This window comes from Pinus tabuliformis, chromosome 5_2 (genome assembly GCF_031772625.1).
Source record: "Pinus tabuliformis cultivar Carrire ecotype Pingquan chromosome 5_2, CPIR1, whole genome shotgun sequence".
Classification (NCBI taxonomy): Eukaryota; Viridiplantae; Streptophyta; class Pinopsida; order Pinales; family Pinaceae; genus Pinus; species Pinus tabuliformis.
Window position 1 is genome coordinate 402,778,403 of NC_142306.1, and position 288,358 is coordinate 403,066,760.

At 38.8% G+C, this 288,358-nt stretch overlaps 2 protein-coding genes and 1 pseudogene across 2 annotated transcripts; 1 reads left to right on the top strand and 2 right to left on the bottom strand.

Moving 5' to 3' along the window:
* Positions 1–10,191: 10,191 nt before the first annotated feature.
* On the bottom strand, positions 10,192–238,184 carry CHR24 (chromatin remodeling 24). The gene is made up of 21 exons (XM_089436427.1): positions 237,770–238,184; positions 235,473–236,614; positions 205,037–205,167; positions 204,732–204,786; positions 169,106–169,243; positions 168,411–168,518; positions 168,160–168,215; positions 167,969–168,059; positions 107,671–107,808; positions 107,433–107,510; positions 106,805–107,044; positions 106,609–106,680; positions 105,301–105,381; positions 105,065–105,183; positions 62,245–62,356; positions 61,986–62,054; positions 61,761–61,855; positions 11,711–11,854; positions 11,494–11,565; positions 11,166–11,295; positions 10,192–10,926 (listed from the first exon to the last, which is right to left on the bottom strand). The coding sequence occupies exons 1-21, from the start codon at positions 238,020–238,022 to the stop codon at positions 10,597–10,599; spliced, it is 3,654 nt and encodes a 1,217-aa protein (XP_089292553.1). The 5' UTR covers positions 238,023–238,184; the 3' UTR covers positions 10,192–10,596.
* Positions 238,185–247,852: 9,668 nt separating this feature from the next.
* LOC149159226 (protein STABILIZED1 pseudogene) lies at positions 247,853–249,411 on the bottom strand (annotated as a pseudogene).
* A 6,735-nt stretch (positions 249,412–256,146) lies between these two features.
* On the top strand, positions 256,147–262,193 carry LOC149159227 (uncharacterized). Its single transcript, XM_089434233.1, has 5 exons — positions 256,147–256,682; positions 257,393–257,553; positions 257,744–258,850; positions 258,961–261,566; positions 262,158–262,193. The coding sequence occupies exons 1-5, from the start codon at positions 256,147–256,149 to the stop codon at positions 262,191–262,193; spliced, it is 4,446 nt and encodes a 1,481-aa protein (XP_089290359.1).
* Positions 262,194–288,358: the final 26,165 nt, after the last annotated feature.

Genomic DNA, 288,358 nt, shown 5'->3' on the forward strand with positions numbered 1-288,358 from the left:
AAACATAACTCAGTGATAAACAACGCTACACCTTTGTACACTCGTACTATTTACAATCACATTGTTACAACATATTATGACAACGGATTAACCAACATTAATTATATTGTTGTATCTCAAGTTTTCTACAAGTTCAGAACTTATAACATTTAGTGCTCAACGTCTACAATACGCCAAGGCAATCATACTTCTACAGGTGTATTATTCACCCTCAATAATACTTAGGCATTCAGTGATACACATAGACACATCATTGTCACAGATATTTGTCTTTATTTCTCATCGATCTTGCATAGTTACTCCTCTGCATATTGGACAGAACCTGCACAGCCACTCAATGCACGATCCTCCACAAACTTGTGATATTTGTGCTTTGAGATATATAGGTGTCATCGTCATTCTGTCTTGTCTCTCATAAGGCGATATGTGTGTCAAACCCTCAAATTCACTGACTCCAGCGTACTCCAACGCATTGGCGTGATTTTACTCTCTAATCTTTGTCTCGATATTGCTCAATTCAAATGCAAAGAAACTACAGTCTTGTTAAAGCACTCTCAGATTAGCCAGCAGAATAGCTCCCTAGCATCAAAGCTTTGTTTTTGTTCATCGCATTTACATAGGGATACAACAGGCAGCAAAAAAAATAAAAGGTGAAACACGGTATGACATTCTTCCTTTGGCTGTACTTATGATTGCTCCAGAACATATGTAATTACGCCAGTAGCATAATCAACGATTTGCCTTTTCTCATATCAACAATGCGCTAGAACGGAGTCTTGATCTTGCTTTTAATAATCATATTGCATGCTGGACTTGTGACTTTCAATCAACAGATTGATCACACCAAGAGAAAAAAAAACTTTCTTCGACTCCCAACTACGCATCAGTCGATCTAGAACCACACAATTTTTCACTTCGTCATATTTGGCTCTCGATCTCATTGTTTATATAGTTATGAGGCGGTCCATTCCATAAGAGGGTCAACCTGATTCTCCAGATTAAAAAACCAAATATTACGCTCATCAAACCTACCACTCATCTCACGTGTACAGGTGTGCTTATCGCCAAATCCTTAATTGAGCCAGCTTGCGAGGATACATTCATTAGTCTTGGTCTGATATACGATAATGGGTCCCTTCGTCAATGGTGTAGGCCTTTCTAATAGCTCGACAGACATGGTCCACTGTCAAACTTGGCACTGATTCAGGGTTCTAAAAAAAAATTACTTTTCTTAATAAAAAGTATGGTGGGCGTGACCAAATCCATGCCCATGTTATTTGGTTGATCAAAAAGCACTCCCTTTTTTTTATTATTATTTATTTTTATTATATATATATATATATACTTGTTTTTCAAGGGTAATAGCAAAACCCAAATTAAGTCCATATGAACCAGAGGGATTTTTCATTGGTTCTTTAGGAGAGTCAGCCATGGATCCATATCATAAGTGTCGAAACCTTGTGCTCAATATTTAAATTGAAAATGATAATCCAAACAACTCTCACTTGAGTGAGTTTCAACTAACAATGTTAATATTTATTGATAGAGAAATAGCCCATGCATTGGGGTGCTCTGAATTTGAGTAAGCATATCTTCACAACAGAGAGGAACCACCTAGCATGCAAACTACTGTTAGAATCGGCATGATGAGGAGAAACAAATGAATATGGTCATGCGATCAAAATCATTGTCCTTTACATCCATTTTTCTCAACAATTATGAGTCATCCAGGGCTTCCTTATGCTTCTTGTCTACTGGAGTTTCCTATTGATGTAATTCATGATGTATATTAAAAGTGTTCAAGAACCGATGTTGAATCAATGACAACAACATTCAAAAGTTTCAACCATTTCTCCATATGCATAGATAGGATTTTGCAATCTGCATATTTTGTGAAATTAAAATTTCATTGCATGTTTGCTAAAGTTTTACACCTAGACAATAATGTAGGAGGCATAGATCAACCATGTCAAATGATATACTCATATAAAATGTTTTAAAACTCAGACTCAGGCTCGAAACCAGTCGAGGGTCAACTTCGACTCGAACTCCAACTTGGTATCAACTCAGACTAGTTGATTCCAATGACTCGTTCTTTGTAAAAAGAACATTAAATATTTAATTTTTACTGAAAAACCATATTTTTAAACATTTTCATTCATGTTTCCAAACTCAAAGCATTAGCATAATAGAGAAAAGACAACACCTGATCAAAGTATGCTCATGAATATATTTATTATATCAAAATGGCACCCTGTGCATTGTCTAATACATGTAGTATATAGAGATTAGAACAAAAACACAACCAATGTTGTTCCAAAAACCAACTCCTCGATGAAAAATTTTGCTCCAAAAACCAACTCCTCAATGGCAAAGGATGCTCCAAAAACTAACTCCTCAATGTTGCTCCAAAGATCACCCAAGAACCTCCTCAATGCTGCTCCAAAAACCAACTCCAACTACTCGCAAATTCCTCACAAATGCAATGATATATTTGTGAGGAAATATGAGGGGGTTGGGTCACCTTGATAGGCATGGGAGAGGGGTAGAGGGGTTATGAAATAGTTTAAACAAAAAATAATGATTTCAAGTCTGCCCAGCCTGCCTTTTTTTCCTATCGTCGAGACTGATCGGTTTAAGTCAAGATCGATTGGTTTGGTCGGTTCGTTACTAAACAGACCGAGTTGGTGACTAACTCAGTCAGTTCGGTAACGGATCAGACACCAAAACGGATAATTGACCTAGTCGGTCCAGGCAGGGGTATGGCTCGGTCAACCAGGATGATTTCCAGTCAGACCAACCTAGTTTTAAAACCATGTGCATATTAGATGATATATTCAATATCACTTGCCTCATTGCAGGTAATAATAATTTCACAATTTTGATATAGATTGGAATATGAGGGAATCTACTAGAACCCTCATTCACCCCAATATCTATCAATATTAATGGACGATGCCAGAGGTGCTTGTTCTTGGCCATATAGAACCTTCTTAATTCTACAAACAAGATTCTCCTTCTTGGAACCTAAAACACTTGCACTAGGTCCATGTAGATCTCTTCCTTGAAATCCCCATTGAGGAAGGAACTCTTCACATCCATCTAATGGACCTTCCAACAAACTTGTGATGTCATGGCTCAATCTAATTGGATTGTGCTCATCTTTAATGTACGAGAAAATACCTTATAGTCATTGACCTCATGTTAAGGGAACCCTTTTGCAAACATTTGTGCCATGTACTTGTCAAGTGCACCATATTCCTTGTACTTGACGTTGTACACACATTTGTAGATAATAGGTTTCTTCCTTGGTGGAAGAGTTGTGAGAACCTAAGCTCGATTTTTCACCAAACTCTTCCAAGTCTCCCTTTTGTCGCCTCAAAAATATATGTCTCATATACTTCATGTACGTTGGCCATTGGAGAAAACTTAACCATATTAGGCATATTTCTCTTATTCCTTGATTATTGTCCCTTGATGACTTCATATGTCAAAACATCTCCAATGGTGTTGCGCCACAACATTGATATTTTATAGGGATCTTCCCCATCAAAGTTGTCACTGTGATTTTGTACAGGTCCCAGTATCATCAAAATCAAATCCCAAAAACTACTCATGCTCAAAACTCCCCCCACTTTCAAACGAAGCTCCCTTAAGCTCAATACCTAAATCCTTAACAACAAGTGTTGTGCTAGGATTTTGATCTCTGTAGAAGTCTAGAAATGTACAACATCCTCGTCAACTATAACATCTCTAATAAGCTCAATTAATTGGTGTTAACACCAACCAATCTATAGGCTTTATGACTTTCATTGTACGTTATGGTCATGAGTTTCTTTCTTGAGTCCAACTTGATTCTCTTCTCATCTAGAATCCAAGCATAAGCAATAGAACCAATAACCTCAAGAAGAATGACTCTAGCCTTCCTCCCAAACCTTGCCTCCTCTAGAGTCTTATCCTTCATCACCATCATATGACATCTATTCAATGGGTATATTGTTGTGAACATTGTCTCAACCCAAAATATGTTTGGAACATGCTTTTTTGCAGCATACACCTCTCTACCTCTATGATCGTGCAATTTCACCTCTCAACCATTCCACTATGGAGCATAGGGTGTAGTGAATTGTCTTTTAATCCCGTGTTTAGCACAAATTTTATTGAATTCTTTGGAACAATATTCCCCACCATTATTAATCCTAAGCGTGGTAATATGACAAACTGACTATTTTTCTACTAGGACTTGAAATTTTTGAAATGTGTTAAACACAAATTTCAAATTCAAAAAATACATTAACATCTTCCTACTATAGTCTTCAATAAATCAAAGGAAATACCTCACACCAATGGTGAATGGCATTTTCATTGATCCACAAACACCTACATGAACCAATTGAAGGAATATTTTTGTTCACCAAACTTTTCCTTCTTCAAATGGATTTGTCTTGCTTCTCTACCTATAAATCTCTACACACATCCTAAATCTATTGTTGAATATCAAGAAGTCCATTTACTAGATTCTCTTGACCCAACTAGGAGAGGTAAGTCAAGGTGTCCATATCACTAATGCTAAATTATAGTGATGTTTAATGCACTATTCGTTGTCAATGCATGTTCCTTGAGCTATACAATATCATCGAATTTGAGCATATAATCCCCCACACCAAAAGCAATAGTCCTCTTGTTTGCCTAGTCAACTATATAGCATTTATGATTTGTCAAAATTAGCATCAAAATGAAGCTAGTGCCTCATAATCTAACTCATTGAAAGTAGATTAAGCCCCATGCATGGTACATAATACACATTGAGGAAAATCAACATTTTCTACCGTGAAAATTTGCACATTCCCTTTGCCAAATATTGTGTACTTTGTCCTACCATCAAAAATCACTAATTCCTTAAGGAACAAGCAATGTGCTCTAGGGACTAGTCATGTGTGTTCATGAAGAATTTCAATGCACTTGAATCAAAGCACTAGATAGATGACCTATGTTGATCAGCTTACTTCTTGGCAAGGATGCAGAGAAGGTTGATTCCTTCTCCTCTATATGCTTTGTGACATGGGCCTTTAGCGAGGCCTTCCCTTCTTCATATTGCCTACCTTTGCCCTTAGCATTATCTACAATGCTTGTTATGAGCTCTATCTCATTATTGTTACCAAACTATTACTTCCAACTATCTTGCTATAAGAACGTAAGCTTCAAGTTAACATTTGCATAGGTTATGTTTAGGGTCTCAATAAACATGGTAAGGATTTTAGCTTGAATGTCATGTCCTCTTCCATCCTCTTACTGATGGTGAACCATTGTTCTTTCATATCCTTGAACTTGAGCAATGTTCCTCTAAATGTGCACTTTCATCCACTGTAGTCAAAACTATATTCTTTGTGAAGATGGCTTTGCCTTCATCCACTGTCTCGTGCAACCCTTTCAAATTCATCCAAATCTCTACTAAAGTTTTCTATGTATAGATCTCATGAAGTATCATAAGTGACTTAAGTAGCATTACTAATTTTTGTCTCACTTATCAAACTTGTCTTGGTCTTTACCCATAACTTGTAGTCATATATCATGACCTAGGACAATAACAATCAAGCACCTATACTAAAAAATGACCAGCATATATTGCTTCCACATATTGTAGTTCTTAACAGAGAACCTCTAACTACATGTCAACACAATGTTGGGTAAAAAATCCATTAATACAATTTAAAAATACAAAAAAAAATATTCTAAAACATAGAAAAATGGGTTCTTCCCCCCTTCAATTTCCAATCCTAGAGTACAAAAGCTTGGATACTTGTTCTAAATTATTGTATCAACCACATATCACTAAAAAGCATATATATTTCAAGAATGTTGTCTTCAAAGAAGAAAGTATGTTGGCTATGCTTCCTTTTATTAGAAAAAATCATTATTTTGGTCTTTGCTAATATTGACTTGCATCCCCACTGCTCTACGAAAATGTTAAAGGGCATATAAGTGCATTTGCAATCTATGGGCCAATTTAGAAATCAATACAATATCATCAGCATATAAAAGAAGCTTTATCACAAACTCCCCCAACCGAACACCATCTCCACCTTGCAGATTTAGCCACTCTTCCAATTTATCAATATATAGACCAAAAAGAGTGAAGGATAGAGGGCAACCTTGCTTCACTCCAATGTCACTTCTAAAACTTTCTCAAATACCTGCTGAGGTTCTAAATTTGACTTTCACTTCTTCATAAAGTCTATGGACAGCGGCTCTATAATGCACAGGAATTTCAAGTTCTTCCATTCTACGCCACAACTTATCCCTAGGAACTGTGTCAAATGCCTATTTGAAGTCAACAAAGCAGCGAAACACTTCTTCTTTGTCCTCCCAAACCTTTTCAACAATGTGTCTCAACGTGATGCCATGATCCACTATAGAATGTTTCGGCGTAAAACCCACTTGTCCTCTTTCCCTCTTTTCTTTTACTTCTGTCCACTTGCTAATTTTGTCTTCCTATTTTTTGCTCTTTTTCACTTCTCAAGTGCACTTTGGATTATATTTGTTAACTCATGGCTGCTGAAGCATTTGAAACCAGTTTTCTCTTTCTGAATTAATCTCACTAACATTGTCTTGAAGATAGTACCATTTTCTTGTGTTGGAAGAATTTTGCCAGTTGATAGTGATTGTCGAGAGCATTAGGTTTGCCTCTTATGTTGTCTTTCTTCTAACCATGATAACCTTATAAAAATTGGGTTATGGTTTGATTTTAAGTCCAAAATATGCTCTCCAATACTAACTTCATTTATCTTTTCTATTAAGCTTTGTGAACACATCACATAGTCAATGACACTTGCCCCATTGTATGTGTTGCAAGTGAAGTTCCTAGACCTTTTCCATCTATCTAGACCATTGCAAATAATTAGGTTGAAAGCCCCACACAGTGTAAGCAACTCATCTTCAAAATGATTGCTAACTTTTTCATCTTCTAAACACCTCACCCATTAGAGATTCTCCTCTTCAATGAGCCAAATAGGATTGTTATCCTCTTTGCAACAAAAAGATGCTAGCTTGATTATTTGTTGTTGTAGCATTGAAATCTCCCACTAAAAGAACCTCTCCCTGCTGAGAGTACATGACAATATCTTGTTTTAAAGCTGCATATGGATCCTTGTTGTCAAGCCCCTTATTTTTGTAAGTTTTTGAGACTTGAGGGGCAAAATAGCATGCTGCAATTCTTATGTGATTCTCATTCTCTAATATTTTCAACCACAAATGTTGTTTATTTGCATCTTCTTTAATTAACTAAATGTGACGACCTCCTTTTTCTTTCACTAAAACTAGTATTTCCCCATACCCTTTGCCATTTTCTGCTACCTTATTCCAAACTGCCAACTTCAAATAACCATCAAACACAAGAGTTTTGCAACCATCATGCTCATGAGTTTCCGTGAGACAAATTATGTCTCTATTTTCCGCAATAGGCTCTAACATAGGTCCCCTCCTCCAAGGGTAACCTCTACAATTCCAACAAACTAAACTTAGGTAGACCTGGGTAGGATTTCACTGCTATGGAGTTTGGCACATAAGACTCAAATTTGAGTCTTCACCCCTTTTTGTCCATGTTGCTCTTGTTGTTTTCGTCTTTATTATTGAATTCTCTGTTTTTTCTTTACTGTCAGCTTGTTGCCCTAATTTGCCTAAAGGCCCAAACACTGCAATAACGACTTTCCCATTGTACAACCATGCCCTTTTCCCTTCATTTCTTCTTGTTCTAATTTTCTCCACTTCATCCCTTCTCTCCCTCTGTTGATTTTTGGTTAAATCTTCATCGAGGAAGAAGTATGAGCCTTTCAAGAGTTTCTTTTTGCCCAAACGCTGTCATTTTTCTTGTACGCTTGCCTCTTCACATATCCTCCCAACCCTTCTTGCTTGGCAAATTTGCCCTTTCCAATGTAGTTTCTCTTTCAGAGAGTCTCTTGTCAAATTGAGAGTACTTTCATTCTTCCCATAATCCTTATTCCCCTGATAATAAAGTTTGTTTTTTCTGTCTTGTCTTTCTTTTTGTTCTATTTCCTACGATCTGCGACCACTTGCATCTTCTTCTTCCTCTGTCCTTATGTAACCATTAGCGTCTTCAGCTCTAACTTTGATTTCTTTTGAACTATCTTTCCCACTATTCATTTTTGCCTTCTCTTTGGAATGTCTATTCACTTAGATACATGTGTATCTACCTAAGTTTGTTTAGAAATTATCACATCTCTATTTATTGTTATCACTTCTTTCATGTTTTGTCATTCTTGTTTCCCCGTCTCTAGAGCCACTTGTAACATTGTTACCTATTCTTTTAAAATTCTATTACCTTCCATTGGACATTGGTTTGCAACTGTGATCTCTGAAATTTTGCGATTTCTTTCTTGTTCTAGAGGTGTAGATGTGGGACTATAAATGATTGATTATTCTTTATTTTTGTCTCTCTTATTTATTTTCTTTTTCTTTTTCTTCATCTTGATCAATGTTTTTCTCATTTCTAAGGGGGACGACCCTACGCCTTAAAATGCCTTCATATTACTTTGCGTTTACCCAAATCCACCTTCCTGTTTTGTTTGTTGAAGCAATTTTGACTTTACCCAAATGATTTGTTTCCACAAACCTGAAATTTCCTTGCTCTTTACACCTTGGCTCTTCCATGTTCTGAACGTTTACTTAATTAAGAGTTCACTGCCTCACTGCTCTATGCTCACAAAACCCTATTCATGCTGCCTGTCCCTTGTGCTCACAAAACCCTGTCCTCTGCTTGCCCACCTGTTAACACTGCCTGTTCATGCTGCCTTTACCTGTAGACAGTAAAATGCCAAACCTGATACCTTTTCCCTGCACTGCTCTCTAAAATTCGATTCTGTTCAAGCCGCTGCCTGAAATCCATATCCAAGAGTGAATCTAAAATTCTAAGAAATACAAATTCTTATAGACGGCAAGGGAGTCTCCAAATTGTATACGTTAACGGCCAAACGGTTTATGCAGATTCAAGTGCAGTTATTTGAAGGCTATAGCCCCGGAATCCGAGCCCAGAGTGTTTGAGAGCAGAGGCCGACGTTGGTGATCAATCTTCGTTGAAATTGAATATAAATCTACTAAAATTTTCACGCCAAAACGTTCGAAGAACGGTATAACTATCGTATTCAAACGACTATAATGCAAATATTTGATAAATCTGCCGGAAAAAAGCTTTATCCTTACCGCTTTCTTCCCTGAGGGCTTTCAGGAGATTCCCGTGAAATCCAAAATCCGCACAAAAAGGAAATTTTCATTTACTAAAAGCTTCCGAGGTCGAAACTCAGTCCCTGCTGACTGAATTCAGATCCTCGATCATAGATCCAACGCAAAGCCCTTCCCCACCACAAATAATGGCTGCGGGTGGAGAACTAGATGGGTGGGGGAAAGGAGAAGCGTCTAGAAGCGTTGTCCGTTAACCCACGCAGGGGTGTCTGCGCAAATCCACGTGCACCGACCCAGTGGAAAATGTTTCCGATATATTCCTTCACTTGTATAAAATTGACATTCTTATCCTTTCATTTTAATATCATTTTATAGCTGTTGTTAAGTTATATGGTATTCAGTTTGAATGCAGCTCTCATTTAAAAATGCAAACCACTCCATTCACAAACAATCAATCTTCCTCCCTTTTTACCAAGCAAGGTTGTGCCTTACGATTTTCAAGCTAGGCTGCCCCTACATCAAGGCTAGCCCTAATTTTGGATTTTGGATGGAAAAAAATTTGCAAGGCTAGCCCTGATTTTGGATGAAAAAATTATTTGCCCACTACAACATGTTATTAAGATTAATATTCTATGAGATTTGGTCGAGCCTAAACACCTTATGGAACAGTTTTTGCTACAGGTGACACTGACCCTCGACCTAAAATTCAAAATAAAATTTGAAGAACTAAACCCCACACAAATCAACTGTTCTCGATCTCATTGTTTATATAGTTCAATGCTAAACCTCACGGGTACGAATCAAATTTTAATGCTAAACCTCTCCACTTTGGCATATTCTCTGAACATATACTCTGCATATAATGCTCACACAAAATTATATATAGGTTATGGCATAGAAAAGTTAAAAACATATCCATTTCAGTCAATACTTTCAAAACAATTATAAAGCTGCTTTCTTCCATATGGACTGTTTATAACTGTGAAAACTGGGAAAGCGTTTTAACTGTTACATCCTTTATATCCTTTAATTGAGATGGTGAACAATAGTCCTCTGCAGAAGCACTAATATTAGAAAGCCAACAAAACTACCAGCCAAAATCAGGATTTTATGCCCGAAAATTTTGGCTGGCTTCAATATAAATTTCAAAGAGTCAATATAAAGGGAAGCAGAATTCAAGAAATTCTTTTCAACATCGTCTCCAAATTGCAATATATAGGAAACTTCCATTACAAAGAATTGTTATATGGAATGTGTAAATGTCATTCCAGCGTCAACACAACACAAACAATAACTGATTACCTTAGAAGTAACCTCCTTGGCGGCTTTGCTAAACAGTTGACTCACATAAATCGTATCTATGAGTTCCCTAAAGCTGAAAAGTTATCAGCATCCCATTTTCTATTCGTGGGTACCCTGAACAGATAATCTACCAAGCTTCTTAGACATGTCATCGATGTTAATGACATTGCAACTTTTGGAACAACTCTCCTTCCTTTCTTTTTCTGAATTATCTATAGAAGAGGCTACATTCCCCATTTTCTTACCTTCTGATTCAGGGCTTATAACACAAACCTTATCATCAGAAATGACTGAAACAGGTGAACTCTCAGGGACAACAATTACACGACTCCTAGAAGAAATGTTTTCCAAGTTCTTCAGTTGATTTGTTAAATCTTTCATCTTCCTCTTGAGATTCTCCCCTTTGTCTGGTAGCTTAGAAACCACAGCCTGATCATTTTTCCATGCATTAAATACCATCAGAGATTGCATCCAAAAAATAACATTCGACACCCACAAAATAGTACAAGGTTCCCCTGAAACAAGTACTCAAACCCCAACCACAAGAAAGAATAAAGTATGCAACTGAACCACAAATACATTTCAAGCACATGTAAAGGACATTAGTGCACTGCCAACATTAGTTCAATCACTTCAATATAATTCAATAGGCCACACCACAACATTACCTCATCTGCAAGAATTTGTGAGAGACGTCGGATATTCTCCTTGATGGCATTTTCCTTACCATCATCACCTGCTGCAGGAGTTTCACGCATAACAGGTTTAAGGTCTTTTGGCCTGAAGGCATACTCACTTCTGCATGGAGAACATCATCTAAGTCAACACACATGCTAGATTTACGTAACACTACTAATTTCTAAACCATTGAATTGTAGTTTGTATCCAACCTAAACCTACAATCAACTCTAGATTTGGCTGTCCACTAACCACTAATACATTTTTACACCATTATGCTTTGCATTTTTCTGTTAAACAACTTCATGTCTACTATACCCGTTTACAATATCATCCCGTGATGATTTTGCTGTAGGATATCTTGAGATAGGCTCTATATATTGTTTTCTCCTGCTTCCATACAGATGAAAAACGACCAGTGAGTCACATATGCACATCAAAAGAAAATACCATCCATACGAAAAACTAATAAAGCAGACAATATAATAAATATAGAGTGATTATTAAAACAAAATCCAGTTAGCAATGGCTTAACCTTGGGTCCCACTTCGACATGTCATTATCTTCAGGTGGCGGAGATTGCACTGATTCTGTCTTAGAATATAGCAAACTATGATGACTAACCCCAGCAATCCCTTGGCCTTCTAGGAACTCAATATGTTGCTTCAACAAAGCATCACTGTGATTATAGCAGATTCAACAGTAAAAAGAGTGCACTTTTTATTGAGAAAAAAATACATGAGCTTTTGTCATCATATTGTCAATGAAAAGTTCCGACAAAGAGCATATGCTCCTGCTCCTTATTAAGGAAAAAAACATCTAATCATAATGACAATTAAAAGCTCCAAGCATAGGCATATATTTGTGCAGTTTTCCTGCCTACTGTAATTAAATTAAAAGAAAACCCTTGGAACCATTCTCTTCCAAAGAATATATTGTTCGTTTATTATGAGGCCACAAAAATATAATATAGCACATCCTTAACCAAAATCATAGAATTTGAGGGAATTAATGAACAATAGATATAACATAAGTCACCAGGTTCAAAATTGAAATTCAGTTCAAAACCAAAACATGTCAAGAACATGCACAGTATCAAAAAACAATTATCTGAAACAGTCTAATCGAAAACTCATCAGTGATCTACATCTGGCAAAGTCCTGCTGCTGCAGGGAATAGTTCAATGCTAGCATCCCAGGAATATATTTATTATTGTCAGCTGCAAAAAGTCACCCTACTAACAGATCATAATTTCCAATTTCAACATATCCATCTGATTGGTATTTGATATAATATGTCAATATCACAATAAACATTTCATCCTTGGCTTTTATTTCATCTTAATTTAAATGGATCATGAAATCTAATTGTCACCCCTCACATTGTATGAGGACAACCCCTTGTGATTTTCATAACAAAACATGATTTATAGGATATCACCACAGATTACCTGACAAATACAGGAGCATTATTATGGATGCATATACTTTCCCTGGCACTTCCCTTAAAGCTTGTCTGACCACAGCCAATCGTGGGTGTGCAGTCTCTAGAGGAACGTATGTTGCTAAGTACACTTGTTTGTTTGTACCCCTAGGGCACATCACCATGGTGGGATTATTTCTGATGATTTATTATTATTATGCCATGGTTAGATGATGTGTTGTCTTCTTGTTTAGCATCATCTTGTCTTGCATGGAAACTTTTATCTAGCATATGTGATCTTTGTGAAGGTATTTGAGGGTCTTGCTTAGCACTGCTCATACATTTGGATTGACCCATAGCATATTCATGGAGTGATACCCATCTCTCCACACCCATCAACTAAGGGTTTCCCTAAGTTTTATTGGTTAATTATTTCTGTTGTATGTGCTGGCTTGGTGACTTACTTATTGGTATATTCACTATGGTTCATCCTTATTATCATTTCTCGCTAGACATATTTTTATCATGATCTAGTATATATCTCCTGATGGTGTGAACTCCCTTGAGGATATTGGCTATATGATGGTGATGTGGCATCCTTTGGTTGAATTGTTTCTTGAGGAAGTAGAACCCTCCCCTTAGTTGGCATCTCTAAAAGCATGGAGACCTTTGGCATAACTTTTATAAACACCCCTCCAAACCCCAAACCCAACCAGAGTTAGAAGGAGGTGGTTACTCTATAGACCCGGCTCCTAAGGTATAGTTATGTGAACAAGAACTAAAAATTTGACTTTTTTCGACTTGTTCAGAATTTCAAATAAACAACATCATTGTGTTCGTCTCATCGACATGATTCCAAGGATATAAATTTCGCCTCAATCCGACATATGGATCAAAAGTTATGGCCCTTTAAAGTTTTATCATAACCACCCTACCACATTGTCGTGACCTCCACGTGGCAGCGTCACAGAGGCCCACGTGGCAAGGGGTGGGGCCGTACACCACCATGGTGGACTCACATAGCACCGAACATGCCCACATGGTAGGCACAAACTCGAAGGAAGGTCAGGATCAACCCTTTCCCCGTGACGTGTTTGTTTAAGAAGCGAGCCTGACCCCCGACCTCTGACATAGTTCGAGGTCAGCCCACAATCTCCCAGTGTTGTAGTGCAATGGGTTGAGGTGATTCCCACCCCCGACCACGCCAACCTGCGGGTGCAGAGAGTCAAGTCGTCCTGCCAAAGATCGAGTGGAAAAGTCTGTCGAAGGTCGAGCCTTCGAGGATGACCTCCCGACCTCTGACCTATTGAACAAAATTTGAATTTTTCAACAGTTGCAATGTTTTAACAAAGCCTGAATTTTTCTAACTTTGCAAGCTTTTCAAACACTGCTTCCAACACCTAATGGTCAATAAATTCATAATGAATTTATGAACAAACTTAAGAAAAAATAAATCAGAGGCATGATAGCAAATTAACAACATTTTCAAGTGCATTTCTTCACAAAATTATAGAAAGTTGTGACATCTCATTAACAGAGTAGAAAACTTATTTTCTTGATTCATGCACAACATAATGCAACCACAGGGAATGGAATCGAGACTTCCTTCCCTTCAATTAAGAATGTACCCAATAACATGCAATGAATATGCCAATATTTATACACAAACTAAACATGAAATCAACACAAGATTACAAATCATTTCTAGATTATCCATTAACATTGAGCACTCATTCCTACCAATGCAGCCAAGATGTTGGTGTAAAACCATGCATTCAATGCATTCAAACAGGGTGTTAGTGTAAAACCATGCATCCATGCTTTCGCATTTCGCATTTCCATATAGCGTACAATGTATACACAGTAAACATGCACAATACTGTAATTAAACAAAATCATTTCTTTGCAATAAGAAGGGTTTCCATGCTAGTTATTGCATGAACAAAATCATTATATCCACATGTTGTTCCAACACCTTTTACACTGACAACAACCCATTGGTCAATCACATATACAATGAAATCATAATCATGCCACCAACAAACATCATTTCATACCAACAATGAAAATAGGCATATATATGTATAAATCTCGATTTATTGAGAACAAGAGAGATACTTATCTCAAAACTAATGGGCAACTAAGTCTGGGACTCTAACTCTCCACCCAACCATAGACAACTGTAGCCAAGTCTCACTTGTAGCTGTCACCCTTGAGGCAGATTCTAGAGGTTGATGGATCTTTTGCTTCAAGGATTAAACACATCCATCAGCTAAAACAAGGACTCCAAAGATTCACCCATCTCCACCCACCAATTGAATTGAAACCAACAAATACACAAACATTCTAGAGACCAATTGTCTCCACCCTTCCAAACTCAACATTGTGGTTCCACCCAATGCATGGATTCCAAAACCAACAGTAAAATCAACATATAGCAAAGAAACATCCAAAAATCCTCCAAGAATTTTTCAAGATCAATTCCTCCATCCCAACCCTTAGGAACTTCCTAAGAAACTCCATCTCCACCCTCCAAGGCAACGGGGACTTGAGAGGCAATCAATTTCCCACCTGGAGATTTCTTCCTGCACCTTTGCCATCTGAAAACTCCATTCCTTTTTGTTGTTCATCCTCTCTTGGTATTCAAATTTCTCTCTTTTCCTTTGCCATCTCCTATACTCTTCTTTTACCAACAAACCCCCACACACTTTATCCTTCCTTTTTCCTCCTTGCTTATACTTTTCTTTTTTCTCTTATAGTTCCAATCTTTTTCCAACAAATCATTTTTTCTCTTCTTGATTGTTCAAAATCCCTTGACCTTTGAAATTCCTCATTTGAATTTTTTGTACATTAATATTATTTCCAACAAGTAATCACCCCATCCCTCTAGAATCAGTGTCCCATTACTCAACCCATTTTTATTTTTCTTACAAATTTTACATGGCATACATAAATGTAACTACTTGGGGTTGTCACAAACCCCTCCCCGTTGGGGGAACACTGTCCTCAGTGTTCTTACTCCATATGCAACACCAAAACATGCTTTAAATCACACACACATTGTTTATTGGAGCTTTATATACCCAGCCCTATACAGTATTTACAATTTATATATCTTTGCTTCAACCAATAAACAAAAAAGGATATGTTTCCCTCATTGAATCAGCCATTTCCCAAGTGGCTTCCTCAAGCCCAAAGTGCCTCCACTATGCTTTAATTTGCTCTATTGCTCGATTCTGAAGCGTGAGGCTCCTCTAGTCTACAATGCATAGTTGTTCTGGCTAGAATTCTCCCTCTAGTTCCACCTATAGCACAAACCAATCAATCACATGATTAGAATCATGTACATATCTTTTAAGCAAAGAAACTTAGAAAATATCACAGATTTTAATTGATGGAGGTAAGGCCAACGTATAGGCCATTGGCCCTATCCTTTCAAGTGTCTGAAGAAGTCCACAAAATCGTAGTGCCAACTTGGCACATGAACCAATCCTCAAGGAGTTTTTCTTGGGTTTAATTCTCAAGTGAACATGTTCTCCAATTTGGAATTCCTTACTCACCCTATGTTGATCTGCATAGCTACCTTTGCATGTCCTTTGCTACCTTTAAATTATGCTTAATGATTTGCATTTGATGCTCCATCTCTTTTAGCATATCAAGCCCAATAAGGACCATGTTCACAAGATCACTCCAGCTGATAGGAGTATTACAACTCCTTCCATATAATGTCTCAAATGGGCTCATCTTTAAAGATTCCTTGTACCCATTGTTGTATGCAAATTCTACAAGTCGAAAGTGTTCTTCCCACTTCTTTTCTTGATGCATCACATACACCCTCAACATGTCTTCCAGGATTATATATGTCCCCTCTGTTTGCCCATCTGTTTATGGATGATAAGTTGTACAGAAAGTCAATTATGTCCTCAATACTGCAAACAATTCATTCCAAAACATGGAAGTGAACTTGGCATTTCTATCTGAAATCATTTTCTAGAGAAATCCATGCAATCTCACAATCTCCTTTATGAAAATTTGAGCCACTTCACTTGCTAAGTTAGTAGATTTAACTGCTACAAAGTGAGCTACCTTGCTCACCTTGTCAATCACCACCATAATTGCATCATGTTGTTTTGAGATTCTTAGCAAATTCATGATGATGTTCCTTGGAAGAATTCAATGTTGGTTCACCCTACTGAAGAATGTAACTAGTGTTGGTCTTCATAATTGAATTTGAGTCATGATGTAATGTATTTGTCAAAAGAAAGAAAAAGGAATATTATTATTATAGAAATTGACTCATTAAAGCATGGGCTTCATGCTTGGGTCAATGGTTTATAGATCAAAGCCTCCATTGCAGAGTTCTAGGGTTTATGTCAAGTGTCCTTGTCCATATCATAATGTAATAGACCCTTCTTAGGCTTCATCTATGAAGAAATATTTTTTTTAATGTAAATTGGGTCATCTAGGCCTGCTCCACCAAGTCAGCTTAACTGAGGGGCAAAAACTCCTATATAAAGGCAACAACTCGACCTCATTTGGAGCACTCAACCATCAAGTTTTATCTGCAACTTCTGGGGCCAGTAAAAGTGTGAAATTCAAGGGATAAGAAGGAAAAGGATAGGGGATGAGAAGGAGGTCTCTATCAAGCACAAGAAGTCGAAATTCTCTCTCTCTCTCACGTGTCAAGTTGCTAAGCTGCTAGAGGGGCCGAAACTGTAGTGCTGAAGTTGGGCCAAAATTTGTAGTTTCTAGGCATTGAAACTACAGTGCTGAAGTTGGACTGAAATACTGAGTTAGTAGGGGCCAAAATTCTAGGTTGTTGTTGGGTTGTAGCTACTAAATAAGAAGAGAATATTGAAGGTTGTTGAATTATATTGGAAGGCTGATTTGGTGGATGATGAAGATCTTTTGGTCTAGGGACTTGGTCTATCTCAACTTGAATTTGCTAGTGGAAGAGTTTGACTGGGTTTTCCCCTATAGAGGGGTTTTAGCCCTGGCAGAGTGCATGCATCTGGTGTCTTTGATCTTCGTGTTTTGCTTTTGATAATTTCTTGATGAAACAAAGATAAAAGAAGAACGTAAGAAAGGTAATAAGAACTCAAAGTTATCACAAGTAATTATCAACATAATAAAACATTTTTGCCTTTCTGATTTTCTAACACATCTCCCTTCTAAATGTCTTTGTTGTTTATTGTTGGAATTGTCAATGCAAGCTTTCCTCCTTCATTAAGAATTGGTCGACATCTACTTTATCAAGTTTTGCTCAATAATCTACGAAAAAGGCATTTGTTTTAAACGACATAAAACCAAAACTCTACAATAAATGTGAGAAATTTATTTATGCTTTCATAGTTTATGTATTTGATTTTTTCAAAACATATAGTCCCTCATTTCCCTGACTATTAAGCATTCCAAATGAGGAAGATGGTACCTCGCCAACACCCTATGGATTTTCACCCTCTTTCCTAGTTTTCCAAATAGAGAATGGTAGTAACTAAAAAGGAAAATGTTGGAAAAAGTTACTATGTTCGGTCTTCAATAATGTACTTGAGTCATTATGTAATGTACTTGTCAAAAGAATAAAGAAAAGAATTCTTACTATTATTATTGTAGCTTATTAAAGCATGGGTTTCATCCTTGGGTCACCATGGTTTAGGTCAAAGTCCCCATTGAGGACTTCTAGGATTTATTTTGGGTCTATAGAATTATTGTACATTTAAGGGGACCCTTCTTGGGCTTTTGAATCATGTAAATCGGTTAAATATTGAATCAAAGATGAATTATGTAACCTCCACACCATGTCGACCTAAGAGAAGATCAAGCCGGCCTAAGGACCCATTCTACACCACAAGAAGCCTATAAAAAGAAGGACTATGAATTCATTTGGAGTATCACTTCTCATCTTCTCATCTACTGAGCAGAAGTGCGAATATCTTGTTGTTCGGCAAAAGTGCAAAGTGGATAGCTAGGAAAGTCTGTTGTCAGAAAGTCAGAGTGAATGTAAGTTTGGGGGAGTCTATGGAGAAGAGAAAAATCGAAATTTTGGTGGGGGTATCACTCTGTTTCGTGCTATGGATTGGGAGAATGAAGTCTTCCAAGTTGGACTGTCGCCGAAAATTGTTGGTTGCTGCAAGTTGCTGCATAGTCGAAGTTGCTAGGAAGAGGTCAATCTTCTAAAGGCTGACTTGGTGTGGAGGAAATGTTTGGTCAAGGTCTAGGGTGTAGAGTCTCGAAGAATAATATTGAAAGGAAGAATTACTTTGAGAGGGTTTCCCCTCGAGGGGGGTTTTGCACTGGCATGTGCCTATATCTTGTGTCCATTATTTTATGTGATGTTGCTTTTGGTAATTGCTTGATGAACTAAAGAAAGAAGATATAAAGAATTGTAATAATAAGAAACATCACAAGTAATTATCAAGACCGAGAAAATATTTACTGCCTTTCTGATTTTCCAACATGGTATCAAAGCTTTGGTGAAGAAAGAAGAAAAGGGCAGATCCATTCATAGGCACTATCTCAGGGAAGGAGACTATCATATTCAAGGAAGATGTCTAACTCTATCAAGGGGGAGATCAAGCTTGAAGGATCATATAACTTCAGATCCTGGAAGAAGAGGATTGACCTAATCCTCAAGAAGAACAAGGTGTTAGACTTGGTTAAAGAAAATGTAAAGAAGCCTACAGAAAAAGCGAATGATGTCGACAAAGTGAAATTCAGGGATCTAGAATTGATGGCTATGGCTCTGATGGTAGAAGGGATAAAAGACAATCTTGTCCCATTCATAGCTAACATCGATCATGCTCAAGAGATGTATGAAGCCTTGTCGAAGCTATTCACTATTAAGAACATTGGTCAAGTAGCAAGTTTGAAGAATGAGTTGAGGACTACAAAGATGACTAAAGAAGATATTGTGGAAACCTTCTTTGTGAATATAGCTAGACTCAAGGATGATCTCTTGGCCATTAATGAGATTGTTCCGGAAAAGATAAGTATTTATCTCATGTCTTTTCAATTTCGGCTCATGTATTCATTTAGTTTTGATTATGTTAAATACTAATCACCATTCTCCCTCTATTGTCTTGATTAGGGAAAATATCTGCAAGAAGGAGGATCTCTCAAGACAAGGTTAGTCAAGAAACAAAGGTATGCTTTGAATTCATTGATTGAAAAGATTATTCATTTGATGATATATTACTACCACTATTGAATCCTAGTGATTCTTGCTTGGGTGATTCATCTCTTGATAAATTTACCCACCCCACTCTTATCTGATTTTAGTATAACCCTGGACAAGGTCTAGAAAAACCTAATCGAAAGGTATGCTGTTGTGAATGTTTGAAACCCTAAACTAATTAGGGATATTGTGAAATGTTAGTTGAAGTCATTATTGATGATTTCATAATTGGGATTTTGGTATGATTGTAAAATCCAAACTTGTTAAGATGGAATGATAAGATCTAAAATCCTGAAACCTTTGAAGTTTTGGTAATATGGGGTTTGCTATGTTTCTACATTAGAACCCTAGCTCAATGGGGTTTGGTGGAATGTGTGTTCTACATTGGAACCCTAGATCATTAGGGTTTGGTGGAATGTGTGAGCAAGACCCTTATATTGTCTTAGAATTGATTTACTTGGTATGTGTGTGTTGTTTGATCAAACCCTAGTATAATCAATATGTTTGTGTGTCCAAGTCTTATTGATATTTGTGAAGTTGGGTTTGACTACCTCATGATATGAAATGTATTTGAATGGTGATGAAATCTAGGCATATAGAGATATGTCCATTTGGTTGAAACCCTAGCTTGGTTTAGGTCAAAAGTATTAATGTTATTGGACATATGATATGCTTATGTATGGTTATGAATTCCTAGATATGTGTGTTGACCTAGTCATTGATGGTCATGAGTCTTAGGATTTAATGAAGTACTTGTCTAAGACTCTAAGTTGTTGATGTTTGGAAATCTAGGGTGTTATAGTTAAACCCTAGTGAAGTTAAAAGTTGTTTAGTATGTGTGATATAACAATCTAAAATCTATTAGATGATTGTTGAAAAATGAAAATCTAGGGTTTGGCAGTTAAACCCTAGTAGTGACATTATCTAATGTGAAATATAACACTCTGAGATTTATGCATGTAATGATTATGGAGATTGGAAATCTAAGGTTTTGGAATTAAACCTTAGTCAAAGTAAAATCTCTAGAATATGATGATTTGAGATTTGTATAAGACTGTTGAATTTGTGAAAATGGAATTCTAGGGTTTTGGAGTCGAACCTTAGTCGAAGTAGAAATCTCTGATGAATGTTGACTATATGATAATTTGAGATTTGTGAAGAAATTGTTGAAATTTGAATTTGTTTGGTTGAGTATGATGATTGCTCGGAAATCTAGGGTTTGCAACTAACCTTAGTAGTAATTGGTCATGTTAGTGACTGATTGATGGTTGATTGAAAATCTAGGGGTTTGGAACTAACCCTAGTGGAAGCTAATTAGGTTAATCACTAAGCTGTGATTGACTTTGATTGATTCTTTTGTATGAAATCTAGGATTTGTATGAATCCCTAGTGAGAAGTCTAACACATGTATTTTGGAAGGTTGTTAGATGATTTGTAGATCCATATTTGTGTGAATGGTTTCTAGGGTTTGCTATATCTTGTAGTAAGGTATGTCATACCTTTGGAAGACACATTGAAACCCTAGATGGAATGAATGATCATATGAAGGAATCTAGGGTGTATAAAGTCCCTAGCAAGATGTTGAAGAGTATATGTCTCTTGTCTGTAATTAAGTTTGGGTATTTGATATGTATAATGATGAAATGCTTCCGTGATTCTGATATGGCTAGCGTCATGCTTCTTTAGATTTGGTTGTACTTGCTATCTAAGTTGTGCAGGTACACAATCTTCAACTTGGTGAAGATGCTCGATGTGACAAGCAAGTTGTGTAGGTACACAATCTTCAACTTGGTGAAGATGCTCGATGTGACAAGCAAGTTGTGCTAGTACACAATCTTCAACTTGATGAAGATGCTCGATGTGACAAGCATGATGAGGATGATAATAACTCTAATGAAATGGTTGGAAGCATAGTTTTAAAACTCCGACTCCGCTGAGGATCGACTTCGACTCCGACTCCGCCAAGGATCGACTCCGACTCCAACTCCGCTGAGGATCGACTCCGACTCCGACTCCGCCGAGGATCGACTCCGACTCCGACTCCGCCGAGGATCTTGGCTCAATTTCAATGACTCGGTCAAATCAGTATGACTCATCCAAAGTACTTCATGGCTTCCCAAGAGAAGATTTATCCAATCCTGCACTTGCCCTGTACCATTCACCCCTAGTAAAATCAACATGACCTAGCCAAAATCCTTTATGGCTTCTCAGTTGAATGTATCCATCTCCTCTAGTCAAATCAACCTGACTCAACCAAAGTCTTTCATGGCTTCTCAAGAGATGGCCTTCCGATCCTGCAAAGACATCAACACTCCCTCTCAAAGAGGGAGACATTCTACATCACGCCAAGCTTATCTCTGAAGTATACAAGCTTCGCTCTAGATAGAGGCTTGGTGAGAATGTATGCAATTTGCTTGCCTATGGAGATGTATTGGAGCTTCATTGCTCCCTTCCGCACCATGTTGCAGATCAAGTGACTTGATCAAAAGACCAGCGAGAAGCTTTTAAAGCCACATTACTTTACGACTTGTGACACGGGTTGCGATATACTTCGCCTTTGTTATATTGAGTGCAATAGAAATTTTCTTCCTACTAAACCAAGATAACATAGTTGTTCCCAAGATGAAGTAGCACCCTGAGGTACTCTTTTTGTCCTCTGCACTCCTGGCCCAATATGAATCAATATATCCCTGCAGCCTCACTTCACCAACTAAAACATATCTCAAACCATATCCAAATGTACTCGTAAGTTCCTCAACACATGCGTTGTCGCAACCCAATGTATTTGCCTTGGCTCATGTTCGAAAATGTAATTAAGTTCGATCTTCATAATTGTCATTGTATATGTGTCATTATATATTATTGTAAAAGTCAAAGAAGAAAAAGAATTATTATTTTTCAAGCATGGGCTTCATGCTCAAGTCAAATTGTTATTTAGGTCAACCATATTCTTTATGCTTCTAGGGTTCTTTGAGTCAAAAGAATATTTGTTATTATTGGAAATGTAACTAGTTTTAGTCTTCATATTTATCTTTATAGTTGTATCCATTTATATTTCATGTAAATGAAGAAAAAGAATTATATTTAAGCATGTGTTTCATGCTCATCTTCATGCTCCTAAGGTTCAATGAGCCAAAAAGAGTCTTTGTCATATGTATAAGACCCATTTGGGAAATTGTAACAAGAAAGAAAAATTATTTTTGAGTCTAGAGAGTCATTTTGTCCTCCAAGACCAGGTTGGCCCTACCAAGGATTAGTCGCCCTAGGAGAGGCATACTCAACCTCTTCGAAAGCATATATATAGGAAGGTCGACTCACTTGGTGACACTACACAGGTTCAATCTGAAACAAGAATATGAAGCAAGAAAAGTCAAACAAAAGAAATAAAATCTGATTTTTATGCTTGGATTCTCTCACACATGCAAGATTATGGTTTCTGAAAATTGTAGGAGGCCAAGAATTGCAAGTACGAGTTGCAGATCTAAAATAGAGGGCCAAAACTCTAATTTGACCAAAAATTTTGAAGTTTGACATTCGTTGACCTTAGTAACTTAAGCTTGTTTGAGAAAGGAATTATTGGAGAGCTCACTTGATGCTTGGAAGGAATCTTAACTTTGGTCTTTGTGTCTTGGAGGTCTCATTTTGATCTGATTCTATAAGAAGAGGAATGTTTAGAATTTCCCCAATTGTGGGGTTTTGCCCTAGCGTGGAGCTTATATCTAGTGTTCTTTATGTTTTTATGATCTTCATGTATTGATAATTGTTTAATGAAGAATTTAAACTAAATAACAAAAGCCATCAAATATCACAAGTAATTATCAAGTAAGGCAAATCAACATTAATCTACAAATACCTTGATTTTGCAACAATTATAAGTCAAACTATTGTACTAGAGTCAAGTCCTATTTGGACTTTTGAAAACAAATGGAAAAATAATTTTATTTGAGTCAAAATTATGAACTTTGTCCCGACAAGACCAAGTCAGCCCCACCTAGACAAGTCGACCCTGGCAAGGACCCATTCGACCTCCTAGATGTGTATAAATAAAAGACAGTTCAACCTCATTTGGAGACAAAGCAAGCAAGTCATTTGATTCTTCAAATCAAATGACTTCATTTTGTAAGGAAGGCAATAAGCTCGATGGGTCAACAAACTTTCAAGCATGGAAGAAGAGAATAGATTTGGTACTCATAGAAAATGAAGTCACTGCCAATGTTCTAGGCAAAATTGCAGAACCAAGGAAGGATAAAACTCAAGAATGAGCCAAGTACAATAAAGGAGAAGTTAGGGCTCAAAGGATTCTCATTGAATCTATCAAGGATCATCTCATTCACTTTGCTGCAAATTTGGGCACATCTAAAGCAATCTATGACAAGTCAGTAAAACAATATTTTGTTAGTACAACAAGTCAAAATATATCTCTGAGGAATAGACTTTACAAAACAAGGTTATCAAGGGATGAAGACTTGGCATCATATCTTATAAAGGTCTCACAATTGAAGGATCAATTACAAGGGCTTGGAGAAGTTGTTTTTTATTACGAATTAACTACTTGTATACTCAATGCTTTACCTTTAGAATGAAGTAGTTTTGTGACAAGCATTTATTCAAGAAAGGACACTCCGAACTTCAATGAGTTGTGATCTTTGTGTATTCTAGAAGAGACAAGACTAAAAACAAAAGATGGCATTGAACCCAATGAAAAGTCTCAAGCTTTAGTTTCTAGATCAAAGAAGAAAGGAAAGTTTGGAAGGTTTGAACCTCGTCAAAAGAACAACAATGACAGCAACAATCAAAAGAGGTTGTCCCAAGGATCCTCAGAACAAGAAGAACAATAAGAGGAAGGAAAGGAGTGGAGCTCACATTGTTGAAGAAAATGAAGAACCTAAAAAGAAGTCAAAAGATGAAGATCCTAAGGATCTCTATTATTGAAGAACTCCACTGCTACCAGGTTTACTTGTAGTTTTTTTCTTAGAAGATGGCAGTTAGAATAAGCATAAGCAATTTCATTTGTAGAAGAGTCTTCGATTTTGCAAATCATGGCATCATGAAAAAGAAGCATACAACATTGGAAGGATTAGAGTTTGCACAGTCAGTTGTATCTTATTGAGAGCAATCATCTAGCAAGGCAAGGATAGAAGGATTTGGACCATCTAGCACTTCACAATACATACTGCTACTTTTTGACGTCATGATGTTTTAGATACAATCTTAGAAAGGATCACAAGGATCCCTGACAGTAATATAAATATGAGAAGGTTCTTCACTATGTGGAAGAATCATTATAACATGGCAAGAGTAGGTTCTACCAGAAGATTATGGAAGCAAGTATCAAAGAAGCTTGCAAGTATGAAGATAGTCAAGTTGTAGCAAGAAGGTATAATTGAAGCATTTCTCATCTTAAGAAAGGAGTCTCAACTTCAAGGAAAGAAGCAGCGCATTCAAAACAAAGTCAATTAGATGGCTACATGAAAGGAAGAGGTATGCATATCTTTAGAAAAGGGCTCTTCATTAGAAAGTAGAATTTGTGTCTTCAAAAATATTGTAGGAAGAATTGGTTGCAGAAGTGTGCTTGGAAGCATGAACATGGTATGTCATGGTTAAGTTTGGATAAGAAAATACTCTTTCATAGATGTATGATAGATGAGCATGGTACTGATCAACATCCAATATGGTCTCTTCAAAAACATAAGAAAAGGGAGTTGTAAAGACTCTAATGGATATGATACTGAAGCTTGTTGATTGGTTCATTCCATGAACACAATGATTGATGATTAATGTTTGAAAGAGTGTGAAGCAAGATTCTAGTAAGAAGATGGACCATGCAAAGGGATGTTGATCTCAGAGGGAGCAAGTAGCAAAACTTGACATCTTGACAAGAGGCTATCATGACTTGGTAACTCTGATATTGATGATTTGTTTGAGATATGATTTGGCTACCTATAAGAACATGTTGCAAAAGTACAGACTGGAAAGATAGCAGTTGAGATAATATATCTACAACTATTTGGTTTAAACTCAATTCAAGAGCACATGGATTGAGTGGAAAGCATTGGTAGTGGCTTAGAAGTATATATGGCAGAAATGTGTACACCATGAAGGCAGAAAAGGTAGCATGTCACGAGATAGCCTGTTGGTCATGTTGGATCTAATGATATTCACTTTCCTAGATGGACAGAGGGAGCTATGATTAGCTCTACATTGATTGGTTTGACAAGATACCTTTGATGACAAAGATACTATAAATGATGGTTGATGGAAAGTGATATAAAAGGCTAATGGAAAGAACCATGTCACAAAGATAGATAGAGAAAGAGTTTGGCTCCATAACATCTAGGAAGGTCGAAGCTCAAGTAAGATGTGATTATGCAAGAAAAAGGAGCCCTTGGAGATACTACTAAGATCTTCACGAAAGAACAAGTAGTTGATGAATGAGACAAAGATGAAGCTTATGGTTGTGTCTCCCTAGTTGAGAGGGAGCTAGGATCTACTCCCTGTTTGAAAAGGGAATGAGGATTACCTCCCTATTTGAGAGGGAGTGATGTGGGGCACCGTATTTTCCATGTGTCATGCACTAGAGCAGGACTAACAGTCGTAAGTCTATTGAAGGCACTAGGAGGGAGAATGGAGGATTGGATAAGCATCTAGAACTAGTACTCCTTGTAGAGTGAGAAGCCAAGATAGGAAGTAGTCCCTTGAACCGATGCTCTTTGAGGATCTGATAGGGTATCACGATAAGAGTAGTGGAAGAGCACTGATATTCTTTGGGGATTGGGAATCCAAGATAAGAATAGTCCTGGAAGGACATACCTGGTGACCATTCGAATGGGATAGGTGCCTTGAGAGGTTGTGGTGTTGTTGTCCATATGTATGCCTCCCAACATTGTGCTCTAATCTTGTAGAGAGTTAGAGCTTGTCAAATTCAAGGCCTTGCTATATTGCAGTTTGACAATGTTGGTCATGACGTTGATGTTTGATGATGGCTTATCAATCCAACTCTTATGAGAATATTTCAATTTGAGAGTATCCTTGTACCAATTATGTAATTATGAATACCTCCCTAGTTAAAAGGGAGTGTTGGAAAATGTAACTAGGTCTAGTCTTCATAATTTTCATTGTATATGTGTCATTGTCTATTTCTTGTCATGTGGGTTTCATGCTCTAATCAAATTGTTATTAAGGTCAAGCATGTTCTTCATGCTTCTAGGGTTCTTTGAGTCAAAAGAATATTTTTTATATGTCAAACTATTGTAATGGAGTGAAGTCCTAATTGGACTTTTGAAAAGAAGTGGAAAATGAATTTTATTTGAGTCAAAATAATGAATTTTGTCCCCATAAGACCAAGTCGACCCTGGAAGGGACCCATTCAACCTCCTAGATGTGTATAAATAGAGGACAGTTTGACCTTATTTGGAGGCAAGCAAGCAAGTTCGATTCTTGTGCCAAGAAATAAGAGAAAAAACAATGAAATACAAGAAAGGAAGAATTGAAGTCAAAGGAGAGAGTGAAGGTCAAAAGAGAGAAATTTGCCCTAATTTATGTCACACATGCGAAATTGCAAAAGTTGTAGGGGCCGAAAATTGCGTTGCATGGGCCTAAATTTTGAAGTTCGAGCAAGTTTGGAAGAATTTGACTATTGTTGACTTGAGTTGACAATGACTCATTGAAAGAGCTTGGAAGGAGGGCTTACTTGGGTCTTGTGGGAGGTCTTGGTCTTGGATTTTGGTCTTGGATTTCTCGCTTTGATTTTATTCTATAAGAAGAGAAGAATTTACTGGGTTTTCCCCTTGGAGGGGATTTTCCCAGGCTTGGAGCCTACATCTTGTGTTCATTGTCCTTTTGTGATCTTCATGGTTTATGGTTTTGGTAATTGTTTGATGAAAAGAACATGATAAAAAAGTAATAAGAAGCCAACATATCTTCACAAGAAATTAATAAGTAAAGAGAAATCTCAATAAATGTTGCCCTATTGATTTCTCAACAACTCAGCCATATATTGGCTCAAGGTGTTCACTGCAAAGTAAATGTCTAACCTAGTGTTAACCATGTACATCAAGGATCCAATCAATTGTCTGTACATTGTGGGATCCACCAAATATGAATTTGAAACAAAATCACTCAGCTTCTTCAAATTGGTCACCATGAGTGTAGCCATGGACTTGCATGCCATCATACTGAATTTCGTCAAAATCTAGACAACGTACTTCCCCTGTCTGACGAAGATCTAATCTGGTCTCTACCACACCTCCAATCCCAAGAAATAGTGCATCAGGCCAAGATCCTTCATCTCAAACTTCAAGGCCAACTCCCTCTGACACTGAATAAGATCCATCTGTGGTTAATCCAAGCTACTCCCTTTGTCATGTAAGCAGGTCCTTCTAGCACCGCTGCTCCCTTTGTCACTGAAGCATACTGTTTTGTCTAACATGGTCCTTCATATAAGGCATACAACTCCTAGAAACCTCCTGTAATTGAGCATTTGACAATCTCAACACGTGACATCCTTTTGGAAGGCTACTCCTTCCATTCTGCTTAACTATCTGCTCCGTCAAAACTAGAAGTTCTTACAAACATCTGGCACAGTTCTTGACATCTTGACAATCGGTATAATTTTCTTCTTTGAATACTGACCATCCGGCAACTAGAGTAAAAAAAATCTCCTTGAAGTCCACTCCCTCTTTCTAGGAAAGCCCTCTTGTCACAAGCCTTGCTTTGTACTTCTCGATGCTACTTCTATTGTGTATAAATATAAGGCGAATGAGAATCATTTAACACATCCAAGAAGCATCTTTCATAGTCTACACATCAAGAAAGCCAGCTCGAGTGTGGGTAGCGAGAGTACAGGGACACGAGTCCAGGAACGCGCAAGTGCAGGAATGCGAGTGCAGGAACGCGAGTGCAGGAACGCGTGAGGGCAGGAACGCGTAAGTGCAAGAATGCGTGAGTGCAGGAATGCGAGTGCAGGAACGCATGAGTGCAAGAAGGCGGGTGCAAGAACGCTCGAGTGCAGGAACGCGTGAGTCCAGGAATGCGTGAGTGCAAGAACATGATTGCAGGAACACGAGTACAGGAATGCGCGAGTGCATGAACAAGCTAGGTATGCATTGTATTGATGTGTTAAGGTTGAATTGATGCTACTGGATGACATCCTAGGAGAGGATAGTTTAGAAGTTTGCTAGCAGCCATGTGGAAGGGTTTCCTAGATGTTCGATGCGCTAACTAGGAGCAGATGTTACAGCGAGGATTGGTCACTCGTGGACTGTTGGAGGGCAGCGTGAGAGTGGACCAAGTGTGGACGTGATTGGGCACTTATGGTCTATTGGAGGACAGCGAGATAGTGTCCAAGTTGGAGCTCAGTGAGCAACACCTTGATGGACAAAGGTAGTTGCGAGAGAGGCAGTTGTTGAACTCAAGGGTCTGATCAACCAAAAGCAGTTTGCGAAGCCTGAGACGTGTGTGTGGAGAAGGAGATCTATGGCAAATGATGGGCAGTCCTCCTAGCCCGTGTTCATTGTAGGAGATGGACATCTTACAGTGATAGGTGGCAGCCCTATGTGCCCTCTGTTGGTCTTCATCGTTGCAGCACAGGAAGACCATAGTGGGCTAAAGTCCTTAAGTAGCTGAGGAGCAACAATGGGTAGATTAATAGTTGTTCACAAGTGGAGCTGTGAACAACTTGACAGGAGTCGCGATGTGTTGTGCCCTTGATAGACTAAGGCACAACTAGTAAGCAGATTGCTAGCCAAGGTTCAGTGACCAAATGGACTTGGATCGTTGATAGAGGCAGTGTTGCAGATCGGGGGCCAAAGGACCAGGCAGGTACTGGGTACGACTGAGAGGAGCTGAGAGAGTCGACTACATCAACCAAATGGTCAAGAGTATCTTGTTGAGGGTAGATTGGTTGTCGATGTACTAACACCAAGCCCCAGTTTCGTATCTTGTACTAATGGATGTAAGAGGGCCATTATCCCTAGTACGGGAGCCCGAGACTATTGTATTAAATGTTGTTTAATATAACAAAGTTAAGTTGAAAATTGTAAAAAGTTATCCATATTCTATGCATGTGTGATTCACTGTTGTTTATATTCCGCTATTGAAAGTAGTTATGTTGAGATTCTTAGTTTTGTAGCGTTAGAGATTTCAAGACTCTATCCTAGATCGAAGATCGTGGAAATTCAACATGGAATCAAAGCGTATCTGAGCTACTTTGAGGGACAGTGAATCAGAGTGTGCACAGCAAAGCAACTCAAAGGGAGTTATGGGTGTCTAGATCATGGAGCAAAGGGTTCAGCTAAAGACATAGAGATGTGGTCTCGATAGACTACATGATGAGATGGGTTGGGAATTCTGGTGGATCGATGGTGAACCTGGTGCACTTCAGTATGTTGTGTGGCAGTTTGTAGATCGTGGACTTCCTATGTCTTGTCATGGATGGTTGGGACAGCTCAAGGGTTTCTTTGGCATGGACGAGATCAGGTTGATCGAGATGGCTTCATGTGATGGACTTCAAATTAACAAGCTAGAGTCTTCATCGAATTGTGATGTTGCATATCCGAGATTGGTGGGATTTGCACGAGTGGTATTTGATCCAAGAGGATGAGTGCTTGCAGGACTGAGCCAGTGGAGATCGTATAGGCTCAGAGGAAGCATTCCTATGGAGGTTTGGTATCTTCACGTTCGGATATGATGAGGCAGAGGCACTATCGAGATTGTCGGATTCATTCCACAGGGTATGTTGCAGTGATGGATGCTAGATGGGCTAGTGTCGTCGTCTGATAATGATGGTTACTTCCTAGTCTTGGAAGTACCCCCCTCGCTAAGAGGGAGCGTTGATTTTTATGTACCTTGGGAGGTACTCCAAGCCCTAGTGTTTGAGGGTTGGAGGTCAAAGCGCCACAAGTAGGCTTGTGGGCTTAGAACCCAAGCCTGGGATTTTGCACCCAATCGTGTTTGGGGTAATTCTGGAAGCAGATTTCTACATGTGATGGCATGAGACGATAGAGGGCGGAAAGGAGAATCCAGCAATTCAAGAATCATCCAATTCCGAGGTGTAGAAGTGGAGAAACGAATTTTTGAAGTTGACAAGTAATTATGGGTTTTCAAGTCTTGTCGGCTTGAAGTAAAATTTGGCCAATAGATGTGTCTCTTCATTAATTGGTGGAGCTCTTTCTATTATGTATAAATATGAGGTGGAGGAGAGTCATTTAACACATCCAAGAAGCATCTTTCATAGTCTTCACATCAAGAAACCCAGCTCGAGTGTGGGTAGCACGAGTGTAAGAACGTGAGTACAGGAACAAGCTAGTGCAGGAACGCGCAAGTGCACGAACGCGCGAGTGTAGGAACACAAGTGCTGGAACGCGAGTGCAAGAACGCACGAGTGCAGGAACGCACGAGTACAGGAACGCGAGTGCAGGAACGCGTGATTACAGGAATGCGAGGGCAAGAACGTGAGTGCAGGAAGGCGAGTAGAGGAATGCGAGTGCAAGAACGCGCGAGTGCAAGAACGCGCGAGTGCAGGGACGCGAGTGCAGGGACGCGAGTGCAGGAACGCGAGTGCAGGAATACGAGTGCAAGAACGTGAGTGCAAGAATGCGCGAGTGCAAGAATGCACAAGTGCAAGAATGCAAGAGTGCAGGGATGCATGAGTGCAGGGACGCACAAGGGCAGGAACGCGTGAGGGCAGGAACGCATCAGGGCAGGAACTCGTGATTGCAGGAATGCGTGTGTAGGAAGGCGAGTGCACGAATGCGAGTGCAGGAACACGTGAGTGCACTAAAACATAAGTCCAGGAACACATGAGTGTAGGAACACGAGTGCAGGAACGCACGAGTCCAGGAACGCGTGTACAGGAACGCGCAAGTGCAGGAACAAGCTAGGTATGCATTGTATTGATGTGTTAAGGTTGAATTGATGCTAGTGGATGATGTCCTAGGAGAGGACAATTTGGAAGTTTGTTAGCAGCCATGTGGAAGGGTTTCCTAAACGTTGGATGCCCTAACTAGAAGCAGATGTTACAACGAGGATTGGTCACTCGTGGACTATTCGAGGGCAGCGTGAGAGTGGACCAAGTGTGAACGTGATTGGGCACTTATGGTCTCTTGGAGGACAACGAGATAATGTCCAAGATGGAGCCCGGTGAGCAACACCTTGATGGACAAAGCTAGTTGCGAGAGAGCTAGTTGTTGAACTCAAGCGTCTGATCAACCAAGATCAGTTTGTGGAGCCCAAGACGTGTGTGTAGAAGGTCATCTACAACAGATGATGGGCAGTCCTCCTATGCCTTATTCATTGTAGGAGTTGGTCATCTTGCAATGATAAGTGGCAGTCCTCCGTGCCCTATGTTGGTCTTCATCGGTGCAGCACAGGAATACCATAGTGGGCTGAAGTCCCTCAGTAGCTAAGGCACAGCAATGAACAGATCGAGAGTTGTTCACAAGTGGAGCTGTGAACAACTTGATAGGAGTCTTGATGTGTTGTGCCCTTGATGAACTAAGGCACAACTAGTGAGCAGATTGATAGTCGAGGTTCAGTGACCAAATGGACTTGGATTGTTGATAGAGGCAGTGTTGCGGATCGGGGGCCGAAGGAACGGGCAAGTAATACCTAATTACGGGCAAGTAATACCTAATTATACCTAAGGAACGGGCAAGTAATACCTAATTAAATACCTAATTATCGTAAATAGAATGAATACACATTTAGTAAGAAATATAGTGAAAATGTTGAGTTTATTCATAGGTTTATCAACTCGTATACAACCCAAAATGTATATTAAATAAACTAAATACATAAACTTTATTATTAAACCCGATATGTCATAAAAATAAAATAATATTTAAAATCATTATGGCTATATACTATTTAGTAAATCAAAACACCAACTGTCATAGTTAAAAGTGATTCCACCCTATGTTGTAATGTCATCTGATTCAATTAAATGCAAGAAGCATGATGAGGCAACCACCATTTAACAGAAAATAATATTCTTTTATAAAGATGTTGAACGAATGCATAGAGGTGAAGGGACCTCTACTATTTAAGGAAGGAAGAAGGGTTTCGAAGGGGGGAAAAATCTTTTGCCTTTTAGGGGAAAGCACAATTGAGAGGAGGAAAATTTGTAACAAGAGATTACAGACAGTAAGGACTGAGCCTTGTTTGTTCTGAAGTTTTTGGGCACGGGGGAACAGTTTGCATCAATTGAGAAGCATTCTGGACTGAGTACCTAGGTTGTACCCAGTTTGGCTGGGAGGTTTTGGTCTTTTGGTAACGGGAGCGAGAGCGGGAACAATTCTGAAGCATCTTCATCCACAAGAACCCAGGTAGGTACTCCACATCAAATTAAATAATTTTGATATATGAATTTTGGTTAAACTTTAAAGCAGGTTTCATGTAGATTTCATATTCTGTTTAGAGTAAATAGCTGGTTAAATTATTTAGAGCATTACAATCTGGTATCAGAGCTAAGTTTTGCCAACTCTCGGACCTATAGGCTTTGCACATGGTATATACAACATCTGTTTCAACTATGCAGTATACATATTACTCACACTCTGTCATTTGTCCTGTGCCAATGTTTTGAATTAGTTTCATCTACGTAACAAATTAATTTAGATTTTATGAATAGGATTTAAGGGTGTTCATCTGAATATAAACTGGTATGCCTTGCTGGTTATAACTATAACCTTGTTTTGTTTTATCTGCGCTACCAGAATTACTTGGAATCCTTGCAACTATTTTATAGGACCCAAAATCGACATCTAAGTATAAAATGGCCGTGAGAGTAGAAATATAAACATCGTTGTTTATAGGAATCAAACCCTCAAGACTTAGTGATTCTCACTCTCTCTGCAGCTCTCTACTATACTTTCCTTCTCAATTCAAGAAAAACACCGTGAAAATCCTCTCTGTAATAAGCTTCATTCTATCATCTATGCCATCTATTTTGTCAGTGGAAATATAATGAATCTGTTGGTTGATCATGTCACATCGTGGCATCTTGCCAGAATCCAAGTTAGGAAGTGTAAATAATTTCTTTTTCGCCCAAAGTAGCTACCCAAGAAGATATATTCTTGGCAAACTTTATCATCATCCCTTCATAATCGGGGCTCTTTACTGAATGATACTCAAGTTATTCTCAAAACCCTCAAAAACTTCTAGAGCAATCCGCTAGGTCTCTTTTAGAGTATGTGTGACTGCAAGCTCCAAGTTCAAAGGTTGCACACTCTATCGAGTCTAATCCGCTAGGTCTCCTCATGGTTCAGGTCTGTGGGCATCATTTCCCTCACAGGATAAAATGTACAGACCATTCATCCCATTTTATCAGCCCTCAAAGACAACACCAGAAGATCCACTGTGAATGCCAATGAAAATAAGCTTGAGAATAATTTTATGCGGGCACAGAAGAGGGATGTAAGCGTTTAGGTGAGCTTCAAAAGGAAGTCTATTTAAATGTGATATTACGTATTTAAAACAATGTATATACCAGATTTAAATTAAAATGATGCTATGTTTAATAACCACTCGATAATTTCTATATGCATCCATGTTGGTCTGACACTTGTATGGTATTGGGTTATTATACGACAAATTGCGATGTCATAAATGACGGATGGCAAGGTACCAAGTTCTATATATGTGGTCAAATATCTAAGCAAATTTCCCTTCTGGGTACCGTGATTACTATCTCTTATTCATTTGTGGAAATATTTTAACCTAACTTATTACGCCTTTAACATTCATGGAATATTGATAGGGAGTTTAGAAACATGACGCGAGGACTAAATTATAATTTTAATGACGGTGGTTTTCAAATCAATCAAAACAACGATGGGTAAACAGTGCATGAAAATACAAGTGTCTCGAGGTTTGAAACAACAACCATTTTGTGTCAGTGTTTTGATGACTACCCAGCAGCGGCAGTGCCAAGCAGGCATGCGTTCACAGGCGGATGGATGACAGACGGTTTTGCCATGCTAATTTTTATACGTTCATATTATGGCCACTTGAGAAAATCTTGTGGTGTCCTCTATGCACAATATAATGTGGTAATGACAATATAAAACCTTAGTATAAGTATTTTAAGTTTGGAGTTTTCGTTCATCATGGCCCACATGACAAAGTCGTGTGGCATTCTCCATGGACAATATAACGTGGAAAGGGCAGTATAAAGCGCTGTAATTTAATTATTTTAAATTTTGGTAGAGTAAAAGTTTGAGTTGTGTGAGTTAGTTATACAATATAAGTGTTTTATATTAAATTAAATTAATTAAAAACCATTCAGTTATATTTAATTATTATATTGAATTTCGATAAAAATAAATAAATAAATAAATATATATATATATATATATATATATATATTAAAAAGAACGCTAAAGTTTAATGAGGTTATAAATTCTATAGTTATAATTTTACGAAAATTTTAAAGGTTATAAATTTTGAAAACATAATATTTGAGATTATGTTTATTTATTTTTTTAAAAATGCATTATTACATATTAGGATAGAATATCCTACATTAGGACAAGGAGGTCGGGAGACCACCCTCCTTGACCTCGATACCAGTAAGACCTGCCTAGCAAGTAAAAATAACAAAAAAAACTATACCCGTTTGTAAATTTGAAATTGCAAAACTATATGTTAAATCTGAAAGTATACCTCAATTTTTTACAATTTTATTATGTATACAGGAAACACTACGATGGTAAGGACATATCAGCGACGACGACGTGATAGGGCAGCATCACTGTCATTAATTCCACCACTATCGTCATCACCATCTCCATCGCCACCACCATTGAGACCATCATCAACACCAATCGCTCCAGCACCGAAGTTGACCGAGATAATGCACTCATTAGAAGCCTTATTAGAAACATTAAAAGGGGAAACAATGGCTAAGACCAAAGAAGAATCTCAACCCTTAGCAACCAATTCAACAGAACCAAAAAATTTTGAGTGTAAAAGATCAAAGGAAGATATTTCTAGGGAGCTACAGAAAATTAATCTCCCAGAATTTTTAGGAGGACGAGCTGGAGAACATGTCGAGGCATGGTTAGAAGGAATGAACAGAGGTTTTAAATTAAGATAGTACTCTTTTTCTTCAAAAACAAAAATTATTGTATTTCAATTAAAGGAAAGTGCCTTGATTTGGTGGGGAAATCTGGAAAAACAACTACACCTCACAACGGATAATGTCCCTTGGGAATTGTTCAAGGAAAGATTCTGTGCTAAGTATTTACCTCCATATTTTCAAGAACAACAAGCCGGAGCCTTTCATACATTAATTCAAGGTAATAAATCAGTGGAAGAATATGAAATAAGGTTTATGGAGCTTGTGAAATACATTCACTACTTAGATTCTGATGAACGTCAAGCTGAACGCTTCATATTTGGGTTAAATCCTCGCATCAGGGCCTTGGTTAGGATGTGGAAACCATCATCAGTAGCCGAGGCAGTAGAATGTGGCCGCTATGCAGAAGATCATCTAGGAACCAAAAACGATGTCGGGCCAATGGAACCTCTACAATCAAGGTTTTCAGAAAAGACTCCCCGAAATTTCTTCAGGGGAGGTAGCTCAAGACCACCTTATGGTAATAGATTTACGCCAAGAAATGTAGGAACAAGAGCTCCCATGGCAGTTAATACTATAGCCATTGAATCATCAAACACAAGTCCATGGAAATCTCGTGGAACTGCTAATAGAAGAAGAAATTCGAGAGGAAGCAACATGAGAGGGTGAAGCCCTTTATCTAGAAATTCACATTATGATTCAAGAGGACCGACCAAGGTTAATTGTTGGGGATGTGGAGGATCGCATTTTCAACGTGATTGTCTAGAAGCTTCATCTAGTATATTGCATGGGACAGGAAAGAAACCAATAACAAATACCCAAGGCAATCATAGAATCCATGCATTAGTCAACAACAATCAAGCAGCACACCAGTCCACTGTAATGGAAACCTCAGGTATTATTAATGGTATAAAATTCAAAATCTTATTTGATACTAGTGCCACAGATAGTTTCATTTCGTCATATGCATTAAATAAATGTGGGTTGACAACTCGCAAGCAAAATGATTTCAGACAAGTAGAAATGGCCTCAGGAGAACTCCAATCCATAGACTTAAGTGTGGATCAATTCAAAATTGATCTGGGAGTCTGTACGACTAAATTGAAAGTTTATGTTACAACCCTAGGAACTTATGATCTAGTCATAGGTATGGATTGATTAGAAGCTCATCAAGTTTGGGTAGACTGTTATGGGAAAAGAATTCTCGACATAAATGATGAAGGAGAGGTGATCTAAATTCAAGATATCAATAGAAAAGTATCTTTATGCTACATATCAGCAATGAAAATGAAGCGTTGCTTAAGGAAAGGTTGTCAGGCATATGTAATTCAAGAAATCAATAAAGAAAAAAAATCATCTTTAGAACAATATCCGGTGTGTTATATACCTAAGGGGGATAATATGGGGTACAAAGGGAGGTACCCAAGGGAATAATGCAATAATGGGATGGGCCATAGTAATAAATAAGGTGGTTTACCCGTATCATGTAAGGGACCACAAGTAGTTAGTAATAATGTAATGGGCCCATGGTATTATATAGATGGTATTGAGGGAACCATGGTAATGACCCATAGTATTGTATGTATGAGGCCTATATAGAGAAAGGAGAGCACTCCATAAGCCATATGCATGTTCATACAATATTCCTTGACGTCCCTCATTGTGGAGTCTCTAGCCTCTATATAGGCCTCATACATACAATACCATGGTTCCTTCAATACCACCTATCTAATACCATGGGCCCATTATATTATTACTAACTACTTGTGGTCCCTTACATGATACGGATTAACCACCTTATTTATTACTATGGCCCATCCCATTATTACATTATTTCCTTGGGTACCTCCCTTTGTACCCCATATTATCCCCCTTAAGTATATAACACAGTGTTAAACGAATTTCCATATGTATTTCTAAAGGAACTACCAAGATTACCCCCCGAAAGAGAGCTAGATTTCACAATAGAAATGAAAACCGGTACTCAACCAATCTCTAAAACACCTTATAGAATGACAGCTCTGGAACTTCAAGAGTTACAAATTCAATTGAATAAACTATTGGATATAGGACATATTCGACCCAGTATATCACTTTGGGGTGCTCCTATAATTTTTGTCAAGAATAAAGATGGATCCTAAAGATTATGCATAGATTATCGAGACTTGAATCGAGCTACAGTAAGAATCGATATCCTATGCCTCGAATTGATGACCTATTCGATCAAATGAAAAGAGTTGTTGTCTTTTCAAAAATTGATCTTCGATCACGCTATCATTAGCTAAAGATTTCTGAAAGCGATATTTCTAAGACTACATTCTGAACACGCTTTGGGCATTATGAATTTACTGTGGTACCATTTGGATTAACTAATGCACCAGCAGTATTCATGAACCTTATGAACAGTGTTTTCCACAAATATCTTAATCAATTTGTACAAGTCCTTTTAGACGATATTCTCATCTACTCTAAGAATGACAAAGAGCATGAAGACCATTTACGGATAGTATTATCCTGCCTTAGAAAACACCAGTTATATGGAAAGTTATTCAAGTGTTCGTTTTTTCAAGAAAAGATTCATTACTTAGGTCATATCATATCAGGTGAAGGGATCTCAGTAGACTCTGAGAAGATAAAAGCAATCATGGAATGGCCAATACCAAAAAATGCACGTGAAATACAAAGCTTTATGGGTTTAGTCGGTTACTACCGAAGATTTGTGGAAGGATTCTCCAAAATTGCATAGCTGATTACAACTCTTCAACATAAAGGTGTTAAGTATGAATGGAATGAGAAATATAATAAAGCATTCTCTGAACTCAAAAGACTACTGACTAGTGCACCAATCTTAAGAGTCCCTGATATGGACAAAGATTTTATGGTATGTATTGATGCATCCAAACAAGGCTTAGGTGCAATATTAATGCAGGATAGAGGAGTAATAGCGTATATTTCAAGAAAATTAAAGCCTCATGAAGAACTCTACGCTACTCACGATTTAGAGTTAGTCGTTGTAGTACTAGCTTTAAAAATTTGGAAACACTATCTAGTAGGGCGAAGTTTTACGCTTAAAAGCAACCATCAAAGTCTACAATATTTGTTCACCCAAAGAGACTTGAATGCTAGACAAAGACGATGGAGTGAATTCCTAAGTGAATATGACTTTGGAATATCATATATTAAAGGAAAAGAAAATGTAGTGGCAGATGCTTTAAGCAGAAGACCCCGAATATTCTCCCTCATACCTATCAAAGTAGACTTAAGGCAACGAGTACTAGAACATCTCATAAAAGATAGCTGGTATTTAAAAGTAAGATCTAGTCTTGATAGTAAAAAGCCAAAAGAATCTAAGTTTGAAGGATATGAACTAGAAGATGATGGAATCTTACGATTTCATGGAAGGATGTATATTCTTGATAATAGGGATCTTCGAGACACCATCCTTAAGGAAGCCCACAGAGCAGTATATTGTGCTCATCCTGGAGTAAAAAAAATATATATTGATACCAAGAAACTCTTCTTCTGGTCGAGCATGATGTTTGGAATGTCAACAAGTAAAAACTGAACATTGTCATCCAGCAGATCTCTTACAACCTCACGTCATTCCTATGACCAAATGGGAGATCATTTTTATGGATTTTATCACTGGGCTACCTCTTACTTCTCAAAGACAATGTTATTCTGGTGGTAGTGGATAAATTAACGAAAAGCGCCCATTTCATTCCCGTAAGAGATACTTACGAACTTGCTGACGTAGCTCGAGTATTCATAAATGAAATTATCAAATTTCATGGAATACCTAAGAAGATCATATCAGATAGAGATTCACGATTCACTTCAAGATTTTGGACTTGCAGGTAGTCAACCTTAGGAACTCAACTAAATTTGAGTACAGCTTATCATCCTGAAACTAATGGGCAAACAGAAAGGTTAAACCAAGTACTTGAAGATATGTTGAGGATGTATGTTATGGATCAGCAATCGCACTAGAAAAAAGTACTTATCCTTAGTCGAATTTGCATACAATAACAGTTACCACAGTTCAATCGGAATGCCTCCATTTGAAGCATTATACGGCAGACCTTGCAGAACATCGTTAAGTTGGGATCATTGTTTTAAGAAACGGTCGTTTCGATACCGAAACGGCCGGGTTGATCCGAGCCATTACCCTCTGCTGTGACCCGGCCCTTGGAACGGTTCGACTGGCCGAGTCAGCGATGACTCGACCGAGTCACTGAATGACTCGGCCGAGTCATGGCTGACTCGGCCAACTCGACCGTTTCCGTTATGACTCGGCCGAGTCACAAAAAAATGCCCAACATCATGTCAAACTGCAATTTAATAAAATTTTAATGGATTTTTAAATTGTTTTTTAGTTGGTTTGGACTCGAAGCAGTTATAAATTTTCATGATAATGTTAAATTCTTAAGGTAAAAGTGACATTCTCCTTAATCTTCATTTTCATCCTTTTACTTAAATTTTTAACATTACCATGAAATGACTCAGGATGTTTGAGAGTGGTTTCGGCCTCATTGGATTTCATATGGAGAAAGTAGAATTTTAGATTTCATTCAAAATCCAGCAGACTTATCAGTTTTTCAGGGTTTCAGGATTGGAGGATTGCAATGTTTCCATTGAATTTTGTCATGTATTAGGGTATGGATTCTGGAACTCATATTTAATCAAGAGCACCAATCCCTCTATGTACCTTGATGTTAGTGACATTGGTTGTCGAACTCCTCTGGGATTCGCTCCCAAACCAAGAGCTTCTCAAAATGTCGCTCCCGCTCCCGTTTTCGCTCTCGCTCCCCACTTTCGCTCCTGCTCCCAAGTAACACTGAGCCAGATGATGTTGGCAACTCTAGCAGTAGCCAGTAGTACTGGTCACAGAGTTTTGTTGTAGAGGCCATTTATAGCCTCCTTGGTTATGTGTTTTTGTTTTGATCTCTATATCATCATCGTGTATGTATTGGACAATGTACTGGGTGCCATTTTGATATAATGGATATATTCATGAGCCTACTTTGATCATATGTTGTCTTCTATCTATATTCTAATGCTGTGTGTTTGGAAACATGAATGAAAATCTTTAAAATTATGTGTTTTTATAAAAAATAAATATTTAATGTATTTTTTACAAGGACCGAGTCATTGAAATCGAGTCGACCGAGTCAATACCGAGTCGGAGTCGGAGTCGGAGTCAACCCTCGACGGAGTCGGAGTCGGAGTCGGAGTCGGAGTTTTAAAACATTGGTTGGGATAGGTTAAAAGATTGCGTGATAGTAGGGCCAAAATTAATTCAAGAAATGGAGGAGCAGGTAAAACAAATTAGACAACGGTTAAAAGAAGCACAGGATAGACAAAAGAGTTATGTTGATGCGCATAGAACTGATAGGAAATATGAAGTAGGGGATCAGGTTTTCATCCGCATCAAACCAAATAAAAGCACTATTCAATTTGGAAAAGGGACAAAGTTGTCACCCTAATTTATTGGACCATTTAAAGTCATGGAAAAAGTTGCACCTGTCGCTTATCGTTTTGCACTGCCACCTCACTTGCATAAAGCTCATAATGTATTTCATGTATCTGTATTAAGGCAATACATAGTCGACCAATCTCATAACCTTCAATGGCAAGAACTGCAAGTATCCGATGAAGGAATCATATCGGTTGAACCATTATGTATACTAAAACGTAGGGTTCGACAGCTCAAGAATCGTCTGATAGACCAAGTTAAGGTCCAGTGGACCAAGTATAGTCCTAGATCGGCTACTTGGGAAGATACGGAAATCATATGTCAAAAATCCCCCAACTTGTGTCAATTTTAAAGAACTTTAAACCGTATTTTGTATATATTTACTTTACTTTAAATCAGAAACTTAGAACCATTTTGGAATGATCACATACAAATGTGAATTTTTATGATATGTTGTCTGTTTAATTCCACTGGTACGTGGATACCAAGGCGGAATATGTTATTGATCTTACTAAATTATAGTTATCAAAGTAAAGTTTAATATTTGAGTGATTTTGCTTCTGATGGGAATTAAGATATTATAATTTTGTTTCATTTATGCATATCGATATGGTTGATGAGATAGAAATAAAAGAATGATTACATTTTAATATGAAAGCTAATAACATGAGTAGGATATGGCCAAGTATATTATATTGTAGTTAACATGTATGAATTATACATAAACTATTTATTTTGAATATATTGATGCATATTTTATAATGTATGGATAAGTGTTTATGTTACAGATAACACCGTTACCAACATGACCACGTGATGACAAAAACTTCAGAACAATTAAAGCTCAAAGAGATTCCATGATAGGGTGTTGACCCTGGTTCCACTAGGAGAGGTGGAGGTATTACCCACCGTTTATCCTCCAAAACCTGAAGTCATGGGAGGACTGTGCGAATCACGCTCCCCTAGACGTGTGATGATGACTGCCAGATGCTTACTAGGCAATCAGGTTGATATAATCGATGCTAAGACCCTTTAGAGTCTATGAATGGTTAGTCAGTATAGTTGATGCCATAACACACTCTAGTAGAAGACGGATAGGATGGAAGCGGAAGAGATTAGGAAGGATAGGATGATTCTAGAATAGCTTGGGAGTCTGGTCAAGGTCAGGCTTAACTATTAAAATTATAAACCTATCAACGTTCAAATCACAAATTTTAAAGTGTCCTCACAATTATAAATGAAAATTCAATCACAGAACACAATCCTTACATACCCTAAAAGAATTATCGATATACTCTATAAACCCTTAACTTCGGGACGAAGTTTTCTAAAGGAGGGGTGTATGTAACAACCTATCTCGAATCACGAGCAGCATAGCAATATTAGCATGCATGTGAGGTATGCATATGATAGCTACATATGCATGCATCATATACATTGCACTAGTATATATATCAACTATTCATGAAGAATGTCTAAATATAAGATAAATGAATTAATTATCAAAAGTGTTAATTAAATACCTAATTCTCGTAAATAAAATGAATATACATTTAGTAAGAAATATAGTGAAAATGTTGAGTTTATTCATATGTTTACCAACTCGTATATAACCCAAAATGTATATTAAATAAACTAAACCCATAGACTTTATTATAAAAATAAATTAGTATTTAAAAACATTATGGCTATATACTATTTAATAAATCAAAACACCAACCGTCATAGTTAAAAGTGATTCCACCTTATGTTGTAATGTCATTTGATTCAATTAAATGCAAGAAGCATGATGAGGCAACCACCGTTTAACAGAAAATAATATTCTTTTATAAAGACGGTGAATGAATGCGTAGAGGTGAAGGGACCTCTACTATTTCAGTAAGGAAGAAGGGTTTCAAAGGGGGGAAAAATCTTTTGGCTTTTAGGGGAAAGCACAGTTGAGAGGAGGAAAATTTGTAACAAGAGATTACAGACAGTAAGGACTGAGCCTTGTTTGTTCTGATGTTTTTGGGCATAGGGGAACAGTTTGCATCAATTGAGAAGCATTATGGATTGAGTACCTAGGTTGTACCTAGTTTGGCTGGGAGGTTTTGGTCTTTTGGTAACGGGAGTGAGAACAGGAACAATTTTGAAGCATCTTCATCCGTAGGAACCCAGGAAGGTACTCCACATCAAATTAAATAACTTTGATATATGAATTTTGGTTAAACTTTAAAACAGGTTTCATGTAGATTTCATATTCTATTTAGAGTAAATAGTTGGTTAAATTATTTAGAGCATTACACCAAGGGATATTTCATTGCCTGACAAGGGCATCCAGACCCTATCTAGTTTCTTCCAGTGCTCAAATCATATATGTCTAACCCTTTACATGTAGGGCGGCCTCAAACTTCACACCCACATTCTCCAACATCCTCCTAGATCAAATATCATTCAACATATTACTTCCTTCGTTAAGGTGCTCCCATCAGCTAGGGGCACCAAGAGACAAATTGATAACATCATTGCATCTAACTCTTGATCAGGGTGGCCCTGAGGAACCATCCCCGTGTTGATTTTTCATAGGGTCTTCTACATTGATAAGTATTTCTAACGATTTACATATTTTTAAAATTCGTATTCATTATTCCATCATTAAGCAATTACACAAAAGACATCAACAACATAATCATGAAGAGACAGCCACACAAAGAACACAAGGGTTTACCTGTTAGAAAATCAGAAAGGGAGAAATATTTTCTTACATTGATAATTACTTGTGATATTAGTATGCTTATTATATTTCTTATGTACTTCTTTTATCTTTGTGTCATCAAGCAATCATCAAAAGGCACAATATTAAGATCATGGACACCAAATGTAGGCAGAGAGCGAGGGATAAAACCCCCATATACAGGAAAACCCAGTCAAAAATTCTTCCTTCAGTAATTCAAAATGAGATTGACCAAGACCCTAGACCAATAGACCTTCCTCCTCCACCAAGTCAGCGTTTCAATAAGATACAACAACCTTCAATAGTCTCCTCTTGTTCAACAACCCTGAAATTTCGACCCCAGCTACTACAACTGCTGCAAAATTTCCGCCTCCTAGCTATTGCAGATTTTTGGCCCGCTGCAACACTTCTTGATCTTCACACGTGTGAGCTTAGAGAGAGAAATTTCGACTTCTAATGCTTGTGAGAGACCTCCTTCTCCTTTGCTATCATTTTCCTCCTTTTTCTTAGAAATTCTCATTTTTTCTGCTTCCTACAACTGCAGATCGAACTTATTGAGATGGTTGTCCAAATGAAGTTGAGTTGTTGCCTTTATATAGTGATTTTTCCCTTCAGTTTAGGTCGCCTTGTCCAGTTTGAGGTTGACTTGGTGCAGGAGGCCCAAAAGACCTAAAATACAATCAAATAAATTTCTTCTTTGACAAATAAATCCCAAGAAGGGTTTTTTACATTATGGCATGGTCAAGGACACTTGACATAAACCCTAGAAGCCTGGAATGGAGGCTTTGACATAAAAAAATTTAACCCATGCATTAATAAGTCAATTTTATTAATAATAAAATTTCTTTTTCTTTCTTTTGATAAATATATTACATCATGACTCAAGTACAATTATGAAAACCGACACTAGTTACATTTTTCAAAACTCCCTCTTAACTAGGGAGTTAGTCATAATTACCTATATATAAAGGTACATGAAAGATCTCCAAAATGAACTATAAAGAGTTTTGGCGCACTCAGTTCCTCATACTAGACACCTAACCAGGGTTATCTATCTAGGTGGGACTAAGATGGACTTAAGCTTTCAGCTAGTCTAGGTACCATCAGGCTTACTTGTTAACCATCAACCCAGGGATCTAGGTGTGTATCCAACGTCAAATCTCTATGACCAACGCCACCCTCCCTCTTTGGGATCCAGACATCAACACATAGACCAACCAGATGTCCTCCCAAGCATCTGCCATTAGATGCCTCAACTCTCCCTATCAAACTAGATATATCCATTTGTCCAAGCATGTTTCTAGAGTGTTCAACCTTTTTATGGAGAGATTTACCTGTACAAACACAAACCCCAATCAACAATAAACTTTCAAATATACATACAAGTAAACACAAACCTTCGGGGTCCTCATTCATTCGGATGTTGCTTATATCATCATCAAGTTAACCATATGCAAATTTTCGGAAGCTTTCTTCTCCTTTCAATTATATTGCAGATCTATTCATTCTTTGATTTCTTCTACAAGGTATCCATCATAATATGCCCTCCCTTTCAATTGGGGAGATGTACTCTTTTCTTCAAACCATGGTCCCTCTTAACTTAGGGAGATTAACTACTTTCTTCTTTTATAACATCAGAGAACCTTTTATGTCTTCATTCCTTCTTACAGTATCAAGGTCATCTACCTTCATCATGCTTATCATCTTCATCATCTTGAAGATTATGTACCTGCAAATCCTTCAATAGCGAGTACGACAAAATACAAATATAGATAAGTGTGAAGTTAACTATACCAAAAATCAAGTCATTATCATGGAAGCATTAAAATATTCAAACTTTAGACATCTAATACCTAAACCTAGTCAAGTTCGTAATCAGCAAGAGAAACATACTTCAACCTTCTGCTAAGATTATTGTTATAAACCCTAGATCATATTATTATGACTTAAAGCAACTCAATCAAGATATCAGACTCTTACTCTTGCAAACCCTAGATTCCACCTTTGTGACACAAAGCCTTTAGATATTAGCAATTTAATCAAATAATAATTCTACTATGCATGTTAGACTTTACTAGGGCTTGTTGCAAACCCTAGATTTTCATCATTAAAACTAAAACATATTAATAATATCATCAAGTCCTAGAATATCAATCTTTTACCATGGCAATGTTACAAACTCTACAATTCATGGACTAAAACATGAGCAACAACAAATAGGTCAGCATCCTCACATATACATATCTAGGATTTTATAATCATGCACTAGCATATAACAGCAATGTCTACTAGGTAAAGTCAAGACATGGACATTAGATATATATCACAATTTTGAAAAGACTAAGGTTTCAATCAGAGAGACGAACACACACCTAAGATTTCATCCCTAGAATTTTACTATAGACATCACAGGGGTTTTTCTCATAAACCCTATTTTACTAAACCCTAAAGGTCTAGGATTACAAAACATTAACAACGAACCTTAAAGAACTTTGTTTTCTATCAATATCAAAACACTAAACATCAAGAAAATAGGATTTCTAGACTTCATCATCAACCCTAAGTAGACTAGGGTTTCATAATCAATATTGACACACCCTTAGGTTAGGGTTTTATAGTGAACCTTTTGGGGTTCCATAAGAATGATGAAAATATAATGAGGGTAGATTCAATCTAATGATTAATCACCCAAACAAGAATCTTTATGATTCAAAAACCTAGACATAACGATGTTAGTAATGTAGAGCAAAATTTAAAAGAAAAATGATCATACCTTTTATATGAAGAGAACTTTGTAACAAATCTTATAGGCTAAGACATACCTTGAGTTGTTCCTTAACAAACCTTGTAGGATATCAATGCTTGAAGGGCTTTCTTTGCAGAAGAACTTCTTCCATGCTTCAACTCTGCCCTTTGAAGTCTCCTTCATAGCCTTTGAGTATTCAATAAGCTTTCCTAACAAAGAAAAATATAAAGAAAAGGTTATTAGCTTATAATACAAACATATTTTGATATGAGAGAGAAACCAAACGCAGAAGAAGAGACAAGGAATAAGATACTTATCTTTTGGTAAAATGGTGAAGGCTCCCTCTTAATCCAATCTTTGAGGGATACCTACAACTTATCAAATTCAAAATAAAGATGTCCTAATAGGACACGTTAGACCTACAAATTCTAGAAATCAAACATGAAGGAAAACAATTTTAAAGATAGAGAACTAAGAGACAAATGTGTGAGAGAGAGAGGACTTGGCAGTATAAGTCCTTGAATTTCGATTCTTCTTCAGTCTTGTTCTTCTTAAATGGAGCTTCATCAGTGATGTTGGCTTGATCCTTATCTCTCTTCTTATTCATTAAATTCTCAGGACAATGACTTTGGTAATGACCCATCTTGTGGCCATTGTAACATTCAACCTTGGATAGGTCTATTTTCTTCTTTGGTCCTTTGAACTTCTTTAGGTTCCCTTCTTCTGATGAGTAGAATAGGCATTTGACATGTTTTCTTGTTCATCCTCCTCCTTGTTGTTTACTAACAATATTCTGGCTTCTTCTTGACTACATGCATTCCACATTTGGACAAATGTTGGAGTATCCTTCCGTGTTAAGTCCTGATGCAAAAGCACTCCAAGATTTTGGTAGTCTTAGAAGAGCAGTAATGACAAGCTCTTTTTCTAGGACAACTTCATCTATTGCTTGGAGTTCATCTATGATTCTAGATATCCTTATAAAATATGATGAAACAGTATCATCATTTGTCATCTTAACAATTCTTAGATAATTCTTGAGGTTTGTTAATTGACCAATGTTCTTGATTGTCAATAACTTGGAGAGAGCCTCATACATTTCTTGAGCAGAAATTATAATGGATATGTATGGAATTAGGTTATCCTTACCTCCATCAACTATAAGGTTCATAGCCAAGATTTTGATTTCTCTAAACATTGTTTTCTTTGCATCACTTGATTCATCAATAGGTTTATTGCCTTTTCCTTGAACGAGATCCAAAACTTTTTTCTTTTCAAGAATGAGATCTATCCTCTTTTTCTAGGCCCTGTAGTTGGAGGAACCTCCTACTTTGTTTTCTCCCTTCATTGAGTTTGTCATAGCTCCTGTAGATAGTAGGTTTGTCTCTTTATATGATCCTTTTCCCACAATGACCTTTCTTTGATCTCCTTTTTCTTTAATAGATCTTCGACCTTCCTTTTCCCTTCTTCTTCACCTTCGCTCTGATACCATGTTAGAAAATCAAAAAGGTAAAAAGATTTTCTTACATTGATAATTACTTGTGATATTAGTGTGCTTATTATATTTCGTATGTTCTTTAATCTTTGTTTCATCAAGCAATCATCAAAAGGCATAATACGAAGATCATGGACACGAGATGTAGTCGGACAGCCAGAGCTAAAACCTCTATATAGGGGAAAACCCAATCAAGAACTCTTCCTTCAGTAATTCAAAAAAGAGGTGGACTAAGACCCTAGACCAACAGACCTTCCTCGTCCACCAAGTTAGTGTTTCAATAAGATACAGCAACCTTCAATAGTCTCCTCTTGTTCAGCAGCTTCAGCTCAGCAACAACATAGAATTTTCGACCCCAGCATCTACAACTGCTGCAAAATTTCGGCCTCACAGCTACTGCAGATTTTTGACCCCCTGAAACACTTCCAGATCTTCGCACATGTGAGCTGAGAGAGAGAAATTTTGACTTCTGATGCTTGTGAGAGACCTCCTTCTCCTTTGGTATTTGTTTCCTCTTCTTTCATAGAAATTCGCATTTTTTTGGCTTCTTGCAACTACAGATCGAACATTGTCCAAATGAAGTCAAGTTGTTGCCATTATATAGTGATGTTACCCCTCAGTTTAGGTTGACTTGGTGGGGGAGGCCTAAAAGACCTAAAATACAATAAAATAAATTTCTTCTTTGACAAATAAATCCCAAGAAGGGCTCTTTACATTATGACATGGACAAGGACACTTGACATAAACCCTAGAAACCTACAATGGAGGCTTTGACCTAAAAAATAACTGACCCAAGCATGAAACCCTTGCTTTAATAAGTCAATTTTATTAAATATAAAATTTCTTTTTCTTTCTTTTGATAAATAAATTACAACATGACACAAGTACAATTATGAAAACCGACACTAGTTACATTCTTCAACATTACCCTGGGAAAACCCACATGTGGGAAAAACCTAGCAATCTTTTCCCTACAGATATTCTTCACTTCAACAAGAGAGACGCCTAGACATCCTAGTCATGTATAAGGTCAAACTGACCAACAAATTAGACATGGTCAAACCTGGTCCATCAGCGTCCTAGTCAAGTCATTAGTCTGTCCAAGAAGTTCAGTCTGGTCTGGTCTGCTAGGGCAAAATGTCATGTAATTAATTAATTCGGACACGATCAAAGATCATGCCCCTTCTCGAAAAGGTGCCCAAGAGGCTTATTTAAGCCAAGGCCCTACTTGTAAAAACAATCATTCATTATTCATTCAAGTATTAACAAATATGTATATATAAATAAATAAATATATATATAGATATATATATATATATATATAGATATATATTTCTCTATCAATTGTTGGGCAGATCCCCTCCAGGTGGTATCAGCGCCGGTTTGGTTCTCCGACAAAGCACTGCACAGAAACGTCCACTCTACTATTAATTCCCTGCCCAACCGTTTCCACTCTGTTATCTATTCGCTCCCCTGTCTGTCTTGTCCACCGACCCTTCCGTCTTTGTCCCATGTTTCCCTTCCACTGTCAAGTGTTCTGATTCCAACCTGATGCTCCTGTGATCCATTCATTCATTCTCGTCGTCCATTCATTCCGTTGTCGCTCCTCACCATACTCCACCACGGTTGTCCAGCGCCCAATCCCCTCTCACCGTGTCCTCTCTGTACACATCGCTTGTCCGCTATTCATGTTTTCCTTGTCTGCTCTGCCCTTCTACTAACCTCACACTTTCCTATCTCAAATAACTCGTATAATTGCAAGTACATTATATAAACCTAGTGTTATATAAACCCATATAATTTCAGTGTTATATAATATAACAATAATATACTTATAATAATTATATAGTTGTTATATAGTTAAATATAATATATATATATAGATTTATATATTTTAAGTAATATATATATATATATAAAAATAAAAATAAAAAATAGAAAAAAGAATAATAATAAAATTACATAATATTTATATAAAAAATAGGGTGAGTTAAGGAAAAGGTTAAACTAGATAAATATACACCACCACAAACCTGTTCAATGTCGTCATATATGACAATCGTTGATTTTCGTAAAAAAATTGATTGATCTTGAGAATAAGGTCACCAGTACAACAAAGAGAACAGAAAGTCAGCTCGAACAAAACCATAAAGAATTTAAAAATGATCATGCAATCCTTTCAAATACGGTGAATCTAAATCATAATCAAGCAATGGTGATGTTGACCTGTATTTGTGACAAGTTGAAGATTACACTCGATCAAATACCCCAAAATAATGAAGGTACTCAGCATCTCAATTCCCCAGATTCGTCAGACGCACTTGAGAAAACCGAGTCTCCAAAAGCATCGTCCATACCCCATCAACAAAATAGTAACACGAATTCTCAAATATGCAGCTCTTGAATCAATTCTCAAGTATGCAGCTTGCAATCAATACCCTCTCTTTACTCCAAAAGTTGTGACATATCAACGAAGAGCAAAACCTGAACCCTCCAAATTTGACAGTAACGAGAACTGCAGTTTGCATGGTTTAATAAAGCAGCAAAATATTTCGAGATTTACGGTATTGACAATGATGATGAAAAGATCAGACATGCATCTATGTAAATGGAAGGAAAAGCATATAATTGGTATATGTGGTAGGAAAAGGCGACACTTGCTATTAGTTGCAAGATATTCAAAAATGCATTATTTAAAAGGTTTCAAGGCGTCAAGGGAAAAGAGTTATTCTCAGCACTCACCAGACTACAACAAAAAGGAGATGTGGACGAATACACTCGAGAATGGGAACCCTTGGCTACACGAGTACCTAGATTATCAGAAACTCGTCTCATTCAATCATACACCACGGGACTTAACCCCCATCTCCAACCTGAACTTGAGCTTCATGACATCACTTATATAGAAGTACCAAGACAGAAGGCAAAATTTGCTGAAAAGAAGCATCAAAAGATGCAGTGGCCAAAATTCGAAAGAGTATATTCAAGACAAAGATATTCCTAAACTACGAACACAGATAACACAAGATATGTTCCACCACATCTTCGTGAAGGAAAAAAAAACTAACTTGGAAATGCAAAGAATGAAAGAGGGCAAGTGCAAACATTGTGGAAAAAAATGGGACCCTAAACATAGGTGTGTTGAACGAAAAGAGACCAAGAACCTATATAAATGTCAAGCAACTAATGACTCAAACAGTGATGAATCGAATGTAGAAAAGATCGAAGATTCCCCAGAATTCTCTCCATAACTAGATAACGAGAATATTCTGCAAGTGTCATTACTGGCCATGACAGGTATATCACAACCCCAGACATTAAAGTTAAAAGGACATATCAAGAAGAGCAACGTAATGGTTCTGATCGATATCGGTAGCACCCACAACTTTTTGGCCTCAACTATGGCAAAAAGACTCAACATTTTCACATTCCCCATGCCCAACATGAAGGTTATGGTAGTTGATGGTAAGAAAATTGAAAAAGTAGGGAAATGCCATAAAGTCAAATTACATATTCAAGACTATAATCTATAATCTTCGTTCTACACCATACCATCAAGAGGAGTGGATGTGGTCCTAGGTATCCAATGGCTTCAAACCCTAAGTACTTACTCTGCATCCATCAAAAGCAATTTATAAAATTTAAATGGAAGGGAAAAAATACAAGTTATATGGGTTCCAGCCCCCTGAGAATCAAATTGTATCATCATTCGAGATGATGAAAATGATTCAAAAGGGAGCACCAGCTTATTTAGTACAGTTTCATCAATTAGAAATGTTAACTTCAAACCTGGTCAATGAAGAAGCACCACAAGTTCAAGAGCTAATTAAGAAGCACGAAAAGGTATTCCAAGATATTCCAATGAAGTTGTCGCCTAAAAGAGAAATCGATCATACAATCGAAGTCAAATCAAGATCAAATTCCATCAACATCAAGCCATATCGATATCCACATCATCAAAAAACCAAAATTGAAAGATTAGTCCAGGATCTTTTAAAATGTGACACTATCACAAAAAGTAAAAGTTTGTATGTTGCTCCAGTTGTATTGGTTCGAAAGAAAGATGGATCATTCAGGTTATGCGTCGATTATCGAGGACTAAACAAAGTAACAATTAAAAACAAATTTCCAATCTCTATCGATGAAATGTTGGATGAATTACATGGAGCTAAATACTTCTCAAAATTGGACTTAAGGTCATGGTATTCCCAAATCAAAATAAGATTCGAAGACGTAGAAAAAACCGTGTTTCGAACACATGAAGGTCATTACAAGTTTAAAGTAATTCCTTTCGGTTTAACAAATGCACCAACAACATTCCAAGCTACTATGAACGAGCTATTTCGTCCATATCTAAGGAAGTTTGTATTAGTGTTCTTTGATGACATTCTAATTTATACTAAAACATGGAAGGAGCACCCACAACATTTGGAGCAAGTTCTTACTGTATTAAAAGAGCATCAGTTCTACGCCAAGAAGTCCAAATGCACTTTTGGGAAGGAAGTAGAGTATCTCGGACATATAATATCCAAGGAAGGAGTAAAAGTAGATCCTAATAAGATCAAGGCTATAAGGCAATGGCCCAAACCAGTTAATATCTCCAAGCTAAGAGGGTTCTTAGGATTGAACGGGTATTATCGAGCACAGAACTCCTTTGGCAAAAACTCGTAGGGTTATACTTGGTTGTTGGCATATGTTACTAGGCCACTTTTTGTGTCTAAGGTTTGTATAAATAGTGGATCCAAAACTGTTTTGGAGCAAGCCCTAACAGAGGGTTGAAAATCATAGAAAGTGTTAAACCCTTACGCACATAACACACCTTTGGATAAGCATATTTTTTAAGATTCTGTGAGAGAAAGTCTAGGCCGAATAAGTCCTTCAACAGACCATCTTGAAATCAGTTTCGAAGGAGCGAAAATTTATCCCTTGATTGTCATGCAAATTTCCTGGACACACTTCAGGCCTGCTTCAAATTTGTCCATTATTTACAACCTCAAATTTATTGTAAGGTTAAATAGCAACCGAAATCTTCAATGAAACCCTTGCAAGAAATAAACATAACCATTAAGCCATAACAGGGATATCATGGTAAGATCCTGTGCCATTCGTAGTTCATAAAATGCCATGCGAAAATTAATGAATACTTCTATGTAAGGATAGGCCCTAATGCCAAGTCATGCAAATTTAGTCTCTGAGCTAACCAAGTGAAGATGCCATAGATCATAAGTGAAATTTGACCTCAAACTGTACCATACGAGTTGATCAAAATTATATGACTGATTTTGACGAGAAAGGATCCCACACAAAATTAGTGATCGATCTTACTCTTGTTTGGGCTTGACCTCACCTAGCTCTGGTACCATGTTAAATTTTGATTAACATGTTCTTGCTAAGGACAGCTACTTCAATATTTCATAGACATCAACCCATTTCCAATAGAAGCACATCGATTATTATCACATTGATATTAACTGAGGCAAGAACATAAATAAATGATACTGAGGACAAACCAAGTCAAGAGAACACATGAATATGGCACAAGCCAAGGAAAACCCCCAAGAAGGGGAAAACCCTTGATCAATTCTTCTTATTATTATGATCAAATGTTCAGTAGGGAATGAGAGAGAGTACACATAAAGTCAAATTGACTTGTGAATATGTTGAGTAAAACCATTATCCAGATGACAAGGAGATAACCCAATCAAGTCTACTTTCCTGAATGATGAAGCCACTTACCAGACTTCAATCCTGAATATCTATCCAACCTTCTTACTAGACTTCGATCTCTTAAATGAAGAAGAGGATGGCAAAAAACACTGTCCAAACTAATCCAAAACATACCTACATGCTTCACTGTCCAAGTCAGCTTATGGTCTCGGCTTAGTTAGGGCTAATCACCAGACATCATCAGCCTTGATCTACGGCTCAAGAATACTTCTAGCATCTGCGGCTACCTTTAGTGATGCTCCTCTTTATTTCGCTGGCAAGAAGGGCTACTCCCAACCCCTGTGCAGACTCACGGCCCTCCTCCAAACAGTGGTGAAGGGTTCGACCTTCAGTACAGGACAATGGCCTTATCTCACAAAAAAATACTTCAAAAACTAGACCCAAAACATGCCCATACAGTCCGCAAATCATCCTCTACTACTCGGCCCAGCTGTGAGGTTAATTCGGTATTCAAAAACGCTATAGAACTCGTCCTCTCCTCTTTGTCTAGGATGCTCCCAATCTACGACCAAACAAAGATGTGAGTTGCTCTTAGGATCATGACTATATGAGGGTGGAAGCACCCCTATTTATACAATTCGGTAGAGGATCAAGGGACGCGTCTATTGGATCTGTTGAGCCGACATAGAGATAAGGCCGACCTTGATAATATTTGTGTGAGAGAATAAATTCAAAAACCCACTTTTACTTATCCAAATTTGACGATCTTTAGATCGATTTTGGTCCTCTCGAAAAGAGGAATTTAATGTTGCAATTATCTTCCTCAAAGGAGTTGTCCAAAGTGGAATTTGGCCCTAGTTTCCAATTTTAATAAGGCTCCATTCTTGATTGGCAGCAAGAGCAATTATGGATCAAATATTGGTGTATCGAGCAACTGGTGCAAATATTTCATCATAGTCAACTTTTCCTTTTGAGAGAAACAACGAGCCATGAACCTTGCCTTGTATTTTTCAACACTTACATTAGCTCCATGTTTAATCTTGTAGATCCATTTTGAAGTGACCACGGACTTGTCCTTGGGTCTAGGCACCACTTCCCAAACACCATTCTTCAGGATTGAATCATACTCCTTAGCCATTGCATCTTTCCATACCCGGTGCTTTACAGCTTCTTCGAAAGTGCAAGGTTTAGTTTGAATAATAGTACTCATGGCAGCGAAGTATCCTTGATATTTGTTAAGCTTCCAACTTTCTCAAAATGTTCCTCTAAGCGCAGAATGTTTTTCTGCATCTGGAAGAGTATCCCTAAATCATAGTTGTTTTTTATATGAGGTAAAGGGATCACAAGGAGGTGGATCAAGAGGATCCATCGTGCCATCAACATCGAGCATAGGCTCTTCCATCAAAGTTTCTTCTTGTTTTTCAGTAGCATCATCATCCTTCCTTGAGATGGGGAGATCTTTGACATTCCCGAGGGCAGTGTCTTCATCAGAAGTAATATCTCTACTTACTTCTACCTCTCTTTGAACAAATACATAAATTCTATATGCCTTTAAATTTTCATTGTATCCAACAAATACACCTTTCTTCCCGGAAGTTTCCAACTTGTTCCTTTTCTCTTTAGGCACATGAAAATACACAGGACAGCCAAAGATTCTAAAATGAGAAACATCAAGTTTCTTACCAGTGAAGACTTCTTCGAGTGTCTTGAAATCCAAGGCTTGATGACAGCTCCTATTTTGAACATATACAACAGTGTTAGCAGCTTCTCCCCACAAGAATTTTGGTAGACCTTGATCATAGATCATGGCACGGGTGGCTTCCATAATAGTTTGATTCTTTCTTTCAACAACTCCATTTTGTTCTGGAGTATATGGAATAGTTGTCTTCCTCTTGAGTGCATCTAGCCAATAGCTCATCAAAACTAGGTATCCTAACATTATTGAGAATGGTGGTGACAGATGTTTCCCATCATCTTGTAACACCTCCAAGTACAATAAGAGTGAATTCCCTGACAACAATAACTTCTACAATAGATAACAAATCATTCTTGACTTGAGTTACTCTCATGAAATAGGATTGGACAGGCTCCCCTTTATCCATTTTGATATCTTTTAACTCGTTCTTGAGAAAAAGGATTTGATTTGCATTGTTGACTTTGAACATCCCAATCAACTTATCATACATTTCCTTAGATGTTCCCAAATCAGAAATATAGGCAACTAAAATCTTTTGAATGGAGTCAATTAAGGTTTTCTTAGCTTTGACCTCACCTTTTCTATACTTCATTTTAACAATAGCAGGTGCATTTGAAGGAGGTTCCGCCACTTTCCCTTGCACAATCCAATACTTCATGTTCCTCCAAGGTCATATCAAGTGTCATCTTCCAAGCATGATAGTCTAATTTGTCATTGAGCTTATACGTTGTCTTGAAGTAAAAGAGAAGCCATGGAGACTTGTCCCCAGTAGACCTTGTCCATCAATAGCAAGAATTCCAAAAGTGATTTCTTACTTTTTCCTTGGGTGTGTCTTCATCTTGGCGTTGATTCCATGTTAAGTTTTAACAATGGTATGTTCTATGCTTACAACAAATACTTCAATGTAATTTTATGAGCCCAATGACAATTTCCACTTTGATTTCAATAGCAATCACACTAACCATTAGATCAACATTGACAATAACTGTAGATAGAACATAAACAATAAAATGCATAAGACAAGCCAAGACAACAGAACACAAAGATTTAGTCTAATGCCAAGGTAAAATTCACAAGGTGAAAACCAAACTGTTCTTTTTCTTGTTGATAAATATCAAATGTTCAGACAGAGAGTCTAATAATGTACAATGATGATGAAGTCAAAGTCAAGCTTTTCAGTGTTAAACTGTCCACAAAAACCCAACCAAGAGTTGTCCAAAAGACGAGAAAAAATCCAATCAAATGCTGCTAAGTGTCACCTCTGAAATGCCTAAGGAGGTCTGAATTTCAGACTGTTGTGGGTCCCTAAAATTCGGTCAACTATTGCAAAGTTGACATACGGTCAACCCAGGTCAATAGAGAGGTATGAACTTGTGGAAAGATGCTCAGAATCTCAGTGTTTGTCCCCAGGACCTCGGTCAAAAAAGTCTCCCAAAACAGGCTTCCTCAACTCAGTCAAACAGTGAGAGAGAGTGCTCGGTCAATCAAAGTCAATGGAGAGAGAGAATGTTGATAAACAAAGAGAGAAACCCTTCACATGCGCATCAGAAAAATTGCCTTCTTCTGCCTCAAGTCCAAGTTGCTTTAGGAGAGATGTCGAGTTGTTGTGAATGTGTCAAATGGTGTGAACATATAGCCCTATTTATAGTGGTTGGAGTGGGGTGAAGAAACATGTCTTTTCATCCATGAGTTGGCATGAAAAGGAGTTGACATGAGCCAACCTGAAAATGAAGCATTTGGAGGAAGACAAACATTCTAGAATTTCTAATGATGAATGATGCCATCAAGAGCTCTTCAAGGGTGAAGTGTGTCATCAAGAGGAGCCTTCCAAATGAGGGAATTGATCCCCTAGTTGCCATCTTTAGCATTATTTTGTGACATTCATAGATGAGTATTCCAAGAGGACATAGATTTACTTCATGAAGGCCAAGTGTGAGGTCTTAAGTCAGTTTCAAGAGTTCAAAGCTCTTGTGGAGAACCAAAATGGAAAAAGGTTCAAGGTCCTGAGATCAACAATGGGGGTGATAATACCTCCCACAAGTTTAAGGATTTTGCAGGGAAGTAAGAATCAAGAAAGAGTTGGCACTACCTGATAATTCGCAGCAAAATGGAGTAGCAGAGAGGAAGAAAAAGACTATAGTCAAAGGCCCAGTGATGATAATGTCAACGAGATATCGCCGAATATCGGACATATCGTGATATTTTCGGCGAGCCGAAATATCGCCGAGAAAATATCGTGATATTTTGGAGCCCAAAAATATCGCGATATTTCCGATCTCAGCCAAATATCACGCGATGATATAAAATATTGTCGGGCAAGCTAGGCCACGGCTACAAAAAGGGAAATTTGCATATTTTTTCCTCATTTCCTTTTTTGAGTGTTGGAGAAAGAAGGGGAAGAGTTTTGTGGTGGTTGTCAAGGAGGGATTGAGGATCAAATAGCAATTATCACCACCAACTAAGATTTTTTTGTGGATCAAAGATTGAAGAACAATGAGACAAACTTCATTTCTTCCATTAACAGGTATGTTCTTAAAAACCCCGATGTTAATGATTTTTTCATAGATTTAGGGCTATGCTTGCTTGCCTCTTTGCCTACCAACATTTTGTTTCTTTGTTTTTTTTTCATTTGCTATGATTTTCATGCCCATGAGCCAATGCAAGGGTTTTCTCCATATTTGGACAGCAAGCTTCATTTTTTTTTCAACTTTCTTCTACACCATCTTATTGCCATTTTTCATTCACATTGCAAATAATGTAGTATTTTTTTTTAAATGAGGTGGTTATTACTTATTATTTTTTGTGTTGGGGGGTTTAATACCAATTTTTTGTTTTTTTTTGTGCCCTAGGTTTGAATCTACAAATGTCAAATACGCCAAAATCCTTGGACCCATTTTGGGAGTATGGGGAAACTGTTGGTGGGGCAAATCGGACATATCTATCATGTACATTGTGTGGGACCAAGATGTCAGGAGGGGTTACGCGATTTGAATACCATCTGGCTAGACTCCATGCACATGATGCAGATGTAATGCCTTGTATGGTTTCTAGTGCGGATGTTATACAAAAAGCTCTTGAATCAATTGTTGAACAAGACAAAAAGATAGCTACTAGTTTTATTTGTTTTGCTACATATAAGTTTATAACTCATGATGATGAGATACTTTTATATATGTGATGTTATTTTGTATTGGTTCTCCACATTTGAGTCCTTGATTGGACAATTATCAGGGATCAACAAGATTTGGTATCGCCTTTGATGTATCATTTTTGTTTGACATCATATATATATCAGTGCTTTCTTCATATTTATGTGCCAATCTAAGTCACTTGACACGGGGATTCGGGATTCATAGGATTCGGGATTCGTGGTGTCGGATTTGGACACGTTGACCCCCAAAACAGAACACGTAGAATTCGTTATATAGTATTTTATCTATTTCTTATGCTTGGCCCTCTTGCCACCACGAGAAATGTCTAATTTTTTAGTCTTGTTGGAAAATCAGGATCTTTGTCATTAATATCACCCTCTAAGCATTAATATCTAGAGGTATCTTTGTCATTACCTCTGTATCTATATAGGGATCTTTGTAATTAATATCACCCTTTAAGCATTAAAATAAGATAGAACAAGCATAACATGTCAAGTCAAGATTTTGTTTGAGTGATGCATGCATTTTTAGGAGGGTCATGATATAGGAGTTTGACAACCAATGTCACTAACATCAAAGTACATAGAGGGATTGGTGCTCTTGATTAAATACGAGTTCCATACCCTAATACATGACAAAATTCAATGGAAACATTGCAATCCCCCAATCCTAAAATCCTGAAAAACTGATAATTCTGCTGGATTTTGAATGAAATCTAAAATTCTACTTTTTCCATATGAAATCCAATGAGGCTGGAACCACTCTCAAACATCCTGAGTCATTTCATGGTAATGTTAAAAATTTATGTAAAAGTGACAAAGATTAAGGAGAATGTCACTTTTACTTTAAGAATTTAACATTACCATGAATAGCATATCAATACTAGGGCCTAGACTTGATCATTACGCTGCCAAAATGCTTTCCAAATGAAAATATGTGGCTGTAATGACCAAATGCGGCCTTTTCATACCCGCACAGGTCACTTTTGCCGCCTAACGAGTCCTGGAAAACAGGACACGCTGCCAAAATCGTGACACGCAGTCGAATTCGACGTGTCAAAATAGGACACGACATGTCATGGTTTTTGGACACGAATCTCGAGAGAATCGTGTCGGACACGATGGATTCGGGATTCATGGGCCCTATAGGATGAATCCGGTTTCATAGGTGCCAATGTGTTTAGTTCATATTGTTATAACTTTATATGTTTAAAAATCTAAAGAAAAAAAATGAATATATTATGCATTTTTTATGTTTGTCGATGTTTGTCAATATTTGCCGATATTTTTCCGATATTGTCGATAAGATGTTTTCTGGACCCTCGTCAATACCCATATTATCAACACTAGTCAAAGCAACCAAGGCCATAATCCATGATTAAAATTTTCCTATGTTCTTGTGGGTGGAGGCATGTAATACAATTCTATACTTGCAAAACAAAAGTCCTCACAAGGTAGTGAAGGGCATGACTCTTGAGGAGGCCCTTACAAGAGTGAAACTGGAGGTGAGCCACCTTCATATAATTGATTGTCTAGTGTATGTCCACATTCCTTCATAGGAGTAATAAACAAGAGCCCTCATTAGAGAGGGGCCTTTCTTCCTGGATACAGTAAGACTTCAAAGGCCTACATCATGGGGTAGAGAAAGATGGTAGTTAACAAGGACGTCAAATTTTAGGAGGGTGGGGCATTTAGGAGGTCACATCGGACAGATCCAACAATGGTAGAGGATCGGGAGCAAAAGGCAAGCAACAACAGTAGCAAGGACACAACCTTCAGATCAAGAGGACGAGTGACATGTTCCTTCATGCTCTGTCCGGAGGAGACCAAGATGGGATTAGCAGACATTGAGAGATGTTGAGGAGCATGTGGAGGTTCCTAACAGCACTTTTAGGGAGAGTAGACCACCAGTCAGATTTTCTAGTTATATGGCCTTGATGAGCAGCATCAAGGAGTCTGAGCTTTCTGCCTTTGAGGAGGCAGCAGACTAGCAGGTTTGGAGGGATGCCATGGTGGAAGGGTATAGTTCCATCATGAGAAACGATGTGTGGGAGATAGTAATGAGGCCTGAGGGGAAGTGCAGCAGGGAATTTTGGGAGCTATTCAAGGAGGGCGAGTTCAAGAAAGAGGAAGCCCGAGTTGCTGAAGAGAAGGGTCAAATTGTGGACGAGCCTTAAATATCCAAGGAGAAATATTTTTCAAGTACATAAGGGCCGTACGAGGCAAGTAAGGAGAGAGGTCTATTTGTTGTCCAGGTCCAATTTTTTTCAAGAGTGTCAATTTCTGAAGGCCAATTTCCTTGATGCCAATTTTTCTATGTATTCTATATGGGTCTAGGCCCAGATTTTCCTTTGATATTTAATATGAAAGAAGATTGTATTGGGTACAAATTTGCAGTTGTAGTGTGATTGATCTCTCCATTTTATTTCCAATGCATCTTATTTTTAAGTTAATATACCGTGTGTGTTTATTTTATCAGCAATTTCAGAAATATTTGAAATAAATATTTTCTGGATTTTAATAAAAGGTTGAACTAAATTAAATCAGATCTGTTATAAAAAATATAACAAAAAGAGGCACCAATAGAGGTCCAGGTTCTTGATCTCCTTCCAAAAGGGACACAAAGAATCAAGATTTCTGGACATTAATATCCCAAAAGACTCCTGAAAACAACTCCACCTAGCAAGCAATCAAGAATTGTTATGTCTGTTGCATAAAAGATCTGGGAAAAATGAGGCAATTGTAGTCTCAGTTTTTAAACCACAGAAACAAGTTGTTGACCTCTGCACTAACTCTTGTACCAATATTCTTGAAAAAACAAGAAAGCATGGCATGTTTTCTTTTAAAAAATATAGCGTCTCCTTTGTACCTACTAAAAAACATCATTCAATTCATACTGACTACATACTTTTCATAAAGCACTAGACAGAAGAAAGTGTCAGAAATTTTAAAAAAGCACCAATAAACACATACATTTCATGTTGACTGTCATGCTCCTCATGAAGTTGTTGCTGAGTCAGAGAAACATCAAAACCACTTTCTGGTATGCTAAAAAGTTCATGAAGCTCCTGCATTTACAGATATATTACATTCATAAGTTACACTCCCACAGATATGTAGTTGCTGACACACCATGACAAATCATAGCACGAAAATGTGTCAGCTAAAAAGGAAACAGGCACCCATTTCAGGAATCACCTGGTGACTAAAATACCGAGTTTGTTGTTTGTGTTCTGTTGCAGTTTTGAATAGGCCTCCCTTGAATACCTGATATAGATTATTAATTAACAACTAGCCCCTCTGAAAATAGCACCACAATTGAAAATGGCAAAAATCAAAGATCAAAAAATAAACACCCCATTTTTCTTAAATGATAATCACAAATCTGTGAAATAAAATAAAAATACCCAAAGTTCGATTTTAATTTATAAAAAATAAAATCAAAAAATTCTAGAACCTGTTTTCGATAAATCTTCTCTTCAATGGTGCCACAGGTAATTAAACGATAGACCAGCACATTTCTTAACTGCCCAATGCGATATGCACGATCAACACTTTGATTGTCGGTGCTGTAAGGACATCAAAGCTTTTTCTTTCACTAAATATTTAAATCAGTTCATAAATTCTAAAGAATCTGATGCTAAACCCTCACTAGCAAAAAAATGCATTATACAAGGTTCCTGGACTCTCTATGTCCATTAAAATTATTTTCATAAAAAATGGGCAATTATATTACTATTAAAACAAATTCAACACTGTACAATGCAAATTTTTGCTAGGCAATTATTAAAATAAATTCAACATTGTAGAAGATTTTCCTCCATATTTAAGGTTCAAAATCCTTTTCTTCTTCAGACAGCTTAGTGGATTTTTATGTATTTTAACATTGGTGTTTTTCTCTTTTTGTTATTGCCTATGTTTTTCTCCACTCGCAATTAGCAAAACTTGGTGAAATATGTTCCTATGAGAGTTATGCAATACATTTCATGATACCGATGAACTAATCTAGAATGTTGATGTAACTTGTGACAAGACAAGCTACTAGAGAAGATTGTGCAACAAGTGGTACAAAGGTTATGCACGTGACACACAAGACATAATACAAGTAGTTGATGCTCATTGTGATATAGAAGACCTGATGGATACGGAATTATGCCATGAATTTATCAAGGAAACAATGAATGAAGATGTGTCACAAGAAGAATCATAGAATGACAACAGTAGTAGAAAAAGAAAATGTGAAGAAGCAAAAGAACAACCAAATGGTCTTTCCAAGATGCTTGTCAAAACTTAGGAAGAGTTATCGATCAATAGAAATTAACATGGCTTGGGATATGACAAACAAAATAGCTTGCATATTCTGGATTACTCAAACCAATTCAATTTGTGAGCATGTGATTTCTTGAATATGTCTAGAATCTTGGTAATAAGTGCCAACTGTAGAAAAATCTTACAAAATCACAAACTTCTCATTCAATGATTTTGTCAAGCACTTAGCAATCGTTGATCTCTAACTTCAATAAAATTCCAAAGCAACTTCACATTTGACTTTGATTTTATAAGTAGAAATATTGTACTAAGTAACATTGCAGCAGAAATAACAGCAGTAGACAACATTAAATGCCACAACAAATTTTGGGGCAAGCCCAGGGAAAAACACCAACAGGAGAAAACCCAAAGAAAGAATTTTATTTCTATTTGAACAAAAGAAATTACAGCAGTAAAATAGTCAAACTTATCTCTCCTTGACCTGTCGAGACTCCGTGGAAACTGTGCCAGAGAACTGTACAGACTGCTAACAGCAGCATTAAATGATGTCCATTTTCCTTGGAAATTGTGCCAGACATTGACTGAAACTGTACAGCCTAGGACAGATCATTACAGTAGAGATAAACCTTGGAAAATGTGTCAGAAATCAATTCATTGATTTTTGTGCCCTCCTTATCCCTGTACAACTGGGCTGCAGGTTGTACAGAGTGGACAATGCTGTACTGTACAAACTATTGTACGGCTACCTAGGGTTGTGTTCACTCCTTGGAATGTGTGCCTTCCTTGCTAACCCTCTTTCTCTTTGCTCAATCACTCTCGAGTCTTGGCATTCAATTACTCATGAATGTACATTCTTTCTCTCACTCAATGTCTTTTTCTCTTTGTTGTCGCTGCGACAAACACCCTCCAAAATTTTCACTATGCTTGAATTTCAGAGCCTCCATGTGATCTTACGATCTGTTGTTCCAAATTGATTATAGTCATTTCATGATCGGTTCATATTTTCAAAGTATTTAAGTCTTCTCCCTGTGAGCCTTGTTGCACACATTTTGTCAAACTTCCAAGGAAGCAGTGGTACCATATTTTTCTTCAAAGATTGAGATCATCAACCATCAGATCATGAGTCATTGAAAACCCATTCTGCAAATTTGTAATGTAAATAATACTAGTAAGACCGTGTATGTATGTAACAACCTAGGTAAGCCTATTATTATGGTGATGAATTTCATACTAGGAGGTTTTTCGTCTCACTGATTGTTTCTAAACACAGATGACCGGCAGAGTTTTTCCCTCTAACCTAACCCCCAAAGCTAGCGTGGAATTTATCGTCAAAGTCTTACATGAGTTCTAGTGTTCTAGTTGAGTTTTCTATAAAAGTGATTTGGGAATAATTTAAGCTAATTGGCTAAATTATTTTATTACAAGTTACTTGGTTTACTATATAATGTTGTGTCGCGGAATTGGGTATGTATTTTGAGGGTTTATAATGAACGGGTATTCCCCTTTTTAGGGTTGAATTATGTAAAATCTTATGTAAAAAAATATTTTAGAGCACGATACCTCATACTTAGGCACCATGGCTAAAATATTTGAGGGTGAAAAAATAATTAATCCCCTCAAGTGTCAATTAATTAATTTTTCTAGCAAAAACAAAATTAATCCTAAGCAGGAAAATAATTAATTAAAGTCAAAAATTAAATTGCTAGAGAAATTAAATTCTCCAAGTGAAAATTTTCGCCGGTCTTAAAGATATTAATTTTTGGAGGTCCCCCACCAAGGGAGTATTGGAAATTTCATGAAAAATTGGACCCTCAGACCTTGGTGGTTAAGTCAAAATCATTTTTTTTAGAAAATTAGCTCAAAATAATATCTTTTACTATTAAAAAATGGTTTTAATGAGAAATTCAAAAATTCCTCAAAACTAATTATTTCAACAAAAGAGATTAAAAGTTGGTCAAAGATCTATGGACAGTCAAGATTATTTTGACAGGGATCAAGCCAACTAGACTTTATTTACCACTTGGAGGATTTATCTATAAATTAAAGGTCATTTCTGTCTCAAACCATATGATGTTTGGCTAATGTAACTTTGAAAATGTTGATGTAAAGTTATTGTCCCACTGAAAACGTTTTGATAATCATAATAAAAGTCTTTCGGGTGTAGTTCATCGTGTCTCTGTTCTACTCATTTGTGGTATGTCTTGGGTACGGGCATTCCTATATTGTGCTTTAAAATTTTACTAAATCCTTATTTCATTGTACATGATAGTGACATTCTAATGATAAATTTTGGGCCTATCTTAGGTGAGCTGATTCATTGTTGTTCCAATGGTTTATTCTTGAGAAATTATATAGTGTTTGCAGTTTCCCCGACCCTTGGGCACAAACTGTGGGCATAAGCCAACTATGTTCGGACTCTGAATATTTTATATGGTTTTCTAACTTTGTTAAGGTTGTGGTTTGGCATTTATTTTTCGAAATACATTTAGCCATTATCAAAATCTACAGTAAAAATTATTCTCAAAATTTCTCTAAGCCTTGTACACTTGTATATTTTGTAAATATAATTTGTATACTATATTTGTAAATTATTTTATTTTCTAACCCTTCTTTTGCAGCTAGGGTTTTTTGGGGTTTCAAGCTCTTCAATTTTTTGTATTTACTGGGGTTTTGGGTTATTTTAAATTTATTTGTGCAAGTGGGATCAAGGGAAAAAAGTTGGATTAGAGCTAGATCTATGCCCTTGAGAGTAAGAACTAGCCTCTATTTATTTTTTTTGCAGAAAATGAAGATCTAAAGCAAAAATAATTTTTAGAGAAAAGGTTTCCATTTTTTCAGGGCTCCTAGTCTGACATTCTCCTTTAGGTCAGTCGTCCAACCTCCTTGAGCCTTTGCATCAGCCTTGTTCTCCTTCCAAGGGCTAGCAATAGGCCTCTGAGGGCATCAGCCTCTTTGAAGCCTTTTCATGGTGTTTTTAAGGGCCTATTAGGCCCTGCCGTGAGGGCTAAAGGCCTCGACATCCTCCCTTCTCCTCCTCGGCCTCCCTTCCAACCTTCCTAGCCCTTCGTCCCTCCTCTCCTAGCCCCTTTTCCCCATCAGCCTGCCTTTTTCCTCTTGGTCGTGGCCTTTTAAGCCCTTTTAGGGCCTAGTTGTAAGCCCTACAGGCTTTGACTTTCTCTCTAAGCCCTAGACGACAACGTCTTAGGCATGTCGTGGGCCAATTAAGGCTTGGCCACAAGCCCTTCAAAGCCTTTTCCTTGCCTTGGCCCTCCTTTTCCTCCTCCTAGCCCCTTGCTCTTGCTCTCGACCTCCTCCTTGAGCCATCCGCTGCATCTTTAGGCCTCTCGACCTCCTCTTTAGCCCTCATAGCAGGCTGATTAGGCCTCTTTCCCTTAGCCGCTAGGCCTATTTGGCCTCTCATGTGTGCCTTTGCCTCTTCCTTGGCCTTCTAGCCTTCTTCATAGCCCTCTCTTGTCCTCAATTCGTCTCTGAAATTTTTTGAAGCTAATTGATTGGTGGGTTTTGCAAAGAAATTGGCAAAAACTTGTGCTTTCAGGTAGCATACTCATTGAAAAAAAATTGGAAAATTTGGGCCAATTTCTTCTAGACCTAGAGGCCAAGGGTTTGATCTCTAAACCCTTATTATTTCACTATTTGCTACAACTCTTTGAATACATTCATAACAGTGATTAAAATTTAATCTAAGTGCCCTAAAAATCACATATAAATTGCCTAAATGCTCTAAGAAATTCATGGTATAAATTTACTAGTCATTTTATCAGTTGGGCATTGTTTCCTGGGCATAGATCTAACTGATTTTTTGACTGAATATCTCTGCACAAAAAAGAGTGTTCAAATCTGATAATTACATCATAAAGGGCTAAAGAATACAAAATTTCAGTTTGATAAGCCTCTTTTGGCAATTGGGAGTTACTTGGCACATTTTGGCACACACTCTCACATTGGTGACTCATTGTTTTCACATTTTTCTTACTTCTGTCACAAGTGCATTAAGATCTGATATAACACTGAAAAATGCATCATAAGTAGGTTGGTTAGCTTATGTTTCCATTTGTCAATTCATTGGGTGTCTCATTGCTCATATTTGGTTTACATATGCTTGTCATTTTGGAGCAAAAGTGATTTTATTTCCTGTTGTCCTAAATCTATCTACATGTGGTTGTGCTAACTAGTTTTCTTGTTGCCTAAGCTTCAAAGCTTTGCACATAAAATCACTCTCTCTAAAGCACATTGATAATCTTGTTGCTTCTTTGAGAAATCATCATTGGGTATTGGTATCTAATTGTGTTTCATTGGTGAATGATACTTTCATTGTGACATTAAGATCTAAATGCTCTTTACTTGAAGTCTTTGGATTAGCATTGAAGCATCTTGTTTCTCTTAAGTGACAATCTAATTGGTGTTCTTTGCCTAAAGTTTTATAATCTAGCATCTTGTGATTATTGGCATTAAGTTGTTGATTTTTGGTAGCATCGGATGTGATCTAACTCCGAAATTTTGTGGAGGGACCAAAATTCATGAGATCTCCAAGACCCAAAAATCGTTTGGAGAAATTCCACCCAAATGACGAGTTATTAAAATAATATTTTTAATGGGGTTCCTATGTCTAAACTTAGGAAAATAAAAATATTAATGGGTATTAATAAAGATATCGGTGAGAAGCTTCTAAGAGACAAAGATCAAGTCTGTTTTAATCTTAGTCGTTGATTAGGGACTTAATCTCGGTCATTGATTTATCAAAAAGAAAAGTATAAGAGAAGACTTGAGAGTCATTGTTATGAAACCAGCTCAAGAAAAGATAGAAAAGATAGATCAACGCCTTAGAATTCAGCCTCTTCGAGGGGGCAACCTCCTTTACATTACATAAATGAACAATTCTTGGATGATACAAATGAAAAGACCTCCTTTCAATATATAGGAGTCTAAGGGGTCATAACATAATCAGAGCCAACATAACAATAATAATGTAAGGGCACAATAATAACAATAATGGGCTTCTATGGGGCACAATAGTAACAATATGGGCACTACATGGGTACATCAATATAATAAGTGGGTTGTACTAATAACAATAAGGGGTTACACTAGTAGTATAGGGGCCTAACATGCCCCTCTCCTTCAAAAAGCGTTGTCCTCAACGCTTGAGTAGTTCTTGATGCTTCTATATAAAATTCTTGTCCTCCCCATGTGGAATCTTCAGCGGGTAAGTTCTTCCACTTGATGAGATACTCTGAAATTGATTGATTTCGTAGCTGTCGGGTTCTTGTTTCTGTGACTGCTCCAGGTTCCAATATGATTTTTCCTTCCTCTTCAATTTCTGGCAATATTGTTTGAATTGGGATCTTTTGCAACTTTTGAATAAGTGGCCATACTTCTTCATCCTTCTTCCATTCATCCCTTGCTTTTTTTATCCAATCCAGTTGGATAATAGAAATAGCACAAAACAATGCTTCCACATCCTCATCCTTGAAGAGTCTTCCCATTCGGTAAGGATCGTCATTTTTTAAGTGCATGTAGTGTCGCCAACATTTCCTTCTCATAAGTAGCTTGCTTGAGATGTAGCAGTAAAAATACCCAATCACCTACATCAAAACATTTTTCACTACAATGTTGATCTACCTGTTGTTTCATTTGATTTTGCACCGAAGTGGCATTATCCTTTAAAAGTTAGAGAACTTGTTGTTGATGCTCGATGTGATATTTCACTGCTTGAACCTTTTTCTTCTTGATATGTCCTTCTATCTTTAGAGTTTGAGTGTTAATTTCTTCCAATCCTTTACAAGATATGGTCAGATTCATTTCTTTACGCTCGATGTGATCTTTCACTTCTTGAACATATTTCTTCTTGATATGTCCTTCTATCTTGATAGTTTGAGGAGTGGTAATTCCGACCAGTGAATTTACAAGATATGGCTGGATTCATTTCTTCTTTCTTGATGTGATCTTTCACTTCTTGCACCTTTTTCTTCTTGATATGTCCTTCTATCTTGAGAGTTTGAGGAGTGGTCATTCTTGCCAATAGTTTACAAGATATGTTCTGATTCATTTCTTCTTTCTCTAGGGTCGGGTCCTGGCATATGTTGAAATTTGGTACCGGAGGACAGGTGGTTCCCTTAGGCTTTGATCTTTGGCCTAGGGAAAAGTGTCCAAAAGAATTTAATTTTTCTCCTAAAGTGACTTTATAATTTTATAAAGTTAAATCTAATTTAAAAGTGACTTTAAGTGATAAAGTTATTCAGTCTAATTTTAAAGTGACTTTTATAAAGTCAATGAAAAATTAGAAAGGAAAAGTGACTTTGGAAATAAATGACTAAGTGGGTCTTTATTAAAGTGGGGTGAATTAAAAAATAGAAAGTGAGATTTAAATGAGCATTTAATCTCAACCATTGATCTAAATCTATTTCAGCCATTGGATTTAGAGATCACCCAAAAGTCACTTGGATCACCCAAAAGTCACTTGGAGTTATATTAAAGGAGGAAAAGGAGGAAAAGGTCATTCATTCTTTCATGAGCAGATTGGGAGAAGGAGAGCAAGAGAGCAAAAGAGATTTCTGAGCAGGAAGGAGAAGGAGACAGCAGCTTGGCACACATTCCAAGGCAGCAGTTGAGCAGATTTGTACAGCTAATTCAGCACATAGTGAAAGGCAGATTTTTGCACAAAAATCGAGGAGCAGTTTGCTGATTTTTCTGCACACAAAACGGAGGTCGTACAGCATTTATTGCTGTCCTGTTTGCTGTAATTTCCAGATTGCTGTGAGGCACGGGAAAGGAGATAAGTTGTAAATTTGCTTGCTGATTTTTGCTGAATAATTCTCACTGTAAAAAGACAAATTTCAGAAATAAAGAAGAGCTCTCAAACTGGTTTTCCCCAAGAGTTGTAGGGGGTTTTTCCAGGATCAAGTTGACCAAAAATATCAGTGTTTTAATGTGTTTTAATGGCTGTTTTTAATTGCTGATTTTTAATTCTGCAATTTCCAGCATTCTGAAAAATTTCCAGAATTTGTGTTTTCAGCAATATTTATTTTTTCAGTCTGTTAAATGTATGGTTATGGGAATGGGCATTTAACTACATGGGAGAAATAAGGAGAAACTGAAAACCGGGTGGAAAAACAGAAATTTTTACATGGTATCAGAGCTTGAGTGCTGAAGGGCAGTTTGGGACAGCAAAAGGAAAAATTGCAGTTGCTGATTTTTCACTCAGAAAATTCCAGCAAGCTGATTTTTTCATAAACAGCAGTTTTATCTTTACTACAACAGTGCTATTTTTCAGTTTTAGGACAGCAGGATGTCATTGGGATTGAGGGTGGAGGATAGGTTGGATGGGCATACAAATTACAGCGTTTGGAAGGAGAGAATGCAGAGTATCTTTGAGGAGGCAGAAGTCTGGGATATCATGGTGCATACCGCACAGAACCCTGTTGTTGTGCCCACTGTTGTTACTCAGTTGGCTGAGTATAAAAAGAAGAACAATAAGGGTAAGAGGCTGATTCTAGACGGAATCAAAGACCATTGCATTCCTCATGTGAGAGGAAAGAGCAATGCCCATGAGATGTGGACAGCATTGTCCAATCTCTACCAGAGTACCAGTGAGAACCGGAAGATGGTCCTGAAGGAGAAGCTAAAGAACATTAAGATGGGTAATGATAGTGCAGCTGGATATCTCACAAAGATTACTAATGTGAGAGATGAGTTGGCAGCGATTGGAGAGGCCATTCCACCCACTGAGTTGGTGCGGATTGCAGTGAATGGCCTCCCCCGTTCATGGTTGAACTTTGCTGATGGGGTTTGTGCACGTGAGACCCTTCCCACATGGGAGAGGTTTTGGGATGATTGTATTCAGACAGAGATCAGGAAAGGGCAACTTGGGGCAGCCAAGCCAGTTGAGCAGGATGAGGACGTAGCACTGGTGGCAGGAGGCAAGAAAGGCAAAGGGAAGAAGCAGGCTTCCACAAGCGGTGGTGGAGGCAAAGGCAAAGGTAAAGGTAAACAGGGGAACACACAGAAGGACTATTCCAAGGTGAAGTGTTGGAATTGTCAAAAGATGGGACACTATGCAGTTGTGTGTCCGGAGAAGAAGAAGAAGAAGGGGAAGAACCAGGACGTGGCAGCTTCAGCAGAGATTGAGGACTTTGTTGGTCGTTTTGACCGAGAGTTTGCGTTCACTACATGTGAGTCCTCTAGTGCAGGATCACCTGCCAAACAGGTTCAGAGGGAGCATGCTTTTCCCTCGATTAGCGGAGCATCTACAGGTATCTGGTATGTGGACAGTGGGGCTTCACGTCACATGACAGGAGTCCGTGAGTACTTCTCAGAGCTTTCAGAGAGTGGTATTGATATTGAGGTAGTACTCGGTGATGACAGAGTTGTTAGAGCAGTCGGGGTGGGGACAGTGACATTTCAGAGGGAGTCCAAACCTCCCTTGAAAGTGTCAGAGGTTCTTTATGTGCCAGGGATGAGGAAGAACCTCATATCCGTCTCAGCTTTGGAGGACAGAGGATATGAGGTACTGTTCAGGGGAGGACAAGTGTTGATGTATCCCAGGGGCGCTCCAGCTGATTCAGCTAGAGTGATAGGTGTATGCCATGCAAAGGTGTACAAGTTTGCATTTCAGCCCCTTTTGGCATTGAGCAGTAGTACCGACAGCAGAGCTAGCAATTCTGAGCTGTGTGAGATTTGGCACCGCAGGATGGGACATATGTATCATGGAGCCTTGAGGACATTGCGGGAGATCACTACAGGTGTGCCAGATTTCAGTACTGATCACTTTGATACTTGCAGAGGTTGTGCGATGGGCAAGTTTGCCAAATCCCCTTTTCCCAGCAGTGACAGCAGAGCGACGGGGATACTTGATTTGATTCATTCCGATGTGAGCGGTCGGATGTCTCATGTTTCCTTGAGTGGATATGAGTACTATGTTTTATTCATTGATGATCACTCCAGGAGGACCTGGATTTATTTTTTGAAGACCAAGAGTGAGGTCTTCAAGCGGTTTCAGGAGTTCAGAGCTCTTGTGGAGACTCAGACAGGTCGAAAGATCAAGTCCTTGAGGTCGGACAATGGAGGAGAGTACACCCTTGGAGAGTTTGTTGACTATTGTGCGGAGGCAAGCATTAGGAGGGAGTTCACTGTTCCTTACAACCCCCAGCAGAACGGGGTTGCGGAGAGGAAGAACAGATCCATCATAGAGGCTGCCAAAGCCATGATACATGATCAGGGGTTGCCATTGTTCTTGTGGGCAGAGGCCTGCAACACAGCTGTTTACTTGCAGAACAGGAGTCCGCATCGTGCTTTGGGGCACATGACTCCGGAGGAGGCTTTCTCTGGGAAGAAGCCTGATATTGGTCATCTTCACATCTTTGGATGCATTACATACTCCTATATACCCAAAGAGAAGAGGACCAAACTAGAGCCCACCGCAGAGAAGGGTATCTTTGTGGGCTACAGTGTGACCTCAAAGGCCTTTCGGATTTACATTCCTGCACAGAGGAGAGTTGTTGTCAGACGGGATGTGAAGTTCGAGGAGGACAGGGCCTTTAGGAGGTCACGGGAGTTAGAGTATCTGGATCAGCCAGACCCTCAGCAGCAGTTGAGTCAGTCGCAAGGATCCAGTGGGCAGGGATCAGGAGGATACGGAGGTACATCTATGAGGATGTCAGGTCCATCAGTGAGCAGTGGCTCATCGAGCCAGAGGGGTGGTGCTCCGGGCAGCATGCAAAGCAGTTCACAGAGCAGTTCACTAGGGAGTCCACTGATGGACAGTTCACACGGTACCTCAGCTTCTACAGGTTCAGGTGCAGGCAGGAGGACAGCAGACAGACAGTCAGGAGTTCAGGCTACTGATGATGATGAGGAGGAGGAGTTTCATTCTCCGGTGGAAGAAGTGCGCTCAGGGAAGAGGAAGCCCAAGTGGCTTCAGGACACCTTGAGAGATGCCACATCTGTTGCTGAGCCGAAGAGGCCGGTCAGAGAGAGTAGACCACCTGAGAGGTTTTGTAGTTATATGGCGATGGTTACCAGCATCCTTGACTCTGAGCCTTCTAGCTATGAGGAGGCAGCTAGCCAGCAGGTCTGGAGAGAGGCCATGCAGGAGGAGTATTCTTCTATCATGAAGAATGATGTTTGGGAGGTGGTGCCGAGGCCTGAGGGCAAATCCGTGGTTACTTCCAGATGGCTTTACAAGGTAAAGCATGCTGCAGATGGCAGCATTGAGAAATTCAAAGCGAGGTTTGTGGCTAGAGGGTTCTCCCAGGTAGAGGGAGTTGATTATGAGGAGACCTTCGCTCCCGTGGCTCGATATACTTCGATCCGCTCCATTATATCGATAGCAGCAGAGATGGGTTGGAAGATCCACCAGATGGATGTGAAGACCGCATTTCTCAATGGCTTCATACAGGAGGAGGTGTACATTGAGCAGCCACAGGGCTTTGAGGTGCATGGGAAGGAGTCCCATGTGTGCAGATTGAAGAAGGCCCTTTATGGCCTGAAGCAAGCTCCCAGAGCTTGGTACTCCAGGATAGATGCATACTTGCAGGGGATGGGTTTCACAAAGAGTGAGGCAGATCCGAACCTTTACTTTATTGTGATTGGTGAGGAGCCTCTCATTCTGGTGCTGTATGTGGATGACTTGATCATTACAGGTGCAGAGAGACTCATAGAGCACTGCAAGAGAGATCTTGCGGCGGAGTTTGAGATGAAGGACATCGGCTTGATGCATTACTTTTTGGGTTTGGAGGTGTGGCAGGAGGAGGGGCATTTCTTCCTGGGGCAGGGGAAGTATATTGTGGACATCCTTAGCAGATTCCACATGGAAGATTGTAGACCCATGTCGACACCGATGATCACCAACTGGAAGAAGCTTCATGCTTCGGATTCCGAGTTGGTGGATCCCACATTGTACAGGCAGCTGATTGGTTCCTTGATGTATTTGGTCAACACTAGACCAGATATCTGTTTTGCAGTCAACACGATGAGTCAGTTTATGTGTGAGCCTAGGAAGGTTCACTGGGTGGCTGCAAAACACATTTTGCGGTACTTGCAGGGGACAGTGGATTATGGTCTGGACTACAGGCAGGGAGATGGAGTGAGATTGGCAGGATACACTGATTCTGATTGGGCAGGTTGTGCTTCTGATAGGAAGAGCACTTCAGGGTGTTGTTTTGGGTTGGGTTCAGCAGTAGTGTCATGGTTCAGCCGGAAGCAGCAGTCAGTAGCACTGAGTTCAGCGGAAGCAGAGTATATGGCAGCCAGTCTAGCTAGTTGTGAGGCTATCTGGCTTCGCAAGATGTTGTTTGGCTTATTTGGTCAGCCGTTGAGAACTTCAGTGATTTACTGTGATAATCAGAGTTGCATTAAACTCACGGAGAATCCAGTATTTCATGACAGGTCAAAGCATATCGGGATCAGATATCATTTCATCAGAGACTATGTTCAGAAGGGAGCTGTGAAGCTTGAGTATATTTCCACTGATGAGCAGGTTGCAGATATCCTTACCAAAGCCTTACCACGGGGCAAGCATGTCTACTTCAGAGACAAAATGGGTGTGGTGAGGAACACCTTCCTCGGTAAGAGGGAGTGTTGAAATTTGGTACCGGAGGACAGGTGGTTCCCTTAGGCTTTGATCTTTGGCCTAGGGAAAAGTGTCCAAAAGAATTTAATTTTTCTCCTAAAGTGACTTTATAATTTTATAAAATTAAATCTAATTTAAAAGTGACTTTAAGTGATAAAGTTATTAAGTCTAATTTTAAAGTGACTTTTATAAAGTCAATGAAAAATTAGAAAGGAAAAGTGACTTTGGAAATAAATGACTAAGTGGGTCTTTATTAAAGTGGGGTGAATTAAAAAATAGAAAGTGAGATTTAAATGAGCATTTAATCTCAACCATTGATCTAAATCTATTTCAGCCATTGGATTTAGAGATCACCCAAAAGTCACTTGGATCACCCAAAAGTCACTTGGAGTTATATTAAAGGAGGAAAATGAGGAAAAGGTCATTCATTCTTTCATGAGCAGATTGGGAGAAGGAGAGCAAGAGAGCAAGAGAGATTTCTGAGCAGGAAGGAGAAGGAGACAGCAGCTTGGCACACATTCCAAGGCAGCAGTTGAGCAGATTTGTACAGCTAATTCAGCACATAGTGAAAGGCAGATTTTTGCACAAAAATCGAGGAGCAGTTTGCTGATTTTTCTGCACACAAAACGGAGGTCGTACAGCATTTATTGCTGTCCTGTTTGCTGTAATTTCCAGATTGCTGTGAGGCACGGGAAAGGAGATAAGTTGTAAATTTGCTTGCTGATTTTTGCTGAATAATTCTCACTGTAAAAAGACAAATTTCAGAAATAAAGAAGAGCTCTCAAACTGGTTTTCCCCAAGAGTTGTAGGGGGTTTTTCCAGGGTCAAGTTGACCAAAAATATCAGTGTTTTAATGTGTTTTAATGGCTGTTTTTAATTGCTGATTTTTAATTCTGCAATTTCCAGCATTCTGAAAAATTTCCAGAATTTGTGTTTTCAGCAATATTTATTTTTTCAGTCTGTTAAATGTATGGTTATGGGAATGGGCATTTAACTACATGGGAGAAATAAGGAGAAACTGAAAACCGGGGTGGGAAAACAGAAATTTTTACAGCATATATCCTCTTCTTTTGATGTTTCTTGATCATTTTCTCCCTCCTCTTCATACTCTGTAAAATAATTTCTTCTCAACACACTTATGACCTTTACTGCATTTTCTGTCACAATTGTAACAAAGCCCTTTTTCTTTTTTTTCTTCCAATTGTTGTGGTGTAACCCTTGTAGGTTGTGGAAGGCTAAAAGAAACAACACGTCCATCTTTAAAGTTGTGAGGGGTAGACTTCCTTGTTGCCATAATTTTACTTTCAAATATGTCACAAATCCCTTTTACTCTTTCCAATTGTTGTGGTGTTACTCTAAAGAAGGTGTTGCTCTTTGTATCCTCATAATGTGCTAGCATTTCCTCCGTGAGAATTGACCACGTAACAAGTTGTTTACGAGAACAAAGCCCTTTATACCATAAAAAATTATCCGGTTCTAAATATGAAGATGCAATACATACCTTTTGTAACAGTGGTACACCATGTAGATCAAAATATTGCTCCATCTGAAGTATCCAATTTACCGGATCCTTGCCATCAAACTTCCTCATCTTGCTTTTTCTTGATTTTAGGACCTCGATCTTGAAACGACTGTAACTCTGTACTTGCGGATATTTAAGTTTTGAAATTGCTACCTGTAGTAGCCCTCTGTGTCCTCTTTCCAATGCCACCAGTCTGATCCAAATTGGATTCTCCAAAAAAGAGTTATGCACAATCTCCCAAGATGACCTGATTATAGACCTTTCCAGAAGAGCGAACTTGTATGAAGTGCCACGTGTCAATTTTTCGACTTTTGGCTCTGAAAAAGATATACAAGAAACTACAGTCCGTCCTCTTTCTGTAACTTCTTACGAAATTTCAATCCAATGCTCAGAGAGAAAGTTATGACTATTTTTCCCAGGTCACCTGTTTGGAATGTAATTCAGGAGTCTGCAAAAAGACCAACTTCCTCAGATCATATCTCCGAAAATATAGCGTGAAAAGCTCTGAAATTCGGACCCACGGTTCAGAGCGATTTCTTCTCAAATGGGTTTTTTTTTGCAACTTCTGAAACGTCGCAGAAAAAAAGTTATAGCGAAAATGCCACGATGACTTGTTTGGAGCAGCGAAACCCTAGAATCTAAAGCTCTGATACCAAATGTTATGAAACTAGCTGAAGAAAGATAGAAAAGATAGATCAACGCCTTAGAATTCAGCCTCTTCGAGGGGGCAACCTCCTTTACATTACATAAATGAACAATTCTTGGATGATACAAATGAAAAGACCTCCTTTCTATATATAGGAGTCTAAGGGGTCATAACATAATCACAGCCGACATAACAATAATAATGTAAGGGCACAATAATAACAATAGTGGGCTTCTATGGGGCACAATAGTAACAATATGGGCACTACATGGGTACATCAATATAATAAGTGGGTTGTACTAATAACAATAAGGGGTTACACTAGTAGTATAGGGGCCTAACATTTGGAGACACAACGGGCAAATACTCAGTAACCCGAGGGAAATCGATTCTCAAGGAGAAGTTTGATTTCAGAGGGAGAGTAGCAGGGTGAAGGAAGAGGAGGGTATCAGCATCAGTCAGAGACTGAGGAAGAGGTGACGCAGAGCATCTGAGAGACAGCGCAGAGGGAAGATCAGTGAGACAGCGCAGCAGGAGACACAGTCCTCACACAGGTTGACGCAGAAGTGACGCAGAGGATGGTAGAGGGTCTCCAGGTTGTCAGAACTTCTCCAAGAGAAAGAAAAAAATTGTCTCAAGTGTTTCTCTCAGAAGTGTCTCAGTATTCTGTAGAATCTTTCTTTGTAAAAAGATTGTTGTTGAAGATTAATAAATAAACCCTCATTTGCTACACTAGTTTTCCTGCATTGGGTTTTTCCGAGGACTATTGTCCAAAAATAACTGTGTTGATGTGATTGATTCTTGTGCTTGTATATCACTGTTATTTTTCTCTATGCTATTATGTCATAACTGCAGTAGAATTTATTTTAATGTTTACTGAAGGGTTGTTGTAAATAACTTATTATGGAAAATAAGTAGGAGAAATAAATCAATTACTGCAGTAGAATTTCGTTAGAAATTTTCACATAAGTAATGTTGGCATAAGATCATCATTAGCATTAACGTGGTTGAAATATCTTTGAAGATTTTAAATTGTTTCAAGCTATGTTGCACGAGTTTCCAGTACATGGGTACTTTGGGTACGTGGGAACGAGTATCCGGTATGGCTAGAAGCTTTGCCGAAATTTACAGGAAGCATCAAGTTATGAGCGGCATAATATAATTTATTAAAATTTTAAATTTAAAACATTAAAAATATATATATATATATATATATATATATATATATTAAATAAAATGTAAAGATTAAATATATATACCAAATTGAATTTTTAAATGATTCAAGAGACAACCCTAAAAAGTTGAAACCGAAAGCCACCCAAATCATATTGATGTGCATACTAGAAAAAAGGCAAAAGACTAAAGTAGTACATAGTTCAAAATGCCCAAGAGCCAAAATATAGCAACAAAAATATAAATCTTAAGATGATCATAGAGTATGATCTTCAGCATCAAGGAGATCCATATAAGCTTGAGCCTCACTAGGGATTGGATCAACATCATCATCACATGCAACAATGTCATCTAAAGGTATGCCAACCAATCCTGCATTTGGTAAAGGATTGTCATCATCATCATCATCAATTTGGGCAGCGTCTTCAGCATTCACATTCCATCCTGCAACAGGTCCTTCTAAATATTCAAGTAGCTTCCTTGAACAAAGTCAAAGACTACTATGCACAGAAACAAGTATCTCTGCTCTCTTAGAGGTAAGTCTATTCCTCTTAACAAAGTGTATAAAGTTATAACTGGGCCAATTCCTTTCAACAGCTGAGGAACTAGCAACCTGGAATAGCAAACGTGAAGCAAGCTTTCGGAGCTCAAGGACTTGGCCTCCATACATTCTCCACCATCCAAGGGGTTTCTTCTCACTATAATGCGTGATGTCCCTCTTTGCATCTTGGGTGAATGCAGAAGGGCATAATGTACCAAAATCAATAAATTGCTCCTGTATCACACTTGCTCAATCAACAGTATACATCTTAGTTTAACATCCAAAAACCCTTGTTTTACCTCTACATCATAGGAAGAATTATTGGTCTTTCCATATACCATTTTGGATTAAGGGCATATGCAACCATGTGAAGGGAGGTATTGAGTTTAATCCATCTTTTCTCAATCAGCTTGTGGATTTCATGGAAAATCTCCAAAGAAAGGTTTCTTTGGCAAATGGTGTGCTTTATGTTGCCCACCATGGTATCAATACCTTCATATATTTGTCCAAGAGCAGGAGAATCTGAATCAGCATACCTAATCAACTTCACAATTGGAGCTGTGAAAGAGACAACGTATCTACAATCATCCCACCAATCATCATTAAGAAGCATTTCTTTTATCTTCTTTGCTTGAGGTGACTTAGACTCAGTCCATGCATTCCACTCTGAAGAAACAACAGTGGCTTGTAAAGATGCATAGACCTCAACCATGCACTCAAGAAAAATAAAGTATGTGGCATATCTTGTTTCTGCAGGTTTTAAAAAATGCTTCTTTGAATACATCCTGTAAATTGCCAAGGAAGCATGGTGGTTGCAGATGAACATTTGTGCCTCCCTCGCATCTGAAATGATTTTTGCAATCCATTGTATTTTACCAATGTCTTTTAAGAGATTGTTAAGGGCATGTACACAACAAGGAGCCCGAAAGATATGTCTATATCGACTTTGGATCATCAAATCCGCTGCTCCACAAATAGGTGTTGCATCTGTGATGACATGTACCACATTTGAAGGACCAACCTCATCAATTGCATCCTTCAACATTTCAAACATGAAAGTAGCATCTTTAGTTTTTCCATTACAATCGATTGCTTTTAAAAAATAAGGCCATGTTGGTGATGTGACAATAACATTCAACAAAGGTCTTTGTTAAATATCTTTCCAACCATCCATGACAATTGAACAACCTGATTGAACCCAAGATTGTTTGAGGTCTTCCATAAGTCCATGCATTCTTGTCATCCCTCTATCCAACAATGAAGTCTTCATTTTGTTGTAACCTGGGGTGCATATCCTATCCCTACAACTATGATTTTTCTCACCATTTCTTTATAGTATGGTGAACGAGTGGCATTAAATGAATTCCATTTTCCATAAAAAAACTGCTATGGCATCATCTACTTCATCCCTATGCAAGACATTGTACATTTTTTGAATGGATTCACTTACATTAGTCCTCCTAGTACTAGAACCCCCTTGAGTAGGCTCAATTTGGATGTGACTTTGTTCATTCATACATTGGGATGAATCTTCATGTCTACCTCTCTTATTAGGAGATATTGTGCTACTATCACATTCATTGTTTCCATTAGCTTTCATGTGAAGCTTAGTCATCTCCATTCTTTGTTCAAGGCTACAAGTGCAACCCTTCACTCCTAACCCAGGTATGCCCAAAAGATGATGCCATACTCTTGTATAGCTACCCTTAAATACATGATCACACAAAGTACATTGCCATTCCTCACAACCACCACTATTTTTTGCCTTGTTTTGTGTTATCTTTTTCATGAACTTCACTAAGGGCTTCTTGGAAATGTTGCTTGATTGAGTGTGGGTAGATATCATTGTCTCTGCATTTTGTTCTTCAGCTTGTGGGGCTTGTGGAGGTAGTGGGGGTCTCATCCTGCTTTCCCCACATTGACTACCCAACCCTCTATCCATGGTATCAATACTGAAAATTTACATCAAAAACAAAAAAGATTAGAAGTAGAACTTACTAGGAATTTAAAATTGTTAAAAACTTAAAAGATATTAAAAATAAAAAATTTAAAAGATATTAATTAAATTTGTAAAATGTATAATAAACAAAATTCATATTTTGAATTTTCTAATATAATAAATATTAAAATTTGAAAGAATTTTTTTAAAAACATTTTAAAATTATTTAATTTAAAAACATAATAAATAAAAATAAATAACTAACAACCGATAATCTAACATTAATTAAAATAAATAACAAAATATTTCTAGAATTTATAATTTAATTAAGTTCAAGATTATTGTAACTACTAACATTGTTAATGCCATCATGATTACTAAATTGAAATTCAGAATTGTATGGTATATACTATATTTCATACTAAACAAAATAGTAAACAGTAAACAATAAATTCTTGTTATGAGTTCTGCTACCAAACAAATTCCAAAAGAGCAGCAAATTAAAAATTTACTTAGACGAAAATATTTAAATAAGTAAACTGTAATAGTCTTTGACTTTCTTCATTCAGACACCTGCATTCAAGGTTTGTTTTATAAATATCACTGTATTGAAATTATAACTTCATTGTATTATTAATAAAAACTGCAAATTCTTTAATGCAACAATAAAATAGAACATACTTGATAAATCAAAATTGCAAATCATCTAATAAAATACAAAACCAAAAATTCCTTCCTTTTAAATTGATTTTTAAAAGTTTGAAGAGTAAATATAAAACTAAAAAAAAAAAACTAAAAACTTATCCAACTCAAGTTTTATTAACAATATTTGCCAAGTTATATCTGAAACAAATCATCGTACTGTTAGCCACCTGTCATATATTTAAATATTTTGCAAAGGCTCATTTTGAATTTAAAAATAAGTTATAACCCTGCCCTAAAAGTTTCATTTTCCATCATTGCAAAACTTTGTATATGGCGTTAAACTTAAAGATAAAAAAAAAAATGTATTCTTTAAAAACTATACATCAATGCTATGTAGAGAAGATTCTTTAAAATTGGCAACTAGGGCCAAACTCCATGTGGATCATATTATTTATGGCAGCTGATATTTTTATTGGATCCCTCTCATTGAGAGGTGTAGGATTGATCTAAAGATCATCCGATTCTGATAAGTATTTGTGAAGTTATGAATTTATTTATGTTATGGACAAATTGTTAAGTCGGCCAGCAACTTATGTAAGCTCAGAAGCCCAACAGTCATGTCTATTCAACCTCTACGTTTTAATATAAATAGAAGAGGACTTCAAGTCATTTCTTCACACATTTGGATCTCTTCCTCTCTCTACTTGTCTTTGGGTTTTAGTAGGAGAAGAGATCCTAAGGAAAAGCCGGAAAAGTCGGAACTGTCGGAAAAGTCGGAACTGCCAGAAAAGCCAGAAACGTCGGAACTGCCGGAAAAGCCAGAACTGCCAGAAACGCCGAAAAAGCTGGAACTGCCGGAAAATCCGGAACTACCAGAAACGCCGAAAACGTTGGAAAATCCGAAAAAGCCGGAAATGTCGAAAATGTCGGAACTGCCAAAAAAGCCGAAACCACTGGGAACTGTCGAAACAGCCGGAGCATCTATCTCCGAAGGAAGGCAGCATGATGTATGAAAAATGGGCAGCATAATAAGCAGCATGATGATATGAGCATGGGAAGCGTAATGATGCATGATGATATGAGTATGGGCAACATGACTATGAGATCATGGGCAGCATAATAAGTAGCATGATGATATGAGCATGGGCAACATAATGATGAATGAGATCATGAGCATGGGCAGCTTGATGATGAATAAGACCATGGAAGATGCAGCATGATGAGCAGCATGAAGATGAAAGCAGCTCAGTCACCAAGGTTCAACACCTGTGACAGTACAGCAAGGTGTCACACGGTAATGTGCAGCAAATAGATGAGATGCAGCACTATGGTAGGTGAACGAGTCACCTTAGAGAATCAATTGAAGCAATATGTCTTCAACTGATCTCATGCCGATATCAAAAGTCAAAGTGATTGACTTCTATTGTAAATGTACTATCTCTCTCACTTTCTCTGTTGAACTTTGAAGAAAACAAAAGAAGAATTGATCAAGGGTTTCCCCACATTGTGGGGTTTGTCCTGGCTAGTGTCACATCTTGTGTCCTCTTGCCTTGGCTTGTCTTCTGCGATTTATATTTATGTTCTATCTGCAGTTTACTTTATGCTGATGTGATTGCTAATGTGGAAAAGAAATTGAAATAAATTGCTCTAGCATAGAACATACCTAAAATTAACAATATATATTAAAAAAAACTTCTCCAACTCAAGTTTTATTAACAATATTTGCCAAGTTGTATCTGAAACAAATCATCGTACTGTTAGCCGCATGTCATATATTTAAATATTTTGCAAAGGCTCATTTTGAATTAAAAAATAAGTTATAACCCTGCCCTAAAAGTTTCATTTTCCATCATTGCAAAACTTTGTATATGGCATTAAACTTAAAGATAAAAAATGTATTCTTTAAAAACCATACATCAATGCTACGTAGAAAAGAAAACAGATAATATATGTAATATAAATCAAGAAAACAGATGTCATGATGTTTTTCTGTTAATAAGTAAACATATGTTTGTTGTATATAAACATATTCCTTACAATTGACCATGATGTTTTTCTATTAATGAGTCTGCAATATCGATGAATACTTCACACTTCGAAAAAATCCAAAACTCCGATACCAATAGAAAACGAATCTAATCACAGACAGAGAAGGAACCTCATAAATAGATTTCCACTAGTGGAAGCTTGATGTCGGCCTCACTTAGGAAAGGTATATGAAATAGTAAGCAGCGAACAAGAATTTTCTTTTGGAAATTAGCCCGTATCAAAAAGAGCAGCCAACTCAGGATTTTTTGGCAAGAACTAGGCGACTTGAAAAACTAAGAACTCAGAAAAAGCACAAAAAGAATGTATAGTGTAATGTAGATGTCAGAACTGAGAACTCAGAAGTCGGAATAGACAATACAATGTACAAGTAACAACACTCATCACATGATTAAATTTTAAATAGCTCGCCGACACACTGTCTTTAAAAATCTTTTCAGAAATCGATTCAACTTGTTATTAATCACAATGATAAATCATAAAACTAAAAATTTAAGCAATACATATTGCATCAACAGCGATGGAATACTGAGTACTCTGTGCATAAATGACAGGTACCTAGACAATGGCAACACTTGTGCCTATGAAGCACTTGCAACTACTAAACCTTCACTATCTCCCTCACCACATCGTTGTGTCCCTCACCCAGGTTGCATCCCTCACCCACTCTAAGTCTGAGAAATGATAAATCAGAATGATGGCTTGAGTTAATCTAGATGGTTGACTATATAGAGAAAATACCAGTGATTTGCTGCCAAACATTCGTGCCATTTTTTCCCGGGTTTTTCCTTGGGTTTTTTTGCAGGTTTTACCTCGGGTTTTGGGGAACGTGTGGTATGCATGGTACGGGAGCTCCAAGAGGCTCCCAAGCCACGCTCCTCACAGAAACCAATAACTGGAATGCCTATTTCTGAACCAGCAAGTACCCAAAACGCTCGAAAGTACCAAACAAAGCTCCCGCCAATTTTGGAACGTTTCGTACCAACTCCCAAGCTCCCAGTAGCATCGAAGCTTTAGGTATGTGCTCTCCAATGGCCGAGAACAGTACCCGTGCAACTTAGGCTTTAAGTAATTGTAGTTGAAGTGGATAAGTGCTCTAAATTGCTATCATTGGTTGACATCTCGTGTTGTTCTTATTGCTCTAACTGCCATTTTCATATTGCAAATAGACATCTATTGTAATCTCTCTATTTTGGTAAATCATTGAGCATCGTTGAAACATTCTTGGTGATAATATTGTCTCTCCATTTATCGTTATGTACTATTGTCATAGAAGTTTGTTGGCATTATGATACAGGTGTTGTCCTTGATGGCAACTCACTCAAATGACAGATCATGGTACAGCTAGTAAATAGCAAAGAATTAATGATCAGAGAGTTATACGTAGGTGTGATGTGACAAAGAAGCGTATACACGCAGGTTCACCATATACCAAGTTGCATATACGTACACACGCACGTTTACCGAAGGAAAGACGCGTACATGTTGGGAATCTAAGTTTTGGTCTGTGGTATTTGGTCCATGGTATTTGGTCCGAAGTTTTGACCCCAGGGATTGGGTCCAAGGTATTGGGTCTACATGGTTTTGGACCATGGTATTGAGAGAGGCCTAAACCTATCTAAGGAGAAGATCATTAGGCCAAGAGGTGCAAGTGTGCAAAGATTGAATATCTGATGAAGTGTGAGATCTAGTATGCTGCTTATGGGTTTATGATGCTTTGCTTGATCTGAACCAAGGATGCACCTATGCAGTTGATGGTGGATGATGGATTGGGATCATAAGGCTTGGAATGCATTATCATTATGTGGTTTGATCATGGATAAACTAGATTTGAATTATTGACGCATGTTTTATTGTATAAATGTTATGATCTGAGTATGACTGATGTTTGGAATAGCTGCAAAGTTATGAGTTAAATATTTGCAGATCTGTATGCGGGTTGGCTTTGGTAAAAGCGCGTATACACGTTGGTTTGGTTCATCATAGTATCATAGTAGCTTATACATTGTGATATATGATATTTGAAGTTGCAGTTGGATCTGGTTGTTGTTGCAGAGTTGTGTTCTGCTTTGTGTTCTAGTGACTGTGTTTTGTTGACAGGGTTTTAGTGATTCAGTGTTCAGTGATTCAGAAATGAATGATGCAAGTATAGTAGATGGTTGTATTGCAGTGGAGATTGATTTTGTGCTTCAATGTTGTTGATGGGTCTAGTATGAAAATTGGATGAAACGTGGCCTTCATATTATGGTGTTGTGATGAATCAATAAGGTTGTAGCCTTCAATAGGTTGGCACCTACGTACTAGTAAACGGATCGGCTAGTACAAGAGCTAGGGGGTTGTAGCTCCCTTCCAGTAGTAGCTGGAGAATGAGAGAAGGTTGTAGCCTTCTGCAGGTGGGTGTCTGCGTATTGGTATGAGTCTGCGCCAGTACAAGATTGTAAACAGGTTTTTCTTATCTTAAAGAAAACCGCAGCATGTGGCTTTGTGCTGCATTTGGTTTCCACCTTATATCATGGTGTTCATGTGTGCTTCTTATGTGTGATGATCTGTTCTGTTTTACTACACCTGTTTACTGTTCATATGGTTAATGAAGTTCTGATGCACTGATTAAAGATCAACATATAATGGATTAACTTAATCATAAGTTTACTCGATATACGCTAGTTGCATTAAATACAGTTGCGTGTACACGTGGGTTCCCTTGACTGAAGTAGCGTATATGAATCTAAGTATCGAAATGAAAAAGTTAGTAATTTGCTAATACTTGTTGGTATCACGATTGCCATTACACCAAAACCCGCAGGTGTTAGTAAACGAACGCATCGCCAGAGTTAACGGATCCTCGAGAGGCGGTTAGTCCATGTCACAAAACACGCGAGGAGCGTTGGATTATCCAATGCCCAACAATCTCCCCCCCAGTGCGAGCCGGGTGTGATTCGAACTCAAGACCTTTGGCTCTGATACCACTTGTTGGTATCACGATTGCCATTACACCAAAACCCGCAGGTGTTAGTAAACGGACGCATCGCCAGAGTTAACGGATCCTCGAGAGGCGGTTAGTCCATGTCACAAAACACGCGGGGAGCGCTGGATTATCCAATGCCCAACAATACTGATTACCCCCCCCCCAACTTAGTATTATTTCCAACAAAGTCAATCATAACTTAAATACTGAAACAATTAAACAATCTTAATCTAAGAAATCACTCATACTCCTTGCACAAGCATTCTAAGTCTAGTTGCATTAATAACGTACCTCCAAGCATAAGCTTGATTGATAGACATTTAGGGCTACCTTTTCTCAAATTTAGCTTGAGGAATTTCGCACCTTTCTAGTGGTTAACATGGTGACCTTTGAGTCGTCAGGGCCACAGTCTAAGTAGCGCTAGAGGAATCGGCTACTTGGAACACAAGGGGAGGTATCGTTAATCAAGCCTTTGCTTGCTTCCCTTGGCTTCCATCCCACAGCCTACTCTAAAGACTGGTTCCAAAACAATTAAGATGAAGGTCTCGCTTAGGATAGGCATATAACTAAAAGCAACCAAGATTCTTGCATCATACCTAGGTCTTAGGATTTGCATATAAGTTAGTGAAGCTTCTAAGCAGCAATTGTCCATCTGGTTACTTGGCCTCTAATTGATAATAAGCAAGAAGTTGACTCTGTAAGGCACTGGTCTCACATTTGAATTTAATCTAGTCCTTAAATCTTGCTAAATTTGACCAAGTAGCTAGGCCACTCAATCGTGTCTCCCGGACTTGTTGGTTTCCAACTTGTCCTTCACCTTCACATTTCCATAGGGAATACCCTCATAGCCTACGGTGTGAAAATTCTTAGATCTAGAAATGTCAAGAATCCTACTGCAACCAATTGAATCTACTTCACCTAGATTGTAAATTACATTACAAGCTTATTTCAAATTTCTTCTTGAAACATGAAGTAAATCACTGAAGCATCCTACACCAAATTAAATATGATTCTGAAACAAAGAAACTGAGCAAGGAAATACAATCACATAGGACACCATTATTTTTGGACAAAAGTCCCTAGAAAAGCCCAATGCCGGAAAACCGGTGCAGCAACTCGAAGGGTTTTATTATTATGTAGGAGAAAATTTGAGTACAATTCTAAGATGCTCAACTAGCAATCCGAAACAAAGAGAATACTGAACAAAAGACTGGTCAATAATTGATCCAGCTGAAATGGAGGCTCTTTGTCACCCTCTACGTGGCTTCTGCGTAGAAATGCATCACTCCCAGCAGTTTTTGTGTCACCCCTCCTGGGTATTATGTTGCCCCTCTTCTGAATCCTCTACTGGCTGAGAAAATCGAACTTCTGCCTTCCAGACTCACACAATGGCTCTCGGCAACTGATTTTTGACTTTCCTTAGCAGGAAACTCGACTTCCCCTCAAGGACTGTGTTTCCTCTGCGTGGGCCAGCGTCAGTCTTCCTTTGGACGTCTTTTTGTTCTCCCTTTGCCTCGTACTCTTCATTCCTTCTTTTGGATTCTCACTGCCCCTCTACTGCAAGAAATCTCCTCAATCAATTTTTCCTCCTAAGAACTTCTCACTTCAGAAAAATTGATTTCCTTGATCTCTCTGTGTGTTTTTCCAAAGACCCTCAAGCCCCTTCTTATATCTTCCAGTTGGACAACCAACGGCCTACATTAAATCATAATCAAAGGCTCAGATCGTTTTGGCTTGATCCGTGTCTTTTTCTAGAAGTTTCACCCATGATTAGATTAATACCCATTAGTATTTTAATTTTCCTAAGTTTAGACTTAGGAACCCCATTAAAAATATTAATTATTTTAATAAAATCACTCCTGGGTGGATTTTCCCAAAATGCTTTCTGGGTACTTTGGAATACATGTGCCCAAGCCTCCCTACAAAATTTGAGGCTTAGAGCACATTCGATGCTACCCCAAATCAACACTCCCTCTAGCGAGGAATGTGCTCTAGCAATATACTGTTGTTGCATACTCCTCTGACTCTGAAGCATCGTCCTATGCGTTGTTGATGTCTGACATGTTGTCCACCAACTACTGTGTTGTTACTGCTACTATATTGTTTCCTTTGACAGTACCACTGCCAATGCTACATCTGCACTACAGCTCCCTCTCAAATGTTGCATCTGTTATGTTGCTAGCACTGCCACTGCTTACAATGCAACTCAGTTACTGAGAGAAACAACTGAAAACACCCAAAGCTAGACAAGTATCTAGTGGATACACCTCAGTGCTGAAATCCTAACTCTTGGTAGTCCCACGCTATCCTCTAAAGCCACTGCGTTGTTGAAGCTCTGCATTGTGCCTCGACGCATTGTTGCCTCTCTGCTTTGCGCTGCTCCCATTCTGGCGCTACTAACTACTGCATCAATGAAATCAACATCCCATGGCACCAACAGAAAACTCCACCATCCCTCTACTATTGATCTTGGACTCTCGTAGCAAGGTGATGATCCAAGAGGTGGGCTCCTCAAGGATATTGCCCATCTATAGCTCTATTGAACTACAGTTCTATATCAGCCCACCTCCCTCCTAGAGGTATCTCGGTTGTCACAGCGAACTCCTCCTCATGTTCGATCTTTGCAGCTGCAACCTTAGGATCATGCTTCTCATCCTTGTCTTTTTTCTTCAAAGAACATTGGGATGCATAGTGGCCCATCTCGCTACATCTGGAACATTTCACTTTGGAGACGTCCTTCTTTCATCTATGTTGTCCCTTTGATGTAAGGGTTGTGTTATCCTCCTCCTCTACTTTGGGCTTCGACCCACTGTTGTTGTTACTTCCGTCAAGTTTTATCTTGATCAGGTCTCTCCTCAGCTCTTCTTGCTTCAGAGCTGCCCACATCTTGTCCTAATTTGGCAATGTTGCTCTGCCCAGGATACTCTAGACAAAGACTTTCCATTCATTCGAGACGGAATTTAGAGCCAGTCTCACTAACTCTGAACCCTGAGGTGTGTGCCTCGCAGTCGACAACTCATCACGAGTCTCTTTCAGTTTCATGAGGAATGGATCCACACGTTCTCCCTTTTTCATCTGAGCAAAACTTAGCTTCTGCTCTAAGTACATATTCGGTTACTCGGAAGATCCCTAATAGAATGTGGCCAAGGCATCCCACATCTCCTTAGCAGTCTCATCGCTATCAACGTGGCACACCACGTGATCCTTGACTCCATTTCGGATCATCCTCTTCACCTTCCCCATCTCGGTTTTGTACTTCTTCAGCCGATCTGCATTTGCAGGGACAGCTACCACACTATCAACATACGTCTTGAGGACATGCTCATCTAGAAGGAAGGACATTCTAGCCTTCCAGATGACATAGTTGGAAGCTCCATTGAACCTGTCCTGATCCCTCAAGCCACTGGTTGCCATATCCTCCCGAAATATGTCAAACAACTCCCTCTTTCTCCCTACTGCGTAGCTCCTAGGCTGACTTACACACTCCATGATGGAGCTGGTAAGTTTGCTTCTCCTCTGTTGCCCAGTAACTGAGAAATATTGATTTCCTCGGCAAGAAATCACTGAGCAAGTATTCCCTCACTACGCGATCGCTTCCTTCTGACGACTTTTCCGCCCATCACTCAGCGTGCAGAAAATTGTGTCCCTCTAGCTTTGCTTGGCTCTGCGTAGCTCCCTCTGCCTCGACAAATTCTCGATCCGACAGTCTTACCTCTCGGCGTCTCACTCAAAGAGAGATACCCACAAAAATAAAGCCCTCCTGACTTAAAACTGCAGAATCCCCCAGGGGATTCGAACTGATCCTTGTTGTAGCAAGTTGGCCCTTACTTTAGTGTTAGATCTGCTCTTCCTGTTTCACATCAACAGCTCTGATACCATGTGAAAATTCCTAGATCTAACAATATAGGAATCTGAATGCAACCAGCTGAATCTACTTCACCTAGATTGTAAATTACATTACAAGCTTATTTCAGATTTCTTCTTGAAACATTGAAGTAAATTACTAAAGCAGCGTACACATAGAAACATAGAAACTGAGCAATGAAATACAAACACATAGGACACCGTTATTTTTGGACAAACGTCCCCAGAAAAACCCAATGCGGGAAAACTAGTGCAGCAACTATGAGGGTTTTATTATTATGCAGGAGAAAATCTGAGTACAATTCTAAGATGTTCAACTAGCAATCTGATACAGAGAGAATATTGAACAAAAGACTAGTCAAATGATCTCACCCTTTCATTGGAGAATCAATGACTGATCTGGCTGAACTGGAGGCTCTGTGTCACCCTCTCCGTGGCTTCTGCACAGAACTGCGTCACTCCCGACAGTTTCTGTGTCACCCCTTCTAGGTACTATGTTGCCCCTCTTATGGATCCTTTGTTGACTGATAAAATTGAACCTCTGCCTTCCAGAATCACACCCAGATCCCAACAACTGAATTTCAACTTTCCTTAGCAGGAAAATCGACTTCCCCTCAAGAACTACGTTGCCTCTGCGTGGCCAGCGTCAGCGTTCCTCTGGATGTCTTTTTGTTCTCCCTCTGCCTCATACTCTCTGGAAATTCCTTCTTCCGGATTCTCACTGCCCCTCTACTACAAGAAATCTCCTCAATCAATTTTTCCTCCTGAGGACTTCTCACTTCAAAAAAACCAATTTCCTTGATCTCTCTGTGTGTTTTTCCAAATGACCCTCAAGCCCCTCCTTATATCTTCATGTTGAACAACCAACGACCTAGATTAAATCATAATCAAAGGCTCAGATCGTTTTGGCTTGATCTGTGTCTTTTTCTAGAAGTTTCACCCTTGATTAGATTTAACCCATTAATATTTTAATTTCGCTACGTTTAGACTTAGGAACCCCATTAAAAATATTAATTACTTTAATAAAATCCTTTCTGGGTGGAATCTCCCAAAACGCTTTCTGGGTTCTCTAGAATACATGTGTCGAAGCTTCCCTGCAAGATTTGAGGCTTGGAGCACATCCGATGCTACCCCAAACCAACATATTGTTAGGAGAAAGCTAGAATGGAGAGGTTGGGAATCAGTGTAACAGCACCCAACCTAACTCGTTGTCGTAGTCTCTGTACAATCTAAGCGATAACATTTTCTTGCGTCGTTGTCAAGGACAAATTTCTTGTTGTTGGGGTTTAACTACTATCTTCATAATCTTTTATCCATTGATTAGCTCGTCAAGCGACACATTTTCTAGTGCTATTGTCGGGGAACAATTTATTGGGCTTTGGCTTTGCGGCAATTATCATCACTCTTCTTAATCTAATAATCAGCTTCATCTTCCTTATCTCGCCAATGCCACAACATTTTCTGGCGTCGTTGCCAGGGAGGAGTTTATCTCATTCTCGGTGCTTCAACGATATTCTTCTTAATCATCTTCATCCATCTCATTATATCATTTTGTAATCTCCCTTATCCTGCCAATGCCACAACATTTTCTGATACCTTTTTTTCATCATTCTTCATCTTTTCATCATCTTATCTTTTTTCCTCTCACTAATCCTTTCATCTTGTTTATTTTCACCTTTAGCCCCTGGACATTTAGGTTGGTTTCTTATTTGGGTGGCTACTCCACTTATTCATCCATTCACAAAAGCTTATTCTAAAAGGAATCCTAGTAGCTTGGTTAACCCCGCTCCCGATCCTGAAAAGGTTCAAAGAGCCCGGTTAAACAAATTACATTTTAGAGAGCATTTTCTATTTCTCGAACAATAAGACCTCCCTAATATCCATTTGCTTTTCGTTAATCCTATAAATCAAGGCTTCATGGCTGATTATTACAAGCCTTGCAACTTCACCAACGTTCAGGGATGGCCACATGATCTGCCAAATGAATCTACTGTGAACAAGTTTCCGATCTTTCAAGGAAATAATGCCATCAATGTCTAATGTTATATAAAGAAATTCAACACTTTTGCTCAGATATGCTCATGTTGTTGCGTACAACCATGAGGATATTCGAATGAGATTGTTTGTTTTGTCATTGGAAGATAATGCAGTTGACTAGTTTCATGACAAAGCAGATAATGCCTTTAACTCATCAAAAGCCCTCACTGATGCATTCAAATATAAATTTGGGGATAAAAGAGAAGGAAAGTACTTAGCCAAAGAGTTTAATACTATTTAGAAGAGGTAAAATGAAACAATTGAGAAATTCAATCAAAGGTTTAATGGTCTCCTAAAGGATATGACTCAAGACTATAGGCCTCTGGACAAGACAGTGTTAGAATGATATCTGGAAGCCTTTAATGTTGACACTCACTATGAAATTAGACGTGCCAAGCCTGTTACTTTAACCACTGCCCAGAGTAAAGCTGAAGAATTAGAAAAGGATAAGAAAGTTTCAAGTATGTCAGAGATCCCAGGTTTTGAAAGAAATTAAGGAAGAAGAGCATGACTCAGATAAAGAATTAACTCGAATAATTAAGGAGATGAAAATTAAGCATGTTAGACAAATAAGTGACATTCAGTCTAGGATGATGCAGACGAAATATTTGCAACCTAGAGGCAACAACAATCTATGGCCAAAAAGAAATCCTCTTGTTGAGAAGAGACCTCCAGATCCCTTGCAATCTGCAAATATAGTCTCCTACTCCTTTTGCAAATCTTGTCAAAGTTTACATGGTGAAGAATCTTGGGTTGTCACGAAGAACATCTTAAGTAATAACTTTACAACCGCTGCAGATCAAATCAATAAGTTCAGAAAAGAATTTCATTTGCCTTTAAAGGATTGGATGGAAGTTATGTAAAACAGCCATAGTGTTGAAACTCTTAACTCGAGCAATGTCGAGAATGAGAGTGAGGATTGGGTTGAAGATCAATCTGCCCAAGACATAGAAGAAGTAGTTCTCGATATTTCAGTGACTAATTCAAATATTAATTTGGGGGAATGGATCAAACATGTGAAAGTATATATCCCTATCAATCAAATGATCAAAATTCTGATTCAAAATGCTATGGTCTCAGCAGATGTCAAAACTCCTCTAGAAGAGGTTTCTAAAGTTGAACACCAGGCTCTTCCACCTTCTGTTCCAAGTAATGATTGTGTCAAGAATGAGGAAGTTTCAGAGATGTCCTCTCCCAAGGACCCTTTAGGAGAACATGATGTAATGCAATCTAGCATGGGAAATTATCTTGTCCTTTTGAACCCTATAGATTTGCCAGAAGATAAAGTAGATTCTACGGAGCAGATATGGCACATGAGTTTTGATGGTACCTGCTCAAAGCCAGGCAAAGGGGTTAGAATTGTTTTAACCTCACCTTCAAGGCATGTGTTTAAATTTGCTTTCCAATTAGAATTCGAAGCAACTAACAATATAGCTGAATATGAAGCTTTATTGCTCAACCTTGAAATAGTTAGGGACCTCAAAATAAAATCATTAAGTGTGAAAGGAGACTCTAATCTTATCATCAAGCAGGTCAAGGGGATATTCTCATGTAAAAGTGATAGACTCAAGAAGTACAAAAACGTTGTGTGGGATACTATTTCAATCAATGGTATATTGTCACAAAAGTATATTTCAATCAAACCATACCTCAAATGTTGATGCAGATAATACCATTGTTGTATCTGAGGCTATTGATGTTGAAATTTGGTACTGAAGGACAGGTGGTTCCCTAAGGCTTTGATCTTTGGCCTAGGGAAAAGAGTCCAAAAATAATTTAATTTTTCTCCTAAAGTGACTTTATAATTTTTATAAAGTCAAATCTAATTTAAAAGTGACTTTAAGTGATAAAGTTACTAACGTCTAATTTTAATGTGACTTTATTAAAGTCAATGTAAAATTAGAAAGGAAAAGTGACTTTGGAAATAAATGACTAAGTGAGTCTTTATTTAAGTGGGGTGAATTAAAAAATAGAAAGTGAGATTTAAATGAGCATTTAATCTCAGCCCTAGATCTCAATCTATTTCAGCCATTGGATTTAGGGATCACCCAAAAGTCACTTACGGTTAATTATAGGAGGAACAGGTCATTCATTCTTTCATGAGCAGATTGAGAGAGAGAGAGAGAGCAAAAGAGAAAGGGAGATTTATGGATAGGGAGGAGAAGGAGGCAGTAGCTTGGCATACATTCCAAGGCAGCAGTTTAGCAAATCCATACAGCTGAGTGAGCACACAGTGAAAGGCAGATATTTGGCAGGATTTTCTAGAAATCCGTACAGCAGTTCATTTGTGGAGGCTGTACAGCAGTTGGGCACGATTTTCTAGGAAAACCGTACAACATTTGGGCACAAAAATCGAGGCTGTACAGCAAATTTGGCACGAAAATCAAGGAGGTCGTACAACATTTATTGTTGTTCTGTTTTGTTGTTGCTAGTTTTTCAGTTGGCTGAGGCACGGAAAACGAGATAAGTTGTAAAATTTGCTTGCTGATTTTTTTGCTGAATATTTCTCACTGTAAAAAGCATTTTCAAGAAATAAGAAAGAGCTCTCGAACTGGTTTTCCCCAAGAGTTGTAGGGGGTTTTTCCAGGGTCACCTTGACCAAAAATCACTGTGTTTAAATGTGTTGAATCGCTGTTTGTACCTACTGATTTTTTATTTCTACATTTTCCAGCATTCTGTAAAATTTCCAGAATTTGAGTTTTTAGCAAAATTTATTTTTCCAACTTGTTGAATGTATGGATATGGGAAAGGGCATTTAACTATATGGGAGAAATAAGGTGAAACTGAAAACCGGCATGGAAAATGAGAAATTTTTACAATTGATTCTCTTGTACATATGATCAAGACTTTATATAGGACTGAAGAAGTTCCCCAATTGTACAAATGTCAATGCCTTCTCCCTTTGCAACAAGTCAATCAAATTGCCCAAATATTAAACCTTAGTTTTGTATAGTAAGGTTCATGACTACTTCTTTTCAATAGCTCCCATAGGACAGAACAATTTCAGATGCTGATAACAATTGTTTAGAGCTTGAACCTTCTATGTTAATGCACATTTTCACTATGTTGCCTTAGACTAAGATCGAGGATGAATCACATATATATGCTTCAACCATAATGTTGTAGATGATATCTCTAGAGAAGGTCTACAAACATTACTTCAGTGAAGTGCCTTTTACAACGAGTCTGCCCTTAATAAATCAATTATATCTTTGCAATTTTGGCACTGCCAACCCTAGTGCACACCTTAACGTCTGAAGTAACACATGCCTGGTATAGCCTCTGAAAAACTTCAGATCAAGAGCTACAAAAGACTCGGATATACTCGTCAATGCCCTAAGATTAATCTCACCAATAAGTGTGAATATGATATACTAACCTCTAAATTAACCTTCTCGGAAATGCATGCATTAGACCTTGGAACACTTGTCAACAAACTTCAGTGGTGATCTTTACATGGTTCGAGGTTTAGATGAGCATCACATTAAATCAGCCTATTGTCGCACAAAGTGTCTAGGCACCACAACAACGCTCAGAGTAAGGGTTGTCAATCTAATCCTTACTCACAGCGTTTAGACTCTCCCCTAGACAAGTCATGGGGGGTAGTCCCCGAGGTGAATGAATGGGAATGGCCTGTGAAACACAAGCTCAAGGAGTCTTAAAGATGGACAACTTGACGAATGTAAATGATTCTTGGTTAACTCAGATGAATAGATTAAACACAAGACACAACCACAAGATAGAAATGATTATAGACCAGTGCATTTGTATTCAATTAACCATAGACTGAACAAAAACAAGATATCCCAAGCAATTAATAAATGTGGCAAAGCGACAATCATGAACAATTATGTGTGAATGCTCAAAACATTAACATGCAAGAAATAATTTTCATTAATAACTCAGATCTAGAATAATTTATCATTTTCCAATAGGCAATAAATTTTTAAAACATTAATCGCACTTGCTAATAGAGAAAACAATACCACAAAAATTAAATTTTTACATTTAACACCAATGACACCAAGGAACTTTAAATTTGAATTTTAAATTTTAATTATCCCTTAGGCAATTAATTTAATGTGGTAAAATGAAAATTTTTAATGTGACCAAAGTAAAACAAATCAAAAAGGGTTAATAAATTGAAATTTTAATGGGCCATAGGCCACATTAAGATTTAATGTGAAAGTGCAAATCCTCTTTTGATTTAATTCTTTTAGGGATTTTAAAGTCACATAAATGAAATTTTTTAATTTTTAGATTTTTAATGTTTTTTAAATTTTTTTATGTTTTAAGATTTTTTTAATTTATTAAAACAAAATAAAAAATAAAGATAAAAAGAAATCAAAACATAAAATCAAAGTCATGAATTATAATTGAAAAACTAAAACAAAAAAGAAACAAAACCAAAAATAAAAAAGGAAACGAGAACAAAATAAAATAAAAAATCGAATTATTAATAAAACTAAAACCTAACCCTAACCAATACACACACAAAAAAATAAAAAAGAGATTGTTGAATGTTTTGAATGTGTTGGTTGTGTAATGCAGGTCGACGGCGGAGGATAGATGGAGGAAGAGCTCGACGGCCTTTTTGCAAGTCCGCAGGAGCGAGATGAGGGCAACAACGGAAGGAAAGGCAGCACGCATATGGCAGCAGTGAGCCACGGGATGAGCAAGGGAGTTGCAGCGGGAATGGAGCTTGACAGGACTATGAGATGCCAAAGGGACGCATGGAAGGGTTTAGACGGACTGAGAGAGATGGCAGCAAGGGAGGCAGCAACTTGACAGGAGAAGGGCACACAGAAAATGAGGGCCACGGAAAGAGGGAGAGCTCGAGGAATGCAAGAGAAAATGAAGGTTGTGGGCTAGGAAGGGATGGAAAGAGAAACACGGGTCAAGAAGGTGGCAGCGTGATGAGGAAGTTGTGATGAGTTTTGCAGGCGACACGAGTAATGCAGCAAATAGGGGTACATTGATTTGCATAAACAAAATGCAGCAAGTCGAAAATGAGGGAGCAACAAAGAAAGACGGAGATCGAGTCAGAGTGACGAAAGGAATAAGGGGTCTATAAAAAAATTCGAAATTTGCAGAGAATCAAAAAACCAAGTCAGCAAATCGAAAAACTCAATCAACAGATAAATGGTAGCCAAAAAACCCTATAAAACATTTTCAGAAATTTTAATTACAATATTGAATCCACTTGTTTCAAAATTATCCCTGAAACCCTCATGAAAATTTCTAGATCAAAAATTTTACAACCCTTGGACTACAAAAATTTGAAGAATATCTCTACAAAATTATGTTGATAAACCCCAAAGATCCAAATCTTACCCTCCAGGGCCTAGATCTAGACTCTACACAAATTTCTTCCTCGGATCTATAGTTGCACGTCAACAATAAAACACCCAAATGGTATATACAATGATAAAAGTTAAAACCCAGAAAAACCCACATTAGAAAAATAATTACAAAATTTACAAATTGCGGGCTCTAATCAGCCAGATCTGTCATTATACTGCACAAAAAAAAAAACAAAAAAAATTAAAGGAGGTGCTAACTCAAAACCCTTTGTGCATCACCAAAAAAATATCTTATGATAAGCCTAGAGCTAATTTAGCTAGGTTCTTAAGGAAAAATAGATAAGGAGTTGGTTGATCCAACTTAAAACTTCCCCTAACACCCAAGGATCTAAAATCAAGATTTCCTTGCAAAACTCGATCCAGCCATTAAAAATAGGGCGAGAAAATAATAATAAAACTCAGACAAATAGAGATATCTGCTATTACGTTCAAATTTTAAATTACTATTTAAACCCTAGCGACTGAGCGAATGAGCAAAATACCTGTACTCAAATCACTCTTTAGAAGCTATCATCAATGGCTTTAGAAAAAATTATGCATGAAAACAACACATCTTACAGTGTTCCCATGAAGAGTAACACCAGTGGAATTTAACCCCAAAGTCTTTCTTTATTATCCAGAAAAAGATTACACAAGAGCTTCTTGCTAAGCACACGACTCAAAGGTCGAATAAATCAACTGACAAATGACTTCTTATTTAAAGATAAATCCTCCAACGGCTAGTTCGAGTGATCCTTGTCAAAGCAATCTCGACCATTGATCAAGATTAAAATTTCTTTTAATCTCATCCGTCAAAATATTTAATTCTTGAGGAAATTCGAATTTTTTAATTAAATATATTTTAATTAACTCAAAATTTAAATTTTTGAGTTAATTTCCCCAAAAAGCTGACTTTGACTTAAACCTCAGAGATCAAAGGTTTAAAATTTAACAAAACAATTAATTTACCTTAGTCTCAGGCCTTTTAAAATTTTATTTTTAAGGACCGACGAATTTTGTCTTTGGAGAATTTAAATTTACCTTGGACATAGAATCAATTAAATTTCTAGCTTATGATTTTAATTAATTTTTGGCCATAAAATTTAATTAATTAACTGAGGGGATAAATTATTTTTCCAACCCTCAAGACACTTTTTCATCATGATTTTCATATTGTTTACATCATAAGAGAGAAAACCCATTTGTAATAGACCCTCATAGACTACCCATTTCTACGACACAAATATAATCCAACAGACCAAGCAATTTGTAATAAAATAACCTAACCAAATAGTTAGGATTATTCCCAAATCACTTTTACATAGACCCGATCTAAAACACTAGGGCTCGCCTAAGATCCTAGCAACAAAATATATTCCAACTTTGGGGTAAGACTGGAGGAAAACTCTATCGACTATCCGGGAATGGATCAGTGAAACAAAAAACCTCCCATAATGGAAATCGTCACTACAAAAGTAGGTTTACCTAGGTCGTTACATACATGACATGGATCTGCTGAGATTATTTACATTATATACATGCAAAAAGGTTTACATAACTTCTTGGAAGTGAGGCTGATGATGATAGTTGGATGGCACGGACACATCGAACAAGTGCGATCCCTTTTGCTAAAAAAGGGGTGTACTGCTATGGGTCGTTGACACGTAGTGGTCAACACAGCCATAACACGATTTAAGATGAGTTCCTTTGATCACAAGGCCTCACAAAATTACTTGAGATCTTAGGGTCAAATAGGTATGTCCAACTAGGCAAGTTCAAACCCTATACATTCCTTGTTTCAATGAATAAGATCACAAAAGGGAGGCCACAGATCTTCAACAGATGCGCATTGTAATCTGGTTAAGGTTAAGCCCCTGAACTTTGGATTAGCCCCAATAATGATGAGATTATTCACAGCAAGTTCAGATTGATTCTTCAAACATTCACAACTTTTCTCACAAGATACAATGTCAAGTATCATTTTGCTCTAGATCAAGCATGTGACCTGATGTAAGATTAGAACAAATTCATGTCAAGGAAAGAAGGGTTGTACTAAGATTAGCCAACGAAAATGGCTTCAGAAATTTGTTGTAAATGTCTGTACAAAAGAACGAGTAGGCCAATCCCAAAGCTGCCCTAGTTCAGTCAACAAATCCACACAATGTTACGATCAACTGTTAAGGCTCAGATTTAATATGTTCAACAGATTTGTGCCCTACGAAGGGCCAAAAATGTCATACAAACATTGTCACGGTACAGATCACAAGTGCAAATTTAAGGATGTCTCAAATGAGAATGAAGACAGCTCCTGTGCACAGAATAAACCCTCGAACAATGCCTCAAAAGTGTCATAGCTCTTTGCCAAAGGAGGGTCGAGTAGGCCTCAGAAATCAGTGAATTAGTCCCACAATGTCTGCCACTTGGATCAGCTTCATTAAGAAGGTTGAATGGGCACAGTGTTGCAGAAAACATCCCAACAAAAACCATGATCAGAAGATAGAGAAATTAATCCCAAAAAACCCTTTCAATTTTCCACCTTCTCCTTAGATCTCCAAGACTACACAAGGCCACAGAGATAGATAAATAGATCAGACGTTGAAAATGCTTGCACTTTGAGGTGAATTTGAGCCTCCTTTTATAGTGCTGAGGGAGGGTTTACAAGTAGAGCCTACTTGATCAAGGAGGGAAAACATAAGATTTAAAATTTTAATTTTGGAGCCAAAAATCCCCATCAACTTTAGGACCAACTTTAATTTAAATTTTGATAAATTATCCTTGAAGAAATATGCCCCCTTTTTTACTTTGATTAGGATAGGATAAGCATATTTAATTTGATTTTCTTAAATAGACAAAAATTGCTTTAGCACCTCCTTTTGGGCTTCTTGACATAAAATGGGGTTTCAATATTTAAGAAGGCATATTTCCTCAACCATGAGGAATTAGGAGACATATCGCCTATCGTTAGAATCAGCATGACGAGGACCATCGAATGAAGGTGATCCTGAACACAAACACAATGACCTTTCCATCAAAAATGTTCATCAAATGCGCAGCGTCATGACAGTACCACATGGGCTTACTTTCTTTTGGGACTTCTTGTCTATTGGATCTTCCAGCTGATGCAAACTCAACAAATATTAGGAGCATTCAACAACCAGTGTTGGCATCAATGACAACACCATTTAACAATTAAATCATACCAAATGTTTATTACTTTCATGACAAAGCTAGAAACCATCACACCATGTCAAAGCAAGAAACACAGATGAAATGATAACACCACTAAAAAGTTTATGCATAAAGTACCATATATAAATGCACATGTCATATGAAGTGTAAGGCATAGGAACTGATATACCATAGTAGACTCATCTGAAAATACTCATGGATGATGTAAGGATTAATATAAATCTAATGGAAAATTTGAAGTAAACCATGAGAATCGACAAATATGACTAAGAGAGCTGATCCATGCAACATCATCTCACCATTGGTGAGAGTGGCCTAAAGTCGGTGCCTTTGATGGGGCAACTGTTAATTTTAGATAACAATGGTATCTTCTATGCTTTAGCACAATTTACTTCAACGTTTCTTATCAGCCTAATGACAATTTCCAATTATCATTAGTAGCAATCACATTAACTTATACACATTGATAGAATACGCAGATAGAACATAAAAACATATGCAGGAGAGAAGCCAAGACAAGAGGACACACGCTGTGGCGAACGCCAGGGACAAACCCCAATGTGGGGAAACCTAAGTTACCAAGATTCGGATATGGATACGCTAATTTTTTGAAAAGTCGGGATCAGGATATGGCAAGTACAAACAATATAACATATTTTATAATTTTTAAAAATTAAATTTATAGAAAATAAAATAAAAACATATATTAATTTTTAAATATACAGTTTTTATATATAATACTTACAAAAATATTTATTAAATGAATGATATCAAAATTAATATATTATTGATAAACATTAATTAAATTTATATAAAAATAAAATAAAAAAATTATAACTTCTATTTAAAATTCTAAAAATAAAACTTAAAAATTAAAAAAAATATAAATTAATGTATCATAATATTCAAACATTAATAATTATTATTATATTTAAATTAATGAGCAATAAAGTTACTTTATAGAACTAACTTCATAGAGAATATCCAAACGTCCATAGCATATAATCTTTCGTTAAAGTTTATAATATGGTCAATCAAGGAAAAATTAATGGACGCAAATATCCAAACGTCCATAGCTTATAATCTTTCGTGAAAGTTTATAATATTGTCAACCAAGGAAAAATTAATGAACGCTGGCAGCAAACTCGTTAATTATTAGCTCTGCTGATTTTTCCATTATAGCGTGATTCGTCCACTGACTTTTCATTCTGAAAGTTTGCGCTGACATGTAATTTGGAATTTTGTGTTGACGTCAAAGAGTTTTACACATACACAGTGGTTGGGCAGATTTGGGCAGATCCGAATCTGAATCCGTCCCTGATACAAGGATCCACGAATCTAGATAGAGAGTAGAGTACAAATATCATAAATACAAGCCCAAAACAGTTATTCTGAATCAACAATCAATCCAGCCCTAACCAGAAAGTCATCAGTGGTCAAAGCTGCCCCAAAACATCCTCCAAGTAGCTCGATCAACAGTAGAAGAATGTGGCCTACCAAGGGAGTCAAAGTCAACCGAAAACCTGCTTGGTCAACCCAATCAAAGTCTGTTGTAATTCTACGGTCAAAGCAGAAGTCAACGCAAGAGTAATGTCGGTCAAACAATCTCCAATCACCTCAAAATCTGTGCCAAAGAATGTGTCCTGCAGAAATCGAAATTTTGCCCACCAAACAAAAGTCAACACTAGTCAAATACTCCAAGTCAACACTAGACAACGCATGCCCCAATCCCTAAAATTTTCAACCTCCAAAACCAGTCCAGAAATATTCCTTCTTCCACACATGCGAAAGAGAGAGAGAGAGCCTCCAAGTTGTACAAACCAATCAAGAGAGGAGACAGAGGAAGATGTGATGAGATGAGTGATGTCCAAACGAGAGAAGGGTCACTTCTATTTATACACTTCGTTGAGGGTGAGGAGACACATCCATTGGGCTTCTTGAGCCTACATTTGACTGAAGCCGACCTTTGACAATTTGTCCATGAGAAAGAATAAATTCAAAATTCCATTTCTGCTTGTCAGAATGAGATGATCTTTATATCAAAATTGTACCTCTCAAAAAGAGGAATCCAATGCAGTAATCATCTCCACCATATGAGTTGTCCTAAGGTGTAAGTTGGCCCTAGTTTCCAATTTTAACAAAAACACTATCAATAAGTTATATTATAGTCCCTCAATAATATATTCATCAACATGATAAATGTAACATTTGAATAGTCACAAAGCTATGGATCCTTGCTTTTCCCATATAGAATGCTAAAGTGCCATGTACCGTCTATATACTATAGCACGCTTTCTGTTGTTGTCAAACGTACCCTCTATAAATTGTAGTGCCCATTCTATTGTTGTCCAATGCTATTATTTTGGATCTTTTACAAAGAAAAAGATATGTAACCATCTAACCCTCTATACAAACATTTTAATATTATCGTGGTCATATGTCAACTAATAAAGTGACCATATAACACTATAATTACACCGAAGGTGTTTCCTATATGGAGTTGTTTGGGCAAACATTGTTCATCCCAGCCAATCCGAACAGCCTATTTTTGTCCTCCTCAATCCCATGAAAATCTAACACGTGGAAAATTAGTCGTTGTTGGGTTCAAATGGGTGCACATGTTGTTTGAGGTTTTTTTCCGTGCTGGTATTGGGCAAGCCTAGGTCGAAGTCTATGACTCAGCCATCTTGCTTGCCTTCACGTCCCTGTGCACTAGATAACATAGGCCCATTTCATTGCTTTGTATCTCAAACAGAGAGTAGAGAACAGACACACGTTCTATACTACGAAGATGGCCGGCCCACACACCAGCCGTGGGAGTAGGTGGAGATGGTGATATTAAGGAAGCAGTCAATAGAAGTGTTAACTCTGACTGGACAAACAACTAGGGAAAATGGAAATATGTGTTGACCACGTTCATTTCATTGTTCTCATAAAGCATTGTCGTCCTCTAGCCGATGTAGGAGTTAATCGCAAACTAAATGTTGAGGGAATTCCTCCGTGATTTTCCAACGGTCACTGACTTACGAAGGATTCACATAGTGCCATCTAAATGAACCAGTGATAGATTTTTTCTTGTTGTTTAAGGCCACACCCATGCAGCACGCATAGTTGCCCTTTTTTTTCTTTCTTATCAACTAAGAATGCAAGGCAATGCCCGCTCGAGGTTTTGAGGGCTTGGGCTACAGTAAGATTGGGTCAAACTCTTGGAGACCAGGTGGCCCTCCAAAGGGGACAACAATGAGGTCAAGGTCACGCCTAAAAATGCAAATACGTACAATGGGAACCTTCTGGAGGGACTCTGGAAGGAGGAGAGGACTCCCCTGAAGCTCAATGTGAGCATGCAGACCTTCATTTTTTAGCTCTTTAATGAAAAAAAAATTGAAGCTCGAGCCGACCTTGAAGAGAAATTATGGGCTCTTTAAGCCAAACAGAACCCAGACGTATCACCTTGGCTTGAAAGGATTGTTGTGTCTCGGTCATAGTTAGGTTAAAATAACACTGCTTTTGCATTTTTCTACCAATAAAATACTTTTAAAGTTTCATCAGCTATCCCTTTAGAATCAATCCAATTGAACTATGCAAGCTAATAGTATTGTGCAAAATTGAAAACCTTTTATATAAGGTTGAGATTTTCAATCTCATCTCTTTGTTGTTTATCTTGGCCAATCCTTGAAATCTAAAAATGCTTGGATTCAATTTTTATCTGGTGCATTGATGGTAGTTTGATTGAACTAGGGTTTCTACAGTTTCCGAAAGCAAACTAAGTGTTTTGTCATTGGACAGATATTTTTGTGTTTCTCTATTTTATGACAGAAATATTTAATCCGATTAATTGTTGTGGACCAAGATAATCTGGCATCGGATGAACAATTTCAAGAGACTTGTGCCTGTCATTTCATTGGATTAAATGTCTATCAAGTTGGCCACAGAAACTTTGGTGGAAGGTCATATCGAAGGGCTTACAATCCTCTTTTTCTTGATTTTTCAGTTGACTTCTTGGTGTTGATTTGTTGACTATGCGCCCAAGAAAGTTCAACTCAACAACCCATTAACCAAAATCATTCCTTATTGTCTTAATGTATTTACCCTGAATAGGCAGCATAATTACACCAAAGGTGTCTCTCTGTGAGATTGGGCTTGACAGACACAACATCTTCTATTCCTTAGGTGCATCTATGCACCTTTAGGGCCAATTGCTAGTATATTATATATGTGTGTTATCTCTTACAACACGAAATTAGAGCAAACAATACAAAACCAATGAACATATGAAAACATTACAGAAAATTGAACAATGTAAAAGATACAATCACCAAAATCAATAGACGTGTAAACAAATACCAAAGGGGCAATTCAACAACACTTCATGGAATTTTGCTTATAGTATTCTCGATTTTCTGCCCACATTATTGGGGCTGGTCCTTTTTACTAGCATTTATATTTATATTTGAATGTCTTTCCTAAGTTTTGATTTTGAATTGAATTCTATAAGAATGTTTCACAAATTACCTTGGGTTCCAAGCAGGATCCACAATGACGACTCGATCAGCTCCAGTAAGTGTGATCCCTAGACCACCTACTTGTGATGTCAATAAAAATATAGGAATTTTGTTGTATGCTTGAAATTCCTGTTAAAAGAGCATTCAACAGTATATTGATAAAAATAATATCCTTCAAAAGAAAATCAATTCACTACGAATCTTTCCAAGTTGTCCATTTAGAGTTAAGCCAATCTGTATACACACATTTACAAATTTTTCTCTGTCAGATGCCTTTGTTGTGCCATCAATCCGCAGAAAATCATACCCCTTGCTTCTCACTTCCTCCTGTCCACATAAAATTTCAAAGATGAATCTAATAATTTTAGGAATTTGAATAAAGCAATCAAAGAAGTCACTTCTAACTACAAACCATGCAAAATTGATGCAATGAAACACAATGGCATTAGTTTATAATATAAAAAAATCCGTGAATAATGAACAGGAAGCCTACTACATATAGGCTACAAATCTCAAAGGCTACTCGAAGCTACGAAGTGTTGAATAGATTGAACAGAAATAAGAGGAAAGCAAAAGGAACATAGTAGAACTAGATTCACAACATAGATATTCTGTGAAAGTTTCAGGAGTCTCATATCTGTAGAAGTAGGTCTGATGCTTTAGAAAGTGAACAATAACTTTGAATGATTACGGGAATGTAATCAAACTTAACAATCTATGGCCTTCTCCATATATTCATATTTTTAAATTACTAGAAATTGGCTTCCAGTGCTTGATGAAGTTCAGAGTTCTCCCTCGTCCAAGTCAATGTACTTTTGATATTCAGGAGGGAAAGTAATTAGTATTTGGGTGTGGCTTGGATCATAGTTCACTATACACTGTATATGACATAAAACATGATGCAACCCCTCTAACTTTGTCAACATTACTTCTTACTATTGCAAGTTTAGAACACAAATCAAAATGTGTAGAACAAGTTGAGCATTTCATTATATCTTCAGATTAAAGTGAAATAGCTACCTAAAAATGATTAATATAAAGATGGACTCATAGAAAGGACACACAGAAGCAGTTAACCTGCATATCAGTACTTGTCTATATCCATAATTAACTGTTTTACACATCCTATTTAACCGTAACATCTGCCCCGAAGATTGAAACTATCAGAAGAATCGTACTAAAAATCTTCCAATGAAGTCCACAATGTATAAGTATGCATGCATAAGATCACCTAAATAACAAGGTTCTCATCAGGATTTCCTACAGCATTTTAATTCACATCAACCAAAATTATCTGAAGAAATGTGCAGGAAAGGGTTCTGCAATGTTGATTATGGATTAAAAAGACCACAAAACTGAACAAGTTTGGGCACTGTCCTGATATCTGAGAAGGCATGGTAGGATGACCTCTTAATAAACATTTCAGGCACGTACCAAAGCTTCTATAAAATCATCAATCATCACTATTAACATCAGTTATTGCTTCTGTTTATTCATATTATCAACTAGTTAAGACTCAATAGTCAATATCGCAAATCTGTACATTATACAAACCTGAATAATATTAAGCATTTTTCGAGTCTGAGAAAAGACTAGCACTCGATGGTCCTCCGCGATGAGCTTATCCTGCACATAAAACACACATATTACAGATTTCTTTCCAAATGAACAAAGCATTTGCGTACCTTTATTAGAGTATACAAGCTTCCATGCATAATGCATAACTCATGAGGTATAACATGCTACTAACCAGCAGTGCCATCAAGAAAACAATTTTGCAGGATGCATTTCCATGTTTCTTCTCTCCATTTTCCAGTTCAGACATGCTTGCTAAAGATGCAGCCATCTCTTCTGCAGCAGCGACTTCTGCGTGTATCTCTTCTTCCTCAGTAACACCTGCTCCCTTGATCATAGATTCCATTCCTTCTGCTATGTCATCAGCTGCTCTCTTTGTCAATAGTCCAGGATGGTCACATATCTTTTTCAATACCTGTTCCATAGTGTTCTCCCTTAGCATACCAATGCTAAATCAAAGCACCAAAATATTTCATGTACTAAGAGCATACTAATCAAAAGTTTAGCAGGGAAACAATTAAATAAACAAAAATTTCATGTCCAAATTAAAACCCAAAGAAAAAACAATGCAAACAAAAAATGTTCACCAGAGACTCAAAGAAGGATATTTATGAAAATAAAATATAAATTAAGGAAAATACCGTACTACACATTGAAAAATGAAAATACTAAATAAAAACAACAATATGCAAATGACATCCTAGTAGCCCAACCATAAAACCTTACTGCATCAAAATCAACTACAGGTTTCAAAAGATATGCTAGTGAATTCCAAAGTAAATTTGCATGATACTAGAACCCACCGTTAAAGCAGCCAGAGCTGAACCTTCAACTGACGAATGAGCCGTTTCACTATTAAGAAATGCTGTGTACAATTGTCGCTGCAGGGAAGCAAGTGACACATTTGAAATCCATTTGATTCGAGAAGATTAAAGGCAAACTGAAATACCCTCACAGAAAAATATTAACAGACCAATGATGTGGCCAATAAATGATAAAAAACCGTTAAAGGATGAGACCATGGAGAACAAATATTATTACCTGGCATGCTGTCAATTTCAGCCACACAATTATATCATCCTTTTTTGCTAGTTTTCGAAGAGAAGAATCCCCAGATTGTGGGAAGACTTCACTCTTGAGACGACGCAAAAAGTACGGCTGAATTCGTTCTCTCAATTCCTGATCATTTAACAGAGAAAAGAATGATTACTGAAAATTTTCAAGAACGATAATTTATTGATATCCCACAAGTAAATGCGGTCTAGAGATATATCCTGCCAATTTAACAAGAAGAACATTACAACAATATATTGCTCCTGGAATACATAAACCATAGAACTTTGTATAATTCTATCATGCACCATCATGTCAAACCCCAAGAACTATTTGTCCATGGCCAACACAAATACCAGGCTCAACATAACAGATTATTCAACTTTCATCGAAATTGACTTTAGCTCTATTTGGTCAGGTTAACGTCAATTTTTTCTCCAACAATGGATAGCCTAATGATCTGACTAAAATGAATTCATATAGTATGACAGAAAAGTCTCCTGGCATTCCCCAAGACGATTTACTATGAGACTACATAAACTGGCAAAAAATAAGTCAAGACATGAAAAATTAAATCCGACTCTTAGGTACTGTATCAATGTTATTTCCTAAGTAACATTTCTGCTAGCCATTATACTTTCATATTCAACTTGTTAGAGCTGTGATGAGTCGTGACCTAAGAAGTGAAATAAAAAGGTTTATCTGACTTTGATAAGACTGACGCAAAGAGATTCCAATGCACCACATCATCCTATTATTCTTCATTCCCAGTGTTGGGCAACTGCTACACTTGTTCTCAGCACAGAATCTATTGAGGAGATGCCCATCACCAGGTTTCTCCAGTACCTGACAGATTAATCAGCATTGGATGTTAGGCAATATACAGAAAGAGATTCCCATTCCCCCCCTCAGCACAGCACAATTAGGCCACCTTAGCCCACTCCACAAAGGACATGTCAAGCACAGAAACAGGACAGATGCGGGGGTGGGCAATGATGGCTCCTCTTTTCATTATGATGCTTTCCAAGGGGTAGCTCTTCCTCATCATCGATAGTCTTTGCATCTTTAAGGAGGGCCTCTTACGATGTAATATCCCGTTTCAGGGATATTCTCTAAAACCCTAGTAACTCCAACCAAATACATACAAATGAAATGATAACCGGGAAGCTCAAAATGATAGAAATAACAGTGGTGCAATATATAATAATATAAACATGGAATGTAGCAGATACTCAAGAAATGCAAAGAGAAATGCTAAGCCATTTTATTACACTGAGCAATAGAATGAGTACAGGAGGTGATCAGAAAGATGGCACCTCGACTTGCACAAGGCAAGTGAAGAAATATACTCAGAAAAGCAAAGGAATGGCCTCTCTGTAATCTGCGTCCCAGCTACTGGAGAACTGTCGTGCTACTACTACTATTGGAAATCAAATGAAGATTTGGGGTTGTTCCCCTCCTCAAAAAAGGCTGAAACTCTGGAATCGAACTCTACTCAAGAAACCCAGAAAAACCCAAAAAGCTTTTCTGAAATGGCCGACCCAAGAAAATCACCCCCTTGGGGTTCTGCGCAGTCCTTCAATGCTCTGCGCTGCCACTGAATGAAACTCTCCAGTAATCTGCTTGAAACCTCTGCCAAAACCCTCCAATATGCAAGGGTTGTTCCCCTGCTCAATCTCCCAACACAAATCCTACTACAAACCCTCAATCCAGAACTCCTGCCAGGAAGAACTATGTCATCCCTCTCAGTGTTGCGCAATCCTCCAAGATGCTCAATCCTCCTGCCAAATATGCTGATGAAACTACTGCAAAAATGCTGATGGAAATACCTTGCTCGAGCATGCACTCGAAGTCCCCCGGGGCTAAGGGTGAGATCTCCGAACGGAGACACTCAATGCACTAAATAGTGCTACAGACTAGCTAAACAGCCAGCATGCTCTAAGTGAAAGTGACTAGCTCAAATGCACATAATCGAATGCCAAAATGAGGAGGCTCCTCTCTCCTTTATAGCCTTTGCCTCTCTCAATCCCAAGGCCCACCTTCTCCAGCGTGATTTCTCTCTTGCCATGTGTTTCTTCCCTTCTGCGCAGTCCCTCCAAATGTCTATGTGGGCTCCATCTCTGCGTCCCCCTTTGGCCCCCTTGGCTCCCCTTTAAGTCACAACATTGTGCTACTAGGAAGTGACTTTTATTCTAAAAGTGAGTCATGTCCCCTTTCCCTCACTTTTTTATTCATAAATAACTATAGAAGGCAAAAATAAACAAAATCAAATATTCCAATTAGCCATGGCTAATTATCAATGTTCCACCAAGGTTCCGGGACAAGGGGGCGAGGGAGCGAGGGGGCGCGGGAGCGACCTATGCAAAAGCTCCCTACCATTTTTTAGGAAACATGGGGGAGCGTCAGGGTCTTAAAAATTTATAAATATAAAAAAAAAATTATTAATTGAGTCCACTATGACAATTTGGTTTGAATTGAAAAGCTGCAAAGCATGATCATTGATATGAATTCCTGGAGCAAGAAAGCAATGAATTTGAAAATTTACGCAATCCTTCTTAGAAGAAAACTTAAACAAAGAGAGAATTGTCCTTAGAAGAAAACTTAAACATAGAGAGAACTCAGAACTATAGTGGATTATGTATAATGATTTTGAGAAACTGGACTTCTAAGTTCTTGACATATTAGTTAGGCAGGCCGTAGATTTTCAACTGATAATATTAATATATGAATAGCCTATTTGACAATGCTTCCATAGGACTAGCCCATAGGTCTGATATACCTTCACAATTCTGTTTTAGATACTGCTAACCTAGAGAAAAAGTCTAAAAGAAATCATTTTTGGAACTTGGACTAAACGGAACCTGGATGCTTTTTCCACAGGTAAAGACCATCGGCCTAATATAGTAATAGGTTGACTGTCTATTGTTTATTTAGTTCCCAGGTAACCATTGCGACAACCATAACCTTGTGCCATAGATTTTTCCATCGGTAATCTCATGCAAAAAATGATAGACACGTAAGTAGAAGTTACTTTCTTCTTTTCATGTTGTTAGACTGCTTAGTTAGTTTCCATTTTACAGATCCTGCTGGTTTCTTTCTTTGAGCGAATGTATATTTTGAACCCTTTAAGTTCTCATGGGATCAAAATTAGATGTCAGGGCAGAATTTTGAGAAATCATATAGGAAAGTAGTTGGGTGGCTGGTGGAATATTAACATTCTGTATTTTAATCAGGTCTTATTATATCAACAATATTATATTTCAGTCAGGTCTCATCAACACAACGCATGGTAGTCAAGGAGGCAGTCTTTTAAGTTTTTACAAGTCGGATTTTTCACCCATACTTGTGGTTAATTGGTTCCTGGAAACAAAATAGTCAGATCCACTTTTCAGAACATGTGACAGTAGGCTCTTTTCCTAAACTACTATCACCATGAACAGGGAGAGCCCATATTGAACCGATTTAAGGTCTTGGTTTTCCTAGCTTGCACTTTCAACAAATTGTATTAATTCACTGACTTTTTTTAGGTAATTTACCTTTTGTATACAATTCCTAATACAATCAATAATGATACAGGCACTGTTTATTAAAGTCCGAACAGTGAAATCCAATGTTGTGAGTGGAGCGCTCAGTGAACTTGCAAAGGTTGTGAGTGTGTTGTTCATGGTTCAGGGTGCCGTTTTTATAACATGAAACAACGATTTTCCAAAACCCTAAACGTTAATTAACTCTTAATTAAAGATTAAGTTCAACGTTTAGTTAATTAAAATGATATTTAAAGCATTAAAGTTGTGCCACATCCCCCCTCGTCCCCCCACGTCCCCTCTCGTCCCCCCACGCCCCCCCATGTCCCCCACGTCCCCCTTTTCACAAACGCCCCCTCAGGGAAGGGAAACGTTTCCTGGCACGTCCCCCTGAGTTTCCTCCATTTTGGGAGCGTGGGGAAACGTCCCCTACTCATCCCCAAGTCCCCAGAGCGGGGGGAGCGAGGAAACTAGACCCCTAGGGGGCGGGGGAGTCCCCGTGGAACACTGCTAATTAGGAATACTACAGTCTCCACCGGCAAAATGTTGCTTGTCCTCAAGCAACTGAAGTGATGGATGCTGCAAGATTTTCTCTCTCCCAAGTGGCATCCTCATCCGGAAAATTCTTCCACCTCACCAAAAATTCCCGGACCGTCCTGCTCCGCAGTTGCCTCTCCCTAGTATCAATAATAGCCTCTAGTTGCAACACCAAATGCCCCTCATCATCCATGGGTGGTAGCTCATCTGTCACTATCACCTGATGCCCCAATGCCTTCTTCAGGCATGATACATGAAAAACGTTATGAATCTTGCTGCCTTGGGACAGCTCCAACTCATATGCAACCTGTCCAATCCTGCGTATCAGCCTGTATGGCCCATAAAAGCAGGGCTTGAGCTTCTCAACCCCCTTTTGCTTCAGTGACGACTGTCAGTATGGCTGTAATCGCAGGTAGACCATGTCCCCTACCTCAAACTATCTCTCCTCCCGACCCCTATCAGCATACAGCTTATGTTGGTTCTGCGTTGTAGCCATGCTATCCTTGAGACCTTGGAGGATATCCTGACTCTCTTGGATCCAAATCTTGGCTCTCAGAGCCTTGCTATCACCAAACATCATGTCAACAAATGATAAAGGATGATGCCCATACAAAGCATAGAATGGTGACATACCAATGGACATGTGATGTGTAGTGTTGTAGCAGTACTCCCCTAGATGCAGCCACTTCAGCCATGCTCTCTGCTGCCCACTGACATAGTTACACAAGTAGCCCTCCAGCCACTTGTTAACTATCTCTGTCTGTCTGTCTGTCTGTGGGTGATAACTGGTACTCGGTGTCAACTCCGTCCCCACTAGCCGAAAAAGCTCCTGCCAAAACCCGCCCATGAAACGGCTATCCCTGTCACTGACGATGGTCTTAGGAAGACCATGTAGCCTGAAGACCTCTCTGAAGAACAGCTCGGCCACCTATGCTGCTGTGTAGTGTGCAGATATGGCAAAAAAATGTGTGTACTTCGTCAGTCGGTCAACAACGACAAAGATACAATCCTTACCCTATACCATGGGCAACCCTGTGATGAAGTCCATCGAAACACTCTCCCATTTCCCCTCTGAAATGGGAAGAGGCTGCAATAAACCCGTGGGAGGGCTCATCTCCCCCTTGTTCCTCTGGCAAACGTCGCACTCCCGGATATGTTGGAGTACGTCCTCCTTGAGGCCCTTCCATGAGAACCTCTCTCTGATGGCCCTGTAGGTTTCGGTAAACCCTTGATGGCTGGCCAATGGTGAGTCATGTGATGCCTGGAGTATCTTCTTCTTGAGTTGAGATCCCACAGTCAAGAAGATCCGATCCTTGTAGTATATGATCTCATCGACCACCTTGTACCTGTCATCCGCCACCTGCCCATCCAAAACCTCACATGCAAACCTGTCCTTGGAGTTCTCTACTAAGAGTCGAGCTTTATAGTTTGTGTCCAAGCTCATAAGAGACAGCGTGGCTGGTCTACGTGAAAGAGCATCTGCTACCACGTTGTTCTTACCCTTGACGTACTCAATGTTAAAGTCATATGCTTGGATCTTGCTGATCCACTTTTGTTGCCTCTCTTGTCGCTGCTTCTGCTCCAAAACGAATATGAGGTTGTTGTGATCAGTCCTCACCCTAAACCTGTTACCCACTAAATACTGTCGGAACTTGGCCAATGCATGCATGATGGCCAGCATCTCCTTGTCATATATAGAATACAACCTCTCGTGCGGAAGGAGCTTCCGGCTCTCATAGGCTATAGGGTGACCTCCCTGCATCAATACTGCGTTGATCCCCTCTCCCGACGCGTCACACTCCAAAACAAATGGCTGCGTGAAATCTGGCAATGCAAGCACTGGGCAGCTGCTCATAACCTCCTTGAGCCTGTCAAAGGCTCGCTGCACTGTATCTGACCAACTGAAAGCCCCCTTCCTCGTCAAATCTGTCAGGGGTGCAGCAAGCTGTGAGAAACTCTTGACGAACTTCTGGTAGTAAGTACAAATGCCAATGAATCCCCGGAGTTCTGTCATATTTCTCAGCTCCAGCCACTCTCTAATGGCCCTGATCTTCTCCTCATGGACTCTCACTCCGTCCACCCCTATGATGTGCCCCAAATACAACATCTCCGTCAACCCAAACTCACACTTGGAGAGTTTGGCATAGAACTGCTGCTCCTGCAAGATACGCAACATTGTCTCAATGTGCTGGAGATGCTCCTCCCAAGTCCTGTTGTAAATGAGAATGTCATCAAAGAATACCAACACAAACTTCCTCAAGTGACTGCGGAAGATGTGATTCATGCAGGACTGAAATGTGGCGGGGGCGTTGGTTAGCCCAAAGGGCATCACCAAGAACTCAAAGTGCCCATAGTGACACCTGAAGGCGGTCTTGGGAATGTCCTGCTCCCTCACGCGAATCTGATGGTACCCAGATCTCAAATCAATCTTTGAGAAGAACCGTGCTCCTCTCAACTCATCCATCAACTTGTCGATCCTAGGTATGGGGTACCTGTTCTTCAGTGTCTTCCTGTTCAGGGCCCTGTAGTCAATTCACATTCTCAATGTGTCATCCTTCTTCTTCACCAACACCACAGAAGAAGTGAAAGGACTCGTGCTCGGTCGAATGTGCCCAAGAGCCAGCAACTCCTGGATAGCCCGCTCAATCTCATCCTGATAGGCCTTGGGGTGCCTATAGGGGGTGGTAATCACTGCCTGTATGCCTTCCTCAAGCTCAATGGTGTGCTCAAACCCCCGGTCCAGTGGCTGCCCTGGTGGAATCTCCCCAAACACTATGGCATACTGGTCAAGGATGGATTGTATCTCTGGATGTACCGTCTGCCCTGTAGTCCCTGCTTCTGATGCACACAGCTCCCTTGCCCACTCTATGTCTCCCTTCCGAAAGACTGCCTCCATCCGATGTGCCAAAACAGTCTGAAGCGTATATGTGTGTCGTCCACGTATCTTCTCATGCCTCCTTGTCTTCTCATCATCCCACTCCATCTCTAGGGTCTTCCAATCTGTCGTGACCTTCCCTAGAGTGATAAGCCACTGAACACCCAGTATCACATTGGTGTCTGGAATATCGACCACGAAAAAGTGGTCAGTCAATGTGTAGGTGCCCATCGTCACTAACAGCTCTGGAACATAACAAGCACACATCATGGTCTGATCTCCTGGGACCAAGACTGAAAACCCATCGAAGCTCTCTGTCTGTATACCTCTCCGATCAACCATTTGTGCATCGATGAAGTTGTGGGTTGCCCCACTGTCAACCAAAACTGATACTCGCGGCCACGTACTGTCCCTGTACCCATAGCGTCAAATACTTGGGAACTCCTCGCAATGCTACAAGGGCCCCTCAGGTAGGTGCAAAAGATGCACCAGCTACTACTAGCGGTGGAGGTGGCAAAGGTCCCTACACGGCATCACTATCTCCTGCCTCCACATCATCCTCATCATCCTCTTCCCCACTGCTCTCGGAGAAGATCTCAATAAAATGTGCTTTGCTAACAGCACATCTATGTCTTGGTGCCCACGGGTCCTGACAGGTGAAGCACAATCGCTTCTTCTTCAGCTCCCTCCTGGCATCATCGTCAATCTGTGCTCGTCCTGGATTCCCCTTTGGAGATGGAATCCTCACATACTTCCCCTTAGACTGGAAAGTCTGTCTCTGGGGGTAAGGTGTCAGGGTCCTGGGTAAGACATCCTATAAGTCCCGAATCCTGCTAATAGTGTCCTAGAGTGTGGCTGGTCTAGTGGATCGAACTAAACCTCGAAGTGGCTCTGCTGACCCCTCAAAATACATATAGATCCTCCGTGTCGTGGATAGATCTGGCACCATCACTGAGACCCTCAAGAAATCTACAATGTAGGTCTCTGGGCTCCCTGTCTGTTTGAGCCTCGTCAGCTCAACAAAATGCTGCTCTAGATCCCTCCAATCAAATCGCTCCACCAATCTCCTGGTGAACTCAACATATGTTGTCACTATGGAGTGTCTGAGTGTAACCATCCCATGAAACCACCAATCCTGAGCCTCACCATTCAAATGCAATGTTGCCACCTTGATGGCCTCTGTCTCCGACATCTGGTTAAGCTGGAAATAAATGTTCAGCTCCTCCAGCCAAGACTTTGCCGAACTGTTTGATGAACCATCAAACGTAGGCAAGTGGAATCTACTCGTTGCACGGTGGGTGTCACCATCATGGTAATGTCGGTACCCTCTATGATGGTCGTGGGGTCTACTATCCCGCTAGAGCTAAACAAAATCTCTGAATGAGAGAACCTCCCTGAACTCTTGCCTATAGGCCTGGTACTCTACAAAATAATCGCCCATATGACCGGGCTCTGCCTCCTACTGGGCTCCAGCCCCCGTGTTTGCTCCTAAGAAAGTGGGCATGGCAGAGCGTGTAGGGGCATGTGAGGCCACCTACAGAGTAGTATCACGCTACACTGGCAAATGGTGGGATGCACCCGATCCCTCACCAACCTGGAAAACCCGTGGGTTCTCACGCTGTCTAGCCTCTACTGCCGTGAATCTCTGCCCCATCACCTCAATCTGCCTCGACAGATCCTGCACCGATTTGAGGAGCATATCCGCAAATCTCTTCCTGTCCTCATCTGCCATCGGATCCTCTTGCTCTGCGTCCACCACAGGCTCCTTCTGTTCTGCGTCCACCACAAGCACCTCCTGTTTTGCGTCCACCACCGGAACACAGTCTCCCCCTCCGTAGGTGTTCTCTAACTTACGCCCAATGTCTCGGTATCTCCTACCTTTGTAACAACTGTAGGTCTTTCCCTCGGTGTCATAGATTGCTAGTTCCACAGGCTGAGCCAGATCTATGCTCTGATACCACTGTAATATCTCGTTTCAGGGATATTCTCTAAAACCCTAGTAACTCCAACCAAATACGTACAAATGAAATGATAAACGGGAAGCTCAAAATGATAAAAATAACATTGGTGCAATATATAATAATATAAACGTGCAGATACTCAAGAAATGCAGAGAGAAATGCTAAGCCATTTTATTATACTAAGCAATAGAATGAGTACAGGAGGTGATCAGAAAGATGACACCTCGACTTGCACAAGGCAAGTGAAGAAATATACTCAGAATAGCAAAGGAATGACCTCTCTCTAATCTACGTCCCAGCTGCTGGAGAACTGTTGTGTTGTTACTGCTGCTGGAAATCAAATGAGGATTTGGGGTTGTTCCCCTTCTCAGAACAGGTTGAAACTCTGGAATCGAACTCTACTCAAGAAACCCAGAAAAACCCAGAAAGCTTTTCTGAAATGGTCGACCCCTAAAAATCACCCCCTTGGGGTTCTGCACAGTCCCTCAATGCTCTGCGCTGCCACTGAATGAAACTCTCCAGTAATCTGCCTGAAACCTCTGCCAAAACCCTCCAATATGCAAGGGTTGATCCCTTGCTCAATCTCCCAGCACAAATCCTACTACAAACCCTCAATCTAGAACTCTTGCCAGGAAGAACTGTGTCATCCCTCTCAGTGCTGCGCAATCCTCCAAGATGCTCAATCCTCCTACCAAAAATGCTGATGAAACTACTGCAAAAATGCTGATGGAAATACTTTGCCCGAGCATGCACTCGAAGTCCCCCGGGGCTAAGGGTGAGATCTCCGAACGGAGACACTCAATGCACTAAACAGTGCTACAGACTAGCTAAACAGCCAGCATGCTCTAAGTCGAAGTGACTAGCTCAAATGCACATAATCCAATGCCAAAATGAGGAGGCTCCTCTCTCCTTTATAGCCTTTGCCTCTCTCAATCCCAAGGCCCACCTTCTCCAGCGTGATTCCTCTCTTGCCACGTGTTTCTTCCCTTCTACGCAATCCCTCCAAGTATCTGCGTGGGCTCCATCTCTGCGTCCCCCTTTGGCCCCCTTGGCTCCCCTTTAAGTCACAACACTATGCTACTAGCAAGTAACTTTTATTCTAAAAGTGAGTCATGTCCCCTTTCCCTCACTTTTTTATTCATAAATAACTATAGAAGGCAAAAATAAACAAAATCGAATATTCCAATTACCCATGGCTAATGAGGAATATTACATACGACAGCATTGTTTCTCAAGTGAACTCACTTGTGTTGTAATATTGACTACATTTCTAGGGTTTACCCATCTGGGTTGACACGACCCCACCCTCTTTGTCCTTCTCACTCTCAGAATGCACTCAAATTAAGGAAGGAAGGCAGTAGGGAAAATAGGTAATCATCTAGAACAAAGGGACAAGCAGAAGAGTCCCAAAACCAATATACTACGGAAGCATGGCCATAGTGACCCCATACACACAAAAATTAAAATATAAAAAGGTGATATAAAGATGGAAAATAAAGTTCAATTATTGTAATGTATATTTAATGCAAGATAACGATATAAAGAGGTGTCATAAAGATGGAAAATAAAGTAAATAATATTATAGATATTGCTGTAATGTAAACCAAAAAAAAAGCTAGGCAAACAATTCTCACCAAAAATAATGGAATTTGCTTCAGAAATATACGACACCCTTGCATGACAATTTAAGCACAATGATATAACACAATTATCAATATCTCAATGTTACATGAACCATGGCTGAGATTAGAATCACTTAAAGAATCTGGCACAGGTACAGCACTTGTCTACAAAATAGGTATCATGGATTTAGAACCCTAACCCTATATATTTTTACAAATATATATTTCAAATTTTAAATTTTATAATGTAAATTTAAAAATGAAGAAACAAAATTTCAAATTGAGATAATTCATAACATTATGAATTCTCAAATGATTCCATTTATTAATAGATATTATTGAATGTGGTCATGTGTCTAAAATTACCAACATTAGTTGAATTTCTGAAACTAGTGGTGATTTCAATAACTAAAGCTCTCATTATTACATATAATTCGTTCTTTCTTCCCAGTATGCAAACATTTGCACGATCAAGCAAAAAACCAGAGACATTTCAGAGAATTTGAGAGAGAGAGAGAGAGTTGTCAATTAACATTTTATAAATTTGTTCAATGTTTCACAAAAGCCTTTGACCAAAACAACCATTTATATCTCAAGCAAATATGTTTCAAGATGATCTATCCTTAAATAAAGGATTATGAGTAGCAAGGGTGGCTTGATAGATTTAAGTCAAGGGAAGTGATGTTACTCTAGGACTTTGACAAGGTTATGCAACATTCAACTTAATCAAAAGGAAATTTGAAAGAAATGACAGATCATGAGGGTCAAAGGTGGATTGATAGAACTAATTAGAGGGTTGTGATGTTAGGTCTAGGATTTTGACATGGTCATTCAAACAAATAAAATGGAATTTTGAAAGATTAAATACTCTTGGTCTTTGTGATGAATCCTATAATATAGTAAAATATTTGCTATCCAATGCTCAAGCTTTGTTATCTATAAATTGGGTATTTGTTTCATGGTAATGGTTTAATCAAAGACTAAGGTTGCCCTTAAGTTCCTTTAGCTGCTGGTACCTTCTACCAAGGTTTAACTGTTGTACTTTCTTGTGGTGGGGTCAAGTGTTCTGCTAAAGTTAAACTTACCCACTGAATTAAAGCCAATATAAAATAGGTTCATTAGCCTAACAAAGATTTACAAGTTAAATGTCAATTCAACAATCCTTGCTACACTACATAGACTTTAAAAAAATTCAAGGATTTTACAAAAGGAAAGAACATTTCGCAAATCTCCAAGGCCATCTCAATATGGACCTTTCCCCATGTTACCCTTACTAGAAGCTCCATGCTTGTCTTATAGTGTAGGTTGTTAGCTCTTGAGATCTTTCATGGGCTTGGGTACTTATAGCCTAGAAGTTTGGGATCTGTCAATGCCTCAATCTAAAAGTAAATAATATCCCAACCAGTTGCACCTTTGTGATACGTGGTTCTTCCAAAGAGCACTTGCCCTGTTATCCATTTGTTGCAAATATACTATTGTCATGCCCTATTGTTGGGATAACGATGTTAATTAGATGGGAACCAATGGAGTTAAAACACTTGAACAAGAGTTTGTCTCCCATTGCTAATGTGATTAAATATCAGAAACCACTTTTGTTGATGTTGTAGCTTGAGCAAGTACTCTTTCATAGGACTAAGAGTCTAGGCATGCAGAAGTAGCCTAATACACCTTTAACCTCGGCAAATTACTTTAGTGATTGAACAAATTTTCTTTATAAGACAAAAATTGCAGACTGAAATTCCACTATATCAAGCCTAGGCAAACAATGGTAGAGAGTGGCTGAAAAAAAAAATTAAAAGGTAGGAAAAAGGATTTGGGTCACAGTTAGCAGTTAGCAGTAAAGGGGCTGACAGAGACAGATAAGACAACCCCCCAACTGTTATTGCGTTGTCCAAAACCATCGTGACGGAGCCACAGCACACAAGGATGAGTGGTCATCTGCAAGAGTAGTTGACAGACCACAGGAGCCAAACTAGAGTCAAGGCCCATAGACACAACCGCCACCATGAGTAGGTGCATCAGTGTAAGCCTTAAGGGTTCAACTACTAAGACAAAAGGAACTACCACTAGTAGGGTGCAGCAGCCATCACAACTGTGACAGCATGAGTTTATGCAGAGAGGCTTAAGTGACAAGTCGACGCGTGGGCGGAGTCGCTCAGTAGACAGACCGGAGAGGAACAGGGCAGACTAAGTCAAGCCGACACAGCAAAGCTGCCTAAAAGGAGTCATCATTAGAAGCTAAAGCTGCCATAGAGAGTCGAGAAGCCATACAAGTTACAACATTTCTGAATGCCAACACCTTGGTCAATCCTCACAAAGGATCGTTGCGAACAACATGTGCACTTGGTCAAACAAAGGTGTGAGGGCAAGAAAAAAGGCCAGTAGTCGCAAGCAGAGGTCGACAAGCAACTGGGTCGAAAAGCAAACCAATCGCAAAGGTGTCAAAGTCTAATAGGCATGCAGAGACAAAAGGTAGAGCCACTGTCAAATGATGACACAACACGCAACAAGTTACATCTACCACAAATTTGCAATCACAAGCTTGCCAACAAAATTGGCAGAGGTCAACCTTCAGAAGCAAAGAGCAAGACCATACCAATCAAGTGTTTGGAAACAAATTTTTCGTGGATGTTTTCAAAGAACCGAAACATGGATCCATGAGGAAAGTCGTTGCAAATCTATAAACTAGCATTTTTTATTCTTGTGGGCGCGTGAAGGACAAAGCACACAACAGTTGATCATATTAGAGATGGCAGTGACCAATCTCAAATTCAAGGACTCATTGGATGCAGCTTTAAACTTTTTGTCCTAAATGGAATTTTTTATTCTTGCAGTTGCTTAAAGGATTAAGTACACAATAGTTGATTAGATCAGAGATGGTATTGACCAATCTCAAATTCAAGGACCTATTGTATGCAACATTAAATTACCTGTCCTAGAAAGCAAGGATTACCTTGCTGCTAAAGAGGAATGACCTTTGCGAGATTGTGGATAAGCAGATCCACAACAAGTAACAGTATCTGGATAGATTCAAGTTGTGAAGTTCATGAAAAAGTTCTTGTTAGTCTCGTCTCTCTCAAACATTTTTTAATGGTGCCCGTAACGAACAAAGTTCGTACTATGCAAAAATCTTCAGAACACTTGGATTACGAAGACATCCATCGAGGATATATATATATATATATATATATATATATATATATATATAGAATCTTTTTTTCCTTTTTCTTCTTCTTCTTTAATTTAATGGCCAAAGGCCTAACAATGGAATGGATAATCTCTGAAACTTGTACAACTAAAAGCCTTAATCGAACGACAACGAACTTGATGAAGAGTTGATGGCCAAAGGCCCTGTTACCACTCAAACTAGCAGGCGACATAAAGGGAGATCTAAAGGGACAATTGCTAGATCAAGGGAAACTATGGAGGCTTAGTGTAATGTTCCATTTTTTGGTATTCCTCATGGCATGGCTAGGATGGACTTTCAGGGCTGGGGCAGAGAGGTCGCAGGTGCAAGTTTACTTCATCAGCGGGCCCAGAGGCTTCAAGAGGTGTTTCATGGGGTTTTGATGAGCTTTTATGAGGTCTAATGGCATTTGCTTGGTATATTACATCATCGGCACAGTTCGCCTTTCGTTGCGTTGCGTTCCAACAACTTTCAAAAAACTGAGTTATTAATGGGCCTGGCTCCATTAATTTCACTTAAGGTTGAATTTCGAGAGGAATACTTGGCAAAACACCTTAGTGTAATAGCTCGTTGGAATCGGAACTAGAATATCTATAGAATGGGATGGCTAAAAGTGATTTTCGGTGGCTTGAGGAAGCATGGTGGCCAATTTACCATTTTCCCACATTAAAAAGAATATTTTAATTAAGGGAAATGTGCTCAATGATTAAAATAGTAATAAAACAAGATCTTCTAGAGGGGTCCATCAGATCTATAAAAGGAGGAGGAAGAGGCCATTAGGGACATCTTGGATTTGATATCTCTTCTTGTATGAGAGGTTGAGAACCCAGTTATCTACTCCAGCAGTAGCCCCAAGATGCAAAACCCTCAGGTGATTCAGTGAGATTGGGCGAGTACCCATCTCCCCTTACTGAATTCATCCAGAATTCACAGGAGAGTTGTTAAATTGGCAACTAAGGCGAAACTCCATGTGGGTTAGCTTATTTATGGCAGCTGATATTTTTATTGGATCCCTCTCATCGAGAGGTGTAGGATTGATCTAAAGATCGTCCAATTCCGATAAGTATTTATGAAGTTATGAATTTATTTATGTTGTGGACAAATTGTTAAGTTAGCCAACATCTTACGTAGGCTCAGAAGCCCAATCGACGTGTCTATTCATCATCTACATTTTTAGTATAAATAAAAGAGGATCTGATGTCATTTGGTAGATACATTATTGAGATGATCTCCTCCTCTCCACGTCTTGGGTTTTTGGAGCAGGAAAGAGACACCATGAAAATGTATGTTGGCCTATGATGCCCTAATTCTAACGCACAACATACACAGTAAAACATGATACCATATACGCAGCCACAATAGATGGAAGACGCAGTAGAAGGGAGCCATGGAAGTCGCAGTGATACGTTGCCCTAATCTGCTCCTCAAGAGCCGCACATAACATTGTTCATGATTCACGGTCAATGGAATGCAGCATGGCATGTAGCAATATAGAACCCGCAGCTATATGGAACGTTGTCAATGGCACGCAGCAATGGCAATAGATATTACACGCAATATTACATGGATTTCGCGGTAATATTACACGCAGATGTTACACGCAATATTACATATTATTATGCAGATATTACATGTATTACACACAGCAACTCAATGAATATATATATGCACAACGCAGGTGGATACGCTAGGCACTCATAGAAATATATACGTTGAGCACTCATAGAAATATATACGATGGGCAATCATATAATATACCACGCAGTCATATAATACGCAATATGGGAATGATGGAACACAGTCATGGACATACACAAGCCCTAATACGCATAGCATGGATAGAGGCACAGGATTCAAGAATATATATACACGCAGGTGGAATCATACGCAGCAACTTCATGAATGGTTATACGCTGGGCAGTCATGGTTATATATACGCTGGTATGGAAGTCAAGGACGCCACTATCATCAAGCCGCAATGATGAAGAGGTAAATGCAGTCATGGTTATATATACACTGTGTATAATGGGATTGTGTGGAACTATAGCCTAGCTGCTTTGCTAGGCTGCAAGCCATAGCAAGTAGCTAAGGTTGATATGTATATGACCTCCATAATGAAGCAACATAATGGTATTATGAGCAGCATGATGAGCTGCATGATGGGCAATATTATGAGCAGAATGATGAGCTGCATGATGGGCAATATTATGAGCAGAATGATGAGCTGCATAATGGGCAGTAGTATGAGCAACATGATGCATGATGTATGAGATCATGAGCATCATGGTAAATGTAATCATGTGCATGGGCAGCACAATGATGCATGGAGCATGGGCAGCTCATGGGCAGCATGATGTATGGGCAGTATGATGTAGCTCATAGGCAGCATGATGTATGGGCAGCGTGATGTATGAGATCATGAGCAACATGATAATGCATGATGGTGCTACAAGGTCAAGTCCAGCAAATGGACAAGATGCAGCACGATGATAGGTGAAGGAGTCACCTTGGAGAATCAGTTGAAGCAGAATGTATTCAACTGATCTCATCGCTATACGAAATGATCTATGCTAGACCTAGATAAGTCAAAGTGTTGACTTCTGTTGTAAATGTACTATCTCTATCTCTCCCTTTCTCTGCTGAACTTTGAAGAACATAAAAGAAGTATTGATCAAGGGTTTTCCCACACATTGTAGGGTTTGTCCCTGGCTAGCACCACATCTTGTGTCCTCTTGTCTTGGCCTGTCTTCTGCGATTTATATTTATGTTCTATCTGCAGGCTAAGTTGCAGGAAACACAGGTACAGGGTCCGTTTCCGACCGGAAACGAAACGGAAACGCGTTTCCGCGTACCGTACGGCCTGGAAACGCGCTTCCAGCCGTACGGGCACGTTTCCCGAAATGGAAACGTGCCCGTACAGTCGGAAACGCGTTTCCAGGCCGTACGGGCTCCGTTTCCCCAAAAAAATGACTTGTTTTTTAAATTTTTTTTTCTAATTAGTTTTTAAATTTTTTTAGGGTTTCTAAGCTGTTCTAGAAACCATTTCTAAAGTTATAAAAGAGCAGTGCTAACCCCAGTACCATAGTAAAAGTCTGCGCCTCATATCTGTCCAACCATTTCTAAAGTTATATATATATATATATATATATATATATATATATATATATATATATTATTATATTATTATATATATTCGCGTTTCCCCGTTTCCAAAATTTGGGGAGGTCGCGTTTCGTTTCGCTTCCCCGTTTCCCCGTTTCGTGCAACTTAGTCTGCAGGTTATCTTAATGTTGATGTGATTGCAAACTGTGAAAATTTAAATAAATTGCTCTAGCATAGAACATACCTAAAATTAACATGGTATCAGAGCTGAGGTGAAGACAATGCCCAAGCAAGAGTGAAAGAGAAATCACCAAAGACAATAGGGACAAGGATCAATGGGTTCCACATCTCTCTTCTAAGTTCACAAAGGGTGAAGTCGAAGCAGAGCATATTATCAAAATGGCGTAGCTGAAGTTTCTGATAGCCCATCTAAGGATCACTTCATTGAGAAGTTCGGATCTAAGGGTGGAAGGAAAGGCAGATGCATTGGCTACAATAAGTTCGGCCATTATGCGAAGGAGCGTCTGAATGGCAAAGACACATCTCTTGATGAAGATAACAATCATTCCAAGGACATCTTCAATGATCAAAGGAATGATTGGTAATGCAGGTCATCAAGGAAATGGTAGACTCTTCAAAGAAAGCAAGGAACCCCATAATCACTTTTATGTACCTGATCCCAAGAAGAACCTGGTGTCCATCTCTGAAACGGAAGTTTAAGGTTTCAGGGTGGCACTCATCGATGGAAAGGTACGTGTTTGAAAATAGGTTTTTCAAAGATGTTTTAGAATTTAGGGTTGTATCAAGTCCACTGGGGAGCATGACCATTGACTCAACACCAGAGGTCTGTGAGTCAGATTGTGATCGGGATGCTTGAATTCAAAAAGAGCATGAAGGTACATGTCTGAGATGTACCAAAGGAAAATCTTACAAGGGGACCATTCCCCTCATGTAGCAGGTCCACAGGTTTGGAACAACCCCTGGAGTATGAGATTCATGAACAGGGAATCTCATGTATACATGTGGAAGAAAGCCCTCTATGGCTTGAAGCAAAACACCTCGGGCGTAGTATGAGAGGACTGATAGCTATTTGATGAAGCTGAGATTCACTAGGAGTGAAACCAATCCAAACCATCACCCGAAGGTTGTGGATGATAGACCTCTCAAACTGGCACCTTATGCGAACAAACTATTTCTAACAGGGGCAAACCCTCTCATTTACAGAAGTAAGAGGGAGTTGGATTCTGGACATATGTTTTGCAATTAGCATGGTGAGCTCATATTTGGTTGAGCCTCACTAGATTGATGCCAAGAATCTTCTGAGATATCTTCGGGGCACAATCTCTCATGGATTGAGATACACTGCCGGAAATATATGAATGTTGACTGGGCAGGCAGTGTGGAGGATCACTAGAGCACTTTTTAGTGTTGGTTCTCTTTGGATTCTGCTTCGATATCATGGATGAGCAGGAAGCAAAAGTCGGTTGTTATAAGTACCGCTGAGACCGGATACATAACTACGAGTATGACCTCGTATGAAGTTGCCTGGTTGTGGAAACCTTTCAGGGAGTACACATGATGAATACCACTGTGATTCTCTGTGACAACCAGAGGTGAGATTCAATTATTGAGGAATCATGTATTCAATGATTGCTCCAGCAGATAGACATCAAATACTGCCTTATCTGGGATATGGTAAGTCGATGAGCAAGGAGGCTCCATGGCACTGAGATGATGTCCAGTCTGCTACACTTTGTCAGAGTCCCTGGGAAAGATCAAATCTGTGATTTTCCAGAACGACTTGGAGTCGTCAAGAGACCCTTGTACAAGGGTCCTGCATGTTGCACATATGGAACTCTGGGAGCTCTAGGGGCTTGCAGTTCTTATTGGAGCAACATACGACCACAGGGTGACTCACCCTCCCCTGGTGGTGCGCACTGGGACAAGATGATTCGCTCTCTTGTGGGACAAGATGATTCGCTCTCCTGTGAACAGGATGATTCGCTCTCTTGTAGGACAAGATGATTCGCTGTCTTGTGGAAGAGGATGATTCGGTCTCCTGTGTAGCAAGATGATTAGTTCTCCTGTGAGGTCTGGAAGATGTGTTCTCCATGACAAATGTAGCAGGATGATTAGTTCTCCTGTAAGGACGGGATTGATTAAGTTCTCTTGTCAAGGCATCCTACCCATGCAGTCTGGGACTCATGGGAAGTACCTCTCATCTGATCAATGAGCAGGGAAATGAAGATAGGGACCATATTAGTACCGATGGACGCATCGATGTATCTACCGTACTCCCTACGCTAGGATGACCTTCATTGATCTGGGATCAATGATACTGGTTTGGGATCAGTGGTAGGAGTTGTACCTACTATGACACCGACTTCGAGTCGATTGAGACTGGTCTAGGACTAGTGGTTCATACTCTAAGATTGACTTCGTGTCAATGCAGGACTGGTCTGGAACTAGTGAGAGTGGTACATAGACGCCGACTTCGGGTCGATTGAGACTTGTCTGGGACCAGTGGTACACTCTCTGAGCCTGCGATACTGGTCTGGGACCAGTGGTAGGAATTGTACCTACTATGACGCTAACTTCAGGTCAGTTGCGACTGGTCTGGGGCCAGTGGTACATACTCTGAAACTGACTTCGTGTCAGTGCAGGACTAGTCTGGGACCAGTGAGAGTGGTAGATACTATGACGCTGACTTCGGGTCGGTTGAGATTGGTCTGGGACCAGTGGTACACTCTCTGAGCCTGCGATACTGGTCTGGGACTAGTGGTAGGGGTGGTACCCACCATGACGCTGACTTTGGGTCGATTAAGACTGGTCTAGGACCAGTGGTACGCACTCTGAGACTGACTTCGGGTCAATGGAGAATGGCATGAGACATTCTCGATCAATTCTTCTTCTTCATAGTTCAGTAGAGCTAAGTTAAGTAGAGCAAGAGCAGAGCCAGCAGAGCTGAACAGAGCTGGGCAGAGCAGTGCAGGGCACTGATGGCAAAGATAGTACAGTCGAACATATGGATCAACAAATGGAGTTCTCCCTAGTTGAGAGTGTTAAATTGGCAACTAGGGCTAAACTCCATGTGGGTCAGCTTATTTAGGCAGCTGGTGTTTTTATTGGATCCCTCTCATTGAGAGGTCTAGGATTGATCTAAAGATCATCCTATTCTGATAAGTATTTATGAAGTTATTAATTTATTTATGTTGTGGACAAATTGTTAAGTCGACCAGCATCTTACGTAGGCTCAGAAGCCCAATGGACGTGTCTATTCATCATCTACGTTTTTAGTATAAATAAAAGAGGATTTGATGTCATTTGGTAGATACATTATTGAGGTGATCTCCTCCTCTCCACGTCTTGGGTTTTTGGAGTAGGAGAGAGACACCATGAAAATGTACGCTAGCCTATGATGCCCTAGTTCTAACGCACAACATACACAGTAAAACATGATGCCATATACGTAGCCACGGTAGATGGAAGACACAGTAGAAGGGAGCCATGGAAGCCGCAGTGATACGTTGCCCTAATCTGCTCTTGAAGAGTCGCACATAACGTTGTTCATGATTCACAGTCAATGGAATGCAGCATGGTACGTAGCAATATAGAACCCGCAGATATATGGAACGTTGTCAATGGCACGCAACAATGGCAATAGATATTACACGCAATATTACATGGATTTCATGTTGATATTACATGCAGATGTTACATGCAATATTACATATTATTACGCATATATTACGTGTATTACACACAGCAACTCAATGAATATATATATATATATGCACAACGTAGGTGGATACGCTGGGCACCCAAAGAAATATATACGTTGGGCACTCATATAATATACCACACAATCATATAATACGCAATATGGGAATGATGGAACACAGTCATGGACATACGCAGGCCCTAATCCACATAGCATGGATAGAGGCACACGATTCAAGAATATATATACACGGTGGTGGAATCATACACAGCAACTTCATGAATGGTTATACGCTAGGCAATCATGGTTATATATACGTTGGTCAGGAAGTCAAGGGTGCCATTGTCATCAAGTCGCAGTGATGAAGAGGTAAACGCAGTCATGGTTATATATACATTGTGTATAATGGGATTGCATGGAACTATAGCCTAGTTGCTTTGCTAGGCTGCAAGCCATAGCAAGCAGCTAAGGATGATATGTATATGACCTCCATAATGAAGCAACAAAAGGGTATTATGAGCAGCATGATGAGCTGCATGATGGGCAGTATTATGAGCAGCATGATGAGTTGCATAATGGGCAGTAGTATGGGCAGCATGATGCATGATGTATGAGATCATGAGCATCATGGTAAATGTAATCATGTGCATGGGCAGCACAATGATGCATGGAGCATGCGCAGCTCATGGGCAGCATGATGTATGGGCAATATGATGTAGCTCATGGGAAGCATGGTGTATGGGTAGCGTGATGTATGAGATCATGAGCAACATGATAATGCATGATGCAGCATGATGGTGCTACACGGCCAGGTGCAGCAAATGGACGAGATGCAGCACGATGATAGGTGAAGGAGTCACCTTGGAGAATCGGTTGAAGCAAAATGTCTTCAATTGATCTCATCGTTATACGAAATGATCTATGCTATATCTAGATAAATCAAAGTGTTGACTTCTGTTGTAAATGTACTATCTCTCTCTCTCTCTTTCTCTGCTGAACTTTGAAGAACATAAAAGAAGAATTGATCAAGGGTTTCCCCACACATTGTGGGGTTTGTCCTTGGCTAGCGCCACATCTTTTGTCCTCTTGTCTTGGCTTGTCTTCTGCAATTTAAATTTATGTTCTATCTGCAGTTTATCTTAATGCTGATGTGATTGCTAACTGTGAAAATTTAAATAAATTGCTCTAGCATAGAACATACCTAAAATTAACAAGAGCTCAGCAGTGATATTTCGATTCAGTTTTGGAGGGCCAACACAATATGGGAGCAGATTCTTGAGGCCAGTTTCCCATCTCAGCTATTTTATTTTATCAGCGTGTAAACCCCAATTTATATTATAATAAAGCTGAGATTATTTTCTGCCTATTGTTTCAAGGAATTGCATGCACTTTATCCATTACTTTTTACATGGCAATCTTTTGTTAATGGAATGGTGATTTTCTAGTGAAAATTTTGTTGAGTTAAATTTCTGCATATTTAGTTAAAATTCTGCAAACTCGGCAAAATATCCCGAAAGGGATATTACAATTAGCCCATTGTTACCTCAGCTAAGACTCCCTACTCTTTATGGACTTTCACCGATGGGAGGAGACCCGGTATATAGAAAGTCACCTGTGAAGAATGAAATAACCAATGGATGTGAAGTGACCTTAACAATCCTTTCCTAGAAGGGTGGGGGGGGTTAAGGATAGAGCTTACTTGGTTTTTAAGCAAGGTACAAAGATTTATAGGATGAGGAGAGGAATTGAGGGTTAGGTTAAAAGAATATGCCTTGAAAAGGAGTTTCCCAATCCTAAAATCCTTATGAACTTGACTTTCCAAAGGAAGGGTTCCTGAAGAATTGACTTTCAAAGATGTGGGACCACACAGGACCAAGTGGACCCAGCGTAGATGAAGGGGAGAGAATCTAGCAACCAATGATGTTCTTAGCCCAGATAAGGAAGGGGAAAGGATCAAAGCAATAATTTAAAAGTATCAAATTGATCCTATGAGGTGCTAGCCTAGGGAATACCAACGCAATGTTTGATCTCAGAGCTAGGGCTTGGGTTATCTCGCAACTCCATAGTCAGAATGGCTTCAAAATTGGAGGAGGCCTTGAGGACACACCAGCGTAGTAGAGGCTAGGCGATCAAACTTTTTCTTGGGCTATTTTCTTGGGAAAGTGATGCCCTAGGTGACCCAACTTGGCCAGACCTAGAAGAGATTGGGAAAGGTCGTGAAAGATGTTCTTTGAGTGATCACCTATTGGAGGACCAGTGCCTTAATCCCTTGGGAAGAATGGAGTTTAGGAGAAAGATGAGAAAGGAACGTGTATTTTAGTCAAGGAGGCCTTAAGGACTACTTCGCTTAGCCTTTAAGGCAAGAGGAAGAGACCTCAAAACTTTTATACTTCGCTTGGCAAAAGAGATGGCTTATCAAGATAAATTCACCAGTGGAATTATCCCTAGGATATTTCATTCACATACATGGCCCAAACATTGAGAGATGCTATATAGAAACAATATTTCCACAAATTTGCAATTATGCAATGCAGTGATTAGCCCTATTATAGCAAAAATCCCATTCAATGCATGTGGCAAAAGTAAAACAAGAATAGCATTAAAAGTATGTACTAACATGTAATGGAACATATCCAACCATCAACAATTTGACAATAAAGAAGATCCAAGATAAAGTACTCCAATCCAAACATCAAAATTCATCCATGCTCCAATTCTTCATCCCAGAAAAAGTGTGAAATTCTCTAAAGAGAAGAGTAATCCAATCCAAAGTGATGATGAGAAAATGAACTCATCTCGCTTCTATTTATGCACTAATTAGGCGTTTGAATTAGTCTTAGTCCTAGATAAGCCCCAAGAATAAAATAATGTGTTAATAACCAAGCTTTTGGTGACAAGCCCACCAAACTAGCTCATAAATGAAATAATAAGCCTCTCAAGAGGTGAAATGAAAAACAATACATGTCGTAGGGCTCTCCAAGAGGCCTGATGAGGTCCATAAGTGTCCTCCTCATCAAAATATCGAGAAATAATAATAATAATAATAAAATAAAAATCCCAAGATTTTTTCAAGTTATCACGATTTTTTCACGATTTTTTCATTAAAAAAAAAAATTTACGTAAAAATCAGGCGATAATATCGCAAAACCAAAAAAATCGCAATTTTCTTATTTTATCGCGATAATATTGAAATTTTCACAACACTGGTTAGAACCCCGTATAGGGAGACCAAAACCAAGATGGAGACCACCTGCAATCCTCCATAAGATCCAATGCGTCCCGTAGATTTCAAGTATAACAAGTTATCAAGGAAATTGTGTAAAAGAACTTACAAACCATGGACCACAAGTGGGGACTTCATAATGGTCGGCCCTTCCATAATAGGTTTTGGCCTAAGTTGCATTGAAACGGATACGGATATGGGGTTTGAAACGGATACAACGAATTTTCATAATAATCTAGATACATATCGTATCTAGATTTTTTTGAAAATTCGTTGTATCTGTTTCAAACCCCGTATCTGTATTCATTTATATTTATATATATATATATATATATATATATATATTACCATTCATCTTTTAGAATCTAGAATCTATATCTAAAAATACATAATCATCGTCATGAATTCAACATAAACAAATCATCATTATCAATTTAGCATAAACATTGTCATCATCATTAATGATTATTATAACATTCAACATATTATCATCATTATTAGTAATGTAATCAGAAATGCTACAGCCTTTGTGCTTTCGAGTCCAACTCCTTCAAAGAACATGTCATGCATGGCAGATGATATCTATCTTCCTTGCATGGCAATTAAAAGGCCCATGTGATCGTTGGGATATTCTGTCAAGACAGATTTGAACATTTTAATCTCCTCAACATCAGTTTGGTGTCTTAACTATATGTAGGCAAACAATTGGCTAAAAAAGATTTGTTATATTGGAGGGATTTATGAAGTCAAGAGCAAAATCAATGACAATTAACAAAACCTTAACCAAACTGAAAATTAATCGCTCAAATAAATCTCTTTACGAAGACATTCATCAAACCCTTTTGTTTGCATTTTTGAACATCTATCTTTTTCTTAGTAAGAATCCTTGACAAATATATGGAGTGTTGTTGTTTCTAAAGATTTAGAAGAGACATTATGACATTGTGTTTATAGTGAGTTTATTTGCAAATCTGATTTCTTCATTTTTATTATTTATTTATGGCTATACAAATTTTCATGTTTTTTAACATTTTAACGGTGGATTCTGATCATGATTTTCATAGATTCGTTTCTGGATTTCTAGAAATAGATCCAAAAAAAAATTAAAACCCTTGGAAATATATCCAATTCCAAATCTGAAGTTTCTGATTTTTTGAAACGGTACAAAAACGTTTTTACAACGTTTCGGACAAGGATCGTATTTGTTTCCGTATCAGAAACGAGGATCCGCGTTTCTGGCAAATTCTTCAGGCGTTTCCGGTAACTTAGGTTTTGGCATGTGCTAATGCCTCCAAACTCCAAATGGGGTTAACCAAGTACCCCATTAAGTGGTTTCTACTTCTAAAGGGGATAGTATGTCCAAGGTACATCCTTTAAAAGGTGGTGGTATGTGATTAAGAGTTGAATGGAGTAGAGGATGAGAAGGGGCAGCCCTAGGCCACATGCTAGGGTACAAGGGTAGCTATTAGAAGGGAGCCCACACTTGGGTGTATAATGTATAGGAGGGAGCAATCGTGGTACATAAGGTGCCTCGACCATACCACGACCTTGATTTTTCCACCCTTCTTTATATGCATTTTGCCTTTTTATGATTTTTCTTCAATTAACAGCTCAGGGCTCAAAGGGTAAGAGCGTGATGTGTGAAATATAGACGTGGATACCACCCTTTAAGGTAGGGCAGTTCATTGCCCACCAGGGGTTGGGACAATCATGGGTTCCTATATGATAAAGGAGGCTCATAGAACCTGTAGGAACCAAGGTGATAGCCATGATGATGGGGTAAAGCTCACGTATTAGCTTTTGCCCACGTGCTAAATGTGCTTGTCCCAATCATCTTTTGCATTGTGGTTTTTTCTTGTTGAATGTGGCCAATTTCGCTTTTGCTTTTCTTTTTAGCTACATCAACCTCTGGGACATCATTCCAAGCCTGACCCTAGGTGTGGGCATGGGGAAGTGGAGAGCTAGCCCTATGTGGACCCAGGTGGGAGAAATGATGAATGGGGTAATAATGAGTGGAAAGGGGGGAATATATGCAGATAAGGGAGCGGGACCACACGACAAAAATCAGGTTTTCCCATGAAATACCATCCCTAAAGCAAAACAGTCAATAAAAGAGATCCCACAAGGCTAGAATCCAAGGTCAATATCCAAAAAGGGGTCTAGGGGACAAGAGCACAGACCTAGCCCATTCTTTCCACCGAATCCCCTCATTGATCCATGCCCAGAAGTGTCCATGATAAGGAAACTACAATACTCAATTACCAAATGACAAGGCATACCTTTAGGTTCAAGAGACCCACCTTCAAGCATACGATCATGACATATGGGTGATGGACCACATGGTTGGCTCAGGTGGCGAAGAAGTGGCACAATGAGCTAGTTGGTGGTTGCAAGGAGCTGTTGGCTGCCAATTGAGGACCATCTTGGAGAAAGAATTTTTCCTAGGGATATCACCCACGAAATGGTGGGTAACAAGCCCAATCAAACTAACTCTATGCAGTGTGTTAGAGTCGGTCTAGTAGCCCTCCACCAGAGATCAAAAGCTCTTTGCATTTCATAGTTAAGTGTCTCATCAGTGTGGTCATGTTGCATCCCGTTAGGCATGCCATAACCCTGGTGGAGAAGCTTATGTCTTTATTCCCCTCTTGTTTGGCACTACTGGATCATGTTTTCCTGAGTAAATAAAATCTTCACAAGGTCATTTCCCTGTTTTCAATGTCAAGGTCTTAGGTCTAGGGTTGAGTCAAGCTTTGTCTTGAGATGTCATAAAGGACCAGCAGGCCAAAGGGATGTCCGTCATAAAGCATCATTTTTATAACTCTTATCATTGTACAGCTAATTTTTACCTTGTTTTCAAAAACCCTGTTTTTGAAGACAAAGGTCATTATCTCATTTTTGTAAAAATTTGTAAAAAGTTTAAATTCTCCGAAAGTTGGCATGCAGCCTTGGTCTCCTTTGCCAAGACATCTCCGAAGCCATCCCTGCAAAAATTTTCAAGAGAAATCATCATTTCAACCAATCTATTTTGAAAAAGGAAACCCAGAAGTCAGTAGCAATTAATTCAAAAAGTGTCAACATTCAAAACATTACAAAGTGGGTTTTTGGCAAGTTAAAAATGAAAAGGAAGCCTATAAAAGCATGCCATCCCTCATTGATAATTCATTTGCTCTCAACACTCCAAGAGAATACTTGTCAAGTCGATTTCAAAGTTCATTGGGCGAATTGAGTAGTTGCAGCAGCGCGCTACGCATCAGAGGAGGCGCGCTACGTGTTGGGGGCGCGCTACGCATCAAAGGAGGCGCGCTACGCATCAAAGGGGGCGCGCTATGCATCAGCGCACATTTTCCAGTTCAATTTAACTCAGGCGCTACGCGTTGAAGGCGCGCTACGCATCAGGCTGGGTGCGCTACGCGTTGGGTTTCTTGTTCAGGAAATCGCCAGCAAGCCATCAAAACTGCTTTTCTCTCCAAATCTTTTCAGGTAGGCCTCTAATCATGGTGATTTTTGGTTTGGCTAAGATGAATGAGCAATGAAAATGCAAAAAATGACATACTAATATGAAGTAAAAACCCTATCTTGCTGTATCAAATTTTAAAAATGCAAATGTGCTAGGGTTTCATTGAAATTTGTTGCCCAAGGTTACCCCTTTTCCATTCCTCTTTCCCCATATTTTCCTCACCATTTTCCTTGACATTTTTCCATGCAAATTATATAATTTCCCTATTAAAAATCATTAAAATCCCTAAACCCTACTAATTCCTAAAACCCTATGTAAATTTCCTAAACCCCACTTCCTAAAATCCTACAAATTATGATTGTATTTGTTCCATGTTCCTTTCCTAAAATTTCCTTTCACATTTGTTTTCCCTAATCCCCTCAATTTTCCCTTTTCCCTAACATTTCCCATGTGTGTTTGTCCCCTTGGTAACAGCATTTAAACAAGTCAAAACAGCAATTCATTGGGTGCACAGTGAGCATTATTTTTCAGTCATTTGCCTCCAAAACCATGTCAGAAACCGAAACAGATTATGAGCAAAGTGATGATCATGAATCAACACCAGAGGTAGAGGTGCCAAGGAGGCATCACAGGGGTGGTAAGGGTGGTCAACATGTCAGGGAGGAACCCACCTCTTTGGCTTATCTACAAGCTTGTCCACTTGCAGTGTCATGTTTCCGATATCTATCATGCTATGAATATTGTGAGAGAATCTCCCAAATTCAACACCACAAGGAATTGGCCCGCTTGTTTGTCCTACATTTGCACAATGGGCATGTGAATCTTGCAGGAGTGGACTTCACATTGTCACCTGAGATTGTTGCTCAAGCAACAGGGATACCCAATATTGGAAAAGAATGGAACAAGCGCCAGCAGTTGGACAGATTTCATTATGATCCATATATCAAACCTGCATATATGAGGTACCTAACTGGTGTTTTTCCCTTCAGATTCTTAAGAGACGAGTATGCACCTTTGATGAGGATCATCATTCGTTATTTCACTTGTGAGGGCAGATTTTCACGTTTGTATTCGTACCATATCCGTTTGTTGATGCATTTCACACGGGTACGAATGATGAACATTCCATTTTTCATGTGCCGAAATATAGAGAGGATGGTGCCCTTGGTGCAAAGAAAGAGCCCAGCACAGCAACACAAGAGCATTTATCATTATGCACTGATCAAGATTGTGGTCATGCATCAGTTGGCACAACAGGGTATTCCATGGGAGGATTTCATTTCTCGTGACTTGTTCACAGTGCCACAGCCACCTCCTAAGGTTGTTCGTGATGAGGGAGGGCCTTCACATCAGTTTGACATTCCAGAGCCCGAGCATGTCAGCTCCCCTCCATTTGTTACATATCAGAGAGGCCACAGGGTCTTATTTGCATCTGCACGGCGAGTATTATCTCCACATCAGGTGGAAGGGGTCTCGCCTCCTTCATCAGCACAACGAGTGTTATCTCCACATCAGGTGGAAGGGGCCTCGCTTTCTACAGCAGCACAGGTACCAGAGAGAGGCAAACAGCCCAAGATTGATGAGGGACCATCAGGTGTTCCAGGCATAGATGTTGTTGACCTTGATATCATTTCTCCTAGCCTAGAGTCAAAGGAGATCATCCAGCAATTAAGGGCTGAAAATGACTTGTTGCAGCAAAAGTTGGAGATGGCAAATTGGACAATTACTTATTTAGAGGAGCGCAACAAGCAATTAGAGGATGAACACTCTCTTGATGAGTTGCGGAAGATCCATGAAGACCGCAACTTGGCTCGCAAGAGACCCGGTGATTTGACACCCATTGAGCAAGAGGCTATGCTCATCCGGGTCAATACTCATTTGGAAAAGTTGCTGGCCAAGGCAAACACAGAAAAAGACATGCTCCAACACATGAAAAATCACTATTGGGCTCGAATGCATGTGTGTAAAGTAAGAATGAAGGTGCTCAAAGGACGGTTGGCCAAGGCACTAAAACGGAGGAAAAGGCCCGATCCCCTTCATATTTTGGCTAAGGCTTCCTTGGAGGAGCATGGTGCTCAATGATGCACTTCCAGCTCAAATTTCAGGAAATTTTGAGCAATTTTGGTCAATTTTGACTTTTTGGTGCCACACAGGTTTTTGCTCTCAACGCGTAGCGCGCCGTGCGCTACCCTGAAGATGGGCAAGTCCATTCCTCAAAAACTCAGCATTTTTGGATTTGTCATGACAAATTACACTTGCTCAGCAATTACCAAGACATTTCATCAGGTTTTGAGCCCTCAGAAGGTCAAAAAACATGCAAAAAATGACTTTCTGCCACTTTTTGGACACACAGGGAGCAGTCTTGGGAGATTAAAATTTTGGAGGGGCAAATGACCACCAAATTGAGAAATTCCACTTGGGCTGGAAAGTAGACATCCAGACCTTTCCAACAAGCCTACTTTTGCCTCATTTGGATACGGGGAAGTGCCTCAAAAGTTGGCTCAAAGGCGCGCTACGCGTTGAGGATTGGGGCGCTACGCATCAGGGAAGATTGCAAGATTTTCACCTACAACTCAGCAAAACGCAGATTTGACTAGTTTTGACTTTTTGGAGTGATTTTTCATCCTCCTTGATGTAATTGATGTAATTTTATGATGTCATGGCACTGATTTATCTCTTCTAGAAGATTCATTCATAAAAAGTCAAAAATTTAATGAATGAATTGGTTTCCTAGCTTATAGAGGCAAGTTGTTTTGACTGCCTAGATTGTAGTGCTCAGTTTAGAATTGGTTGAAACAGCTCCTAGGATGATGAGCTCGACCTCTAGAGACAAGGAAAGGTGTTAGCTTGCCTATATTATGCATTTTCTTAGTCATTTTCATGGTTGGACTCTTGAGGGATAAGCTTCTATTGTATTACACTTTGTATCTCTGCAATTTTGGCAAAGGAAAGACCAAGGTTTTGCAGCACTATTTGGGATTCCTGTGGTTATTTGTGTTGATGGTGTGCTTCTCTCATGTACTTGTAAGATTTGTTATGTGTATCAATTTCCTACTTCTCTTTTCTGCACATTAAGTAAATGAAGTGTTAAGGTAGAATTCATAATTTATATGCCCTGCCTTTAAGTTTGCTTAATATCTATGTTTTCCTCTGTCTAAAGAGAACTCTCGATGGTTTCTTGCTCTCTTTAGCTCCTCACCGATCATTCCTATCCATTCACTTAAATCAAAGGCATCAAGACAATCTCCTAGCTTGCCCCAAAAAGACCTCTGCAAACGTTGTGTCCCATCCCCGCACCCAAAATTGCTCTCCTCATGTTTTCCACCAAAACCCTAAAAATCTGAAATCAAACCTTCTCAATCAGTTTACTAGCCTAAAATTAGTGTTCTTTATTGGTCATCTTCGCCCTTCAAAGACCTTTTGCCGAGATAGACCCGGAGAGAGCCCTCTCCTGCCCCGTAGGGCTAGCTACGAGGCTAAGTGGTTTGATGTTGCCTTAGATTTTGTCTTTTTCAGCCTGAGGCCAAATTCAAGCGCTAACACAGTGGTTGAGCAGCCAGAGAGTTGAACAGCTTTGATACCAATGTAACGAACAGAGTCTGTACTACGCAGTAATCTTCAAAACACTTGGAATACGAAGACATCCATCAAGGATAGAAATATATATATTGAATAACGTATAAAAGAATTGATATGAGATATAAGATTATTAAAAATGAGGGCCCTCTTATATACCTATGCAGATGCCCCTTTATGAATAGTCAAGTCTCTAAAGACATGCCTTTTCTATACTAATCATTATTTAATTAATCATTATTATTATTATTATTATTATTATTATTATATTCATAACAATGTATGATGTTAGGAATAAAATCATAGAGAGATAAAATCGAAATGAATACAAAAATAAAACATAGAATGAAACAATACAAAGGAGACACCAATATATGTGGTTCACCCGATTTGGGCTACAACCACAAAGAAATGGCTAGTCCTTTTTTTTCATCCAACCTAATGAAGGTATTACAACTTGTAGCACATTTATTACAAGCTCTTCACTCTCTCTCAGTCTCCTCTCTCTCAATCACAATGTTATCTCAATAATACAAAATTGCAGTACAATTCCTTCATAAAAAAGGTTGCCTTCTAGGGTAAAAAACCCTAAGATAAAATCTAATGTCAAATCAATGACCTAATGATAAATGGTTCTGACTGTCAAATCAATGACCTAATGATGAATGGTTCGGATTGTCAATTCAATGACCTAATGATGAATGGTTCGGACTGAATATGAACTTACAATATTTTACATGGAAAATTTTCCAAAAAATTCTCTTCTGGGGTGCTTCCCCTTAACCCCCACTAGGGTGGCTCCAAAGAATTGTCACCACACCCACAAAACCACATGGCGACTATAGTAGGTGGGAGCTCCCTTACACCCCTATCAGAAACATAGATCTAAACATAGCTAGAAAACAAGACCTCTAAGTCATGAAGATAATAAGGCTCCACAACCAACAATCTCTCACCTGGAGACAACTCCACTACTCCACTGTTATTGTTGTTGCACCTACTAGACAATACTTCAACTTTGGACTTGGCTAGTTTCTTGTCTTCGTCATAATGCTTAAAGAGCGATTGAAATTGAGCGAAAACTCAGTTTCTCCTTGGTTATTGCCTTCATTTACATGTCTACAAAATTTTGGCTAGTATGTATCTTATCCAGCTTCAACTATCCCTCTTCCAAAATTGATCATATGAAATTGTACTGAAGTTGTACATGTTTTGCTTTAGAATGAAGGTTGAGTTGTTTGCAATATGAATATCACTCTTGTTATCACTACACGACCTCCTATTCTCTTGCTTCTTACCCAACTACTCCATGAACCTCTATAACCAAATCATCTATTTACTAGCCTTTATAGCAACAACATACTTTTCTTTTGTTGTTGAAGTGCAACGACCCTTTGCAACTTTGAAATCCAACTTATTGTTGTTCCACTTACAATAAAAACATACCTTGTGGTGTTCTTCCTGCAATCTATATCACCTTTTATATCTGAGTCAGCATATCCCTAGAGAAAAGTATTTGAACCTCCAAAGCATAATTCTTGAGTAGTGGTACCTCTCAAATAATTGAGAATCTGCTTTAATGCCTTACAATGCACTTCACCTAGATTGTTCACATACTTGCTCATAACTCCCACTACATGAGCAATATTCGACCTTGTGCACACCATCAAATACGTCAAGCCAATACCTTAGTCAATTTGAAATGGCTAACCAAAGGTGTACTAACTAGTTTTGCATATTTCATTTTAAAATCTTTCCAACACATTTTCTATGTACTCATTCTGAGACAATGTTAATTTATAAATTTTCCTCCTTTTTTTCTCATACAAGGACTTGTTTTGTAGCACCCAAATCCTTCATGGCAAATGAATTAGCTAATTTTATTTTGAGCACGTTTATATCTTGCATGTTAGACCCCACAACAAGCATGTCATCTACATACAATGACAAGATAATATAGTTGCCATCATCTAGTCTCTTAAAATAAAATCGTGGTCACAGTGACACCTACAATAACCTTGTAATGTGAGTAATGTGACAAACATGACAACCTTCAAATACCACTACCTTGGAGCTTGCCTTAGACCATACAAGCACCTCTTCAGTCGACATACTTATGTCTTTATCCTCTTTGACTTCATATCCCTGTGATTATTGCATATATATCTCTTCCTCCAAGTCCCCATGGAGAAAAGTTGTCTTTACATCCAATTGCTCAAAATGCAAATCTTCCACTGCGACTAAAATTAAAATAGTTCTAATTGAAGATATTTTGACAATAAGAGAAACTATTCTGTCAAAATCTACACCTTTCTTCTATGCACACCCCTTTACAACAAGTTTAGTCTTGCACCTCTTGTCACCTCCATCCCCTTCTTTCAACCTATAAACCTATTTATTCTATAATGCTCATTTACCTGTAGGAAACGAGACCATGTCCCAGATACGGTTATGTAACAAAGAGTCAATCTCTTCTTTCATGCATTACCCCATTTCTTTATGGCAGCTTCCTATATTACTTCTTCATATCTTTCAAGTTTACTAGAATCAATCAACAATACATAATACAACCGTTCTTGAACATTTCAATTTTATGGTGGTTTGACTGAGAAAATTGAAATGTTCAACAACAATAGTAGCAACAGGTACCTTAGGCAACTGCCCAAAAACTCAGCCAAACCGTCCAGAAAAGACTCAGTCAAACTACCGATAAAACTCAATCAAACTCTACCCAAAAGTTCCCAATCATTACTAGTCAAAACTTGGCTCCTCAAAAATCTTCGACCTCTTCCTCACACTGCTTCCCATGTGTGAAAGAGAGAGAATGAGTGATTAATGAGTGAGTGACCAAATGAGAGAAGTTAAAGTGTCTATTTATAGTGATTTTAGGGTGCCCAAGTGGCACATCCTTTTGTTGGGCCAAACTGAACTTTTGGGGCTAACTTGAGCAATTTAAATTTAATTTTCCCTCCTTTTTAATTTATTTCATGGGCCAACTTGCGTAGCTAGGGAATACTTCCCACAACTACCCAAAAATCAACACTCCCTCTTAGTCAGGGAGGTATTTACCTTGACTTCCTTAGATACCCACTTTGTTGAATAATTTCTCCATGCCAAGAAAAGATTGAATGAACCTGTTATATTAATGTATCCATCCGCTTCATGTTCTATTCTAGAACCATGTGGAAAGCATCCTGTGTCAACATCACACAAAGGATCTAGTCACCCACTAGCCAAATGCCCTTTGGCGATATGGTCAAGTAGCCCCTGACCGAGGTAAAACAAAACTAGTCGTGGGTCACCAACCAACCAAGTCGTCACTTGGAACAAGGTCAATTCTCCTTGACCAATGGTGAAACCTTGGGCCAATTTACCATTCTCCCCATGTCATCACATGGCACTTGAATGGTAAAAATACTTGCCCGATGCTTTGGGGCACTCACTATACCCACTAGCCAAGTAACCCTTGGCAATATGGCTAGAACATTCTAACTAAGGGAGCACTCTGGGCCCTGATGCTCTCTAGGCCTTCCTCCCCAGCCACACTACATGGCATCAGATCAATACCCTTCACCAAAGGAGAATGCTTGCACTACATTTGCAATCTTTCTCAATTGGGCCATTATTTGAGGATGCCAGCCCAAGTAAGTTTTGAAAATTAATGAAGAATTGTTGATTGGCCAAAATATGTTTGTGTCATTGTGATTAAGATTGGTTGTCTAAAATTTGCTTCCACTACTTAAGTTAAGAACTTAGCTATGCTTTCATTCAACAGATCTGCAATCTACTAGGTTAATGAATTGTAGAGTGCTTGGTTCAAGGAAAAATTAGCAACAATTAGTGTGACAATGGTTTTTGTAAGATCCATCTTGGACAAGATGTCCTAGAAATGATTGAAATCATTGGTGCTCAAGAAGGGTCAAAGATGCATAGCCCTTGCCAATTCAAGGCAAAAAGGCTAGTCCCAAACTAATGTGTGGCTTTGTGAAATGAATCCTTAAGTGTAACATGTGGTAATCTCAGTCTCTTCCCCATGAAAGCAGAAAAGGTAGGTGGTGAGAGCACTAATGGAAGTATTGAAAATCATGACCTTGGTTTTACCCAAGTTGATCATCAACTACTAAAGGTTGCAAAAACTAGAGAGAACATCCAACCACCTCTAAAAATCCTCTTATGAAGAGGGAAAAATTATCAGATTATCAACAAAGAGGAGTATTCGAAGAATATAAATACATGAAGGAAACAATAATCTTCCTCCTCAATGTTCTTATGGAAGAAAGCCTCGAGCTGATTGATCTAAATCCCAAAGAGGCGCAATGAATCGGGGCATCCTTGCTTCACACATATAGTACTCCAAATGAAACCTAAGAGCTTGTGTGTTGTTCTAGAATAACCTAGGACTAAATCATAAATCCTGACAATGGCTATCAATAGGATCTCAAAAGATGCCAATGTCATTAAGTTGCTAAGGTAAGGTCTCAAATGAAACAATATCAAACATTTTTGAAAAGACAACAAAGCAACGCAAGCCTTTCCAAGAGTGAAGATCAGCCTCATTAATAATAGCCTTCAATTGAAATTTGTGATCAATAGTATGCTACTCTAGGAAAAACCGTGTGTACCAATGAGCCTTGAGAGACCCCCTTTGAAGTTCCTTCAACAACGCCAAGTGAAGAATTTGGCATAGAGCTTAGAAAAGTTACACCCAATCATAATAGCATTGTAGTTGTTAGGATTTAATGACCCTAAATTCAATTTAGAGTACCTAGTTTCTTCACTAGAATTGTTCCAACATGAATTGATCTCGTGCATATCTTGATACAATGTCAAAGTCTAAGGATTCGTAATCAGTTATGCCAACACGATGATTCGTATTATTTAGTAGGATCAACCAAAAGTGTCACCATTCTATTGTGTGTTGTACTAGGCCATGCTTAGTGATCTATGTAAAATGTTTTTCCATCTAGATGGATCCTTTACACCCTTATGTTTTGTCATGGCCCATCATCTTAGTCCCCATTTCAACATAGTCCCTTTTCTTATGGCTCATATTCACCATCTCATGGACTTCATTTTTGGTCAAGGTGGATGCCCAAGGGTCTTGGAGCAGAACTATTAAGGCACATGACTTAGGGAAACCCTTGTACCCTTATGTAAAAATGTTGCCTAAGCAAAAAATGTATCTTTCACACTTTGGCTTAGGTGATTGTTATTGATCAAACTAGCAAGGTTTCCAAGGTCCTTCCAACTTGCTAAGATGGGCACACACAAGACAAATTCCACTATCAACTTGGCACAAGTCCTCATTCTTTAGGCCTAAATTCCTCCTTAAAGGCTATGGGAGAATTCCCTTAAATTGACTTCACCCAACCAAAGATTGGTTGGTGCCTTATATGGGGTCTTAGGTAAAGGGAGCACTTAATTGTTTATTGTAATATTGATCTAGAAATGTAAAATATGTAGAAAATAAACACAAACCAGCAATGCAAATCACTCAATGTTAAATATAAATAGCATGTAAATAGTCAAATGAGTGATGAATTAGTATACTTAGCAATTCTATAAGTTATTCTTGATTTAGGGCTTTAGTAAAAGCGGTTTATGTGTTATTTTGTTTGTTGTCATATGACTGCAGATTGAAAAATCTGCAGTAAAAAACAGAAAACAGCAACAACATCCTCTTGAAAATGCAACCCAATAGTGCCTGATCATTTTAGATCGAAGGTTTAGGGGTGGGGAAGTGCTATAAACATAGATAATAATTAATTAATTAATTAAATGAAAATTCAAGGGGTACATACCCTTTCAACTCATGACCAGTCAACGCTATAAGTAAATCGTCACGGGGCTTATTGAATCTCCATTCATATTCATTCTATCAATCAATATATATTTTTTATTACATAATAATTATATCTTCACACATACAACAAGGACTATTTTTACAATGGTATTAGAACCATATTCGCCCATGGGTGCCCTCATTGCGTCCATAGTTTTAAAATTCGGCCGATTCGAAACAGAAACGGCCGAGTTGATCCGTTTCGTTGCCCAGAAGTGTGACTCGGTTGAAGAAACGGTTCGGTAGGCTGAGTCATCGCTGACTCGGCCAACTCGGCCATTTTCGTATTGACTCAGCCGAGTCATAAACAGCGGCTTGTAACCCCATCAAAACAGCAATTTGACATTTTTTTAATGAAATTTTAAGGTGTTTGGTAATTGGTTTGGACTCCAATGTGTTTTATGAATTAGTTAAATGTTATTTGGGGTCCATTTCCCCCTCCCAAACCCTATCTAACACACTCAAATGCTCTCATTCTCTCAGCCATCTCATGCATTTGAGTGAGAACTTCTTTGGGAGTTAGTGAGCAGTTCTTGAGCTTGTTTTTGGAGCAGCAGTGAAGAGTCTTGGGCAAGCATTGTCGCTGGAGTGAGGAGCTTCTTGGGCAGTCATTTGGAGCAGCATTGAGGAGCTGATTCTTGGAGCAAGCCTGAGGCAGTTTGTGCCTGAAGGTATTTTTTTTCACCTCTATAAATCTGTTTTTGCTTATTAAATTTTAGGTGCATATCTAGAAAGCCTAGAGAGTGTTTTTTGTCAAAGAAATGAACATTGAATCAATGTTTTTTTTTTTTTTCATTTTCAGATTGTTTGCTTTCATTTCCTAGTCAAAAAATGGCACCTAGAGCGAGAGATCCTGCTTGGGCATATGTTGAAATGGTTGATAGTCAAATGCAATGCAAATTTTGCCATAGGAAAATTAAGGAAGGTCCTGGGGGCATTAATAGGCTGAAACAACACTTGGCGGGGATTAGAGGCCAAATTACTCCATGTACCTCACCAGAAATTGGGGAGATTAGGAAGCAATTGTTGGCCAGCTTTGAGAAATTTAAAGAAGATAAGGCTAGGCAAAGAGACATAGAGGCTGAAATTGGGAGGAAGAGGGAGATACAAAAAATGATGGCTACCAACCCCAATTATGATTTTGAGGGTTCTTCCTCTATCCCTCAAACTGATACATCCAACCCTTTCCGATATGTTCCTCCCTCTTTTGGTTCTGTTCAAGATAAGGGAAAGGGTAGAATGAAAAAGGGTGATGTGACTATCAAAAGTTATTTCACTCCCTCCTCTCCATCAGATGCACATGGTCCTCAAGTTAGTAAAAGTCAAATGCAGCCCACTTTAGATGACCATTGGAAGAAAGAATTGAGGGAGACTGCTTGTGAGTACATAGCTAGATGGTGGTATGATGTTGATATCCCCTTTAATGCTGCTGGAAAAGGCTTCAAAGGCCCTACTATGCACAAGCTAAAGGGGTATCGTTTGTAGAAAGAAATTCAATCCATTAATGAGTATTTGAAAGAGTTCAAGGACTCATGGGCAAGAACAGGATGTACCATCATGTCAGATGGATGGCCTGATCAAAGAAACCATACCATCATAAACTTTCTTGTCTTCTGCCTATGGGGAACCATGTTTTTAAAATCAGTTGATGCATCTGATAAGGTAAAAGATGGCCACTTGTTGTTTCAGCTTTTGGATCAGGTTGTTGAGGAGGTGGGGGTGGCTAATGTTGTTCAAGTCATCACAGATAATGCCTCTAACTATGTTCTTGCTGGTAAACTGTTAGAGGAAAAACACAAGACCATCTTTTGAACCCCATGTGCTGCACATTGCATAGACCTCATGCTTGAGGATATTGGAAAAATATATTTTGTCAAAAACACTATAGATCATACCAAAAGCATAACAAAATTTATCTACAATCATACATTGGTTTTGAGCCTCATGACGAAACACATTGGGGGCAAGGATATTATTAGGCCTGCCATCACTAGATTTGCTACTTATTTTTTGACATTGCAATCTATGCTTTCCCAACATAGAAACTTGCAAAAGATGCTTTCCAGTGATGAATGGAATCAAAGCAATTGGTCTAACAAACCGAAAGGCAAAGAATTGAAAAAGAAAGTCTATGAAGAAACTTTTTGGAGAAAGGCAGCAGAGATTGTGAAGCTTGTTGAGCCACTAGTTAAGGTGTTGCGGTTGGTGAATGGGGAAAGGTTGGTTATGGGCTTCATTTATGAGGCTATGGATCAAGCAAAGGAGCAAATAAAGACGGTATACAAGGATAGAGTGGCAAAGTATGGGCCCATTTGGGCAATCATTGATGAAAGATGGAACAATCAACTCCATCGCCCTATACATGCAGCTGGGTATTTTTTGAACCCACGATATCATTATAAAGCTAAGGAGTCAGGAGCTTTGAGGGGGGAGGTTAGAGATGGACTGATTGATTGCATTGATCGCATGATCCCATTGGAGTCTAATCAGCTGGAGATACACCAATAGGTCACAACCTTCACCAATGCCTCGAGTACCTTTGGGAAGAACCTAGCAAAGATTGCAAGAGAAGCAGATGAGCCAGGGAAACAAAAATTTCAATTTTCAAATTCTTAATAGTTTTACTTTTTCTTTAAAGTTTGTTAAATCGTTTATAATTTGAAAGTTAGATATAATTTGTAATTTTGTTGAGCTAACTCATTACACTCCTATGTTTTTTGTAGCACAATGGTGGGAGGCCTTTGGTGGCCATTGTCCTGAATTGCAAAGGTTTGCAATTCGTATTTTGATTCAAACTTGCAGTGCAACTGGGTGTGAGCGCAATTGGAATGTCTTTGAGAGGATTCACACAAAGAGGTGAAACCGTTTGGATCAAAAACAGTTAAATGATCTAGTTTATGTCCAATACAACCTCCGGCTCAGACGAAACCAATTCCTGAACAAAAGACCTGATTCAGATCCCATTGTGTTGGAAGACATTGATCCAACATCAGATTGGGTAGTGGAGAGTCGTCCAGCAGAGTTTGATCCTGATGAGGATCTTGATTTAGATTTAGATCTCGAGACATCAGTTGAACTTGAACATGTTGTTCAGTTGAATGGAGATCCTGATCCACCAGCCTCAGTCTCACAGCCAGCAAGGACTCCAGTTGTAGGTGCTTCCTCTGCTCAGCCACGACAGAAGTGCAGTCGCATATCTACTCTATCTCAGCTTGCATCTGCTGCAGTTGCACAGCCTGCTAGTGGTACCACTTCTACAGTTGCAGTTGGAGATGATGAGGAGGAGGAGGAGCCATGGGGCCCCCTGTCTGACTCTGATGATGATCCAGAGATTGATTGACATGATCTTGGCTCCTCTGGCAGTAGCTACTAGCCAGTAGTACTAGTACTAGAGTCTGGTCACAATTTACTTTTGTTGTAGAGGCCATTTCTAGCCTCCTTGGTTATGTGTTTTTTGTTTTGAGTCTTTGATCATGTATGACAGTTGACTATGTATTGCCATTGGACAGTGCACTGGGTGCCATTTTGATATAATGGATTGGTTCATGAGCCTACTTTGATCATATGTTGTCTTCCATCTATATTATAATGCTGTGTGTTTGGAAACATGAATGGACATCTTTAAAATTATGTTTAAAATTTTTAAAATTATGTCTTTTTTACTAAAAAAAATAAATATTTAATGTATTTTTTACAACGACCAAGTCATTGAAATCGAGTCGGCCAAGTCGATGTCGAGTCGGAGTCGGAGTCGGAGTTTTAAAACATTGATTGTGTCGCATGTGATCCCGTGCACTACCACAACAACCACTCGTCCATTGTTCCCTCCACTCCTGTCCAATTTTATTTCTATCTACGCAATGTTGATGTCCCTATCTACTGCAACCATTGTGCCTATCTCTATATTGTCTGCCACCAAGCCACGTGACCATCATGCCCATGTCTGTGTTGTTTGTTGCCAAGCCACAATTGTCTCCTATCCACAGCATTTTGCGAGCACTATCATGTTCTGCCCGTGCCACCATTGTCACATATTCCAAAGGGTCTTTGTACTTTGCACCCTAAAATTCGTACGAAAGGTCAAGATGTATACTTTGTCTACAAACAAAAATCTTATTATTACTTACTTATAATAATTAGTAATTAATTAATAACTAATTAAGTAATTAATTATAACTACTCAATTAATTAATTATTCATTATTAAATTATTCTACATAATAAACAATTAAAAAGAAATGTGGTCAGCAAGGAAAAAGGCCAACCCCAAGATGGTTAGCAACGTCAAATTACATGCCAATGTCAATCGATATAGAGAGGAGGTCAATAGTTTAACGTATCATCTCGAGAATGTCGAAAAGGCAAAGAAAGAGTTAGAGGAAGGACAAAAAGAGTTAACAGAAAAATAATTAATAAACTAATAAAAAAAGGAGAGAGAGTTAACAAGGTCATAAAGGACGCTGAGAATCGATGGCAAATAGCATTAAGAATGAGAAATGATGACAAGGACGAAATGGCAAGTATACTTAACTTCCAGGGAAAAAGAATTTACCAGCTAATCAAGAGGGCGGACTCATTAATTGCAAAACCCTTAAACCATCAAAACCAACATCAAGCCAAGAATCGCAAAATACAAGTGAACAGGTACATCAAGAAGCACCTAAAGTAATGTTTTCAGATAGTAAATATCACACAAGACTCCCAGATAGAAATTATCAATGAATTAAGAAGGAATTATTGAAATATGAGGGTAAAGACCATAGGGGAGTAATTGTTTGGGTCAACCAAGGTTACTTGGGAGTGGGCGCGAAGACAGGGAGCGGGAGCGAAAACGGGAGCAGGAGCGACATTTTCTGAAGCTCCCAGTTTGGGAGCGAATCCTAGGGCGTTTTTTATATAATATATATATTTTTATATTTCTTATATTTTGATGCATATATGTCAACAAGAACATGTAGAATCCCCGGATGCGGGTGTTATTACTATGTGTTAATGAACCACATACAACAACGACAGCTGTCCGGGCACTTGGACGGTTCCAGCAGTTCACACACTCCTGCAGCAGATGATATGAAAGGTGAAGAGCACAAAATTAAGGCTCTGGTAATGGCATTCAATGCACATCCGGTTCTAGAATTTCAGCAAGGCGATTTAACCATGGCGCGCTCTCTGGTGTCTGCAGATGATATTCGCAACCCCTTTTTCCTTTGCTCGCTGTTTTTTCCGCACCCCTGCTCTGTTCAGGGTGTCTAGAAGCTCCTCTGGTTTCTTAATTTGGTTTGTTCAGCTTGTGTCTGGTCCCCTCCCCTCCAGTTCTAGTCATCTTATCTGCCTAAGTTCCCTGTGCATCCAGCCATGGCTCGACGTCCCACATCGTGGTGGTAATTCGGGCAATCGTGGAGTCTCACGTCATCGTCGTGGTTCTGCTCCTCAGAACATCACTCCTTTAGCCTCTGCCTCTCCATCCTCCCCGCCTTCTGATCATTCTCGGCCCTCTCTGAATAGTTCCTTTCAAACCACCCGGTTTAAGTTCAGGAGCAGGCTCAATAAGCCTTTGATTTCTGCCAATATCACTGTAATTTTTATGGAGGAGGAAGATGAGCCCAGTAGTTCGGACAACATTTCCATGTCTCAGTCTCAGTCTCAGAATGCGAGCGAATTGCAGGGTGAGATTACTGGGGTAGTGCTCAACGCTGACAATATGCAGAACGAGGATGGATTCCCGGAAGCCCCTCAACCCCAACCAGCATCTTCACAGGATCAAGTTCTTGCTTGTGAACCAGCGCATTTTTCAGGAAGCATTCTAAATCTAGTAATCCCTCCAGATGGCAATGTTATGGGCGCTGAAGATAACGAAATGGCTCTCCTAGCCAGGCAAACAAGGACGCGACCTACTCTCTTACTCATGATTAAAGAATTCTGGTTCAAATGCTCTGTCAACATTCTCCTCTATGATATGTCGTCCTCAGGTTATGCTTCTATGGTTTTTGTTCTATCTGTTCATGCCTCTGGCATTGTTTTTGGTATCAACATGAATCGCTATAGTTTTCAATTCAGAAACACTTACAGCCTAGATAGCCTGGTTTTTTACTTTTTTGTAATGGCAGCTTTAAAAGATTGTATCTCAGCAAATGAAGAGCTGCCTCTGGAGCTGATATGTCAACTATAGGTCTGCTCAGTTTTTTGTCTTCTAGCTTACTTCAATTCTCACTTCAAAGTCTATCAATTATGTAAGATGATTGAAGAACGCTATATGTATAAGCTTCTTTGGTGGAGGGCTGGCTACGACCCCCTCAGAGGTCTAGGCCTCTCTGTAAATATTTTTATCATTTTTTTAATAGAAATAGTCTTTACCCAGAGAAACAAAAAAAAAAAAAAACAAGAACATGTAGAATGATGAATTAGATATAAAAAAACATAGTTTGAACAATATAAAAACAATCATCTAGAAGTTATAATCTTCATCAACCATGTTCACAAGTTAGTAACATACAACATATTGAGTCTCATCAATCCTAATGTTTCAAGCTTTCAAAATTCAATATATAACATTTATCATTATTGATCATCAAAGTTGTACTTGTAAGCTAAGTGTAACCATTACAACAAATAATATCTAACATGAAATGAAATGAAATGAAACAACTTTCAACTTTCACGAAGCATCATATTCATAATTCATTACCAATGAGTTATAATTGCCAACTTCAAACTTAAATTGTCATATATTGTTTACAAAAAATATCATAATAAATATGAAAGAGTCAACAGTTATAAAAACTACTAGAAACTAGAAAAGACAAGTAAATCTATTATCTATTGCTAATGCTTGGGTCTCTTGCCGCCGCGAGAAATGTCTAATTTTTTAGTCTTGTTGGAAAATCAAGATCTTTGTCATTAATATCACCCTCATTAACATAAGATAGAAAAAACATAGCATGTCAAGTCAAGATTTTGTTCGAGTGATGGTTACATTTTTAGTAGGGTCATGATAGAGGAGTTCGACAACCAATGTCACTAACATCAAGGTACATAGAGGGATTGGTGCTCTTCATTAAATACGAGTTCCATACCCTAATACATGACAAAATCCAATGGAAACATTGCAATTCCCCCAATCTTGAAATCCTGAAAAACTGATAAGTCTGTTGGATTTTGAATGAGATTTAAAATTCTACTTTCTCCATATGAAATCCAATGAGGTCGGAACCACTCTCAAACATCCTAAGTCATTTCATGGTAATGTTAAAAATTTAAGTCAAATGATGAAAATGAAAATGAAGGAGAATGTCACTTTTACTTTAAGAATTTAACATTACCATGAATCACGTATCAATACTAGGGCCATAGGCTTGATAATTAGGCTGCCCCACTAAAAAATTATTTATTTCTTTGAAAAAAAATTGCATTTGGAATATTACTACAAAAAAATGGCAAAAAAGGCTATGTAGCGAAAATTCCGCTCCCAAAATTCGCTCCCAATGCAGGAACGATTTTGGGAGCACACTCCCTAGTCGCTCCTAAGTCGCTCCCAAAGGGAGCGTGATTCGGGAGCGGGTTTGGAGGGGAGCCGCTCCCCCGCAACCCTGGGGTCAACAAAATGGAATGAATTTTTGAATCGAACCCCTTGTTGGGTGATAGAGAAAAAATAATGACAACCTCCAATAACTTAGAATAGGAAGCTTACGATTGGTTTCTATGATGGACCAAAAAATGTGACTCTTTCTTTTCATTCGAAAAGTTTCACAGCTACCCTATTAAAATGGTTCCATGACGAGGAGGTATAATAAATCAGTTCATCTAAAACAAAAGGGAAACGTGAATGACTACACGCGCAAATAGGAAGTTTTGGCCACAAGAAAAAACAAATTCACGAATGAACAATTACTAAAAAGGTACGTCTATGAATTGAAGGAATACTCTATAGCGAAATAAAGGTATGGAACCCTAAAACAATTGACGAAGCTAGATGTGCAGCGAAATCAATTCAACAAAAGAACAAATTAAGAAAGCCATTATTCACCAAGGAAGATGAAAATTGGCAACAGAATTCTGATAAAAAGGGAATAAACAAAGGTAAATATTGTGGAGACAAATGGTTGTCATTACATAGACACAACAATAAGAAACCATATATTTACGAAGTAAAAAAGGACTTAGACACATCTAGCCATGAATGAGCGAGGCGCAAAGAAGAAAAACAATTGCCGTAAGAGTGAGAAAAATTTGGCAGCGAGGCATAGATGTGAAGACATGCCCTTGCGCTACTATAAAATTATGGATGGAAGGCAAGTAGAAGTACAAAAACTACATGATGAAATCACAGTAGCATACAATGTAAATTTAGACCATCATGATACACCACAAAAAACATCACTAGCTGCATTCTTATGTTTTCGGCCAAATAGAAATGAAAACAACAAACTTCAAGGAAAGATGATTACCCCAAAAGACTAATTACTTCTACCAATTACAAAATACATTCCACCACATCTCAGAAAGGAAAGGACCTTGTCTTTAAGAAAAAAGAATGCAACTCTATAATTCTTCCAACAACCATGATAGGAAAACCTAGGGTACAAGAGCCTAAAGGTATGATGCCCCTAAAGGATACAAGAGCCCTGCGTATGACAGAGCTAGAACCGTGGGACTTGATCATGAAAAAGCCAAACTATCACATGCTTTGGGTAAATTGACAAATCCTTGGAATGACTATGGTGTATCCATTGTATCTAATAGTCGGACAAATGTGAAAGGCAAGACATTGATAAGTGTCCTTGGTGTGTCTACTAGTGGTGCAATCTTCCTTTCAACCCATGACTACTTAGAAAAGTTCAAGTTCGCCACCAACATTGCAGAACCATTACTTCAAACAATTGAAAGTATTGGGCCATACAATGTCATCCAAGTCATCATTGATAATGCTTCTAATTGTAAGGCAGCAAGAGCAATTATTGAGGATAGATCCCCAACATATTTTGGTCTAGGTGTTTGGTTCACCCAATGAACCTTTTGATGCATGATATTATTAAGAAAAAACACCCTAAATACAGATGGATTGGTGATTCCTACAAGAGAGGCAAGAGAGTGATCAAATTTATTACCAATGATAGCAATACCCATGGGCTTTTCCGCAGCCACTCAAGGTTGGAGTTGTTGAAGATTGCGAAGGCTAGACTTGCTAGCTACTACCTCACCTTCAGGCGCATGTTGAAGGTAAGAGAGTCATTGGCTAGCATGGTATCAAGTCAACACTGGCAAGTATTAAAGGATAGGGCTCCAACCACACTTGACAGGCAAGGTTTTGAAGAGGTGGAGGAGACCGCTCTTGATGGTCAGTTTTGGGCATGTGTGAGGGATGTTCTGCAATACACCAAGCCCATTTATAACATGATTCATTTTGCAAATACAGATGCACCAATGATTGGGGAGGTGTATGAGCAGATGGATAACATGTTGGGGCAAATAAAAGATATTGTTCAGGAAAAAGATCCCAACTTGTATGATATTATTTACAATTTTGTGTGTGCACAGTGGGATAAACTTAATGTTCCACTACATGCCTTGGCGTATATCCTTATGCCAAAATACTACTCTCCATCTTGGTTAGGAAAACCTACTCCTAGGTGTGGGGTTAGGGCCAAACCCCATACAGTTCTAGAGGTACAAAATGGGTATATGACAACATTAGACAAGTTGGTACCTGACATGGAGAAGTGTGCTAGATTGCATTTTGAATTAGGAAAATAATTCACGAGCATTGGAGTGTTTGGTACTTTGCATATAATGAAAGATAGGGACAAATTGGATGTTGTCACTTGGTGGGACATGTATGGCGGCCGGGGACTTTTGCCAAAATTGGCAAAAAAATGCTTTCGCATGTTGTAAATACTCTTTTGCAGAGAGGTGTTGGAGCACCTATAACTTCATCCATAATGTGAGAAGAAACAAACTCATTGAAAATCGGGCAGAAACCTTGGTTTATGTGCACTACAACTTGAGGTTGTTGACACATTATTGTGAGTGGGCTCATGATGATACATCATATATGACTTGGGACAACAACCCAAAGGAAGATAATTTGGAGGATGGTGCTTTACACCTAGAAGAATTGGAAATAGAACTTTCGAAAGATGATGATGAAGCAACGGCAACAGTCATGCCACCCCCATCATCCAGTAGCAATCGACTTCCACAATCTTTGCCTTTGTTGCCGCCACCTCCATCTACATCCTCACATGGAGGTCATGTGCCTTTTGGTTCTGGTTTTGGACATGGTTGTCCGACTATGCGGGAGGATACTCCCCGTAGACCACCATGAGCTTCTCAGAAATTAGACATTTCTAGTGGTGGCAAGAGCCAGAGGAAGCAGTAGACAATAGATTTACTTGTCTTTTCTAGTTTATAGTAGTTTTTATAACTATTGACTCTTTCATATTTATTATAATATTTTTTGTAAACAATATATGACAATTTAAGTTTGAAGTTTGAAGTTGGTAATTATAACTCATTGGTAATGAATTATGAATATGATGCTTCGTGAATGTTGAAAGTTGAAACATTTCATTTCATGTTAGATATTCTTTGTTATTGTTCAGTTACTTGGTAATCGTAATGGTTACAAGTACAACTTTAGTGATCAATGATGATAAATGTTATATATTGAATTTTGAAAGTTTGAATCTTTAAGAGTGATGAAGCATGAGACTCAATATGTTGTGTGTTACTAACTTGTGGGCATGGTTGATAAAGATTATAACTTCTAGATGATTGATATTATATGGTTCAATCCATGTTTTTATGTTTTTTATATCTAATTCATCATTCTACATGCTTTTGTTGACATATATGCATCAAAATATATAAAAAATTCGCTCTCGATTCGCTCCCAACCCAAGAACTTTGGAAAATGTCACTCCACGCTCCCGCTTCCGCTCTTGCTCCCAAGCAACCTTGGGGCAGCCACAACCTAAGACTTTGAAGCTTAAAGGAGTCAATAAAGATAGAAATGGCACAATACTTCTAGATTCTAGAAGCACTCACAATTGTATAGACATTGTTGTTGCTAAATTAAACCTTGTTTGTAACTTTGTACCCAACCAAAGGCCTCATCATGATGGTTTCTAACAGACAAAAGGTCAAAGAATTCGCAAAATCTTATAAGGTTTCAATTTAGATACAAGAGTTGGAACTACAAACAAAAGTCTACACTCTATCGCTTGAAGAGATGGATATAGTGTTAGGTGTGAAATGGTTGATGCAGTTGTGAAGTTATACTATAAACCTTGAAGAATGGTTCATGGAGTTTAATTGGAAAGGACAACACTATAAACTATATGGTCTTAAAGCTTCCACTCTCAAAAATATGCAAACAATATACACGAACCTCGCCAACACTCAAAGCGGAGAACAAAGGCAAATCCATAAACACAGATAAACTTGTTAACTTTTGGTATGTTCTATGCAAGAGCAATTTATTTAAAATTTCACAGTTAGCAATCACATCAGCGTTAAGATAAACTGCAAATAGAACATAAATATAAATCGCAGAAGACAAGCCAAGACAAGAGGACACAAGATGTGGCGCTAGCCAGGGACAAAACCCCACAATGTGTGGAGAAACCCTTGAGCAATTCTTCTTTTATGTTCTTCAAAGTTCAACAGAGAAAGAGAGAGAGAGAGATGGTACATTTACAATAGAAGTCAACACTTTGACTTATCTAGATCTAGCATAGATCATTTCGTATAACAATGAGATCAGTTGAAGACACTGCTTCAACTGATTCTCTAAGGGGACTCCTTCTCCTATCATCGTGTTGCATCTCGTCCATTTGCTGCACCTTACCGTGTAGCACCATCATGCATCATCATGCTGCTCATGATCTCATAATGTTGTCTATGTTTATCATGCTGCCCATGTATCTCATGATGTTGTCCATGTTCACCATGCTGCTGAATATGCTGACACAATTCTACTGAATATTGTTACAATCATACCATTGACTACTAAATCAACATTGCTGCCCTTCAAAGATGACAGCGTATATGTTCTGGCACCTTTATATTTGACTGCGACTCCCCACATTGCTACCCCTGACTGCGTTATATATGTCCAGATCACACATCAATACAATGTCCTTATCTCTATGCCACGAAAGTTTATATACATCACTATTGTTCATTATATTAGGGTTGCGTATGATTCATAATGAACAGCGTATTTGTGCCTCCATGAACAGTGTATATGATCCATAATGATCAGCGTATATGCCCAGCATGTATCTGCCCAGCGTGTATTCATATATGCGTATATTATATGCATTCTGGACAGTGTATAGAATCTAGCATTCTGTAACACATCATAGCGTTCATATTACAGCGGCTACCTCCATATTACTGTGAGTTCTATGACTGCGTTCCAAACAGCAGGTTTCAGATATGACTGCAGGTTCCATATATGATTGCGTTCCAAACTGCGGGGGACATATATGACTGCGTTCCATATCTAGAATGCGGCCTCATGACAACTCCTTTTCCATGTGAAATCACAGAGCCATCTGAATACGCGTGAGTTCTGTGCTTCTATGGCCGTGAACAGATCTCTGCGTTTAGGGCATTAACTCGTCAACAGGTCTCAGCGTTTAGATGTCTTCATGACTACGTGGAAAGTGTCAGCGTTTTCTTCATGCTTTGCATATATATATATATATATTGTTGTCCCATTACAGCGTATGAAATGCTGTGCGTATATATTGTTGTCCCATGACCGCATGAAACCAGCGTATAACATCCACAACGTATCCACCATGAACAACGTATATTATGAGCAGCATATATCTTATAAGGTCTCCAAGACTGCGTTGAATTAGGGCATCATAGATCTAGGCCAGCGTATTCCTTTTGTGACTCTCCTTCCAAAAACCCAAGACGTGGAGAGGAGATCACATCAAGAATGTGTATTCAAAATGACTTCAAATCCTCTATTTTTATACTAAAACATATATGATGAATAGTCATGACGTTTGGGCTTCTTGAGCCTATGTAAGAGCTGGTCGGCTAGATAATAAAACCATAATCTAAATAAATTCATATCTCCATAAATACATATCGGAATCGGATGATCTTTAGATCAATCCTACACCTCTCGACGAGAGGGATCCAATAAAAACATTAGCTGCCATAAATAAGCTGACCCACATGGAGTTTGGCCCTAGTTGCCAATTTAACAAAACTTCATTTCACTACAAAGATGTGTCCAACTAGAGAAAATCATGTTTCATATGCTTTGAGGACAAAGCATTCTTTGAGAGGGCAGCAATGTTATAAACATAAATAGTAATTAATTAATTAATTAAATGAAAAGTCATGGAGTGTGTACCCTTTCACCTCGTGACCAATAGATGTTATAAGTAAATTGTCACAAGGGTCTTTAAACATACAACAAACTTGTTGTTACAAGAAGCTAGGAGATTTAATATAGATCATTTTAAACCCTCCTATGACTCCCATGAAGATAATGTTTTTGAAAGTTCAAATTAAAGTATATTAATCACTTGACGTAGATAAAATACCTATGCTCAAAATCGTAAGGGTTGTTCGTTGAAACATGTGATGAACCTTTGAATACAAGCTAGTAATAATCTAACTAAAAAAGAGGGGGGATTTTAAAATAAAAGATCGCTTGTTTTTATAAGTAAATTGTCACAAGGGTCTTTAAACATACAACAAAATTGTTGTTACAAGAATCTAACTAAAATTGTTGTTATAAGTAAATTGTTACAAGCTAGTAATAATCTAACTAAAAAAGAGGGGGGATTTTAAAATAAAAGATCGCTTGTTTTTATAAGTAAATTGTCACAAGGGTCTTTAAACATACAACAAAATTGTTGTTACAAGAAGCTAGGAGATTTAATATAGATCATTTTAAACCCTCTTAAGACTTCCATGAAGATAATATTTTTTAAAGTTCAAATTAAAGTATATTAATCACTTGACGTAGATAAAATATCTATGCTCAAAATCGCAAGGGTTGTTCGTTGAAACATGTGATGAACCTTTGAATACAAGCTAGTAAAATAATCTAACTCAAATATTAAAAAAGAGGGGGGATTTTAAAATAAAAGATTGCTTGTTGATAAATGGCTTACCCTAGCCACAATTTTACCTTTTATGCAGCTAGGTTGTGAATCACATCCACATTTAAGTTGGTCAGATACTTTGGACAATCAAGTGGGCTTGGACTCGAGAAGAGTGTATTGCCCCATCTATGTCTAAAACTCTCCACAACGTTCTGAATCCAACTAGGAGCGACCTCTAGCAAGATAATCTTAGGGTCGATTATGTGGCAAGAGATATTTTCACTCGGTTAAAGTTATGCCCTATAAGGATTAGTCCAACCTCCATTTCCAATTCTCTCCAATCTACAACATGAAATATGAAGAAGGCTAATGCCTTGTTGATCCTCTACACGTGGCTATGTAGCCCCTCAATGGATAATCCTTATTGTTTATAAACTATCATATTACCTCGTTTTACAACATGTACCAAGAAAAACATGAAATAGAAAAAAACATCCACACAATAGAGACAAAGTGTTTGCAAAATAATAGTTGTATATTATGGCATAGATTGATCTCACAATTCAATAACTTGCAAGACAAGAAAGGTTGGTCTTTTATAATTTGTCTTGTAACAACTAGATAATAGCTAGTTTAACCTCTCTCTCAAAATAATAATTTTTACTTGTCATCCACATTGGAGACCAAGTACAACACAATAAAATATTTCTTCACATTGTTTTTTACCCTATTAGGGAGTTAAATTATGTTGACATGGCTCTTAGTAGTCCAATGTTCCACTTGCATTAATCATGGGATATGAAGAAATGAAGAAATTTGAGCATCTAAAGTTCAACTCGGTCCTTGGACAACTCGATTTGGTACATAGACAATTCAACTTGGTCCACAAGGCGTTCAATTTGTTTGAATAAACGATTCTTTGACTTTGCAAAAGTTACTTTTGTATTGACGGACCACCAAACAGTCCTCTTGACCCCCAACATTCACTTATTGACCTCCAACGTCCCTTTATTGACCTCCAATGGCCATCTCCTTTGACTATAACAACTAGTAGAAAGTCGGCTTGGCCACCATAGATAGTTCTCCAACATCCTTGGATATTTTTCCATTATTTTACCATAATTTGTTAATAGTTTGCCTTTATTTCCTGTGCCACTAGCCTCATTGGCTAGATCAACCCCTATGTTTCCATTCTTCGACCATATGTGCCATATCATCATGCATGAGAGAGGGATCTCCAATGCCCTAGCGTATTTGGATAATTTGTCGCCTGGATTTTGTCAAACTAATTTTGTAGACCACTTTTGATGTATTGCATGCAAATTTCTATCAAGGTCTTGCCCTTGTTTTGCCACCTAGAAAGTTAGAAACCCAACGTTCTACTAGACCAACTTTGACTGGCTATTTTTTATCAATGCCTTCACATTGCAAAAATACCAACATGGCATGTCACCTTCTCTTCATTCTAAGCATTTTGAAACCAAGTTGACTTTTTTACTTCCAAAACCACATGCATTGAGCAACATATACTACCTCAGGAAATGTGGACTCCTGAAGTTGTGATACTATCATGTTGAGAACTATATTAGTACTGCACCAAAGGCAAGGACACATATAGACTCAATGAGAACTATGTGGCAACAACATAGGTGCACCCAATGTAGACTACATTGACCCCTACACTAGTGATCACCACTACCAACTGATGGCTCCTATAAACCATGAGTCGCCCTGTTAGTGTCAGTCTTTCCATCCTTCCTACACTGATCAAATATGCTCTTACAAAGTGGTCTCAGAGTGTCAAGGTCAAATTTTGTCATTTCAGTGAGTCTTCAAGCAAAATTTGGTCACCAGGCATTAGGTCTAGGGTTTGCCCAAATGTCAGTCCATGTCATCATTCAGCTGAGCCTATCATCATTCAGAGGGTTGTCATTATCATGTCAGTGTCTAACGAGTCATTTTACACCTTATTCATGCTTCAGTTGTGCCTTGGCAAGGTCATTTCCCTCTCCTAGGGTTTTGAAAGCTAATATCTCTTGGACGGTCAAATCATCGACAAAACTTGTATCCTGATGTTCATACACCTTCCCCTATCCTTAAAGTACCTTATCAAACACTTCCCATCCCTTAAATCCGCCAAATTCCTCATTTTCGCACAAACCCTAGTTTCTAGCTACAACCTGGCAATTTTCTAGGTTTGGCCTGTGTTTTGCCCTTTTCGACCCCTTCCCCTCACTCAATCTCTGAGATTCCACTTTCCCCTGCTTCCTAACATCCCTCCCCACTCCCAAAAATTTCCCCAAGAATTTAGAAGCCCCCTATCCCCTTCATTTCGCTCCATTTCGACAAAAATTCCTTGTTTCACACATCGGGACAAGTCGCACTCAAATGATGTTCCAGAGCAATAAAAGATGAATTTTGGAAAACTGAGAAAGGTTTTTGTCCATAACATGCCAAAGAAGAAAAACCTCCTTCACTTTTTGCACAGGTGTCATGGTTTTAGAGAAATGCCAAAATTACAATCGCCAGATCCAAGGAGTTTGGCCAAGGCACAAAAAGGAGAAAGAGGCCAAATCCCCTCTGTATCTTGGCTGAGGCTTCACTCAAGGATCATGGCACTCATTAGCCTAGCCACAGCTCAAATCCCAAAAAAATTCTGAAAATTTTGGGTAATTTTGGCATTTTTTGGAAATTTACAGGTTTTGCCTCCTCAACGGGTCTCACCCCCAGTGAGACCCTTTGTCATGGCAGCTCCTTTTTGCAAAAACTCAGCATTTCTAGATTTGTCATGCAAAATTACATATGCCCATGGATGGAATTGAGTTTTTATGGGGTTTTGGGTCTCCAGAAGGTCAAAATACATGCAAAATTTGACTTTATGCCCCTTTTTTGAGTTGCAGAAAGCAGTCTTGGGAGAATTGAGTTTTGACTGGGCAAATGACCTCCAAATTCAAAAATTCCAGTTGGGTTGGAAAGTAGACTCGCAGACCTTTCCAACGAGCTATCCTGCACCCAATTCTGATACCGGGAAGACCTCCAAACAGAGCTGCCAATGTGCGCGACCCGTTGAGAAAATGTGCGTGACCCGTTGAGGAAATGTTGCCAGATTTGACCAGTTCAGCCCAGAAATTGCAGATTTGACTCTTTTCGACTTTCTGAGGTTAATGATGGTCTTCATGGATGTAATTGTGACACTTTTTGGATACTTTTACTCTTGTTTAACTCTTCTAGAAGATTCTCTCATGTAAAGGGTAAAAATTGAATGTATGAACTGGTTTCCAAGTTTATAGAGGCAAGTTGTTTTCACTGCCTATTTTGTAGTGCTTAGTTTAGAAGTGGTTCAAACAGCTCCTAGAAGGATGAGCTCGACCCCTAGAGGCAAGGGAAGAGGTTGGCTTGCCTATATTATGTATTTTCCTAATCATTTTCAGGGGTTGGAAGGTTGGACTCTTGAGGGAAAAGCTATCATTGTATTATTTCACTTGTATCTCTGCAATTTTTGGCTAAGGAAGACCAGGGTTTTGCAGTCCTTTTTGGGATTCTTGTGGTTTCATGTATTGATGGAGTGCTTCTTAATGTTCTTGTAAGTGTGTTATGTGATTCATCTCTTTTCTTTCCTTCTGCATATTAAACAAATGAAGTGTTAAAGTAAGAATTCATGCTTGCCATGCTCTGCTTTTAAATTTGTTTAATTTCAATGTTTTTTACTGTCTAAAGAGAATTCAAAGTGATTGTTTGCTCTCTTTAGCTCCTCACCTTTCATTCCTGACCATCCACCTCAGTTAAAGGCATCAACATTGTCTCCTACCTCGCCCCAAAGAACCCCCTGCAGAAACTGTGTCAAATCCCCACACCCAAAATTGCAATTCTTCAATTTGCCACCAAAAACCCCAAAATCAACTCTTTGATCAGTTTACTAGCCTAATATCAGTGTTACCTTGTTGGTCATCTCATCCCATTAAAGATCTGTCGAGATTGACCGGAGAGAGCCTTCTCCTGCCCCGTAGGGCTAGCTACGAGGCTAAATGGTTTGATGTAGCCTTGAGGTTTACCTTTCTCAGCCTGAGGTGAAATTTCAAGTGCTAACACGCCCTAAGATCCATCTAAAGCCCCCAAATCCTATACACAACAAAGGGACCAATGACTTAGCCCAAATTAAAATTAGGATTCGATAGCACATTATGGGGATATTAAGAGCAATACATTCTTTAATCAATTGGTAAATCCTCGATAAACAGATCCAATTACAAATCACATTCAACAATTCCAAAAGTTGAGTTGCATGCTAAAGAACATTTTTGAGGATAATTTCTCAGGCCTCCTTATTGGAACTTTAAAGGAAAACATCCAACATGAGGTGCATCTCTTTAAACCCAAACCCCTAAAGCATGCTTTCAATATAACAATGAAAGTTGAAAGTAAAAATATGGCTACTAAAAGAGTGATCACTAATAGCTATAGAGAAAAGCATGTCCCCTCTCTTAACCTCACTCAACCGACAAGGTTTCCACCTTAGCAAATGGATAAAAGAAGAGCAAAAGGACTATGTTTCAATGCTATAGGTGTTGAAAAATGTAACTAGGTTTGGTCTTCATAAAATGTATTTGTCAAAAGAATTTTTATTATTGTTACAATGACTTATTAAAGCATGGGTTTCATGCTTGGATCATCATTTTATTAGTCAAAGTCCCCATTGTGGACTCCTAAGATTAATAATGAGTCATTAGAGTCATTGTATATTTTATGAGACCCTTCTTGGGCTTTCGAACGATGTAAAAAGAATTATTTTTGAGTCAAAGATGAATTATGTAACCTCCACACCAAGTCAGCCTCAAGGAGATCAAGTTGGCCTCAACTAAGCAATTCGACCTCACCAAAAGCCTATATATTGAAGCAGATCGAATTCATTTGGACACACTCTCTCTCACAAGTTCGATATCCAAGAAAGAGTTGGGAAAAGTGCGAAGGTGAAGAAGGAGGCTAAAAGGAGTGTGAGTTTGGTCAAGAAGGAAGGGAAGGACAAAATCAAAGTTTTGGGATGTCTCTCTCTCTCGTGTGGGCTACTTTAGGAGATCAAAGTCTCTTTGTCAAAGTCGAAGTTTTTGCTGCTACCAGTTGATGTCAGAAGCTGCCAAGTTGAAGTTGCTAGGGTCGAAGTGTTGTTGCTACTAGGTCGAAGGTTGGATCGAAGAAGGAAAGGTTGGCTTGGTGTGGAGGAGGTCTGTGTCTAGGTTGAAGAGTCTCAAGAAAAACTATTGAAGGAATAGATTTTGACTGGGTTTCCCCTAGATAGGGGTTTTTCCATGGCAGAGTGCCTACATCTTGTGTCTTGTGTTTTTGTGATCTTCATACACACATAATTTGGTAATTCCTTGATGAAAGATAATATAACATATAAGCAAAAGAAGTCAACATAATTCACAAGTAATTATCAAGAAAGAGAAATCTAACCCTAATCCTACTAGCATTGATTTCTCAACAATAGGAAGTACAGTAAGGGCCATAAATGTCGTGAGAAGAAATTATTATACATATACCATGAAGAGGAAGAAGATCAAGAATTAGAGCCATCACAATATCTAGAGCTAAAAGAACTATTCCAACAATATTTTGTCACGCATCAACTGACATCAATACTCCACATACCCTCAAGATAGGACATATCAAAAATAAAAATGTAATAGTGTTGATTGATTTTGGTAGTACCAATAACCTCATCAATTACAAATCGAAAAAGACTCTCAATTGTTTTATATTTCCATGACCAAAATTTCAAGTAATGATTGTTATCAGTTGCTAGTATTAGTTCCTTATTCTCCTCGTCCTTGAGTAGGGGCCTAGAAACTTTGCACTAAGAGGTTGATGCAATAGAAAGAAAAGAGAAAGCATGAGCCATAACATTAAAATGCAAAATATTGGCAGGGCTAAAAGAAATTGAGTGGGCAAAGCTTGGACTGAGCTTTATTCCCCCTCCTTAGCCCGCACACCCAGTTCAAGGCTAATGCATGAGCTATCTAAATAAAAGGAACTTTTAATATCCCAACCCCAATGAGCAATGAAACGCTTCAACTTTGAGGCATCAATGATGAATTCTAAAAAAAGCTTGTAAACCAAGCTATATCTATAAAAGAAAGACATAATCAATGAAGAAAAAGACGCACAAGAGGGCTATTAAAAATAGGTCAAGAAAAGGGATAACTCAAGTCCCACAATCGCTCCCTCTTCACCTCATAATGCTCAAGGATGTTGGAATTCATATTTGTTACAAGACAAGGGCATCATCCATGAATTAAACCCCATGTCATGCCATTGATCACTTGTACCTATTGATTGAGGGGTCGACCTAGGAATTGTTCCTCCCCTTGGGGATGGAAGTACCTAATAGGGCCTTCAGATAACCCGCCCATATATAAGCAAGGCAACTTGTTTACAAATCATAAACTACGCAATGATGTTTGTGCAAAGTACTTTGATGCCTTTTACATTAGCAAGGCCCACTCTGATACTCTTATGGTTTGGATACCTATGATGTTGATCTCACTTGATTCTATCAGTGATGTTAAATGTTTGCTCCCACATACAACTACCATCCCTTAAGGGATTGTATGATACTTCTCCAACATTTCAGAGAGGACGTCCAACCCTATTTGATGACTCCACTGAGAACTTTGACCTAGGACGTTGGCCACTTTTTGAGGACAGTTGACCTTGGGTAGCACAATTGATGACTCTCTCTCTCTCTCTCTTAGACCTAAGAAGTTGCCTACATGAGCGAAAACATTGATTAGAGAGCTAATGTGCCCCGGACTCCAAAGATGACAAGATGCCCCTAGGTTGGCACTGACCTTAATGGACATTGCCTGGTTTTTGAGGTGATTTGATGATGATGATGATGACTTGAGACCCCTTTGGAGGGCATGGTACACTGCTTTATATGATGACATCATGCCCTAGCAGCTTGAAATCCACTTCATGTGGATTGGATTGGTGATGTGGGCTTATTTTGATGATTACATCTTGGTGAAGGAGTTTTTCTTGATGATTGCACACATTTTGATGATGAGATGTGACTTTTGGGATGAGATGCACCCCCTTGAGTCATCCATGGCATATCTTAATGAAAGAAACCTTTTGGAGAATGATATCACCCTTGGAAGCATTTTAGCTCACAAGCATTGGTTAAAAAAGGCTTGTTTTTATGTTTATTTCTTGACATAGCTATCTTTGGGGGTCAGCTTGTGAGCTATCCAACTTGTAATCACATTTAATATTATTTTCAAAGCTTTTAGTCTAATTTTGTGACAAAATCAACTTGGTTGCCCTCATATAAACAGAGGGAACTTGATTTGTCCTTGGATCATTGTCGAACACACTAGGAGACTAGTGTGCACTAGCTAGCTTCTTCTCTCTTGGTTTCTATGGAGCATTAAATGAGCAAATTTGTCTTGGGGAGGATATTTTGATTGGGTGGTTCTCTCTCATGAATGGTGAATGGTGATTCTATGATGATTTTGTGCTAATTTATTGTAGGTATATTCTTCCATCTTCTACTTCTTAAATATTTACAGCTTTTAATGAAATTTTTGCCGAAGTGTTATTGAATGTTTTCTAGTTTTAACATCTCTTTGACACAATTTTTCATCAAGTTTCCCTTGAGCAACCTAAGTGTAGCTTCCATCTTATCTCCAATAAAGATAGAAGGGCACTTGGGTTTAAAGGATTGAAAAACCTAAGTGTAGCTTTATGTCTCTCTCCTTAAAATGACTTCCATCAATTCTCTTCCATAGCTTTTAGTCTTAAGACTATATTAGCCCTTGATTGAGAAAAGCACTAATCCATTCTCTTCTGTCAATCCCATAAAATAACAAAAACAAAACCCTAAATTTTATTTTTTATCTTTTCTAGGGTAAATTACAATTAGATAATAGCAAAATATTATTTTGCATGTACTTGTCTAGGGTTTTTTGTTGTTTTGTGTTTTCAATCATTGAAAATTGTAGTAATTTATTTCCTACTTTACACATTGAATAAACCTTTATTTTCACTTGTTTGTTATAAAATTTTGGGTCACTTCGTTATTGTTGTTATATATATTTGCATATTGTAATTGTGTCGATTAAAACCCTAGTTTATAGAAGAAAAGTATAATTTTTAGATTGTACGTGTTTGGAACCTATTAGAGCCTCTTTAGGACTTACTAAGCCCTCTAGATTTAGCCATTGGATCCTTTGAACTCAATTATACCTCAACTCACCTGAAACCCTAATCTGTGAAAATCTATCCTTGGGTGATTTTGTAGTAGAACTCTCAAGGGGTATTTAACCTAAATTACTTGGAATACTTAATCCCTAATATTTGTTGAAAAATCCTCCCTTATGCGGATTACATCCAACCACGAAATATTAGGGGGGTATTTTCTAAGGTGACAATGGTGACTAATCCCATTGTTGCTCTTAATCTAGATTGCTCAATGAGGCTTTGCGGTAAAGTGCTATATTTTACGATACCAACTCCAAAACCCAACACATTAACCTCTAGCAAGTTAACAGCCACAAATCCAACCAGCTAAGGTCAAAATCTAGGGCTTAAAAGTCAATCAATCCATCCAGTCAAATAACATTGTGTATAAGCTTGGGGTTTAGAAGGTTCTGCTTTGCATTTTCGATGAAACCAATTAGAATTGTTTTACCTGAAAATATACTGAAATTCTACTTTCTTTATGAAACATCAGATGCCTTTGACCCCATCACCAAACCATCTAGAATGGTGGCTCCACCTTTTAAATTTAATGTTAAAATTTAAGTAAATGAATCTAGAATTCAAGTCACATTGGCATTAGTGATTGATGCTAAAAAAATATTGGGCATAGAGCTCATGGTCATTTTTTGTGTTCTTGTGTTTTTGTCTAATCATATTGGACCCCACAAGCAAAGCTCCACATCAGATGCAAACTAGACCAAACATGTTTGACTCTATCCAATCACTATTATTTTGCAAACTCAACCAATTCAAACATTCACTCCAACTCTAGCCAAGTAAACAATCAATTCAGACCAATTCTAATAAAAAATCCAACAAGCTCATTTTGACTCAAGTTTAGACAGCCAAGTCTCATAACACTAATTGTAACCATTGCGCAACTGTATCCTCTTTGTATCCTAAGAGGTTACATCTTTGGGTTTGTTTCCATAAACTGATCCAGCATTGAATAGGTTGTTGATTAGTAGCAACAAGAAATTAAACTTGAGGCAGCAACGATGTGTGCCATCATAATTTTACGGGCACACATCAAATTACAAAAATTTTGAAAAGAAACTGACACCTAAGCAATAACACAAGCACCTATTGATGATGGGTAATGACAAATAAATGGTTGACATGAATGACAAGCAAAAGAGAATTTCACCGACGCTTAAATACTTGGGCAATACCAATAACACAAGCCTTCCTACACAAGCAACTTAATTACTTTTAAAGATAAAATGGAGTTGAATCTTGATACAAGATCATCCAAAAAAACAATGAATAAATATAATTAAAATGCAATAGATAAGAAATATTGCATCAAATTATCACCTATACCTGTGCAGCTTTGGAACCAATCCATTTTTGTCTTTGAGTTGCTCTCTTGTCATTAGCATGCAAAATGAGATCCTCATACCTTGCCTTAAAACTAATTAACAATTCAGGTTACAACGAAAAGTTGTCAAAATTCCTGATTATACAATTTCTTGATACACCCCATCAACAATAAAATTAACAATTCAACTTACTCCTTTTTATCTCCGAGAAGTTCTGGACAACAAAAGTCAAATAAAGCCCACATTTCCTATCATTCAAATAACAAGTGAGTTGTTAATATTAGGAACTCAGAAGAACATGCAACAAAAAGCTAATAACATGGAAAACAAAGCCTATTAACCTAAAAGTTCAGGAATGTACATTAATTCAAACACTTCAGATACAAGTCGTAATGCATCAAACAAAACATTTAAAATCATACATCAATTCAAGAATCTTTCACCTTTAGGTTGTTTTGAATAGGTGTGCCACTGACAATAATACGATGTGCACTAGGAATCTCTCGAAGGCTTGTGGCACGTTGAGTATTGGGATTTTTGATGATGTGTCCCTATTGGTTCCATTAAACAAACAAGTCAAGACCTTAGTCAATAATCTGTAACTTGTTAAGCGCAAAAGAAACAACAACAAAGCAAATCCTCCTAAAATTTTACATCTATAAACTTTACAGAAATATTGTAGTATGATTAGGAGGTAAAACAATATTGCGTGCCCATTTTACAACAAACAATTCACAACTTAACCATGAACATTAATAACGATATAAGACTGCTAGCTTTGAAATGTATAGGAAAACATTTTTCAATTGCATATGAAGTTAACATACAAACAATTGCCCTAAAAGAATGTGGTGTCAGTCATGTCTACATTGAAACATTTGTAGCTATTTTATTTCTAAAATAATCTTCATAAAACTTAGGAGTAGCTATCATATTTTTGTTGTATAGTAAGAAAGTAAATTATTATGTTCCATTGCAAAACTTTTGCTTCTTTGTAGAATTTCATCTCTAACAATCTTAAAGAACATAGTATTGTTACAGTAGCAAATGGATTACTAATCACCAGAAGCATGATGTCAATTTATACATACAGGTCAATATCGTTATATGCAAATATATATCAAGAAAAGCTACTAACCTCATCCAAGATCACATAATCCCATGTAACAATATCTTCACTTGTATCTCCATATCCATCTCTTCCATGATAATCCCCTCTAATTGCTTTCCAATTATTTCGAACAACATCATATGTTGTTAGAAGTATACCTCCAGTCTGCAATGTCAAGACTTCTTTCAGTATTTGTTTAATAAATAAATGCCTCCTAGCAAAATCAAAGTTCCAGCTCTTTAAAATGCAAAAGAATTGTGAGAACTAATTTTTAAATTAATCTTTTACTTTTTAAAGAATTTATGCAGAGAAGTATGTTGTGTAAATAAGAATAAATCATATCCCCTAAAAAAGCTTTAGTCCACTAGAGAAGTAATCAGAGAGAATTTTATTAATACCACTTAAAATTTATTAATATTGCAAGAATATAATTATATTAATAAAAAAAATCAGAAGGGAGTGAACTAAAACAAATCAAATCGTCATTGGTGTCAATAAAATAATTGATGGGTTTCATTCAGGTTACTCCTTCATAACTATAGCCCAAGGGCTTAGCTCAACCTGTTGTTTCCAATGTTGTCAGACATTTGGGCTAGTTCCATGCCAGTAGCCCACAGGTGCCCAGTTCAAATCCCCCCTGGGCGAGTTGCACTAGGCTACCCTGACAGGTTTACTAGGATTGCCATCGACAAATGTGGGGAACATCCCTTAGGTTTTCCCACAAGAATTTCCTTGGAAAAAATAAAAATTACTCCTCCATATCAGGTACAGTGATTTTTCCTCAAACTGTAAGGATAGGACTTTACTTGGTGTGCATTATGTTAATGTCCCCATCTCAGACCTTACCACAACACACTTATATAATCAGAAAAAGGGTGATAATATCATCAAGTTTCTAGGACAATTACCTTGAAGGTTCAAGTTAGAATTGTCTCATTTCTTGAAGTGAAGAAAACAAGCAAGTTTGGCACCGAAATCATGAGAGACATTGACGACTACAAAACAGTGTAAAAATGCAGATTTTTTTCAGCTCAACATAGCATATTGCAGCAGGAATGAAATGTGATCCTGAGAAGTCATTCTTTGTTGACCTTACAATTCAATGTTTCTGTAATCTCTTGTTTCAGCATCTTTTTCCGCTGGAATGAACTCATGAAAACAGCATCGTAATGATGCTATGTTAGACAGAGAGAGAGATAGGACTTCCAAGGCTAGGAAGGGTACCATATTTGACATCAAATTTGGAGATGCCTTTCAGCTAAAAATAATCTAATTTCAGTACTGTTTTGTGGATGATGAGGCTACGATATAGTGCTTTTCTTTTGGATATTTTCATCGTGTTTCTTGCTAATCCAGCCAGCAGAGAAGGCATTACTTTTGTGACTGTTATAGACATTAGCCTCTAATTTAGAAATCTTTTCAGCATAGCAGTTCTGTCCTTGGTTTGAAGCATCACTTCTGTCAGGTTCAACTTGCAGGCAGAGAAATATTTGTATGGTTTCAGGCATTGTTGTTTGAGGAGTTACTAGATAATGAAGGTGCACCATTAGAGGTTGGTTTTGTATGATCTCGATTATAATTTAATTAGCTTATAGAGGGTGCTCCAGTTCTTTATATTTTCATCATGATGGGCACTATTTTTGGAGGAGCCTACTGGTGCATTCAGGGATGGTCACTGTTGACCATTGAAGCACACTTGAAGACTCCATGCCCAAGGATATGTCAGAATATTCCTGCACTTACAAAGTTCTACATATCATCAGAGCTTTTAAGCTCTCTCTCCTCTCTATTATAGTTAGATTCCACAAGTCCTGCTGGGATATTGTAAAGTGATGCTAGCATGATGAAATTGAATCATGTAACATGCCTAGGTAGCTTAGGACTTTGTTATTAAGTGAGTTCAGTCTAGGGAGTATTTTTTTACTTGGTTAATTATTTGTGTTTTCAGAGCCTAATGATTAATTGAGTTTTTTCTCCCAATTAGAACCCAAAACAGGAGTGCGGCTTGATAGCGAGACCTTAAATGAGCCCTAGTGTCTAGAGTCAATGTATATTACCATGTTAGATTACTCGTAAAGTTCGCGGAATTTGATTAGGTCTAGGTATTGTTTTATAAATTATTAAAATTTCGCACAAGGTGGGATTTTTGATAAATTGTATATGTAAATTGTAATACGTGATGTCTAAAAAAGTTATAGCAAGTATGAGTGGTCAAAATTGGACCTCTCCTCCTCAACTTTCTACTAAGACGCACTTTGAGGGGTAAAAAAATAAATTATAATACCTCGAAACCCACTTTCCGTAAGTCTAGGGAAAAATGTGGCCATCAGCCAGAAAGAATAAGCCAAGCCAAGTCCAACAGCTGCCTTACCAGGTACAACAGATGCCTTTCACCTCTAGCCATTCACCAGGAGCCTTAAGCCATTGCACCAAGCCAAAAGCCTTGAAACCAGGGCCTTAGCCAGTCAGTAAGGGCCTTCCTCTCACTGAAGCCAGTAACTCGGAAAATAAAATAGCCATAAATTAAATAAATGAGAGAAAATAATGATTCTCTCCAAGTCAAAGATGCCAAAAAATGAGGTGGAAATTCACCCGAGTTAAAGTCAAGTTCTAAAATGATGTGGACTCCACCTAAGCCAAGAATTGAGGAGCACATATACAAATCAAATTTCTAGAAAGGGACCACGAGTTTCTCCAACAAAATAGCATAAACTAGGGAGGTGGGCTCATGTTCAAAGATCGAGTCAAGAGTTGGGTGGAGATTTGTTTGAGCTCATATGAGATAAGGTGGAGTGGTCTCATACCACTCTACTTCATCTTCACACATTGTCTCCTCCCATTCCAACGAATTTCTCCTTAAGGATTGCGTGGAGCTTCTTGGGGGTTCGATTTGCATGGATGAGGAATCTTGGTTGTTGCATTGGGATTGTCATCATTCCACTTGTCATTGGGTTTCTCTCTTGGGATCATGTCCCATTCTCCTATTTAGATGAGCCTTTGGCTCCTATTGTTGTATCTTGATACGAGCTCTTGTGCTTGGGGAAGCTCTGCTCTTTTGTATACTCAGATTTTAATGCAATAAAAGACTTTGGGATTCACTTATGAGGTGTTATTCTTCTTTAAGCATGGTATAACTTCTGATCATTGTGCTTCATTTTCTACTCGTAATATTGTACTTGTTATTTCCATATGCTTACTAGAGATTTGTTATTGTAGAGATAGCTTACACTAGCATTTGGTTTTAGAGATTTATTCTAGATAGAGAATGTTTTAGTAGATTTTCATATAAATCTCTAAGATTTCTTTATCATTGTAGTTTCTAAACCCATATGGATCTAATGAGTTTATTTGAAGTTGTGTAGAAAAATATCTTTGGATCAAGCCTCAAGCGTGAGGGGACATTCTTGGAGGAATCATCCCACTCTTGAGCATGCACATGGAAGGACCCACATTTGTTCTCTCCCAAAGTCTCATTTTTTGATGTTGTGTTTGCAGGAATCCTTGGCTTTGGCTTGTAGTCAAGTCTACTTCATTTAAATCATTTATCTTAAACACTTATGATCATATTGATTTTATTTGTTATTAAGAGCGTGTCGATAGCTAGACAAGGAGCAAAGTCCTACTTGCATTCTTTGGTTTGGCCTTTTGTATACTGCTTGTAGATATTTATTTGCTTCTCTCATGCATTTTCCACTAACTTTGATGGTTATTTTGAGTATTTTGCTCACCCTTTTTGTTGGTTGGATTTGTTGAAAACTGTAACTAGGTTCGGTCTTCATTATGATGTCATTGTAATTATGACATTATATATTCTTTACAAAGAAAGAAAAAAAATATGTATATTTTATTTTTGGAGTATGGGTTTCATATTCAAGTTCGACTCAAAAGCATGTTCTTCATGCTTTTAGGTCTTCTAGGTCTTTCTAGGATAAAGAATAATATTGGTCATGTGTCATAGCCTCATTTGGACTCATTGTAATGAAGAAATATATTTATACTTATTTTATCGAGAAAAAGCCATGGAGAAGCCCAAGACCAAGTCAGCCCAAGAGCAAGATCAAGTCAGTCTAAAGGAGGGGTATTCGACCCTCAAGAAAGGCTATAAAGATACGGGAGCTCGACCTCATTTGGACACACAACACAAGCAAGTTTGATCTGCAATAGCGAAGGAGAAGAAGAGTAGTTGGGAGGACAAAGAAGAAAAGCACAAGTCGAAATTTTTCCAAGGAAGCTTTTCTCTTGTCTCACTAGGGTTTGTGAAGCTACCAATTGGAGGAGGACAAAATTTTGTAGCAGATGCAGGGAGGCCAAAATTGCAAGACCGAAATTTTGTTGCAGGAGTCGAAGTTGCAATAGCATTGTAGCAATGACAAAGTTCTGGAAGCTGTCTCAAGCAAGATATTGTTGGGGGTTGGCTTGGGGCTTGGAGGGTTGAGTTGATTCAATTTCCAATCCAGTGATTCAGTATTCCAACCATAACAACACCATGCACCACATTACTACTAGACAGTCCACTGTAAACAATTATAATTCAAGTGCGTATGCCACTATTGTATCTCTTACTAGCCTACTTTGATGCTCTTGCTTAGGAGCCGACCCACACAAATTGTTGACTAAGCCTTTGATGTCTTGTATGAGACCCTCTCCACTATGGTTAACTTACTGAGATCAAAACCTCGCTTTAGCAACCCTTATTGTACCCATTGCTTCAAAATGATGATACAAGGGCTCGCTGCCCGTACAAAGTTTGAATAATCGACTCTCATTGAACCCACAATAAACCTCACTACATCATAGAGGCCTCTCTTACATGTTTTGCTTCTAAAAACAAACCTAGTTGCACCTTCGCTGCCACAGATGGCCTCCTCGCTATCATAGAATAGATTCGCAGCCGAACCCACAATAAACCTCACTACACCACATAGGCCTCACTTACAAGTTTGCTTTTGAAAATAGACCTTGTTGCACCTTCGCTGCCACAAATGGCCTCCTCGCTATCACAGAATAGATTCGCAGCCTCAAGAAGTGTGCCTTCTGGTCATGGATGGAGTCCCACTACATTCGTTGTCCATGGGAACTCAAACCCTCTTCAAAGAAACTTCGTTGTCTAAGAACCAAACCTTGCTTGTCACAAGAGTTAGGACTCGGGTCTGTTCATGATGGAGCCAAAATTTCGTGCTTAGATTTGGTTATTTCAGGGGAGAACTTGTTGTCATGTAGTAGATGTCCAAGTACAAAGTTAAGGATGCACAGAACCTCGTTGCCCTGTCTTCTATGCCCTAAACACAATTTTGACTTCACTAGGAGATATGTTGTCTTCCAAATGAGTGATCAAGTGCCAAACAAGGAGTAAACAAAATTTTCATGTACCAAACTAAGAGCCTTAGCCTTAACAGAAAATAGTAATCATGTGCCCAAGAGAATTAGAGATCAATCCAACAAGAATTTAGTTCCTCCTTCAAAAATACTCTTTTGCCCAACACAATAGAGAGAAGTGGAAGGATGTCAACTAGGGTGGAATCTTTCACCGCCGAAATTGACAAGGAAAAGGGTTCTAAACCCTCAGAGCTAATGCTCAAAACATAATGAGATGATCCACAATGATGCCCAAAAAGAATCCAAGACTCTTTTATTTATAGACTTCCTTGAGGGGTTTCACTTTCTTAAGTGGTTGAGTATGTCTTACACAAAGCCCCCGATTTGGGTTTTTTGCCCAACTTACCCAAAACTTGCCCACAATGGAGGTTTTGGGGCTTTATCCCCTTTTTGAAGGACTATAGCCTACGGGGACAAATAGGCTATGAAGTCCATTGGTCCTAAATTCGTTGAGTACATCACAGTCCCCCCTGCCTGAAATTGCTTGCCCTCAAGCAATTGCAAATTCGAGTGTTGTAAAATATGTTCTCCTCCCCATGTCGCATCCTCCTCCAATAAATTCTCCCATCTGATGAGGTACTCTGGAATTACCCTTCCCCTTAACTTCTTTTCTCGAACGGCCATGATTGTTTCTGGAAATAATTCCAATTGTCCTTCTCATCTAATGGTGGCAACTCAACAGAGATGGTGACCTGCTGGCCTGCAGCCTTCTTGAGGCACGATACATGAAATACATTGTGGATTCCGATATCACTTGGTAGCTCCAACTCATACGCCACTTTACCCACTCTCTGAGAATTTTGTAAGGCCCATAAAACCTTGGCTTCAGATTCTCTGCCCCACTGTTCTTAAGTGTAAATTGTCGATAAGGTTGCAATCGCAAGAAAACAAGATCCCCTACCTCAAGATTGTGCTCTTTCTGGTGCTCGTATGCGTACATCTTCTGTCGATTCTGAGCAACCTGAATATTCCTCTTGAGTACCCTAAGAATGTTCTGACTCTCTTGTATCCAATCCTTGGCAAGAGGTGCGTTGTTGTCTCTGAAGATTCTATCGATGAAGGAGGGTACATCATACCCACACAGAGCCTTGAAGGGTGTCATTCCAATGGATAGGTGGTAGGCGGTGTTGTAGCAATGCTCCCCAAGGTACAACGACTTGATCCATGCCTTTTTCTCACCTGTCACATAGTTGCGCAAACACCCTTCGATCCATTTATTTACAATTTCCAATTGGCTGTCAGTTTACGCGTGATAGCTAGTTCTAGGGGTTAATTCAATTCCAACTAGTCTAAAAAGTTCCTGCCAAAATGTGCCCATGAATCTGCTATCACGGTCGTTGACTATGTTCTTCAGCAACCGATGTAATACAAAGACTTCTTTGAAGAAGAGTTTTGCCACTTACTTGGAAGAGTAATCTACTGAGATAACAAAGAAGCGTGTGAATTTAGTCAAAATGTCCACCACGGTGTATATGCAATCATTTCCTTGTGCTTGTTGAAATTTGGTACCGGAGGACAAGTGGTTCCCTTAGGCTTTGATCTTTGGCCTAGGGAAAAGTGTCCAAAAGAATTTAATTTTTCTCCTAAAGTGACTTTATAATTTTATAAAGTTAAATCTAATTTAAAATTGACTTTAAGTGATAAAGTTACTAAGTCTAATTTTAAAGTGACTTTTATAAAGTCAATGAAAAATTAAAAAGGAAAAGTGCCTTTGGAAATAAATGACTAAGTGGGTCTTTATTAAAATGGGGTGAATTAAAAAATAAAAAGTGAGATTTAAATGAGCATTTAATCTCAACCATTGATCTAAATCTATTTCAGCCATTGGATTTAGAGATCACCCAAAAGTCACTTGGGTCACCCAAAAGTCATTTGGAGCTATATTAAGGGAGGAAAAGAAGGAAAAGATCACATTCGATTCAATTCTTTCATGAGCAGATTGGGAGAAGGAGAGCAAGAGAGCAAGAGAGATTTCTGAGCAGGGAGGAGAAGGAGACAGCAGCTTGGCACACATTCCAAGGCAGCAGTTGAACAAATTTGTACAGCTGATTCAGCACACAGTGAAAGGCAGATTTTGGCACAATTTTCGAGGAGAGGTTTGCACAAAAATCTAGCAGTTTGCTGATTTTTCTGCACGCAAAACGAGGGCCATACAGCAACATTTAATGCTGAAAGTGGGCACGAAAATCGAGGAGACCGTATAGCATTTATTGCTGTCATGTTTGCTGTAATTTCTAGTTTGTTGTGAAGCATGGGAAAAGAGATAAGTTGTAAATTTGCTTGCTGATTTTTTGCTGAAAATTTCTCACTGTAAAAGGCAATTTTCAGAAATAAAGAAGAGCTCTCAAACTGGTTTTCCCCAAGAGTTGTAGAGGGTTTTTCCAAGGTCACATTGACCAAAAATCTCAGTGTTTAAATGTGCTTTAATGGCTGTTTATTACTGCTGATTTTTATTTCTGCAATTTCCAGCATTCTGTAAAATTTCCAGAAGTTGTGTTTTCAGCAAATTTATTTTTTTCAGCTTGTTAAATGTATGGTTATGGGAAAGGGCATTTAACTATATGGGAGAAATAAGGAGAAACTGAAAACCGGGGTGGGAAAACAGAAATTTCTACATGGTAACAGAGCTTGAGTGCTGAAGGGCAGTTTGGGACAGCAAAAGGAAAAATTACAGTTGCTGATTTTTCACTCAAAAAATTCCAGCAAGCTGATTTTTTCATAAACAGCAGTTTTATCTTACTACAACAGTGCTATTTTTCAGTTTTAGGACAGCAGGATGTCATTGGGATTGAGGGTGGAGGATAGGCTGGATGGGCATATAAATTACAGCGTTTGGAAGGAGAGAATGTAAAGAATCTTTGAGGAGGCAGAAGTCTGGGATATCATGGTGCATACCACACAAAACCCTGTTGTTGTGCCTACTGATGCTACTCAGTTGACAGCTTATAATAAAAAGAACAACAAGGGTAAGAGGTCGATTCTAGACAGAATCAAAGACCATTGCATTCCTCATGTGAGAGGAAAGAGCAATGCCCATCAGATTTGGACAGCATTGTCCAATCTCTACCAGAGTACCAATGAGAACCGGAAGATGGTCCTGAAGGAGAAGCTGAAGAACATTAAAATGGGTAATGATAGTGCAGCTGGATATCTCACAAAGATTACTAATGTGAGAGATGAGTTGGCAGCGATTGGAGAGGCCATTCCACCCACTGAGTTGGTGCGGATTGCAGTGAATGGCCTCCCCCGTTCATGGTTGAACTTTGCTGATGGGGTTTGTGCACGTGAGACCCTTCCCACATGGGAGAGGTTTTGGGATGATTGCATTCAAACAGAGATCAGGAAAGGTCAGCTTGGGGCAGCCAAGCCAGTTGAGCAAGATGAGGATGTAGCACTGGTGGCAAGAGGCAAGAAAGGCAAAGGGAAGAAGCAGGCTTCCACAAGCAGTGGTGGGGGCAAAGGCAAAGGTAAAGGTAAACAGGGGAACACACAGAAGGACTATTCCAAGGTGAAGTGTTGGAATTGTCAAAAGATGGGACACTATGCAGTTGTGTGTCCGGAGAAGAAGAAGAAGAAGGGGAAGAACAAGGACGTGGCAGCTTCAGCAGAGATTGAGAACTTTGCTGGTCGTTTTGACCGAGAGTTTGCGTTCACTACGTGTGAGTCCTCTAGTGCAGGATCACCTGCCACACAGGTTCAGAGGGAGCATGCTTTTCCCTCGATTAGCGGAGCATCTTCAGGTATCTGGTATGTGGACAGTGGGGCTTCACGTCATATGACAAGAGTCCGTGAGTACTTCTCGGAGCTTTCAGAGAGTGGCACTGATATTGAGGTAGTACTCGGTGATGACAGAGTTGTTGGAGCAGTCGGGGTGGGGACAGTGACATTTCAGAGGGAGTCCAAACCTCCCTTGAAGGTGTCAGAGGTTCTTTATGTGCCAGGGATGAGGAAGAACCTCATATCCGTCTCAGCTTTGGAGGACAAAGGATATGAGGTACTGTTCAGGGGAGGACAGGTGTTGATGTATCCCAGGGGCACTCCAGCTGATTCAGCTAGAGTGATAGGTGTATGCCATGCAAAGGTGTACAAGTTTGCATTCCAGCCCCTTTTGGCATTGAGCAGTAGTACCGACAGCAGAGCTAGCAGTTCTGAGCTGTGTGAGATTTAGCACCGCAGGATGGGACATATGTATCATGGAGCCTTGAGGACATTGCGGGAGATCACTACAGGTGTGCCAGATTTCAGTATTGATCACTTTGATACTTGCAAAGGTTGTGCGATGGGCAAATTTGCCAAATCCCCTTTTCCCAGCAGTGACAGCACAACGACGGGGATACTTGATTTGATTCATTCCGATGTGAGCAGTCGGATGTCTCATGTTTCCTTGAGTGGATATGAGTACTATGTTTTATTCATTGATGATCACTCCAGGATGACCTGGATTTATTTTTTGAAGACCAAGAGTGAGGTCTTCAAGCGGTTTCAGGAGTTCAGAGCTCTTGTGGAAACTCAGACAGGTCGAAAGATCAAGTCCTTGAGGTCGGACAATGGAGGAGAGTACACCCTTGGAGAGTTTGTTGACTATTGTGCGGAGGCAGGCATTAGGAGGGAGTTCACTGTTCCTTACAACCCCCAGCAGAATGGGGTTGCGGAGAGGAAGAACAGATCCATCATAGGGGCTGCCAAAGCCATGCTACATGATCAGGGGTTGCCATTGTTCTTGTGGGCAGAGGCCTGCAACACAGCTGTTTACTTGCAGAACAGGAGTCTGCATCGTGCCTTGGGGCACATGACTCCGAAGGAGGCTTTCTCTAGGAAGAAGCCTGATATTGGTCATCTTCATATCTTTGGATGCATTACATACTCCTATATACCCAAGGAGAAGAGGACCAAACTAGAGCCCACCGCAGAGAAGGGTATCTTTGTGGGCTACAGTGAGACCTCAAAGGCGTTTCGGATTTACATTCTTGCACAGAGGAGAGTTGTTGTCAGACAGGATGTGAAGTTCGAGGAGGACAGGGCCTTTAGGAGGTCACGGGAGTTAGAGTATCTGGATCAGCCAGACCCTCAGCAGCAGTTGATTCAGTCGCAGGGATCCAATGGGCAGGGATCAGGAGGATCCGGAGGAACATCTATGAGGATGTCATGTCAGTCAGTGAGCAGTGGCTCGCCAAGCCAGAGGGGTGGTGCTCCGGGCAGCATGCAGAGCAGTTCACTAGGGAGTCCACTGATGGACAGTTCACACGGTACCTCAAAGTCTACAGGTTCAGGTGCAGGCAGGAGGACAACAGACAGACAATCAGGAGTTCAGGCTCCTGATGGTGATGAGGAGGAGGAGTTTCATTCTCCTATGGGAGAAGCATGCTCAGGGAAGAGAAAGCCCAAGTGGCTTCAAGACACCTTGAGAGATGCCATATCTGTTGCTGAGCCGAAGAGGACGGTCAGAGAGAGTACACCACCTGAGAGGTTTTGTAGCTATATGGCGATGGTTACCAGCATCCTTGACTCTGAGCCTTCTAGCTATGAGGAGGCAGCTAGCCAGCAGGTCTGGAGAGAGGCCATGCAAGAGGAGTATTCTTCTATCATGAAGAATGATGTTTGGGAGGTGGTGCCGAGGCCTGAGGGCAAATCCGTGGTTACTTCCAGATGGCTTTACAAGGTAAAGCATGCTGCAGATGGCAGCATTGAGAAATTCAAAGCAAGGTTTGTGGCTAGAGGGTTCTCCCAGGTAGAGGGAGTTGATTATGAGGAGACCTTCGCTCCCGTGGCTAGATATACTTCGTCCGCTCCATTATATCGATAGCAGCAGAGATGGGTTGGAAGATCCACCAGATGGATGTGAAGACCACATTTCTCAATGGCTTCATACAGGAGGAGGTGTACATTGAGCAGCCACAGGGCTTTGAGGTGCATGGGAAGGAGTCCTATGTGTGCAGACTGAAGAAGGCCCTTTATGGCCTGAAGCAAGCTCCCAGAGCTTGGTACTCCAGGATAGATACATATTTGCAGGGGATGGGTTTCACAAAGAGTGAGGCAGATCCGAACCTTTACTTTATTGTGATTGGTGAGGAGCCTCTCATTCTGGTGTTGTATGTGGATGACTTGGTCATTACAGGTGCAGAGAGACTCATAGAGCACTGCAAGAGAGATCTTGCGACGGAGTTTGAGATGAAGGACATCGGCTTGATGCATTACTTTTTGGGCTTGGAGGTGTGGCAGGAGGAGGGGCATTTCTTCCTGGGGCAGGGGAAGTATATTGTGGACATCCTTAGCAGATTCCACATGGAGGATTGTAGACCTATGTCGACACCGATGATCACCAACTAGAAGAAGCTTCAGGCTTCGGACTCCGAGTTGGTGGATCCCACATTGTACAGGCGACTGATTGGTTCCTTGATGTATTTGGTCAACACTAGACCAGATATCTGTTTTTCAGTCAACACGATGAGTCAGTTTATGTGTGAGCCTAGGAACGTTCACTGGGTGGCTGCAAAACACATTTTGCGATACTTGCAGGGGGCAGTGAATTATGGTCTGGACTACAAGCAGGGAGATGGAGTGAGATTGGCAGGATACATTGATTCTGATTGGGTAGGTTGTGCTTCTGATAGGAAGAGCACTTCAGGGTGTTGTTTTGGGTTGGGTTCAGCAGTAGTGTCATGGTTCAGCCGGAAGCAACAGTCAGTAGCACTGAGTTCAGCGGAAGCAGAGTATATGGCAGCCAGTCTAGCTAGTTGTGAGGCTATCTGGCTTCGCAAGATGTTTGGCTTATTTGGTCAGCCGTTGAGACCTTCAGTGATTTACTGTGATAATCAGAGTTGCATTAAAGTTTTAAACTCACGGAGAATCCAGTATTTCATGACAGGTCAAAGCATATCGGGATCAGATATCATTTTCATCAGAAACTATGTTCAGAAGGGAGCCGTGAAGCTTGAGTATATTTCCACTGATGAGCAAGTTGCAGATATTCTTACCAAAGCCTTACCACAGGGCAAGCATGTCTACTTCAGAGACAAGATGGGTGTGGTGAAGAACACCTTCCTCGGTAAGAGGGAGTGTTGAAATTTGGTACCGGAGGACAAGTGGTTCCCTTAGGCTTTGATCTTTGGCCTAGGGAAAAGTGTCCAAAAGAATTTAATTTTTCTCCTAAAGTGACTTTATAATTTTATAAAGTTAAATCTAATTTAAAAGTGACTTTAAGTGATAAAGTTAGTAAGTCTAATTTTAAAGTGACTTTTATAAAGTCAATGAAAAATTAGAAAGGAAAAGTGACTTTGGAAATAAATGACTAAGTGGGTCTTTATTAAATTGGGGTGAATTAAAAAATAAAAAGTGAGATTTAAATGAGCATTTAATCTCAGCCATTGATCTAAATCTATTTCAGCCATTGGATTTAGAGATCACCCAGAAGTCACTTGGGTCACCCAAAAGTCAATTGCAGTTATATTAAGGGAGGAAAAGGAGGAAAAGATCACATTCGATTCAATTCTTTCATGAGCAGAATGGGAGAAGGAGAGCAAGAGAGCAAGAGAGATTTCTGAGCAGGGAGGAGAAGGAGACAACAGCTTGGCACACATTCCAAGGCAGCAATTGAGCAGATTTGTACAGCTGATTCAGCACACAGTGAAAGGCAGATTTTGGCACGATTTTCGAGGAGAGGTTTGCACAAAAATCAAGGAGCAATTTGCTGGTTTTTCTGCACGCAAAACGAGGGCCATACAGTAGCATTTAATGCTGAAAGTGGGCACGAAAATCGAAGACACTGTACAGCATTTATTGCTGTCCTGTTTGCTGTAATTTCCAGTTTGTTGTGAAGCATGGGAAAAGAGATAAGTTGTAAATTTGATTGCTGATTTTTTGCTGAAAATTTCTCACTGTAAAAGGCAATTTTCATAAATAAAGAAGAGCTCTCAAACTAGTTTTCCCCAAGAGTTGTAGGGGGTTTTTCGAGGGTCACATTGACCAAAAATCTCAGTGTTTAAATGTGTTTTAATGACTGTTTATTACTGTTGATTTTTATTTCTGCAATTTCCAGCATTCTGTAAAATTTCCAGAATTTGTGTTTTCAGCAAATTTATTTTTTCCAGCTTGTTAAATGTATGGTTATGGGAAAGGGCATTTAACTATATGGGAGAAATAAGGAGAAACTGAAAACCGGGGTGGGAAAACAGAAATTTCTACAATGCTTTGGGTAATCCTGTAATAAAACCCATCGATATGTCTTTCCATTTTTGTTCAAGAATAGGTAGAGGTTGGAGAAGACCTGTGGGAGGTGTAAGCTCAACTTTATTTTGCTGACATGTCATGCATTCACTGACATATTTCATCACATCTTCCTTGAGTCCCTTCCAAAAGAATCGCTCTCGAATCTGTTGGTATGTCTTGAAGAACCCCTAGTGTCTGGCCGAAGGAATGTCATGTGTAACCTTCATAATTTTCTCCTTTAGTGTAGATTCAAGGACCAGATATATCATGTATTTATAGTAAATGACATCATCAACTATTTTATACCTATTGTCTTGGATAATATTGTTGAAAAGCGTGCAAACAAACCGATTCTTAGCATATTTGGCAAAGAGGTGCGCCTTCCAATCTCCTGTGAGCTCCATGAGGGTGCAAGTTGTTAGTTTCCTAGAGAGTGCATCAACCACCACGTTTTTCTTCCCTTTCACATATTCAATGTCAAATCGTATGCTTGAATTTTGCTTACCCATTTTTGTTATCGTTCATTCAGATCCCTTTAAAAATAAATGTCGCAGGCTGTTGTGGTTTGTCTTGACTACGAACCTATTACCCACCAGATATTGTCTTAACTTTGCCAATGCGTGCATGATGGCCAACATTTCTTTGTCATATATGGAGTAAGGCCTTTTTGTATCTTCTAGATTTCAACTTTTGAATGCAATGGGATGACCTTTTTGCATTAGGGCAGCTCATATTCCTTCTCCAAACACATCGCACTCTAATATAAATGGTTGGCCAAAGTCAAGAAGAGCTAGTACTGGACACGAACTCATTATTTCTTTGAGCTTGTTGAATGCCTTGTTAGTTGCTTCTGTCCACCTAAATGCCCCCTTTTTTGTCAAATCTGTCAGGGGCACACTTAGCTGGGAGAACCCCTTAATGAACCATCGATAATAGTTGTAGAGCCCAAGAAACCCTCGTAACTATGTTAGTGTCTTAGGTGTAGGCCAATCCACTATTGCCTGGATCTTCTCCTGGTGGACCTATACCCCTTGTGCGTTGGTCACATGCCCTAAATAAAGAATCTTTGTAAACCCAAGCACGCATTTGGATACTTTGGCATAAAAGGATTGTTCCTACATGATGCTCAAAATCTGATCCTGGTGTCTCAATTGATCGTCCCACGTCTTACTGTAGATGACGAGGTCATCAAAGAATACCAACAAAATCTTTCTTAGTTGCCTGTTGAAAATGATATTCATGCATGATTGGAAAGTGGCAGGGGTGTTGGTTAGCCCAAATGGCATGACCAAAAAGTCGAAGTGTCCATAGTGGCAACATAATGTTGTTTTGGGCACGTCTTCATCCCGAACTCAAATTTGGTGGTACTCAGACCATATGTCAATCTTTGAGAAATTCATTGTTCCATGTAGCTCATCGAGTAATTCATCAATTTGAGGAATGGGGTACCTATTTTTGATGGTCTCTTATTAAGTGCCCAGTAGTTAACACACATTCTCCATGTGCCATCCTTCTTCTTCACCAAAACCACAAATGAGGCTAATGAGCTTGAGTTGGGGCGGATATGTCCCATAGCTAACAATTTTTGGATAGTTTTTTCTATCTCGTCTTTGAACTCCTTTCAATGTCGATACGGTGTGGTGATCACAGGCTTCGCTCCTTCTTCTAGCTCAATAGTATGCTCAAATCCTCTTTTAGGAGGCAATCCTAGAGGAATGTCATCAAACAATGGAGCGTGCTTGTCTAGTACTTGCTGAATATCAACGTTGTATTGTGATTTATCATTGTCGAGAACCTTTTGGGTCATAACCTTACATTCTGTTGCGTACGCTATATCCTCGTGCCTAAAAAGGGCTTCCATCCTTCTGGATGAAATGACCTGTGGCCCGCCATTTGACACGCTCTTAAAACGAGCTTACTTCCATTTGGTGCACTAAATTCTATTTCCAACGCTTGGTAATCCATTGTGTGTTTGCCCAATGAATATAACCATTGAACTCCCAGTACTATGTTGAGGTCTGCAAGATCTATTACATAGAAACCACTAATAAAAGTATAGTTACCAAGAGTTACACTCAAACCTAGGCTCATTCATGTGCAATCCAAGTTGTACCCGTCTGCAACTATCATATCCAAGCCCCCGAAGTCTTCGATGGGAAGTCATTTTTTGTTACTAGTGCTACATTAATGAAGTTGTGGGTGGCTCCTCCATCAATTAGTATTGTGATGTGTTGTCCCTTGACAACTCCCCTGATCTTAAAGGTGCAATACTTGGGCATGACTAAAAGAGATACAATGTTGACCTATGGATGTATCTTCTTTTCTTCGCTGAGGCTTTCCTCTTGTGGCGATTCTTCTTTGGCGTTGTCAGTGTTTTCTTCATCCTTAGCTTTCTTCTACAGTGGTTCTTCATCGATATTTGGAGTGGCCTCTTCTTCTTCTTCGTTGTTAGAAAGTATTTCGTAAACAACGATGACCAGGTTCACATGGTTCCCTGGAAGTAAAATATAGCTTTTTCCTCCTCAATTCGCTTCAAGTTTCCTCATATAGTATGTCTCTTTTGGGCCCATCACATTGGAAAGGATTCTTCCCCTGATCTTTTGGAGGGATGAAAGACTTGGACAAAGCCTAATCTTTAACGGCTACATTAAGCAAGTCTCAAGTCTTCTTAATGGCTTCTTGAAGAGTGGTAGGATTGAATACTTTGACCCATCCTTATAGGGGCTCAGCTAATGCTTCAATGAAAAGCATAACTGGTCGCTCTTCTGATATATTTGTCACCATAAATACATTGCGTTCAAATTTTGCAATAAACTCTTCATGTGATCTTGTTTGCTTAAGTAGTGCCAGTTCTCTGAAGTGGATTTACAGGTTCTTTCAGTCGAACCTTTTTATCAGTCTTTGTGTAAAAAGTGATGTTAGCATGTCCCAAAGTTACTAGACCATGATACCACCACTCATTTGCTTCCCCTTCTAAGTGTAATGTGGCAAATTGAATCGCGTCTGCCTCAACCACAGGATTGAGCTTGAAGTAAGTGTCCAATTTCTGCACCCAAGCCCTTGTTGTACATTTAGATGATTCGTCAAATGAGGGTACAGGAAGTTTACTTACCTTACATGCTAATTCTCCATTAGGTTGTCCTCGGAGTCTATTCTGGTACCGGAAGTTATTGTACTCATTGAAAGACATAGTTGCTCGAGTATTTTCTTCTAATCGTGCATAGTCCTTAGCATAAATGTTTAGGAGTTGATTTGGCTTAGCTGCTTCCTGGCTTGCTGGCCCCTGATTGTTTGTAGATTGAGGTACAAGTGGTCGGCCATGCCTCTTGATGTTGGCTTGGTTTATAGGAGGGACCAGATTATGATTCCCACTTCCCTCAGTTGTAGTCCTATTGGTGGCAGTGACATTTGGCTAGTCGGTTAGGTGAGCGATTAGCACCGCAATTTGTTGTTTCCCTTGGGTCAAGGCCTAACCTATCTACTGTTTCCCTTGAATCATACTATTGATTCATCTGTTGTTTCCCGTGTAACAATTCTTATAGTAAGGTACCAAGGTCATGTTCTACTTTGTCCCCCATAGCGAAATGATGGTTATTCTCCTTACAATGACGTCATTTGTGTCTTTAGGAAGCATAAACTACCATTCACCACAAGCTAACAGGATGCTTGTGCTTTGATACCACTATAATAGACTAGGGTGATTTGGTCCAGGGTTTACAGAATTTTTTTATTTTTATTTTTCAATGCAATGATCAAATCCGATATATTCTTTGAACAGTCAAATTGCCTTCCAATGATATCACAAACACTGTGTAATGAATAATATAAAATTTCATCTCCGCAAGACAAAAATGATCCAGTACAATGCTTTGATTGATTAACATAGTACTTCACAATAGTGTATAGTTCACAACCAATGCCCAAAACTGATTCAATTCCAATCCAGTGATTTAGTATTCCAACCATAACAACACTATGCACCACGTTAGTACTAGACAATCCATTGTAAACAATTATAATTCAAGTGCTTATGCCACTATTGTATCTCTTAGTGGCCTACTTTGATGCTCCTGCTTAGGAGTCGACCCACACAAACTGTTGACTAAGCCTTCGTTGTCTTGTATGAGAGCCTCTCCACTATGGTTGACTTACTAAGATCAAACCCTCGCTTTAGCAACCCTTATTGTACTCGATGCTTCATAATGATGATACAGGGACTCCCTGCCTGTACAAAGTTCGCATAATCGACCCTCCCTGAACCCACAATAAATCTCGTTGCACCACACATGCCTCTCTTACAGGTTTTGCTTTTGAAAACAAACCTTGTTGCACCTTCGTTACTATAGATGGCCACCTTGTGTCTTCCGGTCATGGATGGTGTCACATTACATTTGTTGTCGAGGAGAACTCAAACCCTCTTCAAAGAAACTTCGGTGTCTAAGAACCACACCTCGCTTGTCACAAGAGCTAGGACTTGGGTCTATTCATGATGGAGCCAGAATTTCATCCTTAGTTTCGGTTATTTCGGGGGAGAACTCGCTATCCTATAGCAGACATCCAAGTACCAAGTTAAGGATGCACAAAACCTCGTTGCCTTGTCTTCTATGCCCTAAACATAATTTTGAGTTCAACGAGAGATATGTTGTCTTCTAGACAAGTGATCTAGTGCCAAACAAGGAGTAAACAAAACTTTCCTATGCCAAACTAAGAGCCTTAGCCTCAATAGAAAATAGTAATCCTATGCCCAAGAGAACAAGAGATCAATCCAACCAAAATTTTGTTCCTCCTTCAAAAATATTCCTGTGCCCAAAACAAGAAAGAGAAGTGGAAGGATGTCAACTAGGATGGAATCTTTCACCACCAAAATTGACAAGGAAAAAGGGGTCTAAACCCTCACAGCTAATGCTCAAAACATAATGAGATGATCCAAAACGATGCCCAAAATGAATCCAAGTCTCCTTTATTTATAGATTTCCTTGAGGGGTTTCACATTCTTAAATGGTTGAGTGTGTCTTACTCAAAGCCCCAAATTTGGGTTTTTCGCCCAACTTACCCAAAACTCTCCCACAATGGGGGTTTTGAGGTTTTACCCCCTTTTTGAAGGACTATAGCCTACGGGGACAAATAGGCTACTAAGTCCATTGGTCCTCAATTTGTTGAGGACATAACACATGGTTAACTCATAACACACATTTTCCTATTTTGCAATTAAACTTGTCAATCCATTTACTTATATCTTGTGTTGTGCAGTCTTTTTTTCATTTGCTTAAGCTATCACAATACACAACAAGCAAGGCATAGCACTTTCATTTCGTTGTGGCCTTAAATATTACATTCACGGAGAATTAAAATTGCATAAACCCAAAACCATTGAGGAGGTCATACATGCAACCATAATTATCGAGCAGAATTATAAACTTGACAAAGCACCATAAGCCAGTAACGACAAGAATAATAGTTATTCCAAGGGGAAGGCAAGTAAACCCTCATCAGAAAATACTAGCAAGTACATTCCACCACTGTTGCAAAATGAAGGAAAACAAAAATCTAATGTCGAAAGGAAAAAAGGCTGGAAGTGCGGAGACAAGTATTACGCAGGACACAAGTGCGCAACACAAAAATTGTACAACTGTGAAGCTGAACAAGAAGAGGAATCTTCAGAAGACAACTCTGACGAAGAGGACAATGAAGAAAATGCAAACCCTAGTCCAGAATCAGAATATGATATGCCACGAATTTCCATAGCAGTCATCACAGCCACCAAAGCTTAAAGGTCACATCAAGAAGCAAAGCGTTATTGTTCTAGTGGACTCAGGAAGTACGCACAACTTTGTAGATGTCAATTTTGCAAAAAGATTGAACATCTTTGCTTACCCAGTAGCAGACTTAAAAGTTATGGTATCAGATGGAAAACGTATAGATGGAGTGGGCAAATGCCATAAGGTTAAATTGCAATTAAGTGACTATGCAATGGGGTCCAGTTTTTATACGGTTCCCCTAGGAGGAGTAGATGTTGTTTTGGGGGCACAGTGGTTGAGAACACTAGGCACATATTCAACAAATCACATAAAACAGTTCATTAGATTCAAATGGGATGGAAGGAAATATCAGTTGTTTGGGTTTCAGGCACCACCAATGCAAGTCATCTTCGCTCAACAGATGAAGAAGCTTATTCGCAAGGGGTCACTAGCATTTGTTGCACAATGTCAGCACTTGGAATTATTATTGACAGAAGGGACTCATCAACCATTACAAATTTCATACTTGATCCAGAGATACGAGAAGGTTTTCCAAGATCTACCAATGAAGTTACCCCCAGAAAGGCAAATTGAACACACTATCGAAGTCAAACCAGACTCAACTCCAGTTAATGTTAAGCCATATCATTATCCCCATCACCACAAGACAGAAATAGAACGCTTAGTACAAGACCCACTGAAGCATGGAATCATTACAAAGAGTAGAAGTCCATACGCTGCACCTGTAGTATTGGTCAGAAAGAAGGACAGATCTTTCTGATTATGTATAGATTACAGAGGCTTAAACAAAATCACTATTAAACATAAGTTTCCAATTCTGTTCATTGATGAAATGTTAGATGAATTACACAGTGCTGAATATTTTTCCAAGTTAGATCTAAGATCAAGCTTCTACCAAACACCAGTAAGGTTAGAAGACGTCAAAAAGACAGCATTCGGGACTAGTGAAGGGCATTACAAGTTCAAGGTCATGCCATTTGGATTAACAAATGCACCAGCCACCTTCCAAGCAACCATGAATGAGCTCTTTCACCCTTATATTGAGAAGTTTGTATTAGTTTTCTTCGATGACATGGAAAGAACATCTCAAACATCTAGAAGAAGTGTTGTCTGTTTTGGAAAAGAACCAGTTTTGCACCAGGCTATCAAAATGTACATTTGGGCAGAAGGAAGTTGAATACCTAGGACACATTATATCGAGGGAAGGAGTCCAAGTGGACCCCAACAAAATCAAGGCAATCAAAGAATGGCCCAAACCCAAGAACATATCTAAGCTAAGGGGATTTGTAGGTTTAACAGGGTATTACAAAAGATATATAAAAAATTATGCACATCTGACATCACCCCTGACCAATTTGTTAAAGAAAAATGCTTTTCAGTGGAATGACCAAGCAGATGAGTGTTTAGAGAAATTGAAGGAAGTAATGTCAACCACACCAGTACTAGCAACTCCTGACTTTTCAAAACCATTCATAGTAGAATGTGATGCTTTTGGTTTCGGAATTGGAGCTGTATTAATGCAGGACAACCACCCTATAGCATTTGAGAGCAGGAAACTTAATAAACGAGAAGGCTTAAAATCAACATACCAAAAGGAGATGCTCGCCATCATACATGCTTTGACGAAGTGGCACCAATATTTGCTTGGAAGTAAATTTTCAATCTAAACCAACCACAACAGCCTTCAGTTCTTACTTTCAGCAAAAGACATTATCAACAAAACAACAAAAGTGGATGGAGAAGTTTTCAGCTTTCGATTTAGAAATATTACACAAGAAGGAAAATGAGAATGTCGTGGCTGATGCACTCTCACGTAAGGATGACGACCACACAACATGTGCCGCCATGATAGTTGTTCCGGAATGGTTGGACAAAATACGAGCCAAATATGCCAAGGATAAGGATTGTGACTCCATGATTAACAATATCAGTCAGTATACCAACTTCGAGTGGAAAAATGACATCTTATGGTACAAGGGTAGAATTTACCTAACACTCGCATCCAAATTTAAGGTGAAAATACTAAAGGAATCTCACAATTCGCCAGCAGCTAGACATGTCAAATTCTACAAAACTTACTACAACATCCGACAGTCATTCTATTGGAAGAGTATGACCAAGGAAATTCATAAATAGGTCGCAGAATGTGATACTTGTCAAAGAAACAAGAGTGCAAATGTTCCAACTCCAGGATTGCTACATCCACTACACATTCCAAATTAGAAGTGGGAAGAGATTTCGATGGATTTTATTGAAGGACTACCTGCATCTTATGAAAAGATAAAATATTTGTAGTAGTCAACAGGCTCACTAAATATGCCCACTTTATGGCTATTAAAAAGACTGACACAATTAAACAAATTGCTTATGTGTTTTCTAAAAATATTTACAAACTACATGGGTTTCCTAAGGTCATCATCAACGATAGAGATGTAAGGTTTAAAGGAAAATTTTGGAAGGAATTCTGCCATCAAGCAAGAATATCCCTCAATATGAGTTCGGCCTATCACCCCCAAATAGATGGACAAACCGAAATCGTTAATAAATGCTTGGAAACATATCTTCATTGTTTCGTTACAAACAAACAAAACAGATGGACACAGTGGCTACACCTGGCAAAATGATGGCATAATACCATGTACCACACGTTAGCTACGATGACACCCTTCCAAGCCTTACATGATTACAAGCTACCCAAGTGGAAGGACTTTGCACTACTTGATTCTAGGGTACCAGGAGCTAAAGACCACCTAGAAGAAAGTCAAAGGATCATCAACTTACTAAAAGAAAATCTAACCATGGCTCGTAATAGAATGAAACAACAAGCCGACCAACACCGCTTTGAAAGAGAGTTCGAGGAGGGAGATTGGGTCTTTGTTAGACTCCAACCTTATAAGCAACTATCACTTAAACAACAAGGGAAGAATAAATTGTCACCTAAATATTATGGACCGTATCAAATAATCAAAAATATAAGTAGTGTAGCTTATGGGTTAAATTTGTCAGACAATTGTCGAATCCATAATACCTTTCACGTATCAAGTCTCAAAAGAGTATTAGGGCAAAACCAAATAGCACAAACAGAAATACTCGAGACCGATGAAGAAGGAAGAATAGTCCTTGAACTTGAAGGTATACTCGCTACCCGAGAAAAGGTTTTACGATCCAAGACAATAAAGGAATACCTCATCAAATGGAAGAGGTTACCAGAGGAAGATTCATCTTGGGAATCAGAACGTTTCTTGCATCAACACCCAAGCCTACCTATGCTTTGAGGACAAAGCATCTTAAGGGGAAGGCAATGTTATGAACTTAAAATTCATAACAATTAATTAGAATATTAAAATATTAAATATTATTTAAGTAAATACATTACTAACTATGATCAATTAATTAACAGATAATTAGCTAAATGAAGAGACATTAGTCCCCAAAGGGCATGTCTCTCTTATTAGGCATGGCCAATCAACTCCTATTTAAGGAGCACCGCCTTAACCTTGTAAACATCATTCAAATTTTATCAATTAATAATATATATATTACATTTAGAAATCTGGTGTATTATTACAGTGAATAGCGATTTAGAAAATTATTTCTAACAGAGAGCCACATCTTCTTCGCTTAGATAAGATCTTCTTCCTTGAGATCTCGGCTTGCAAGGTGAGTTTTCTTGGCACCAAAATGACTTCTCAAAGGTTTGGCAATTCGATCTTCCTACAATAGATGGGTGCCCTTATTCACTTTGCACGTGTGAGAGAATTTAGCCCCAAAACAGATCCAAAAACTTTGATTCTCTTTTGTTGGTTTCACCTCCTCTTCCTTGCTCTTCTGTTGGTCTTCTTCTAGACTTGATCGAACTTCTTGTTGCTGGATTGATTTTCTCCAATGTGATCGAATCGCATCTTATATATAAGCTTCTTGTCCTAGCTTGTAGGCCAACTTGTCACTATCTCTAGGCTGACTTGATCTTCGTCAACTTGTACTTTGCACTATGACAAGGTCTTGAGGGTCTTTTGACTCTAATTTAACTCAAATATTTTTTCCTTTACAATGGGTAGCATGCCCAAAAGGGTCTTTCATACATGAAAATGACTTAATTTGACTTGTTGACTTAAAAACAAACCCTAGAAGCACTCAATGGGTGCTTGACCTATAAATCAAATAACCCTAAGCATGAAACCAATGCCTCAAGAATAACAAGAATAATTTTTTTTTTCCTCTTTACATCAAATACATAAAATCATGATTACATATGTCATTATGAAGACCAAACCTAGTTATATATTTCAACAAAAAGAACCAACCAAAAAATCGGTCAACTCAAAACACACAAAATATTCAAATTTTAAAGAAAACATATATATTCATGTGCACTCATATGAATCCAAACTATTTATACACAAATAAGTAAAAGTTCTCATTTATATCATGTAAGGTGCACATACCCAAAATAGAACCGAGTGCAATCCATCTCTGAATTGAACATACATCCACAAACAGACCCTAGATGGCTCTATCATCCAACTACGACAAATACCTACATATTATCAAAATCATTGCTTATATAGGGATCCTCATCATCAATGCCACCCTCTAAGCATTAAAATAAGATAGAAAAAGCTTCACATGTCCAATCAAGATTTAGTTTTAAGTGATGAGTACATTTTTACTAAGATCGTGATAGAGGAGTTCAACAATCGATGCCACTAACATCATGGTAAATAGAGGACTTCATGCTCTTGATAAAATGCTAGTTCCATACCATCATACATGACAAAATCCAATGGAAACATTGCAATCCCCTTAATCCTAAAATCTCGAAAATTGTTAAGTCTTTTGGATTTTAAGTGGGATCTAAAATTCTACTTTCTACCTACGACATCCAATGAGATCGAAACAACTGTCAAACATCCTAAGTCAATTAATGGTAATGTTAAAAAAAATTAAGTAAAATGATGAAGTTTCATCCTTTTAAGAATTTAAAGTTACCATTAATTACATAGCAGTAGTAGGGCAATATGGTCAAATACTAGGCTTCCCCACTCATAAATTATTTCTTTTTCTAAAAAATATTATGTTGAAAGGAACCTTGGTAGCATTGTACGAAACCGGTCGATTCAATGAAAAAGGTATTGAACCGGCCAATTATGTACAGGAACAAGTTTGGTAACAAACCAACCATTTCCATACAAGAACCGGCCAATTCAGTACTAAACTGCCCTTTTCCAATCTGTGACACTGGTTGGGACTGATTTTCCCTCAAAAATTATCGAACTGACTACTTCAATCTAATCCAATCCAATTCTTCTAACACTAGTATTACTACTACTATTTGTCATAGGTAGTATCTTTTTCCAAGCTAACATATGTTGTTGTAAATGTTACCCACATTACAACATCTCCCAGATAATAGGTTGTAGAAGCACCTTTCAGTGCAATAAGCAAAATTCAAGGTAAAGGTACATAAAACTACATAACAAAGGCATAGGAAACTACATGGGGTGAGGGATGTAAGTTTGAATTGAATTTGGTTTATTCAATTGAGTTGAATATAATAAATGTTCCTGAGATTAAAATTTTGGAAATGAAAGCTTTAACAAAGATAAAGAGAGATATTAAGCTGCAATGGGCAACAAAGAAATTTGTGTCTACATATATTTCAAGGCAATATAGCCTCACATGCTTATTGTTTAATGCTCAGCAATGAAAACATGTTGACATGCACAATATTTGACCACCGTGATATCATGAGTGACAAATGTGCAAACCACACCTTAAAATTTTGTCTCTCCATGGTAACATGCAAGGCCCAAACAAATTCCTGACAGAGACAAATCAAGCACAAAGTAGTCCCGGGAAGAAGGGTAGAAGCACATTTTTAAGAGGCAAGCAAAGACTTCATAAATCAAAGATGCGCACGTACAACAACAATAAAAAAGTAATAAGTTTGGAGTATTATTCTCCTCCAAGCAAACAGTGGAGATAAAATTTACTCTAGTTGTTTGTAGATTTTCGTTTGAAGTGAAGCATTCAGAGACACAATTCTCTACACCATATACATCTCAACAAAAGAGTGTTGTGGAGATGAGAAACAAAAAAAAAAAGTCTCAAATAACCATATGCATAAGATGTAGGGCAGAGACAAATAAATATTGAGTAGAAGCAATACATATTGTAGTGTGCCCACTTAAGAAATGCCCTACAAAGGCACGAAAGACATCACATTAGAAGAGGGTTGGTGGCAAAGAAAGCCACACACCAATTATTTAATTTGTTTAATTTTGCAGCCTGTGTTTTAGTTACGTATGAAAGGATAGCGCAATTATGAAGAATTTCAACCCCCACTCCGTTATCAATTTTCCTTATCACTCCATGCATTTAGCTTTAAATCCAAGCATGATAAAATTCTAAAATCTGGAAATGACAATATTTTCTGAAAACACAACAAAATTATGACAGCTACACATAGAAAATAACATAGTGATTTTTTGTCAATGTGACCCTAGAAAAACCCCCCTACAACTCTTGGGGAAAACCAGTTTGAGAGCTCTTCTATAATTCTGAAAATTCTTTTACAAAGAAACTGAAATACACGGTAAAATTTCCAGCAACCACAAATTACAACTTATCTCGACTTTTGTGCTTGAACTCCGCCTAGAAAATTGTGCCAATCAGCGAACTGCCAAAACAGAAATTTTTCCTAAGTTGCTAGAAACGGCTGCCTGAAAACCCAAAACGTCGTTTTCCGTTTTGGATCCGTATGCACAATCAAAACGGCAAAAAAACGCAGGAAAAAAGTATTGGGTGTCGTTTTTGGATTCGGAAACTTACCGTTTTATGAAAAAACCCTCCTGTTTAACAAAAAAAAAACATTTCATGCAATCGTGATACATTTTTGGAAAAATTCAAAACGTTTTTTTAGCTGCACGCCTTGCCCGTCGGGAACAGTGAACACATCACTTCAGATTTTAAGTTTTTAACAAGTTAAAGTTACCGTTTACAATTTATCATTTTAGCCTAACCTAAACAACAAGAGTGTTGCCGCCACCACTGAGAGGTTCACTGTCCGCTGACTCGCTGAGACTCGAGAGGTTCACTATCCACTGTCCAGACTCCAGTGCCATCACCGCGAATGCCGGAGAGACATAGCTGCACAATGCAGCGTTCTGATTCCTGAACCGTTGAACGTCGTCGACTGCCGGCATCGTTGGTCCTGGTATATACGTTATCATTTTGTTAAACTTTTTCATGCTAACTGCAACCTGTAGGCTGTTACTTTAAGATAGTGAGATGGCTATGCAATATTATCCTTAGTTTCACAGTGAAGGAAAGTGACCAACTTCTACACAACTTCCTTCTTAAGCAATGCCTACTCAACTTTTCGATGATCATTATCATGTGCTAGGCAAACTGCAAGAGAGTCCAAAGCAGTAACTGACTAGCCCACATCATCCAATAAGATCAAATAAACATCCAGCCCATTGTGCACCCTTAGTTGCTCCCTAGTATATCGAGAAGCATGAGCCATATCACAGAGCAAAGGCAAGGCAGTCTGCTTCAAGGGAGAGTCCGTAATAATGAAACACCTCAAATGTGAAATTATGCCATTTTCTGCTGCTTGCTCCTGCCTTCTCTTGTTTATTTTACAAAGATTGTATAATGCATTAAGCACCTTCATAAATATGAAACCAACAGTCTTGAATTAGTAATGCAGAGTTTAGGACCAAGTAATGTTGTGACTTGTGACAGTCACACACATCTTCGCTGCAAACTAAGCTCACAAAATCACTTTAAGATCATCAACTAGCTAGTAGGCTATTAAATTAAGATTAAGATTGTTGATTTGATTGTGTGAGTTTAAACAAATATAAAGTTATAAACATAGTGTTGTTTAGGAAGAGTAATGTAGTAGCACCTAGTTTAAAGTTTCAACATGATTCACCTCCTTAGGTTCTAAAAGTCCCAATTGATCAGATAAGCATCCTTACATACCTTCATGTATTCAAGTGCTCTCTCAGCCTGGTTGGTGCTACCAATGTGATTGGGATCTTTCCTTATCAAACTCTAGAGTCTAAATCTGGCCATGACAACAAATTGTTTATCACAAATTTCACTCATTTTTGTAGTTATTGGAATAATAACTAATAACAATGGAATAGAGTAAAAAGAAAGGCATATAAATAAATGATCAGATAATTTTATTAACATCCAGAAATGACCAAATAATTTTTTTTAAATACATATCTGATATTTGTCAATTTTCTTTTTTCAGTTTCATTCACATCATCATCATTCATGGCAACTTCAAGTTCAGCCATTCATGAGGCAGAGGAAGTGGCACATGAAATTGAATCAACCCATAAAGTTGATCCAAAATCACCACTTTGAAAATATGTAACTACTTTTGGGAAGATCCAAGGAAGTGGATCATTGGCATGGGTTTGCAATGAGCGTAAAAAGGAGTTTAAGGGGTCATACATACTGATTAAAGCACAATTGCTTGCAATAAGAAACAATGGGGTTTGAATATGCAGTGGCCCACCTAAAGAGAATGGGACAGATGAAAATGGTTTAAGCAAGGTAAAAATTGCAAAATATCAGAGAGAACAAGACGAGGCAAATCATGCCTCCCATTTAAAACACCCAACAAGGTTGGGAGCATCTTCATCAAAGCCTTCACTTCATTCTCATGGAATTGTTGGTTCAAAGCAGTCAAATTTGGGACCACTTGAGAAGAGTTTTAATAATGATGCTCGAGAGATAGCAGATGCAGTTGTAGCCCAATGCATTTACGCAAATGGCCTTCCCTTTAACCTTGTGCGATCTCCTTACTGGGCAAAGATGGTAAAAAGTTTGAATGAAGCCCCAAGAGGGTACAAGAGCCCTAGATATGAGAAGATACGCACCACATTGTTAAGTGCTCAAAAGTTAGATTTGGAGGCTAAATTAGCCCCATTCGTGATTCATGGCTCATTTCAAGGGTGTCCATCATTTTTTATGGATGGAAATATCAAAGAAATAGGCCTTTGATCAATGTGATTGCTCAGAGCCCACATGGGGCAATGTTTTTGAAGGCAATGGATTGTGAGGGGCAAATGAAAGATTCTCAATTCATTGCTAACATCTTCGTTGAAGCAATTGAATTGGTGGGGCTTGAAAATGTTGTCCAGGTAATAACTGACAATGCAACAGTGTGTAGAGCAACAAGCCTAATTATTGAAGGCAAATATCAACACATTTTTTGGACCCCTTGTGTTGTACATTCATTGAACCTCATGTTGAGCAAGTTGGGGAAGCAAATTGAGTGGATTCGAGTTATTTTTGGAGAGGCAAAAGAAATTCAAACCTTTATCACAAACCACCACATTTCCCAAGGCATCTACAGAGAATTTGCTAAGTTGGAGTTCCTTAAGGTACCTATACTTTAAAGTTTAAAGTTTATTAAATATTTCATAAATTCTAATTTTTGACTCTAAATTCAAATATCTAAATTGGATTCTCAAATGTCATGATTCGTGAATCATAATAGGTTATTCAATCAAATTATGATTTTTCAAATTGATTGAAATTTGAAACATTGGCAATTTGACACCTGCAGGTTGCCGAGACTTGATTTGCTTCTCACATCATAGTCTTAACAAGGCTCATGCAGGTGAAAGATGCATTACAATCAATGGTATATAGTTCTCTTTGGAATCAATGGAGGTAATCCCAATCTGATAGAGCACAAGCAATGACACGATTGGTTGTTGATGATGAATGGTGGGATAGGGTGGAGTACCTCTTGGCATTTACTAAGCCAATTGTGGATTTGCTTCGTATGTTTGACACAGATATGCCTAATTTCAGAGAGGCGTATGAAGGCATTGATTCCATGATAAAAAAGATAAGGTTGGTTATAAATGCCAAGGAGAATGACCCAGATGAAATCTTTTACAGAGAAGTAAAAGATATATTGACCAAAAGGTGGAACAAGATGACCACCCCATTGCACCTTTTAGCTTATGTAGTGAATCCAAAATATTATGCTACAGAGTTGCTACGTGAACCAGAAAGAAACACACCAGACAAAGACCCAGAAGTGGCAAAAGGATTTAAAAATGCTTTTAGAAAGCTTTTTGTAGATCCTGAAATTAGGCTTTGGATTTGTGCACAGTTTTCTCATTTTGTGGGATCAGAAAGTTGGGGTTGTGATATTGAATATATGCGAGACAAGAGCAGATTAAGTCCAATTGAGTGGTGGAACTTCTATGGTGGGGCACTTCCACATATCCAAAAATTGGCCATCAAGATCTTGTCACAGGTTGCTAGTTCTTCTTCAACAGAAAAGAACTGGAGTACATACGGCTTCATCCATTCAATGAGGCGAAACAGATTGGTCTCTAAGAAGGCTGAGGAATTAGTGTATGTTCATTCAAACCTTCGCCTTCTGTCACACAAGAGAGATGAATACAAATTTGGGCCCACCAAATTATGGGACGTGGAACCAGAGTTGCCTGACTTGGATATGGCATTGAATGCCATGTCTCATATGATTTTGTTTGATTCAGAGTCACCAATAGGTGGATCTTCATGTGGACATGGCAGCAATGTTCCCAGTGCCACTTATAGAGAGGATGTGGAAGCGCAACATTATGGTGGCATGAATGAAGACATATTTGATGATATGTAAATGTAATTTATGATGGTGTTTTAACTTTTAACTTTTAAACTTTTGAACAACCATATGAATTATGAGTAATGATAGTAGACTGCCAGTCATAGTTCATTTTGTACTTTGTACTATGTAGTAATTAGTATGCATTATTAATTTTGGTAATGATGGTGTCCGTGTAACTTGTCATGTTGATAACTTGATGTTTGAAATTTGAAACAAAAACTTGATGATATGTTGAAACTTGAAACTTGAATCATGAATGTTATAATAATCGTTAATGATGATGACAATGTTGAATGTTTATGGCATATGTTGAATTGATGATGATGAATCATGATAGATCATAGATGATAATCTAGATTCTGAAATATGAATGGTAATATGAATTTTTTATTTTTAATATATATATATATATATATAATGTGTCGTTTCCTGCCGTATCGTATCCAGATTTTTTTAAAATTTGTCATATCCGTTTCAAACCCCGTACCCGTATTCGTTTCCTGGTAACTTAGAATTTTTCCAACAATAAAACAAAATTAAATGTTGTACGGCCTGCCTCAAAATCGTGCCCAGAACCTATTGTACAGACCGTATGGATTTTAGCAGTACGGTTGCCTCGCAAATCATGCTCAAAACCTGCCTCGAAATTTGTGCCCTTGTTGTTGTCCCTCTTCCTTGATTTTTGTGCCTTTCTCCTGTTGTACAGTTTTGCATTGGGATGCATGCCAATAAATGTTGCTGCCCAAATTTGCTGAAATGTCCTCTTGTTGCTCTCCTTCACTTCCTCACTACTCAGAAATTTTCTCCTTGCTCTCTCTTCTTTGTCTCTCAAATGCTCATGAAGGACAATTCAGTCTATTAACCAGCAAATGGAGGACAACTTAAAATTGCTTACAGCCACAATGTTGAATTTGAGTTTTGTGGTTAGTTATATCTCCATAATGTTGCAGTGCACGGACAAGAACCAAGAGAGTTTTGAAGTATGTGAAAGGTACCTTGGATTATAACATCATGTATCGCTGAGGGGGCAAACTCCAACTGAAGAGTTACATATATTCAGATTGATCGGGTCCAATCAATAGCAGGAAGTCTGTGATGGAGTATCAAATCACCGTCAAGATTAATGCAATTTCTTGGTTACTAAAAAAAGCATGCAATAGCACTTTCCTCCTCTCAAGGGGAGTATAGCACAGCCATGGTTGAAGCTTGTGAGGAGATTTGTTTAAGGAGGTTACTCATTGATTTGCAAGTTGAACAAGTTGCTCTGTTTACGCTTCACCATGAAAATCAAGGTATTTTGAAGCCGGCAACATATCCAATATTTCATGAGCAAATGAAGCAAGTGGTGTGGTGCCGTCATAATTGGCAGCTAGAAGAGAATGAAGAAACAGAGTTGCAAATGGTGTGCAGCTCAGAAGAAGAGTGCAAACATATTCACCAAGTCTCTCAGTGAAAGTAAATTTATAAAATCTAGTTGTGTACCAAATCCACAAGGGCTCAAGGCTAGAACAGCGGATCTGCATTATGGATCCAAATACAGATCTGTGTTTCAAATCCAGGTATGGATCTGCATAGATCTGTGTAGAGTCCATCACATAAACAGATCCTTCAAGCTGGAAACAAATCCCATGTGGCCAAAATGGATCCTATGCCAGTTAACCCTCACACGTACAACATTCATTAAGTTTTCTTTTTATTTTTCAAAGATATTTTCCACCTCTTTGTAACCCTAAGCAGCAAATATTATATTTTGAGTATTAGTTAGATTACTTACTATTAGTCTGTAGGTTGTATAGCTCTATAGCTAAGTGGTTAACCAGCATATATCCATTTTAAATACGGATCTAATATGATCCGAGAGGGATCCAATTTCTTCATGTGTAAATTATTTTATGAGCCGACATTATTTAAATGTTTCGTATAGTTATTTAATTTTTATTTTTAGATTTTTTTTAAATTATTTATTTTATTTTTATGACGGACGGACAGCGTTACACATCATATTGGGCTGTAGAATGAGCCTCTCGACTCAATTACATGTAGCCTGTACGTTGTACGGCATATGATAATGCTAGCAAGAAAGGTCTGAGACATTACAACTTTAATTTTCAGTTTCTTATGATGCTAGTTGTTGACCACTGGAGTGGCACCTGATAATTATATGAAGACTCCATGCCCAAGGATGATCCAGAGAACACTTGTACCATCAGATATCATCCGTCAACAGAGTTTTTTAACTCTACTTCTATCTTCTCATCATCTTTCTTGTACCCAAATTCCACACCCTACGGGGAATTGTAATAAGTGATACTAGTAACGATGAGTTTTGAGTTTGTAACAGGCCTAGGATGTTTGGACTCAATCAGCAAACAAGTACACCTTGGAGTGTTTTTTTTATCTAGTTGATTATCCCTTCTTTTTTAGAAGCGAATAATTTTCTGGGTTTTTTCACTCACGTTTTACCTCCAAAGCCGGGGTGACAGTTTGAAAGTTAAGCCCCTGACACATCTTATTGTCTAGAGTCGATGTATATTACCATAGTAGATCACACAAAAAAATTTGTGGAATTTAGTTAGGTTTAGGTAGTCATTTTCTATTTTTTTAGATTTCCTACAAGTCAAAAATTGCAAATAAAATTGTATTTAAATTGTAATAAGTATAGTCTAGAGAAGTTGTATGGGGTATGAGTAATCAAAATTACACCTCTCATCCTCAACCTTCTACTATGACACATTTTGAGAAGTTAAAAATGTGTTTTGAACCCTCAAAACCCACTTTTCCCAAGTTTAGAGAGAAATCTGGCAATTAATTAAGCCAAAAATTAAATAAATAGAGAAAAATAAATATCCACACATGCTAAATGTTGTGGAAATGAGGTGGAAAATTATGGAGAAATTAAAGTGAAGTCCCAAGGTGATGTGGACTCCTACAATCAAGGAAAAGACGTGCTCAAATAAAATCGAATTTCTGGCATTTAAGGAAAAAATTGTTTACTTGGAAATTTGAATTTGTGAAGTTAATGCACATTTGGGAGGATTTGGGAGAATAATTGGTGGAGATTTTTGTGGGAAATTGTCCCCGCATGAGTTACCACCCATATACACTTGTCATTCTATCATAAAATTCGAATTTGGCACATAAGGGAAGAAGAAAATGATGTCCATTTGCCAGAATTTGATTTTTACACTTGGCAATGGAGCTCCATTCAACAAATTCGAATTTATCTTTGGGATTATCACCTCATGTCACTTGTTTAATCACTTCTACATTAGGATTAGCTCCAATTCCATTTGTCATTGTCATTATTCATTGGGATTTGCGCCCAACTCCCTATATAATAGAGCCATGGGCTTTCACATTGTATCATGTAATATGAGCTATTGTACTTGAGGAGACTCTGCAAGATTGTATTCACTACTTGCAATATAATACAACAGTCTTTGGGGTAAAGCGTGATGGTGTTCTTCTCCTTGCAAGTTGCATGTGTGGTAAATTCTTGACTTTTTGTTATGCTTCTATTTATTTCCTCATGTCATTATTTCTTTCATGCTTGTTTCAAGTTATGTTGGTGGGCAACTATCTCATATTAGCATAAGAATTAATTATTTACTTTAGGAAAATAAATCTTCTAGTGGATAATAGATGTATCTCTAGGAATTCTTTTCACTGCACTTATTTAAACTGCGGTGAAGTTTTGTAAATGAATCATTATTTGGTCAATCTTTTCAAGCGTGAGGGGAAATTCTCGAAAGAATCTGCCCATTCTTGAAAAATATTCAAGGAGAACCCGCATGTTTTGAATTCCAAAGTCTCATCTATATCTTATTTGTGTCTTGTAGGGATTCTTTCAAGTTTCTTAAAGCTTTTATTTCTTGCATCAACATATCAAACTTGGAAAAAAATATTTTTTACGTATTGTACTTCATTTATCAATATCTAGCTATTTCAAAGAGCTAAGTCATGGCTAGTCACAGAGGAGAGTTTGTTCATACTCTTTGTCCAAGCCTCTTGTAGATTATTTTTGTAACATACTTTGTTGTCATCTTGGTCTAACATTTGAGTTATTTTTGTATCCTTTTTAGCAAGATAGTTTCCATTCTTTGATTTGTAGACTTGTTCATCTTGAAAGCATTTATAATATCTTGTGCTAGCAATTTAGTGTTTCACTTTTCAGGTTTATTTTGGCTTTCCATTTGAAATCATTTCACTTCATTTTAAGCAAAATACAATTTCATTTCTTAAAGAGCAAATACTTGGAAGGCACTGGTTGTTTATGTATTTGATGTTTATCTTATGATGGTTATTGCTCATATCAATTTTTTGCTTATAAATCTTAAAGGGATAATCTATTTAACTCTAACAATTCTCCTAGAAATTCACATCCTTTTTAAATTAACTTTTCATTTGGGACCACCCCTCTTATAGCTAACCTAAGAGATAGCTCAAACGGAGAGAGTCGGGATTAGTGTGACAGACCCTTCTCTGAGTTCCCTGCCACCAACCACACCTTGTGGGGTTGAAGGCTTTTCTCACTGACTTGTAGGTAGGTGTAGGCGGTAGGGTCAACACTAGCAAAAAAAGTTGTGGGAAATGTCCACGACATTATATAGATGATAGTATATGGTATATACGTACTTTTTGGTTTTCTGTGTACACAGGATGGCTGTGCCATTAATAATTTTATTTAATCAAGCCCATCCAACTCTAGGTGAAGGCTCCCCTCTTAGAACAGTATGACACAGATTATAGCATATTGTCAAACAGTGTACAGCAAATTTCGTGGAAGATGACTCATTCATCATGATGTAGAGTTGAAATATGCAGATGATGAGGATGTAGACCCTTAGTTAAACCTACTCTACATTATTGTATCAATAGAGTGATCATGGCTGAGACAGTCAATTTTGTAATATCAATTATCCTTTTGGTATAAGCATGATGCATCATGATTTAAGTCTTCAGATTTAAAAATTATTTAATGCTTTCATTTCTAATGTTGTGATTTATGAATGGTTTTGACTCTTAACTATGAATATGTTTTTTTAATATTTTTACAATTTGTGTACATGACATTTCCCCAACATATCCAGACCTTGGATTTTCAAGAATTTGGCGAATCTGGATCCTCGTCCATTTTCTGGTAACTTGGAAATTTAGAGACAAGCCTGGTGTCATTTGCAATATGACCTTTAAGGAAGGGTGATAAAATAAATATTACATAATGGCCATATGATGTAATATGACTTGGGAGTTGATCTTCGTAAGGTTCATCAAGTAAATTAATGTTTAATCAGTCACACATCACTTTCATGGTTACACGAGGAATTTTCCTAGCCTATCTCTTCCCTAATGCGGACTTTTATGTATTCACTTACATACATTGAATAGTATATTGAATCTATCTCTTCGTTCTCCTCATATTTCTGCGATTGCTTAGGCGTATTTTTCCAATACCTTTGGATATCTATATCTATCAATCTCAGCTTTTTAAAGGGAAAAAGAATCAAAGTACAAATTATTATGACAAAAAACTGCCATGTAAAAATGATATATACGTATACCAAATATCCATCAAATTTAAAGATGGGAGACTTTCAACAAATATTTTTGCATGCTAGCAAAACCATATACATAAAGAAATCAGAAAACTAACCTGAAGAACATGTTGAAGAGCATACTCACGTGTGCTTCCTGGACTCCCAGAAAAACTGCATCGCCAATAACCAAAAGAGCAGTTTTTCAAACATATAATTAGATTCTGAAGACTGAGTTAATTGTCTGGTCTAAATGATTGTCTTATGTCTCGACTCTCAAATGCATTTGCTGCTATTAAAATAAACGGCAACACTCCCATAACAAATCTGTAGCAAATAATAAGATACATATGGAGATTTAAATATCTACTTCTAAGCATTCATAGCAATTGTATTACCAGAGGTGCAATAACAGACAACTTACTCCCTAACTTTTCTTGAGAGGCCAACAATAGATAACTCTTTCATCCAATTAGGAAGGACAGTTTTTGGTGCTACAATCAATGCACGCTTGATAAGGCATGAGGTAAAAAGTCCTGCCAAGAAAGAAGATAACTGAAACAAAACAAAACAAAAAAAGAGATTATCAATTTTTATAAGGTAACCAGAACTAAATTATTCAAAACCGATAAAAGAACACATTTAGAAGAATGGAAAATTTTGCAAACAACAGTTACAACATTTAGAAGGATGCAAACTTTTCCAATTACAAGTTAACCCAGAGATGAAAAGTTGAGACATGAAACTTTATATTATCCAATCGAAGATTTAACTGCAAATTAATATGTTAACTTGTGCAAAGAGTCAACAGACAATGATTCTGTCAATTTTGGAGAAGTTATAAAGATGTTTGTAATACCCCAATTCTGATCACTACACCAGTAATATATATTTGTACATAACAGTTAATGGATAAAAGGCAAACATTGTAATATGTAAAATTGCACATTGAATAATAATAAAAATATGCATCACAGGCTACAAAAGGAGGACAACAGAATGGGGGGCTGTGGCTCCACAAGAGAGGAAAGAAAGGGGCCTTAGGGGGCTCAAAAGGGCTAAACAAAGATAATATTATTAATAATCTTGAGTTTTTAACCCTGCTCAATTAGCATTCCTCTTGTGATTAGTATTAATAGAGGGGAAACATGCACTTCCCATAAAGACAATGGTTTATCAATATCATCTAAAAATACTACACAGTTTTGTGAATGAAAGCCCTCATTCCTGGAGTTTTTCTGAGTTTAAACTGTCATATTACTGTTATAATAAAATTAAATTGTTGTAATTGTTGCTATTGATGAAAATTAAGTATGGTGGATAATCCGTGGACTCTCAGCAGTAAGATTTCCTGGACAATCTATCTTGAAGCCCTGGAGGGAAGTGGGATACCCTGAGGGACTAAATAATAGAGAAGGAGATCATATTCATTGAGTTTCGCAGAATGAAGGGAAAGAGGACTGGGGATTTGGGATAGCTTTAGGAAGAGGGTTGATTCAACATTGATTAAGTTCCCTACCTTATCCTGGCCAAGACCAATCCATGTGTTCCACAAACTTATCATGAATGCTCTCCTCTATCGATCCGAAAAACATGCCTCGGGGCAGATTTGATTACAAATTAGACCTTCTTCAGGCGCACCATTGCAACTTTAAGACCATGGATTCTTGGGGCATGAACTGGAGATACACCCATCCATTTTGGGGCATCAAACTTCAAACTTTAATATTTCTCCAACCAAGAGGACCCGCAAAGCATGCAATCTAACACATCAAATGGCTTGATGAGGACTATCAATCTTGGGTGGTTTTGCACCCAAATTTACTGACATTTACATGCATATCATCAAACAAATACATCATATCAATGGTCCATTCGCCCTTTGACATCAATGACAATTTCTTCCAACATCTAACTTCTAAAAATTATTTCTTCCATGTCCTCTGTTGCTACCACTTCTTTTAGAAGAATCATGTGATTGATTCTTCCCCTTTTTAGCAAGGTACATTATCTCTTCAAGGGTCTAAGTTGTTGTTGCCCTCTTCCCAAAGGTCTTTTTCTCATTTTGCAATTTTATCCACCAAAGAGTCAAAATTAATGAACTTGAGTTGGTCACTAGCTTACAGGAATACGAGATAGTGAGAGTATGTAGGATAGAGGGCCTTGACGAAGGCTATGACAGAAATGTCTATCTTCACTCCAATGTGGAAAAAGTCACCAAAAAGTCATGATTAAATCAGCAATGTCCGTTTTTTTAGACTAGACGATTTAAACGGCCGACCTTTTGGCAACTTTTTCATTGTTAAAAAAGTCAAGATTAAATCATAAAAGTCGTGATTAAATCGATATTTGACCCAAAAAGTTGTGGAGCCCGCCCAGGCTGCGGATAAGTGGGGGAAAGGCAAAAAAAAACATTCATTTTTCACTCTTCTTGTTGCCATTCGTCCCTGTGGAGAGAGGAGGTGTTTTCCATTGCCCAAGAGGAGGAGATTTGCTAGTTTTGTGGTGTGGATTTGGAGATTTGTCCACTGCTCAACGTGAGAGATTCAAGGTGTCGATTTGCTGCTGCCAGGTATGTATTTTAATTTCTCTCTTAGTCTTTGTTACACAAATGGCTTCTTAAATCTTTCTATAATTCTATTAGTTTGTTTTTATCTTATTTTTGCTTAGAAATTTGAATCATAACTTCAACTTTCAAGAATCAAATGAAAAAAATGCAAACCCTTGTTTAGTGAATCTGAGTGTGTTCAAGTGAGTGAGAAGAGGCATTTAAAATTTAAAATCAACAATAACATGAGTTTGTTTCTTATGTGATGGGCAATTTTTAATTTTTTTCAATTTTTTTTGTACCGTGTTCAAATTCAAGTTCAAAGTTTCAAACAAAATGACAAGGCTTTTGGAGCCTATGCGGGAATATGGTGAAACTGATACTATAATCGAATCTGGAGGGGTCAATAGAATGTATTTGACTTGCAAGATGTGTAGAAAGCATATGCCAGGGGGTGTCAACATATTAAAATTCCATTTGGGGCAAATTCCAAGGCAAAATATAGAACTTTGCCCAAATCCATCTCCAGAAATCGTCTGGCAAGCCATTAAACCGTTGATGGATAAAGAGGAGGGCAAAGACACCAAGGCAGCACTAAAAGCCAACTTGTAGGGGCCTCAAGAGTGGGGTGAAGTGAGAGTGGTTCTTCAACATCACCTTCCACACCCACATGTCCCAACTCCTCAACTTTCACATCTTTTTTTGTTCCTAGAACCACACTTGGTGCACAACCTGGCATCAAATTGGCACTTTAAAAAAAGGAAAAGGCATAAGCTGACAGGTCGGTCAATACATGTCTTCTATGGAGTGATGTTCCTTTCAACATTGTCAAGACAAACCCATTCTACGAACCTATGTTTGATGTTGTTGTTGTCGTTGGCCCGGGGCACAAATCCCCTACCTTTGCAAAAATGAAAAGACTAATTGCATAGCTAAATTGGAGGAGTTTAGGGCATCATGGGAACACACTGGATGCATAGTCATGTCAGATGGTTGGACTGACCAAAAGGGTAGGACCCTTCTTAACTTCTTGGTTAGTTGTCCCAAGGGAACAATGTTTATGAAATATGTTGATGCATTTGCACACATTAAAGATGCGCGTTTATTATGTGAGTGGTTGGACATCTTCATTCAAGAAGTAGGCCCACAAAATGTTGTCCAAGTCATAACAGACAACACTGCAAATTATGTTGCAGCTGGCAGGTTGCTTATTGAGAAGTATCCTAACTTGTTTTGGACACCTTATGCTTCTCATTGTATTGACTTGATGTTGGAGGATATAGGTAAGATTCCTCTTGTGAGGAATATTGTTGAATCATCCAGAAGCATAACAAAATTTATATATAATCATGCATTTGTGCTTAGCTTGATGAGAAGATTCACCAACAACAAAGAGTTGGTGTGTCCTGCCATTACATGATTTGCCACTACTTTCATATCTCTTCAGCCTCTATTGAAGTCCATGTGGGATGTGAAGAGCATGTTTCTTTCACAAGATTGGTGTGCTTTATCTATTAGCCGCAAACCAGAGCTTTTGGGCAGGAGTAGAGAAGGTGTGTTCCATTTCAAAACCTTTGGTAAGGGTTCTTTGGTTGGTTGATTGAGAGTCGAGACAAGGCCCCAATGGGCTACTTGTATGAGGCCATGGATAGGGCCAAAGAAGCCATTTGTGCTTATTATGAAGATAAGGAAGATGAGAGGTTAGAGAAACAACAGGTCATATGGAGAGTGATTGAGGAGCGATGGAACAATACCCTCCATCGCCCCATTCATGCTACAGGTATCTATCTCAACCCGCATTTTCTTACTCCTGTGGTTTCAGATTTGATGTCGAGGCAATGGATGGATTCTTCACTTGTGTTGAGAGGATGGTGACATTTGAGCAAGAACGTGAAGATATTTCTAAAGAAATGGAGATATATAGGATGGCAGGTGGCACATTTGGTTTTGCCATAGCTATTAAGAATAGGGCGATCAAAATGTCAGGTAAGCTTCAGTTTGTTTCAACTTTCAAATTTCAAATTTCATAATTCATTGTCCCTTCATAATTTGCTTCAAGTCAGGAATTTCAATGTTTTAACTTTCTTTTTTTTATTTTTTCATTTTTCTTTTAACTTGTAGATGCTTGGTGGACAAGCTATGGTGGCAGAGTACCCCATCTCCAAAAGGTTGCCACTCAAGTGCTCAGCCAAACATGCAGTTCCTCTGGGTGTGAATGCAACTATAGTGTATTTGACAAAATATATAGCAAAAAGCGCAACAAGTAAAAAAAATTCAAATTAAATTTTTGAATTCATTTGATTATTTTTAATATTTAAATTTTCCAAGTACTAATTTACAATTTGTGACCCTAATACAAATTGGAGTCCCAATGCCTCAATGACATGGTCTACGTCTACTACAATCTTCGATTGTGGGTAATACAACTTCAGAAAACTCCTAATGTGGAAGCGATCTCATTGGACAATATTGATACCACTACTGCATGGAGAGTCAAGACTAAGGGGTTGACCATGGACTCGATCCCTGATTATTTAGATGTGGATCCAGAGGTACTAGCGACAGAGGAGGTAGCAGTTGCAAGGGAGGGAGACCCAGAGGTAGAGGACAAGCAAGGTCAGGAGGCAAAGCAAGAGGAGGATGAGGAGGAGGAAGTGACACCATCTAGGATGGGCTGCAGCAAAGGACAAAGGCCACCTCTTTTATTAGCTTCTAGAGGACGACTGAGCAGTGTTTTACGATTTGGCCGAACCAACTCTGAAATGGCCGAGTCAGACAAAGTCAAAGCATGACCAGGTCGACTCAGTGGCCAGCTCGATGCGGCCGATCAGGTTGTTACCGAGTCGGCCGAGTCAATTACCGACTCGACTGGCTCGATGGGCACGGTCGAAAAGTGGAATTTTTTTTGTTGTTTGGTTTTTGGGTACCCCAAAGCCCATTCTTATAAGCCTTTGGGTTCTTTGGGGTCCATTTCCCTCTCCCAAACCCTATAAAACCTACCCAACCCCTCTCATTTCCTCACAGCCATCTCATTGCATTTGAGTGAGAATTTGTGAGGAGTTTGTGAAGAGTTGTGGAGTTTGCTTTTGGAGCAACAGTCAGGAGTCTTGGGCAAGCATTAGAGTAGGAGTGAGGAGCTTCTTGGGCAGCCATTGGAGCAGCATTGAGGAGTTGGTTTGTTGGAGCAACTTTGAGAAGGCAATTTGTGCCTAGAGGTATTTTTTTTCACTTCTAAAAATCTGTTTTTCCTTATTTATTTTTGAGTGCAAATTTTGAAATTGAAAAGATTGTTTTTTGTGAAAGAAATGAACATTAAAGATGCTAATTTTTTTGTTTTGATTTTCATAATTTGTCCTTTCATTTCCAAGTCAAAAAATGGCACCTAGAGTGAAAGATGTTGCTTGGGCATATGTTGAAATGGTTGATAGTGAAATGCATTGCAAATTTTGCCATAGAAAAATTAAGGATGGTCTTGGGGGCATTACTAGGTTGAAACAACACTTGGCGGGGATTAGAGGCCAAATTACTCCATGTGAATCACCACAAATTTGGGAGATTAAGAAAGAGTTGTTAAATAGCTTTGAGAAGTTTAAAGAAGAAAAAGCTAGGCAAAAAGAAATAGAGGCTGAAATTGGGAGAAAGAGGAGTATACAAAAATGATTGCTACCAACCCCCATTTTTATTTTGAGGGTTCTTCTATCCCTTGTATTGATGCATCCAACCCCTTCCGCTATTTTCCTCCCTCTTTGGACTCGATTCAAGAAAAGGGTAAGGGTAAAATGAAAAAGAAGGGTGATATGAATATCAAAAGTTATTTCACTATCACACCCTAGTTTCCATCAGATGCACATGGTCCTGAAGCTATTAGAACTTTGCAGCCCACTTTAGATGACCATTGGAAGAAAGAATTAAGGGAGACTGCTTGTGATTACATATGTAGATGGTGATATGATGCTGATATCCCCTTCAATGCTTCTCGTTCACCATATTATGAGCCTATGTTTGATGCCATATTTGTTGCTGGAAAAGGCTTCAAACGCTCTACTATGCATGAGATAAGGGGGTATCGTTTGCATAAAGAAATTTCCTCCATTAATGAGTATTTGAAAGATTTCAAAGACTCATGGGCAAGAACAAGATGTACCATCATATCAGATGGATGGACTGATCAAAGAAACTGTACCATCATAAACTCTCTTATCTTCTGCCCACAGGGAACCATGTTTCTAAATCAGTTGATGCATTTGATAAGGTGAAAGATGGACAATTGTTGTTTCAACTATTGGATGAGGTTGTTGAGGAGGTGGGGGTGGCTAATGTTGTTCAAGTCATCACAGATAATGCATCTAACTATGTTATTGTTGGTAAACTGAGGAAAATCACAAAACCATCTTTTGGACCCCATGTGTTGCACATTGCATAGACCTCATTCTTGATATTAGCAAATTAGATTGGGTCAAAAACACTGTAGATCATGCCAAAAGCATAACAAAATTTATCTACAATCGTTCATGGATTTTGAGTCTGATGAAGAGACACACAGGGGGCGGGGATATTGTTAGGCCTACCATCACTAGATTTGCAACTCATTCTTTGACATTGCAATCTATGCTTTTACAACATAGAAACATACAAAAGATATTTTCCAGTGATGAATGGAATCAAAGCCAGTGGTCTAACAAACAAGAAGGCAAAGAATTGAAAAATAAAGTTAATGAAGAAATATTTTGGAGAAAAGCAACAGAGGTTGTGAAGGTTGCTGAGCCACTGGTTAAGGTGTTGCAGTTGGTGGATGGGGAAAGATTGGCTACGGGCTTCATTTATGAGGCTATGGATCAAGCAAAGGAGCAAATAAAGAGGGCATACAAGGATAAAGTGGCTAAGTATGGGCCCATTTGGCCAATCATTGATGAAAGATGTAACAATCAACTCCATCGCCCTATACATGCAGTTGGGTTTTTTTTTAACCCACGATATCATTATAAAGTTAAGGCAGCAGTAGCTTTGAGTGGGGAGGTTAGAGATGGATTGATTGATTGCATTGATTGCATAATCCCATTGGAGTGTGATCAGTTTGAGATACACCAACAGATCACAACCTTCAGCAAAGCCACAGGTACCTTTAGGAAGAACCTAGCAAAGCTTGCAAGGGAAGCAGATGAGCCAGGTAAACAAGAAATTCAGTTTTCAAATTCTTAATACTTATTTTGTTAAATTGTTTATAATTTGAAAGTTGGATATAATTTGTTGAAAGTTGAAACTTGAGCTAACTCATTACACTACTATGTTTTTTGCATCACAGTGGTGGGAGGCTTTTGGTATCCATTGTCCTCAATTGCAGAAGTTTGCAATTCGTATTTTGAGTCAAACTTGTAGTGCTACTGAGTGTGAGCACAATTGGTCTGTCTTTGAGGGGATTCAAACAAAGAAGAGAAATTGTTTGGATCAAAAACGATTAAATGATCTAGTCTATGTCCAATACAACCTCCAACTCAGACGCAACCAATTGTTGAACAAAAGACCCGATTCAGATCCCATTGTGTTGAAAGATATTGATCCAACATCAGATTGGGTAGTGGAGAGTCATCCAACAAAGTTTGACTTTAATGAGGATCTTGATTTGGATTTACAGGCGATGGCATCACTTGAACAAAATGTTCAATTGAATGCAGATCCACTTGTACTAGCCTCAGGCCCAGCCCCAAGTCCTCCAGTTGCAAGCGCTTCATCTGCTCAACCACGACGGAAGCGCATATCTCGTCTATCTCAACGTGCAGCTGTTGCACAGCCTGCTAGTGCTACCACTACTACAATTGCAGTTGGAGATGATGATGAAGAGGAGCCATGGATTTCCTTTTCTGACTCTGATTCAGAGGTTGAGCCAGATGATGTTGGCTCCTCTAGCAGTAGCCAGTAAGCAGTATTGGCCAGTGGTGCCTAGTGATGTTTCACAATTTACTTTTGTTGTAGAGGCCATTTCTAGCCTCCTTGGTTATGTGTTTTTGTTTTGATTTGTATATTATCATCATGTATGTATTGGACAGTGCATTGGATGCCATTTTGATATAATGGATATATTCATGAGCCTACTTTGATCATATGTTGTCTTCTATCTATATTCTAAAGCTTTGTGTTTGGAAACATGAATGAATATCTTTAAAATTAATTTTTTTTGTAAAAAATAAATATTTAATGTATTTTTACAACGATCGAGTCATTTAAATCAAATTGGCCGAGTCAATACCGAGTCGGGGTCAACCCTCGCCCATTTCCAAATCGGAGTCGGAGTTTTAAAACATTGCGACCGAGTCCATTTCTATCCCCAGGGGCAAGGCCTTCTTCCTCTAGAGGAAAAGGCAAAGCCATTCCCTATTCCCATAAAAGGGGCAAAGGATCTCAGTGGCTGATTACTTTATGACATGTAGATGACTCAGGATATACATTTATTATATTTTTTGTTCATATTTTGACTCTTGAGAGTTGAGACTGAGACAAGACTCAAGATTCAGAACTTGATTCACTATTTTGGTATGTGACGTAGCACTAGACTTCATATACATATTATATATTAGCTTTCTTTACATGTTTATGTGGAAATGCATTTATTTTATGTTGTGGATACTTTAGATGCTAAAAAAAAATTAAAACAATGAATATTTTTGTATTTTTTTTAAATTTTGGTGACTTTTTCAAAAACCTCCCAACTTTAACAACTTTTTCAATTTCTGGACCCTTGTCGATTTTATCCCGACTTCGACTTTTTCTACATTGCTTCACTCCAATGGCATCTATATCATGCTTGATGGCTATGAATTCAGAGGCTAAAGCCAAGGGATCATCATCTTTCAACTCAAGGTTGAAAAGTTTGACCATCAATTGAACAAGCTCCAATTTCAAGTGTGAGTTGTACAAATATTTCAACTTCTTTAATGCACCATAAAATTTGTAATGAAATTTATATGACAACTCAACTCTTTATTTACAGATACAGCAATCAAGGCACGGGGTTTACTAGCATAGATCCATCTTAACTCTGGATCTATTAAGCACCGAAAGGGATCAAATCTCTTGAGGTGCAAAACTTTTTTGGAGTGAAAAAATATGTGATCCTTTTCTACGCTTGGTAGATTCAAAATTAAGATGGATCTAGGTTAGTATTATATAAATTCTACATCTCTGTATATAAAAGTACTCTTATTTTTAATTTTATTAAAACTTTGATTTAATCTCTATGGAATATCCATAGAATAATTTTAGTAGTAGTAAGGGTAGAGGGTTTAGATATATCTCAAAAGTATAACCTTTTTTGTTTTAGATTTAATTAAAAAATATTATAAAATTAAATTAAAATAAAATATTTATAAAAATATTTTAGTTGTGAAATGAGTTATGGTTTTTCACATGTGATATTGATAAGCCATGGTATTAGCCCCTGGTATTATGACAAAGACTATTTACAAGTTAATAATACCCATGGTAAAAGTTTATTGTAAGTATAAAGTTTTTATATGCTTATTAATTAAATTTAAATATGGTTACAAAATCATTGTTAGTCCTTGCCAAGGTAGGACTCTATTTGACCATTACTTGTTTAGCATTGACCAATGCAACTTATAATGTTTAACTTTGAAAAATAAATATTTATTTTTCAATATTATTAAAAAAACTATTTTTCAAACATTTGATTGGATCATAACTTGAAGGTCTTATTGTAGCCTTTGCATAATATAATGCCATGTAGATAATTGCATCACATATTTTATGCCATAATTTATGGATATGGTTCCAATATTCATGCATGATTTTAGATATTTGTGTAGTGGTTTTTTAATCAAAAAATAAAATCCTTGAAAATAGCTCATACTCAGGTAAATAACATATTTACCATCAGTTGCTTCCCACCATAATTTAAGCAAGTCTTTGAATAAAAAATAAATAGAAATAAGATGTAAATATATATACCTATCAAGAATCACTTCCCACAATTATTTATGTTTTCCTCAACATTTTTGTAGGAGTAAAATTGTAAATGTGTAGACTTACTACCCAACAAAATTTATTAAAGTCCTTGTGCCTCAATAATTAATTAATTTATCCACTTCAAATCTTGACTTATTAGCTCCTTCCAAAGCAAGACTATAGGATTTGATTTGTCTGTTGAACACTTTCGAGAAGAGAAAGGCAACAACTCAATCCCTTGAAGAAACAGTGTGCTTTGTTCAAAAAGAATCAATCACATGATTCTCCTAAGGGAAGTGACAACAAAAATCCCAAAGAATTATGTCCAACAATATCATTGTTTTGTGAAACTTAGATTTCAACATTCCAATAAAGGTATTATCCATTAGAACAAGGATTATGCATTTATGGGTATCCATTATGTTGAATTTTCTATGGCACAAGCTAGAAAAAAAATTTCTTCAACATATAACTACTTCCAATGATCAGAAAGCATTAGTTCCACATAGCATTTATTTCAATATCAATGCAATTATACAAAAGAAACATGAATGAGCAATAAATTAATGACACAAAAATTAGGCTTGAGACCAAGCCAAAACCCACAAGGGGAAAACCCAAAAATATTTCCTTATGCAAGAGAGTTAAATTGTTCATCAATACATCAGAAGTAACAACATTAAGAGAATGACCAAACCAGTAACCAAGATCAAATCCCAAGCCAATCAGATGTCAAGCCCTCCTTCTTCTTCTTCTGATTTTGACCCCCTTCATCCTTGTATTCTACGCTAGAACAGAGATCATCCCAAGATAGATCGATGTGCACAAATGAGGAGAGGTCTCCTTTATATAGATTTCCAATGGGGTCGAATGGGTGCTTCTTAGGGGCCCAACAGACAAAACAATAGGAGGCCGACTTTGAAATTTTTTGGACATAACATATAAATTAAAAAATTTAAATTCTTCGCATGAAAATACTGACCATGGCTACTATATTTCCAACACTCCCTCTTAGCCAGGGAGGTACTTTTCATTCTTTCTCTCAAGACCAATCTCCCCAACCAATCCATAGATCTCACAGCCACAGCCTAAAGGAGAGATCGCAAGTCTCATCATAAGGAAAGATAGCATCAAACATGTCCCCTCAATCAATATCGTTCATGAGGCCATATATGCACAAGGTCCCTCTCCCTGACCAATCCATAGGTCTTACGACACACAACCTAAGGGAAGAATCACCATCTCAATGCATCTCCCCAACCACAAGGTTTCACAAGCTAAAGCACATAGCCTAAGGGAGGAATCACCATCTCAATGCATATCCCCGACCACAAGGTCTCACAGCACACTACCTACGGGAGGAATCCCTTTCTCGATCCTAGACTATATAGTCTCACGGTCCACGACCTAAGGGAGAGAACTCATCCTTCTCGACCAAACCATAGGTCTCACAATCGCATCCTAAGGAAGGGAACTCAAAATCAATCACCCCTACCAATCCATAGGTCTCATAGCACAAAGCCTAAGGGAGAGAACATTAGATCAATCTCCCCGACTAGTCCATAAGTCTCACAACACACAGCCTAAGGGAGAGATCACGAACTTAGTGCCTCGGAACCAAGCTCCCCGACCAGATTCATTGGCCACCCAGCCTACAACCTAAGGGAGTGACAATCTTCCCAACCAATCCTTAAGTCTCACAACCGCAACCTAAGGAAGATTCATGATGCTATTAATCAATGCTCCCTCTCTAAAGGGATTCTCAACCATTCCAATCTTCTCACATGAACATCATCAGCTTGCTCAACAGCAAAGAAGTAGCCATGGCGGATTTCAACACATTCTAGAAACATCATTCAATTATTCATTCAGCTTCAACGAGGCTTCTCATAGAAGTAATCATCTGCAACAATGGTTGAATCCAACAAACAACAAGTGGCTTCTCACAGAAGCAAGCATCAGCAACAACGATTGAATCCAACAAACAAGTGGCTTCTCACAAAAGCAAGTATCAGCAACAATGGTCAAATCCAACAAACAACAACTGGCCTCTCACAAAAGCAAGCATCAACAACAATGGTCGAATCAACAAACAGCAAGTGGCTTCTCACAGAAGCAGGCATCAACAACAATGGTTGAATCCAACAAGTGGCTTCTCACATAAGAAAGCCACCTGCACATCAACAAATATGTATACCATAATCGATTTCAACATAAGATCCAATAGATCCACAACCAGCATCACAAATCAGCTAAGTTTCCAGCTTCAATACAAGAGGACCATCTAGGTCATTTAGACCAACACAGCACCCAGAATATATCCAATCCAGATAGAATCAGTAATTAACAGCAGCGTCTTCAAATTTTCCACAAGCAAGTGTCCATGGACTCACAGTCCATTATGCCACAAACTTCAGCAAGGATTTCACCAGGCTCGTATCATACTCTGAATCTTACAATTCTTCAATCAATTCTCTCTTACACTAGATAAAGAGGACATCAGTCCTTGTCATTTAACACATAACGGAAAAGTCACGGGCTCTTCTTCAGCATATTTGGATCAACATTAATCTTCAAGACTTCAAGCCATTTTCACAACTAACTTCTTTACATCATGGATCAAAACAAGCTTCAATCAGGTTGATCTTCTCTGCGCCCTCTGAGTCCAAAGCCCATCCAATCACAAGTCTTCTTGTCACTTTGTTCTTCCATCTTTTCAATAATTGCCACAGCCATGACATACTTCACCGTGTTCCTGCAATCCTCACTAGGAAGCCATGGAAGAACAACTACAACCAAGCAAGACATACAAAGACAAGAGACTCATACTGAAACAATAATAGAAATAATCAAGAAAGTACTTATCTCTTGAGAATGTGTCAACTCCCTCTTAATCTTAGTCTTCTTGGGTCCAGTTATCCTCATTCAATTCATCAAAGAATTAATTTCATCCACATCACCATCATCAAAGAGTCCACATCATCAAGGACTCCATATCATTATCGTGAAGTTGACCTCATCCATATCATCATCAGGAAGATGACCTCGTCCATATCAGCATCAAGGAGTTGATCTCATCCATATCATCAAAAAGTTGACCTTGTCCATATCATCAAAAAGTCGACCTTGTCCATATCATCATCAAGAAATAAGGGTTTCTTCTTTCAAGCGGTCATAATTTAGATTTTCTTCTCCAAACCCTACATAGGGTTGATAAACAATCCAATATCAGTAATGATTAAAACAATAAGAGAAATACAAGATACTTATCTTTTGAGTCCACGACAGCGCCCTCTTGAACTTGAATTCAACCTGCAAATCAACCTCATCGTCAAGATGTCAGAATTTCTAGGAGCTAGAGTTTCAAGCGAAAGCAAGTAATCCATAAGCCCAAGGCAAACAACCCCTTTTGTATAGATAGGGTTAACAACAATTTGCTTAGGGTTTTCAATTTGTATAGCTAGGTTTTTTACTTCAAACCCTAATCAATCTAAGGCTTTACCAACCCAATCAACCTTGCATCCATTTTTTAACTTCATCATTCTTAAATATTTGTCCATACGTCCTAGGACAAACATTTCAATCTTCCATACCCTAGGTTTCTCTAGAAATCTCAAATCTGACAACAATAAATTTGATCAGACTTTAGAATTTGAAGAGGAGCTTCGTCCTTTTATCATATCTACAAGATTCTTTAGATCAAGAAATCCTTTTGACAAAATCACAATGTGCAATGAATTCCATCATTCTTGTTCATGCCAACATTAAGTTATATAGGATTTTGTTAAGAAACATCCATAGATTTTGGGAAACCCTTGAAATTTCTAAAGTTAGACTTGCAAGTTACCCATGACATGTTGATTTGGGGTAGCATCGGATGTGATCTAAGGCTTGGGCACAAGTATTCCAAAGAACCAAAAACCATTTTGGGAAATTCCACCCAAAAGTGATATTATTAAAATAATTAATATTTTTAATGGGGTTTAATTTCTAAACTTAGGAAAATTAAAATATTAATGGGTATTAATCTAATCAGGGGTGAAACTTCTAGAAAAAGCCATGGATCAAGTCCAATCGATCTGAACCTTTGATTATGTTTTAATCTAGGTCGTTGGTTGTCCAAGAAAAAGATATAAGAAGGGGCTTGAGGGTCATTTGGAAAACAGAGAGAGAGAGAGAGAGAGAGAAATCGATTTTCTAAAGTGAGAAGTTCTCAAGAGAAAAATCGATTGAAGAAATCTCTTGCAGTTGAGGGGTAGGGATAGCAGCTTCCGGAGAGAGAGATTCTCATCTGGAGATACATCAGCAGAGAGAGGTCGTAAGTGATCCAAAGGCCTTGACGCAGGGCCAGAAGGGCCACACAGAAGTGACGCAGAGGCAGAGAGAGAAAGTCGAAAATTAGAGCAAAGGGTCAGTTTCATCAATCGGAAGCCGAGGTGTGAGACCGAGAGGCTGAGAGCAGTGACTTTGGGTTTCTGATTGAATTCCCAACTGGGTGACACAGTGCCTGAAAGGGTTGACGTTGGGACAGCATAGAGGCAGCGCATAGCTAGCATAGTGCCTGCCAAGGGCATCTCATCTAGTAGTCAAAACAGTCGAGAATTTCCTCCATGATTGTGTGAGGTAAACTCACAAAGCTTTTACTAGTATTTCTCTCTGTAACTGAATAACCGAAGAGGTATTCAGAGATGTATTCATAATTTGCTATTGCTTAAAGTTAATAATATAAAACCCTCTGAGTTGTTGCACACATAGGGTTTTTTCGGGGACTATTTGTCCAAAAATAATTGCGTCCTATGTGTTGCATTGTTCTTTCTTGCTCAGTATTTTGTTCCGCAAATATGTATTTACTTCGAAATTTACCATAGAAGATAGTAAATAACTTGTATGATTTAAATCAAGTAGGAGAAGTAACATCAGTTTGCTACAGTAGGGATTCCAACTTAGGAATTTTCACATGACAGAGCTCTTCATAAGTATATTTATGACATTAGACTATAGTACAATTTATGTTCTTCTTTAGAAAGAATCAAGTCAGCTATCTTGCAAGGGTTGGCCTTCATTCAGAGAATTTCGTCCTTTTACATATAAAAGGAACACCAAATTCCAAGAACCACAGAGGTGATCATGGATACTTATGTACAGAAAACAATGATATTAAACAAACCTCGTTGTTGCTATAATTCTCAAAGATTACTAGACACATTATATAAATTTAGGTCACATAATTCACATGAATGATGCCAAAGAGATGCCATAGGGCAAACTTTTGTTTCTTTAACTTCCTCAAGGTCGAATCCTTTTATAATTCAACTTACAAGGATACGCTTGGCCTTGGTCTCTTTCAAAACTACTTGAACAGTCAAAGATATGACGGAGCACGAATTAGAACATACACTTGCATAAGAGATGACTAAACTCGGATTTCTTCATACTTGTCACAATCTCTCAAAACAATACTTACCTTAAAAAAATGTATGCACCTTCTTCCACAGAGACATAACACAATCTTGTGCTTTCTCCATAAATTAGACTTGTTTGTCATTTTGATTTTGACTTCTCCAGAAGTCTCAATATCAAGCTTAGAAATATAGGGATAATGAGCCACAAAGATGCTTACTTGTCACTGGGCTTGCTCGCTTGACACACATTATTCCACAAGAAATTGCTTCAAATTTCGCTTGTCTACTTCAAAGATGTATTGCTTAAAGTTTGCATAGTTACCACAGAGAAAGGTGTCAAGGGTTTGTAAACTTTCACATAGGATAGATAACACAGGTCCACAATTTTTCATAATTAGTGCCACAAAGCTCGTATACAAAGCACGCATAAGAGTGACACATTGTTCAAATAAAGGAACCATTGAAGCTCGCATTCCACAAGAGCCACAAAGCTTCGCTAGGAGAATAGCTCTCATATTCATAGGAAAACTCAGCCATAATAGACATCAACCTCTTTTGTAGCTCGAATGCACGCACAGAGTTCGGATTAATTGTACAAATTTACCATGGATCGGACTCATACAGAAGTAACCACAACCTTTGGATAGAAATCATGTTACAGGAGTAATTTGGATCTTCACTTAAACTCGTCATATCAATAGAAAATTCAAATTTTAGCTCGGGCCATGAAGAGAATTTGGACAGAGATATAATACCACTAAGATGTGACATAGATATCCTATAGACCTTGGCCTTGATAAGTCTCAAAAAAACTCCAACCTTCTTACACAAACTTCTTCGTCATAGAATTCAACCAAGATCACAAATAAGAGTAAACTAGAATCCTGGTCTAAATCAAACTTACTTCGCCCATAAACTCGATTGTTCCAAGGAGTAATTTCATACTTGGTTATAGAGACAACTCGCATTGTCACAGAGGCTTGAATTAGAATTATGGGTCTTCTTTCCACAACACAATACTTCTCCTTCAAGTTTATCACAAAGCTTCACATATATCACAAGGACTTCGCCTATACATCCACAGGAATGTGCCATAGAACAGAGATTGGAGGCCACAAAACCCACACTTGTAACAGAGGTTAGATGCCACACAGTCTTAGGAGGAACTCGATTGACCAGGAAAGAATTTGGCTGACCTTAACTCGTCTTCCTTGTGTGCTTGTCTTCTTCAAACTACTATTTAACCAGCTCTGATACCATGTTGAATTTGCTAGGGGACAAGCTAGCAAAATAATTTTCTTCAACAAATAAATACTTCCAATGATCAGTAAGCATTAGTTCCACATAGCATTTGTTTCAATATCATTAAGCAGTTATACAAAAGAAAAATATCAACCAATAAACATGAATGTGTAGTAAAGTTACCATGAGACACTGAGACAAGAGACATAGAAATTAGGCTTGAGGCCAAGGCAAAACCCAAAAGGGCAAAATGTGAAAATTCTATCACTGCAACAACTTATTTATTTTACCTACTTATTTTCTAACAAGTTATTTCTGAAAATCCTTCAGTAAACATTGAAATAAATTCTGCTGCAGATATCATAATACAGAAACAAACACATGCACAAGAATTAACACATTGACACAAATATTTTGGACAATCAATCCCCGGAAAAACCCAATGTGGGAAAATCGGTGCAGCAAGGGAAGATTTTATTATTCAACAATTCTTCAGTACAATTGGGTGCCAAATTGGCTTACCCAACAGAGAGAAAATTCATCCAACACTTCTCCCACTCTCAGCGTTAGCCTGGCTAACCTTTACGTAGCTCCCAGACCCTCTATGTCAGTCCTTGCCTCTCTGCGACAGCATTGGGCCTCTCTACGTCACTGACGCATGCCCTCCAACGACCGTGCAGTCTACAACCTTTGCGTCTGCCTAAGCTGCCCTGCGTCTACCTCTCCAACCTCTGCGTTGTTCCCCTAGTGTTGTTCCCAACTCTCTGTTCCGTACTTGTTGCCTCCTGCTGCTCTCCAGACCACTAGTTCAAATTTCTCGGCTAACCCTGCTCCAGAAATCGAACTGACTCATCTCTCTCATTGTGTTCTCCAACTGACCCTCAAGCCTCTTCTTATACTTTTCCTGTTGGCCCTTCAACGGCTGAGATTAAATCTCTAATCAACGGCTAAGATTAGATTTGGCTTGATCCATGACTTTTGGAACCTTCTAACCCAGTTTTATATTAATACCCATTAATATTTTATTTTTCCTAAGTTTAGACTTAAGAACTCCATTAAAAACATTAATTATTTTAATATCTCCCAAACCAATTAGAATTTGCCCCAACGATTTCTGGGTCTTGGAGATCTCATGTGTTTTAGCCTCTCCACCAATTTTCAAGGCTAGAGCACATCCGATGCTACCCCAAATCAACACTCCCGCTTAGCAAGGACTGTGCTCTAGTAATACTCCACACCAAGCATTACTCTAATCATACAGCATCAGTACCTGTGCTAAAGCTAAGCCTCCCTGCCCATCATCCTCTGCACTGTTGCATCCTGTACTGCTACCCATGGCTCTATCACTGCCATTGTTACATCTATACTGCAGCTCCCTCTGCATCCGTGTTGTTGTTGGTCCATCTTCCCAACACTGCATCTGCACTACAAACTCCTCATCATGTCGCATCGTGCTACTACTGACTGCTACTACACAGCAACATCATACCCATTTCTACAAATAAAATGGATTCTTTATCATCCCCATCTTCTCCCTGAAATAATCAACTTAGTTCTTCCAAGGGCCTTGGTAAGGATATTTGCCACCTGTTCTCTTGTAGGAGTCTAGCTCAATTGTACAGCTCCTCGTTGGACACAGTCTCTGGCAAAGTGACACCGGATATCAATATGCTTTGACTGATCGTGAAACACTGGATTCTCAGAGAACTTGATGCAACTTCGATTATCACACATGATCTTGGTCGCCTCCATCTTTCTTCTGAATAAGTTTACAGGAAGTTTTCTAAGCCATATGGCCTCGCACGAAGTTGTGGTTGCGGCCATATATTCTGCCTTTGTTGAGCTCAGAGCCACAGATTTTTGTTTCCCACTGCACCAAGAGGTCATTCCTAATCCAATGTTGAAACAGTACCCAGAGGTACTTTTCTGATCCACTAAACGTCCTGCTCAATCTGCATCAGTAAATCCACTCAATTTGAAATCCTTACTCCTGGTGTACAAGACTCCATAATCGATTGTTCCCTGTAAATATCTAAGAACATGTTTGGTCGTTGCCCAATGCGCCCTCTTCGGCTCCACCATGAACTGACTGAGGGTGTTGACAGTGTAGCAAATGTCTGGCCTGGTATTGACCCGATATATCAGGAGCCTTATGAGCTACCTGTATAGGGTGGGATCAACATCCTTGTCTTTTGATGCATCAATCTTCTTCCAATTAGTAATCATTGGATTAGCCATGGGCCTACAATCCTCCATCCTAAATCTCTTCAGGATTTATGTAGCATATCTCCCTTGCCCAAGGAAGATCTCCCCCTTTTGCTACCAAACTTCCAAACCCAAGAAATAATGCATTCGTCCCAAATCCTTCATGTTGAATTCTGTGGCTAGATTCTTCTTGCAGTCATCGATGAGCCTGGATGATCCTGTCAAGAAGAGATCATCCACATATAATACTAAAATTAGAGGCTCATTCTCTACAACCAGATAGTAGAGATTTGGATCTATGTCACTCTTGACAAATCCCATTTTTTGCAAGTAGCCATCGATTCGGCCATACCATGCTCTAGGAGCCTATTTCAACCCATACAAGGCTTTCTTCAATCTACATACATGAGACTTCTTCTCATGTGTCTCAAAGCCCTCTGGTTGTTCAATGTATACCTCTTCTTCTATCACTCAGTTCAAAAATGTCATTTTGACATCCATCTGATGAACCTCCCACCCCATCTGTGCTGCAAGAGATATCACGGTTCTAATAGATGTATACCTAGCTATCGGGGCGAAGGTCTCTTCGTAGTCAATTCCTTCCTTCTGAGCATACCCCTTAGCCACAAACATGGCTTTGTATTTCTCAACATTGTCGTCTGCAACGTATTTGATCTTGTAGATCCATCTTGAACCTACCGCTGATCTGTCTTGAGGCCTTGGCACTACCTCCCACACATTAGTTACCATTATGGAGTTGTACTCCTCTACCATCGCATCCAACCAAACTTGATGTTGAGCTGCCTCCTGAAAGTTGGCAGGGTTCCCATGCTGAGCTACTAATGCCTGATATCTATATGGTTGTTTTCACTCCCTCTTATTGTTCCTTGGAGCAATTATGAATTCCTCTGCATCTCACAAAATCTGACGAAATTCCTTGCTCGTTCTTCCTCTGCCAATAGGTGCTTTTGTTAGCTCCTCCTCATCCTGTGATTCTTCTTGACCCGAGGAAGAATTCTTTTCTCCCATTGGTAGGAGAGGTTTGACCAATAGTTCCTCTTTTAACTGCTCCTCGGAAGGCATTTCTCGAGATTTTCTGAAAGCATTGTCCTCCATGAACTTCACATTTCGTCGAATTACTACCTTCCTGCTCCCTGGAGGATAAATTCTATATGCCTTAGTGTTCTCGCTATATTCCACTAGATATCCTTTCTCTGCAGTTTGATCTAGCTTCTTCCTCTTTTCTTCGGGTATGCGACAATATGCTTAGCTCCCAAATATCCTGAAATCACTGACTTCAAGCGTCTTCCCTGTGAAGACTTTCTCTAGAGTAATCTTGCCCAATGCCCGATGAGGATTTCTATTCTGAACATAAATTGTTGTGTTCCATGCTTCTACCCACAGGAATTTTGGCATATCTTGATCATACATCATGGCCCTACCTACTTCTACAATAGTCATGTTCTTTCTTTCTGCTACTCCATTCTGCTCCAGATTGTAAGGAGTTGTCCACTCTCTTCTGATGCCCTCCTTAGCGCAAAAATCAATGAAGTCCTTACCGACATACTCTCCACCATTATCGAAGCGCAAAACTTTTATTTTCTTCCCAGTCAAATTCTCCACCAAAAACTTGAACTCTTTGAAATGACCAAAAACCTCGTCCTTGGTTTTCAAAAAATAAATCCAAGTTTTCTTTGAGTGACCATCAATGAAGGTAAGGAAGTACTCAGCACCACTAAGAGATTTAATGGACATGGGTCCGTCGATATCTAAGTGTATCAATCCTAGTACACTCTTGGTCGTGTTTTTACTTCTAGGAAATGTTGCTTTAGCATACTTTCCTAGTGCACATCCTCTACATACATCATCTCGTTCCGTACTCAGATTTGGAACTCCTGTTACAGTGCTCCTGAGAATTCTCAGAGCCCCATGGTGCAAATCTCCCATTCTTTTGTGCCATAGTTCGTTCAAATCCTTGTCTCCATGACTACCTATTAGTGCCATTGGTATTTCTAGTTGTAGTTTGTACAACCTGTTACTTTTGATCCCAATCTGCACTTTCTTTTTCCAGCTCGGGTGTTTGACGTATACTTTCTCCTTGATGAAGAAAACGTCATAGCCTTTGCCTTGAAGTTGCGACACGGAAAGTAAGTTCATCCCCAATCTTGGTACATGCAACACATTGGTAGCACGAAACCGCTCTCCCATTTCTGTTTGAAAAACTATGGTACCCCTCCCTACTAGAGTACATTTTGCCTTGTTCCCCATGGTGATCTGAAAGTTCATCTTCTCCTCCCAATAATCTGAGAAACATTTCCAGATTCTCGTCATATGCCAAGAGGCCCCACTGTTTATATACCATACATTTGATGATGTAGAGCTAATCACACAAGCCACTTCTTCTTCCAGCCTGGAAGCCAACATAGAGAAATCAAAATCACTTTCTCTTGTGCAATTTTCTGAAAATCTGTGCAAGTCTCCTGACATAGATGCCTCCGCATCATGGTCTCGACCCATAATTGATTTTCCTTTCCTGTCTCTAATTACTTGCTCTGATACCATGTGAAAATTCTATCACTACAACAACTGATTTATTTTACCTACTTATTTCCTAATAAGTTATTTATGAAAATCCTTCAGTAAACATTAAAATAAATTATGTTGCAGATATCACATCATAATACAGAAACAAACACATGCACAAGAATTAACACATCGACATAAATATTTTGGACAATCAATCCCCGAAAAACCCAATGTGGGAAAACCGGTGCAGCAAGGGAGGATTTTATTATTCAACAATTCTTCAATACAACTGGGTGCCAAACTGGCTTACCCAACATAGAGAAAATTCGTCAACACTTCTCCCAGTCTCAGCGTCAACCTGGCCGACCTCTACGTAGCTCCTAGACCCTCTTCGTCGATCCCTACCTCTCTGCGTCAACACTAGGCCTCTCTACGTCACCCACGCAGGCCCTCCAGTGACTACCAAGTCTATAGCCTCTGCGTCTACCTGAGAGGCTCTGCGTCTGCCTCTCCAACCTCTGTGTTGTTCCCCTGGTGATGTTCCCGACTCTCTGTTTCGTACTTGTTGCCCCTGCTTCTCTCCAGACCACTAGTTCAAATTTCTCAGCAAACCCTGCTCCAGAAATCGACCTGACTAGTCTCCCTCAGTGTGTTCTCCAACTGACCCTCAAACCTCTTCTTATACTTTTCCTGTTGGTCCTTCAACCACCGAGATTAAATCTCTAAGATTAGATTGTCTTGATCCATGACTTTTGGAACCTTCTAACCCAATTTTACATTAATATCCATTAATATTTTATTTTTCTTAAGTTTAGACTTAGGAGCTCCATTAAAAATAATAATTATGTAAATATCTCCCAAACCGGTTAGAATCTGCCCAAACCATTTCTGGGCCTTGGAGATTTCATGTGCTTTAGCCTCTCCACCAATTTTCAAGGCTAGAGCACATCCGATGCTACCCCAAATCAACACTCCCTCTTAGCGAGGACTGTACTCTAGTAATACTCCACACCAAGCATTACTCTGATTATACAGTTTCGATACCTGTGTTGATGCTAAGCCTCCCTGCCCATCATCCTTTGCACTGTTGCATCTTGTACTGCTGCCCATGGCTCTATCACTTCTACTACTACATCTGTATTGCAGCTCCCTCTGCATCCGTGTTGTTGCTGGTCCATCTTCCCAACACTACATCTGCACTACAAACTCCTTCTCATCATGTTGCATCGTGCTACTGCACTGCAACATCATACCCATTTCTACTACTGAAATGGATTCTTTATCATCCTCATCTTCTCCCTAAAATAATCAAACTTGGTTCTTCCAAGGGCCTTGGTAACGATGTTTGCCACTTGTTCTCCTGTAGGAGTCTAGCTCAACTATACAACACTCCTCGTTGGACACAGCCTCTGACAAAGTGACACTGGATATCAATATGCTTTGACCTATCGTGAAACACTAGATTCTTAGAAAGCTTGATGCGACTCTAATTATCACACCTGATCCTGGTCACCTCCATCTTTCTTCTGAATAAGTTCACAAGCAGTTTTCTAAGCCATATGGCCTCGCACAAAGTTGTGCTTGCGGCCATATATTCTACCTCTAATAAGCTCAGAGCCACGGATTTCTGTTTCCTACTGCACTAGGAGGTCATTCCTGATCCAATGTTGAAGCAGTACCCAGAGGTACTTTTCCGATCCACTAAACTTCCTGCCCAATCTGCATTAGTAAATCCACTCAATCTGATATCCATAATCCTGGTGTACAAGAGTCCATAATCGACTGTTCCCTGGTGTACAAGAGCCCATAATCGACTGTTCCTTGTAAATATCAGAGAACATGTTTGTTTGCTGCCCAATGTGCCCTCTTCGGCTCCACCATGAACTGACTGAGGGTGTTGACAGTGTAGCAAATGTCTAGCCTGGTCTTGACTAGATAAATCAAGGACCCTATGAGCTGCCTATATAAGGTGGGATCAACATCCTTGTCTTCTGATGCATCAATCTTCTTCCAGTTAGTGATCGTTGGAGTACCCATGGGTCTACATTCCTCCATCCTGAATCTCTTTAGGATTTCTGTATCATATCTCCCTTGCCCAACGGAGATATCCCCCTTTTGATACCAAACTTCCAAACCCAGGAAATAATGCATTCATCCTAAATCCTTCATGTCAAATTCTGTGGCTAGATTCTTCTTGCAGTCCCTAATGAGCCTAGATGATCCTATCAAGAAGAGATCATCCACATATAATACTAAGATTAGAGGCTCATTCTCTACAACCAGATAGTAGAGATTTGGATCTGCGTCACTCTTGACAAATCCCATTTCTGCAAGTAGCCATCAATTAGACCATACCATGCTCTAGGTGCATGTTTCAACCCCTACAAGGCTTTCTTCAATCTGCATACACAAGACTTCTTCTCATGTGTCTCAAGTTCAATGTATACCTCTTCTTCTATCACTTAGTTCAAAAATTTCATTTTGACATCCATCTGATGAATCTCCCACCCCATTTGTATTGCAAGAGATATCACGGTTCTAATAGATGTATACCTGGCTACCGGGTAGAAGGTCTCTTCGCAGTCAATTCCTTCCTTTTGAGCATACCCCTTAGCCACAAACCTGGCTTTGTATTTCTCAACACTGTCGTCTGCAACATATTTGATATTGTAGATCCATTTCGAACCAACCACTGATCTGTATTGAGGCCTTGGCACTACCTCCCCAGACACCATTTACCATTATGGAGTTGTACTCCTCTGCCATCGCATCCAACCAAACCTGATGTTGAGCTGCCTCCTGAAAGTTGGCAAGGTCCCCATCCTGAGCTACTAATGCCTGATATCTATCTGGTTATTTTCGCTCCCTCTTATTGTTCCTTGGCGCACCGATGAAGTCCTCTGCATCTCACAAAATATGACAAAGTTCCCTGCTCATTCTTCCTCTATCAGCAGGTGCTTCTGTTAGGTCCTCCTCATCCTGTGATTCTTCCTGACCCGAGGAAGAATTCTTTTCTTTCGTTGGTAGAAGAGGTTTGACTAACGATTCCTCTTTTGACTGCTCCTCGAAAGACATTTCTCGAGATTTTATGAAAGCCCTGTCCTCCATGAACATCACATCTTATCGAATTACTACCTTCCTGCTCCCTGGAAGATAAATTCTATATGCCTTAGTGTTCTCGCTATATTCCACTAGATATCCTTTCTCTGCAGTTTGATCTAGCTTCTTCCTCTTTTCTTCGGGTATGCGGCAATATGCTAAGCTCCCGAATATCCTAAAATGACTGACTTCACGCGTCTTCCCTGTGAAAACTTTCTCTAGAGTAATCTTGCCCAATGCCCAATGAGGAGTTCTATTATGAGCATAGACTGTTGTGTTGCATGCTTCTTCCCACAGGAATTTTGGCATATCCTAATCATACATCTAGCTGCTTCTACAATAGTCCTGTTCTTTCTTTCTGCTACAATAGTCCTGTTCTTTCTTTCTGCTACTCCATCCTACTCCAGATTGTAAGGAGTTGTCCACTCCCTTTTGATGCCCTCCTTAGCGCAAAAATCAATGAAGTCCTTATCGACATACTCTCCACCATTATCTGAGCGCAAAACTTTTATTTTCTTCATAGTCAGATTCTCCACCAGAGCCTTGAACTCTTTAAATTGACCAAAAACCTCGTCCTTGGTTTTCAGAAAATATATCCAAGTTTTCCTTGAGTGGTCACCAATGAAGGTAAGGAAGTACTCGGCACCACTAAGAGCTTTAGTGGACATGGGTCCGCAAATATCTGACTATATCAATCTTAGTACACTCTTGGCCTTGTTTTTACTTCTAGTGTTGCTTTGGCATACTTTCCTAGAGTACATCCTATGCATACATCATCTCGTTCCGTACTAAGATCTAGTACTCTTGTTACAGTGCTCTTAAGAATTCTTAGAGCCCCATGGGGCAAATGTCCCATTCTTCTGTGCTATAGTTCGTTCAAATCCTTGTCTCCATGATTGCTTATTAGTTCCACTAGTGATTCTAGTTGTAGTTTGTACAACCTGTTAATTTTGATCTCAATGTGCACTTTCTTTTTACAGTTCAGGTGTTTGACGTATACTTTCTCCTTTATGAAGAAAACGTCATAGACTTTGCCTTGAAGTTGAGACACGGAAAGTAAGTTCATCCCCAATCCTGGCATATGCAACACATTGGTAGCACGGAACCGCTATCTCGTTTCTGTTTGAAAAAACTATGGTACCCCTCCCTACTAGAGTACATTTTGCTTGTTCCCCATGGTGATCTGAAAGTTCATCTTCTCCTCCCAATAATTTGAGAAACATTCCCAAATTCCCGTCATATGCCAAGAGGCCCCACTGTCTATATACCATACCTTTGATGATGCAAAGCTAGTCACACAAGCCACTTCTTCCAGCCTGGAAGCCAACATAAAGAAATCGAAATCACTTTCTCTTGTGCAATTTTCTAAAAATTTGTGTGAGTCTCCTGACGTAGATGCCTCTGCATCATGGTCTTGAACCATAATTGATTTTCCCTTCCTGTCTTTGATTAATTGCTCTGATACCATGTGAAAATTCTATCACTGCAACAACTGATTTATTTTACCTACTTGTTTCCTAATAAGTTATTTATGAAAATCCTTCAATAAACATTAAAATAAATTTTGCTGCAAATATCACACCATAATACAAAAACAAACACATGCACAAGAATTAACACATCGACACAAATATTTTTGACAATCAATCCCCGGAAAAATCGAATGCGGGAAAAACAATGCAGCAAGGGAGGATTTTATTATTCAGCAATTCCTCAGTACAATTGGGTACCAAACTGGCTTACCCAACAAGAGAGAAAATTCGTCAACACTTCTCCCAGTCTCAGCATCAGCGTGGCGGACCTTTGCGTAGCTCCCAAACCCTCTGCGTCAATCCCTGCCTCTCTGGGCCAGCACTAGGCCTCTCTACGTCACCCACGCAGGCCCTCCAGTGACTGCGCAGTCTGCTGCCTCTGTGTCTGGCTCTCCAAACTCTGCGATGTTCCCCTGGTGTTGTTCCCGACTCTCTCTTCCGTACTTGCTGCCTCCTATTGCTCTCCAGACCACTAGTTCGAATTTCTCAGCTATTCCCGCTCCAGAAATCGAACTGACTGGTCTCCCTCAGTGTGTTCTCCAACTAACCCTCAAGCCTCTTACTTTTCTTGTTGGTCCTTCAACGGCCAAGATTAAATCTCTAATCAATAGCTAAGATTAGATTTGGCTTGATCCGTGACTTTTGGAACCTTCTAACCCAATTTTATATTAATACCCATTAATATTTTATTTTACCTAAGTTAGACTTCGGAATTCCATTAAAAATATTAATTATTTTAATATCTCCTGAACCAGTTAAAATCTGCCCAAACCATTTCTGGGTCTTAGAGATCTCATGTGCTTTAGCCTCTCCACCAATTATCAAGGCTAGAGCACATCCGATGCTACCCCAAAAAACTTAGAAATATTTCCTTATGCAAGAGAGAGAGTTCAATTGTTCATCAATACATCAAAAGTAACAACATTAAGAGAATGACCAAACTAGTAACAAATCCCATGCCAAATCAAATGCCAAGCCCTTGTTCTTCTCCTTCTGATTTTGGCCCCCTTAATCCTTGTATTATGCGCTAGAACACAGATCATCCCAAGATAGATCGATGTGTACAAATGAGGAGAGGTCTCCTTTATATAGATTTCCAATGGGGTCGAATGGGTGCCTCTTAGGGGCCCAACAGACATAAAAGGCCGACTTTGAAATATTTTTGGAGGCAACATATAAATTCAAAATTTTAAATTCTTCACATGAAAATACCAACCATGGCAACCATATTTCCAACACTCCCTCTTAGCCAAGGAGGTACTTTTCATTCTCTCTCTCAAGATCAATCTCCCTAACCAATCCATAGGCTCACAACCTACAAGACTTATGTACAGAAATTTCGCACTTGAACTTCGCTCCTTGGTTTATTTGGCCCTTACTCAAAAACTTTGGATCTAAGCTTAGGACTGCGGCCTTATATTACATAGGTTTGTCCAATGAAAATATGCTTAGATAAAAGATAGAAGTGAACAAACCTTTCTCATAAATCTTTCTTCACGTATTTCGACCTTCAAAACTAACGTGCACAGTCTTATCTCAGCTACCTAGAGCAATGTAAGCCACTTCAAGTGATCTTCTTAGCTGCCTATGCCACTTACCTTAGCTCTAATGCCATGTTGAGATATCCTTAAGGCAGCTATTAGGGATTTATTATTTTTCATCTCTATTATTTGACAATTACTTGTGATGTTATTATCTTCATCTTCTTATGTTCTTATCATCAAATAAATGCCAATACAATGAAGATCACAAACACATAGAAAGAACACGAGAGATAGGCTCCAAGCTAGTGCCAAACCCCTCTCTTAGGAGAAAACCCAAAAAATTCTCTTCTTCTAGAATCAACTTCAAAGGAGACTTCCAAGACCAAGACAAAACACTAACTTTCAAAACCAAAACCAATATCACTGCTTCCACCAAAAACCAAGCCAGCCAGCCTTCCAACCTTCTAACAATACAAGACAATTTCTCCAAAAAACAGCGAGGCAGTGACTCTTCAAGATGAGGCTCTTCTAGCCTTTTGATATCACGTATAAAGTCTGCAATCCCTTCCTACAATTTCGGACTTGTGGAGAACCCAGAAACCCTAGGTTTTTCCCTCGTTTGAGCTGCAACAAACAATAGATCAAGGATCGAACTCTTCTAGGATTTATCTTCTTCCTTGTTGGACTTTTCCTTCCTCTCTAGAACCTTCGCATTTCTTAGCTAGCTGCATATAGGGCAGAAGAGATGTGTGCTTAAAATGTATGCCCAAATGGAGGTTGAAGTCCTCTTATTTATACCTTTCTCATGGCTCTTCAAGCCTAGATTGGGTCGACTTGTGGAAGGTTGGCCGACTTGGTCTTGGGAGCAAATAAACATTTATAGAATACAAAATAATATTTTCTTGTTGATACAAATGCCCAAAAGGGTATTTTATATAATGACATGGACCATGACTCGTGACAAAAAACTAGAAGCACTCAATGAGTGCTTTGACCTTGTGATCAATAATTTGAGCATGAAACCCATGCTATGAAATAATTTTTCTTTTACAGTATTTTCTTTTCTTCTTTTGACAAGTACATAAAAATCACATAATGTCATGAGCCAAACAACAAATATGAAGAGTGATACTAGTTACATTTTCAACAATATAGACTTCCAAGGGGGTCAAATCAGTGCCCCTCAGGGGCCCAAACAACATAAACAATAGGAGGCCGACTTTGAAATATTTTTGGAGGAAACATAACTTCAAAATTTTAAATTATTCACATGAAAATACCAACCATAGCTACAATATTTCCAACACATTGCACCTATTTGCGTATATTTAAGTTAAGGATGTACTCTTTACTTTCAACCACCATCAACCTTAGATTGTATTGTTTATTATATTTCTAAGCATGGCTAAGGTTGACCTTATAGATATAGACTTATAACCCCTCTTGGGGAAAGCACCCTACCTCTTGAGTTGTGTGTAAACACTCAACTCTAATATGTAATTCTCACTAAAGTGAACCATTCGTTCTTTATAAAAGTGTTTTTCCTAAGGACACCATGAGTATTGTGCTCTCTTATATTTGGTTATGTTTCTCTCACTAGAACACTTGTGCTTTTATATTCTCTCTCTAGGGTTACACTACTTCAATGATGCATTGCCCTCTCTTGGTTTAATCCTTTCTTTATTACAAAAATTAGGTTTGTGTTGGTTTTGTTTAATTCTCTTGACGACGCTTGCGAATCTCAACATGGTCTTAGAGCACATATGGACCTCATTTAATTCAACTATTGATCCAAATTTTTTTGGTTGGCGGCGTTGTTTGAAGCTTCTTTGCAACTAGAAGACTAGGGTTTCTCCTATGGTTTAAACCATCCTTCAAATCTTGCACTCTTCCTTCCTTTACTCGACAACAAATAGCATATTACAGATATTTTTTGAGGCTGGTACCTCTTAACTTCTTAAGTCTATTAAAGTGAACTTCTAAAGACTTTTCATACAAAGGTTCTTTGCATTATTGTTGAACCTAATAGACTCAAAACATACTGAAAGTATATAAGTATTATTTTGAACAATCTCTTGCAACAATCAAATCCTTTGCTATCATATTTTAATATTTATAGTATCCCTGCAATGAACATAAATTGGATTATTACTCAAAATAGTTGTTATGACCTATGGGGCACATCCTTCAATGTTGATTTTTTATTTATAGTTGACTTCCTATCATAATGCCCATTCCCATGTGAAGCTCCACTTCCTGTTTTCTCCCTCCCATATTTTTGTCATTTCCTCATTCCTTGCCCTTGCATGTAGTTATCTAATATCAACCTAAGCTTTTGACCAACATTGGACCATAGCTGTTCCTAATTTTTAAAACCAAATTCCTGTTATTTCTCAATTTGTGTTTCCAATTTTGACCCCTCAGACAGCATAGGAATCTAAAGAACTGGAATATTTGAGGGAATTATCCAAAGGCAATGAACAGTATTGAATTGCTTATTATAGACATCCACTTATGTGGTCTACCACCAGGCACAAGAGAAACACAGGCCTTATTTAATCAAGTATGACATAGATATAGAAGAGGCACAGCCCATTACCAAAGGTTAATGCATATTGAACCCCAAATGGTTCATGCCCTGCAGTTTCTAAAAGGATCTGCAACAAAAATTTAAGCCTGGAAAAAATCATTTGAGATTTCACAAGCATTCTTCTTTTTCATGACAGTTATGCAAAATCACACCCAATTGCATCATTTCAGATAATGATAAAGACCTATAAATACCTATAACCACAGTTACATTCATATTAGATCATTGCACAAAACAAGCCTGCATTTCACTGCAAATGGAAAGAGAGAATACCTGCATTGTTTTGCCCAGCCCCATGTCATCACCTAAAATGCCTCCTCTGGATTTACAGTGAAGATCCCAGAGCCATTTGATACCTTCACGTTGATGTGGGTACAAAGTGGTTGCTATTTTGCCAGGAAGTCTATACGTTTGTTTGCCTTGTGTGAATGTAATTGCTTTTGATTCTTCTAAAGCAACCTCTTCCGCTGAGCTGCTACTCACATCTTCATATTCATACACATTTTGTGCATGATTTTCCTTAGTAGTAAGAGCATGCTTTTTCAATTGCACTTTAACTGATTCTGCAGAATCTAATGAACTGTTCTCATCTTCAGAAAACCCGGAATTATCTTCATCCACAGAAGAAGAAATCGCTACCGCTGAAAAAGATTTAGAGGGTTTTGTCATTTGTTTAATGCCCTTAGAAGGTCTTAATTTTGCATCAGTTTCACTACTTATGCCATGTACATGTTTTGCATTAAAACTCACAAAAGTAATAGCTTGATTGTGATCCCTGTTATCATTTCCAGTATGCAATTCAGTGCACCTTGAAGATTCAGCAGAATCCTCTTCGCCGTCACCAACCTTAACAGACACTGAAGACAGAGCAGACAAAGCACTCTCAAATTCTGGAGCATCCGAGCTGTGGACTAGGGTATCAACTCCATCCTCACGATCCTCAACATGCCCTGTATATTCCTCATCACCTGCTGATTCTTCATCGCATATACTGTTCACCTTGTCCCTTCTGACCTCAACCTCAGCTCCAAACTCCTCATCACATTCACTGTCTGAACCATCCTTGAAATAATTCGAAGCATCTAAAATCTTGTTTTTGAGAGTTTTCCGCGGCTCTGCATTATCTAACTCTGCAGTTATGGAGTGTTCTACACGTTTGGAACTTTTGATGCTTAGAGAACCAAGCCTTGAATTTATTTCATCCAAATCATTTTTCGAAGATATCTTATCCTGTCTCTGTTTAATACTAAACCCTTGGCATCCTGCATTGCTTCCTTCAGAATAACCACCATCATCTTTTTCACTAGTTGCCGATTCATTAGACACCAAACAATGAGAACTCAAAGTAATATCATCATTAGAAGCTTTACACAGTCTTCGTCTTCCAGCTACTCTGACTTTACCTGTGTTCTTTCCTGTACATTCGGGACCATTTGAAACAAAATAAACAGACAATTACAATTTTTTCTTACTTTTTTGGGGAAATAAAAAGGAAGATTTTACTAATAATACAGAGTGTGCATAGTTACAGACTAGTCATGCTGCCCAGTGAGTAAATTTCCAGGTAGGGAATGCTTATTTTGACTCTTGACGTACGAAAGACACGATATCTTCACTGATGCTGTTATATTATCGCAATTCTTTAAACTGATATATGAGCCATTGCCTATGCCAGAAATATATTAGAGCTTTAATAGACATCGCCGCTGGCAATTTAGTATATATCAAAGATCCAAGACGGTCCAGAGAGCTCTTCAACTAGCATATAGCTCTACTTCAAGCTGATCAGTCCAGATCGTGTAATTGTAAGGTCAACAGAGTATTAAGCCATCTACTCAATTTTTCCAAAAGTCAAAGTTTTCCAACATCTGCCCTGAGTGGCATGTTTTAATAAGGGAATTGTCCAAGTCCTGGTTGAAGAGATACCCTGAGAAATATAAATAAAGTGAAGGAAATCCGTGTTATGTGCCACCTCAGTCACATAGGATGTTTCCCAAAATAAAGTTCAACAAAATAAAATATCTCACAACCAAGTTGACCTTATCTGGTTTTCCGTTATTGAAATGTAAGCAATGAAGACCAACTAAATGTGGATATGGGTTCTTGAGCAAAAGAACATAACAGCGCATTTGAGAAGGTTTCCGGAGTCATTGCTAGAATTTCAACCCACGGAACTGCATGTGTAATTGTAGCGATGCAAGAGCGCAGAAGAGGGATAATTATAAACATCCAATGGGAGAGATGCGGTTGGTTTGAGATTAAAAAAAGAAAAAAAGGAACGTCAACAAATAATGCGTCACCCTAAGAGCCACCCTAAAAAAAAGAGCAAACAAATAGCCCTATCCCTCCTGCGATGGAGGCCATTCTTCTCAATTTTCACCCCATCCACGTTGCATTTCATTTTTACGGTTAGAGTAATTTGTATTCCAATATTAATTCCCGATATACCCAGGGGAATATTTTCAAGGTTTGACAAAATGGATAACATATGGGAATTAACCCTGAAATTTGTCTAAGCACAAACAATAGCATTTGATCATAGATAAATTTTAGGTAAGGAGTAACCTTACCATTGTTTTGGGCCTCAGGCTCCATGGATTTGGGTTGGGATTGTGGTTGGGGTTGGCTTTGCTTCCCGGCGGATTCGGATGCAGAACTATTTTGATTTAAATGAGGATCTGAGAGTGCCGAGAGTCTCTGAGCTCTCAGGCGGGCCAAGTTTTGGAGAAGCTCTGCATTCTTCTGGTTGAGGCTCTGGGGTTGTCTTCTCCGCCCCGTTTCGCCTTCCTCTTCTGGCTTCCTGCTGTTGCTGCTGCTCATCATTGCTCTGTCTTTTCCCCTCAAATTCGTCTAACGGAACAAATGAAATCGATTGCAATCCATCCGAAGAAAAGAATTTATTTCCCTCCCTTTTTATTAAAAAACCTTGCAGTCGGCGTTCGCTTTGTTTTTCTAAATTAAATCAGAGCTCTACAAAAATGTGGAATCGCGCCGAATTCAAATTCAAAACGATACATGTATATGAATGACAAATACACAAATGAAATGAAATTTAATTTTAATGTTCACGAGATTAGATATGGTTTATGGGATCATTAGTTTTTTTTGGGTTGGGCTTTTTTGCATTTTGCAATTTCATCTTTTTATTATCCAAATTAAGGATGAGCTCATCTAATTTTCTAAAAAGACAATGTCAAGGAACATCCTTGATGTTAATATATTGTTGTAATTGTCTCTGAAAGGATCACATTCCAAAATGAAATGTTTTTCCAATTCCACTACCCCAAAAGTGTAAAAAGTACACACTCGTTTTTCACATGCTTCTTTAAGTCTTTTCCTCTAACTTATTTCGTACCGTAGTTGATGTGAGTTAGTTCTTAATTAAGCAATAAGAATCTTTGTTCTCCATGGAATGCTAGCTCCAATGTACTCTTTTTGTTGGAGATCACAAGTGGAGTTGAATTCTTGAACATATCACTTCTTCTTTCTACCCAACTCTTTTCCCCATATACGCTTACCAAACTTCTCCATAACAGAACTCTTTAATGCATTGAGGTAAATATTCCAGTTTTGCATCCAGTTGTTGTTTTGTCTCATCCATGATTTATTTCTTTCACTCATTCCTTCATTGAAGATAACTTTAGGTCATCTGCTTTCTCCCATTTTCTCAATTATTTGTAGATACCTTATGAGACGCACCATAGCAATTGCTTCAATGGAATTTGTTCTTGTTTCACTCAGCATCACCTCATAAGAAACTGGACTTTTTATTTTAAACTTGCTCATGATCAAGCGTTTTTGGATTTTCTCAACTTGCTTCGATTTTGAGACAGAGATGCCGCTAGCCCACACTTCACACCCCTATAATATCACTGGACAAACTAGGAGCCCAAAAATCACTTTAATTGCTTTCCAATCCTATAACTTTGCCTCTCTACATCTGTTTTGAAGAGCATATAGTCTTTCCACCCTCCTAAAATTCTCTTCTTTCTGCAATGCTCCCAATTAATCTTGTTGTTGAAATCAATCCCGATGTACTTTTATTCATTTACTTCTTCAAGAATGTCGCCTTCAAAGAAGAACGTATGTTGGCTCTACTTCCTTTTATTTGAGAAAATCATTATTTTGGTCTCGATGTGCTCAGGTGCTCAAAATGAGGCTCAAAAATCAAAGTGTCCAAATCTTGATAAACTTAGCTTCGGATCGAAGAGCTCGTCATTTTGATTCCAACAATGCTAACGACACTCAAATCCGAGCTCGTATGCAGAAGTTATAGCAAGTCAAAGTTCAGGTTTAACTTGCGCACATGGCAGGATTGGATGATGTGGCAAGGTCCTTCAATGAATGAGGAGGCGCCAAGTGGCAATCCGCCATTGGCCCTCACATGTCACAAATCGCAATCGCAGGCAAGTCAGCATTAAAAATCGACCCCTGGGCATGTAATGATTGCACTGCGATAAGGCAAGCGAGAAAGCATTCAAGAATCAGCCGGAGACATGATGCGATGGATCGCAATCGCACATCGGCGAAGGGAGGTGTTATGGAATCGACCTTGTCAGGTTCGGGTTGCGATGTGATATCACAATCGCATATCACAACAGGACAAGTCCCGCATATGTATAATACCACCGGTTTTCCGCCGATTGCGATATCCCGGATGTAATAAGGTTATAGGTTGCAGTTAATGTTTCGTCGGGTCCGCCATATCGCAATCGCACATCACTCGTCGCGCCCACAGACCATAAGACCCACCAGACTTCGCCAATTGCGATTTGTGATAAGACAGTCGGTGCCGGCATATTATGGCCCTGCCGCACGGCAAAATTCTCACTCGATTAGGAGATTTTTTGAGTGAAATCGTGGGTTCCTGTCGTCGAATGTGGAGCAATTTGTGGAGTGAATAATGGGAAAACAAGGGGAAGTTATAACTTCTTCAGTTTTCCACAAAATTGGTTGCAAAAAGAGGCTAGATAACCATTTTTTAACGTTTTGGACTCATTGGAGCATGTTTCAGAAGCACTTGAGCATTGTAAACACATATTTTTACACCTTTTAGCATAATAGAGATGCCCAAGCCATTGGAAGCTGGACCAAGGAGACGTGGCCCAAGAGGGGTGAACTCCTTTATCATGTGCTTGTTGTAATGTGTTTTTGATGACGTTCTGTATATGTTTATGCCACTGCTCAGTTTTTGGTTTATGTTAAATTTCTATAAAATTAACAAAAAAACTCTTCATTTTACTTGCAAAAATTGATGAACCTTTAAGTACAATGAAAGTATTTTGTTTATACTCTGAGGAAGATATTAGCACTGGAAACTAATATTCTAAACCAGATTAATTTGGTATTAGAGCACTAGGTTTTGTTTTGTGAAATAAATATTTAATTGTTTGTAAGTTTATGTCATGTTTACAAGGTTAAAACTCAAAAGAGGTGAAGAAAAGCTGGTTGAAAGCCCTAAAGTTGGGCCAAGGGGAAGAAGAGCAAGGTTTCCACAATCTCCAACACTAGTTAAGCCTCAAGTTGCAGTTGAAACTCCAAAGATCATGTCTCATGAAGGAGAACCTACAAACATGATAGAAGATGAGAAAACCTTCATAAATGCTTTCTTTGATATGACAGAGATGGTGAAGGTCCTCTACAAAGAGAGGAATATACGGTTGCAAGGGGAAAGTTCCAAACCTCCCAAAGGAGAAGGCTCTTCAAAAGGAGGTAATGGAAATGGAGACAAACCTCCACCCTCTCCACCATCTTCTTCATCTTCTTCTTCACAAGCATCTTCACACTCTTCCACTAACACAACCCTTACTCATACTCATCATCATTTTTCAAAAGGAACTTGTAAATCACCTTTTTTAAAACTTGATATTAAATTTGAGTTGCCCATGTATAATGGTGAAGTGAATGCAGAGAATCTTAATAATTGGATTCGTCAGTTAGTGGTCTATTGTAGGATTCAAAACCTTCAAGAGGATGACATAAAGATTCAGTTAGCTTCCTTGAGAATGGAGGGTGCAGCACTAGTATGGTGGGGGGAATCAAAGACCCAAGAGGAGATTAAAAAACATAGTAAGATCTCAATTTCTTGGAATGATTTCATTGTTGTAATCAAAAGGCAATTCTGCCCTCTAGCTTATATGCAGAAAGCCATCATGAATTGGCAAAACTTTAGACAACTTAAAGGTCAAAATGTGCAAGATTACACCTAAGAATTCAGAAAAGGTCTCTGAAGTTAGGTGTAGATTTGAAATCATGGGACACATTGTTGAAGTACATAGGGGGTTACACAGTTACCTTAGGCATACTATCTTAATATTTAATCCCAGTAATCTAGATGATGTGTGTGTGCAAGCCACTCATCTTGAGGCAAGAGGGAAAAACATCTCAGAAGAAGGTAGTAAAAAGTCGTTTAAGGGTAAAGAGGAAGAAAAGGGTTTCAAGGGGAAGAAAAATGCATCCATTAAAAAGGAAGGAGAGAAAACAATCTGTAAACATTGTTCCAGAGAGAGTCACGATGAAGCTCATTGTTGGAACTTCATCCCGAAATGAAACCAAAGAAATTCAATAGCAAAGGAAAATAAAAGACAGTTGCAATCACTCGTGAAGAGGATTTGGGATCCGAATCAGGTGATGTAACAAAAATAATAGCCATGGGGTTTCAAGGAAAGGAATCCATTGCCAGCACTAGTTCTTTAGGCTCGCAAAATGAAACTCCAAATGAAAAGAGGAGAATAGAATTGTTTCACATAAGGGTGATATCAAAACATAACAAGATTGATATGTTGTTTGATAGTGGCTCTCAAGCCAATCTTATCTCATAAAACATTGTCAAGAGTTTAAATCTGGAAACTGTTCCACATCATAAACCGTATCCACTTGGATGGGTATGTGACAATGCGCAATTGCAGGTTACGAGAAAGTGTAAACTGAAATTCACAATCACTACAAAATTCATAGATGAAGTGGAGCTTGACATTGTGTCGTTAGATATCTGTGGCATCATTTTGGGCAGCCCGTACCTTTATGATAGAAAATTTATTTTCCATTGACATGAAAACAAATATCACATATTAAAAAATGGAGTAGAATATATTGTGAGAGCTCACAGCAAGAAAACAAATCTTTCACTTGTTAATGCAGGGCAGATGAAAAGACTGGTGAATTCGAGCAAGAATTTTATGCTTCTCATGATCAAACCTGAGAATGATATTGATTATGAAGCGTTTGATGGTTGTAATTCGAATTTGAAAACTAATTTGGTTGACGTTGTTAACCAATCTGATGAAATGTTTCAGGAATCAAAGGGATTACTTCCCAAGAGGGGAATCCAACCTGAGTTATAGTTGCAACAAAAGTGTCTTCTTCCTAACATTGGCATGTACAGGATGTCAATGATGGAAAGTGAAGAAATTAAGACACAAATCCAAGGATTGTTGAATAAAAGGATCATTCGGCCTACTCCTTTACTATGTGGTGCACCTCTTGTTTTGGCACCCAAGAAAAATGGTAAGCATTTTGTTTAATGGTATTCAAGAAGTGGTTTTCATCAAAGTAGAGTTGTTGAAGGAGATATAGGGAAGACGACATTCAAAACCATGCAAGGTTTTCTTGAATGGCTTGTTATGCTTTTCGGTCTTTGTCATGCTCCTACTACTTTTACGCATATGAAGAAAGATGTTTCGAAGCCATTTCTAGATAGGATAGTCTATTTGGATGATATTTTCATTTTCATAAAATTTCATTATGAACATGTCATGTGTGAGAAAAAAATACTTGATGTCGTATGTCAAGAACATTTGTTTCTGAAGATGTCAAAGTATATGTTGGATAAAACTTCTTTGATGTACTTGAGCCATGAAATTGGTTCTTCCAAGCGTGTTCAGGTTCCCAAAGGCTTTTTGGTAATCTGCGTGGGACATGGAGAAGGTGAGATGAAGTTAGACCTCTCCAAGATTGATGTTGTAACAATTTGTGGTGGTATTGACTCCATTCTTGCAAACACAGGTGAAAGAATCATACATCCCCATGAAGCCACAGATGCCTTTGCTCTGCTCGCAATTTACACAGGCATGCTCAAGATAGTCATTTGGATAAGAGGTTTTTTGGGAGCAACCCAATGTTGGAGGATAATTTTTGTTCAGTTTTCTTTTATTGTAGTTCATTTGCATTCGTTGGCAGTTGTGCAAAAGGTCTTCCAGTGGGGAGACAAACAACGAGAGGCATTTGATGCTTTAAAACAAAAGATCAATACAATTCCAGTACTTGCACTTCCAGACTTGAGATAGTCATTTAAGTTTCATGTTGTTGTATGTGACTATGCCATAGGCGCACACTATTTGCAATGTGGTAAGCCCATTTATTTTCATTCATAAATTTTCAATGATAAAGTGTTTAAGTTGCAACGACAAAGGCACTTCCATTGGATGGGTTTTCTTCTATTCCACTCAGTCAAAAGGTATAAGAAAGGTATAAGCGACAAGTTTGTTGATGTACTTTCTAGGCCTATAGTTTGTATAATTATTTTCCTCAAGCATCATTTTGTTTTACATGAAAGTTATGTTTAGAAAAATACATACTTTCAAGATGTATATTCAATATTGTGTCAAAGGAATCAAGTGGAGGAATTTGTTTACCATTTGCATCGTAATGTATTGTATCATCTTGGTAAGAAGGATGTTGCTACTAATGGTAACATGGACAAGGCCAAAGAGTTCATTGAACGACTCCAAATGGTACATCAAACGGTGCAAGAACAAATTGAAAAGGTTAAAGGTAAGTACACAAAAAGGCACGACAAGAATCGTGGAGATCACAAGTTCGAATTCAATGATAAATGGATTGAGATTGGAAAGGTGAGGGAACTGTACCTTCACCTGTTGGTCAATTGAAAGTGATCTTTTGGGGTCCAAAAGGCTTCAAGTGGGGAGGAGTGATCAGGTGCTTAAAATTAGGCTAAAAAATCATAGTGTCTGAATCTTGATAAACCTAGCTTCATATTGAAGAGCTCGTCATTCTGATTCCAATGTTGCAAACGACACTCAAATCTGAGCTCGTATGCAGAAGTTATAGCAAGTCAAAATCCGGGTTTGACTTTCTTACATGGCAGGATTGGATGATGCAGCAAGGTCCTTCAGCGAATGAGGAGGCGCCAAGTGGAAATCCACCATTGGCCCCTGAATGTCACAAATCACAATCGCAAGCAAGTCAGTCTTAAAAATCAGCCCCGAGCAGGGAAGGGTTGTTATGCGATAAGGCAAGCTGGAAGGCATTTAAGAATCAGTCGGAGGCATGATGTAATGGATCGCAATCGCACATCGGCGAAGGGAGGTGTTATAGAATCAATCCCAGCTGGTTCAAGTTGCGATGTGATATCGCAATCGCATATTGCAATAGGACATGTTCCACATATGTATAAGACCATTGGTTTTCCGTTGATTGCGATATCCCGAATGCGATAAGGTTATAGGCTGCAGTTAATGTTTTGTCGGGTTCATCGTATCGCACATCACTCGCCGCGTTCACAGACGATAAGACCCACCATACTTCGCCGATTACGATTTGCAATAAGACAGTCGATGCCGACATATTATGGCCCACCACGTAACAAAATTCTCGCTTGGTTAGCGGATTTTTGGAGCGAAATTGTGGGTTCCTGCCAGATGTGGAGCAATTTGTGGATCAAATGCTAGGAAAACAAGGGGAAGTTATAACTTCTTCAGTTTTCCACCAAATTGGTTGCAAAAAGAGGCTAGATAGATATTTTTGAACATTCTAGACTCATTGGAGCAGGTTTCAGCATTTGAGCATTGCAAACACAAATTTTTACACTTTTGAGTATAATAGAGGCTCAAGCCATTGGAAGCTGGACCAAGGAGACGTAGCCCAGGAGGGGTGATCTCTTTTATCATGTGCTTGTTGTAATGTTTTTATGATGATGTTTTGTATATGTTTATGATGTTGTTCAGTTTCTAGTTTATGTTAAATTGCTCATAAAATTAACATAAAAACTCTTCATTTTACTTGCAAAAATTGATGAATCCTTAAGCACAATGAAAGTGTTTTGTTTGTAATCCGAGGAAGATCTTAGTACTGCAAACTAATATTCTAAACCATATCGTATTGACTTGCATCCCCACTTCTTTATAAAAATGCTCAAGGGCATATAGGTGCATCTGCATTCCCTAGGCCGATTTAGCAATCAATACAAGGTCATTAGCATATAAAAGAAGCTTTATCACAAACTCCCCCAACCGAACACCATCCCCACCTTGCAGATTTAGCCACTCTTCCAATTTATCAATATATAAACCAAAAAGAGTAGGGGATAAAGGGCAGTCTTGCTTGACTCCGATGTCACTTCTAAAGCTTTCTAAAATGCATGCTGAAGTTCTAATTTTGACTTTCGCCTCTTCATAGAGCCTATGGACAACAACTCTATAATGCAAAGGAATTTCAAGTTCTTCCATTTTGCTCCACAACTTGTCTCTAGGGACTGTGTCAAATGCCTTTTTAAAGTCAACAAAGCAGTAAAATACTTCTTCTCTGCCCTCCCAAACCTTTTCAATAATGTGTCTCAACGTGATACCATGATCTACTGTAGAATGCTTAAGCCTAAAACCTGCTTGCCCTTTTGCCCTATTTTCTTTGACTTTCGCCCACTTACTGATTTTATTTTCTACCATGCCGCTGAAGAGCTTTGCAAACAAAGGATTGATCATAATGGTTCTATAGTTGGAAGGATTATTAATGTCTCCACTTTTAAAAACGGGTATTGCTAGACTAGTTGTCCAATCTCTTGGGAATCCTTGTCAAATGACATTGTTGAATATTTCCATGATGTGCGGTGCAAGAATGTTCATTCCCCACTTTAGATATTTTGCTTGAAGTCCAACCAAGTCCTTTGCCTTTCCTATTTTCAGCTTCTTAATTCCTGTAATGTGAAAAACTTTGTAGTTGTGTTGATCCTGGGAGGAGGATCCTCCTATGATTTTTTCTCATAAAGTTGTCTTGCATAATCAAACCATTGATTGGTTGTAATAGTATTTTCTATTTGCTTCTTCCTTTGTTGAAGTTCCTGCCAAAAAAGCTTTGGGTTATTATTGCCTAGATATATTAACTCTTCTCACCTTATTTGCGTGAACTCGTCTTTTTTCCTTTTTTAAAATTGCTTATATAACTTTACATTCATCTTCTCCTTGCCTTCCTTTTCCAAGTTTTCCTTGCCATTTTGCATTCCTCATCAAACCAAGCCTTTACAGGAAAACAATTTGATTCAGATTTCCTATTTTTTGCTCTTTTGCACTTCTCAAGTGCACTCTGAATTATATTTGTTAACTTATTACTATTGAAACTTTGGGAACCCCGGTACAAGTATGTGGTTGGGACTTTTTTGGCCAATTTTTTCCAACGAAACAACCTGTTCGATGTAAGGGAGGCAAAAATTGTGTTTACTAGCAATTGCACCGAGAGTTGCAAAGGAACGTCGAAGGAATAAAAGATTTAAAAAAAAAAAATCATAATTTTTTGTCATGTTGATGGAGCAATGGTAATTGTAAACTGAAATGCAATTCTCACGCCTCGCTTGTATTCACTATGCTAGTTAATTGCCCCTAATATTTTATATATGGCTTTGATAATTAATATCGCTAAAATTTATGTATATTTGCACTAATTAATCTTTTCCTTGGAGTCACGAGAAGTGACATAAGTAACATGTTCCCACAATTGGGAGAGTATTGAAATATGTATGTGTTCACTAATAAATCGCTTATCCTGCGGGTTCAATGTGTGTCACGTGCTCGCTAGTGGAACAATGCAAAGTGGTCCCATGACAGGCGAAACATTGCTTTTTAGTTAATTTGATCAAAGTGTAGTATATTGTTGCATTGTTTTGTTTTTTAATTTGGAGGGACTTTAGGATTCTATAATAAATTTTTCAGTTTGTTACGGTGTTTTCTTTTAGAAAGTGCATGTGTTAATATTTTACAATATTCATTTTGCCTCACACGTTTGAAATTCTATTCTTTATCAGCGTGTAATGAATTCAGAATTCAATGCTAAATCTATATAATATCAACGCTTGATAAAGTTAGAATTCGAAGGTGAATTTCTATAAATAAACGAAGAATCCCAAACCATTTTCATTCCATTGAGAGTAGTAGAAGATGGAGATCTTTAACATTCCATCACTTTTATGGACATTACTTTTACTTGTTTCTTTTTCCATTCTCTGTTTCAGTGCCTCCCCATTTTCTTTCGCCCTTTAATTATCACATTATCGACATCCTCGTCTCGGAAATGCTTCTGATCAAGAGGCTCTCCTTAGACTTATGTCTGTAATCACCTATGATCCATCTCAATCATTAACCACTTTCTGGAAAACCAACGTTTCTTTCTATGAGTTGAGAGGTGTCATATGCAGTCGGCATAGAAAGGGAGTGGTTTCACTCAATGTTTCATCCAAGGAATTGAAGGTACAGTCTCTCCTCTTCTCAACAATCTCTCATTTCATAGAATCTTTGACCTTACCAATAACAGTTTTCATGGTCACATTCCCTCTCAATTCAGAAATTTATTTTGCTTAGATATGCTTTAATCTGTGTATGAATCAACTCCATAGTTCTATTCTTCCCATTCTTAGTCGTTGTCGTAGTTTACGAGTCATCTCTATGCACTCTAACAAGTTCATAGGAAACATGTAGTGGACAACACTTCACTGCCCTGTGAAGCAAAATTTGAGCATCCTCCTCATTTTCCAACTCCGCTATAGCCTTCCAAAGCCTCACAGAGTTAGGAATATGCTCCAGCCCCTTCCTTAGCACTCGACTCTCGTTCACACCATCTTGTTCAATCTTTGAAGCTTACATCCACAACTTCACCAAATTGGGGATCACATTTACACCACATGCAATGACAGCTTTGGCTTCATCTGGACTCACCAATTTGCAAGCCTCCAACCATAGATATTCATTCTTTGGAATTATTCAAAACATTTTTAATCAAATGTCGTGCATCATGTATCTTCCCTACAACTTCCTCTATCCTCGCTGCTGCAATCCAACTAGGAGGATGCTTCGGGTTAGTATGAGTAACTGACTTGAGCAACAATCTGGCCTTTTTAACTTCCAAAATATTTACATCGCTGGTAATCTTCATACTCTTGAGATCAATCAAATACCCATTAAGATCTACGAAGGTCAATCCTGAAAATAAATTAGAGAGTCAACTGAGCTTCAAAACAACACAGTCTATCTCCCCTCTCCAACAATCGTCAGATGATTCACCAACGTTTACACCCACGGTGTCTTTGTGCCACCTGCAGCCCTGTTTTTGGGATCCAATGCACTGACTTGCTCCTTCTCTTGCCTGGCATTTTCCAACAATGTATCCGGAATTGGAACAAACTCTCAAACCTCTTTTATTTTTTTTTACTACAAAGGTCAATCTTGAAACTAAATTAGAGCCTATTGAGCTTCAAAGACAACACAGTTTGTCTCCCCTCTCCAACAATTGTGAGATGAGTCACCAACATCTACACCCACAATGTCTTTGTGCCACTTGCAACCCTGTTTTTGGGATCCAATGCACTGACTTTCTCCTTCTCTTGCCTAGCATTTTCCAACAGTATATCCGAAATTGGAAAAAAACTCTCATACCTCTTTTTTTTTTAATCGAAGCGAATAATCCCCAATCTCTGGTATGATGTCCCACTCCTCATTGGGTAGCGCATACAATTTCCTCTTGAGATATGCAAATTGCTCTGTAATTTTCAGGTTTGAGGCTTTGTACTTCTCAATCTCCTGTGTTTCAATCTTGCCCCTCGCCAGTCCTTGCCATGAGAGTCCATACTTAAATTAATGCTCTCCTAGACAACATCGACTTCCTTGTCATCCTCATCATATTCGGAAAAGGCAAACAAATCCACATTGTTTCCCTCAAATTCATCGAACTTCTGGTTCTCATCGTATCCCTTCTCGTCATCTACTTCCTCCTCTTCAACACCCACGACACTAGCACTCGCCTTGCCCCACCCTTTGTCTATTATTGCGTCGCCTATGGTGGTGGCAGATCAGTCTAGGGCGGGCCTCACAGGCCCGATATCAGACCACGTGGTGAACACTGTGGCTCCTCGGCACTGCCCCACCACATAGTTTAGTGGGGGTTTTATGTTGAGAAACTCCAATAGGGGCCAATGAACAGTCGACGTATGCATCCTTCCTGTAATGAGGAGTAGCAATGGCAGCAGTTACAAGTAATTACACCGAACTATGTCAAGTTGCAGACCCTCTCAGCAGTGTCAACACCTTCTTTGACTGATGATTGAACCTGTATGTACGTCGATCCCTGTAGTGGATTGAACCAAAGTTTATCGCCTCGCTCGCGACTTTTCCATGTGTAAGATTTTAACTGGCTGGAGGATGACGAAAACGAAGCAAGGGGATTGGCTGGGGTGAACAATGTTTGCTCACCCCAAGCCCGTAGTTAAAAACACCTTTAGCGTAATTATGGAGCATTTTATTAATAAGGGAAGTTGAAGGTGTTGGTAATTGGTCAATGTTTTTTTTCATGGGTTGGATTGATTATGATAGGTGGGATTATCATATAATTTAAAGTATTTAATTTAGGGGTATCATGGTTGTGAAAATTATGTGGGGATCATATTCATTTAGTCCATAAATTTTTCATATGGTTGAATGTTTTTAGGTGTTTTTCTCTCTATTACTATGAGTTTTAAACCTTGGTTGCCTTACAAAACAAAATCCTTGAAATTCATTAGTCTTAGTAGAATTTGACTTTAAAATTGAAAGGCATAGGAGTGAGACTTTTAAATTGAAGGACATAGGGGTGATCTTGGATCCACTTATGTATGCACAAGTCATAAGATAATTTAATATAATCTCTATGGGTGCAACCACACATTCAACCACTACCTCAAGGTGCCCCCATGTCTTCAAGGCTAGGCCCTCATGGGAATTGAACCTTGCCCAATTGTGAAAAACTTCTCGCTCTCCACCATTAGACCCAACATCTTTAAGTGATAATTGATTAGTGTTAATAAAGATGTGAATGTGTGTGTGTGTGTACTTATCCATTTTTCTATTAGGGTGGATTGAAATTTGATTTTTCAAAAACCATAACATTAAATGGCACAAAGCATAAGAAGGTATAAAGGCAATAATTTGCAAGATCCGTGTTCATCACCCCCTTGTGAGAGAGAAGCATGCTCATCGAAAATTGAACATGGGTCATTGACATAACAACTACACCAAATTGACACTAGACTACAATGCAATGTAGTCTTAAATGATATTTATTTTAATACAAAATAATGGGCAAACTAATACCCATACCTAAAGATTAAAAGGTTTCAATATTAGGGCGTGTCTTAATAAAGTATTTCATATATTTTCATAGGATATTGATTTTAACGTTAAATTACAATGTTAACTTATAAATTAGTGTCTTTTAAAGGAAACAAGAAAGAGAAATTTCAATGGTGGATTGTCGGGTCAATGAAAGCAAGGTGTTCATACTCAAAAGGATTCAAGTCTCCCTAATGACGCCTGCATGTTTTTTTTTATATTACTTGTACATCAATGCTTGTTATAACTATTGGGGTCAAATTTGAGTCATGAGTGCCTTTGGTGGAATGGATATTCCTCACCCACATTGCCTTGAAAAAAGGATCCGTATTGGAATGTTGTTGGTTGCACTCACATAAATGGAGTTAGTTGTGTTAGTCGTCTCGTGATATGTTTTTTTTCAATGTTAGGTTGTGCCTAGGTTGGGGCCATCTTTAATGTTGGGTGAAAGAATGGTATTTCCAATAACGAAATGATGTCACCGGGATTGTGCAAGACTTCATAAAGACTAGACACCCCATGGGACAATGTAACCCCCAAAATTGCCTCCCACTATCAACCCTTCTCCATAAGATTTGAACTTGAAACCTGACGGGGACTAAACCCCACAAAAAATAGTTAGTCAACACCTCAAGCCATGGTGTGATACTTGGAGATTTATAAATAAAAAGAATAAGAGGGAAAACACTATCACTAAAAACAACCAACATGCTTAGTTTTAGCCTCTTCTTCCTTATTAAGACAAACAATAAGCATAATTGGGGTGAATAGTGATATTATAAGCAAGTACATTTAAAAAAAATTAACATATAAGTTAAATGAACATGAATTTAAGTTGCAAGGGGTGAAAACCTTGATAATTTTCTAGAATATTTAGACTACGAATCATTTTCTCATAACTATCTCTTCCACGCTTCCTTGTGGACAAGTTTGAGGAACAATTAATAGGAAGTAAAGTGGGTCTCTAGACCTTTCAATGTCTACCAAAGGATCTTAGTTCATGTAAAGCTTGGGTTCCATTATATTCATATTTTCTCGCTACTTCAATCCATGGACTCAAAACATAAGATAAAAATATATACTAGCAATATTACCTAAATCAAAGATGATAGTTAGCTAAGAAGATCACCAAAATACCAATGGAGGATTGTTGTATTGTTGTATTAAATCAACATAATTATGTCTTCACTTATAAACAATTATAGAGGCCATGAATCAACACCATCACTTAGACTTGTAAGGGGAGCAACAAAGATTGATTACCATCTAAAATTGTATCCATGTGACAAAAGAAGAAAATATATGAACTCAATGAAAAAATAGTTATAACCAATTAATTGAGCTCATTAATTGACTTGTGATGTGGTAGTTCTGCTACTATCTTGAGGCTCTTTTGGTTTTGAGGGTGATTCATTATCTATTAATGAGCCAACCATGAAAAGGTGGAAGATCATATTCACAGACACACACCCTTGTGCCCCCTTGCATCATTATCATTTCCGCAAGCAATTTAATTACAAAATAATGCACATACACATCACAGTTGCAAAGAGCCCAAGTTAAAATAAAAACATGATATATACCAATCAATAGTGACACAAAGAATCAACAAATGTACTAATGATATGTCAATCTATTTTAATTATACAACGAGTTTACGTCTAATACATTACTTACTCCTCTCTCTTTTTTATTACTCGTATGTCCATTATTATGGTGTTGTCATCTTATTCTCGACGAGCATTCTATGCCAATGTGCATGTGGTTGAGTGGGACCCACATCTAAGATACAAGCAAACCGTTATAAGAAACCTCATTTAGATTATGTGGACACTCACACAAACATATAAACTAGCAATTGCACCAAGAAGTGCAAATGAACGTCGAATAAGTCTTTCAAACTAGTACAAAAAGTTTATTTTTGCAAAAAAATGGAACCCCTTGAGCTTTGTATTCATGCTTCTTTATAACTTTTGAGTTTCTTTAGTCTCTCATGATCTTGTGCCTCAAAATTTTCCATATCCACCTACAATCCAAACAATCAACAATTTCTTAAAACAAAATATTAAACTAAATCTAAATAAAACTTTGAATAAAATCTAAGAATAAAAAATATATATATATAAAACTTAAATCAAATCAAATCAAATTAAATTAATTAACTAAAAGTAATTTAAAATAACTCAAACTATAACATAAATAGATAAAATTCAAATTTATATGCTAATATTATCATTCAAACAAAAATTAAAACTATTAAATAATAAAATCAAAAATCAACGTTACTAAATCAAAGCTAAATACTTAAGCTTAAACCAAAATTAAAATAAATTTAAGCTAAACTAAATTAGTTTTTAACTATAACTAAAGAAAACCAGTAATATAACTAAAATAAAGTAATTTAGATAAAATAAACTAACAAAAACTAAAATGACTACCATAGACCAAAAACTAAAATAGCTATTAAAAGAGTCATGACATAAAATGAAAGGAAACTATGAAGTTCATATGATCGGAAGAGCCTATCACTAATTTCATATTATCATCAAAGATATGTTGAATTCCAAGATTTTCTAGTAACCCTTGTACATCGTCTGCAGTAACCATGCCATCGCCATCATTGTCCAAGGTATTGAAAATTCAAGATAGGTCCCATCTTTGAACGAAGGTCGTGTATATTTTATTTACAAAATCACTGCTCGTTTGATCAATCCTACCTCCAGACAAGTGGTATTTTCCAATATCACTTATAATATGTGGGTATTTTGGATTGCAAAGTTTAGGAAACTTAGTTTCCCATTATCTCAGAAACCCAAACATGAACATAAAAGTTGTACAAACTATAAAATTTCTGAACCCAACTCAGGGACATGGATACAATAATGCTCCAATACATAGACATGGCAGACACATTTGAAATTCCTGTTGTTGCAGTGCTCAAGTACGATTGTTCTTGAAATCTGGAAAAAACGAGAAGGAAAAATAGTAGAAAAGCACGAGTCATCTTTGTCCACCAAGGTAGTTGCAAATGTTGAAGCTGAAAAAGATCATCGAATCAACAAAGGGTTTGGCATCAGACGGAGCCAAAGAACACATATTTTCTCCCAAATTTTGCTAATGTGGAAGCTGGAGGAGAACTTATTTTAGAAACCAAAGAAATGAAGGTCAACAACTATGAAAGTAGTAAAGGTCTCCCATATTGAACAAATGTCAATTACAAAAAGACCCAAAAATTATCAATACCAAAACATTCAATCAACTTTAATCTCACAAAAGTTCATGCCTTGCAGGATAAACACACGAGCTATGACCGACAAAACATACAAATATAGTATATCAATTAATCTTTGATTGTTTACTTTGAAGGCTTGGTTGAAAAAAGAAAAGAGATCACAAGAAATTCCCTGCGAATAGGTAGTTTATTTTGTTTTGAAACTATCATATCAAACATATATAAACAATACATGGAAAGCAATTTTCTTCAATGGAAAGTAAACAGTGGAAAAAAACTTAGATATATGATTACACATAAAGTTAAACAAATTAAAGAAATGAACTCGTTGGATAACTCCATAGCATACTTAAAAATCACCTATGTTTAACTAATGAAATTATTAACATAGATTCATAGCAACCCTGGATCTATTAAGTGTCCAAGCCGATCAAAATAAATAATTGAGTGCAAACCTATATATGCCTTTGATTTATTAAATGCCCAACGAAATTAAATAATTGAGTACAAATCTCTCCACGCATAAAAGATCTAGTGTGTGTGTGTGTGTGTATCTTCCACTATTAAGTAGCTTGAGGAATAAAAAAACTTCAATACAGACCTCTTTGCACTTATAATCAGTCTTTATCTGTTGTGAAATCCTTATCTGCCTGACCATTCATAAGGCCCTCGGATATATATTTTTTGCTAGATTTTCATTTTTTGGCTCCACATAAAAATATACCCTACTCAAATTACTTTGCATATCCTTTATTTGTCCTTCGATCCTTGGAACAATCTTTGTATCCCCGTGCAACATCAAACTCAAACACTGTACTAGTTCTACAAAGCCAACGCAACATATCTTTCCACACAATTTTGATAATAGCATTCCACTAGTAAGCATATAATTCTTTGAGGAAACCTACTTAATTTTTATTTTTTTGAGAAAAACTAAAGTAAAGTCTCCTTGATCAAACAATCGAACCTTTGTAAAGCTGGAAAACGATCAGCAGACAAGGTCAGATTTAATGTTCAACAATTGTGAAAGTCGGAGACGAAGCCTGAGAAGGTGGAGCAATCTGAAATAAGGACAATGGCTCCACTTGTCTTAATATGCTAAGCCAGTAGTCCATGCCCTCACCAATTTGGAGATCAATACTCCATAACTGATTGGTATTTATGGCTAAATCATTTGAATCCATGGCAACACTCATGGTCTGGGAGTAACAACTAACCATTTATGCCTTGTCGTCATGGCTAATTGCAGGCACCCCTTATGGGGTTTTCGAAATTATTTCGATCATTACCGATAACTATTTGCAGATCTATTGATAAAGACTGGCATTCAAGCTCATCCATGGTATTAATCGATACACAACTATGATCAATTTCCAGTTCTAAAGAGTCAGTACAGTCAGAATGGAGCACAACTAAATTTGAATCAGTGTTGCTACTATGATAATATATAGTACTGGTACACATGTTGTAGGAAGATGAGATTACGTCTCCTGAGTGTTCCGACAAAACATAAACTGGATCACGGATCTTCCATGTTGATGACGCTCCTGCGTCCGAATTACAGAGTGTTTGCGAGCTTACAGGACTCAAACTATGGTATGTCATTTCTAATCTTGAAATGAAATGAAATTTTAACGTCCACGAGACTAGATATAGTCTATGGGACCAGATAGGATAATTGCAAGTACATTCATATACATAACACAACTTTTAATGCTTCAGCTTTACACAGTTTGGCATGTACTGGTAAGAGTCATAATTTTGCATACTTTCAGAATTTTCATGCTCTGGAATCCCAAGGAACTCAAGAGAGTTATATCAGATTCTTTCAAAAGTGAAGTATTCAAAATGACAATATTTCTATAGGTGGTTATGATAATTAAAAAATAGTAATTTTATGTTGTCCATATCCATTTTGATATAAAGTTGTTGGATTTGAAACCAATTCAAATTCAACTATCTTTAATCACCCTATAAGATACATGAAAATTGCCATAAAACCAATTCAAATCCAACAACCTATAATCAACTAATAGTACAAAGTAGGGGAGGGGATGCGCGCGTTTGGAGCTCCGTGACCGCTCATGGCCGCTCTCTGACTCGATCCCTGCGAGCCTGCGCCTGGCAGCTTCGCTGCTAGGCTGCGCTCCCTCCTGCTCCCAGGGCCTCCTGCCCTCTCTTTTCAGGGCCTCCTGCCCTCCCTCTTCTCGGGGCCTCCTGCCCTCCCAGCTTCTTTCTCACGGGGCCCCTGCCTCGCTGCCCTTTGGATCTGCCCCTTCTGAGCTTCTGCGCCTGGCAGCGCTGCTGCTAGGCTGCTTTCCCCCTCTGCTGGAGCGCCAGAGGTGCACCAATCATGTCTGCCTTGGATCCTCCCTATCAGGATCAAGAAGATCTGGAAAAGTCCTTTGCCTCGCTTATTCCAGAGAACTCTACGGAAAAGATCAGACCCTCAGCTTCAAGATTCATTAAAAAGCTGGATGAAATCCCGGAAGTCTTGCTCCCTCCTGCTCTCCCGAGGAGAGCTGCAGTGGCCTTAGCCGACCGAGGCCTGGTAGGCCAGTTTACGGGATTATGGCCCTCTCCACGCACTGTCCAACGTTGGGTAGAAAGGAACTGGAACTCGATGGTTCAAGGAAAGATAGCAATAAGGTTCTGTGGAAGAGGGTTCTTCACCTTTCTCTTTGAAACAACGGAGGATCGTAACCTCATTTTCAGAAATGGGCCATACTTTATGGACACAAGAGGCCTCTACCTGAACAGATGGACTCCTGATTTTGATCCAGAGATGGATGTTCCCAGCGCTGTCCCTGTTTGGGTTCGTCTCCCGCACCTGCCCCTCCACTGCTGGGGAGATGAATCAGTGAAAGCAATAGGAAACGCTGTGGGGAAGTATATTGACAGATCGGAGCCAAAGGAGAATATGCACGCTTGCGCAAGGATATGTGTAGAAGTTGATCTGGGAAAGGGCCTGCCAGAAGCAATCAAACTCAAAGTCGACCAATGGACACACATACAGCAAGTGGACTACGAGCAGCTACCCTTCAAGTGCAAGGTATGTCATGAATATGGGCATTTTGCCAATAGATGTAACAAATCTAAGATAAATATTTCTGATACTAATACTGAAGCACCAGAGGAAGCTTGGGAAAAAGTCAAGAAGAAAAAATCAAATCCACCTCAAGGAAATCTCTCTAAAAACCCTCCCGAAAACCCAACCCCCCCCTCTCAATCTGGCCCGTCCTTCCCCTCAACCTCCAACCCCTTCGAATCTCTGTCCACGGAAGAACCCCCTTCCCCTCCTCCTTCCCCGAGAGCTCCCATCGTAACCCCTGCCTCACCTCCCCCAACTGTTGAAAGAATCCTAACAAGGAACAAGTCAAAGGAAAATAACACCTCCACTGATCCTCCCAGAAAAGTCGGAAGGAAATCCAACAAAGAGATAAGGGATGAGACCGCTGCTAAAGAAATGGCCACAGGGACCCAACAGCCAATGGACACTTATCTAGACAAGACAAAAGGAAGTGGAGAGAAAATGAAAGAGAAAGGCGGGACCCAAAACAAGCATTGTAAATGATGAATTTGGTCTCTTGGAATTGCAGGGGGATGGGCTCCTCCCTTAAAGCAAATGCAGTCCGAGACCTACTTAAATCAGAACATCCAGACATCCTCCTACTCCAGGAGACCAAAATCACTGAGCAGGAATTCCAAAATAGTCTGAAAAGAAGTAAAATTTATGAAGGAATAGCAGTAAGTGCAGCAGGTGCCTCAGGTGGCATAGGGACAATCTGGGACAAAAGAAAATGGAAACTCACAAACCACAGGCAGAACAGATGGTGGATCAGATCAGACATTCAAAACACAGCTTTGACAGAAGAGTACACCATTTATAATGTCTACGCCCCCCCCCCACTTCCGAGAAAAAGCCTCTTGTTGGGACTCAATCTCTTCAGACCTTATGGACGCCCAAGGAAGGAACATCTTCTTGGGAGGGGACCTGAATTTAATAAGGAACGCAGAAGAAAAGATAGGAGGGAATTTCTTTGCAGATTCCTCAAGAGATGCCTTAGAAGAAATCATACAAACCCATAATTTGGTGGATATTCAACCTCAAAACGGGCGCTTCACATGGTCAAACAAGAGAACAGGTAGGAACAACATTAAAGAGAGGCTGGATCGCATTCTGGTACAAGAGAGAATAGTAGCCAATTTCTCAAGTATTAAAAGCTCAATCATTCAAGGTTATATTTCAGATCACAAGCCAGTGGCTCTGAAATTGGACAAGGGTAATAATATGGGTCCGCTCCCTTTCAAGTACAACAGAGCTTGGGACAGCAGTGAGGACTTCAGATCTCTGATAAAAGAACAGTGGGCAACAGAAATCACAGGCTCCCCGCATTTTGTTTGGGAATCCAAGCTAAAGCTCCTTCGACTTGCCATCAAACAATGGGCAAAAGACAAGGCAAAAGAAGAGAGTAAAAACAAAATAGACCTCCAAGTAAAAATAACACAGTGGAACCAAGAAAAGGAAACTAGACAAGACACGGAAGAAGATCAGCTCAAAGAAATCGAACTATACAAGGAGCTGTACAAACAAAACAGAAAGGAGGAGGAGGAACAAAGGCAAAAGTCGAGATGCCTTTGGCTCAAATCGGGAGACCGAAACACTTCTTTTTTCCACAATAGTTTGAAACTGAGGCGAGCTGGGAACAATATTGAAAAAATAATAGTGGAAGGAAAAGAACTAAAAGAGCAAGAGGAAATCAGGGAGGCAGCGACCCACCATTTTCAAGACCTTCTAACAGCGGATCCGCATTACATGGACAATCCGGATTTCCTTGACATAATGGAGAACAAAATATCAGAAGCCCAAAACATTGAGCTGGACAAAGAGCTCACGGCGGAGGAGATAGAGCAGTCAATCCATAGTATGGCCTCGGACAAGGCTCCGGGCCCTGATGGTTTCACGGTGGACTTTTACAAGACCCATTGGGATATCATAAAGAAGGACTACATCAGAGTGGCCAAAAACTTTTTCATAAAATGCAAGATGGGCAGCGGTATGAAATCCTCCCACTTGGCCCTTATACCCAAAGACCCAAATCCCCAATCCTTCAACAGATTTCGCCCTATATCCCTATGCAATGTGTCTTACAAAATCATCACTAAGATATTAGCAAACAGGCTCAAAAAATTCTCCCTTCTCTCATCTCCGAGAATCAAGGTGGCTTCGTCCCCAAGAGACAAATAACGGATAATGTCATTCTTATCCAGGAGGCTATTCAGAGCAGCATATCTAGAAAGGAAAAGGGTATGATCATCAAGCTTGACATGGCAAATGCCTTCGACCGGGTCAATCACTCTTTTCTCCAGGCTGTTCTAAAGAAATTTGGTATATCCGAGCTCTTCATTAGCAGGGTTATGGAATGCATATCAGACAATTGGACGGCCCCCCTCATTAATGGCAGACCCTGCAAAGCCTTCAAAAGTTCAAGAGGACTGAGACAAGGGTGCCCGCTCTCCCCCTTCCTTTATATCCTCATGGCGGAATCTCTAAGTTTGCTGTTGGAAAATATGCGCAAGAAAAAAGAAATAACAGGGGTAGAAATAGTCAGAGGAATCAAAGGGGTCAATCACTCTCTTTTTGCAGATGACACCTTACTAATAGGTGGTGCCTCAAGCCTCATGGCCCGGAGGTTCAAGAAAGCTCTGGACCTTTTCCTCCAAGCCTCTGGAGGCAAGCTCAACAACAACAAATGCATGATCTACACATGGAATGTCCCCAATCATATAATCCAGCGAATTTCCTTAATTATGGAAATCCCAGCCCAAAGAAACTGGACTCATTTTATGTATCTAGGGCTACCTTTAGCAAAGGAATCAATTAAATCTGAGATTTGGGTCAAGATAATTGAAAAACTGAGAGGCAAACTTCAGAACTGGGGAGTGTATTGGCTCAACTTAGCAGGCAGAACAATCCTAATCAAGTCCATCCTAGCAGCGCTTCCTATTTATCAGTTTGCAATCACTCTCGCCCCGGCCAGCATCCACAAGCACATGGAGCTGATAATCAGAAGTTTCCTGTGGCAAGGAGGAAAGCAAAACACTAAAAAGTTTAGCTTGGTAAAATGGGAAAAGGTTATTCTCCCCTTGGAGAAGGGTGGGCTCGGAATCAGAATTCCAAGATTAGCAAACATGGCGATGGGCTACAAATTAATTTGGAGAATTCTCAATGAGAAAGGAGCTTGGTGGACGGATGTAATCAAGAAGAAATATCTGAGCGGGGTTAATAGTAATATCATCACAGAAACTATCATAGATAGGCAAGGTACACCCATCTGGAATCTCATCAAAAAATCGCTCCCTCAATTCAAATCCTATATTTCCAGGGTTCCAGGCAATGGCAGAGATATCAGTATTTGGAAAGACAGAATAATGGGGACAAATGCTAGAGAAACGATTCCTAATCTCAGACCCCTTCAGAGGTGGATGACAGAGGCAAACTTAAAAACTCTTTACGATATCTCTCTTTGGGATCAGAACTGTTGGACAGGTTGGAGGACTCTCAACCTCCCCACAGACCTCACAAATCTCTGGGATGAGCTCAAGAACTCCCTCATAGGCTCAGCTCCCACTCACAAAAAGACAGAGGACAAATTTGTATGGGATCCCAATGGAGGAAGATACACGGTCAAAGATGGATATAAAGCTCTTCAGAACGCCTCAGCAGTAAATAATTGGTCCCTACACAAAGTCGCTTGGAAAACTGAATGTCTACCAAAGGTTAAATTGTTCAACTGGACCTTACTCCATGGGAAAATCCTCACGGCAGAGAATCTCAGAAAGAAAGGCATTCATGGACCCTCAATCTGTTGCATGTGCAGGGCCGCGGAGGAAAGTAGCACCCACCTCTTTATAGAATGCTCGTTCGCAAGAGCTTGTTGGAAACTCCTTACCAGCCCTATAATCACAGATGATTTTCCCAATCAGATTACTATTCTTCAAAAAAACTGGGAAAAAAGCCTTCTTCAAATCAAAAAAGGCAAGACACTAGCTACAAGGTTTTGGAACAGTATTCCACCAAATCTTTGTTGGCAGATATGGATCGCCCGAAACAAGTGTATTTTCAACAATGAGAAACCAAGCATATCGGGCATTCTGGCAAAAGCAACTGCACTCATTTCCGAGACTATTGAAGCCAATGGTATAACTCAGATGGATTCAGATGCGACAGATGAAAGAATAAAAGAGTGGATGAGCAAATTTAATTATAAAACAAAACCAAGGAAAAGCATAAGCACAGGGAAAGGCAACTCGGACTGGAAGCTACGAGGGACAGAGGAAGAAATCAGACAGTGGATTCAAAACCAAAAAAGACCCGTCCTCCATTTTGATGGGGCATCAAAGAATAATCCGGGTCAAGCCGGAGCAGGCGGGATAATTAAGGATCCCCAAGGGAAAATCATAGTAACTTATGAATGGGGTTTAGGCACAATGACAAACAATAAGGCAGAGGCTTACAGCCTTCTTCTGGGGACCTTCATCTCTAGGAAACTTGGCCTCCAGAATCTCCTCATTATGGGCGACTCAGCAATAATTATTGCGGCCATGAACTCAGGGAAAGACTTCAAACAGATGGCCCTGAATAATATCAAAAGCAGGTCAATGGAAAACATCAGGGCTCTCGGAGGTGTTACATTCAAACATGTACTAAGAGGTAACAACAAGGAGGCGGATGAACAAGCAAATCAAGCCACAAGAAGAAAGCCAGGACAGGTAAGAGAGAATGATACAATCTATGAAAAGGATATTCCATAACAAGTTCCTCCCCATCGCTTCACCCCAGGGAAACAGTCACCTCAGGCATATTGTCCATCACTTCGAACCCCCTCCAAAATCTTTACTCCTCTCCCCTAATCTCCTCGAATGCATAATCGAGTACCAAGGAAATCAGAATCGCTCTCAGGATCTGGAGCTCATCATTAATCCCATCCTCATAATGAAATTCCTCCTTAGCAGCGCAGTCATTCTCTGGGGGGGCGACCGAGCCCATCCCTCTCGCACGTATCTGGTCAGCAGAGGAATAATGACTAAGGACTGCTCTCTTCTCAAGATCGGATTCATCCAGTATCGGATTAACCTCAAAAGGACCCTCCCTCCTTCTATATATTGCAGCTTAGATCACCAGAACTCCACAGCTCGCAAACCAGCAAGAAGTCTCATTTTCGCTCTCTCCAAGCTTTGGCATCGTTCGGAAGCTCTCTGCTCGCACCGGGATCCAGACTTCCGCCCTCTGCTCTCGGTAATCTCTGGTTTTCATTCTGTTGTTTTACATATAGCTGACAGTTTGGTTTTTGTTCTCTGCAGAGCTCTCAGAAATCCTCTGCTGATCTCTCTCCTTAATTCTCTGAGTTCTTCGATCCTCCATCTTCCGCGCCAGCAGCTCTGTGCCACCGTCTTCCCTCCCTCTGTAACTCTAATCCCCGCCCCTCGTGAGTCTTCTTATCCTTCTGATCCAGGTATTCAGTTTGCCAGGATGGCGGATCATCAAAACCATCCAGCCAATCAGGCTCAGCCCAGTAACCCATTAGGAAATATCTTCAACAATAAGGACTGCAATATGTGCAAGGCCCATACGATCATGATCAACAGCTTGACCAAGCAGCTCAAGGAGCTGAAAGAAGACTATCATTCCGATAGAAACTCAAAGCGCAAGAAACTGGAAAAAAGGAAGACTGAGATCGAATCTCTAAAGGAGAGATGCAGCCACTTGGAGGCAGCTATTGAACACATTCGCTCCCTTACCCAGAGCTATCAGGCTGAAGCTTCAACCAAGGCAAGTGTCAGGAAAGACCCGCTTCCTGATGATTCAGTCACCCAACATTTCCCTTAAAAAATATGCATTGTAAATTTAGTTGGATAGGTGGTTCCTTCGTTAGGCAATATAGCCGTTTGTATCTTGCTTTATGTTTAATTAAGAGAAGCAACGAGGAATCTGGGTCTGCGAACCCGCTTTTGATCCTCAGCTCTCAGACTCATTCCCCTTCTGTTCTAGAATTTTGTATTGCTGGCTTTTATAATATATGAGTAACCGACTTTGTTAAAAAAAAAAAAATAGTACAAAGTAGGGTGGATAAGGATGACTATAATTTCATGGTTGGGCTGTTTTGAGCTTCAAAGTTCAATGGGTAGTGGGGCCTGTGAGAAATTTTATGATCGGGACAAAATGCAAGTTTTTTATTCCTTAGTCATCATTTAGAATTCTAAAGAAATTAAAGCTACATTTAAAAAGTAATGGTGGGATCTTATTGGATGAGACATGAAATTTGGAAATATTGGCAAATGTGTAAAACGATGTTGATTGTGACAATGGGTATCAAAAACGATCTGGTATGTCTTGTTTAATGATAAGAAAGCCTTTTTAGTCAGCGAAATTTTGCCTCGGCCCAGTGGAAGCCTTATTCATGTTCACAAGAATTTATTGTTACGAAATATATGAATATTTACAAGACAAGGTCTTTGCGTTATTGCATGAGATGGTGAGAAATAGAATACAAATAACAAGAGTCATTGAATTTCTGAACAAAAGGGGGGTGTTGTGCAGAGATGGAGTTTGACGAGCAAAATGTCTGTCATAGGGCATTTTTCCTGTATTTGATGTTTAAAATTTTTGGATGATTGTCTTCCCTGATGGGTTGTGAATTTTAAAAATTTTTTTTGTGATGGGTTATCATTTTCCTAAAACGTTATTAATACTCTATTATTGAGCATAATAATTTGAAAAGGGTGTTGCTTTGTTCCTTCTTAGTGACTGGGCCGATGGCTCTATCAATCAGCAGAATAATTTAAAAAGGTTGATGCTTTGTTACTTCTTCCTCACTGAAATATATGCTTTTGTATTTCGATATGCGACTGGAAGACCTGAGTAGGGGTCTTTAAATGTGATTATTAGATTATCAGTTCATTTCATTTTGGGTTCACTCCCATGCTGGATTTTGCATTTAATTTTACATTGTCCTTACCTTTGCTATGTGTAAATAAACATATCTAAACTTATTTTATGGAAATAAATATATCTTAAGCTTTTCATATGGGCCAAAATAGAGTTTTTCCATTGTTCCAAATAAACTGAGTTGCAATCATAAACGAATCATATGATGAAATTGTCACTTTGGAAGTTTTGGCAATATTTTATGGTATTTACTATTTAGTGACTTAGCTAATGCGGCCATGATTGTTACAATGCTAATGCGAAATGCTTCCAAAGTGTTGGTAATTGCCTTGATCTCCTAGTTGATGGAAGATGCATGTTCAAGTGTTCTTTATACATCTGCACTGAAGAAAGGTTGAAGTCTATTTTATTCTCGAAGCATACTTTCATATTTATCAAAATACAGTCTTGCATTGTTCCCAATAAATACGCTGCAAAAATATACGAATCTTAAGATAAAATTGTTGGAATTCTGGCAAATATCTGAAATTATTTAGTGACTTGCATAATGTACCCATGGTTGTTACAAAGCTAATGATATATTCTTCTAGATGATTGATAATTTCTCTCATCTCTTGGTTGCTAATAGGATATGCTTCAAGGTTATTTATAATTGCTATCATATCTTGGTTATTGCATATTTTAGTGTTCTTAAAACCATATGCACTAAACAAAGGTTGATGCACATTTTATTCTTCACCCATCTGCAGTAAACAAAGGTTCCCTAGTATAAGTCAGATAAATTAGACATCTTCTAGTTTCTTTTATAAGATAGAATCTACCGTGGATCCTTCTTGTACATAGCTTAAACTTAGTCTTCAATGGTGTTGTTGATGGTTTGCACTCACTCATCTTAAACTTCCTAACCAATTATTTATCGTACTTCCCTTGAAAATAAAGGATATTGTTTCCCTTTTGTCATGCCTCCAAACTAAGACAACAGTGTAGAAGTCCCAAATCTATTATCCCAAATGTTGCTTCCAAGTAATGTCTATTTCAACAATTGAGTTGCTCCATTTCAACAAATTTTAATTTGGTTATTGACAAATTTTGATATAAAAAATATATTTTAAAATAGAAATGTGTTATCTTTAGCAGTTATAAAGGAATAATAAAAAATAAGTAATTTGTGTTTTATGGTTATTTTGTTGTTTTTCTTATAATAAACATGTGGAATTTTTAACATAACTGTGTTACTTAAGAGAATTGTTTTAATCAAAATTTTATTGGTGAAGGGTTGATTTAGTATCAAGGCATCACTCTTGAAAGGCAAAATTTTAAACAAAATGTTCCTTGATGGAAAGTATAAAGATCCAAAACGTCAAAAAAAAAAATTGACAAGTAAAGAGGAATCCAAATTCCAGCCTCGGTGTTGTGTCTCTCAATGTTTTTGTCTTATGCAAAAATTGGGCACTGAGGAATCATTGCCATACATTAATGGTGAATAGTTGTTTGTTATAAATAAATGTGGGATGCAGATACCGTATTGTGGGAGATAACAACATGAGCATTTAAATTGGTCAAAGTTTGGTTAAAACTGAATTAATGTGTTGTACTAGATTGCAAATAATTACTGATGGGGCTCTTTTTCCTCTTTACCTGAAAACACCCAATAATAAACAAATTTTGAAAGTTTTTCTACTGTATGGAATCACAATGAGGATGCCATTGCCAAGTTTCAACCGAAAATATCACACTCTGCAACATAACGTAACAGATATAAAACATATATAGAAGAAGCAGAGATTATTTTAACATTTAGTAGGCTAAAAGTTTATGTGACAGATTGTCTTGCCTAGCCATTTGATTTCTGCATTCAACTTTTTTTCCATGTAATCTCACAATGAGGACTATCAACTTCTCAACAATCCCCTTGCTAAATAATTATTCCCAGAGTTAACTGTTAGAATATATTCATGGCCACAATTTACCAATGAAAATAACAACAGAGAAAGCGTTTGTATTAATGGGCATGAGAGCCCCTACAAAACAAACTCACACATACAGAGTTTGGGTTATGGCCACCAACCCACATGATGTTTGTGGGCATCAAAATTCTTCTATACAGTGTTTCACAATGGACTGTAATTTTGAAACTCTCAATTGCATGTCCATTTTGAAACTCAATCTTAGCGAAAAAAACATAACATAACAGAAACACCTATGAGGGGACGTACGCGTTGCCACAATTATGATGCTTATGTTATTTGCAATGATATTCCCAATAGCAGCAACCACTATTAGTTGTTCAAAGAAGCAGTGCTCATATTCCCAGATTAATAAGGAAAATGGTTTTTATATGTATGAATAAATGAGTGGGTCAAGTTCTCTTGAGTATGATGATTCTGATTATTTGACTAGGCGTAATATGTTGGAGCAAGCTCGATACCAGTTCCTATCATCAATGGTCGATCATGATGAAAGGGACGTGGAGACTCTTTTGGCCTTCAGAGAGGCCATCACATCAAATGGTGGATGGATGTCCAATTGGACGGTTTATAACTTAAAAAACGTATGCTCTTGGAATGGAATTTGATGTCGAAGAAACTCTAAAAGAGTAGTTGCCATAATCCTTCCTAGGTTAGGATTGCAAGGCACCGTTTCACCATCTTTGGGCAACCTCTCTTTATTGCGCATCTTGGATCTTTCTGGAAATTTATTGATAGGAAAAATTCCACCAGAGATTGGGCAGGCTAGAGTGCTGAGCAAACTTGACCTCAACTCTAATGAGTTGTCAGGTACTATTCCAACAACCTTGTCTAATTATCAATCGACCTTTCACGGAACAGTTTGAGAGGCATGATATAGACATAATTTGGTCATCTAATCAAGCTAAAACATCTGAGCTTGTACTTAGATGTGGTGGGCTCCAGTATTGCAGCAATAATGCTGCAACTCCTGGGACTCCCTTCTTTACTTTTATCAACCCGGTAGTTCGTAACAAACTTGGAAGCGACGGTGCTATATGCACAAGTACTAGCTCTTGCCGTAGCTGTCACTTGGTCAGCTGGCACAAGTCCGCTAGGGGCTTAAGCCAACTTCTATGAGCTCTTAGAAGAGGCTTTTTAACTGATGGATGAAAGCTAACTCAAAGGAAGCTAATCTACTTGCGGAAAGAACTGAAAGCCAAAAAGTAACGCAAACCCTAGCAAACCCTAATTCTACCAGCTAGTCCTACTGATGCAAAGGAGAGAATGCAAACTACTGGAAGAGATTCCATTACTTCTATGAAGGTAAAATACATGTGTCTAGACTACCTCTATTTGAAGAAAACATATTTTTGTATTTTTGATTAAGTCGTCAGTTTCATCATGCATATCTTTCATTGTTCTTTGACTGTGCAAGGGTAGGTCAAGGAGGAGAAATGCTTGGAAGAGGTTGGGAAGGTTCAAAGAGGGTCTAAGGAGTCCCTAACACCCTTCCAGAGAGTTTCACAAAGTTTGGCTATCAAGAAACCTCATTTGTAAGCTTCTATAGGAAGTCTGCAGGGGTTCTACAGGATGTTCAGAAATTTCTACAGGATGTTTAAAAATTGGATCTTGGAGGATGGGTGAGTGAGGGAAGATGCATGAATGGATATGGAGGTAGGATAGGGGCCTGAAGTGGCCCAGGGAAAGGTGGATGGAGTGGTTTGAAGGTGTAGATGGCTAAATTGGCTCAAAGAAGGTTGAAACAATGATTGCACAAAAAGGTAGGGTTACGTGGGCAAGAGGACAAATGTGAGACGAGGAACCAAGCTAGGAGATGGAACAGCTGGCTCTGATGAAGCTTAGGCGGATGAGAGAGTGGTAGAGATGCCCTGCACAATGTACCTTTAACCGAATCAACAACGTCTTACAAATAATCAAAGTCCTAGCTAATCTAATTTAAATGTCAATAAAACGAATGAACAACAACTTTATTTGGAAATAAAACCATGTACATCAATCATGCAAAGAAACATTTCAGAGATCTGAACCCATAACTAACTTCTGCAAATGAAAACAGTACACTAAGGATTGCATGGTCAAGCAAACTAGTGTTTTTGTTGGGGCAACACTGTTTCTTCAGTTCCAGCCCCTGATCCAATAAGGATGAGGCGAAACAGAGAGTGTTGTTGTCCCTTTTTTGGAGCTTCTTCCTGTTATTATCCTACCAATCCATGTTAAACATCTGAAGCAATTCTATTCATAAACAATGACCTATTTAACCAACACACTAAATCTGCCCAACAGAAATACGTTTCAAATGCATAAAGGGAGAACAACGATGCATAAAGGAAAGGTAACAGTACAAAAAGGAAGCCCTAGGCTCTCAGGTTGGGCCCAACCCTGAGAGCTATGGCTCATATAGAAAACTCGGAGTTGATATAAAATCAGACCGCTTCTCATTATAAAAAAATAGTCATAAGTCAAGAGTTATGCCCAAAATGGCTACAAGAGAACAAAGTAGAGCTAACAGCATTGTAGTGCAAAATATGCAATGGTTTCCAAAAGTCCCTCACGAAGGCTGAGGCCTTAACATTTATACACCACGAGGGCCCTAGCTAGCCTCCTAAATCTATGGGACTTGGCTGCCCAAACTGTGAGTAAACAACTCCTTCCAAAATCTGCTTGGCTGCCTTCTAGATCCGGTTTTGGTGGCCTTTGGAGCTCGGAGTTGGGGTTGAAGATCCTGAGGAAGGCTATTTAATGCCATAGACAACCCCCCACGAATCCTCACCCCAAGCTTGGCTATCTTCTAGCCCATGATTGCTCGGTTTTGCTCCAACATGTGTCAAAAAACCTGAAATGAGCACGTGTTAGCCACCTAGGAAGAGTGACAACCCTTTTTCGTACAATTGACATAAACATACTGAAAAATAATGCATAAGCTATGAAAAATGAAGGATTGAACAAGGATAATTAGGCCAAATGAGCCCAACAAGTTACCAAATTTGGGGCTCATCATCACCCCCCTGCTAAAAGGGTTGCTCATCCTCTGAGCAACTAGTCCAGCTCCTCATCTTTCATTGCTTTAATCGCCACCCTCACATCCCAGGCTTTTGAAGTAGTATCCTCCTCACTGTCATGGAATTCGGCCTTCCTTTCCACCTCTTCCCACTGCTTATGCTCTTCTTCTTCTGTGCTTCCTTCTAACAATCCCAAAAGCAAAGGTGGACTTAGCTTAAGGCCAATCCAGCTGGCCTGGAGGTTCTGCATAGACTTCTTGTAGAGAAGCACTCATGCCAAGGCCTCCCTCATTCTAGTTGGAGTGTGATATTCCCTGATTTTGAGGCTGTGGGACAATGTGTCCCACCTACGGGTGCAAGCATGAACACAATTGTCCCCTAATAATCGCTCCATACCCTAACAGCTTTTGCATTCATAGACAGACTTTATTCACATTTTCCCTACCCTCTCAACACGTCGAATTCACCACCTTTTGAATTATTTGCATGGGAAAGTTATGTTCAGGCCTACCTCACTGAGAATTGCCACCCTTGACGTGAACAATCCAAGCTTCTTTGTAATGTCGGGTTCCCTGTAGCGCAGCTTCCTGTAGAAATCATGCACGGCTTCTGGAGAACATTACAGTGGTTCTGGTCTTTCTGAGCAGCAACAGGACGTTGGAAGAGGCCGAGAACTCGGGCTAACAACTTGCAGAGGATTGAGGACGTGTACTCGGCTGCAAAACGGTTGTAAGTAAATGACTACAGTGCATCATAAGTGATTCAGCCGACCGATTTTGAATTGCTGCGGAATTCATGGTGCGGGGGGGAGCTGTCCCAGTGGATCAGTTGGCCGACGTCACAGCCATCATTCCGCGGCATGTCCCTGACCGCCGAATTCTTCCCTCTGCATTCATCGCCGCCATTCCTGTTATACTGCTGCTTCTCTCTGACTGAACGCTTCCCACGTGTCAATTGCCCGTCTTTTCGACATAACCAAGGACATTCGGATCCGGCGAGGCCGTCAGAATGGTTGTGGTGGCCAGTTGAATGGCTACCCGACTTGTTCAATCCGTTCATTCTCACAGTCATGCACATTTAGAGTATAGCTTATGTAATTTGACGAAATAAGGATAGGCACTTACCTGTGCGGCCGTGGACGTGGGTTTTTTCAGGCTTCAGGACGAGGAATGCTGGATCTGCTTGCTGCTGCTTCGTGTACGGGTGCTGGAGCTCCTCTTCATTGGTTGCTGCTGGCTACGAGACCTTGAGACCCGATTTCTTGGTGGTGTATGCTGCATGCACCGGCTTCATGAGCTGCTGGTGTCTCCATGGTATGTGCTCCAGTCGGATCAGCTGCTACAGGATTCCTGTAGGACATCCTGTAGTCGTTTCTCCTCCTAGGGTGCATGCCGAGATCATTGAGTCGCGTTCACAGGTGCAGGGTCCTAAGATTGCCTTGACAGGTAAAGCGTGCGAGCCTCTGCATGCTTTATTTCCTCCTTAAAAACAAAAAAAAAATTATCTGAGAAAACAAAGTTCTGGTATGACTGTACAGGTATATTCGACCATATGGCAGCAAAGGTGGTGAAAGGAGGTGAAACAAGTGGAGGATGGAAGAAAAGAGTGGTTTCATGCCTCCTCAACTAGTTTCAAGCTTCAAATTCTTCTTCATAATCGGTCCTGGCCTGCCCAAAGGCTCTACAGGATGTTTCTTGTAGAAATATAGAACTTCCTGTAGAAAGTCCTGTAGCTTCCTGTAGAAGGCTAAACCATGACCAGATTGTGTCCATACCTTGGAAAAAATGAGTGTTCATGGAGGGAGTGTATGTGAGGTTGCCTGGTAGCTTAGTAGGGACCCTTGTCCTTGAGTTGAGAGGCCTCCTTTTTGCATTGTGTTCCTGCAACCTGCAACAATTTCCAGAGATTGAACTCCTTTTTTTTTTCTCCTTTTTCTTTTCCTTTTTTTTTCTTAAGAGACAGCAGGGGAGCCTCAGAGAGGTTTTCACCCCTATGATCTGCCTTGGGTGCCTTAGAGAGGTTTTCACCCAAGCATAATTTTATTCCAATTATTTTTCAAAGAGACAACAGGGGCGCCTCAATGAGGTTTTCACCCCTACCATCTGCCTTGGGCGCCTCAAAAAGGTTTTCACCCAAGGATTTTTATTTTTTTTATTTTTATTTTTATTTATTTTTTAATGTATAATGATGCTCAGGGTGTGCCCAAAACAGAGGCAGAACCCTTCTCTATGACCAGCACTAATTTTTCCACAGTTTTGATGAACTCTTACCTCAAAAGAGGTTTCCTGTAGATCTTTAGTCGATACCCATTGACGAGCATGGGGAGGGCTTCTTCATCAATGGTCCAGATAAGGACAGAACCATTGTCATTACACTTCTCCACTACGTATGGTCCTAAACATCTTGTCCTCAGCTTCCCCTCGAAATCCTTATGTCTGGAATGATACAACAGTGCCAAATCTCCCAGCTGGAATTGTTTGTCATTGAGGTGCTGGTCATGCCATATCTTCCTTTGAAGCTAAACCAATTCTGAGTGGAGGAGGGCCTGCATTTGGTGTTCATCTAACCCATTCAGCTGCAATAACCTTTCTTGTTGAGCATGGCTAAGATCTAGGTCCAGCTGATCTGCCATCCTCAATGTGTTGTACTCAAACTCGATTGATAGCAAAGCTCTCTTCCCATAGACCAGCTCATAAGGTGTGAAACTGGTTGTGGTTTTCCAAGTGGTGTTGTAGGCCCAAGTGGCCTCAACCAGACGATCTGCCCAATCCTTTCTGTTGCTGCTCACCACCTTAGTCAAAATCCCTTCTAATTCTCTATTGGTGACTTCCACCTGCCCATTTGCTTGAGGATGATATGGGGTGGAAGTCTGATTCTTGATCTTGTGATGAGCGAGCAAGTCTTTAATTAAGTTGGAGGTGAACTAGCTTCCTTGATCGGTGACTAACTCTCTTGGGTAGCCAAATTTGTAGAAGATGTTTTCTATTAAAAATTCCGCCACCTTTTCTTCTGTTGCAGCTTTGATTGCCTTGGTTTCTGCCCACTTTGTCAGATAGTCGGTGCACACAATGATGTAAGATCTTTGCCTTGAAGGAGGGTTGATAGGACCCACAAATCCATACCCCACTTCTCAAATGGCTCAAGAGTCACTTGAGGTTGGAGAGGCATTTCGTCCCTTGGAGTCGGTTTCCCCATCCTTTGGCATCGGTCACATTGGCTGATATATCTTCTGACATCTTGATGAAGAGTGGGCCAATAGTAGCCTGCCTATAGAATTTTGAAGGCAGTCCTCTTGGCTGCAAAATGTCCTCCACATGGCCCATCGTGACAAGTTAGGAGGATGTCAAAGACTTCCTCCTCCCTTACACAACGCCTTAAGATCTGATCGGGGCCAAGTTTGAACAGGTTGCCCCCGATCCAAGTGAATGAGGCACTCTTCCTCACGATTCTGCTCTTCTCCTTTGAGGATAGATGCGGAGGGAACTGTGCTGAGACCAGGTAGTTTGCTATATCAACAAACCAGGGAGAGAGTACTGAGATAGCAAACAGATGTTCATTTGGCATATGGTCATCCACTGTTCCTTCTTCACCTGTAGGTAAATCCAATCTAGACAAGAAGTCATCAACAACATTTTCTTTACCTGGTTTGTCAACGATAGTCAAATCAAACTGTTGCAACAAAAGTAACCATCTAATAATACGAGCATTCACATCAGGTTTATTCATTAAATATCTAATTGCAACATGATCAGTATGTACAAATGTTTGATAGCCTTGGATAAGTTTTTGCTGACAAAGTATATGGCATATGGAAGTTTTTCCTCAACTTGTCCTAAGGCTACCCCTATGGCTTTGTTCGAGGCATTAATGTGGATGTGGAAAGGTAGGGCCCAATTTGGACCTCTTAAGATCGGGGTGGGCACCAACTTGTCCTTTAATTCATTCAGAGCCCTCTGACAGTCGTCAGTCCATTTAAACTCAACATCTTTTGCTAAGAGGCAAAACAACGGCGAGGCTAGCTTACTGAAGTCTTTAATGAATCTTCTATAATATCCCGCTAAGCCTAAGAAACTCTGAACATCTCTTACCTTCTGAGGAGGTGGAACCTTTTTGATGAGAGCAATTTTGTTAGGATCCACCTGTAATCCTTGGCAAGAAATGGTATGACCTAACACAGTCCCTTCAGTCATCAGGAATTCACATTTTTCAGGGCTAAGGGATAGGTTCATCTCGATGCATTTGCTTAAAATTTTTCCCAGATTAGTCAATGCTTCTTGGAAGTTGGACCCATAAGGAGTAAAGTCGTCCATATAGATTTCCATCGAATCATGAACCAACTCGGCAAAGATGCTCAATACAGCTCTCTGGAAAGTGGCAGGGGCATTGCATAGCCCAAAGGGAAGGACTCGATAGGAAAAGGTACCCCATGGACAAGTGAAGGTGGTCTTATCCTGGTCCTCCGGGCTGATTTGGATCTGATTATACCCGCTGAACCCATCTAGGAAAGAGAAAAACTTCTTTCCTGCTAGTCCATCCAACACTTGATCTATGAAAGGCAAAGGGAAATGGTCTTTCTTGGTGGCTTTGTTAAGTTCTCGGTAATCTACACAGATTCTCCACTTCCCGTTCTTCTTGGGCATAAGCACTAGAGGTGAAACCCACTCACTAACGGAGATAGGGTAGATGAATCCTGCATCCAATAATTTTTGCAACTCTTCTTTAACAATGTCTTTAAGGGCTGGATTCATTCTCCTATGGGGCTGCCTGACTGGTTTACAAGCATATTTGATGTAGATGTGATGGGTACAGACCGAAGGATGGACTCCTTTCATCTCCTTATAGCTCCAAGCGAAAGCATCTAAGTGATTGTTTAGTAAGCTACACAGCTCCTTCTCCTGGGAATGAGATAGAGAGGACCTGATCTTTAGAGTTCTTTCGGGACCAAACTCCACATTCTTAACTCTGGGAGAGGTTGGATCAGTCACACAGAGGTCCACTAAGGTGTTGGCTTGGGTATCTTCCACCAATTCTTCTAAGGAGAGAGCACTGGGAGGTGGATTTTGAATCAACGTCTCAATCAAATCATCCTCGGCTTAAGGACCTCCCCTAGTGGTTTCTATCATGCAGAAGGGGGCAGAGTAGACGTCATCCTCGTCTCCTTCTTCCAACCAAAGTGGTAAGTCATGCTCTAACAGAGGTTGGGCAGGAGGGTATAGGACTAGCTGCTTGGACATAGGACCATTTTTGATGGTCATGTTTCCCACTCGACAGCTTATGTAAGCATCCGCAGTGGCTAACCAAGGCCTTCCCAAAATGAGGGGGTATCCAGTAAGCTTTGCCTTGGGCTGAAGGACCAAGAAGTCTGCAGGATACTCCCAAGAGTCAACAGAGACCAAGACATCCTCCACAATCCCTTCGGGAGTCACGGTGGAGCGATCTGCCAACTGCAGGATTGTCGAGGTCTTCCTTAAGGAACTCTAAAGGTTGAGTTTAAGCATGGTGTCCTTGGTCATCACATTAATGGCAGCTCCTAGATCAATCAAGGTATGGGGGATAATGGTGCCATTGATGTGGACATCAACTACAGGACTCCCAGGATCCAAATACTTTGGACAGATTACTTGCCCCAACATAAGATCAGACAGTTGTCCTATGACATTGATAGTTGAGGCATCTCTGTTTCGCCTGCCTGGGTGCCTGAAACACTTTTCCTTAACCAATTTGTTGTATATATGTACATCTTTGATGGCCTGGAGAAGTGGTATTTTCACACACAACTGTTTCAGTTCCCCTAGAAGTTCAGTCTCCTCCGGGTTTGGTTGTGTGATTACTGTTAGTCTCTCAGGAAAGGGTGGACTGGCTTTGGGTTCACTTTCATGTTTGTCTTCCTCGTCCTCTGGGGGAGGAGGTTGGCGATCTGGAAGAGTCTTCCCGGATCGCAGGTTGATCTCCTGGATCTCCACAGCATAGGTAGGACATGTTGTCTCCCCAGTATATACCTGCTGGGCCTGTCGGTTGTTAGGGTTCAGGTTCGGTTGAGCAGACATTTGTGGTTGTCTTGGAGGAGCAGGAGGTAATGGTTGCGGTTGAGCCGGTGGTGGAGGCAAAATGGCGGGAGGAGTGTTGTACTGGGGCCTCCACCCCGGTTGAGGTGCATTCCACTGAGGCTGTGGCTAGACATGTGAGTGAAACGAATGAGCAGTGGGTTGAGCATGGTATTGAGGGGGATAAGACCACGGAGGAGGTGCAAACCAGGCAGGATGAGCAGGGGGACCCCATGAAGGCATGTGAGTAGACTGGTTGGGGTTATAATAAGCTTGGGATGTCCCTTGCATCCCTTGTTGGTAAGGTCTAGGTCCATGCGACCTCCTTTGGTTGAGGAAGTAGAGAGGTTCAGTGGGTGCCTCAGTCCCTTGGTATATGGCTTTAAATCCTGGTAAGGTCAGGCATTGGTTTGTGGGGTGGTCCTCCTCACAAACGAAACATACCTCTATTGAGTGCAATGGACACTCGTTCTTCGGGTGATTCCTCGTACACCTGGGACAAAATATGGCCAAATCCCTCTCAGCTTCCTCTTTCTTTTGCTGAATTCGGAAGGTATCAAGTTACATGGAAATAGTCTGTCTCATCTCACTCTTGAGGTCTTCCATCTGGTTAGCAAACTCATGCTTGGAGAAGGTGCTACTAGCTGAAAGTGGGTTTTCCCTACCTCTTTTCCAGGCTGCCCTAGAGTGGTTTCTAAACACAGTCTTTATGTCCTCATAAGGCAGTTGGTAGATGCCTCCCCCAGCTAGCATGTGAAGGATATCTAGAAGGTCTTCAGGGACTCCTCGGAGCAGAACCAACTTTAGGGATTTAGGGTCAAGTGTGCACCTGGCCCGTTTATAGCTAAGTTGGAACCTTTCCTCGTAATCTTCTAAAGACTCATCGCTTCCCATGGTCATCCAAAAGGTTTCCTTGGACCTACAGTAGTCCCGGTATTTGGTATTGAAAGCTTGTTGCATTTGAGCCCAAGTGGTGATACTGTTTCCAGGTAACCCCATGAACCAGCGTAATGCTGCATCCTTGAGGGTAGAGGGAAAGAGTTTCAATTTTTGCTCGTCTTCTATATAATCATAGGTTCGACAAAGGACAAAAAACTCAAACAGGAAGGTATCAGGGTCTTCAATGGTCAATCCATGGAAATGAGGTAAGGTCGAGGGACTTATGTTCTTCATTTTCATGTCCCCGTTAGTCTCTCGGATGGGGAAGGTACCTTCTATTCTCTCGTCATCGTTTCCACCATTTCTGTTGTCAGCCATGGTTTCAAGAGGAATGTTTTCTTGCTCTTCTTCTATTATAGGATCTTCGTATATCTCAGGAGGTTCACCTATAGGTTCTTCTGGATCACTGCCACCAAAGAAGAGAGAAGGGTGACTCAGTGAAGTGGTGGGGGTGTTGGGTAGGAATTTTCTGGTATTATCTCTGTTCCTATGAGGCATGAAAGGATTTTTGGTTGTTTTGCTTTTTCTCTGCTTGTACCTGCAAAACTGAAACAGATGGTATTACAACTAACTAGAATCTATCTTGTGGGAGTGAAAATGCGGAATTGAAATAAAAGCAGGAAAGGACTAATCTACTCTGCTGAAATCAAATTGCGAGAAAGAGATACTAGACTACGCTTGCAAAATTGAAATTCTATTTTACGCTTGCATAATTGAAATTCTATGTTACGCTTGTAGAATTGAAAGTCTAATCTATGAAAGCAGGAAGTGTCTACTTTACTTTTGCAGAAATGAAATTGCAGAATGGAAATGAAATAAACTATTTAGCAGAAGGCGAGAGCAGGAAAATAGAAGAAAAGCAGCAATCACAAATACTCTGACGCTTCCCCGGCAACGGCGCCAAAAATTGGTGGGCTCCAGTATTGCAGCAATAATGTTGCAACTCCTGGGACTCCCTTCTTTACTTTTATCAACTCGGTAGTTCGTAACAAACTTGGAAGCGACGGTGCTGTATGCACAAGTACTAGCTCTTGCTGCAGCTGTCACTTGGTCAGCTGGCACAAGTCCGCTAGGGGCTTAAGCCAACTTCTATGAGCTCTTAGAAGAAGATTTTTAACTGATGGACGAAAGCTAACTCAAAGGAAGCTAATCTACTTGCGGAAAGAACTGAAAGCCAAAAAGTAACGCAAACCCTAATTCTACCAGCTAGTCCTACTGATGCAAAGGAGAGAATGCAAACTACTGGAAGAGATGCCATTACTTCTATGAAGGTAAAATACATGTGTCTAGACTACCTCTATTTGAAGAAAACATCTTTTTTTATTTTTGATTAAGTCGTCAGTTTCATCATGCATATGCTTTCACTGTTCTTTGACTGTGCAGGGGTGGATCAAGGAGGAGAAATGCTTGGAAGAGGTCGGGAAGGTTCAGAGAGGGTCTAAGGAGTCCCTAACACCCTTCCAGAGAGTTTCACAAAGTTTGGCTATCAAGAAACCTCATTTGTAAGCTTCTACAAGAAGTCTGCAGGGGTTCTACAGGATGTTCAAAAATTTCTACAGGATGTTTAAAAATTGGATCTTGGAGGATGGGTGAGTGAGGGAAGATGCATGAATGGATATGGAGGTAGGATAGGGGCCTGAAGTGGCCCAGGGACAGGTGGATGGAGTGGTTAGAAGGTGTAGATGGCCAAATTGGCTCAAAGAAGGCTAAAACAATGATTGCACAAAAATGTAGGGTTACGTGGGCAAGAGGACAAATGTGAGACGAGGAACCTAGCTAGGAGATGGAACAACTGGCTCTGATGAAGCTTAAGCGGATGAGAGAGTGGTAGAGATGCCCTGCACAATGTACCTTTAACCGAATCAACGACGTCTTACAAATAATCAAAGTCCTAGCTAATCTAATTTAAATGTCAATAAAACGAATGAACAACAGCTTTATTTGGAAAGAAAACCATGTACATCAATCATGCAAAGAAACATTTTAGAGAGCTGAACCCATAACTAACTTCTACAAATGGAAACATTACACTAAGGTTTAAACTAGTGATTTTGTTGGGGCAGCACTGTTTCTTCAGTTCCAACCCCTGATCCAATAAGGATGAGGTGAAACAGAGAGTGTCGTTGACCCTTTTTTGGAGCTTCTTCCTGTTATTATCCTACCAATCCATGTTAAACATCTGAAGCAATTCTATTCATAAATAGTGACCTATTTAACCAACACACTAAATCTGCCCAACAGAAATACGTTTCAAATGCATAAAAGGAGAACAACGATGCATAAAGGAAAGGTAACAATACAAAAAGGAAGCCCTAGGCTCTCAGGTTGGGCCCAACCCTGAGAGCTATGGCTCTTATAGAAAACTAAGAGTTGATATAAAATCGCACTGCTTCTCATTATCAAAAAATAGTCATAAGTCAAGAGTTATGCCCAAAATGGCTACAAGAGAACAAAGTAGAGCTAACAACACTATAGTGCAAAATATGCAATGGTTTCCAAAAGTCCCTCACGAAGGCTGAGGCCTTAACATTTATACACCACGAGGGCCCTAGCTGGCCTCCTAAATCTATGGGACTTGGCTGCCCAAACTGTGAGTAGACAGCTCCTTCCAAAATCTGCTTGGCTGCCTTCTAGATCCAGTTTTGGTGGCCTTTGGAGCTCGGAGTTGGGGGTGAAGATCCCGAGGAAGGCTATTTAATGCCATAGACAACCCCCCTATGAATCCTCACCCCAAGCTTGGCTGTCTTCTAGCCCATGATTGCTCGGTTTTGCTCCAACATGTGTCAAAAAACCTGAAATGAGCACGTGTTAGCCACCTAGGAAGAGTGACTACCCTTATTCGTACAAATGACATAAACATACTGAAAAATAATGCATAAGCTATGAAAAATGAAGGATTGAACAAGGATAATTAGGCCAAATGAGCCCAACAAGTTACCAAATTTGGGGCTCACCAAGATGCTCTTACTGGAGGTATTCCAAATTCTCTGGGCAACTGCATATCTCTTCGAGAATTGTGGATTCGAAACAACAATCTCAGTGGTGTAATTCCTTCGGTTTTGTGTCGGACACACCTATCTGAACTCAACTTTTTATACAACTCTCTAAGTGGTGAGATACCTCCAACACTAGGCAACTGCACTCAACTATTGTCCATCTACTTTTATAGCAACCTCTTGACTGGAAGTATTCTAGAGGAACCGGGGTTTCTCCATAATTTGGAGAAATTGGATCTAGAGTCTAATAAAATAAAGGGATCCATTCCTTCGGCTTTGGGCAATTGTTCTTGCCTTCAGACTTTATATTTGGGACACAACATATTTTCAAGGAGTATACCAACTCAATTGGGTAATTTGAAAGAACTTTATGTATTGTCAATATCACCCTCATGTTCTGTTAGCCCAATGGATATTCAAGAGAGTATTTGAGGTAATATTTCAAGTCCTATCCCTTCTAAAATAGGAAATTGCATCAATCTTGCCTCTTTGTAATTAGCAGGAAACAAAATCAAGGATCGTTGTCGATGAGTATTTTTCAGCTTCCCCTCTGGAGTCTTGATCTTGGCTCAAATCAACTGACTCATGGCATATCTAAAATAATTGGAAATTGGAGCTACATTGAATACCTTTACCCCCATGCAAACAATCTCACAGGTACGATTCCTAAAGCCATAGGAAAACTTCAATATCTTGTGGATTTATATCTGTACTCAAACAACTTAAATGGAACTATACAATATAACATAAGCTAGTTAAACAATCTCCAAAGGTTAGCCATATATAATAACAATATGTCTGGAGGCATTGTTGAGACTATTGGTAGTTTGGTTTTACTTAATTATTTAGATATATCAAAAAACAATTTTGAAGGATCAATTCCTAACAATATACACAACTACACTTCTCTGCAAAGGTTGAAGGTTTCTCAGAACTCATTTAGTGAGGATTTGAACATTCCTTTTTCTCTGCAGATTTTATCTGCCAGTTCTAATCTCTTTTATGGAACTTTGCCTAGATCTTTGGTTAATAATAGTCAACTCCAGTTATTGGATTTAAGTAGAAATAGATTCACAAGTGAACTTCCTATATACTTAACGAGCTTAAATATATTAAGAGTATTGAGCCTTGGTTATAATAATTTTAAAGGTAGTATTCCTCAATGGATAAAAAATTTCACTAATTTGCAAGTGTTAGATTTATCCAACAATAAATTTAGTAGAAAAATACCTTTTAATCTTCAGAATCTTGAGCGATTTAGAATTAATGCATCTTTAATCCTTTGGAATACTTCCAGTCATGAGGTTTCTATAAAATTAGATGGACGATAAATTGCCTAGTGTTGGAGGTATCTCACCACTTAGAGAGTTGTATGAAAAGTCGAGTTCAGATAGGCGTGTCTGACACAAAACCGAAGGAATTGCACCACTAAGATTGTTGTTTTGAATCCACAATTATCGAAGAGATGTGCAGTTGCCCAAAGAATTTGGAATACCTCTAGTCAGAGCATTTAAGTACAAGCCCATATGTTCTAGCTTGATTAGACAACCAAATTATGTCGGTATCATGCCTGTCAAACTCTTCCCTGAAAGATCGATTTATAGAAGTTGTGTGCAATTAGACAATGTTGTTGGAATAGTACCCGACAACTCATTAGAGTTGAGGTCAAGTTCGCTTAGCGTTCTAGCCTGCCCAATCTCTGGTGGAATTCTTCCTGTCAATAAATTTCCAGAACGACCCAAGGTACGCAATAAAGAGAGGTTTCCTAGAGATGGCGAAATGGTGCCTTACAATCCTAATCCAGGAAGGATTATGGAAACTACTCTTTCAGTGTTTCTTTGACACCAAATTCCATTCCGGGAGCATATGTTTTTTTAGTTATTAACCATCCATTTGGACAGTGACCCACCATCTGACGTGATGGCCTCTTTGAAGGCCAAAAGAGCCTCCAAGTCCCTTTCATCACCATCGACCATTGATGATAGGAACTCGTATCAATATTGCTCCAACATACTATGCCTATTCAAATAATCAGAATCATCAAGCTGAAAATAACTTGACCCACCCATTTGGTCATACAGATACAAACCATTTTCCCTATCAATCTGGGAATATGAGCATTGCTTCTTTGAGGAACTAAAAATTGTTGCACCAGTGGTTTCTGCTATTGGGAATAACATTGCAAATAACTTAAGCATTGTAACAACTCAAGTTACTACTAACACCTATAAGGGGGTGTGTGCGTCCCCACAATTAAAGACTTATAGAAGAAGAGGGAGCTCCCTTGTACAAAGAAAATGAAGAAGAGGAGGAAGTGGAGGAGGTGAGATGATGAGAGGGATTTCAGAGAAACCTCAAAGATGTGGGGCAGTTGGATCAGTGCCCGAATCTGTTGTAATAGACGATGGAAAAGAGCGAAAGAGAAATATGGGCTTGGACTTTACTCCATTCTTTCTTGTTAGGCTAATCTAGAGGATGATACAAAGGATCTAGCAACGGTCTTATCCAATAAACATAAAGACGACAAAAGCCTCCTAAGGCTAAAAAAACGCTCCTCATCTGCCCCAACTGGGAAGCATATAGAACCTCTTTAGGCCAATTCTTGGCACAAATGCCTTCCCACAATGCCTCCTCTTCGGTGGCGCGCTTCTAGCAGCGACTCACACAGGTGGTGATCGCTAGAGACTTTGAATCCAAATGCTTCAACACCTCGAACAACACGTCCTCAAAACAAGAATTAATGGAACGACCGTCATGTTCTTCCCACCTCATTTTATTCACCTTAATCTCTTGCCCTTGATGAATCCAAGGAAGAGGAAGGCATTGGTTGTGCGTCAACTGCAACCGACTCTGCGCAGGGAAAATGCGAGTCGAAGAAGGTTGTACTCAACAACAACGTTAACTCCCCGCTTCGAAGGGTGGTCGTACTTGGTTGAACAGGAGAAATCGGGCTTGATAAAAGTTTACATGTTTTGAATTCTTATGGGAGAGAACAACGAAAATGGAGTGAGGGGATTGGTTGGGCTAAACAGTGTTTGCCTAGCCAACTTCATAAATAAAACACCTTTTAGCATAATTACCATGATTAATATTTATTGTGGTGGACATGATGGTAGGAAAGCTTCTGACTATAACCATCAATAGCCTTAAGAGGAAGCACATCATGGATAGCAACACCTCCATGTGTCTGCAATAATATTCTTAATTATTTTATAATCCACTAACCCTAAACCTATTCACAACTAACCATTCAATATATATTTAAGTTATATACCTCCATAGTCATAGTAAGAGTATATTTTGCCTAACATTTCTTCAATTCAACTAAGGCTTTATATCCTCTTTAGAGGTGATTTTTAGATAGTCTTGGATGGGCATAATGCCAATGTCATTTGACTACATTTCATAACAAAACATGAAAATTTAACTTGGTTTTAAATAATATTTGAACATTTCAATAATGAAATATTGTAACTTATAGTACTTACATGTCTCTATTTTATTTTGACATAGCCTCTCGGGCCAAGTATGCGCTGCCCAACTTTGTTAAATCCAATATTTATAGCCTTTGAAGTGTTTTTAAGTCCATCAAATACTTGAAGCACATGATAACATTATTTTATTGGTAAAGTCAAATGCGAATTCATTTATCAAGTTTAGATTATATTATAGTTAACTTTATAGCGCTTTTAATTTAAACTTCAATCCTAGTTCTTTCATCTTCTTCTCCTTAAAATCCTTCATTGGTGCATCCCACAAACTTTTGGGAACTGGTGAAGGATGTTCATAAATAGGAGTGTACCATATTTGTGTAATTGGTGTCTTCGGGTGTCTTCAAATAGTACATAGCCATAAAAGACATCACATTTTCCTTGATTACTTGAACAAAAAGGTGAACTGTGTGAGTAATTAACAACTTTTTCAAATTTGAGTCACAACCAATTCTAATTGCAAGAACAAAGAGATTAAATACTTCCCTGTACATCTAATCATAAAGCAAGTTATTTCTTGCCAATGTAATCATATATTACGATTAAACTTATAAAATCAACATACAAATATTAATTTTGTATCAAATCAAAATAAGCGTAAGGGTTGGTAGTTACCAAGAATTTAAATCCCTTTAATGAGGTAAGTTCATCATACCTGTGTAAAGAAATATGCAATTCCTTGCAGTTTTTTATAACTAGGCCAACAAGGGATTTGGATCAATATTCTAATAAAAGGGTATCAAAAGTACCAGAAGAAGAATCACCAATAATACTAAGTGCAATGGTTGTTTGTGCACCACCATTGTGCATGAATAAGGGCACCAACAATAGGACCAATAATAGATACACTAGAAGCAAACGTGTATGTGCCACTCCTAATCCCCATGGCATGTAGTCTCAAGAAACACAATTAAAAAAATAATGTGTATAATTCAATGAAATTAAGCAATTACATGTGTTCAAGCAATTGAGTTCATTAAATTTCAATATCACATGCTAAACTAGTGGACTTGTTGCCTCAAAATCTAGCAAGCCTTGTGAGGGTGGCTCACAATCTAAGAGTTGTACCAAGGGACAACAATGAGGTGTGGTCCACTATCACCACAACCACTACCTCCTACTCTTTTGTGGATTTTCACCACCGATGATGCTTCGCTTTAGTAGGTCACCTATGAGAGATATGTTAAGTCCAAGGATTCAGGTGACAAGATAGGTTTATAGGAGGCAACTCTTCCTAAGAACAAGGTCTAGGAAACAAGATAGAGAATTTCACATCCTCCAATGTAACCTATTAGGGCATAAATGATGTAGGGCCCGATGAATAACAAACCTGGCATAACAACAAAGGATCACAAGCTAAGAAAAGGTTTTCATGCAAGGAATTATGGCAACCAATGGAAAAAGAATCCTTCAACAAGCCCCAAGTTGAAGCATAGGTTTTTTTTTATGGCAAAATATACCTCGGGCATAAGAATTTAGCCCTAATATTAATGGATTACCCACTAAAAGGATTTGATTTCGAGGTAATAACCTTTTGGACAAGTTTTGAATCCTCCCAAAGACTAACTATTTCAAACCTAGTTGAGATGTGTGCCCTAGTACTAGATAGCGGCTTATCCTCGAGAGGCTGAAATCATATTTTAGAGGGAAAAAATGAGATTTTGGTGTGTCTTATGGATGTCTAACAAAGTGACCAAGGGCAATGCCTTGTCCTTAGGTGATGGAGTCAATGGGAATATAAAATTTGCTAGATCTTGGCAAGGAGTAAGGGAATAATGTAACCCTAATTTCAAAACCCTAGCAATCACTTTTGTGAGGGAGTAAATTCAACGGGGAGAGTTAGTTGAAAGATTCACCCATGGGATTGCCATTCACATTCTATAAGTGAGTAATGCAAACACTACTATCATCTAAAATCAATAGAATGATTTGCAACAATAACTAGCACAATAAAAACTCTAGATAATTAAACATTCCATACATTAGACACAAAAGCAAAGATTTATCAAATCCAAAGTACGCTTACAAGATAGAATGCATGAACAAATCCTTTATTACTCCAAAATGACATCTCCAAAGCCAACGAAATATCTCCAATAACAAATAAAACCACAATAGGTCACATCTCCACAAGATACAAGTCACAATTTAGCTAGGTCAAATTCTATCAGAGGGTCAAAATAGTCATAAGTGGTGATGAATAATGAAATGGACCTATCCTCTGCTTATATGAGGATTGGGACAACTAATTATGTCTACAAATCCCCTAAAAACAAGGTAAATCACTAAATGACCATGGTTTACAAGTCAGTCCATTAACTAACATCAAAATGAGCCTAATTTGCCTACAGGTGTGAGCCATAGCCTCCATATTGTCGATGTCATCCATCATAATTCTCCATATACCATGTGCAAGGGTGATGAGGTGTCCAAGAAGGTTTAGATGTCTATGAAGTCCATGATTTGAGTGTTTGCCTTCAAATTCACGTCATTAACTCCTATGGGGTTTAAAGATCCAGTTGGGGTACCACAAAGTGGTCTCCATGGGTCTCCAACTACTAAATAAAGCCTTTTCTGCTCAAGCGTAAAGGGTTTCTCTAGTGCAACAAGCCCTCCCTGGCCTCTTAGTGTGATACCATCCTAATATGGGCTCTGGATCAGTTGTTACCCATCAAGTTGTGTCAAGGCTAGCTTGGGGGCGTGTTGGGTCCAACTGTGTCATCTTAAAGAATCCTCAAATCTAGGTCAAAGTCAACCAATGTCTTGGGTGTTAGAGGTGCATTGGGATATGTGTCATTCAATGATGTTGCAACGAGGCTCTTGAATCTCAACCAGTCACTTGTGTATGCCAATGTACTCCTTTGAAGGGCTTGGGTACCTGTGGAGTATGTGTCCAACGCCTGGCCTGCTGAACCACCTGATAAGAACAACATGGATTCTAATGAAACCAACTATTCATTAGGGACCAAGATTAATAATGCATCTAAGTGATCCAAAATTGAATGTTAAGGGAAATTTAATACTTCAAACAAGGATCCCTTTCCAAAATCAGGGCTCTGCTCTCACAAAGGGTTTTTCTCCCTAGGTAGGGGTGGCTAAAGGTCAACCCTATTAGGTGCTTCCAGTGACTAAGGGGAAGAAATAGTTCCCTGGCCCACCCTTCAATTGATTAGTGTCAGTGAATAATAATGATGGAAATGGAGGGGAGAAGACTTCTTAGCCAAGTGATATGGTCGAAAGGGACTAGTTGATGGGGGTGTCCACATCCTTAGTGTATAATTACTAGGAGGGAGCATTCGTGGATGCATGGTTACCAACTCAACCATTATTTTTCCACCCCTCTTGTGTGCCTTTTACTTCTTCTTGGTTTTTCCTTGTATTACAACATATAGCTTAAGGGTTAAAGCTTGCTTTGTATGATGCAAAAGCTTTATTACCCCTTTAAGATGAGTTAGTTTATCGCTTGTCTATGTTGGGACATGCAAGGGTTCCTTCTTGATTTAAAGAAGCATCATGTGTTAAGGAACTAGGTGATGGTCGTATAAGGTAGGTGGAGCTCATCTTAGGCTTTTGTCCACGTGCTAATATTTATGTACCTGAGCGTCTTTCAACTTTTAACTTTTCTTTATTTGTTTTTATGTGGCTATGATATGCTCTTTCTATTTCTTTTAGTTGCATCAACCTCCCAGTGTTAAGTTTTTGGGCCCTACTCAAGGTATGTGAACATATGAGTGCCCAAACCCCAAGAACCATGGCAAGTTGAATCCAAAGAGTGGAGGCGAGCTTGTAATTCAAGATGGAAAGTGTTAATTATGACATATGGGAAGATGGAACTAAGTTATTTCAATTAGGGCTTCCCAAGTAGTGCCCCTCCTATACCCAAAGGGCCTTAAGGGAGGTCCTACTAGACTAGGATTAAAGATTAATACCCCAAGTAAGGCGAAAGAACAAGATCATGGTCAAGGTTTATCAGTATTCTATATCACCCAATAATCCATACTAAATGCCCAAAAAGAAATAATTATAAGCACACCATTACAAAATGATCAAAGTACCTTTTGAATGGTATCCCGCCTTCACCTATGTGCTAATGCTAGATGGGTGAGAAGCACATGGCTAATGCAAGTGGCAGAGATATATGGCATATCATTGGCTAATAGTGCTTGGTAGGGGTTGTTGGTTATCTAAATGATCTATTGGCTATCAAATGTAGGAGAAAAGTTTTGTCCAATGGGGTTACCCATTTCGATGGGTAAGATCTGGATCTTGTTGTCTAGGCAATCCTCTCTGCAGATAGAGAAGATCCCTCTATCCCAATGAGTGGGACTAGAAACCTACGTGACAATCTACTAGTCACTTTCCTAAGTTACAATCGAAATAGAAGAAGAGGAAGATGGCCTACCTCGTTTTGATGCTACGATATCCTCCTTTATTGAAGTCCTCGAATTGCCTGTGCCACGAGCTCGATCCTACTTCTTACAGCGTTCTAAAGCCTGCAAAAGAGATCAAGACACAACAAAGCAAGAAAGTACAAATAACATAATCGAAAGTAACCTACTTAACAAATCAAGGAGAATTAAGATAAATGATGCATTAACACACACATTTATGGAAAATGAACCAGCAGTTGTATATAGTAATAGAATAAAGGAGGAAGCATACAACCAAGCCTTGATGTCAATAACCTCTTCTGGAGTGAATGTCTAAGTCCAAGATCAAGTTCTCCAAGCACTCCTTCTCCAAGCCAAATGAGTAGCATGTAGGCACAATCTTAACATAAGGGTGCAAATAGCCAAAGACCAACCATTTGGGAATGAGAGAGGATGAATATATAGGCAAGGAAAGGATTTAGGATATTTCCAAAGATAGGATAAGTCCCTCATCTAAAGGAGGTAGCTCATAGGGATAAGACCAAAAGTAAAATTTGAAAGAACTCGACCGCATCCATGCTGAGCAACCTCCAGCTCATCGTTCTAGAAGCCTCTAGATCACGAAGCTTCTTGTCCTCTTTGGGAAAATTGCCTTTTAGGGATTATCACTAATATCCAAGAAAAAGGTGTGATGGCGTCATGGGGCTAGTATAGTGCAACTAGAGACCATCGCAGTTTTCAGTATCAGGGGAGAGATGATTCTAAAATTAGGGTTTTAGAGCCATTTCCTTCAGGGGAAGCTCAAGGAAATTTCCAATGAGTGTTTTAGGGAGGATCCGAGCTGCATATCTGGATGGGTACACTGCATAATGGTCATGTTTCGAGCACTTCGGGGTATGTCATAGGGAAGTGTAGGAGGTGTGACAAAATACTATGTAACAGATGCCCCCTAAAGCATGAAGGCAGAACAGGGAGTGATGGCTAAGATGCTTTACGAGCTTTTGCAAGGATGAGAACAAAAATTGTCAGGAGACCTACAAATCAAGGATGCATATACATATACATATCTGATATCAAAACATGAATCCACGGTATGGATGCAACCATCCGGATAATAAGGACTATGTGAAAGGATCCATGGTATGGGCACAACCATCCAAATGAAAAGGATCATCAGTAAATCTAAGATCCAAGGTATGGACACAACCATTCGATATAGAAATATCATCATAAATGTAAAGTCCCATGGTATGGTCACAACCATTCATATAGTAGAAACATGTGTACAATTATGAATAATACATAACTCCACACAACCTGAGTCATATCAAACAAGGCTCAAGGTATTGCGCTCCATCCCAACCCGATCAAAGTACGAATTCTAACATGTGAATGAATGTGTTGAAGTTGAACATGCTAGAAAACCACTTGATTACCGACCAATGATGTGGACCGTTAATAGGCACGAGATAAACCATCAATAATGACAATGGCTCTCAAGTTACGACAATACAATCTGTGAATGTGAAGAAGAAGCTAAAGTTGAACACTCGTGGAATCATCCGATCAGAGGCTAGTGATGAAAACCTATCTTTGAATGCGAAGAACTTGTCATTAAGGCATTCAAGCTCCAAGGTACTGAAAGGGAGTCTCTAAGTTGTCCTCCTGGATAATGAGCTGAAGTCGACAAGAAGTGACTCGTCGAAGGAGGGCCATGATGATTCCCCCATCAATGACATGAAACGAGGAATAAAGTGGAATGAAATTTATAAGATCCAAGATTGTAACAAAGGGTCAAACAATATAT

Coding starts and splice junctions, on each gene's coding strand:
- CHR24 (XM_089436427.1), bottom strand. CDS start 238,022: ATGATGAGCAGCAGCAACAGCAGGAAGCCAGAAGAGGAAGGCGAAACG. Junction 107,511..107,670: donor TGAAATTGACAGCATGCCAG/GTAATAATATTT, acceptor GCTTCCCTGCAG/CGACAATTGTACACAGCATT. Junction 105,382..106,608: donor AAATGCTTAATATTATTCAG/GTTTGTATAATG, acceptor TTATGTGGACAG/GAGGAAGTGAGAAGCAAGGG.
- LOC149159227 (XM_089434233.1), top strand. CDS start 256,147: ATGTCTGCCTTGGATCCTCCCTATCAGGATCAAGAAGATCTGGAAAAG. Junction 257,554..257,743: donor AATAGCAGTAAGTGCAGCAG/GTGCCTCAGGTG, acceptor CAATCTCTTCAG/ACCTTATGGACGCCCAAGGA. Junction 258,851..258,960: donor AAAATGCAAGATGGGCAGCG/GTATGAAATCCT, acceptor ATCATCACTAAG/ATATTAGCAAACAGGCTCAA.